Source organism: Lagopus muta, chromosome 4 (genome assembly GCF_023343835.1).
Source record: "Lagopus muta isolate bLagMut1 chromosome 4, bLagMut1 primary, whole genome shotgun sequence".
Lineage (NCBI taxonomy): Eukaryota > Metazoa > Chordata > Aves > Galliformes > Phasianidae > Lagopus > Lagopus muta.
Window position 1 is genome coordinate 46,109,223 of NC_064436.1, and position 206,426 is coordinate 46,315,648.

Here is a 206,426-nt window from a genome sequence, read left to right on the forward strand (position 1 = left end):
TCTCGGCTGGAGGCAGTGCTTTAGGCTTAGCAGCGGGAAGCAGCGAGTCTTTATTGATGTTCTTGCTTCTCAGCTGGGAACGTTGCTTAACGACGGCAAGATTCCTTATAAAATTTAAGTACTGACATCTGTGAAAACAAGTTTTGACCACTTGTGTGCACACACGGAGCATTCACCACCTTGAGATGGCTGTGAAGACTGGGGGAAAAAAAAGTCCTTTTCACAGCGGGACAGCCTGTGAAAAATAGAAGAGAGGGTTCAACTGTGTCACAGCTCAGGGTGGGGCAGCCTCGTCTTCAAATTGACTGCACTGAGACAACAGAAACGTTTGGAAGTTGTGTACAGGTCATGTAGTATATGGTGTAATTGGATAGATTTTTATCACAAATTATTTGTTCCAAATACAGATAGCAGTGGAGTCCACAGAGCTGTTTTGGGGGGGGAAAAGAAAATCTAGACACTTTTTTTTTTAATCATAAAACAGATTTGTATTGAACAGTACCTCTTCCTGGACATCAGTATTATTCTGTTTTCATTCCTGTTTTATTTAGCTGGCCATTTAACATACTTCTGCTCTTGATCCTGTGATAAAGGAAGCAGGTAGAACTCTTTGTATTTTTGTTCCTTTGATTATGCAGATTGGAACATAAAAGGAAAACACTTTTGTGGAAAACATCAAAGAGAAATCTCGTTTAAAAAACAAAACAAAAAAAATAGCTCCTCAATATAGTATTACTCATAGGAGGTCTTTAAATGGACATCACATGGAGCTATTTGTCAAGCAAAGACCTGTCTGAAAAAGTTATCCTAAGCAGCTTGACTAGTGGAAGCTGCATTACAAGATCAAGTTCTGACAACTGCTGCTAGCCCCCCTCCACTTCCAGGAATTTCTCTGACCACCTGTGGCTATGGTTGAACAAAGGGTATCTCTGCCCATTTCCTGCCTTGCTTCTAAGGACAAAGTGCCAGGCTGGATGTCCTTCTAACTTCTGCCCTGTGTGGTAAAACATCATCAGTCCCAGACTTTGGAAGGAACCTTGCTGTTTCTCCTTACTGCTGCATGGAATAGCAGCAGTTAGGGCCTAAAACAAGGCTTCTCCCAAGGACCTGTGTAATTTGAGGACAGTTTGAGGATGGAATGAAACCCCTGTGAGCTGCACAAACATCTTGACTCACTGGTTACATACCAGAAACTCATAACATGACTTCAAGTTCCCAAGAAGACATTAAAACAGATTTATTTTTTCTCTTATAGGTGTCAATTTGAACATACAATAAAATAAGCCATTAAACTAATTACACACATTTGTTTTGTAACTTAAGGCCACTGTGCTTTATGCTTATTAATTTCGTTTTGACAAAATTTCATTTTGTCTTCTGGGCAGTAATCTTTCTCTTAGCACTGGCACATGCATAACTTTTAAAGTAAAAAAGCTATTTGTTTTCTTTAAGGAGCATCTGCTGTTTTGACAAAATAACTGAAAAAAAATTAAACTTAAGATGATATGATTAATACGATAATTCAAAAGAGCTGGACAGGCCATAAATATTGAACTTCCATCTGCAGCACTCAGGCATGAAGTGAGTGCTCAGAGATGCATCATCTCTGAGGTCATTCAGTCTGGGAGGAGGGTGATTCTGCTTGTGTATAAAGCCAGGAGCGCAGTGGTTATCCACCCCCAATCTTTTCTTAGCAATCATTTTTCAAATCAAAATAGTCCAGAAATCTATTAACTTACATATTTTTAGCAAAATAAAGTTGCATGGCCTAACTGGGTTTGGAACAGTTCATAGATAAGTCTGAATTTGGAAAAACAATGAATACATGAGGGTGGCAGTATGTATAGAGCAGATGGGAAGGAGATAATTTCATTATTGGAAATCTAGTGATTCTACCTGAGTTGTGATGCTCAGTGTTATGGAATCAGCTGATCCAGCTAGAAACCTAGGAAGACCAGTTAAGACCGTGAATGAACTAACTGCAGAGAGAGGGAGGTGACTGTCCCCCCTCTATTCGGCTCTTCTGAGGCCCCATCTGGATTACTGCGTACAGGCCTGAGGCACCCAGGAAGGAGATGGAGCCCTTGGAGCAGGTCCAGAGGAGGGACACTAAGATGATCAGAGGGCTGGAGCACCCTCCTGTGAAGAAAGGTTGAGGGAACCTTCTTAGCTTGGAGAAAAGAAGGCTTTGGGGAGACATCATTGTTCCTTGGAAGTACTGGAGTACTTGAAGGAAGCATGTAAACAGGAGGGAGAATGGCTGTTTATGAGGGTGGATAGTGATAAAACAAGGGGGAATGGTTTTAAACTGAGACAGGGGAGGTTTAGGTTAGATATTAGGAGGAAGTTCTTCCACCCAGAGGGTGATGACACAGTGGAACAGGTTGCCCAAGGAGGTTGTGGATGCTCCATTCCTGGAGGCATTCAAGGCCAGGCTGGATGTGGCTTTGGGCAGCCTGGTCTGGTGGTTGGCGACCCTGCATAGAGCAGGGGGGTTGAAACTCGATGATCACTGTGGTCCTTTTCAACCCAGGCCATTCTATGATTCTATGATATATCATCTTTTTGTAGTTGCTGATAATCCCATGATGTCAGAGAAAGTATCCCAATTCTGTACTAAAGGAGGGTGCCTAGGTGAAATACTATGTGGAATGCAGATTTTTGAGGGATTCTCTGGGGAGAAAGAACTGAAGCGTAGACTTCAGTTACATATGCGTATCCAAATGCATACTTTTGCATTTTTTTCTTGTTACCTTTGTAATTGAGAATAAGTGCTTTTTCGAGGAAAAATAAAATCTGTCAATTTTTCCCAATTGTATGTAATAAAAGTTGGACACAATAAAGGAGTATTTCTTGTTGCTTGCTCACGAAATGCTGGGTGTGTTCATGTTAACATAAGAAATGCAGCAATGGAGGGAAAGGAAGGGTGATGGAAGTTTCACACTCCTAACACCGTATGTTTGCACAGCGCACTGAATTGCTTTAATATTTACCAGCATCAAGACTGAGGCAGCTCCCGGCCTTGGCAGTGAAGGGTGTCAGGCAAAACGTGGGGTGTCTGGCGGTTCTGGCTGCAGCGTAGTTCACAACAAACTGCAGACGCCAGAAAGCAGTCATACCACATCTTGTGCTGTGAGAATACAAACAAACCCCCACCCAGTCACCCACCAGAGCCTCACCGTGCCGCTGGAAAAGCCTAGAAGCGAGTCCCAGCGGAGCACCCGCGCACGGTAAAACTTTAGGAAAGCTCCAAGAGATGTAACCGGCCCGCCTTCTCCCTTCTCAGTCTCAGGCCCGGCCCCGGTTCCGTCCCAGCGGCGGCAGCCCCGCCCCGCGGCGGGCAGCCCGTGGCCGTCCTACACGTCACCTCACGGCGCCGGCGGCGCGCGGGGCACGTGGCGGTGTTGTGGCTGTCAGCGCCGCCGCCGTCATGGCGGCTGCCGGTGCGGTACCGGCGTTGCCGCGGCTGTGCCGCCAGGCCTGGGAGCCCGTGCTCGCCCGGGCGCGCCTCGCCGTCGTCTTCTTGGACGCGGCGGCCGCCGAGGCGCTGCACTGGGCCGGCGGCGGCGCAGGCGTACTGCTGGCGGCGGGGGCGCTTGCCGTCAGGCCGCTGGCCGCTGAGGAGGGGCCGGCGGGGGCCGAGCGCGCCGTGTTCGTGCTGAGCGGGCCGCTGCGGGGCGGAGCGGCCGCTGCCGTGCGCGCCGTGCTGGGAGCGGGCGGAGTGCGGCGCTGCGCGCTGCTGTGCGGCGAGGCGGAAGGCGGCGGGCCCGGCGAGCTGGAGGAAACGCTGCGGCGCTGGATGGGCGAGGGCGGCTGCGCCGAGGTGCTGCCGCGGGGGCCGCCGCTTCTCGCCCCCCTCTCGGCCGAGCTCGGCCTTCTGCCCGCCCTGGCCGGCCTCGTCCCGCCTCCCGCCCGCCCTCGGTTCGGCGGCCCCGCGGAGCCGGGGCTGGGCGCGCTGCCCGCCGCGCTGCGAGACGCCGTGCGGGGCCTGGTGGTCGAGCTCGACGCCCTGTTCGGCGCCATGGGCCTGCGCGAGGAGTGCTTCGCGGTGGGGGCCCTCAGCAGGGTGTTGGCCGCCGAGCTGGCCGGCTTCGCACCTGCCAGGAACAGGAGGAGGGCGGCCGCCAACAGAGCCTCCGTCGTCTTCGTGGACAGGACGCTGGACCTCGCCGGTAAGAAGGCAGCGCTGCCGTCTCACGGCTCACCCCGTGGAAAGGCGTTAAGGAGTTCAGCAGGCCTCATGGTACCTGTGGCAGCACGGCCTTGACTGCTATAGAGCAGGGTGTGCAAAACGAGAGTGAAGCAGAAAGTCCTGCTGGCGTACACATGGCTTTATTTCTGGCCCTTCCCCTCTGCCTCACACAATTAGTGTACACATGTACATAACACTTAACTATACCTCATATGCCTCAAAGTTTTTAGATATATAAACAAAGTGCTTTGCATCAGTCAGTGATGCAATGATGCAAAAGTGCTTTACATCACTCAATGAGGAAGTATAATGTAATGGCACGTGGCTGGCATCTTTGAGTTGAAAAATATTTCAGTTAATATAGAACTGTTTATACAATACTTTCTGAGGAGCAAATGAGCATAGGGATGAAACATACAGCAAATTTAATAATTCCACACAATGCAGAACTAATGCAAATGTTCAGAAGTGTAGAGTGATATAAAAAGCTGCTGAGGAACTGCTGGCAGGAGAATGTCTGCCTAGTCCTGAAACCAGACTAAATCTGGTGAGTGAATTAGTCCTTCACACTGGTGAGATGTGATATCAGAAAGGCAGAAGAGGGAAGCATGAGTTTCCAACAAGGTCAGTGCCACTCCAATACCCTCTCCATGTGCAGGCTCATGATGTTCAAACTGCCAGCTGCCATGAACATGTTTTACAGCATGGATACCTGGCTCCTTTGGGCTTGCTGAAGACAAACTTCTGCTTGTTCAGGGCAGGTAGCAGTCTGATCTCAGCAATCTCCTGCATGCAATTGCCTCATTTGGGTTTACAGAGCACGTGAAGCTATGTTGACCTGTTGAAATAGATGTACTCTGTCATGACAGAAATGTCAGTGAGAGAATGGATAGGCTGCCTCATTGGCAGACTTATGGACAGGGGATACTGCCTAAATGACCTTTTTACTGCCTCTCAAGGGTGTGTTTGGAAGTCCTTCTTCCTACTTCTCTTTGGTAAAGCCAGAAGAAAAGTACTGCCCTCAACACTGATGTCCAGCCCAATGGAAGTAGGTGGGCCATAGCTAGCTAAACTTCCAGAGTACAAGTTATTGCACTTGCTCCTGACTTAAAGGCAGTGAAGTTCCCGATTCCCTTCTCCAACCTCTTAATCTGTAGTGTGCATTATGTTATGGCAAGAGTTTAGAATTGGCGAACAGGAGGAAGAATGTTTATTCAGGAGAATTGAAGAAAAGGTGACAACTGGAACTGAGAGCATGTAACACATCAGATTTGCATTTTACACTATGTAACTTGGTCTGTTTTAATTGCTTTATATTGGCTTTACCTGTGCTGCCTTCACTCCATATATGAGAGAGGACCATGTTGTCAATAACTGTTTTAATATTATGTCAGCCTGTCTGGATAGCTTTGTATAGTATATGGTTGTATAGTATATGTATAGTATATGGTTGCACACAGCCCTTTTAGACACAGTCATTTTAGTTAGGGCAGAAAAGCATAGTTTGTATGTATACCTGTGTATTTAAATGCTTTTTAAAAAATTCCTTGCTATTTCGATAATCTTTGCAAATCTTATTTAAAAACTTTATTATGCAAAGCAGTGTCCTTCTCCCCAAAACATGTGGTTATTATTTTGCTCTCTTTTCCTTGTATTGTTGTTTTGGGGGTTTTTTGTTTGTTTCTAGTTGCGTACCTGACAGTTTTGTTTGTTTTTTTTTCCTCACAGGAGCAGTTGGTCATCATGGTGACAATCTTGCAGAGAAGATACTTTCTACGCTTCCCAAGCTTCCTGGCCACAGGACAGATGTGATGGTTAATATGGTGGAACTTACTGCACTGCAGACTGCAGATGAAGCTTGCAGTATTATAGCACCTGGCTGCTTAGCACAACCAAAGTAAACATTTTCTTTTCTTTCTTTCTTTTGTTTTAAGATGTTGAGTATGTTTGTTATTTTTTACGGAAAGAAAATGGAACAAGTCTTTCATTTGTTTAAAAAACAACAGCAACAACAAATAACCTCAACTTTATAGCAGAAACCTGTCTGGTCCTAATTCTGCAGGAATATTACCTGTTTCGATGTGTGCATTGAGAGTGGGTGTTATGGGAACTGCTGAGTCACGGCCTGAACCTCTGATTGATCACCTGAGGTGAGCCGTGAGTCAACCAGAGGAGCACAGGTGAAGGCAATTCACCTGTGCTGCCGGAAGGGTGGAGCCAGAATCCACCCCTCCTAGACCTATTTAAGAGCTGGCTACCAGTGGGGAAGGATCTTGTTTGGAGATCTCTTTTTCTGGTGTTTTCTGTAGTTGAGCCTAGCATACGGGTAAGCCTTCCATTTATTCTCCTTATTATATTAGTCTACTTTGCCTAACTCTCTTGTTCTTTTGTGATTATAACATCTTAATATCCATTGATTATACAGTAGGCAAGATAAGACTCTTGAACATGTGAGATTCTCTGGACATTTTTAGACTTTGGTTGTTTAAATTGCTATGATTACTATAGTAGATTAAACTAGAAATTCTTCCCTGTGACTTTCATTTTTCTGTTAAGTAACAGGACATATAAATGCATAGGTCTAAGTGTGGCTGACTTCTCCCATAAGCATCTTTATATACAAATTATTTGTATAATTATATGTATGCAAGCTGCCTGCTGAACTCTTGTTAGAGTATCTTTTAGGTTAAGGTTTTATTCCCATTTTCAAACACAGTACCTGTGGAAAAAGGAAATTAAAAACAAATTGAGGTATACAGACAGTTTCATAAGGGTTCTCTGCTTAAACAAGGGCAACCTAGAAGAAGTAGTTTTGAACAACTAGACTTTATATCATTTGCAGCTGAGACTTTGTTTGTAAAGTACACTGGGTATGATGTTTCACTTTCTAACTTTATTTGTCCAAATTGAAACTTTCTTGCAGCTTCTGTTACTATGCGTAAACCAGAAAATACAGCAGGTGTTGGTTTCATTGAACAAGAAATATATTGCTCTGCAGTGCTCTTAAAATTCATACAGTGCAAAGGAGATTAAAAGCTGTCTTGCTATACTGTTCCCACCTTACAGTAGAACAGTGGTTTTTTTCTCCAAAATGGACAATCAAAATGTAGTTTAATTTCTTCTACTTTGTTTCCTTCTCATTCTTCACAGCTGTGCTGTATCCCCTCCTCTCCTGGCCTCTAAAACATTTTGGAGAAGACTTTCCACTTTCTGACATTTAGTATTTATTTTCTAATGGCCTCTGGATCTTTTGTCGCCTTCTGTCTCCCACACACATTGTAACTGGGTCCAGTTTGTAAGTTTCACTTGCTTAACTGTCTTTCCTCAGGAGGTGGAGAGGAATCGTTTCTTCATAGAGGTGGATTTGGTTGTAAGTTTCTGCTGGGGTGATTAATTTCAATAAAATTTGTTCTGGTTTTCTTTTCATTGGCTGCTTTCCAGCTGATCTCTGGAGTAGAAGTGAGATGTCCTTAAGGTCTGTCTACACAGCAAAATAAAGAGGTCATTGTCCATAGCAGACGTGCTGCGATAGCTGTTATTTGTACTAACTTTGATTAGCTACCAGAAATAAAGATGATTTCTGGCAATAACAATGAGTGGGGAAAAAAAAAAAAACAAACCAGATATTTATTGCCTTAGGGTTGTTGACCTGTGCTATCACTCCATTATTTTTAACTTTATCTACATTCAGCTAGTGCTAAAATGCCTTCTGCTGAAGTTATGTCTTCAGTCAAGTTGTTGGATCAGTCTGCAGATTTTTATTGTGTTCTAAGTTATCTAGTAGTCTGCTTGCTGAGATTTATTTGCCTATTTGCAGGCTGGCAGATGATGCCTCTGTTAACAGTTAAACTTATTTTGCAAAATCTACCCTAGATGCAGGGCAGAATTTGCATACAAGTCACTCAGCTGCTACTCTGCAAGTGAAGCAAAGTTGAATGGCACCAACTGGTAGCTGGTACCAAGGCAGTAGTGTCATTGCTACACTCGTCTGTAACGGTATCATTCTCTGTACAGTCATACCCAATCTCTTACAGTGAAAGCATTTAAGAGCAGGCCAGACAAGTAGGGATTCAAATTGCATTTTTATTTCCTTGGAACAGAGTAAAAAGGAGTAGATGATCTCTCAAAATCTCTACTGTGATTATTGTTTGTAACTGAGGTGTTGAATTCCTCAAAGTAGTCTCCAAAACAGAATGTGGCTCTGTGCTCTTCAATGCTATCTTTCAGACTTTCAAACAATTTGGTGATTAGGGGTAGTTTCCAATTCAAAACAGGCATTTCCAAGTCAGTTTAAGTTAATTGCTAAAGAGTACTAGAAACAGTGTCTAAATGAATGGCTGAAGGATGTACCTTCCATTTTGTTTAACAAGGCTGTGCTCTACTGATGGATTTTAAATTAATCATCTTTGCTAGTGTTAAACTGATAAAGTTCTACTGGAGTGTGAGGCTGAAAACTTCCACCAGTAAGTTCCTCTGTCAGTTCTATAAGAAATTCCATAGGATGTTCCCAGTTCTTCATCAATGTGATTATTGCCGCTGGTAGCAGGTTGGGAAGTGCTTCTTGTAATTGAGAACTTAAGTCTTGATTTATGTCTGTAGATGGCACATGGCAAGGAATACTGCTCTGGTTGTAAATTTTCTGTTTATTCTGGTGAGTGGAAGTGAGGGCACCTTTCCTAGAAAAGAGACAATGTAAGCTGCACCCAGGCCCTTTCACATGAGATGTTGTGATCAGACTGGCTTCATGTTGTGGCGTTTCACAGACTTACATATTCAGGAATATTTTTCAAATGTTTTCGTTATTTTCTTTCAAGTTAATATTTGTGCATGTTGTGGTAGGGAGAGAGTGGTCTGCTCCCTCCCCACAGCTTTCTATATTTAACTTTTCCTATTGGAATGCTGCTCCAGCAGAAACATCTGGGCTCAGTTACAAAGTTACAAACAGAATTAATGAATAATTTATGGCTGGTGGGGTGAAAGGATTCTTTTCTCAAATCTGACGAAATAATGGGCTTTAAAGATTTAGATGAAAATGTAAATTCCTTATAGTGCTGAAGTTTCTGTACTTTGGAGGTATCCTCTTTGTGAGGAAGGGAATATTTTTTTTTCTTGTTTTAAAGACCCATTCTAGATTTCTTAATTTTATTAGTAACCTCAAAAGTCTTGTGGAGTAATTGTTTGCATTACTGTAATTGCTGATACATTGCAGCTCCGTTGTAAAAGTCCACTGGAAGTTACACAGTTTGGGAATTCTCAAAATACATTTTATTCTGATACATACATATTATATTTCTATATGCAGATGTAGGTATATAAAGAATTGAACAATTTATAGGCTAAAGGCACTCAATCTGGATCAGAACTGTTGGGTTCTGATTAAAAAGTGGTAGCTGCCCTGTCCTTTCAATCATATGATGTGCATTGGAAGTGGGAATGGCAGTGAAATTTTAACAGTAGAGGTAGCTTTAAAAAACAAAAGAGAAACAGAGGGAGAGAGAGAGAGAGAGCAGCTTGTTTGTTGGTCTTTGTATTTTGAGAACCCATAGTGGGTTTGGAGGATTTTTTTTCTTTTCCCCAACAACTTTAGCATATATGCAGCAGCTTCTAGGAACTGTCTGCTTGGATGCATGTAAAACTCTTCATGTTTACACAATGTGTTGCCATTTTCTAACACTTGTTCCTCATTCCAGCTTTCTTGCATTTTTAAGATTTATGTTTTTCCCTGGGGAAGCACCCTACTGTCAGTTAGTACTGTCAGTACTGCACTGTGGTGGAAGCCTGCATGGTGCCCTTCTTCACATCTTGCAAGCCTGGAGCCAGGCGGGACAGAGTCCCACAGGGGACTCTGTGGCTCCCTGAAGCAGCAAGCAAAGGTTGAGACTTCTGCGTCCTGGCCACAGGTCTGTGGCATGAGAGAACAAGAAGTGAGGAGCTGCTTGGTACTGATGTGTGCACAGTTGAAGGAATAAGTATGCATGCTGCTTTTTTAATCGGCTCTTTTCTTACCCAGGAACACTTTTTGTGTGCTCTCATATTCTGCTGAATAAACTGAGTGCTGAATGTGATTATACTCGTTACAAAGACTTGCTAAGTAGAGATTTCTTGTTTGTTTTTCTACTTTTGTTTCTTTTTCTCAACTCTTTGTAGTTTGTAATCTTCTCAGGATTCACTGGTATTAAATCTCAGAAAAATACTTTTTTTTTTTTTCCATTTAAAATTCACATGTAATGCAATATCAAAAAAACCACTGGGCTCTTAAAGCAAGCATTTTTCTGTATAATATAAGGCTGTAGCATAATGCATTTCTACTGGGGCTGCTGCACCTGAAGCAATTCAGTGGGCAGTATAGTTGAGGTGCATAGGCAGCAGGATCCTACAGAGCAATAGGAGCCACTAAATCATCTGAGTTTGCTCTGGGGAAAAATAACATGTTGAGAATGAAGTGATCCTTGTGGATGTGTGTGATTCAGGACACACTGGTATGCCGGCCAAATGTTTGAAACAGAGCAATGCAAAACCGTTCTCTAGGAATGAGAGGTGCAAGTGAAGGTGTGCTGAGTGGGGAAGGAAGTTAGTTAAAAATTAGAACATGTTAAAACTTCAGTGTCACCCATGAATGGAAGGTGAAAAAGCATACTTGTGATCCTCCTCAGTTTTGAGGTATTCTGAGGTGTTTTGGACCAAACAGTACTTTGACAAGTACTAGAGGTACTAGAAGTACTAGAGCTGTTACAGTGCCAGCAGAGAAGAAAGCCTCTCTTTAGCTTTGTCTTTACTCTTGTGCCTGATAGAGCAAAGCAGATTTCCATTTGTCCTTTCTTTGTCTGTACCACTCTTTCTTGCAGAGTGTAGTTGTACTGGGGAGAGGAGACTGTTCTGAGCTGCCTTTTCCCTGAGCAGGTGGAAAAGCAGTTCTGATGTCCTTTGTAAAACGTGCAGTGTTGGTTGAATAATCATATATGATGTGAATTTGACATGAAAGATTATCTGTGCTGGTACAGGAATGGACAGTAAAAATTAAAACTGGAAAGGTGATAGCCCCCTTTTAAGCAGGGAAATTGGGTTTGTTTTCTTTTTTATAATAATTGATTCTATTATCTTATTTTTGTCGGTTTTACTTGCGGCCAAGCATCTAAAGGACATCTAGCATTGCAGTTTTTCTTAACACCGAATTAATTATATACTAAGCTTTTGGACAGATGGTTCTTAGATCTTTGTAGTATTTTCAATTTTATTTGTTGAAGTCTTTCTTTCATGGCAGCTGCAGATTCTAATTTGAAAAAAAAAAAAAAAATGTTTTGCATGCAGAAGTTTTAAAAAGCTTATAATAAGATAATTTAGGACTGTGTTATTCCCAAATGATCTTAGAGGTTATGGCATAAATTAGAATAGTTTTCCTTTCTGGAATGTTAACATTAAAGAGGCAGAGTTAACTCTACAATAAGAAGATCCAGATGATGTGAGTATTTCTTTGCATTCATTAAGAAGCTTGCAGATGAGGAAGAATAAACCAAAACAGTGCATCAGTGGATGGCAGAGTTCTGGCAAGCTGCCTCCTGCCCTGCCTGGCAGGCTTGCAGGGCTCTGTGATGCAGTGCCCATAGGGCCAGTGTGGGATGCTGCCCCATCCTGCTCTAAGAGGGGCTTTTTGCTTCTCTGCTGCTGGCTGTTTCTCCCTTCTGGGAAGCTGCCCGCCTCTGCTCCTGTTCATGTGGAGCTGTGCTTGGCTTTGGTGGATGGATTTGATTTGGAATCCAGCTTACCAAATAAAGCCCCAAACCTGGCAACCAAAAAACCTCACAGCAGTCCATGCATGTACAGACTTTTACTATCTATTTCTGACTAAGATGAGCAGAGCTGTTACGGAAAAAAGGAGGTCTTGACTGCAGGAGTTATGAAAAGCAGAGAATTGCCTCGAGCATAAAAAACTTTTAAACTTTCCTTTTTGGATAGGACAAGAGAAATTACAGCCCAGCCGTGTGCTTCTGGAACTCCTGCTGCACCACTGACTCCCATTTCCAGGGAGGAAAAACTGGCTTTACAGAGTTTTTCTGGTTATACCTCTTGCCTTTTCAGTAATCCGGCTGAGTTGCTTCTCTAAATGGTGGATTGCAGATGCCCCAAATATATAGCACCCACCCCATGACCGTGTTACTGAACTGCCAGCTTTCCTGTTAATGTTTTCCTTTATTCATACAGGCTCAGAGCACAGTGTGAAACAAGGGCTACTCAGAGTTTCTTTTTTGTTTGAAATTTCTCAAGGCATCTTCTCACTGGGAATAAAAGCCCTGCTGCATCAGCTTCTGGGCTTTGTCAGTCAAGACAAGCATTCCATGAGGTGCTTTCTGCTCAGTTTCAAACCAGTCTGAGTCAAATGAACATAATTGACTGTTACCACAGGATAAGATGAACAGGCTGATAAGATTTATTATATCTTCCAATAAATGTGTATATTTGCCCAGATCCTTTCAACACAGGACCTCCTTGAAATGGAAAAAAAAAAAAAGGGAAAAAAAAAAAAAAGAAAAGCAGGGATAAGGGGGAAATGCTGGGTGTGGAAAATTCTAGGAAGAGGTCAAGATCTCTCTTCTGACTGTGCTGTGTAACGTGCAGCATCGCTTGAAGGCCGGACTGCCATTCTGCAAAATCCCAGTTGCTACAGTAGCTCGATGGTTGAAATAGCGGAAGAATGATGTGAGGATATTTTGGATCCAAGCAAGATACTGCCTAATAGGTGCCACATATTTTAATTGCCTTCTATGACAGGCCTCTGGAGCCTTAGTAGTTATCTTCTAGATAAGAGGAAGCTTGAAGCTTATTTGCCTTGAGATAAAGAATGATTTGGGCTGACAAGGTCTCAGCATTAGCTAGGCTGTTCTTCCTTAGCTGTGCCTCTGAGCCCACAAAAAGGAGTTCCAGGGGTGTCTGGCAAGCTGGGCTGCTCGAGATTTCATTCCATTTGCTCTAAGAACCTTTAACTTCGTTGCTTGTCTGAGCTATCCAGGCTTAGTAAATTTTCAGCCAGAATTTGCTTTGCTGTTTTTTTTTTTTCTTGTTTTTGTTTTTCCCCTGGGCTGTCTAGCACTCATAGCCACACTCAGAGAAAGGGCAGTGATCAGTGTTTTGTGATGTGGGTAATAGTACAATCCACTCTTTGAAAATGACAAATAATTTTGTGCCTAACTTTTCAAAGATATGTTCTTAGTTCTTCTGGAGAAGGATTCTCCGTAAGTTATCTCGATATAATCTTGTTTATTTTAGTATTGTTATTAAGTTCTAACTTTGATTTTTTTCCTTTGTCCATGGGAGAATATGACAAATTTGAATTAGTCATATGTTGCCTAAGTATCAACAAGTCTCTGAGTACTTATATCTTCAACTGGGTAGCCCAGCAAGATAATGTCAGTAAGGAAATTCTGTGAGTACAGCCACTGAACTAGGCTATTTTCTTGCTCCTTCCTCATTAGCATTGCTCCCTGTTGTGCAGTTACCTTGCAAGATGTAAAGGAGGACAGAACTCTCCCTGGATAAAGGGGTGAAGAATAACCGCTGGTATTTGCAGTCAGAACAGAGGCAGTGGATTTTTCTTGTGTAGAGGTAGTGCTTTTTGGGCAGTCTGTGACAATGCTTTTAAAATTGTCATCCCTTCCTTGTTACCTTAATATTGATGGCTTTTGTTTATATGTTTTGCTAGTTTCTTGTTCCTCTGCGTAAGTCTGCAGACTGCTTTTCTCCTGGTGTGGCTGCAGTGCATTTTCCTGCAGATGTATTCACAATTCAAAGCAGCAGAAAGACCATGTCTGTTTAAGTAGACTTTATGAATCTCCAAAGTGGGCTCCAATCTTTCTTGTTTTATAGTATGATCCTCCTGGCAACTGTTCCTTTGGCTGACATTGTGAGATTTTTCTAAGACTAGCTCTCATTTCCCTTGGCCACCTGCCTTTGCCTCTTAAATAACCTCAACAATGAGGTTTCAAAGTGCAGTGATACGCATTGACCTTTTTGTGTTCTGTGGAATTGCTGGTCAAATCATAGCACCAGTACAGAGGATAACTGAGTGACCCAGAGGGGTGTTTTAGCTTATCATTGTCTTACTATAAGGTAAACTTGCTGTATCTTACAAAGGGGAAGAATGTGACAAAATAGACTGATGAGAAGAACAAGTAAGAGCTGCTCATTATGATGGGGACCCAATGCTGGGGCAGGTAACAGTGTTTTCTGTTGGCAGCAGGTTTGGTTGCAAGTTTTAAATGTGTAGTTGAGATTCTTTCAGAATTCCAGACTTAACGTGAAACAGGAATCAAATCTTATGCAGGCTAAAATACATTTGAAGTGAACTGTTTACTTGGCAGAGCTTGGAGGTGATTTTACTTTGAAAAGAAGACAGAATTGAGTACAGAGAAGCAATTATTTGTTTTTATACAAACAAATACTTACATAACTGTTGACTTTTTTTCCTAATAATTGGTTCAAAAATCCAGTCTTCTGTACTGTTGCATTGTGCGGTTATTTGAGATTCTTCACATTTGTAGCCTGCTCGGTTCCTGGATTCTAGCAGAGCATTTTAGCTTATTTCTTTGTCTTCATTCGCTTTACCCCTTTTCCTCTTCCTTTGTTTCTTCTCTGAGTTCATTCTGCCCCAAAGGTACATGCACTTTAAAAGGAACTTATGCAAAGTAGCACTTACAGCAGTAATGCAGTCAAATTAGTTTCTGTCTGAGTTTTCCAGCCAGCCTTTATCCTTTGCATTCGTTTTGATGGATACCTCTCTTAATTCCACCTTTAAAAAAAAGAAAAAAAAAAGAAATCATTATTTTGGGTGACGTTTTCCAGGTGCTCTCTGAAGAACTATGAGATTGTCTTTTTGGGAAATTACTTTTTCTGCTTGCCAAATTGTTGCTCTCCCTCTAACTTCTGGAAACAAGCTGCCTTCTCACCTCATTGCAAAGGAGAGGATTTTTTAAGATTTACCACTATCTTTGACTAGTAGTTTTCTATTTTGTCACTCTGGTGACTATGAAGTAGAAGGAGTCATTGTAGCTACTTGCTGTTTCACAGGTGTCTCAGATGCTAGTGCTTGAGTAGATTAGTTTTCCACTGATCTCAGATCTTTGGATTGCAATTCGTAATCTGGGGATCACGTGCACACTTTTCTCTATGCATCTTGTGAAAGTGTAGCACTTGGTGTGAGTTTAATTGCTCGTAGTTTCAAAAGCAATAGTGACAATTGACCAAACATAGCCAGTTTTAATGCCCTGATTAACAGAGGCCCCAGAAGTGAGCTTTTGCAGACTCTGGAGGACCGTGCTAAATGGAACACCATCTAATTTCCACAGACCGTGAATGTATATTTTCTAAAATGATCTTCAATAGGAAAGGCCTCCATTCACTATGGGAGACAAAAATTTTACAATCTTACCTAAATCTCTCCATGACTATACTTATTTAAGTAAGTAACCAGAAAAAGAAATCAATTTTGAGCCATTTTCAGTAACTGGAAACAGCCGCAGAACACACGCTGGATACGTATGCTTTATGTGGATGCTTGAGCTCCAGTTACCCCTTAGGAAAAGGAAACAGTCTGACAGAAAAAGCTTAGGGTTTTATTAATGACACGGCAGTATGCCACAGCTTCAAGCATTCTTTGCGCGGGTTGGGAAACACAGTGAATGATATGGTTGGGTTTGATTGAGGTGGGCAACACGGGGAGGAGGGGAATTAGTCAGCACCCAACATACTTGTACAAGCCCTTTTTAGGAGGAGGATGCACATGGATAATAAATGTCTACAAAAAACACTTAAAATCCAGAGATCTTGGATTAGGTCAAAATTCTACTCTCCTTATTCATTCTGTGGTAGGCAGAAGTGTGTCAGGGAGGGGGTGTGAGAAGATATCCAGAGCATGGGGTGGACGTGTGCAATGTAGACAGAAGTTCTTATCTCGTTCTCTGTGACAGATCAGCCAGAGTGTGGAAATGGTTATAAAAATGAAAGACGAAGTCCGGAGCTTTATTCTTTCTGAATAGCTGTCAGTTTCGTTTTTGAGAACTAGAATTGTCCATATTAGGTTTGCATGAGATCTGAAGAAGCTAGGCCATAGGTTTTCATTGAAACTATGACAAATATGCTACTTCTAAGAAAGAGGGGGGTAAGGAAGGCATGGAGGACCAGGCTCTCAGCTGATTTAAATTTGCTTCACCAACATAGTTAGCAGAGAATCAGATGCTGCATGTTCAAACACCACATATTTAACATTTAATGTCTGTTTCAGGTTATTTTTTTACTATTGATTTTGAATCTCAAAGTCTCTGCTTGAATACTTGTTCTCAACTCATACAGAGCATATTTTTGAATGTTTTAACAACTCTGTCATGTGATTTCACAGTAAATTGTTTATGTGGTAACCAAGTCATTTCAGAAAGGATTGTCTTCTCTGATGAAGACATATTCCTATACACTGAGCCTTCAAAATGGTGTTGAAGCTCGCAGCCGAGTGAATTCCTATTCAAAAATTGCTTGTGTAAATGTGCTTTAGGCCAACAAAGGAGGGAGGGAGGTCAAAGGAGACTACCAAAAAGTGGCCTTGTAAATTAGCAACATCAAGGAGAGGGAATTCCTAGCATTCCATGGTATCTGGGTTTATTTTCTTACATTTCCCTAATAAGAAAAACACACTTCATATATGTTCTTGGTAAGCGTTTTCACTTGTATCATCCATCTCTGCTGCAAAAAGTGACCCAAAATGTATTGGCTTTACATGCCTCGAGGACATGTATTGAATACCTAACCAGTGCATCTGTAAAAGTAGGCTTGGCACTCTCATGCAATCCCTGGATGTAGATTCAATTGTCAGCACCTCGTTACTAACTGTTCTTTCATTGGAATCATTTTTATTAAAATAACCTTATGCAATAGCTTTAAAACATGGAACAGAATGCTCTAAAGTAACCTATTATGTTACATGTACTATTCCCAAGTAAAACATATGTTGTAAGGATCAGACTTTATTTTTAGCATAATTCATTTGCTTTGTCCAAAAACTAAATTAAAATCCATGACAAGTAACTCTTTAATATACACATTTTAAAGAGTTGCTTGGCAAGAGTTTTGAAATACCTTGTATTCTACAAAATCCCTCTCAGAAGCTTTCAATTAACTTGATTCATGCACTAACCTAGTTTGGCATTCTGCATAAGCTGTCCTGCAGCTTGTAGGAATGAAACATTTCACAGAACCAGTTCTCTGGAATAAAAGGCAGCCAGCTGAAGCTCAGACAGGACAGGATGGTTATGAACATTAGGAAGTTTTAAGAAATTGCCTGCGCGTTTTTTCCTTCACCCCTGCAGTGACTGGCGAGCAAGTTAGAGGAAAAAGAATGAATTTTGGAGTGATACTGGAATGACTAAAGTCTGCTTTATTACAGTGACCAAGAGGACTAAAATGTATTTGGGAAGCCTTTCAGTGTCCAACTTATTTTGTCTTATACTGTCTCCAATGGTGATGTTGTGGTGGTGTCCTCACAACCATTCTTCATTAGCTAGCAAATTATTCCCCCTTAAGATTCCTTAGGTTTATTTTCACTCCAGGTAGACAGTGGTGACACTATTTTGTCTTTTGCTATTGGCCTTTAAAAATCACTATATGATTCCTTTAGTTCCTGTCACTTTTTCTGTAGATTTTGTTCTTTCACTGGCCACTCCAGGCTTCCCTGTTGCTGCAGCAGATGAGCAGTCACACCCTGGTACCTCTTTCTTCACTGCAGAAGGTCTGCTGCCCGTGGTTCTGCATGGCGAGACTGGAAGCCAGTTCTCGCTGCTTTGCTTTGGTAGCTTCATGGCTTAAATTTCAAGGCTCAGTAAGGTGCTACCACAATCCTCTCTGTCTTCTTCAGCATCTGTGACTGATTCTTTGGCTGTTTCTGAACACGTTGCATGAAATGGCAGTTTCCTTCCTTCTCGGTCTAAATACATTAGAGCAACTCTAGCTTCGATTTACCTTGCGAAGTGTTCTATCTGACTAACTGGAAAACAGAGTTAGTTAGATCCAATAAGCAATTCCCCTTCCAACAGAAAGAATTTCACTTTTCAACATCTGTCAGTGATAATTCTTTTTATCTTGAGGGAAGCAAACAGGCCTCAGCTTTCATCTTAATGTTTAGTTGCTTTGTGTTGGGCACTGCTCCTGTTGCTCTGGTGTGCTTGTTTGTTTCAATCAGCCTGTCTGTAACTGTTGCTCTGGGGTCTAAAGATCAGGTGCTGCTTCTGCTCGTGAGTGATGGTGGACAGGCAGAATAACCTATTTCTTAATGATGGTATCACCAACTATCGCAGTCATTCCAGCTTACCCTTCTGCATGAGGTTCTTTGAGAAATCTTCAAAGCCTTCCAAAGCATATGTCACTGAGTGGGGAAGAGAAAGGAAGGATCATCCCCAGACCTACTCCCATGATGAATCAAAGCAGAGGAGCTTAGTCCAGAATACTTGGCAAGAGATGAGAATACTGCCAACTCTCTGGAGCTGAAGCCTTGTTTTGTAAATCCAAGTGGAATGCACAGCTATCCACTCAGTTCCCCACTAATTGCTTAAGAGGTCTTCTAGGACTACTGTTTGAAAGGAAAGCTTTATGATGACCAAGTGCTTTATGTTCTGTCATTACCACCCTTCTATAGAAGTGGCTGGTCAGAAGCTGCTGTGGAAGGAAGAGAAATCTACTGGCTGGTTAATGCATTAAAATGATAAGTGTGTGTTTTGTGTTGCTAAATAACACAATTAAAACAGAGAACAGCTGGGGTTAGAGGAAGGATAGAGTTAAAGTGTTTTGAACTGTACTGACCACATCTTAGAGCTAGGACTCTTTGCTTAGTTGATAGTTAATATGCTTTCGTCTTTGCACAGAGCATGTTCAAAATCATGTCTGTGCACAAGATGGAGCTTAGTGGAATTTAATACTGCTAGGATTAGTAAGGCCTAAACATCAGTCAGCCTCTGTCAAAACCAGTCCTACTGTCTGGAGAAGCATCATGCATGTTGAGTAAATCTGCCAGCTTCCTTTGCTTAGAGCAGCAGCAGGAAGAGTTAAAATGATCAAACCTAATGTTTGGTAAGTACACTTGGAGTAGATAAGAAAAATACTTTTTACTGCTTTATCAGTACACCTGACTTTCAATACAGTTCTTGAGATAATCTGAGTTTTGAAAAACATCCATTTAAATTCATGGTTTAAGTAAATCTGAAGCATTTAGTTTCAAGATAATAATCATGCAAAATTAGTGACTTCAAATGTTCTTGAAACAGATAAATAACTGTCATAACACGACTTCAGGCAAAGATGGTGTTCTGTTTCTCATTGGTGCAATAGCTACGTACAATTTCAACTTCAGGACTGCTCATGCAGCTGATTCTTCTCTCTGTCTCATGCTTCAGCCTGGTTAGCAGCAGCAAAGCTGTGTGGGCTTACCCCTTGCCTTCCTGGCCCTGCCTTTTTTTCCTAGGAACCTGCTTCAGCGTAGTTTCTTTCAGCAGTGACGTGCTACAGTTTGCACAGTGGTTACATTCTGGTGTTAAACAGCCAGCCTTGTGCAAGGCATCATTAGCAGTCAATTTGGTAGGGTGTGAATACAGCTGACTTCCAAAATGGATTTAGGAGGGGCTGGTTTTGTTCCAGCCATTTCATATCAGTGCTGCTCCTTCTTCCAGTAGCTCAGCAGGAGCAGCTTTACTTGTTTGGAGGAACTCTATCCCAGAAAACATTTAAGAGCTGAGGAAGAAATGTTCTTGTAGCAGTATCAGCAACCATCTGAAACAGCAAAGCTAAGAGCTAAGTCTGATTGCATGGCTCCTAGTACGTGTACAGTACAGTGTTACATTTAAATAAAAGACTGCCAAAGAGAAAGGAAGCTTTGTTGTTCTAGTCAACACAGGGCTTAACTCAGTTCAGGCTTCTCTTAATTCTGTAACATGCAGACAACAGAGTACTATGGAATTACGCATCAGTTCTCAATTTCAAAATGTGGTTTGAAGAAGGTAAGAAAGGTCTGTACATAAGTAACATCTCCCTATATCAGCCTCTCTGTTTGCTGAGCTTATTATGCATATTTTGATGTATGGCACTTGAATGGCACAGTATACATAGGGGACTTTTTTTCCTTGATGTCACTTATAGAACTGGTTTGCTTTTGTAGCTTTGATAATGTAGAAGGATTACCATTTGAGAAGTAAATTATTCCAGGAGTTGCAGAGTTATTGCATGATGCTTGGTCCGCAAGCAGACCCCTCATCATCCTTAGACCTGTTGTATTTATAAGGCTTTCCTTTGCTCTCATTTCTCCTTGTTGTAAGTTAATGTGTATAACGCATTACTGCTGTGGGTTAAGTTTATGTGACTAGGTTTATGTTGCTTGCAGCAGAATATTTACACAATATTAGAATTTTGGGGTATATTTTTATTCCACCTACAGAATATTGGACTGACTAGTTTTTTCTACTTACTTTGTTGATTATATATAGCATTTTATAGAAAGTTAGTAAATTCTAAAATTACTCTATACAGTGAATTATTGCCCATTCTGTAAATCCTCTTTTTAAAAAAAATCCATTTAAATTCATTTAAGGATTTTTTAATTAAGAATTCTGGCTCAGTAGTTACATGGAGCTAAGAAAAAAGAAAAGAAAGTGTAGCTTAAGGTAACAACCTTATTGTTTCACAGGGTATAGTCCAATTGAATGTTTTGTATTATATTGCTTCCTTATGTTTCACCTTTGGTTGACCTTGAAGTGTACAGGTTCAAGTGGATATTAATGATCTTGAGAATAGCTAAAATAAACAGAACACAAGGTAATGAGAACCCATAGCTTCCCAAACTACTTGCTGGATTCTGTCATTTTATTTTTAACACAGGAAAGTGCTGTATTGTCTGTCTCTGATTAGGTGAAGCATTGTAGAAATGCCATCTGTCTAAAAGTTTATTGAATGCAACTATATCAGTTCAAATACATACAGTAAATCCTATTGCAAAATGGAGTTGTAAATGTTTTCTAGGAAATTTTTCAAGAATCTGTTATGATTTATACTGCTACTCTTTGATATTGGAAGAGGCAAAGAGCAGCATTGCTTTACTTCTTTGTATCATAATTCCATGGGCAGCTGCACTGTCTCATGTACGTGGTTATTTGCAATTAAACCTCTTCTGTGTCATGGCTGCTCAAGTATGTTGGACTCTGGCTTTCTGAAGCAGAAAACCTTCTTCTGTGTGTATTGAGATCAACACGAAACAGGACTGTGGTTAAGATGTTTGTCCCTACAAGTTTACGTGATGCTCGGGTTGAGGAAATGTTTGATAAAACTTAGGACACTGTCTTCATTGCTGGGTTTGGCACGTTCTGAACTTGCTTCAGATAGTGGTTGACCACAGCTGTCAGACTTGTGTATATTCTATTTTGTAAGTATATCCATCTGTAAAGTAGGTATGTGAATGAGCCAGCAACCTTAGGCTTCTGTCTCTGTTCCCCCTGCTTTTTTCCTTTAAAAAGGCAAAACACAGAGTACTGCATTGCCGTTCACTTTGAGAGGATTATTTCCCCCCCTTTTTAAGCAATTCCCAATGTGAACTGAATCCTTGCCAACATTTTAAATAATTAATTCTCAAATTTTATTGTAATACAACTCACCTGTGGGACCAAAACATGTCAAATTTTAAGAGTCTGATTTAGTGTCTGTGATCTAAGAAGTGAGGAGGGAAGGAATTCAGCCTTACAAAAAGCTCTAGGTAAAGAGAGCAGCTTCTGGGGCAGTTTGGGATTGGTTTCTAAGAACCTTCTGAATTGTTTGTTTTTTAATTTCTCCCATGCTCTGCTGATAAGAGAGAGCATATTTCTCTCTGGCTTGGGGTGTCGTTGTCAAGGTTTTATTGGAACACAATGGCTTACAGGAAACATAGCGGTTTTGCAACTTAAATTACAGTGTTGTTTTAAAAGCTGTTTTGGGATGATTCTTTCACAATCCTTGCTTGTCTCAAACAAGCTTGTGATTTTTATTTTTTATTTTTTAAAGAAAAAAACAACACAAAAACAAAACTTTTGCTTCTACATCTGTAGCTTACTTCATAAGCTTCACTGTAAGATGAATCGGTGTCATGCTCTCATGATGACCAGCGGTAATGACTAATCTATTCTCTCCCTCCCCTTCTTGTGTTTTTTGTTCATTTGCTTGTTAGTTTTAAACCTGTATCAGTTATTCCCTTCACATCCTAAATATTTATATTTAGACATGGAGGTCGTTCCTCATTCTCTTTGCCACAGCTGCAGTACTGAGGAAAAGCTGAAAGAAGTGCTAAAATCTGCATGAGTTCTCTGACATTGTCTGTGATTGCCTGATCAAACAGCAAGTCGGTTTATCCCGACTCTTAGTTATTCCTGCAAGTGAAATCTATGGCATTTCTCTTGCACAGTATAAATAATGTAGGGACATTTAATTAAAAAAAAATCATAGGTCCGATGAGTAGAAATGTAATTAAAGCCACAATTTTTAATACATAAAATATATTTTTTCAACATTTCCTGTTAGCACCTTCCTAATGACTTGCTTTAAGAAGCTCTTCTAGTTTGTTACTTTGCTGCTTCCCACTGTATGTAATCAGTATGTGATATAATTTAGATAATAGTTTCGATCTAATTTTTGTGATTGGTATTGCCTCCAAATAGATTCTGTTGGATAGGTCTCCAACAGATTGGAATATACTGGTGCACAGAGTTAGCAGTACGAAAATTAAAATCTATCATTACATACATGATATCCTGTCTTTTAAAAGTACTAAAGAGAATTTTTTCATCTTATTATGAAAGTCAAAAACATAGTTTTGCCTGCTGAGTATATATGAGATTTGATTTTAATTATTTGAAATCTGTGGCTAGAATTAGTTTGGACAAACAAATCATTGGCTTGCTTTGGGCAACACTGAAATGCTGCATAGCTCCTCTCAGTTCAGTCAGCAAATAATGAGCTGATGCAGATGGTCTTGGTTGTCTGTCTCGTGGATGCTAATGCTAGAAAAGAAGTATAAGGAAATGCTGATGGAATGAGCTCGGTGGGCTTGCTCATTTACTCAAGTCTTCATTTTTATACCTACAGATAAAAACTGTTTAGGTAAGATTTCCTCTGTAAAGTCTTATGTCACCTCCTCGATTAAGCAAAATGACCTGCTCTGGTAAGATAATTCTGAAGACATGGTTGGCTTAAAGCACTTATGGTTATTTTTTCGTGTGTGATTCTATTTTAAAATATGTCAGCCAAGGCTTATTACTTTTATTCCTGTTCCTCCCTGATGGACTCTTGTCTGTTGTTGTTGTTTGTTTTGGTAGTGTGATTTAAAATTGCTGTTTGCAATGTAGAAAAAATGCTAATTTCAAATAAAACCTTATTCATTGTTGAGGCAGAAAAGTTGGTGCAGCACTCTCCTGGCCTGTAGCGAATCAATTGTTTTATCAATCAAATTATGCTCATATAAGTTAACTAATTAACTTAATCTTGATGTGACACAGCCTTCCTTGAGTATATGCAGAAAAGAGAGCAAGGAGTGAAGGGTCTGTATAAACACCACATGCAAAGGCTGAAGTTATCAGCCTACCATTAGCCCTTTATCTAAGAGGCTCTTGGCATATAAATCAAACAATAACTTCTTAGTTTTGAGTTGATGCCAAAGTACACATCCACAGTTGAGTCTACAGCAGATTACACCCACCAAGTGGTTTGCGGGCTCAAAGTGAAACTGGGAAATAATCTTTAAATTATTCAGGTACACATTTAAGCTTTTAAATGTTGGCCAGCAGACATTTTCTTAGTATCGTTTTCAAGTTCTAAGCACAAAAATCAGTGTACAGAAGGTATTTTAACAAACTAAGGGAAGATTTGAGCATAATATTCTAAGCTGAATGGCTCTGAAGAGCTTGACTTTAAAAGCAGTTTCCTGCATTTTGCCATGTAGCAATATAATTACTCATTTGTCGTGAGGGTGGTAATTTCCAGTGATCCTTCTGCAGTTTTCTGCAAGCACAATACAAAGATTACATTACTTTTCCCTTTTTCTTATTTTTTTGGTGCATTGGAAAATAGCTGAAGTTTAAGCTGTCTGGAGATTCTGAGCAGTTTTGCAAAATAGATGAATCTTCAATAGCAGAACTACAATTTGATGTTAAGAGCCATTTTGAAACTTCAACAACTTTTCATCTAGGAATACTCTTAGAAATATGAAGTATTGATCCATTCTGGTGTGACAAACTCAGCATGTATAATTTACCTTGATCTGGAAAAAAACATTTTGTGTTTTTTATGTTTTTCTTAAAGAAGGCATTGCTGCATGTTACACTGAACAGGTATTGTTTAGAAAATCAAGTGTATGTGCTCTGGGTGTGCATAAATACGGAGTAATGCTATGGACTTGAGTCCTGAACATACCTACAGCTGTTTCTATATGGAATACTGTAGGTAAGTTATATTAGATCTGGTTGGTCCTTTCCAAAACAGAGAGAGGAAGAGCTCCTTCTTGCCCTTAACATGCCTGTGTCAGCTCAGCACCCACAGCCCATGGCACCTACACACAGCACAGGGACTGTTTGGGGCTGGAGCAGTGAGTGGGGCCCGGGGCATGACTGAGCTGAGACACGGCTGTGCCTCCTTGTGCTGTCCTGCTGCCTTGCACACTTAGGAATGTGCAGCATGTTCAGAGGGGTCTTGGCATGGCTATTGGAAGCAGCAGAGGAATTGAGAAGAGATGGTGTCTTCTGAGGAATGGTCCCTTGCTCCAGACTCATGGCCAAACTGTGTCTTATTACTCTCATTCTTCACTTTATCAGAATTTGAAGGACATATTGCCAACAGCTGGGTTGCTCTTTGCCTTCTGCACAACTGTGGTGGTGGCTGTTGATGCACTGCACACTGAGTGTGGGCATTATGTCTCCTTAAATCTAATGTGAGTTATTTTAAGAGATATGTTGGCAGAGCACTTACTTCTTTCAGCAGCATTTTGGTTTTGGGCAGCTTTGTGGTATTAATGAAGCTCTAATTTAATCTTTACTGACCTTTTCCCTCCTTGTTTCTTCGTGTGAAAATACACAAAGATAGCTGAGTTGTAAAGCTATGTAGGTATAGAATGAAAGTTTTGCTGATACGATAACCACAGAGTCTGTCCCTTGGTGATACTATTGCAATTATCCTTGATTTTTATTTTTTTTAAACTATAAAAACGAAAACATAACTACTTTGCTATGCTGAAATGCTTACTAGTTAATTTTTGAAGCTCACTCAATATTATTTTTTGTCATATTCTCTTGCATCAGCAAGTTGCTCTTTGAAATCCTGTCTCCAGGTGCAGAAATAACCCCGTTTGTTTGGACAAGAATGTTTAACTTCTTTTTACTTGGTTAAATATATATGCTGATTGAAGAAATGTTACCAAATGAATTTTATTAATACTGACTGTCCTAGTGGTAGATCTGAAAACAAAACTGTAAATGTAGAATGCTCTGTTAATTAGCGGGCCTATTTTCTCCTATGGTCTTAATGCTTCTTGACCTGCTCTTACTTTAGTGACTGTGAGGACCATGTTTTATTAACTTATTGATCTTTCTGTACTAGTGTACTTTATCTTTCTGTACAAGTGGCGTGAAGCAAGCAAAATACCATTTCAGCCAAATTTACAATTGTGGTGTGTGTGGGGCACCGTAGGGTTGTAAGTGTACTGTATATTCTGTCCTTGCTTTTAGATTTGCATCTTCTATGTGAGAATTTGTTCTCCACTGACCAGTACTTGGTTTTACCAATTTCCAGACTACTTCTTCCATCTTACTGATAGTACATCCCAGTGTCACTAGCATCCCTCTGCTCTCTCCAAATGTGTTCAAGATGAATAGCTGAGTAGCTTTGAGAATAAGCTTGCATACAAGAACAGATATTATGTCTTTCAAATAACCGTGACAGTACTACCCATGCACTAGTTCAAAAGAGTAAATCAAAGTTATCTTAACAGATACAGGAATAGGCATTTGATTGCCAACCTGTAAATGGCTAGACCAAGTAAGTTCAGGGATTAGGCTTTGAAAACTGGCATACCAGAAGTAGGAAAGTTGCATCTTCTAGTTGTCTGGTTTTTTCTCTCTCCTCTTGTAACCCTTTTCTGTTGGTGGCTGAAAGAGAGAGATATTATTTGAAGTTGAATTTTAATTAAGTGTAGTACAATAAGTGGCTCATTAAAACTGTAATGTTTATGTGTGAGGGGAAGGTAGAAATTATCAGATGTCTATCAAACTTTGCTCTCTGCATATCAAATACTTTAGTTAGTTCTTACAGGGGTTTTGAGAGAATACAGCCTTATCTCTGGATAAAAACATTGTTTTTGTTTAATAAATTTTCAGTCTCACCACAAGATATCTACCATACCTGTTCTTACTGTATTTTATTTGCTGAGATGGCTGATTGGTGAAGTTATTATGACAATGGTGGTAGGAAAAAGTAGGGTATCAAACTCTTTGAGTGAAACTGAGAATTTATTGGTGAAACTGATTAATAGCTGAGGCCCCAAAGTTTGAGTACTCTCTTTTCATTGTCAGGTTTGCAAAACATTTTATAGTAGAGATTCACATAAGTGTTTATTGTCATACTTACCTTTTGTTGTGAAGATATTTTGTAGTGTGATTTAGAGTTCCTGATTGTATTGTAGTGTAAATGTAATTTTTTCTCAAGCAAGGCAGTATGATTTAGACAAAGGTTTTGTAATGTGTAATACATACGTATACATAGATATATATAAATAGACGTAACTTCAAAAAACTACTTCCTGAGTGCAATGGTTCACTAGATAACACATAAAAACAATAAATAGCAATGCCTGGGAAGTAAAGGAATGCAGTGGGAAAGAGGAATTTGAACTGGGGTACTGGATCTCATAGAAATCACTGATTACAGCATCAATGTTTTCGGATTTGGACTTAAGCACAGGAACTGCAGATGGGGAAAAAGAGGAGAGGAAGGATAGTATGACAAGAACTGAAAAGCAGTAACCGACAAATGTCTCACCGAAAGGGGAAGATAAGATAATGTTTCCGAGGAAAATTCTTTGGTTACTCCTCAGACCAAGCAAGCAGCAGTCCCAGAGCTCTTTACTGTGTACTTGTAACCCATTCCCAACAGTCATTCATTTCTTGTTGCTAATGAAATTAAAGAATGGGCAAGCAAAGGTTTTTCTGTGAAAGTGTAAGAGAGAGGAACTGGAAAAAGTGTTCTCAGTAGCAGACATAAAACTGATTTTTTTTCAGAGCATCAGTGCTGATTCAGATTTGTTCCTTACAAAAATGCAGCTGCTTTTAAGTGGATCTTGTGTGAATAAACAATCCGTGTTTTAGCAGTTTCATTTTGAAGTCAGGCATTTTTGACTCAAGGAATATACCTTTTTCTCCACTCATTCCTTTGTCTGTTTTGAACTTCACTGGGCCGTTCCCGTGAGTCACTATTTAACAAGTGTTATATAAAGATTGCATTTAGACCAGCAAACTCTAGTTGGCATTTACTGTATGCCATAGTGTTTTCTAATATTTGTTCCACCACTAAAGTAACATGGGATAATCAGCGTTCCATCTTTATGCCAAGCTACTAATAGAGCCTCTATCAGCCTACAGGCATGTCTCAAAATCCTGAGGAGCTTTGAGGTAGAGGCTCCTTAAGCTATGTACCATGGATGGAGTTGTCTAATGAGAAGTGCTTCTGTATTTTTCTAGTTTTCACTACTCTAAGGCAACTGTGTACACAAATATCTTCTTTTTTTATGGAAAAACTGCTGCTTATTGTATGGTTGATGACAAAAAACAGTACTTCGACAATTCTAGGTGCAGGCACAAGGTGAATTCTTCAGTTGGTGATGGAATTATTTTTCTAAGTGTGAAATTTTTATCAATGGAATTTGCTATTCTTAAAGACTTGTAGTTTACTTTTTAGACATAGAAAGTGAATATATATATATGATATAGATATTATATATATTCACTGTTTATATTAAAATATATATATATGTAAAATATTTATGTATTTATTTTGAAGGAGCCAGACTTCAAATGTGCTTGGTCTACTTTCTCTTCAGATTTTTACTTAGCTTTCCATTTAGATTTCAAATTGATGTAGAACATTACATATATGTTACGTATAGCATAGAATATACATTATATATAAATATCTTGTGCTAATTATGTGTTACACTACATAGTATACCTAAACTGCAAGGTATTCTCCAAAGCAGTAGGAAGAAAAATGTCATCAGAAACTGGATGAATTACACAGAGATCCAAGCATACATGAGCATGGTTGGGCCTCATCTGCTTTTAGACTATACAACAACTTGGCTTTTTATCATGTGGAAAAGCAACCCTCAGGGATCATGTAAACCTAGATCTTTGGCTCTAAAGGAAAAACTCTGGGGTTAGAGGAAGAGGAATTGTGGGATCATGTGTGACCTCAGCGCTTGTGGATGACACCAAACTGTGTGGTGTGGTTGACGTACCTGAGGGATAGGCCATTCAGAAAGACCTAGACAGACTTGAGCAGTAGGGCCAGGAGAACCTCATGAGGTTCAACAGATCCAAGCACAAGGCTTTGCACCTGGATTGTGGCACCCCCAACTATCAGTACAGATGTAAGGATAGAGAACAGCCCTGCCAAAAAAAAAAAAAAGGGGGGCGTACTGGTAGATGACAAACTGAATGTGAATCAGCAATGTGCCTTCATAGCCCAGAAAGCCAACCATATCCTGGACTGCATCAAAAAGTGTGACCAGCAGGGTAAGGGAGATGATCCTACCTCTGTACTCTGCACTGGTGAGATCTCATCTGGAGTACCACAACCAGATGTGGAGTCCTCAGTACAGAAGAGACATGGACCTGTTCGAGCGCATCTAGAGGAGGGCCACCAAAATGATCCAAGGGATGAACACCTCCCTTGGGAGTGTTCAGGACCAAGTTGAATGGGGCCCTAGGCAACCTGGTCTAGTACCAGATCTGTAGATTGGTGGCCCTGCCTGTGGCAGGGGGTTTGGAACTTGATGATCCTTGGGGTCTTTTCCAACCCAAATGATTCTGTGATTCTATTCTATGATTCTATGTTGGAGTGCTTTCCATATGAGCACTGTCTGAGAGAGCTGGGGCTGTTCAACCTAGAGGACAGAACTCTCTGGGAGACATCATAGCAGCCTTTCAGTGTCTAAAGGTGGGCTGTAAGAAAGAAGGGGACAGACTCTTGAACAGGGTCTGTTGTGACAGGACAAGAGGAAATGGTTTCAAACTGACAGAGAGGAGATTTAGGTTTAGATAGAAGGAAGAAGATTTTTATCACTAGGGTGGTCAGGCACTGGCACAGGTTTCCCAGAAAAGCTGTGGATGCCCTGTTCCTGGAGTTGCTCAAGGTCAAGCTGGACAGGGCTCTGAGCAGCCTCATCTAGCTGTAGGTGTCCCTGCTCATTGTATGGGAGTTGGACTAGAAAATCTAGAATCTATAAAAGCTTACTAAACAAAAAGCAAACCTGCTTCCCCCAGAATTTTTAGTGCCTGAGCATGAGTTGTTCTTATAACTTAAAATATTTTGATCTTTATTATTGTTTATAGAAGTAGCACATGGACCAGCCAAAAGAGGGTCTTGTAGTAGGGACTACACATGGATGTGCACACTTCTTTCAGAGCCCTTGTAGTCTAAATAGATGGGGCTCACCAGCCCCTGGCAAGGAAGGGAGAGCAGCAGGCAAGGACAGGCAGAGAAGTGGTGCATCCTCACAATGTTGTGTTTCTGGCTTACTGAAGCGTATAGATGTTTCTCATGCTGAGCTAACCATACTTCAACATTTGCTAAGTGTTTCTATAAAGTATATGAGTGAGAAAAAATGAGACACTAAAAACTTGTGCAAAATCTGGGGCGCTTTTGTTTCAGTTTCTGTTGTTTGTTTTGAAAGTCAGCCCATGTGCTTATGTGAGACTCCACTTGTATTTATGGTGATGAAAAGAATTAGTAAAGGAGAATGGGCTAAAAGGTTGGAGAACAGAAAATATTTTTTTCAAATGGGAACAAAAGTATTTTAAAAATGAGATTCCTGCTGTTTTAGACCTGATTCTTGATCAGTGTAATCTCTGGATTTGGAACTGCGTGATCAGGAAGGGATTAGTTAACAAGCAAAGAGGTGGCCTCTTGCAATGTAAACTTCAGGCATGCTTGTAAATGACAGTGAGGCATGCCCTGTAGGTGCAATGTGAACAGGGTCAGCAGGCTGAGATAGCAGTGATGCTGGGTGAGTGGGACTGAGTCAGGATGACTGCGTATGTAGAGTCTGTAAAAACAACATACCCAAGGATCCATTACTTTAAAGAGACTGTATTGAAGAAATGTAACACTAGGTTATGTTATCTGATCCCCTGGTCTGCTTTTTTCAGGATTCTGCTGCACAGGGTGCTTTCCTGCTTTACTAAATTCACTTTTTAAAGGTTTTGTGTGATTGCTATTGCACACATTGCTGAACATAACTATGCATTACAGCCATGCCATTGCAATGCAGCATGCGTACAGCTTCTCTTTAACAGGTAGCAAATGAGTTGGGGGCAGGGGGTTCTGTGAAACAGATTCTGTTTTGGCATGTTTATAAGCATGTTATGAATTACATAAAAAAAACGTATTCAGGAGTTAAATGCCTCCTGGGGTGAAAACAAGGGAGGTTTTCCTAAGGGGGAAAAAAATTCAACACAGTTAATCCCAATTAACTTTAGCTTCAGGCGAGGGTTTTTCCTCCCTTCTCCTCCCCCTTCCAGAGGAAACACTGAATTCATTCACAAAAACAAGAAATGCAGTGTCCTGGATGAAACAGAACACTGACAGAGTAATGAATGCAGATGAGCCACACAAATTGATGTGCATCTGTCTTAAGATCAGCAACAGCAGCAGTAAAAAGGAAATCTGTAAATACAGAAACTGTAACAACAGTTACATTCTCCTGTGGATTATTCAATATATGTAAGGAGAATCCATGAAACCCAGTGTGGTGGTAGCTCATCAAATCACACCAACAGCCTCCAGCACTGGAAGTATTGCTTTGGAGCTTTACACTCTTGCAGGGAAGTCACAGCCCGTCTGTAGACCATACTTTGCATAGCATTTTGATAACTGAAGAACTTTGGACTGTTTTTTATATTCCCCTGGTTGAACAGTAGTACTTACACAGGAGCTAACATGCTTATTTTGGTTTATTATGTGTGGACTCTTACGCCTTAAAATTGGTAGCAAGAAATTCTAGATGTTTTATTGTAAAACTGTAGTGACTGTTTTGCTAAATAAAAACAAGCTTTTATATTGCATTACTTTTGCTTGTGCCCTGCCCACCTCAGAAGAGTTGCTAAATAGAAGCACCCATCTTAAAATATAAATGTTATCTTAAGCTTATTCCATTATTCCAGCAGTGTTTAGTGTAACCCTGTCATTTTCTAATAGCAGTCCAGCTGCCAAGGCTCTCTGGGAGTCCTTCATGAACCTTAAACAGAAGGAAGCTGTGATGGAGGCCAGGAGACACCTGGTGGAGGCAGCAAGCAGAGAAAATTTACCCATTAAAATGAGCATGGGTGAGTAGCATGGCATACCCTTCTCTGTACAGTAGTAACATAGAAGGTGACAGCTGCTCTTCTTCCATTTAACCCTTTTGGGAAAAGCCTGTGTCCACCTTCAGATTTGAGGTGTGCACTGTGATGCTACAGAATCTTCCTCATACAGAAATGGGAAGAAAATGTTTGCTAGAGCTCAGGTGTCATGTTTTAAATGCGGTGACAATAATAAGATTGAAAACAGTTGTGAAGCATTGGAGTTCTATGAAGGATTTTAAAGGCGTGCAGTTGTTTGGCATTGTTGCTTGCCTTTGTTCTGTAAAGAATGAGAATTTGGGTATTCTTAAGAAATCAGCAGGATACCCATCCTTGGCAAGCAGAAGGTTTATGTAGCTACTGGCCTAATGAAATTTGTACAGATCTTGTGTCTAATTACGTTATCTAGGTAGCAAGGCTTATATGAAATGAGGCTGCCTGGATCAAGAGAGTTTAAGCTGAAAACCATGTCTGGGCACTTTTTAAACCTGATACACCTAAATTCTTCAAAATATTAGAAATATTGAATATCAATAATTACTTTCAATATTTTTTAGTGTATTATTCTAATTATAGGCTATACTTAGTGAAATGCAAGAACTACTGTAAAGTTAGGCTTATTAAAACAATGATATGGCTCTATATCTTATTTTTTTTTCTTATGGAATAAGAGTAATAGGCATTTATCTCAGACTCCAGTGTCTACTGCCAAGATACTGTGGAGAAATTAGATGTACAGCCAACTTGTGAACTCTTAACAGCTACAACATTTCATATATTGCAAATACCTAGAGCATACGTTTATTAGATTATTAATCAGAAATGCTAGATGTGTAATCAGTAATTCTGTAAACTCTTCCAAAGAAATGGAAAAAATGGAAAAGGAGCAGCTCTGAGAGTGTTATTGCAAATTAACCTAAAGGAGGGGAGTACGGTAAAGGATAAAATTGTCTTTAAACTTTCTCTGATAATGTGTCTGATTATTCACTGTAGTAACATTAAATGTCTTTACATTTCATATGCCTCTGGAAAAAAAAAAATACTGTTGTTGGAATTCAACCTTTTCTTAAAAGTAATTGCTTCTGATCTCTGTGACATAATCTGTCAACCACCTTCAACTCTCTGTGTGGATGACTAGATCAGCCACCCTTTCCATGTGGCCTCTTCGTATGGTATCCATTCATGGCTGCAATAACCGTGGTTCTTAATCATGTTAACTGGTACTCATCTAGTGGCAGCCTAAATGTGTGATGTAAGCTGACTCCATGTAGTGCTATGTAAAAACATCTCATGGGTGGTGATGAAACAAACTTATGATGCTATCATTTTTAAGACTTACTTTTGTTTGGAGGATGCAATATAGGTTAAAGTATTAGTATTATTAATATTAGTAATTAGTAACTTAGTAATCACTATAGAAATTTTGCTTTGTGAATTGCTTATTTTATGTTGGAGTCATAATTCATTCTAACATAGTTAATTTTTTAATTGAAATTCACATCAAGATGTCACTTTGTCTGGTGACACATGTTAAAGAATGATGTATTAGAGCAGATCTACATCATTAATGTTCATTACTCATCTGTCATGCAACAGAACATCTTAAACCTGTCAGAAAAGCTGGAAATGAAGTTGACTATCAGTGAATTCTTTTGCTGAGAAGACAGACTGTTCTGTGGACTGCTCTAGTTCTGGCTGTTGTGTTTAATTGAAAGGCTGCTTCCGCTGTGACTGTGTTAGGAGGCAGCGCTGGCTGAAAGAGGGGAAATGCTTTCAGTGTTCCTATTCTGCTTTTACTTGAGTTGTTTTGAGTTTACCTCAGGCTTTGCATAACCTTGATTGCACACTGGTTTTCCCAATACTTGGAGCATTTTCTGAGTCTTGTATGGCCCTAATATTAAGTGTCACAAATCAGTTTTCTAGAATAAGAATTCCTTCTTACTCTCTTTACTAAGACCAGTTGTATCAGAGTGTTTTCCTTGCTGCTGTTTTTTTTCTTTCTTTTTTTTTTTTCTTTTTCTGGCTTTCCCCTGGAAATAAGGAGTGAATTACATTTGAAAACAAAGCTTTAAGTTCCATTTGGTGTAGCTGGGCCCTCCTGCAGTGGCCACCTGGCTGAAAGCTGTATCATGTGTGATGCTGGAAGAGCAGGAGTCCTTTGCAGCAATGAGAAACCCAATCCTATACTGTTTCAGTATTTTTTGGAGCAAATTAAATTCTATTGCTTTCTGGGTTTTGATGGCCTGTGCTTGCCATGCTTTTCCTGTAAATAGTGGATGTATGGTTCTGATTTGCTCTTTCCATGCTTTGTTGCACGTGGCAGGAGGTTTACCAACTGGGGGAGGATCCACAGTTTAAGCATTTGCTTTCTTGAAGAGACCCGCTGTTGAAGAGGGCAAATCATCTTCTCCCATTTCCCACAGATATCTCTTCTAGGCTATGGAGAACTCTCCTGTCTTCCTTTAATGACAGCAGAGCTGGATAGATAAGTTCTGAGGAAGGAAATCAACAATTCAGACTGTATTTTTTTAATCCAAGCAGATTGAACTGCTGGTTTCAGGTGCTCTTGATTTACATATTCCTTATATTAGTTGTATCTACCAAAGCAGTGGTGGGTAAAGTCTGGAAGTCCTGTCAACTATTTCAAAATAGTTTAATGCAGAAAAAAGTTGGCTGAAAATAGGAAATGCAGAGTTGGCAACATTTTGTGGAGAAGTCTGTGGATGGACTCTTGGAGCAGATTAAAATGTAATACTATCTCTGTGGCATTTATAAACAAACTGCAATTTTTCTTATGCTGAAACAGTCTTAGGTTTTCAGGTGGGCAATTAAGTGTTCTTGTATGACGTTCAAGACAGAATTGCATGTGTTTTATTTTCCCTTTTTTTATTTATATATAAGAAAAGCAAGAGTTTTGTGTCATTTCAGTTTGTGAGTGAAAGAACTGCATCGCCATTACAAAATTTAATGAATGACATTGATGAGTAAGCTGTTCAGAACTGTTTACTGGCAGTAAAAACCTTTTTTCCTTCAAAGAAGTCTTGGAAAATGGAATCACAGAGAAATACAAAGAAAAAAGTGATCATATCCATGAAGCTACTCTGCTGTTTTCATAGGGAACAAAACCTGATCTCTCTATCTACATGGTGTATTTTGTTTTCTGAGGTCAAACTTGGAGAAGACAGGCAAAGCACTGTTCAGAATTTCAACCAGCATAAAAACTATTATGCTACATGCAGATCGCTTCTTAAGAAGTACATACCATACTTATGTCATACATAAATGATATTTAAAGATGAAGTTTCCTTTGGAGTTTACTAATGCTGTCAGTACTGACTTTTGTGCAGTATTTGCTTGGTGTTGCTTATTGTGGGCATGTTTTTGATAAATCTAAGTCTTAGAAACAGCCCTAACCCTTTCAGCTATCCATAGTTCCCTGTTTTGACAGTGTGTTTACATGTAAACAGTAGGTGGAGCTGTCCTTTGCTAGAAGTCTGCTTAAATAAAGATGTATTAAAATACTTTGGCATAATGAAAACAGTGACATTTTATTTTATTGAAAAAATTAAGTTTGTTTTTGTAAAGATCTTTGGAAGAAATTTCAGATCGTTGTAATGGCATCCTGGTGAGATTTATAGTGATTCAAGTGAGACAGTAAAGGGATTGCTTATACTTGGCTCTTAAACTGAGGGTCTGCAAGGAGTTCTGCTCTGAGCAGCAGCCTGATTAGCAGTACAGCAGAAATACTGTTGTTTTTTCCACTCCTCTACTTCCAGTTCCCATCATCATAAGTGCAGTGCATATCTTCATTGTCTTCTGAACGGGATCATCTGTGAATCTCCTCTTGAAAGCTTTGCTGTTAGCGTAGTCTTTGGCAATAATAAAAAGTTTGCTGCAGATGTTCTGTGGTTTTAGAAACACCCTTGCTCTTCTGTTTGGAAAGAACACGGTAAACTTTGGTCAAGCCTGAATTCTTTTATTGTGTTTCTTTACTGGCATGGAGACTGAAAGTTGAAACACTGGTATAGCAACAGAAACAACGTGCTGTGTGCTATTACATGAGAGCTTGTTATTAGAATAAAGGCCTTTTTGTTTCTTTCCATTTAAACTGTACAAATGCAGTGGTGTAAGATGGGTAAATGATTCAAGCCCACAAAGTGTGCCATCTGCAGTCAGTAGATAGAAGTGAAGCACAAAACCCTGTGCAGTGGTGTGGAGCAGAAATATTTTGGTAGTATGTTATCTTTGATTAAATTACACTTGGACATGGATGCAGAACTATTTGGCTGACATTTGGCATTATTATTTTTTTTAATATATATGTGGGGATTGTGGTCACAGTATTCTTTCTATGTGTCTGGAATTTTTGAATAAAGTCTCCTTTTGGTTTGTTTTGTTTCATTTTCTTTTTTGTTATAGACAATAAACTCAAACACATTTAACTTGTGGCCAGGTCTCCTTCTGTGTCTGATTGTGATTAAATTTGAAGATAATTCTTAAAAATTTAGAAGAAAACAAATGTGTTGCTTTTGCAAATATATCATTTCACTGTTTATATTCTTTGCTAATGTAATACTGCCAATCATGTATCCAGTTTGTGAAACCTTTTTGTCTTAATACAAGCGTTGTTTAAACGTTGTTTAAAGCTACTTCAGTCTGGTCTTTCTTTCAGCAGAAGGAAACATTAATGTACAGGTAAACTCTTTTTGTTTTTTTTGTCTTTTGAAACAAGACTTTAACATAAAAAATCAATAACAATGTCCATTTACAATATATATATCCTTAAGTGAAAAGGAAATTACTTTGTTGTATTAAAGAGCTTATAGATTTAAATATCATTTACTTGCAAGTGTGTCCAATTCAGTAGAGGGCATGCTTCATGCGTTGTCACAGAAATGAAACATTGCTCATGATGTAGCCGTGCCATAAAAGCCTTGTCAAAGATTTCTAAATGACTGTTTTTAAGAGCATCCAGGCCATGACTCATCACGTGATCACTTAAGATTATTCTTAATATACGTTTTGAAATATTAGAGTCAGATCAAATAATTGCCATTGAGAGTGATGTAGGTTGTCCTTTGATCTAATTAATATTTAATTGTTTTAAAATATAATGGGAAAAATGTTGGGAAAATAATAATTTAATTTTATTTGCGTAAGCTGTAAATTATAGGTGTCTGAATAAGAAATAGGTGTTGAGGCAAGTCACAAGAATTAGTCAGCTTTTGAATAGATAAAATGGCTTACTGATGTTTTGGTTTTTGTTTACTGAAATTGGTAACTGGTATTGTTTTGGGAGATGTTGTAAGTTACAGTACTTAATTGTCTGGAATCTGTATTGAGCAGTGTTTCTAACATTTGTCTAAATAAACAACTTTTGCATTGAATAAACCAAATTGCTCAGGAAAAGCTGAAATGCTTCTTTAAGTTTTTGACGGTCTGTTAGTAGTAGGTGTACAGTTAGATCCTGCTATGTAGAAACAAGCTGATTATATTTGTACATATGTATGTATATACACACATAAAGGTAAAGCATTTGTAAGTTACTGAATAGTGATGCAGCTCCCTGAAAGGAGCAGTTAAATTGCTGTCTTCTGTTCTCTGCTAAGATTTATTCAGTTCTTTTTTTTTTTTAGATCAACCATAATGACTATTTTAGCCAAGCAAGAGAGTTCCTGGATCTGGGGTGGGGAAACACCAGTTGCAATGTCCTTGGCATGCAACAAAGCCATGTGGCACCAAGGTTTTGCTGAATCTCTGTGGCAATTGTGGATTCTGTACTAAGTACTATGTTTTGTGCATCCTACAAGATGACAGACAGGACTTTAGAATTAATGTTAAGAAAAGTGCTAACTAGTCAAAAGGAAAGAAAGAGAACAAATTTGAGTTAGCTGGAAGTGGTGTAGGACTAAAGGAGCAAACTATCACAGAAGACGGCCTGACAAAGGATTTAAATAGAATATATATTATATGCCAGTGTGCTTGCATATACCATTGAGTGTTGCACTTTAAGTGGAACGTGGCAATACAGTAAAACTGGGTGGCTTGCCCGGTGCTGTTTTTCCATCATAATTGTGTAAGTTTGATTCAGTCTTGCAAAGGAGAATTAGTTACACAAAGACATATTGACTTACATATGCATGTACTCATACATCATCATGTTTTCCATCTATTTTTATTTGCCTCCCACCCAAAGTGATTGTTAGAGTATTCTTAGCTATGGATGTCTTCCAGAGATCATCAGAGAAATAATCTACTGATTAACCTACCAATTAACAACAACCTCCCTTTGTCTGGGGCGACAAGCCAAGAACACAATGAAGTATTCAGTGTCTGAAAACATATGTCTTAGTGCTAAATGAGGACATGTACAAGCCACCTGGAATCCTTTGGGCATATTATTTTAAGACAAATAAGTCTTTTTTTTTTTTTTTGTGAGAGGTTTAGGGCATCCGGGAGATGATGCAACCAAACTTGCAGATTTAAAGTTTCTTTATGATATTTTCAAGGGTTACTGTTTCTCAGAGCTGGTGACTCTTTGGTTGGGATGTGGTCTAGTGTTCTGTGTTTATTGATGTGGTAAAAGAGGTGAAGAATAAAGCAACATTTGTGATCATGATATGCGTTTAGTCAAGATGAAGTAGATTTGAGTAACTCTGGAATGGCAGTTCTTCCCACTATCAACATAGCACTCAGTTAATATAGATAGCTACTATAAGATGCTTAATTCTGACAGACATCACCTATTTACTCAAACAGTTCTGAAATTTGTTTTGACTTTTGAAAGAGCAAGTAGGAAATATCTCTGTCCACTGTCAACAGTGGTTGTTACTTTTTGTTGATGCTGATCTAATAGTAAAAAGAAGAAAATGAGTGGTAGAGTGCATTTAAAAAAAAAAAGTGGGAGGGGGAAGAGGAGAATAATGAATTTAAGCTGATATGAGTTTAAAAACAAAGCTCTGAATGACTGAAAAGCAAAATTTCTAATCCATGTTAAAACACCTAAGTTATCGGTCATGTTTGTCAAAGCCTTCTGAATATACTGGGGTACATAAAATTATAGACAATGTATAAATGTTAAATTCTAACTGTGGGCCATACTTAGGTATCTGCATTTAAATGCTTAGAACTGAAAAATATTATTTTTAGAGTGCTTTTGTTACATTTCTCCCACCTAACAGATTTCTTTGTTTTATGGCACATAAAATAATTTTGAGAGTAGTAACAGATCTAATATTTGGGCATGGTTTCTGTTTTATTGTCGTGGGTTTTTTTTGTCTGTTTTTTTGTCAGTGGTAACAGTGTTGGCAACAGGTGCCACAGTACTGTGTATGTATGTGTGGAAGGAAGAGGCTTTCTAGTTCTGTCTGTCCTTCAGCTTAGTGGTGTAAAAAATATTAGATGCTTCATTCTTGAACCAGACACTCTCACCTCATATTCCTATGCACTCTGGCCTCGTCTATCCATGCTGCAGCTTAGGATCATAGAATCATAGTATATAATGAGTTGGAAGATGCCTTCGAGGATCATGGAGTCCAACTCCCAGCTCCACACAGGACTACCCAAAATCCAAATCGTACATCTGAAAGTGTTGTCCAAATGCATCCTGAACTCTAGCACTTGGGACTATGACCACTAGCCTGGAGAGCCTGTTCCATGCCCATCACACGCTGTTGGAGAACCTTTTCCTAACATCTAGCCTGATCCTCCCATGACATGGCTCTATGCCATTTCCTTGGGCCTTGTTGCTGTCACCAGAGAGCAGAGCTCAGAGCTGCCCTTCTGCTCCTCTCTATGAGGAGCTGTAGGTGGCTATGAGGCCTCCTTTCAGTCTGATCTTTTCTGGGCTTAGCAAACCAAGGGAATTCCTCTGCTCTGCATATGCCTTGCCCTATAGACCCTTCACTGTCTTTGTAGCTCTCCTTTGGATAGCTAATAGCTTTACGTCTTTTCTGTACTGTGGCGCCCAAAAAAGAACATGGTACTCGAGGTGAGGCTGTACTAGAGCAGGACAATTGCTTTGCTTGCCTGGCTGTCAGTGCTGAACATTTCTCCCTCATCCAAGAATTCACCTTTCTATGCTTTTAACAGCCACTGCTGTACATGCTTTCAGAGGTGTGACAGATGAGAGGCTCTGCTTCTCTGAAAATCTGTCCATCTGTAGTAACTTGGAAGGCATAGGAACGTTGCAGGTACTGGAAAGCCTGCAACGGAGAGGGAAGAATGGTTGAGCTCAAATGTTTGTGCACTGCAGCTATTGCTAAGATGGGAGGAAGAAGGGGAATCAGTAGTGACCAGTGAGGAAGGAAAGCAAGCCATAGCTGCTATTAAGCATCACAGTCCTGCTGGAAGCAGGAAGCAGAGTACTGCCACTGTCAATTCTGGACTGACAGACTTATCTTGAGATCACCGTAGTGTTTATACTCGTACCTGTAACCTTTGTGTTGGATGCTGTGCTCCTGCAACTGAGGAGGGAAGGGGGCTTTCAGGTGACTATCAAACCCAGAGCAAAGTGGTGTGTATTCTTGGGAGATGAGCATATGCTGCTAGAAATAAGCCTGTCACATCTGCTTTCGTTCTACTGCAAGGTTTAGTGCTCTCTGGGTACAGAGCTTTACTCTGAAGAAGTCAGCCACACAATATCCCCCCTTTTCATCTCTCCAGAAAGCTAGGGAGTAGTTGGTGTTCTTCTCTTCTTCATTAACAATTTAAGAACTGGGTGACTTTTGAAAATAACTAACCAAAAACTAAGATTGAATTGTTTTTATGGTACTTACTCTTAAAGAGTGTTACTGAAACTTCCTAAGAAGTACAAAAACATGTTGAGTTAGTAAGAATAACATCTGGAAATTACACCAACACGGAGGCTTAAGGGGCGTCATCTGTCCTACTAAATTGCTCTCACTTAGTTTGCAAAATATCCAACTCCCTTGGCAGTACTGTTGCTTCATGGATTTTGTGATCTTATTACTCTCCTCAGAAGTATCTGGCATTGGATATGATTAGAGGCAAGCTACTGGGAGAGATAGATCTGTATTCCTAAGATTATGGATGAGGAAAACAATTTATCTGGAATTTTTCAGCTAGTCTGTGAATATGAGGATTCCAAGATATTTTCTTATTCATCACGGTTCTGTCAAGTGAGAAATGGACCTTAGCAAAGTGCTCCAGCCAATGAAAGTCTCTGTGCTCTCACATTAGATTGAACTAAGTTTAAAGCTATGTGTATTTGGCGATTCCTGTAGTCTTGGAAAAGCATCCACTTATTTATTCTATTGGTCACAAAATGTACTTTCCTCTTTACTTGTTTTCTTGTCCCTGTGGAGATAATTAACTAAGTGTTAGATGAAAAAATAAGGACTGTATGTTTGGGAGAGTGCATTGGTATTTTTGACCTTTGCTCTTTAGACACCTTGTTCATCCATAAGTCTTTATGTTTAAAAAAAAACCCACACTTTGAGACTCTGAATTTTAAAAATTTACTCCTACTGGTAAATCTATCTTGAAAAATAATTGTTTTCTTGAAGTGATGCCTATATTACAGTACATAGACTGCAGTGTTAATTTAAGATGGAAAAAAGTCGTACTGTGGAGTTGTCTTCATGTCTATGTGGCTTGTCTGGTTAACTTTTTGTTCAACTTTTGAAGTTAAGTCTTTCCTTTCCACTCAAGCTACTCGTACTACTCAAAAACTCTTACTACTTTAGTCAGATTCTAGTATTTCTCCCATTAAATATGTTCATGCCTTCAAACCTGTAAGGAAGCTATTTTTCATCATTCCTTAAATATAAATGACTTTTTTTGTCTTCAGGTCAACTGATATGGTAGACTTAGTACCAGTCTTGTCATTGGCCATTTGTTCTATGTGCAATTTGTTTCAGAAATTTCTTCAGTTCACCTGCGTATTTTTTCAGTTCTAATATGGCAACTTTGTTGAAAATACCTCATAATCACTGGTCATTTTCCAACTGTGTATTGCACTGTGGCATGAAAACCAGGGCAGAATAATTAATTTACTTATTGGTTCATGTCTTGATCATTGTGTATTGCCAGAGGAATCCAAATCCTTATTTTCTTTATTATCCAAATAAGAAAGACTGTGTATGTAAAATGTTTTGTTTATCTGATTTCCTTTATACATTCTAAACACGCTTAGTTTTTTTTCCCTGTGTTTCCCAATGCCTAATCTTACTTTCATTGGATTTCCCTTTTATTCAGTTTAAACCAAATGAGCTCAAATTAAAACTCAGTTAAAATCATATAACAGTTGTCTATATTTTGGCTTATCTGAATGATATCTTCATAAGTAAATCTAAAACAATCTCAGTGAGTATATTAAAAAATATATATATATGTATATATTTTACATCTAGCAAGCGTTTGAGTGGCCGCTTTTATTTGCCTGTGTTTTTTCTTTGTATTTTGGAATTTCATTTTCTTTATTGGGACACCAGTTGCTTCAGGAATGTAACAATATTGTAGAATGTTCTGTGCATATTACTGTGCTGCTCTGATTCTGTAATACACTCGTGCTCTACCATGTTAAGTTGCTTTTATCTTCCCTTCCCCATTGTCATAACTAAATTCTATCCTTGCTGCTACTATCATTTTATCCACAGTATATCAAATTGCTTAAGTACAAAGCTGCTTCAACATGCTCATTTTCAGTGTTTCTTAGACAGAACTGGCTCTTTTGTAGGGAGCCTGGTACCTCGCCCATTGTGTTTTTGTTACTTCCAGACATCTAGACAACAACTTGTAGCATCCAGTTTCATTTCCTATGCTATTCTAATGGTAAAGATTACTTCTTAGACAGTATGGAATTCTTGGTGTTTGTGCAAGGAAGACTATCAGTTCTTCTATATCCCTGGGGGAGGTTGAGGTCATACTTCTCTTTCTTCCCACAAGGAGTGGGTAAAAAATGAACAACTGTCTTGCCAGTGTAAAGTAGTCTTCAGGAGTGAAACGTCTGTGCCCACAGAGACTTGAACTCTGCATAGATGTAGTACTGTGGAGCAGAGCGTGACCATGACAGAGCATGAAGGAGAGTATGGTGCAAGGCAAGATAATGCTGTTGTCATTCTTTCTGACAGTAGCTGCCATCTTTTGGCTGTGAATCTTCAGATTCTCTTTAGAAAAATAAAAGAACAGTTGATATACAAATGTGTAGTTGACATCTATCTCCTTTTGAATTTATAGGAATTTTCTGCTATGCTGCAAGACAAAAGGACTTGAAATAGCAGAGGGGCTTTAAAAAATAAATGAGAGACTGATTGGGTTGGGATTAGATTAAACTTTGTTGTTGGCCTTGTGCTGAAATCTCCCCTGTGAGCACGCAGCAGGGAAGGTGATGAGGATTTAGGCCCCATTATTTCTTGAGTACCACCAATAACTTTTCTAAATTCCTTTTCTCCTACTCCTTACTGGAATAGTTATATGCAACAGGCATGTAACTGTCCAGGGAAATTTTTGTGCAGAAATTGGCTGGAGCTCTTAAACCATGGATCTGAGTATTTCTGTGAATATTTTCAATGTTACAGATGAGATGTTGGACTCTTCAATGCCATTAAGTTTTGTTGAGGACTTACTAAGGTCAGGGTTTCACTTATGTTTACATTTGTATTGGACTTTCTTTTGGTGATACTCTGAGGGTGGGAAGGTTTTTCATTATTTTTCTAAAACAGTGCTGATCCAGTGGTGCATCTGGATTCACTTTCAGGAGGGGACAATACAGAACAAAATTATTAAAGGAAAAAAAAAAAAGATGAAATCAAACTCAAAAGGCTGCATTTTCCTGTTTTATATGAGGAAACTTCATGTTTTCCCAATTGAAGCAAGCTATGATTTTTTTTAATCTGCTACTATATATCAGGACTGCTAAAGGTAAAAATGCAGTCATTATCAAAGGTATGCTGCAAGGCACCATGGGCTGACATTCTCAAATCACCATGTAAATCTGCCTGACACAGCCTTACAAGAAATAAAACACGTCTGAAAGCTCCGATGTTTAGTCTAAAAACACACATGGCTGTGGTTGCTGTTTTAGCCTATGCAGACTAACTGTAGAAGCCTTTTGTCAGCTTTCAGGCCTACTGAGTGGTGTCAGCTTGATTTGTGTCTTAATTTGCTGACTTTTTGGTTTGATGCTCTCCGTTAAAATTCACATAAATACTCTGTGTGTTTTTGTTTTATTTAGCAGCTTTACCCAGTCTAAATGTTCCTCGAAAGGCTGCCAGTGATATCTCTGGAGCTAAGAGAAAGCATTTTCAACACTGATGCACTGGTAGACTCGTTTTCTTTCACCGTGTGTATGATACAGAAAAGATGGAGGCAGAGGAAAAGTTTTATAAACTGATGATATAACCAAATGCAGAGAAGAAACACAGTGTTGGTCATGCAAGATCTTTCCTTTATGGAAAAATAACAAATAAAATGATGAGACTAATGTAAGACATGAAACACTTCAGTGTAGGGCCTTTTGTGGTACTAAAGCTTGTTCTGCTAAGTTAATGGATTCTCCTTGCTCCATCTCACTTGCCTCTGGTCTGTAGGTCTGCTTTGTTTGACAGTGATGACTCTTTACTGGCAGTGGCTACAAGAAACCAGGAAGCAGTCCAGGACTGGTCTGCAGTCCAGACTTGCAATTAGGATGGTGCTTTAACACCGTTTTTCCTTGCATATTGAAGGCACACGTGATTGGTTGTGATAACACTCCTGATGAGACACCACAGACTTTCCTCACGTAGCCTAAGTTAGCAGACTAGCATCAATGTCCGTTTTTCTTGGAGCAGGCATGATGTCACTTCTAATACAAAATACAAATCAGGCAATTTGTATGATATTTTAATGTTATATGTGTATTGTTTGTGTGGCCAGAATGACTCCCCTTATGTCTTCAGTTAAGGAGAGGTCCACAGGCCAGTGCAAGGATGCAGGTGGTGTTTCTTTTTGAGGGTGAAATTAAGCTTTTATTTTCATTTTTTTCAATTTTTTTTTTTTGAAGACTGGCAAATTGACAAATTCTCTTTGGACTTCTGATAAAAATAGATATATTGTAGAAATATTACCCATCATTTAGAAGTAGTGTCATTGCCCTTGCTTAAATGAGTCTCCCTATATGTTTGAAAACAGAAAACGGTGTTACATCTGTTGTGTATTGTTAAATACCTGCCATATCACATATCTTAAGCCATAATTTATGTATGAAGCATCCTGACATGCTTCCTAAATCTCCCAGTGACTGCAACAAAGCTAGGATCTTGTCTATAATATAGAAAGATATTTGTTGTCTGTAACTGATAAACTTTAATTTAAAAAAATCTAGGTTCACATGTGGTGCTGTCAGTATTTGTCACTACTAAATACTGTATCTTGTTTTGCTTTCCACAGGTAGAGTCACCCCAGAACAGCTCAGCTCCTATGTACAACTTTTCAAAAATAATTTCAAAGCTTTGGAGAATCACTGTGGTCTTCTACAGCTTGTGCTGGCTGTAGTCCAGACTCTGAAACACCCTCAGATTTCCAAATGGGACAACTTCCTAGCCTTTGAGAGATTACTTCTGCAGGTACATACTATGTTAATTTCTTTTTTTTTTTTTTCTACTTAAGTCAAAATGTTTTATATATATGTATTTTAAATTCCTTTTGAATTCTGTAGCTTGTATTTTTTTCTAATGGAGTTTGTAGAATGCATCATTAAGAAGCTGTCCTTTATTGTTGAAATAGAGAAGGAATGGGAACATACATAGTTAAACTTTTTTAGTTTTGTCTAGGAGTAATTTTAGAAATGAAAAGGTAAACCCTAAAGGTGAAATATATGAATGATCCCAATTGGATGATTGTGATTATATGTATATGAAATATCATGATGATAAAGCTTCTAGCACTAGATAGGATTACTATTACTGTCACACTGAAGTCACACTTGAGGTAATGGGTTGCATCAAATGCAGAGAAGACTTTATTACTCTGTGTTGCTCTATAAGACTTGTATAATTTACCAAGGGGATGAAAATGTAGTAGAAAATTCCATGCAGGAGAAAGTGAAGATTCTTTCACTCAAAAACATCTGCCCTCTGCTTTTCCCACAGTCACCTTTTTAAGGCATCCTGTTGGTGGCTACAGTATTGTTGACATACCCTCTTGCATCACACATGGATTTCTCTTAGGAAGTTAAGAGCTAGTGGCATTTCAAACTCTATACTACTAACCTTTGGGAATGTTTGGGGAAAAAGGAGGATTTTTTCCAAGAACTTAAGCATTAATTTTTGCTGAAATCAGAAGCTCGACACTTTCCTCACTGTGCTGTTTCTTCTGCACTTATATTGGTTTTAGAGAAACCATTTCCTGAAATCTTAGCGGAAGATAATTCCTCATGAGGTGAATTCTAATGAAGTTGGAATCAGCCTTAAGTGAAATGCATAGTTTGGACTTCAACAAAAATATTTGTTTGGTATAAAATTTACTATTCCTTTTTCTTGATATTTAAAAAAAACCAATCACTCAACCTTCTGCATGATCTCTGTCAGAAGGATTCAATCCCTGGTTCATTTGGAAGTCCCAGCCTGTGCTTTATAGCCTTCTGGTTGAAGAACGTTTGTGGCATTTAGTGGGGAGGGAGGCAAAAGATGCAAAACTTTTAATAGCTCCTGCCTACCTTAATAACAAAAATATTTTGTAAAACCAACAAACAAAAAAACAACAAACCACAGCTGTTCTCCTTTGCTTAGACTGAAATATTTTGAGTAATATATGCAACATTGTATAGTTAAGAAATCATAGCAGCCATTCTTTGATTTTTTTTTTCTGGATGGTAGAGCATGGCATTTCAAAGCCCATAGTCCCTTTCCCTCTCCTGCCATGAATCGTGTCATGTAGCTCTTCTCAGAGGCTGGATAAGTTCCACCTTAAAACCAGTCCAGTGTTAGAATCAAAATAAAGCTTTGAGCTCAGCATTGTTTTCACAACAGACAACTGCCTGTAAAATAAAATAAAAAATAATTAAAAAAAAAAAACTAAAAACATGCCTGAAATCATCAGGGAATGGAAGAACAGAGGTAAGAAACAACCAAGCTATATATTTCAGAAAAGAAATGTATAACAAGCACTCTCAAAATCATACACAGCTTTAGATTATAGCCCCTGCCTTCCATACATCATATTAAGGTAAAATATGTTAGCCAAAGCAAACTCTGAGCAAACATAATTGCTGCTTAAGACATACTCATTTTCAGTAGTTCAAACAGCAGTTACTTTGAATCACACAATCTGTACAGCATGTATTCTTTTACTGGGTCTGTTTTGAAGATGAAGCCTGAGATGCATGATCTGTTTTTGAGCATGTGGCCTACCTCTGATCTGTTGACTGGCTTTTGTAGGAAGAGCAGAATACTAAGAGACCCAGAAGATGACAGAGAAATTTGTATTTAAAAAAGCAAGCTGTAACATTATGTTGCGAATGGTTAGCACATAGCGCTCTGCGCTACATTTGGTGCCATGGCAGTGTATTCCAACAGGACTGCTGAGAAATTCTTTAGTGGAATTGTTATATCTCAGACATTAAAAAAAAAAAAAATAAACCTTAAAAGAATCCTCAGTATGAAGGAGTTGTTTCAACATGAGAGAAGTACTGTTGCTATCTTCTATTGGAACTGTGTAGAGGACATGAAAAATCTACTGGGAAAAATATTATTAGACTCTGGGCAATGTAGAGATTCTAGATTTTTCCCTTATGGATACATGCCAGACTTCAGCTGATGCCGGAGAAGATAACCCATAATAAACAGCCAGTGTTAGTATTCTCAGATTCCCTAGAAAAATAGATCTACATGTTTTTGGAATTTCTCTCATTACTGAACTGCTCTGATTGCCCTCCTGATCCTCTGCTTAATCTACATTGTGCTTTTCGGGAAAAGCACACTGCTGACATTAATGCTTTAATCATTAATGCATTGAATAACCTCTTCCATTTTCCTTCTCATCTGAACATCTTGCTTACTGTGAATGTTGCAGGTACTCAGTTCTATAAATGGCCTGGTAGAGGCAGAAAGCAGCCTGCTTCCAGTATTTTATCATAATTTAAATCTGTAACTACAATTTTAGTCCTATGATTATTATATGTCTCCAGTAAGGAAGTTTTGGTTTTGACTAGAAATCCAGTGAAAGTCAGTGCATCTGCTTACTTCATACGGATTTGTTTTCTCCTTAAATTAAATGGATGAGTGGTCTGACAGTGAAGTCGGATTAAAATGGGATTATAGCCTTGATCACAAGGGAAAGTGATTTCTGTGCTGGGTTAGCAGAAATGCATCAGGATGTTCCATCTTATCAATCATTAGTTTTCTGCTGCTCTACCTCTGCACATGATGGAGCTTTTGCTACCAGAAGTTTTAAATGTTCTGTGAATTAAAACAGTATGCTTTTTTTACCAAGAAGGTATCCTACCTCACAGTATTTTCCTTCTCTTGAGGTTTTCTTTCCTTTTTTCTTTTTTTTTTTTCTAATTCCAGTCATCTGTGAGGCTGATTGGTGGGAAATAGAATACAATAGCTGTGCCATGCTTCCTCCCAGTACTTCCCATGTCACTGCCTTGTTTTCCTTCAAGTGAGGATTTAAAGTTTAGGGAGGTAATACAGAGAAAGTAAGAAAGAGTCATTTCACACTTTTTAACTATCTTCAGCAATATCTTCTCCTGTTTTCCTCAAAACTGGGACATTCATGGAGGTTTATTAAGCAGTAGAAACCCATGAAATACAAAAGCACAAGAAGATTTTTTTGAACTTAAAATGTGGGATTGTAGAGTAAAAATGTTCTTGTTTATTATTTGTAGTATGTACTGCTTATAGATGCACTAAGCAGGAATTTCCAACTCCACATTGAGTATAAAAGTATCCAGCAGCATCAAACAGTGTAAAAGATGTGCCCTTGGGAAGTGCAGTTGTTCTGTAAAGGGTCTTGCTCTGAAGTTCCCCAGGTGGAATACTGCTGCTTACAACTGGCTGCATCCTTCTGGAATAAACTTGCTGTCAAGTTTTAAGAGCATAATGCTTCTCGTACTGACAAGGATTCTACTTCATGAATAGCCCCATCCATTCAGTTCCCAAGGTTGGGAATTATTCAGTGCTGGCAGGTTTATCAGATTGTTTCTGAAATGACATGTGGAGTACTTTGGGGGGAAAATACAATTCACTAAGCAGTTTGAAATTCTACTACTGTACTCTGCAGTGAGACGGGGAGAATTTAATTTGATTACAAATTTTTGTAGGTTGCCAAGAGCCAAGATGTTCTGTCACAATGAAAAATTTCCTCTTAGTACCATCATTTCCCTGTGGCAACAAATTCTGCTTATAGTTTTGTCACCTGATACTGCATGGCAGCTAAGGATCTTTTATGTCTTCTCAAGCAACTGCCTGCTGTGCATTTTAAGTATAAACCTTTCTATTAAACTGAGTAGATCTAAACTGCCAGTTCTTGTGAATGTTGTTTGGATCCCATAGTAGAGAGTTCTAGTGTAAATGCCTATTTAATGATTTCTTTCTGTAATGGATAATGCAAATGTACCAGAACTACTGTATTAAAATAAATCCACTGTTCAAAGTAAGGAATCTTTGTCTTTCGTGATATTGATAGGGAGGGCATTGTTGCTTCTTGAGGCTTTGTGTGGCAGATTTTATACCTGCTGACTGGCATTTCAGAGTTTACTGGGGAATTAGACAGCTTCAGCACTGAGAAAGCAAAATCCTCCAAAACAGTTCAGTTTCATTCCATAGGTGAAAAACTAGAGTGTAAACTGGGGACTACGTTGCTCTGGTTGGCTCTAGGTAACTTTATGATTTGTATCCAGCTAAAATCCTCTTGACTTTCACCTTTTGTGATCATTTAACTTCTCAGACTTAAAGCCTTTTGAATTAGGGCCGAGTCCTCTGTAGGCTTTTCAGTCCTTTCAGGTCATGCACCTCCAACTGTGGCACCAGAAATGTCAGCAGGGAGTTTGGAAATGATGTGTTTTTGACAACAGTTACTCATTTGGCCTGAAGATGTCTGCAACCATCCCTCTCGTAATGTCCTATTTCTCTTCGATTTGAGTTTGTGTTCAGCCTACCTGGCTCAACACAGACTGGAAGTATAGAACACTGACTGTTTAGAAAAACAGATGCAGTGCTGGGATGTCAATTTGCAAGCGATGATTCCAAGATGAGCAGCCACGTATTTCTATATGAAATTCATTCTTATTTATGAATTCAATACAGAATGTGTAGAATATCTATTCTACATTTAACTTGATTGTTTTTAGTAGAAGAATTGCTAACTGTTTAAAAAAATTTCAGGTTCTTTTTTTGACATGATATTACAAGGAAGGGGACGCCTTAAAATTTTAGCAAAAGGTATCTGGAGTTTTTATTGGCATCTAGTAATAACGTAAGTAGGTCAAATACTATAATAGTGGAAGCTGTGTATACATGCTTACATGGATAGCTCCTGGAGATCCGTGGACATACTATTTTCATGTTTTAATTTTCAAATACGATTAGATTTATTATTGTTCTATTTGCTCTTTTTGATATTGTAAAATTTGTCAGAAGACAGATTTTTTTATGTGTCTGTAATGAGATGAGAAACAGAAAATACAGATTTGTTTTTAAGAGAAACAAACTTCATGCCAGATGGTCATTCCAATGTTTTTATTTTTCTGTTGGCTGCAAGTGGTTATGAGGTTAATAAAATGACATCATTTCTTCTCCTATGAATATTAGAGCGCAAACTCAGAAGTGGAAAAAAAAAATGCAATACAGCTGAGTATGTCAAATTACCATTAGTTTTTCAGTAGCAAGATGTAATAGCGTGAGTGTTGATAACCGTTCTATCTTGTGCCATGATTTTTTTTACTATCTTTTACAAATGCAGGGTAGGCACGATACATTATTTAATCAAGGATGACTTTACTATTTACTTGCACTTTTGGATATTTCACAATATGATAAGTATTATTCATATATGCATGCCTGCACAGGACACTGCCAAGAGGTTTGGAAGCTATAAGGCACCATCTTGCAGATTTTCTCTATCCAAAACTCATTGCAAGTTTAAGACCTCTGACTTTTCTAGAGGGTGGTTTATTAACTTTAAACCAGTTTACACAAAAGCCGAAGTATAGGCTTCAGGGCTGTTGAAGCAAGCAGCTTGATACAGAGCAGAGAGGAAATAGAAAAGCTTTTGGATATATTGATCTTGCTCTGAAAAAAAAAAATTCATTGTTCAGCTGTAGTGGGAGCTTCATTTTTGCGTTGAATTGATTAGGATCAGTGGCATTCCTTATTATTATTTATATTGCTTTAGTTGACAAGTAATTTATAATTACGTAGCTCAAGTCAGTTCAATAAATTGTCTTTCTGGTGGCCTATAATGTTGGTCAATAAATCCTTTTAGAAAAGATATTTAACAGCATTTGACAAGAAGATCTATGACATTAATGGTCTGTAATTAGAGATATTATTTAGACGGGGGAAAAAAAAACACCTTTAAGTTAAATCAGTCACTTCTTAACATAAAGTTACATATGGAATAAATTGCCTTGGTGGGAGTCTTGCATAGCACCATGTTGATAGCAAAGGTCATCCTCTGGAATTTGGTACTTTTTATGTTGAGTTTGCAGTTTGGACACTGATACCAAGTCCTATCTTATACACCTAGAAGATCAAGTATAATTTGTTGATGACTTCTGAAGAGAAAATAGTCTGAAGCAAATACCTGCTTAAGCGTCCAAATTATTTACAGTAAGTTCTTATGGTTTGTTAAGTTTACTCCATTTAAACTGGGAGTCAGTTTCAGAATATCTGAACTTGTATATAGGCAGTATCTAAACATAACTTTAACTTTCAAAGCAATTGTTCTACCTGGAATTTACTTCAAGTTTCTGATCTTGCTTAATGACTATTGTATACTGGCCCTGAAATAGTGCTCCTGCCTCGTGTCTTGGTTCATTTCTTTTGCTTGTTCAATGCCTTTGGTGTTCATGACACCATAAGAAGTTTTTTAAAATAATTAAGTTGTTTGGGCTTTCTATACATTTCTGTAAGGCTGAGTCCTAAGCTGCTGGAGGCACCTCAGTGCTGTAGCAACATGGGTAAATCACTGGTCTGAATTTGTGGAAATGATGAGCAGTTTGGAGTGTATCTGGGTTTGTGCATTGTACTTGATGTTCCATAGTGGAGAAGCTTACTGGTTCCAAGTTCACAGGAAGGTCAATTATGGACCATTTCCCAGGCTTGGCATACCAGAATTAAGACATTCCATCTAATTTTGCTCAGAAAGGTATCTTTGTGTATTCTAATAGTTATATTTATAAATACATAATTATATATAATTACATATAGCACCACATAATTTATATAATATATTCCTAATATTCTGTAAGTAGAATGTTCTTGTCAGACTACATGGAAACAAAGTAAACTACAGGTAGGAGTTGTGTTAAGGTTATTTTAGCATTAAATAAATTCTTCTAGAGTGAACAAAAGTTATTTCTACTGACATCACTTATTAATCTACTGGATGAAAACTGTTTTAAGTTTTTCAAATCTTGGCTGACAGGGGGTTAAAATATCTTGAGTGGGGTTACCATATCACGAGAGCTAAGAATATCCTTTTTTGTTCTTGTCAAATAAATGTGTTTGTGTTTGGTCTGAAAAATTGCAAAGTCTTCCAATTGTGGCTCTCATTTAAAAAAACAAAACCTCCTTTCCTCATCTTCTGAAGGAGCAACTATTTTGTATCCTGATAAGAGGCACGCAAAGTCTCTGAAGTGAGCTTTTAATTAAAAAATGGCTTTCATAACTGAACAAATGTGCACATCAGTAAAATTTAAAAAGTGTATTTGGGAGGTGAGGCTAAACATAAAAGGGAACTGCTAAATTAATGTTCGGTGTACAAAGTACAAAATACTTGCTATAAAATGATGTAATGGGAGCTGACTCATGGGGAAACAACAACAGAAAGAAACAAACTACTACCCCTTACATGCACACATACACAGAATTTTGTTAGGAATTTACACAGTTCAGGTTTTTTTTTTTCTTGCTAGTTTTATTCTGAGATGAACGTTGGAAATATACAACCATTGGTTCCTGTAGGCCGTGCTCTAGAAATGCAGATGATGCTCAGCTTGGTGCAAACGTTTGACACTGGAGACAGCCACACCTCCTCCTGTTACTTGCTATTCTTTCTCTCCTGTGATATTTCTTCTGAAAATATACTATTAACTGCTTGTTTGCAGTAAATAATGACATTAATGAGGCCAAAAAGTGGATACCCTCAGTCTCTGTCAGTATACCTGGAGGAATTGCAGGGAGGCAGATTAGCAACATGTTGAAAGAATCACTCTTTACTGTTACTCGGTTGCGCTCCAGAAGGCAAAGTTTTTGTAGTGTACTTGCTGTAAGTCCTTGCTCTGCCATTTTGTTCTCTATGGCACCCACGTTTTTGGATAAAAAGACCTGTTTTATGCATTTTTCTCTCAACTTGTTATAGATCAGGAAAGTGGGGTTTTTGAAAACCATATGTTGTCTTCTTAGCTAGGAATCTCAACTGGATTTGGCCTGTACTATTGGTTCAGAGCAGAACTGCATTTACTTTTTGAATTTTGTCTGCTCTCCCTGGTTATATTTTTGTCCTCAAGGAAATAAGCATTGCCTTTCTTTTACAGTCCAGCTAAAATCCTCAGTGCATAGCATCCTGTGTTTACCTTTACTCATAGGCTCTGCTAATCAGTGTGGTCATTATCTCAAAGGCGATAACACAATCTGTCAAATCTCTTACCTGCAAACTAGCTTGATAATGCCAGCACTGCATCTCTGTGGGTTTGAGTGTGATTATGTTAGTGCGTTAGCTTAGTTTTCCTTATTTTTTGGAGCATATACTTGATCATTTCCTATGGACTGTCAGGGAGAAAGTGGAGAAACAACACAACTAAAAATTAGTGAAAACTTTACAGTGGGCAATAGCCAAGATTAACAGCATGGCTGCCATGTCACATTCCCACTGTGTTTCCACATTAATGAGTTGCATATTTCCTCTTCCACTGGCATACACACTTCCTTGGATCACAGACATTTCTGGACGTGTTGTACACGTGCACTAGGCTGCTTTTCCCACAGTCTGGGCTGTCTGAGTGCAAGTCAGCTCCAGTCTGGAAAGCAAGTAATGCTTTCAGCACAGTGCTGATCCCTAGGTGTAAGCTTTACTTTGTTTGTTTTGTGTCCATAGAATATGCTAAGAGATTTCTCATATAGAAAAAAAAAAAATTTGGTAAGGCTTGGCATGCCTGAGCAAGCATGTTGTTATGACTGTTGCTTTCAAATCACAACTCTTACCCCACCTGTATCATCTGTGCTTGCTCACAAAGATGAAGACACAACTGTGCTCAGACATCCTGTGGCTCTGTCTTCAGGTACCAAGGCATTAAAGTCAGCATTCAAAAGGCCTGGCAAAAGTGGATTTATGTTGAAAGCTGCCACCGATTCATGGCATTCCTAGTTTGGTACAGAGCAATATTATACAATACATGCTGATGTAACAAGACTGCTTCCTTCTCCTTTGCCACCGTTGCCCCCAAAAAGCAGGAACTATTTGCTCTCTTTCTAGAACTGACCTGCACTTACCTGATCTGAACCTTCTTTGGCATTGCTTTTTCTGTGGTTACTTTTTCACATTGTAGTGCTTTGTTAATAAAAAAAACGCAGTAGGCATAGGAGAAAATAAATGTATCTCATTGGGTGTGTTTCCTCTATCCCATAGTGTTTGCTTTTGTGCACTTTTAAAATGAGTCATTTTGCAAGTATTCTGGTAATGTGAAGTAGTCGTGTTGCCTGCAGAAACAAAGACCATTCTAATGAAGTCCAACAGCCCATTTGTGCAGCTGTGTCTAGGAAGGCACAAATACCATTAACTGTATTTACATCCTCACGCTCTGTTTGGAATACAGAAATACTGCTGTACATTCACAAAGATGATTTGGTATAGAAATTTAACTTAGACTGTTAATGGGAAGTATTACATAATTTCTGAACAGTTTAAAGCATGGTTGGAATTGCAATAAATAAATAGCTTAGTCCAGACAGCAGAGCAGAGCTGTCTGGTGAGCGTAGGTTTTGTACTTGTCTGAAGAACAAAATGTAGGTAATCATAGGTACTAAATAGCAGTCTGGGTCTCTGCCTGTGGAAGGAAGGAATTCAAAATTGCATAATAATAATATTTTTTAAAAATATTTTTTAAATTACATTTTTTGGTACCTTGGAACAGTAATTAAAGTTTGCCATTTTTAAGAACAATAGTCTTGACTGGTTGCAAATCTCATGATTGTGAATGTAATTCAAATAATAAAAGCTCTTTAAGCCTTCTCACATTTATTAATTAATTCTCTCATCTCTGTAGGTTTTTCCCCAGTCTGTAGATAGATTTTCTACTCAGGTTTTTTTTTTTTTTTTTTTTTTTTTTTTTTTTTAAATTAGTCACACTACACTCAGGCACCCTTAATTCCACAGTATTTCTAAAGAGCTCTGGAACAAGTCAGGTAGCACCTTCTCTGTATCTTCTTACCTACTGTTGCTCCAAACTTGTCTTGGTGAGAGGTTGGATTTTGCCAGAGACACTGGAAAATTGACGACGCTTCTCCACTGGCCACTAGAAGAAAGATTACATCTTTTTACTGCTTCTAACAGGCAGGAATGGCAGATGCGAGAAACAAACTGCGGCTGCTTCAAGGAAGGCATTGCGTGCATTGCACTACATGCATATGGTTGTAGTTCTATCTGCTTGTATGCTGCAGGGAAGAGGTTGGAGATACTGCAGGCGCATGTGCCAACATTTAATTGGTAGGGCTTTGAATGCATCTGTGGCAAGAAATGTGCACATTAGGAAGCCGCTGTGTGGTTTGGAGGACAAGCAGCTGAAAGGTGTATGAGCAAAATTGTGCTCACGTACCTCAATATTTTGCTTCAGATTCTGATTTCATCCAATTTTTGTAGTTACGCTGATGAAACTTCCCTGTAGGAGTTCAGCTTGTGTTAGGTTATCAGTTCTATTTCCAAATGTATTTGGAACTGCAAATGAATGGTTGCCCCTGTGAAATTGTTTTCTAGCGTATCACTGTGTATGTGTTTTATACATAGCCTGAGCAAGGTCTGTTAGAAGTGATCAGTACAGGAAATTTTATCTAGTATCTGATAGGTGTACTTGGAGAAGTAAAGATGAACGTGGAGCAGCGTGCCCTTTGTCATGCTGTTTCCATTCTGTAAGTCAAAGAGGGGACATGCTTCAAGATATGGTAACATGCTCTTGCTGGGCACTAGTTACCTTGTCCTTTTCCTGCATGTGCAGTTCATGGGAATTTTATATTTATAAGGTATGTACAGGCAGAGGATACCTTTACAATCTTTTAGCTCCTTAATACTTTTAGTAAGTAGTGAACTGAATTTCATATATAAAAATACAAAAGCTGGATTGGTGTCCCACAGAGGGTGTAACGTTTCTTGCAGCGGGGCTCTTCAACAACAGTGAAAACAGCAAACCCATGGATTCCCAGGTGACCTGTTTTTCTGTCATGAAAAACTAAAAATAATTTGCATATCTTTGTTTTTCAAGCATTTGCATGTCATCTTGGTGTGATTAGTGGCACATGTTGTATTGATTAAACTTTATTGTCACATTATTCTCTCCCGTTCAAGGGCCACATGTGCTTCACATCTGGTGAACATTCAAGGGCCTTTTGAAAAACATCCTCACATTTTTGTTCTTTAAAATGCTTATGACAAATATCACGCTCTTACTGCTGCTCTTAGTTGCAAACAGGATGAACTAGTCTGTGCCTACTGTCCAGTTACAAAACCACCAAAGATAACATAATGCATTTCCTGTTGACCAGAGTGACTGACGTCTTGATTATTGGTCCTGGCTTCTTGCACCAAAATGACTGTGTGTCTTTGCTCTATTGAAATCACAGCACATTGTGCTGCACGTACATGTTTTTATGGCTACTCTCATTAGACTAGGCGATGTGGGGAGAAAAGACCTTTATGCTTATGAATGAATAGAACCCTCTTTCTTCTATTTATTTATGCTAAAATATAATCTTGCTTCTGAGTATGCTTTAAAAACTGCTCGCATAGTATTCATTATCAAAAATCTCATTCTACTTAAAACTCCTTGGAAGAAGTTGGATGTTTCCCTACAACTCTGTCAGTCCTATTCTGGTGTGGTACATTGCTCAATGCATTTTATAATGTGACTGCATGACTGCTTACCACATTTCATCGCAGTGATGTTGCATTTAGCATGAATGCAAATAGGGAAATACACCAATTCTGAGCACCATCTGCTTAGAATATTAGGTTCTCCATATCAAATCAGTTGCATGCAAAAGAGATTGCAGTCTGTTTTTCACACGTTAGCTCTACCCTGCATAATAAATAAAAACTGTGATTAGCATCTCCTTACATTTCACCCTTAGGTGCATATAAAATAAATTCTCATTTGGAGGCACCTAAAGTGAAACTCAAACCTGAAACATGTTTAGTTGGGCTTAGAATGAAGGAGAAAATATTCTCCTGACTCAATAATGAACTTCATTTCTCTTTTGGGACTTGGCTTTTGACACAGAGAGAAGGCCAAAATAAAAACCAGAATGAGTGAGGGCCCTGTCTTAAACCTGCTTTTAATTAAGCCTTGTAAAGAAGCTTTTCTGCTAAAACTCTCAGGTTGAAGAGTTCATACAAAAAAGCCTCCCCATGGCATATGTACAGCCAAACTGGGGACATTCAAACACACATTTTTGAATAGTTTAAACCAGAAAAAAAAGCAAGTGAGAAAGTCTATATTATTTGGTTAATGCAATTTTTAGCACGCTACTCCTTTTCTGGTTACCTTCTTTCTCTTATTACACTGCGTGTTTCAGTTTAAAGCTTAATGCCAATGTAAGATGTTTTGATATTAGGAAACACGAAAACTAAATTGCTTTCGTTTCCTTTTTTCCTAATTGCACATAAATCTGACCTAGTTCAGCTGGACTGGGGGGGGGGGGTGGGAGCGTTAGCAATGCAATACACATTTCAAATCAGAACCCTTGTGCCTAGGCAAAGGTCAAAGTCATTTTCTTGTTTGTTTGTTTTTAAAAGGATTAAATAAATGTAGCTCTACCACAAGGAAAGCAATAGTGCACATGGCTCAAATATGGCACATTTGAATAGAGGGACAACCCCGTGTGGAGCAGTGGCAGGGATAATTACAGAAGTAACGTTTGCATGGTTTCTGTGCAGTGATGTTCGTTGTGCAAGACTTCTGTTAGACCACTTACACTGTCAGCTCCAGACAAGAGCTTATAGCACAGCATTATAAAGTTGTGGCTTCAATGGCAGGCTGTAAACAAAAAAGGGCAGGGTACAGTTAATAGCTGCACTACGGCACCAGAGAAAAATAAATAACTCCCTTTTACTTGCAGTTGGCAAAGGCCCAAATCCTGAAACACCATCAGTCATTCTTGATGACTGGTTGAGATCAGAAACTGAGTGAAGAAAAATAAATTTAAATCTAACTTAAATTGTGATTGGCACAGTAAAAACTAACTTTCATCCAAAAAAATGTTTTCTTCTTCTTTAATTGCTGCCCTTCCCAACTTTTCTCCACCCATTGCAGAGCTTCCAAGTGCTCTTCACTGTTGGTAGATGTCATCCTCTGTCCTTCCATGTCTGATCCAGCATGTGCTTTTAGGTTTTTTGGAGAAGCAAACTGCTTTTGCATCTCTTCCAAAAAAAATTTTAAGTGCAGTCTTCATGTTATAAATACCAAATATCACATTATTCATAATCTCATAATTCACTGTCTACCAGCTGAATAATGTTGCAAGCCTGAAAGGCTGAGAAGCAAAGGATATTACACAGACCAGGAGAGCCAGTTTTAAAAAAAAATATGTGGGGCAAAGACTTCCTGAGAAATACAAGTGAGGCTTATTTTTCAGTTCTTTGTACATCTGCAACCTACGAACAAAATGCATGCTTTACTGAACAGTGACGTGCTGTCAGGAAAATCGATATTTTAAGTTTTACAGCTGTTTATATTTTGCGTTATGATTTTTCACAAAGTTTCCATGTGATTTCCCTTGAGTAAAAGGTGTTGTTACATCCTAGCTGTTTAGTGACACATATGAAATAAGTTGAGAGTATCAGTCTGGTTCTTAAGGGTCTAAGTGGCAGAGATTGAGTAGGAAGGGAGCTTGGGCTATCCTTTAACCTCCCGAGCTTTTGCATACTTACTTTATCAGTTGTGTAGATACTGGATTTTGCTTCACCATACTGTCAATCTGGTCCTTTCTCTAAGATAAAAAACACTGAATTTCATTCTCTAGCTGTGGGCCTGGGTTCAACCATTCTCTGTGATATCAGGGTGTATAAAGTGAGGCTTTGATGAAAATTAGCATGTATTACTGCTGTGTGTTGAGAGCAAAGTGTGTGCACAATGTCTTAGGTACTGTCACAGGATGTTTTCCCTTATTAAAAAGGGCATAAATGCTCACTTAAAAACAGTGTAGTTATTTAGCATTGAAATGGCTGGTCATGCTGTTCTATTTATTTACATTATAATGGTTTAGGGGAAAGCTATCATAGAAAGCTATGACAATGCCATGTTATTTTATGTAGAAAACAGTTTGTAAGCGGAGAATTTATTTTGGGAGGAATGTCTTTAGAAGGCTTGCTGCTGATTGCTCCAGTATAGGGGGGATGCAGCCAAATGGTATTTAATTTTTTTCAATTGTACATATGGGTTTTTCTTTCCCATATTGGCAGAAGGCTCAGCACATGGATAGGTGTTGATCCTTTTATGCACGATCACATCCATGTAATCATTCTTGCTGGGAAGTGATGGTAGCTTGTGAGACCCATGGCACTGGTGTTTGGATGTGGCAGCTACAGGCTTTGTGGCAGTGCCTTTCTATTTTCAGAATAGAGAAATATTGCTGCCATGTATTGGGACTATACAGCTCTTCTGAGGCCACAGTTTTTCTCTAAAGGACAGGTTAAAAAGATGAGATGTAATATGTCATTCTGTGCTGTGTTGTTTCAATCCAATTTGCCTATAGTTATCATGTAAATTTCTCAAGTGTCTTTCTTAAGACTTCGAGAGTTTAAAATCTTATATTCTGATTTCTTGGTATTTCTGAATGAGATTGGTAGCCAAATGTGTTAAGTAGGAGAGCCCAATGTTTCTTTAGTGTCTGTTCTTGGTTTTCCGTTAGGGTCAGCATTTGGTAGTTTGCACTGAAAAGAAGGGCTAATAAAATTAAAAGGCTGTACTGTTTCAGGAGATAACTGTTCACTGCTTGCAGATTCTATCCATAGCAGGGTCTTTGGATACAGGGTGACTTTGGACATTTTAGTAGTCCCACAGGTTTCAAATGAAGACTTGACTTTTCTTTTTGTTCCGGCATTGCCATCATCAAAGTTGTTTTTGTTTCCTGGATTCCATATTCACAGTTGCCGCTTCAAAGCCTGTTGAGTCCAAATTTTACACCTCATCTCACTTTTTTTTTTTTTCTCAAAATTTTCATTATTATTGGTTGTTTAGTTATTATTCAGATATCTGCTAATTATTCTCAGGCTGAACATTTTGCTTTTACTGCATGTTTCTCATTGCTCTGTGCAATTTAAAGTGAGGATTTGCCTTTCTTACCAGGATTTTGATAGCTCCCTGCCAAAAGTTAATTGATCCATCTATTTGGAAAGATGTGGCACACCACGGTTTATTCTGGAAAATGAGGGGAATAATGAGTATAATTTTCAGGCATTTTCCATGAGTTAGTTTTTTAGATTGAATGTAATATACTGTTGTTTTATGAGAAATCTAGAGATTTTACAAACTGGGTTTTTTTTGTTTGGGGTTTTTATTTTATAAAAGCAGTAAGAATTAGGGGTGACTGAGAGATTTTAGAAAACCCTTCTGGTTTTTCATTTCTTCTTTTGCTAGCAGCAAATATATATATTCCCCATGTTCTTCAGTTTGTGTACCAAAAGGTTGTGGGTCTTAATGGTCATTAAAGTAGTTAAATTACGACCCGCTCTTCCCCTTGTTCCTCTCGTGATCCTCAGGAAATCAAGTACTGGGAAAAAAAGCATCAGGAACAAATTCTGCTGTGGGATGGAGGGATACAAATCACTCTTCTTGAGAGTATTTGTCCTCTCAGCCTGATCTGTCAAGATCTGCCAAAGAAATTGAGTTGGCTTACCCAAAGGGAGCGAAGCCACTGAAGGCAGTGAATAGAATCTAAGGAGCTTCATTTTCCTTTTCTAGTGCTTCTGCCAAGGATCACCTAAGCTTCAATGAGGTTCTGCTAAATAGAAGAAAGCTGTTGCACTTAGCGCATTTGCCTTCAGTGGCTAATGGAACATTCATGCAGCATCTTCGTATCATCTTTCATTTCAGACATGAAATACATAGCAACTTCGTTTTTCTTCCTCAAGGAATTTGGTTTGTCAGAGAAACATCTGGTCTATGTAAATGAGTGAGGAATTCGGTGCACTGGAGGACTATTGCAAAATAGTATCTTTGGCCTCTGCATGGGTAACTCAGCTGCATTTTGTAAAAAGGACCATTTTATACATCGACAAATGCTGCCGCTTTTTCAGTTTTCGGTTTTAACGAGCGTGTTTTTCTCCTGCGAGTTAAAAAAGAAGGAGAAGGGCAGCAAGAAGCAAGCTCTCCGCTCATTCAGCTGGCTGCCTGTTCCGGTTGGGTGATTCCCTTGGGAGGCTGGCGGTCACGCTGGCCCCGCTGCGGCGGTTCTCCCCGGCGGGACAATGCTGCCACCTGCAGGAGCTCGGCAGGCGGGCTCGTTTCAATGCATGCGGCACGGCTGAGGGGAGCGGTGCGTGCTGCCTTTGCAGGCGGAGCCGTAGCGGTGTTACGATCCCGTGCTGCGTTTGCATTTTTAATAATAAATACAAACCCTGTGAATCTATCGGTGCAAGGGAATGCCTGCTGGCCTCCTTCCAAACCGAATGTGGAGGTATGCAGACACGTGTTATTTTCTTTTGAGTAAAGAAAACTGGTAATTCACGTGAATAAATTCAGAATTACCACGGATTCTGTGTTAAAGTTTAACTTTTTTTTTTTTTGTCTACTCAATCACGTTCTGCTGAAGTGATTTTGTGGCGATTCCATTGCTTGTTTTCTGATGAGGAAGAAAACAAATCAAAACCCACTTATCACGTGAATCATTGTTAAACTCAGCAGCGGTCCTCTGTGTAAAATCTCCCAGTAAAAGCTGGTTGGATGGGGATTAAACCTGGAGCACATTAAATTAGTTCCAGTCAATCCCAAGCAGGCCCAGCACTGCTTGCTTAGGCAGGCAAAGCGGAAACAGGCAGTTTATAACAAGGCTGGTTTAAAATGGTGGGGTTCATTTGAAGAAGATTTATATCCCGCACTTATATAAACATTACAAATGTGGGCTGCAAGCAGGAGGCAAATCTTTATCAAAATCTGTTTAAGAGCTTTTTCATTGTGAATAGGATGGACAGCGTGTATTCTTGTTTGAAGATTCGCCAGTATTTGTACAATCATCTTTCCTCAGCACTCCGACTAATTAAAATACAGCTTGGGGTGGAACAGCAAGACCACCACCCAGTGATTTGTTTGGAGCTAGCAAAAGTGACGACGGCTGAGGTAGCAGAGGGAAATTATTTGGAAACAGGAGAAAAGATTGTCCCAAGACTGGTTTAGTTTTTCTGTTGTGATCACTCCCCCCAAAATCGAGGAACTGCTGTGTCCTGATTTATTTTCTTTTTTCCCTCCCCTTTCCCAGTGGATTCTGCAGTTCTCAAACAGTAGCACAGAAATTCCATGGGTTTTGTAGCCATTGTGAGGACCTGCCGAACCACAGGGCTGAGGTTTTGCTCCAAGAACACTGCGAAAACAGCTTTGGATGTGAGGGTCCCAGCTGATGGTTGGAGCAGCTACTCATGTTATAATATCTGAGAACAGCTTCGTGTGATGGCATCATTTTGGAAAATTTATTTTTAGAAGGATTAAATATACATACATTAGTGCAATAAATATCTATTTTTATTTTTAATAATAGCACGGTTTTATTACTAGCTCTTGTAATACCATTTTACTTTGTTTATTTAGGGTATATGTCATAAGAGTTGTCCAAATCTGGATTTCACAAAGTGCCTTTCATATTTCATTTTATTGTTAATAAACAGTGTCTAAAAGAGCTTTGTGATACCATTCTGCCTTCCAAAATAGGATCCAAGTCTCAGACAAATGACTTAAAGTATTTTGTGAGTTTCAGTATATAACCAAAATCCTCTGGATTCTCTCATTCAGTCGATAGTTTCTCATTCCTCTTCATTTTCGCTGCTGTGTGCCTCCATATGGGATACCACTTATGTCCTGAATGTCTGATTCTCTTGTCTCACAAGTAGACTGAAAGAGGGCCTGTTAGAGAACCAGGAGCATTCTGTACTGTGAGGGGGAAGAATTTTCCAGCAGTTGCCAAAAAAGAAATTTTTATTTTTCTGCTCTGCATGAGGAGGAGCTGTGTGCAGTGAAGCTTGGAAGTGCTCCAAACTGAGGTGTGTGCCTCCAGGTGGGATCAATAGAAATTACATCAAAGCGCTTTGTTTTCTCTCTTGCAAGGCATTTGTGCAATGGTGACAGTGAGGTAGATTTACCTGCATTGGTTGTTGAAAAACATCCTGAGTGCTGAGGATACTCAGGCTAAATGGTGTACAGTAACTACAGCATTCATGGGAATCATTTAATGCACTGAATGTTATTGCTTGTCCCTGGGCATCAGCCTGTCCAAGCACGAGGTGTGAGGAAGCAGCCACTGCTGCTTATAGGTGGAGAACTAGCAAGAAGCTAGCAGCTGTACATAGAGGTGAGCGTTGCTGTCCTGAAGATGTTTTGGTTTTTAACATTGCACATGTATACCACTTACTGAAATTTGAGATGTGTTTCAGCTCAGCAGATCTTGATATTCATCTGAAATAATTTTAAAAAATAGTTGATATAACAATAATTTAGGATACATGCAGACTTTATCCTTATGGTTGTTTTCTTCCCTGTTGAAATGACGTGGAATGTGCATTTCCCCAGATCTTCTGAGTGAAACTTAAGAAATAATTCCTGCATGAAACAACTAGAAAACACATACAAAAGTAACTAAAAACTTCTAAAGTCCTTAAATGTTTGGAATGACATGCATGATTTAAGTGTTTTTGAATATTGGGACCAGATGTCTTGCGCTCCAGTCGGCTCCCTTTGCACAAATGTGCTATCAAGAGGGAGTTGCAATGACTCAGGCACTCGACTGAGTGGGAGGGAGATCCCACTGAGGACAGAGCAGGGTTCACTTTTCTGCTCACAGCTGGTGTTGGAGGGATGGACTGGGAGGAGTTGTGGCAGGAGCCAGTCCTGCAGCCAGAACACTGTTTATGCAGCTCTTGTAGCTGGCAGTGGAGAGCATCTCAATGCCTTCTCACAGAGAAATGAGCTGGGGAGAGAGCACATGGGCCAAATGGATGGAGCATCCTGATTGAATAGCAAATGCTGGGCATGCTTTCTAATAACCAGCATGCTAGAAGGTCATATACCCATGCACAGGCATACCTAACTGCAGGCTTGCAGTCCGTGTGAATATCAGCCTTGAGGACTCCTGCTTGCTTGAGGAACTGATAATACAGCTTATGTGTAGTTCAGCTAAACTTTGCTTGGAAAGATAGAACTGTTAGCCTCTAGGGGAGGAGAAAGTTTCTGGGAAGAGATTAGAAGATTAAGAAAATAATGGAATTTTAGATTTTTTTTCATTGTAACTCTATGATACTAGAAAACTAATTGCCATTTTGTCTATGCCTGTATTTCACTTGATGCTTCATACTGAACATATAATCATTAGTTTTTATGACTGCTGTTTTTGCACATGTACAAGGGAAAAAAAAACATACATCCGTACTCAGATGTGTCACTGTTGTTTCTGCCATCCACTGCTCTCCAAATGATTATAACCTGCCTGCTTATTAATAGTAGTGGAAAACTGGACAGAATTATGTCTTTCACTTGATACGTTCTGTAGAATGAAAAGAGATATAGCTATGTGGACCCTAAGTTTGTTTCATTTTTCCCAATTTGAAAAAGGGAAAGAAAATGTTCTTCTTTGTACAAACCATGCCATAATGAGCATCCTCCAGTGAAGATGTCTTGTCAGTGAAAGATTTCTTCCACACACAAAAATTGGGGATTGGGGAACACATAAGTTAAAAACCTAGTCATGCATGTGACATCTGCCTTTAATCACTGTGAAAGTCTGAGTTCTGTTTAAAGCATGGCAGGCCTTGTACAAGGGCTGGAAATGTCAGTACTCTATTGTGATAACATTTACTGTACTGATTAACAGCCTCGGTGCTCTGCAGTGGACTGATAATCTGCCTTTGTATCTGCATGTTGCTGTTCTGTCTCCTTCCTGTGCACTGATTGGGATGTGTGGGCAGAGCACTGGAGTTGTCTCATGCAAAATCTTCCATGTTTATATATTTTGCTTTGTGATTTATACCATATGTTCTTTGTCTATCTGCATACCGAGGTGTAAAATATTGTAAAAACGATACAAAACTGTGAATTTAGCTGATGCTTTAATTCCTATCTCCAAAATGCAATCCAGCTTATGAGCTCATATGATCATCAAAAGCAAGTTAATGTTTTATGTCGCCGTCAAGTTTCTTGACTCCTGACGAGTTTCAGTTCCTAACATTTTGGAATTTTGGTCAATTCCAACAGTTTCTGGCAGGTATGTTTATTTTGGTGATTTTTCACTATGTTTCTTGGTGTATTTATTAAGAAAATGGACGCATTAAAAGGGATGGAGAGGAAGAATGCTACTTTGCTAAGATCTACATCCATTTCCTTTGAAACTGACAACAAAAAGTTGGATTCCAGAGATACTGTGAAATGGTGCCTGTTTTGGCCAAAATTGTACCTTTATTTAAAATATTTAACGTAATAGTGTAATCTCTAATCTAAAAGCCTTCAAGTATATGTTTGATCTTAATGTAGATGGAATTGTGATTAATGTGATGCTTTGGCACTAATTGACTAGGCACTGATGCAGCTATGATAGGTATCTTTCTTGTCTGTTAATATCAAACATTTAGGGATGGAAGCTGGTTGGATTTGTACAGGGGAAAAAAAAAAGGTGGATGGTGAGTTAATGTGCTCACAAACAAAAACAACCAACAGAAATCTGAAACAGATCTTCAAATGAACCTAAGCAGTAACATGGAGTCCAAAATCTTTTTCCATCTATTTGGAATAGATTTGCTCTCCCATACTACCTTTGTCCCAGGCAGTCTTATTTTCTCCCTTCTGCTACCAGTGCCCACCACAGACAGGCCATCACCAGAAGTCTGAGGCTTCCCTGAGGAGTTCCTGGAATGTCTGTAGTTAGACCGAGTAGGAGTGAAAGACGATATAAAGAACAAAGGGCTGAGAGAGAAGAGGTGCCTCAGAAGGCAAGGATGTGGCATAAGATGGGGTTATTTTGACTGTCAAGTGGTCTCCTTTTATAATTTACTGCTTTGACAGCCTTCACAGCATGTCCAGTATTTTAGTATGTATTACCTGATCCTTTCTGCTATTTCAAACTGATTTTTTCTCTCACAGCCAACAATTCTTTTTCACTGCTTAAGTACTGTGCAAGGAGTTTATGGTTTATTCACCAGATGCATTTAATGCATGTATTTTATTGTGTGAGGCCATGGAGTTTGTGCTTTCTGCTTGTCTTCTGTTATTTGACCCTCCAAAGTCTTTCTGAAATATGCATGCTGTTAGAGGATCTCCACAAATTTAAGAATTGAAAAGTCATAGCTTCAATTTGTTGATTTTGTTGTGCCTTTCTTGACTAAAAAGCTCCCTCGTTCTCAGAAATTTTCTTCTGCCTGAAGAATCATACACAAACTGAAAAGTATTATTTCTCCTTTTGATAAGCTAGCTCTCTTTCTGGAGAAACAACTCCTCTGTTGTTCTGTAACTGTCCTCAGGATTATCTCTAGTTTTCCATGGCTTCTTAGAAATGTGTACACTGGAACTGGACACAACTTATCAAAATCAGCCCCAACAATGCTACGTGCTGAAATAAATGTGCTCCCTTGCTTTTTTGTGCTCCCCCTGGCTATACGTAGTTTAATTCGTCCTTTTGCTATGGCTTTGTGCTCAGATGTCAGTTCTGAATTGAAGATGTAGCTGAGATACTTTGCTTTTTCTAACCATACTTCCTACATGACATAGAGAAAAGAGAGCAGGATTATATGATACCCTCCAAGGCTCAACCATTTTGAGTTTGAGTTTCTGTACATTTACTAATATTTGACAGAGGTGCTTTTTTTTTTTTCCCTCTACAAATTTTCCCGTATTCCATCTGAACCGCCATAAGAGTTTAGCGGCACAACAACCTTGGGCAGGGAGATCTGTATTTTAGCATATTGCATGAAGAACTATCTGAATCTAATTTATTTATTTGTTTGTTTGGTTGGTTATTTACTTACTTACTTACTTACTTACTTACTTATTTATTTAGGACTGGCTCTTGTTTACTGACCCTTATTTCCTCTGCTGGGACATTGAGCAGTCAGCCCCTATCTGCCTTCTCAAGTCCACTCATGATTTTTCAGATCTGCTGGATCACTTTTTTCTTTTTTTTTTTTTTTTCCTAGACAGAAGAGTTCTAAGTGGTGGTCTGAGTTAGGGGTTCATGTTCTTTTCTCTGTCCAAAGTATCCCTCAAATCCTTCTCAATAACCATTTTCCAGGAATGTAGCCTCTTCTTTTGCAGATATGTTCTACACTGCTGAACAACCAATTTGGTTGCACTATATTTGCTTGATTTATTCCCCATTTATTTGTTTTTAGGCCTTGTGTATTCTTATCCTTTGTTTTGTACTGGCTGAATGTTTTCTCATTGTTCCCCTCCAGGGTGATGTGAGCTTTAACCTCTTAGAATGTTGTGTTATCCTCATGTCCTTTTCTCAGCATTGAACCCCTACTATCTTCTGACATTTTTCACAGTATTCCAAGGCTATTAAAAACAGGCAACATCAAAAATGCACTCATGCACTTGACATGCATAGCACCAACATCTTTCTCTGATGCATATTTTGTCTTGAGTGGGCACATACTGCTTTTTCATTCTTCTGACACAGTGTTCTCTGTGCTGATTCATGATTCTATGTTTATATGAGCCTGTCTGTAGAAGCCATTGTAGCTAAAAGCTTTTGACTGAGTAGGTTGGAAGCTTTCCATTTTAAACTTTTGATGAGTCTCTTATGTCAGACATGCAGTGATTTGAGTAAAATTGTCCTTATACTTGCAGAGCTTTGTCTAATAAAATCCAGACTTATTAAATATCATTTTTTTCAGCATCCTGTTGCTTCTGAGCCCCCATGAACCCATTAAAATATCTTAACACAGCTGTAGACTACTGGTTTCCAAAAAGAGGCAGGAAAACTGGACTTTGTGATGTAGTGATACATCTCCAGACAGCATAACTCCTTGGGATGAGGTGATTTCTCTACTGTGGAAGATTAGATATCAGCACATTTACTTGAAGCTTTTGTGGTGGCGTTTGATTTTTCTTAAAATGTTTGTGTACGTCCAGCAGTTCTGACTGAGAAAATCAGCTACTGAATCTGCCTGTTGTAATGCAAGAAACAAAAATAACTGATTGTGTAAGACGGTTGAAAATGGGAAATTTTTATCAAACAGCTGTGGTACTCAGTAAAGACAAGAGGAAGGTGGAAAAGTGATAAGAGGAAATGATGGTGTTCAAAATACAATTTTTTTCTATGCCCTGATGAAATTAGGTTAAAGAAAAATAGTGGATTGCGCTTCTCTGGTTATATGCAGAATCCAATTGCTTAGGTCATGATCACGAGCTAATGAGTTGTTAGCTGAAGGAATTGTCCAGAGCCTTTTTTCATCCTGTTTGTTTTGTTTCTAAATCATATGGATTGAAAAGCTTGTTTTAAATATTTGTGGTGTTATCACATGTTAGCTGCTAAGTGTCAGTGGTGTGCTTCTGTAATTATCCAGGACACGTGTTAAAAAAAATCTCGGACCAGAAGACCTTGTAAACGTAGTGCTTTCTAAAACCTTTATGTTGTAAATTATTTTTCTTGTCTTTGACTCATCACTGTTTGTAGCAAATACTCCCATCATAGATAGACACTCAACAGGTATAAATTGGCCAAGAACTGTTGATATCTATAGTAGTAACTGATAAATGCCAAGTAAGAGTCTGGCAATACGATAGTGTATTGAAGAAGTCATCCAAAGAGCAGGTGATTATATAATTTTCTATCTCTTGGCAGACTGAAACTAGTTCATGAAGGCTTTGAGCCAGCCCTGTTGCATGAGGAAGCAATCCAGTCCTTAGGTTTCATGGATGGTGTGGCTATTTCTGTGGCCAAGCAATAAACCAAATCTTTTTTAACACAGTTGCAGAAACACTTCAGCTGACAAAAATGGAACAGAATGCTGTGGGTAGAAGACAAGAATGAAAGAGAATTGGGAGAGCATGCAAATTGGATGAATCTGAATCTGTGTATTTGGCAGTATGTGCCAGGTTAAAAATAGGTTTTCAAAAGCTTACTGGTATTATTTTATTTGCTTTTTATTTGTTTACATTACAATTTAAGGCTCTATCTGCAAGAACTGCCTGGAAATTGTCTGTGCAGTTTTGAGAATATAAGTCCTGAAGCAGTCCATGGGGTGGATGGTAAGGGCAGGAGAGGGGACAGGAAATGGAATTGGCTCTGTAGAAACATTTCATTGAGGAGCAGAGAAGTCTCTAAGAGAAGTGACAGAGGAGACAAATTCTTGATACTTTTTTACTGTGCTTCAGAGACCTTAATTTTTTGTGTTACGTTGTGGGTTGGCTGTTTTTTTTGTCATACTGTAGGAGTATTTATATAGAAGACAAAGGAAAGACACATTTTTACAAAACCTATTTAAGTCAAAACAATATTTGCATGCTAAGATCGTATTTACTGATATATTGTGTCAAATCACCAGTCACCCATTGGTCATTTTATGAAAGAGAAATAAATGAAATGATTCTTTATATGGGATTAGAGAATACAGACATCTTCTCATCAATATAAGGAATTGTGTGCAATCAAACCAGAACATGATGTACTCAAATAGCACACAGTGGCGAGCAGCAGAACATCAGCTTCTGACTTAAGGCCAGCAGAGCACTGAAGCCAATGACTCTTCCTTAGCTTGGCAGCCTCTCTGCTTTTTGCTGATTACTGCTCCAGAGAGCTCTTCTCATTGAAGAATCTGAGCTGTTTTTGATACCCACGTGGTCCCTTGGTAGTATTGGCACTTTTTGTAGCCAGAATAAACACTCCAGTTTGCTTTAATGTGGATGGTATGGTGGCATGGGCTGCATGCCAGAATCCTGAAATACAGAAAGTCAAACTCAGATTAAACATTACAAGTCAGGTACAGCAACATTAGAAAGTTGCTTACCCCACAAATTATGAGCCCTCTTTTCCTAAGTTATCAATACAAGCAGCTTTTATTGAATAGGTCAGACATCTGCGTGAGATCTGAGTGGACTTGTAGGGATGTAATGTTGAACGGTCCAAGCCTTCCCTCAAAAAGCTGTTGTTGAGTGTCAGTTGTACACGTGGCAAAGCTGGAATATGGTATCTGAGGGCTGACATTCAGGAGCATGGGGCAGTCAGTCAGCCAAGGGCTGAAGAGTTTCCACTGATTCTTCTTCAGGTTTTAACTACAGCTGGGCTTTGTTGTGTTTTTTTTTTCTCCAATAAATCCCTTGCTATTATGAAGCCCTGTGGCACACATTCCAAAAAATTCTGTTAACTCATGCAACCTCTAAAGGAATTAAAAATGTTTTGCTTCCTAAACTGATAGCCACTAGAATATTTACATAATGAAGTAGTCTCTGAAGATTTATCTCCTCCTTCCTCTTGGATTTTAAAAGAAAATAAATTCCACTTGCTTGAAGTTGATTTTTGCTTTATATTTTTAATGATTTGTTGGGGAAAGTGGGCTGGATGGGAGGGGATTAGGGTGCCTTGGTTCTCTTCTCAATTTTGTCAGGGACACGTGTTAATTCATATAAACTCTGACCCCATTCTTCTCTTCCTCCTCCTCTGTTTTCTGTTGTGTAGAAGATGTCTAACGATATGTACTGGTTTAGATTCGTAGGATTTACTTAGTACCTTTTATAGAAATGCAAAACTGAGTTTATTACACTTCCTCCTAATTCCTGTTGATCCTTTAAATCACATTTCAAATGTCAATTTTGAAGCACAATACCATGTTCACTATTTAAAACTGAAAAAAGATTTTTTTTGCTTCACTATTCTCCCGTCTGCCAAAACCTGAGCCTTTTGCAAAAATCAGCAGATTGACGTCAGTTCATTTACCCTTAGGGACAGTAAATTATTACATGGCTTAAGTTAAAAAGTAAATAAGTAAGAAGGGTGGAGGACAGACATGGAAAACAACAGAAATCTATCACAGGCTCTCCCTGGATTTTGAAGAGTGTATGATTATAGCATTAAAATGTCCAAACAATGCAACTGAGCAGAAGGCATTAGAGCCTGGGCCTTAGTTGGCTCTGAATTAAGCAGCATTAATGTTTTCATACAGCCCTTAGAAAGCTCAGACTTGACCTGGTTTTATTATTTTTATTGGCTCCCTTGATGATAGACAAATGGGGCTAACCTGAGGCCAACATAACCAGCAGGAAATTTGGGTCATGGGTAGTTACATTTTTAAAAGTTGTGTTTTAGGGTTGTTCAATCAGGGTAATTGATTGATGGTTCCATGGTGCAGGGAGCTCCTAAATCATCAGAGGTGGCCAGATAATGACAGTCTGCTAGTGGGTTTTGTTTGAGGCACATTTCTCAGCTCCCTGTGGAGCTGTGCTCTGTGGCGAAGTTGTATGTCCCTTTTTTCATATGTGCTCCAATCCAACTGGCCTGTTCATACAAAACAGCCTCTAAACTTGGCAGTCGTATTTGAAGTTCTCTGCAGCACCATTTCCCAAGAGATAAGGGAAAAACATTCCAAAGAAGTTCATACCCCAGAAAGACCCTATGTATATTCTGAAGTTAATGGCTTATTATAGCTTTTTAATTTCTTTTTCTTTCATTTTTACTTTGAAGATAAAAGGTGGCAATTGTTGCTTTAAGTTGTTGAGTTTTAGCCTTTACTTCAGTAAATCATCCTGGAAGTTTAGACAGAAATCTTTTTTTATGATGTATGTTTGAAAGTTTTCCTGAGATGCTGAACACGTGCACTTGCAGGAGCTACCAGGTCTTGAAGCAGGAGCTGTTGATGTCTGGCTCGTGTGGCTGCGTACCTTCTCAATGCTCCAAGCATTTGGATAATTTGTGCGTTGAGGACAGCATATCCTTTACAAGAACTCACCTTTGGTATTGTGGTATGCTAGGAGATATTTAGAAATGGGGTACAGTAGAAGGTTTATGTGTTGAAGAGGGAGAGAGGGAGCAGATGATGTGCCATTTGATGGTGTTCAGTGGTTCGTGTCACAGGGCTCGCTGCTACTTAAAGGTGAATATAGATTATTGTAATTGAAGTTTATCATCTATTCCAAATAACTCCAGATGTAGGTTAACCTTCAGTTCTTGAATTTTTAGGAGTGGTTGGGCTTGCTTTTATGTTCTGAGTGGCTTCCTTCCCAGTAGTTGCATAACTCTGAATTCCTTGAAGTTTTGTCTTCTCCCATTTTAACATCTATATGATCTGCAATTCATCATGTGAGCATACAGCTGAGAATTCATGTATTCAAACATATCACTTTTCAAAAAGAGTGCAGGTAATACTGAATTAAAACATCTGAAATGTTGGGACGTTTCTTGCCTTGACTTTGGGGTGGCCCTGCTGCCAGCATGTGAGAGCCCAGCACCAGCAACAACAAAATGATGATCCAAGCAAAGCAGACCTATAACATGGCCATTGAGGCGAGCACAGCTAGCATTTGCTGTGTGTGTAACTGCCCAGGCACTCGTGTGGGATCAAACCCTCCTAGATTTCTTAAATGATCCATTTTCATTCCCAAATGCTTATGACTACAGGAGTTTTGCAATTTAGTGTTTCAAGTCCAAAGTTGCACTTACTCATTAGGTTTAGCATGTGAGTTGTTAGAAATATTTTATTTAAGGTGTTTATTTAAATACAAGAGTAACAAGGGACACTAAAATCCCTTGAAAGGTGGGCCCATGCCAAAACTTGCATCTGTGTCAGGATCTGGGTGGGGCTCAAAGCCGTTCAAAAGTGGTGCTTCCTACAACACCAGCTGCAAAAAACTTTTTTCAGAACTTAATTCCTGCTTTCTTGTGGTTGAATGTGTAATGGATCAGCGTACAAAAATTAGCTAATGAGATGCCTGTTGGTCTCCTGCAATTCAAAGATTCTTTGTTCTAAAATAAAATACAATCAAAACCAGGAACCCCTGAAGAATGTCATAGAACACACTGGGGACAAAACTTCCCATTCGTGTGCTCAAAGCCAGGTGTGAAATCCCTGACCAGTTCAGAAGTAATGCAGTTAACTGTGATTGCATGACTTTCTTATTGTATAAAGCTGTACCTCTTTCTGTTGTTCATTGTTTGATTATTTTTTGGTTTTGCTTTTTGTGAATTTATTTAAATATTATTGGCGGTGGTGCCTATTGTCATGACCAAACTGTCTAAAGTTACTGCAGTAACAACCGGAAAAAAAATGTTTGCAGACTTGATTATGTGGGCTACAGGATATTCAGTGTTTCCCTTTAAGCTTGAATTGACCCACATATTTTCTATGGAGCTGTTTGCTGACTGTAGGATGAAGGGCAGAGTGTGGAGGGTGGCATTGCAGACTGCTCACTGCTGTGTGGGGACCATGCTGCTCTCCTCCCACATCTCCCTTCCCAAGCAACAGCAGTGTGCTCCTCCTTCTCACCGTGCTCTGACCCTGCTTCTTATCTGATCCCACTGACAAGCTGCAAGCCAGCTCATAGCAGAAAGTGGACATTTTATATGTGGTTGTTCGTATATGTGCAGCAAGGATGGCAGATCGCTGGTAGTAAACACTGCATGACTGTGAATGGCAGAGACCTGCACAGTGTGTGTAAACCCCAGCCCTGTCTTAAGTATTGTAGATGTCATAGTTGTACTTCATGGGATTTGTATCCAAAGTCTCCATTTTACAGCCACGGAAAAGCTCTACAAATCTTCTTCCTCCTACAGAGCTGAGAAGAGGCAAGAGAAAATTTCAATTTCTGAGGAAATGCCAAGACACTCAAATTTCTCATCCTTTTCTCTGTGCCAGCCTTTGTCTCCTCACAATCACTTAATGACAACTTCTTAGCCTCTTGCTCTCCCTTTCCACCAAAAAGGTGACTTTTACCTTTATGACTTCACAGCATGGAAGTGCTGTGGGAATGAACCTGACCTACATTGCAAAGAGTGTTTTTTCAGTGGGAAGGACCCCTGCAACAGCAGCAGAAACTGTCAAGGGTGCTGTGAAGGAGGAACGAGCACACACAAGGCAGGTGATCACGGCCCTGCAGGAAGACTGTCCTCACTGCTGTCATAAGAAGCCACGCTGGTCACTCAAACCACACGCTTCACAGGTGGTTTTGTCTGTTTCTGATTTTCTGGGTTTTTGACCTGAAAGCACAGGGTCAGATTTGCAGATGTGCTGAGAGTTCCCGCTAGCCATTGAAGTCAATGAGAGCAGGGCTTTGAACTCCCTGTTCCAGTACAAAGTCAGGGCCAAGGAGGAGACCCAGGATTTGGAAGAAGTGTTCAACTTTGGGCTTTTGCCAATTTAATCCATTCTGAAAAGGCTGGTGTTCCAGTTCTCTTATCGGTACGTGGAGGAGATCTAATCTTTAAAGGCTTCTAAAGTGCTAAGATGCTGCGATTGTGAGTGACAAAGAAAAAACTTGTAGGAAACTGATCAGTTTTCTGCCTGAGCAGTGATAAGTCAGGGGACCATATGGTGACAAGTGAGAGTGCAAATATTGAACAATATTTCATTAAATAAACACTGCCTACTCTGTGTACTGCATGAGACAGGAGTCCACTGGGGAAAAAAGCTGTGGAATATGTCTAGGGACTTCCTGAAAATATATTCAGGACACAGATTATTGCTGCACAGGTGGGCCTAATCCTGAATAGCTGTTGATATTAGCTCTGTGTCTAAGCAGCATTCCCTCTTGTCGTTTAAATAACATTATTTTTGTGTAGACAGTAAAAATTGTCTGCTAAAGCAATCCCCCTTGAAATAGCAGATAGTTTGAGTTCATGTTGCAGACCGAGCACTGAGACCTAGTTCTGACATCCTCTGCCTGCAAGGCACCACAGCAATAGCAGCAGTACCATGAGTGAGCTGGATGCCTCATCCCTGTGTCTCTTCTTCTGAATGATACTGGTCTTTCTAGGCTGGTTAGTTTAGTGGCAGCTATAACCAGTGCTACTTAGGGAATACGTAGAAGAAATCTGGGCTCTTTCTGCTGACTGTTCTTCTCGTACTTTCCCAGAATCCACATCTCGTATACTAGGGATGTTGGAGAATGCATCCCTCACCAGTCCTTTCAATGCACATCTTTAGGTCTATCATTTGGGAATTTGTCCAGTTCCTTTTTGAACCTGTTGACTTGGTCTCCTCAACATCCTCTATTGGTTTTGTAGTGCAGCATGTGTTGAGCAGTGGTTCTACAGTGAGCTTATTCATCACCTCTGTCATTTTGTAAGCTTCAATAGTACCCCCATTCACTCTTCTCCTTGCCAGACTGAGGAGTCCTAATGTTTTTAGATTCCCCTTCTACCCTGAATCACTGCAGAAATAAAACTCCTGTAAATGCAGGTACTGGTATGTCCAGTGCTAACTGGTAAGACCTATAGGGTCAATCTGACATAGTCTTCCTTCTGTATTGCAGACTATTGGAGAGTCAGAAATGCCCAGCGTGTTGAACCAGTTACTGCCAATGATCAAGTCTTACAGTGAGAGGATGCAAGATGATTATACCTGTGAGGACTTCTTTGTCTTGTTGGTGTACATGTATTCTGTGGTTGGAGAAATAAGAAATGGAGAAGAGCTGGACAAAGCTGAGGAAGAAGTGAAGAAGGCTCTAGTCAAGGCAGTTTGTGACGAACCAGAGCTGTCTCCTTTGTTGCAGAAAATAACAGGTAAGATTCTGCTTGTGTGGTGAGGATTGGGATGGTGTTGAACGTGGGAACTAGGAGGAGTGTGTAAAAGCAGTTTGACTTGCCTGTGGTGCAGAGAGTATGTGAGTCAGCATGAAGATTTCCTGTAGATTTTTTCCATCTCTGATGTTCATATATGCCAAATACTGACAGGCAGTGCTTGAATAGTGCTGAGTCCAATGAAAGCTCTGCAAGTTATTCTTTTTGTTAGAGATTGGCTAAGTTTGTATGTTTTTCTAAGGTAATCTTTTCCACAGTTTCTTTCATTGATCAGTGTAAAGTTGACCCTGGGAAGTCAAAATTAATTCTGGAAACATATTCAGTGAACCACAGTTGTTTTGTGAATGCTAGGAGCTGGTCTGTCTGGCACAAAAGAAGAAATGTGTCTAAAACCAACATTAAGCTTTTTGCTGAAACAACATGAACATTAGCCTTTAAAAATAGCACAGTAAGCCTTTTCTTAGGTGAGCACTCATAGGGTAGAAAAGCTTTGACCTCTTGCTGTCAATGTCACATGTAAAAAAAAAAAAAAAAAAAAAAAAAAAAAATTTAAAAAAATCATTTAAATGAATGACCTGTGGTTTGAGCGTGGCATATCTGAGTAGCGGAAGAGATTTCTACTTCCTGCTGTCATTTTTCTCAGTGTTTACTAATAGTGAGCTGGTCATTGACCAGGTCACCTTTGAGATAGGGAGCATGCAAATATAAATCAAAATGTTGTATGGAGCTTATAATTGAAAGCCTTTGCCAAGAATTTGTTCAAGTGAGGAATCTCAAGGGTGTTGGGATTATTTTGCTGTTGGTTATTCTGCTGATATTCCCAGAGGACAGTTCTGCTTCGGAGTGCAGATGTGTTCTGACTGATCTGCTGTTGCTTTATGTGTAAAATACTGTAATTATTAGAAGATTCTTACTGAAGAATGGGCATTTCAGCCATATTTGCATTGTTTGAATGTTTTAATACTCCTCGCCACAATGCCTGCAGTCTGTGTTTGTGCCTGGCAGTATTTCATGCTTTCTGTTGACTTTCATTCTCCTGGTTTTCAGTATGGACTGCACACCTTATCCACTACAGGGTGTTTCAGTTGCAACTTCAGCAGTGTTTTCTACAGGATGTGGTGCAGTCCTACCCCTCATTCTGAAAAGTTTCTCTTCATATTTTACCCTTTTCCCTGTAATCCTCTGTGTTTTTAATCACCGTTTGTAAGTTTCTGTTTGTTGTACCTAAGAAAAGTGGAAGAAGATTTGAAATTCAAAAACTTCTGTCAAGTACCAAAGTGAAGCCACATCTCTCTACATAGAGGCTTCCCTTGTTGCTCTCCCTGGTAGTCTCAGTTTATCAGCTTATGTAGCTGCAAGCACAGATGGGGATGAAAATACACATTGTGCTTGTGTTACGTTACATAATCTATAATAATTCTAGTATTTTATGAATATACTTTTGTGCTAGGTTTCCAGTGTGATTATTTCCTGAGTAAAAATTTAAATATCTAGCTTTTGCTCAGCTTCCAAGAAAAGAAACACGTGAATGAATGTTTCAGTGCAAAAATTCTTTGTTTTATGGACTAAAATTAATTATCTGTTTTTACGTAACTGTCTAACTGTTAGAAACACATCGTGTGAAGCAAAGCAGTTATCCTTATGCTAAGTATTTGTTTTGTTATTTGAGGCATCTGAGTTATCAGGCCTATGATTTGTATGGACTGCTTTGGAAAGTTTAAACATTTGAAAATAGATTAAAATATATATATGTATTATATATATATGTATATATATTTTTTAAGTATTCGTGGTAAGCTGACCCCAGTCAGCAATCATGCACCCACTCAACCTCTCACTCTTTCTCCTCTTGCCCTCATGCTATATGGCATGAGAAAACAGGAAGAACAAAACCAAGAAAACTTGCTGGTCAAGATAAAGACAGTTCAATAGGTGAAGGAAAGAAAGGAAAAGCAACAAGTGAAGCAAAGGTGATTACTCACTACTTCCCACAGGCAGACTGATGCCCACTCAGTTTCCTATGGCCAAAACCCTGTCATTGTCTTCTTTCCCTGGTTTTTATTGTTTAACATGATATTATGTGGTACAAAATATCCCTTTGGCCAGCTCAGGCCACCTGAGACAGCTGCATTCCTTCTTAGCCTTTTGACCACTCCAGCCTACTTGCTGGGGAGCAAGAGTGGGGAAAAAAGAGAAAGCCTTGACACTATGCAAACACTTCAGCAACAGCCAGAACATTCATGTGTTATCAATACTGTTTCAACCACAAATCCAAAACATGGCACCATAGGGGCTGCTGACAAGAAATTTAACTCCATTTCAGCCAGGTCCACTATGGAATCTTGATTTGTGGATGGTTTTAGACAAAGCATGTCATTGGTATGTTACAAACTTAACTTTCTACCACAGAACCAGGTCCTTGCAGTTTTTCATTTCTATTTCTGTGTTTAGGAAAACCATGTCTGTGCTTTTTGTACAAGTGGGTGATGGTATTACTCCTTGCTTGCATACTTCCTTGTTATAACAGCATTCTTTGTTTTTACATCTGATTTAGTGTGACAGTTCTTTTGACTTATGCATAAAGGAAAAAAAAACATAATTAAAACCTGTTGTTATGACAAAAAATAAGGATTGTCCTGATAGGGAGCTATGAAATGGAATTTCCAGGAATATGCCTTCTGTAGTTTTCAAGCCTTTTTTCATCCAATAGCTTGTTTTCTTAGTTGTGGTGGAATTTGCTGAATTTGTAAATTGCTGTATTTGCTGAACAGAGTAATTGAGAAGACTGTCTGAGGAAACATGAGCAGTCTTAAACATGCTATGAACTACACACCCAAACGTTCCTGTTAGCAGCCACAAGTTGGGCCATTTTCATAAATTCAGTCCAGCTCTGCAAGTCAGCTGCAGTTGCAGATCTGGATTGTTTGTGTTCTGGACATAACAGTGTTCTCCCAGCATTTTATTTAAAGTCAGAAACAAAAGTAAACCATTGTTGCTCTTAAAATGGTCACTAAAGTGAATGGGTGAATTGGACCAAAATCAATTTCACTAATTCCTGCAATCTCTCATACACGAGTAGAACACAGCAAGAGTTCCATCAAGATAAATAAGGGAAGAATGTTAAACTGGACTGTCAGGCCAGAAAACGAAGCCAGGGTACTGAGTAGATACAAGATGTGTGCAGTTGAATTACTTGTCAGCTTCAGGTTCCCAAGTGAGCCTGCAGTTCTTCAACACTGGCTCTGTGCTCTGCAGCACAGCTGCTCTCACTGAGTAGCTCAAAGGAAAGCAAAGCTGCAGGTTTAAGTTTCAAGCACCACTAACAATGTATGATTGGACATTTTTTGTTGTAGTGACAGATAGCAAAAATCATTTTTGCATTTAGAAAGGCATACAAAAGTAGTACTATTTAGGCTGCAAAGTCAAGCACTTTGGAGTTGAGAAATGCCACTAACTTCATTTCCCATGCAACCATAATTTGACTCCTGTGTGTTGTTCTCAGTTTCATTATTACACACTGTATTTTCTATGAGCCTGAATGGACTGAATACCATGGAGAACCAGAGAAATACAGCTTCAGTTATTCTGCTTTCTGATACTTGGTCAATTTAAGCTGAAATTAAAATCCACATCTCAGTAGTGGCTCTGCACTGCAGCCTTAGCCTTCTGCTTTCCTTCTTTTTGCAAAGCGTAGTAGGTGTGCAATTTTGACATATGCACATTTATATTTTCTTTTGTTGATCCTTCGGATTCACTAGAAAAATAATTAAATGTTGTTTGTTTTTGTAGTTTATTAAGGTTTTGAGGTCAAGCCATCAGTCAAAATAGTAGTTGGGCATACTTGAGGTATCTTACATTTCTGTTATACTTGCTAAGTACAAACTTACTCAGCTTGCCTGAGCTTATGCTCTTAGGAAATGTTCAGTGATGTGACTGCCTCGCAGAGCTGGAGCCACTGCCCCAAAAGATGTGGCTCGGCACTGCACACAGGACTGTTTGTACTGTCTGTGTTAATGTAACTGAGTTAATATCTGCAGCAGTGGGAAAGAAAGGGATTCTCAGAGATGTCTGTCTGTATGACTAGCTGGACGCACCAGATTTCCCTAAGGCAGCCCAGGTTATTGCAGCACTCCTGAGAACACGCTAAGATGCTGCAGTTGCGTAAGCTTATATTGTGAAAGATGCGTAAGCACTTGCCATTTCCTGGCTTTCTAGTGTTAGGCTTTTCAGCCTTACCCTTGCCTGAACATATGTTTTCTGAAATGTATGCACTGCAACTACATTTTGCGTTTATATAACACCTTACTTCTCTGAAGCACTAATTGTATCTTGTAACTGTTAATTAAAATCAAAATGCAACACATTAGTGACCCAACGAGACATAAGAAGATGGTAATTTTTGCATGCGTAATAACATAAAAATATGTTGGTGTTGTTGTGTTTGACAGCGTTGTTAAATAATACATCTTGTGGCAGACTATCTTACTGCCTTGGGTAATAACACTGAATGTAACAGTTCCAAGATTTCTCATGGGTGCAATTTACCACAGACATATGTTCTTCATCACTGTTTCTAGCAGAATGTTACAAATTGGAGGGGAAACAGAATAGACCAAAACATAATGGATAATGATGCTTTTCAACAGAATGTTGGTTCTAGGCGCATTTTTGGGGGGGTCTTATTGGCAGTCATTATTAAAAAAAAAAAAAAAAAAAAAAAGTAAGTTGTAAAATATCCTATTTATTTTATCATCTAATCCATTTACGTGGTCTTGTAAATATCTACGTAGAGCTTTGTACCCTCGAAACACATACAGAAGTCATACTGACAGAGCCATGACACAATCAAAAATGTATTTTTTCAGCTGGTCCAGTCCAGCTGGAGTATTCTGCTTCTCTAAGTAGGCTACCTGAAGGTACCATTGCCTCATACTCCGAGCAAATGCAAAAATCAGTACTGTTCTTGCAGCAAGCATGTCTATTACTAGAAAAGGAGAAAACAGGAATGTTTGCTTTTGTTCAGCCACATCCTTGGCTTTGCTGCTGTTTTGAAACAATTTCCCAAACCTGGTTCTCTGGTGGGCAGGTAGCTACAAAAGTATTTCCTTTGTTGTTTTGTTCCTTTGTTCCTTTGAATGCATCTCTTCCAGTTGTGATTGAATCCCCCTCTCGAGGGACACAGCAAGCCTTTTTCTTTTTCACATCCGAGATGTGGCTCAATTATTGCTACTGATCCCTTGCAGTTCAGGAAAATACCCTGAAACTACCACTACAGTCAGATCCAAGAGCAGCATCTCTATGATTTGAATTTCTTCTTGGTTTCAAAATAATGGCTTTTATCAAGAGTATTTCTGTGACACAGATAAAAATGTCCACTGGTTCAGGCTAGTCCTATCACAGCCTTGTATTATAGCTTATTTCTGAATAATCCATGGGTTTCACAGCAGAATCAGTAAAAGAGGTAGTGATTATGAAATAATTAAAAAAAAAATCAGTCTTTTTTTCATTTTGCTATTTTGTCTCAATTTGCCCCTTCTCTTAATTGAGAATTTAATCCATCTTACTGGGAGACCTTTTTTTTTTCACATTCTTAAAATCTAAACACATTCTTAACAGCAATGTGCAGACAAATTAGAGGAGAATTAATCTATTATTTGTATGTACAATAGGTATTTATTGAGAAATATAAAATATAACTGGACCCTATTTATCCAAAGCAAAATAAAGCAAATAAAGCTGCTAACAAATTTTTGTTGTGACTTAAGGAAAAAAAACAGAAAGATCTAAATGAAAAAGAGTCCTTTCTGAATTTTCAAAGGAGCGTAATGCAAGAAATTCAAAGTTACTCAGCTCTTTATGTTGAAAATTTATGGGAGTCTTAAGCTACGCTGTCTTCCAGGCCTTCTTGAGCTCTCATTTTGCCTGTTCGTACTTCAGGATCTCTGTATTTGTGCTGACTGTGCAGAAGATAGGAGTAGGGTGCTGGTGCTGGGTCCTGCAGGGCAGCCCTGCAGCCTGTGTGGGGCACTGGGCTGGTGCCAGGATGGCTCCTGCTTCCCTGTGTGGGGGGAGGCTGCCTGCAGCAGGGTCAGCAGATAGGGATCAGTTCCCCACCACAGCTAGGGGCTATAAACTAAACTGTTTATGTTAGAAGTTCATAGAGGGGGTTACAGAGGATGGGGTGGATACCTCGACGACATTGAATTGCTGAACATTTTGAATGGATCGACAAGCTACTCTTTGAAATACTTAATAGCTTCTTCTCATCCCTGACACTAAGGGGCCATTTTCCTGCACAGCAGCTTTGCACTCCACTTAAATGGCAAAGAACCCTTCCTACAGGTTAGGCTGCTGCTGTATGGAGTCCAAGCTGTGTTCTTCAGGGTCTGCCTCTATCCCACCAGGGAAGAATGGCCATGTCCCAGACCAGGCACTCCTAGAGGAGTGTTTCCTTCTGGCTTTACTGAATGACCTCACGTATGCTCTGCTGCTGTAGCTATATAGTTTTATCCTGCCTGTGCTGAGATTATAACTATAGTCAAATGAATCCCAAATCACTTGCTCCCCAGTTTGAAAATGAGAGTTTGTTGCTCAGGATGTTTTTTTCCTGTTGTCCCGGCTGATTCTTTAGACAGCAGAAACAGCCCTCCCTCTAGCTGGAAGGGGCTCTGTGTAACACAAAGCATGAAGACAGCCTCCTAGTATCTGTGTTATTTTCTTGGTGCTTTTTGGCCGTGATCCAGTGGAAAGTATTTGCAAAGCACAAGCCCTGGAGGACGACTAATGTTTGTCCTTCCAGGAGCACCAGAAAAACACGAGGAACGCTGCTGTCTGGCTGCATGATCAGAGCTACATGAGAACTCGTGCAGTCTAACCTGGAGATGTTTCCACTGCTTGGACATCTTGGTTCTTTGCTTCGTGATAACAGAGCAAAGGGAAAAAACGAAATTGTATATACATGATGTGGTACCTCATTTACACGTGACATGGTACCTCATTTACACAAGCATCAAAATGATTTTCTGCTGAAGACCCTTGAACTCTCCAAGACCTCTGTAACTTTTTGCTGTGACCTTTTTAAAGCCTTCTTTCCATTTCTGCACAAAACCCAAGGGTGACAAGCCAGCCATAACCAGCTGTTGCAGACTCTAGGCTTTGCTGCTTGGGTGGATTCCTGGCTTATTTCTTGGCAGAGAGCTTGTAGGTCCCTAAATCTGATGGGATGCTCAGGGGTCTGTGCTGTCTCTGGAATTGCAGGAGGAGATGACACAGCCTTGGTGCTGGAGCATTCCCTACTGTGTAAGCAAGTGACACAGAGGGTTTCTGGTAAGCTGTTTGGGAGAAAAACTGTTTTCCAGACATAATCGTAACATATACATATATATGTATTTTGCATGTCTTAAAAAAATCAGGCGTATCTTAAAAATCAGTGTTAAAAATCTGTACTGCGTAGTTGTTACGATACCAGGCTGCTTTGTACAAATGCAGGGATATTTTGGTTGCATTTCACAGCGTACATTAAAATGCATGATAGAAGACCATCCCAATGGAAGCTCAATGGCTGAGCTTTTTTCCTTTTTTTCCCTTTTTTTTCCCTTTTTTCCTTTTTCTCTTTTCCTCTTTCCCTCATTTTTTTTTCCATTTTTTTTTAATTTTCTTTTACTTTTTTCTTCTTTTTTCCTTCTTTTTCTTCTTCTTTTTCTTTGTTTTCTTTGTTTCTTTTTTTTTTTTCTTTTTCTTTGTTTCTTTTCTTTTTATTCTTTTTAAGCTTTCATATGTTGCCTGTTTATTTTGTCTTCAGCACCTGGCTCAGTTGGCTCCAAACTGGATAGTAATTTTCATTGAAGTGTTTATAACACGAAGTCTTTTTTTTCTTTTTTAACATGAGACATATGCCTGCAGCTCTGCAGGCCTCTGACTTCTTGCCAACTTAGCAAGACAGCCAACTGAAACAGGAAACTGATATGGTGCAGTTTTCATTAATGATTTGTGGTATTTTTCAGCATGCAAATGCAATAGTATTTGAAGGATGCTCCTAAGATTGAATGTCTCTTTGCTTTAAGCGTAAAATGAAAACAGAAGCTGCTTTAGAATTAGGAAACTTTCTAAAAGGTGCTCTTCTTTGTACATGGCAAAGTGAAATTCTTAATTTCATCTTTCCATGCAAGTCACTTCCTTGCAAAACATTCAAGTTTTGGCATATTGTAAAATTATGTGTAAATTCCTGCTGTTTTGCAGAGCACGCCCAGCCTGGCAAACAAGAAATGATGAAGTACTGAATAACCATCAGATTACATTTTTAAAAGAAAGAAATAAAGAAAAGGCTTGTTTGTGCTCACCACCCATATGACACAAAGTGAACAGACACAAATGTTTTGCTGGAGACGCAAATGTTCAATCGCTTACACTGGCTGTAAAATTTTACTTTGTTACCTCTTGGTGCTTTCTTGTGGTGCTTTCTAAGTATCCCGTTACAGTTTTTGTCAATTTGGCATTTATTTTAAATACCATGTTATGTGCTCAGTCTGACACACCCATTCTGAGCAATTCATGGGTTGGTGATTCCTTGAAGCTGCCCCTTTGGCAACACACAAGGACAGGCAGCGCTGCCTTTGCTGGGGCAAGGAGTAATAACTTCCAGCTTTAGATATTTGTAGTTGTTTTTGCCAGCTCATTGGTGGCTGTTACTCTCTCATGCTTTCCATGTTTTATTGGGTTGAATTCTGTCCTTAGAATTTTGAGTAATCAACCTTCATGATAGCAGTCTATGTGTTATTTAAGCTTGATTCAATATGCTGAAATAGGGTATTTCAAGGAGTTAAGCACACCTTTAAGGTGAAATCATAAAGCTGTATATTATCACAGTGGGAACCCAAAGAAAACTCTTGAATAATTGGTATGTCTTTTTTTTTTTTTTTTTCCAAAATGTTTGCTATGTTGGTTTTCTTAGCATTCCAACATCAGAATCAAATAAGGCAAATAAAAATCACATTTAGAAGAAGTTATAGAATTTAATAAATACTCAACAATGTATGGCTTAAATATGCATCACTTGCCCATGCACCTCACTATTTTGCATGCTCTGCTTTTCCCCTCTTCATTTCAAGCTTTTGGCTCTGGAGGTTATATGTTCATTTTCTCAGTATAATCAAGATAATTTGCTTTCACATGTACTATAATGAAAGGTCAGGCTCTTCATCTACACAAATCAGTGTGAAAGCAGCCAGTGCTCCTCCTGCTTAGAGCAGTGCTGAGGAGAAGCTTAAGGAACAGATCAAGCTGTTGTGATCTGTAGATCAAGGCAGATGTAAGTGGATAGACAGGATTAAACACTTTCATTGATCTGTCAACCTTACTAATAGAGCTTTGCCATTTAAAACCATCCTTAGAGGAGTTGTTAGTGCTCTGCTGTTTTGGTTTCAATAGCATCTAAATATTGCCATGTGCAGCAGAACTTTAAAAGTGTGATCTTGTTTAAATGAAGGCTTTTTCACAAATCTCTTCTTAGGTAGTCAGCCCTTGCTATAAACCTTAGAGACAGATCTGTCGTGGTCTTGTATTTTAAATCAACACGCAAAATGTGCTCTCATATTCCCTTTCTCCCTATTTGTTCTTGTTTAATTATAAATTTTATAGTTGAATAAAAGCCACCTCTGATGGTTAAAGTGTAGGTCAAGTTACATTTTGCTGTGACCCTCCTGCTCTGTTGTGGAGATGCTGGGACTGTGGTCTGGTGAGGCAGGAAAGTTTACAGATCAGAGCCTAAAGATTTTTTTTTCCCATTCTTTCCTGGATATCCTTTAGTTGGGCAAGGAAAGTAATGTTTGTAAAACTGGATTGAATGATTTCTATTAACCAAGAGTTTTGTGTGAATAATAGAGGAATATTTGTGTCCTACATAATTTTAGAAAGCAGTATGCACCACTTAGGATAGTTTACAACCAGATGTCTAATTCTCTTTTAATTTCTCTCTTCATTCATAAAAATAAACATTATTCTAGAAATACGTGCCTGATGAGAGGTGGTAACAGCCAGTCATTGCCAATTAGACACATTCGTTTACTCGAAAACAATACAAGTATGTAATTGGCTTCCATGGATTTGTGTTAGCGTGAGGAATATGTGGATATAGGTCCTGGACTTTCTGGCTTATTCAAATGCTTCTGGCTTTGCTTTTTGGTGCTGTGTGTGCATATCTATTATAAAGATACATATACACCATTTGTACTGATGCAGCTGCATGACTTTCAAGTAAAGCAGAGCAAAAGGAAGACGGATTTAGAATAACAAAACCATCTTTGGGGAATGCTTTAGCCACAGGTGAAGTGCTGCTGCTGGTGCACCAGACAGAGTGACCCAGGTTAATGAATATTAGTGTGTCTGTGCCCAAGAAGTTCCCTGGAGATATGCCATGATCCTGTTGGGATTTCTGCCTTTCTTCCTTATGTTCTCTTAGAATGTTGAGCAATTAGAGAATATATAGACATGGCACAGGTAGCCTTGTGTTAGCTTGAAGGAGGCTTATTTGGAGGGAGGCTCCAGATTGGGTAAATATAATCAAATAAAATTTTGGAAAGAGCCTTGCTGCTAGTGTCCATGCCTAATAAGTAAGAATAAAAAGTCAGAGAAAGTCCAGTTCTTCATCATTTTATCTTCTGCCCCTTTTTGACATGTTCTCTATGTTCTCTCATATTCCTGCAAATCTTGTGTGCTAAATGAGGCAGGAGTCCTCTGGCTGAAAAAATCTCACAGACTAATCAACTGCATCCATATCTTGATGTTGTCCATGCTGGGGAACCAGAATTCTGGCAGGCATTGACTTTTGAGTGCCTGGCTTCACATACTTGCTGTTGTTCCTTTGATGCTTTCACCATAGCATTCAAAGTAAGTAAACAAAACACTTAAAAGCTGAAACAACATTTTCACTGTAGAGAATGATACTTTTACTGGCAAGTTCAAATAATTTGGCTGCACACCAGAGCTGTCTGCTGCTTGCAGCAGTGATCAGTGCATTTGTAGGTTGGATTCTACATGGACCTGCCACTGCAGCCAGTAAACATAGAGATGGCTTTGTAGGTATTTGACAGCAAGAGAGTACTGAGGTTTTGAGAACTGAGTACAATTGATTCAGTTTGAGATTTCTGCCTATTTTCCTTCGGCTTCTTTGTTCTTTCATGCTTATGGCTCTCTTTTTCCCCACCATCCTCATATTCCTCCCTGCCCATCTGTTATTACTTCTACTGTTTTCCTCATCTGCTGCCCCAGTTCTTTCCTCATCTTCTCCATCACCCACGTGGATCCAGTCCTCCCTTGGTTCCTTTTTGCAACCACCTCCTCCTAAACTTTTCCTTGGCTCCCTGTCAGCTTCCTTGTACCTCTGTGCCTCCTGTGGCTTCATCCATGAAGGTCAGATTGTGAAGGTTGGGTGCTGCTTTACTCCAGTTCATGGTTGTTTATTTGTGCCTTTCTCTTTGCCTCACATTCTGAAAAGCCTTTCTTTTTTCACAAATAGTTCTATATTAAAAGCTATCCTCTTTCACTGACACTTAATTGTCTTAAGATCTGGATATTTACTTCTAATTAATGGCATCTGAGTTACATTCATGGTGTTTCCTTCTTAGTTTTTCTATTTTAGAAATCATTTCTCTGTGCTAAAAATACACAATTATATGGCATATATTTCAAAAGGCAATATCTAAAAGAGGTAATACTCATTTACAGCTCTTTTTATGAGGCAGGAGGTGAGAGCTGTTATTTTTGCTTCCACTTTCCATCTGCTTCTCCAGCACTGCCGTATTTCTGGCAGTCAGATAGGAACTGGAAGTGCATCATGCCATTTATTTTGCAGTAATTGGGTATTTCTGCACCTTTCCATGCACACATCCCTTCCCTACCCAACCTCCTCGCTGATGCTGGGTTTGAGGTGCCACCTTATGTGTTGTCTCACAAATAGCTCTCTGCAGTTTATTTCTCGTAACAGTAGAAAGAATTGCTTGGTTTGTCTTTCTTTGTAGCAGATGTGCTTTTAGTTGGATTTAATATCTGTTGGATTCTGGATTATCCACTAAGTATGTCTTTCCCGGTTTTGAGGAGATAAACTGAGATGAGTCATAGAGCACTTATTCCAAGAGATAGCTTCTACAAGAGAGACCATGAATACTTCAGGCAATAGTACTTGATGTTAGGCATAGATGGTATGAAGGTCACTGGTTTTTGTTGTTTTTCCCCCTCCCTAAGCAGATGAGGTTCTCTTCAAACAGGCTGCAGAAATGCCAATTAGTGTGCTTCATTCTGAAATGTAATTGGATTTAAAATGTAAAAAATCCCTTTCGGCTACAGTATAATCGGAGCCCCTAATTATGAAAGGCATATGTTCCCTTCCATCTTTCTTCCCTCCACCCATGTAGCTAATTGTCCTTCTAGAATGATTTCTTCATTGTAAAAATCTTTGTGACGTTCCACTCCTGCTTTGCTCAAAGCAGTGCTGTTATCTGTGCATTAGCTTTATGTGGCTGGATTCTTGCAGGATAACACACAATATAGTTACGCTGATTACTCGTTGTTTTGTGTGTCATCTGTGTTTTTGGAATATCTCAAGGCCTGTCAGTCTTCCGCTGGGGATTACATCATTTCAGGGGGCTCAGCCATTCTGAAACAAAAGCATACTTCAGTGGTAAAATATGTATGCCCAGACACTTGGCAGTCTTTCAAGACTCCAAACTTGACATGGAGTTAATCTCAGATCAATGTATTTTCTTTAGTTCATAGTAACCAAACAGTTATTTCCATGCGCTTATTTTTTTCTTTTTGCTTAATGTAAGGTTTTCTTTACAGAAGTTAATTGCTGACCTAAAATACTTTTCCTTGTTTTCTTTTTCCAGCCACTGCAGAATTTATTCCGAGGTGGTGATTTTGGTTTTTGCTCAGTCTTTGAAAGTTTTAGCAGTGGTGAATTCAGATTAATAACTGCTTCTATAGCAGTAAGCCTGATCTTCTTTGAAATGTTCTAATTTCTACATTATTAGCTGGCCTGTCTTCCCAGGGCTGACCTCTGGGGAGAAAGTTACCCACACCTGCCAAGCTACCTCATTACATATTGAATTATAACAGCAAATCACTATCACAAATCCTATCAGCCAGCACGTAATCACCAGCGATACTGTGAGGGTTTCATAAGGGTTTAATTGAAGCACATAAAAGAATTTTAAAAAATGAAAAATTTGCCTTACGTTTGAGAGAGAATATAGGGATGGATTTGGAGTTACTAAAAATAACAAAAGGAACATGTAACTGAACAAATAATGTTAGTTCCATTGAATTGAGCACACAGTGGGAAAACAGCAATAAGTAAATTATTATTGTTGATTCGCAATAAAACGTGTCTCAGATAACTGAATGGCTTACAGGAGGTATGGCTTCCTCTTGATTTTTTGAAATATTTTTCTTTAATATGCTGACATTTCATTTAAAAATGATTTTTAAAAAAGGGTTACAGGGATGGGGAATTTATTCTTTTATTCCACAGAACATGCAGACATCATTAGCATAACAGATGCATTGTTTCTGTATTTAAATAAGTGGAAAGAGAACACAGAAAAGTTCTGGGATTTTTTTTAAGAACAGAGCTTTCCAACACATCCCTTAAAAAGATTTTTTATTGCCTTTTAATTTATGACAGAGAAAAGAAATCTTTGTTCTATTAGTTTTATCAAATTATATCTTTTTTCTCGTGTGCAAGAACTTTCAAATATATAGAGATCAGGTGGCCATAGAGCACATTTTTCATGGCAGATAGTCTTGAAGAGTGCTTTGTAAACAGCTAAGCAGAATCACACGAGTTCTTATTACTGCTCTTTAAATACTATGGTGAATGTAATTTCTCATTGGTTTGCATGTAAGTCACACAGTCAGATGTCTGAGTATGCAGGTCATGCAGATTGCAAGTTTACTGAAGGGTCATTGTGGTTATCAATGGCAGCTGTTCATAGGATCCTTAGCAATGAGTGGAAATTTATCTTTTGATTTGAATGCTTCTCACTCCTAAAAACTTTATGAGGTCTCAAGAGCATTACTATTTTTAACTAAGTAGTGGTTATGTCTTTCAGTTTATTTAGGCATGAAACCAAAGATCATTGAAGTCAATGTGAATTCTTCCACTTACATCAGCATGCTTTGGGTCATGCCCTAAACTGTTGTGTTTGCTATCCAAACTACAAGAGGTTGTAGAATAAAAACTGGTGCTCTACAAACCAAAATGGATTCAACAATAGCCAAAAGAACAAATGCAGCTTCCAGTCAAGCCAGTGAAAGATATAAAAACATCTCACAAGAAAAGTTTGAAAGGTTCTGGCATGGGAGTAAATGTCATCTAAAGTTAATCTTTCAACTAACCTCCTGTGGTAAAAATGACCAATTTGTCCCCACATCAGTGTTAGTAATGAGAGGTCACAGTGGGCAAGGCATTAAGCAATAAAATGCCGTGTGAAAATGTAGAGTATTCATGCTGATCACCAGGCAGCACTGGCCTATCTTTGAAGTTAAAAAAGGTTTTGATCTTTGTTATGAAGGTCTTTTAATTGTTGTGATTGAGCAATACTTATACTGCAAGAGTTCTTGCAGGCATTTGTTATCTGATACAAACGTGGTGAAGAGGATGGTTCCCTACATCAGGAACATGGAAAGCACATTTGGAATAGCAAGCTAGCAGATATTGTACTGCCTGAGAAATTCATAATGAGGAGATTCATGACGTTATGCACTGTTGCTCTATTAGTATTCAGAGGACAATTTGATGGGGGGAAAAAAAGTAAAGAAAAAGGCTTTGTGTGATTACATAGTAATTGAGTAATCCAGGTGCGTTTTCAAAATATTTCTATAAGTAGGGAAGAGAAATACCCTAATGTTAAATATTCCAGAAATTCAACAAATTCAGGATAAAAAAGGTATGCTATTAAAAAATAAAAATAAAAAAAAAAAAGCCAATTTTGAAGCTAGATTGATTTTAAGGTGAATTTCCTTGTTCTTCCCTCTGGAGAGGCTTAGAAAAGCAAAATGTTCTGCATTATAAGAGGCCAGTATTTGATGGGACTGTTTAGTCCCTGATTGAACATCACAAGAGGAGTGTTCCTGTGTGTGTGAAAAATGTTTGGTAGAAAACTTAAATCTGAATGAAGAGATGATGCAAATGATAGAAAGAGACGACCTTCATTAATGGGTGCAAAACCGTTTACTTACTTTGATTCAAAAGAAGTATTAACTTTATGGGAAAATAATGATAGTAAGCCTTTTTGTTTGCATGATGATGAATTTTTGTTTTGCAACAAGAAAAAACATACATTGCTGAAATGTGTTTGTTCATAATTTTAATTTTAACTGTTTAGCTTTATATTTAAGTACACACTTTTTTGAATTATCATAAGGAAATGGAATGAAAGACGTAGATATGCTAAATTGTTGTCTGCCTTCCAGTTCTGTTCCATGCTAGATTATTCCCTTGACTAACAGGATAAAAAGTGTTTGTGCTTGAGACATTCTGTGAATAATCTACCTCTGTGTTTGTGTCTGTGAAAACATTGTTAGTGAAAACAGAGCTACTGTTGAAGGATTGAAACATTCATGCTGGCCTGTGACTGAAGTCAGTATTCCTACCTCTGCTGCGTAGATTTTTTACAGTGTGCATCAAATATGACATAGTACAGAGGGTATAACAGTATCAAGTTTTGGCTGTAATTAAGAAAGCTGCTCCTAAGAAATTATTTGATCAAAGCCTTTTGCTTATATTTGCAGGAACAGCGATGCCTTGATGTTGATGGTTAGTTCTGTGCCAGAGGTTCATTTTTGATGGTAGGATTTTGTGCAGGTGGTAGGTGTTGACCCAGAGATGGAGCACAGCTGGGCTGGTGATGCTCACTCTTGAGAACATGGCTGTGTGATTTCTTAATTGGCTGGGTGGGCTGCAGGGGATCGGAGTTGGGATGGCAGCTCTGATATGCTGGTGTTGTCCTCGGCCCTGCTTATCAAAAGGAAGGTTCTTATTAGTATAGCAGTGAGAAGGGAGGGCTGCTGCTCTGGAAGTCATTATCTGAAGTTTGTCGTGGGAAGAGATGGAAGGAAGAGAAGAAAATGCCACTCCAAACACAGTCTTATCCAGTAGCTCATTTCATAATTTCCTTCATACAATCAATTTGCATTCTTTTACAAGCAACATCTCAGTTCTGTTTTTCTTCTACCAAGTGAAAACAAGGGTAAAAAGCATGTTTTCTTTCATGACTTTGGAATCTTCCTCACTTCATAAGAAACAAGTTTGTTTTTTGTTTTTTGTTTTTTTTTTAAAAAAGGTGCTGAATGAAACCTTTACATGGTAGAGGATTGTTCAGCCAATGGGTAAAATTGTACACACAGCTTCGTCATGCGAGTTTTCATGTGTGCAAATGAACAACAACTTGTTCAGATGACATTGCTTGGTTTACCCGGACAAATGCATATTCCTTTAGAAATATCACTGTGAAATGACCTATGATTCATTCATTATTGTGAGTATTAACAACTTCACGCAAAATGCTTGTCTAATTTTCTTGAATAGCTCTCAAAAATAAGATACTTCCATATGTAGGATAACTTGGCAGAAATAATGTTCTTTCTGTCCATTGGTCTAAGGGCAAGGAGTGAAAACTCAGCCTTTACTTTCAGTTCCCTTTAGCAATGGCTCCGCAGAACTGCAGACTGGTGGTGCTTCACAGAACTGTGTTAGCAGGTGGCTGTTGGCTTTAGCCAGAGTCAATGCCTTGGTGGTTTGGGTTTTTCTTTTTGCAGCACAGATTGCTCAAAGCTTGCATCAGTGTCCCTGGGGAGCCGATTTGCAGAGCCAAAGGGAAGAGGGCTCCTGAAGGCATCATGGCTGCTGGCTAGTCTGTTACTTCATGACCTCCAGTGCCATGCGATTAGCACCTTATCGTCCAAGTTTACATACTCCTTAGCTTTCACCAAGGCATCCTGCTGCCTTCCTGCTCCATCTTTCTTCTGGCTGTCAAACTGCTTATGAAATAAAATAGCCTGCAGCCCTCTTTGAGATAACAGAAAGCTCAACGGTCCTCCTTGGTGCCCTTCATCACACAGCTCCCATCCTCATGGTCCTGCAGCCTAATGAATGCTCAGCTGTGGGGTATGATTAGGCTAAATCTTGCTTCCCTCCTTGTCTCTACAGAGCTTTCTCTCCTCTGTAGGGGCACTGGTTAGATCTTCTTGCTCTCTCCTGTGTTCATTTCAACCTGACCTGCCTCCCCTACACCACATCCTTCTTCCTGCTCAGAGCTCTGGAGTTCCCTGGCCCTGATACTTGATTCATGGGAATGGCTTATGCTGCAGAAGACCTTGCTTCATCTTTAGTGCAATGCACATTGTCGAGAAGCAAATTACATGAACCACTACAAAAAATGCAGCAGTAGAAGAACTAGTTAGCAACGGTACCTTCAGACAGGAGTTCCAGTTGTCTTACAGCTTTGTACTGCATCAATATGGCATAGTTGGGTAAGTTTTGTATTCCCACCTCAGCAACAGCTCTCAGGGAATGAGTTTGCTGTAAAGTTATGCTGCAGTATTGATGATGTGCTAGCTTAAGTCCTTGTACATTTTCATACTGCATTCTTTTTAATAGGTAACTGCTAGTTATGCTTCTTCACAAAGGGCTGTGGCTTGTATATAGCATTTAGACTTGTCCTATTAGCCAGGAATTTCTGTAATATTCAGCCATATTTACTTAATCTTAGTCTCTGTTGATGGTTTTTTTTTCCTGATAGATTATCTTTTTTACAGACTGTACCACTCTGTCTGGAAGGAATGAAATTAAATTTTAGAACTGCAAACAATACAAATATAATCAGTATACAGATCTTCCTTAAAAATGCTGAGGACATTTTAAAAACTGAATTCAAAGGCATTCTGATAAATGCAAATTTTTCCAGTTAGTAATAGTGCTGACAGATTCTAACGTCCTTAAAGCTTCACTGGTCTAGATCATTCATTGCTATCTAGTTTTTATCTGTAAATTGGAAATGCGTTTTCTGTATCTAACAACCAAAGACTTTTTCAGCTTTGAGTGAAATAGTCTTTGAATTGGGCTAGATGAATAAATTGACTTAAAGAAAATGTTCTTTCTGCACCTGCAGGAGAAGCCGCAGCTGCCAAGAGATGAATACTTCAAAAAAACTGGATTCCTAGGATTTAGCCAGTGATTTCTGCCAGTTCGTTGCTTTGATGTTCTTTACAAGTTCAGCAGCAAACACACAGTGATGTGGGTTATTATATAAACATAACCCTTTTGCAAAAGACGAACATAATCTCGTCTTGAAATCTTAATAAGCACAAAATCCAACTTGAATGAAGCAGTTTGTTGATGGAGGCAGTTTTTAATACCTACTTTCTATTCACATCTCTGTTTCTGAAACCAGCACAGGCTTTCTGTAGGATTCTGTGTATGCAGGTAATGGAAGTCTGGTGCCAACAGAGAGAGGCATTAATTTGAAAGAAAGAAAGATAAGCCTGGGTGGAAGGCATCTTTCCAGTAAGTCGGTTGGGATGTAGAGTGCTCATCCAGGGCTTCTGGAAGAATGTCAGAAGAGAGCAGTTGAGTTAGGGTAATATGTAGCTTACTAAAAAGAATTACTGCAGCAAAGAAACAGACACAGTGACCTAACTTGGAAAAATGTGAGGATTTACAGAATAAAAGAATCATAGAATGCCCATCCCTTTGTCCTGTGCCTAAGGAATGTAGCAGCTGTCCACTTCTTTTTGTAGTTAAGAGGTTATCTGTATGTTTTAAGTCTGGGCAGCAATTGGCTTAGAAATTAATTTAATTTTAGTGTAATTTTGAGGGTGCAATTTTGCATAAATTGAGATTTAAATTTACAGATGAAGTCCTTCTCTTCATTATGTTCAGGGCCTGTAATAAATTGAAAGAGAAAATAGCAAAATGAAGGAATGGTAATTTACAGCTGAAAGAAGAGTAGACTTAGCTGGAAAAGTGAAGAAGATATGGGGAAAAAGTAATGTCTGAAACATATGTTTTTGTGTGAATAATTTTGTTTGAAGTTCTTATTTGCCTGTAACATAGAGACACAGATTAAAATGGTAGGCAGTATAAATACTTTCACTTGAGAGATTATTTCAATTACCACATTTGTGCTCATTTTCTGATGTAAACCTGGGAGATAAACACACACAATTGCATGTGTACACACACACGCTTTCATGCACCTCCATGGAGGAACATGAACAAGGCAGTTTGCCTGTGGCTGGAAGATGATTCTGCAAAGGCAAGATCTGTAGCTAAATTCCTTTCTCAAGCTCTTGCTTGAGCAGACTGTGGAGGATTGTATCTAAAACAATCACACTGCAGGGAATGTGTGCTGGTATTTTAGCTGGTGGGCTGTCACATTATTAGATAGTGCCCTTTCAACAGGAAAACAAAACAAAACAAAAAAAACAGAGCAAAATAAGAATAACTAAATAAACAAAAGAAGAGGTACTTATTAGAGATATAGATGAAACATACTCCGTTAGTAATCACGGTGTGGCAGAAATTAAGTGCCATATTTCACAATTGGACACTTCAAAGGATGCTTCTCTTCCAGTAATCCTCTGATCTGTTTCATGTCACAGGTCACCTAGGCAGTATTTACAAACCTTCTGACTGGAGCACTGCTGCAGGATTTAAGGTGTTGCAATTTTTTGACATCAAAAGTTTAAGTGCACTGATATTTCTCTAAGAATGTTACATCATGGTTAATTTTTATGTAGACTTGTGTTTATGAATATATCTCCTCCAGATTGATTTGGAGCTTCCTTGGAGAGGGGAGAAGTTCTCTCCTGATAGCCAAGCTATGGGTTTAGGCTGTGTATGGCTTTGGTTGTGCTCAAGAAGGCCAGGAGTGAAGCAGGTATCGAAAAGCTAGGCTGAGCCACTGACTTATACATCAGTGGGAAATTAGTGCCAGTTCCAGATTCCCTTTACATCTGGATATAAATACAAATATTCTCCTCCAAGTTGCTTTGACACTTTAAAGAATAAAATACAATATTAGGAATTGCTGCTATGATTCTGAGTATAGTCTGAACTTGGATGTAAAGTCTTGACTTTTGGCACCAATATCACTGAGAGCTTGGCACCAGCCATAGGATAAGCAGGGATGGGTTGTGGTCTCAAATCAACAGTATCGTGAGTGCTAGTTGGACTTTTTTCTTCCCCCCACATCATGAGGGTTTGGAAAATTTGTGCAGCTCAGACAATTGCTACTTGCTTCAGTTAGATGGGTCCCATCTTTTATTCTGTCCACAGAGTGAGTTTACTTTTTTCTGTCTTACTACTCCAAGACAATGACCATTTAAATTGACTGCTGCAAGTCCCGAGCAGTTTCTTGCATAAAAACTTCAGGAAAGCTGCTTTATGGAGCCTCTTTGTTGTCACATTGCTGGCATTGAGGAGATTTCTTCCAGCTTTTCTCTTGTTTGTTTTTACAAGAAAGGGAGCATATTCAAAATATTTCTACAGCACTAAGGTGAAAAGACTGAGTTCCTAGGATCACAGCTGAAACAAAACTTGCACTATTCTAGTCTTGCTGAAGTAGGAATGCATAGTTGCTCTGTCCATCAATGATTTGAAAGAAGAAGGATATTTTTTGAAATCTGTTCAATTAAGATGCCTCTTAAGTTCTCCCTTATACTTCATTTCAATAGTTTTTCCGAGGCTTTCAAACCAGAATTACACAGGGCTCTATTTCAAGTGTACTATAAAGAGCTGATAATATAGCCTCTGTGGCTGGGACACAGAATCTTCCTTATATAGCTTCTGTGAACAGAATACGCTTGTTCTGCAACAGATCTCATGTTGTTTATTACTGATAACTATTCTCAAGTCAGTATAAGTGACACTTCCAGATAACTTTCTTCATCCCTGATAACAATCTGGTAGTTCATACCACTTTCCAGAAGCATATTATTCAATTTAGTTTTTTTAGAATGCATTTAGTATTTATAATGCCAAAGTAGTAATTCTTTCAGTATCTGCCAGCTAGATCAGTCCTGAGAAGAGTCTCTTCAAAGCAATGTCTGTTTAGGATTGACTTATTTATGTGCAGTTTCTGTTACACAACAAAATAGTCAAAGAAATGAAGCTCCAGTTCCCAGCGCCTGAGAAAGAAGGAGTCTCAGAAAACAGGTACAGTTTAGGAAGTCGATGGGAACAGCTCTTTGCTTTGGAGAGCTGTGTACTTGTACACATTTCGGATCTTGTTTTTAAAGCCTTGTTTTTTTAACAAAGTACTGACAGTCGTGGAGATGACACTGCGATGTGCTGAGGGGAAGTGATCAGGTTCCAGGGAGGTTGCCATCAAAACTCTTCAGGGGTCACTCTCCAGTTTGGGGTTCCATTAATCGCTTTAGCACAGTATGTATGTTGCTGGGTACCCAAAATTGTTAGTATAGGGGAAAGAGGACTGTTTTGTAGAAGGAATCTGAACAGTGTCAGAGACTAATAGAAGTAGGGCTGAATCTTGCAGATGAAAATATAAGCAAATAATGAGATTTTATTAGCTAGGAAGAGTCACCAAGGAATTACAGGCAGGTAATTCTGAGATATAGCCCGTGTCATGAGTATGTATCAGGGGAATGTGTTGAAGCAGGGCAGAGGTGGCATAAGTGCTAGGAGATTTCCCCTGTTTTGCAGGAAAAGTTGATCAGAGATTAAAGAAATTAAGAGCTTGTAGGATATTAAGGAGGGAGGAACTGAGTGCTAAAGAGGTTTATATGTTTTACAGGATGGAGAACAGAGAACCAACCAGCAGTACCATAAATGGGAACACTACCTAGTTTGAATTACATAGCAAAGGCAAAGAGAGGAGGTGGTTGTTCTCTGTAAATACACATGCAAGGAAGAAGCAGGCAAATGGTTTTGACTGCTATCTACTATTTTTTCAGGTGCTTTAAAATAGTTTCTGATTTGTTGTCTGTTCTGAAATTGCAAGTACCTGTAGAAAAATCGTCTAAACACTGACTCACGGAGACAGCTTTCATACCTTGGCAATGGAACTACGGCTCTCCTGGGACAGACCTAAGAGGGGCCTGGGCAAGATGTCCCTTACTCTGAGTCCCAAGTTTGGGCTCCTGGCCAGCCATGTGCCCCTGGGCTCCTCTCGGTTTCTGCACATGGACTTTTGATGGCTAATGGCTCCTGGGATGGGCCTACGAGCAACTGGGAAGGATGTTATTTGAGCTTCCCCTCCTGGTATAATCTCCTGTTTTCTTTTTTGGGCATGCAGATGAGCTTGTACTGCATAACCTACCAGTACTGTGTTCAGTTTGAATGCGGTTTGAAGATCTCAGAAAGAGGAGTCTCAATTTGACAGCTGCACACTGTGCGTCCATGCTTACAGAATGGCAGGACTGCACAGAAGTCAAACCTCAAATTGAACAGAGGGGAGCTGAAGAAAGCTGGGACCAAAATATTGTATGGATAACATGATTCAAAAGGAGAAACTGTTCAGGACAAAAGCGTGGGAAAAATTAAAGGACAATATTTTCCCAGTAGGCAGGCAAATAAAACAGGAAGAATACAGAATGAAAATTTCTGGTTGATGGCAAATGTCTTTGTCAGAAGATATTGGAAAAAAATTAAGTGCAGACATTGTCAACTTAGTAGGCCATTATAATGAATAAATGTGCTCCGTTCATTCTACGCTTTTAGGTATAAGGTTCAAAGTTTTGCTTAATGTACAGATACAAAGGTAGATTGACTGGCCATCTCCCATTTTGCTTCATCAGAAAATTCCGTTTAAATGGGTGGACCTGGATAGATAATCCTGGGAGAATTTTTCTTCACTTACAGCCAGTTCTTTACTAGGTTTCAGAGGGTCAATCTTCTATGTGTGTTTGTTGACATGGATCCAGCTCTCATATATCCGTGAGAGCTGCTTACATTGAAAGATTGCTGCCCACGTTACCTGTAATTTAATTTATGCTGAGTTTTTGAATAGTATTTAATGATGTGTTCGCCAGAAGAATCTAAGCCAATTTCCAACAGTTAGCAGTGAGTTTCCCACATCCCTTTCCTGTTCCCTGGCCATCCAGAAACAGCTCTGTTCGCAGCTACAGGCACAGAGAAGAAGGGCTCCTGGAGCTTTCTCACCACGTGTGTCTTCAGCCTCCATCTGAGAAATTTCTGCTTCCCAGCCCAGCCTTGCTAGTGTCAGTCTAGGCTCAGAGGAATGCAGCATGACTAAAATTTCTATTTCAGTAGATCTTTTCTCATAAGTGATCCTTTCAAAAGTCTTTGTTTAACAAAATGCTTCTAAACAGTGTATTGCTTCTAACCTAACCATCACAAAAATATATGCATATGTATATAAAAAGACACCCATTAGGTGTGCTGAAGGTAGGGGTGACTGTAGGGGACAACTTCGATTTCTGTATGGTTGCAGCCTATCCATTCAGCTCCTCCAGAAGATCTTGGTAGAGCTATTCCTTTCTTTGTTAATTAGTCCAGGCAGAGTTCCTTCCTTAAGTGGCTTGGGAGACACATAAAGAATTGTGTAGCTGCTCCCAGCTATTCTGGAATGCCCTTCCCCTTTCCTGCAGGCGAAAGGTAAATGCCTGTATTATGTTCTGCATGGGTGAAAATGCCTGCCCAGAGGACATGGGCTGAGAATTACCCCTGTGGCTGCTGGGCCACCCCAGGGCTGGGGAAGGAAGCAAGGAGGCATAGGAGCTTGACTCTGGACTTCCTGCAACCATCCAAAATGGGATCACAGACCAGGACACAGCTATCAAGGCAGGGAGCAGCCCTGTGTTACACTGGTCCTATAAGCAGCTGCAGCATCAGATGCTGTGCGGGTTCAGTCATTGTACACAAGGATTAGGTCTATTGGGATATTTGGTTCCTTTGCATGAAGTTCTCATGCGACCTTTTAAAATCTTGGTTTGTTATCTGAAAAGGCAGAAACAAATCATGTATTTGAGGTAGAAAAGTTTATCTGTCAGATATATCTTTTATATATTACCAGATGTCAGATTAAGTGGTTTTTGCAGGCTGTTCACAGCAATTGACCAGAAGCAATTCAGTCACTGACAAATATCAATGCTTTATAAGTTTGTTCAACCCCAGGTTGTGCTACTTCCTCTGAGGACCTGGATTAGCTGTTCAGCAGACAGGACAATGCTTTCACATCCTGCAATTCAACACGCTCAGAAAGTCTGTAGGATTTACCAAAGCCATGTTGGTCTTCTCATTTGGAACAAACATTTGTTACTGGGCCAGACAGCGTGCTCCCCAGAGCACCTTGCTGCACTGCAGGAAGAGCATCCTACCTTGCACTGTGTTGTTGCAGTACAGTAACAAAGATCCACTCAGAACAAAAGCCACATATTTTTTTATTTTTTAAGATGTTTTCTTGATCTAATGCATATCTAACAGTGAACTAAAAATGAAAAAGAAATCTTTCAGCAACACATCTTTCACATTGTTTTCTGAGCTCTGATGAGCTTGCTATAACCTGTTAGTACATCTTCCTAGAAGATTCTTTTTGAAAAAATGTTTTGAATCAAGGTGAGAAAGGCTCCTAGTTTGTATCGCCAGCAAAATCTGTACATTTTTCAAATCTTTCTTACAAATACAGAAAAAAAAAGTTTATATTATTAAGTCAGACAGGGCAGATTAGACTTTATTGTGGTCACATTCCTTATCAGTGTGAATAGATTTTGCTGTTATGTCTTGCTCTGAAGCAAAAAGGAAAATTAATTCTTTTTAGCGTAGTTAACAACATTGCTGCATGTAGTGAATATGTAGATTCACCCCATCAGTGACAGTATCTCATTAAGATCCAGAGATGTTTGTTACTGTGCATTCCAAAAGATGTTGTTCAAAGTGGCTTTAAAGTGAGGTGAACCCAGTTACTCAATCAGCAGAAGTATTGGAAAGTCTTCCAGATGTGCTGCATCTACTTCCATCCTCACAGCTCTGACTCCTACAAGAATGGTGGGGCTCAGCCTCCCCTTAGGAACAAATGCTTGGTGTCTGTGATTGGGTGCTCTTGTCTTAATGACTTAACAAACTGAAAGCTTTACAAGTACAGTGTGGAGCAAACCATGGAGCAAGATGGGGCATGAGAAAGGAGTTCCAGCGCTCCCTGCTGCCATCCTCTTCTCTTTTTCATTGCAGCAGTTGTGTAGGAATAGCTCTGTAGCACGTTCACACTGTGCATGCAGAGCAGGCCTGACCCATCCCCAGCACATTGAATTCTCCAAGAATGAGCTGCATGGCATGTGTTGCTGTGTGAAGTGGCGTGTAGATGAGATTTCTGTTACTGAAATGTGGGAGCCATGTGTCTGTGTCTGCATTACATTCCGTGACTGGAGCATCATCTGACTGGCTCTGCTCCATTGGCACGTGCCATCCATTGCAGTGATTCTGTGCCACACACAGCAGGTTTGTTACGTGTTGGATTACAAAATGGGAGTGAATCCTTTCTGCACATCAAAGCAGTGGCAGGGAGGACCCCAGGTTTGAAAGCTTCAGGTAGCACAAGTCTTTGCAGTTTTTCTGCTGAAACTAACTTTGTCTGGGGTCACAGCTAGGCTCTGTAAGGAAGCAAAGCTGTTACGAATATAAATGTCTTTATGACTTTCATTTAATGGATAATTCCACAAATCTACGGTATTTTTAAATTGATTCGCCACATATCTAACTTCTGAGGGCAGGGAAGTACAGAGGCTTTGCAAAGCAGCATCTACACTGTAGCAAGTAGAATTGCGAGCAGCTGTGTGTGCAAGTAGCACAGTGCCCATGATGGGCTGCTGCACAGCAGGGGAGATAGCTTTGCAGAAAACTGAAGCATTTTTCAGCTTTTAAGGTTACATTAGACACTGTTGTGCAAATCAGCTCTCAAAATTGTAAGTCGGGAAAAGCTAAAATACTGCGAATGTAGAATTTAATTATGAATGGCTGCAATAACATTTATGTAAGCAAGAATGAAAGACTGTAAAAGCATTTTTACAAGAAAGTTTATGTATAATCTGTAATAGAGTTTAAGCCTATTCAAAGGTTGGATTCGTTGTAGGGTTTTTTGTGTTTTTTTTTTTTTAACTTAAACAGTGTATAGCTTTCAGAGTGGTTAAAACTTTCATTCAAAGGCGTTCTTTCAAAGTATTCATCTATTTTCTTTCTGGTTTGAAAAAAGAAAGACATACTTTAGCTTTTTGAGGTAGGTGTTCTCTGCAGAATCCACACTGATGAGAACCATGCACAGAACAGGAAGTTGAAAAGACAGAGAATGGCAGCTGAGAGCAGCTCCATCTGCTCTGGAAGCGCATTACTGTATGGCGGAGGCCAAAACAACTGACAAGACTGAGTCATTATTTATGGAAGGATTCTGAACTCTGGCCGTTTGTCAGGCTGACTCAAGTAGTCTGCTGCTGGACCTGATGAGCTAGCAAGTATCCAACATAGATTTGTGCTCTAATAAATGTCAGATACAGAGGTGTTGCTGAAACAAATTGCTAAAATATTAAGAGAAAAAGGAACTCTATGCCAAAAGACTAATGAACGAACCTCACTAATAAAGACTGGAGAGCATGAGAACACCTTATTTTTGAAATAAAAGCATTGAGGAGCAGTGCAAAATCCCAACCCTGAAATCAATGGCAGAACTCTCACTGGCTGATACGGAGCAAGGGTCTCACCCGCTGTGTGCAGTATTTCAGTGTGCTTCCCCATTAATTTATTTCATATTACAGAAGCTGGGATGGCTCATGTGTTTGTGAAATAGTTTCCATGTCTGCCCATTTAGTGCAAGTTCCAGTCCTCAGGCCAATGAAAACATTCCTATTCCCTTCAAAAATTATGTCAGCAAGGACAAACAGCTTCTTTTATACTAATAAAAAATGATTGGGATGATTCTGTTCTTTTATATGTTTGTTGCCGTTGAGAGCTGGAAGTTAGGAAAAAATTGACTGAATAAGTAGCTCATAGCCAAGCCAGGCTGGGTCCTATTTTTTATTCTGTTCTCGGGGAGTGTCTGAAGTCTTGCCATCATTCTCAAATATATAAGTTATAGCATGTTAGAAAATTAACAGAAGGAAGACTTCTTTCCCTATCAATATGGTATCCATGCTGTTTACAGTCAGCAACTAGAGTCCGTGTGCCTTCCTGCTAGATTTCTCTACTGTCTGGCTTCAACAGCAGTGAGCAATCTGCTGTCATCTTCAGAAAGTGTCACGATCCTCCAGTTATTTGCAGGCATTTTTCTATTGCAAAAATGTTTTCTAAACATAGTCACTTGTTAAAAAAATAAATAAACCCAAGCCGCATATTGGGAAGCCTGTCTAGAGTCACTGCTTGGCTGTGTGACACACAGCAAGAAAAGGAGTCACGTGTTCCTGTCTGGAAACTGATCAGTTGCATTATTCTAAGCATTAAAATGTGTCTGTATGAATGTGTCTGTGTGCATAGAGACACACATACTTTGAGATCGTGCTGACAATGAAATTTTCAATCTATAAAGAGAAACAGATTGCCAGCATAATCTTTTCTTTACCAGACTGTGAATTTCATTAAAGTCAAACCCTTCAACTTTAAAAACATTCTCTGTTATGATGCCAAAAGATGTCTTAAAGTGGTTTATTGATTCTGTATAAAACTTCTTATTTACTGTGTTACTGAATGACAGAAAAAGCAAACAAAAAAAAGTACAGTGCTTTCCTCTTTTACTTGTCACGTATTTTCTGGTGTAAACGTAGGTCATGTATATCTGCAGTTCTGTATGAAATAATATATACATTATAGTCCTGCACAGGTGGGTGTTGTAGTGAGCTGATAGTCTTACGATGAGTCACAGTCATGCGACGCAGTCACTTACATGTCTTTAACGGTCTCACCTTCGTGCTGACCCTTAGTCTGTTCTCCAAGAGTGTCTAATGTTACTGTCCTTGAGCAATTTTGCACAGCTCGCATGCATGAAACGAGAAATAACCCTGCTAACAAATTGTTTTCTTTTCATCCTTGCAGTGGTAGAACGTCCGCAGGTCTAAAATGAGCCACATTCAGTCCAGAAATGTGAATGAAACGGGGCATTGATGAAGTGGGTGCAAGCAGGGACAACAGACTGACTTTCTTGCTGATGTAGGAATGACATCCATTGCAGGCAGTTAGCTTCTCAAAGGCTTCGTCAAATATAATGGTTGGAAAGAAACGAAGCCATCTTTCAGGCCTTGGGATCTGAGGGTTCGGTAGGGATTGTAAATGAAGAGGAAACCACTGAAATAATGCACGTGGTTTGCAACTTGACCTAGCCTACTTAGTGGAACCTGAGCAAGGCCTTGGGACCTCCCAAAGTTTTCCTGTTGGCAGTCATGGGCATTACCACAGCACTGAGCCTTTGTGAGGCTTTGTCACTCTGTCTCAAGAAGGCATACAGGACCCTAGCAAGGATAGGGTGCAGAATACACCATGAAGTCAAGGCAGAAGCACAGACCCGTGCTGATTTCCCTGCACTTTTCCTATCAAAATGTACTTACTGCCTGCATAAAAACAGCAAGTCGAAGGGCTCCTGGCGTGGGGTCTAACACCATGGTGAGCCCGGTGCAAACAGCACTAATGTGGAGCAGCAGCATGGTGTTTACATTCATGAGATTGAGTTGCATTTTTCTGTCTCTAATAAGAATTTATTTTTGTCTGTAACATTTATTTATTCAAGTGTAATTTTTCAGTGCAGAAGACAAATGTGCATGCTTACTTATTTTCTTGGCATTGGGAAGGGGAGAAGGGTCAGATATTTTACAAATGAGCAGCCAATTCTAAAGTACTGCACTACAAAGGTTACCGTGACTTCTTACTGCATTTGATACTCATTATGCCTTGCATGATCTGTTCTTTCCATGAGGAGTCCTGCAGATGTAAAGGCTCACACTATGATTGCTTTAATTAGAAATAGTGGTAAGAAATTTGACACCTTTTTATTCTTTGTTCAAATAACAAATGTTAAACACATGGACACTAATTAATTCCTGGAAAATTAAACTGATTTTAGTGGCACTACAACAGGGGTGATTCAGCTTATGACGTTAATTTCAAATGATTTTTGTATGAACTTCTCAAATTAGTTTTGCCATCTGAAAATCTCTCATTAAATAGGAATAGCTGGAGATCAAGGAAAAGTATTGTCAGCTTTTTCTCTCCTTGACAAGTCAGGGAATTTTCTGAATGTTGTTATTTTGTTAAAGTCTACTATTGGAGAAAATAATGGTGATTTTATTAATCTGTCTTTATTTGTTGCTTTCTTAGTAAGGTGATGGCTTTGTACATTACTGAGTATCCTCTTCTGCATCTATAGTTCTTACAAACTGTCAACTGTCACAGCAGCTTGCTGCTGTGAGGTATGGACAGAAATGGTAGCAGAATTGGGCTCTTAAGCTACAATATTGTCAAAGAAGCCATTGCAAATAGTAATAAGATCGCTAAGATGTTTTCCTTGGGATTTGCTTTGAGAAATAGCCATTTCATGTGCCTTTGCTGCAAATGTTAATTTGTATGTGTGCCCATACACATTTCCAATGTGCAAAATTAGCAAATGACTTGTGAAATGAATCAGTAAAGCTATTGTGCTCTGTGAAGAAGTGAATAAACTAGCTATTTTAACCCCAGCCTAGGCTTCCCCTCTCTTGGGTTTCCTAGTGGATCCTTTTGAGATATGTCTGTTCTCAAAATAAAGCCACTTTTTATGCTTTTTAGTACTTGCTGACTGTTTGCCAAGGAATTCTATGAAGTATCTGTGAATATAGCCTGAGACGACGCTACACTGCTTCCCCTGTTTCCTGTGCTGAATGGCCAGCCCCGATGATAAACTGTAATACAACTCAAGGTAGGAAGAGTGAGCTGCCAGAAACTATTTATCACTCGACTGGCTTTGTACCATGCACATCCGTCTGAAGTTAAATTGAGGTATAAGGGGAGTTTTCTTCTGCTCCAGCTTTGCCAGTGATAGTATCTTACATAAAGATGAAAATAGAAGGTCAGTGTTTAGCTCTTAAATGTTCCCATTCCATGAGAGAAAGATGGAAGTGATAGAAAATTTAACTCAAAGGTTTTGATTGTTAATCTCCCATCAACTTCGATGAGGCAGACCTCTTTCCAATGGCAGATTTCAGGATGAAGCTTTATGTACTAACATATAAATAGTGAGGTTTCAGGTCAATTTTTCATCTTTGTTGGCTATTTTAGGAGTTAAATATTAAATATTGTTTAGGAATAAAATGTTACCATCTCCTGTCTTCTCATTCTATTTGACGTGTCTGCGAGGGATAAATGAATGAGTACTTTTCTTTTGTATAGCCTCATTGTAGACACTGTAGACAACCTATTCTAAAAGTAAAATAAGCATGACATCCTAGGGCAAAGCTTTGGGTAATTATGTATAGTTCAACTCTTTATAAACCTGTATATCCAAGAGAAGTTAATTTTAAATATTTCCTTTGGTAGAATGAGAGCTTACATTTTATAGCATTCCTCCCTTATTCGGAGTCAAGTACCATGAATCCAATGGTATCTATGAGATATTTGAGGTAACTTATAAAATGGAAGTGGTATGAAAACTCTTAAACTTCTTAACTTAAACTAACTTCTTGTTAGGCTACATCCAAGGCAGATGTGCAACTTTGTTATCTACGCTGCTCAGGTTTTGTTGGCAATGGTTGCGACAGGTGTTGCTTTCACCTGACAAGAAGTGAATCAAAGGAAGGACAGAATTGATTTGGGAAAAGGCAGCACTGAGATTCAGTACTGTTTGGCTGCTGTGCTAGCAGGTAACACACACCATGCTCTTATGCACCTTCAAATCATTCATTAGTTCTAGTTGCTGCAAAATGTCTGTTAACAGATATGCTCTGTGATTGCATGCATTGACTGCAGTTTGCTAAAGGTTCAGCTGTTACTCTGGGACAGTCTGGTGATGCCGATGTGAGTGCTGGCTGCCTCTCTCTGGGCTGCAGTAGTATACAGGATGCCCAGGATGAGCACCCCGCTGTCTAAACCAAAGAGCCTAAGTGCAGAATGGAAGCTATCAGGTGCTGAGTGACCCCCCCAGCCACCCCACACAGGGCATCCAGCTTCCCTGGCTCCAGAACATGGCAATGGCAGAGCTAGATGGATGAGAGGGGTGGGGTGGGAGATGCTGGGATGCAAGGAAGGTTTTATTTCCAGACCCTGGGAAGTACGTAAGAAGCCTTTATGAATATTTTGTGCTTTATGTGGGCATATTTTAAACTAATCAAAATACACCACTTAAACAAACTTATTTATATAAGTAAAATTCCATCAAGCGATCAAAATTCACTTGCCTTTTCTTTAAATTTATTTAAAGAAAATAACTGCAAATTTATTTATGTTCATGCTTTTCTGAGCATGTCAAAAATGCTTAATATATCACTTGAAAAATGTTAGTGCAATAACTATGTTTTCTTTTAATACCAAAATACAAAAATGCATGATAAAAACGCTGTGAAGGGAAATAATTGATTGCTAATCCATAGACTAGAGACTGACTGACTACACAACACCCTTAAGTAATTAAATTGCTTTAACCACAGATAGCTGAGCCAGATTCTTTCACAGGATTCCTGTCCCCCACCCAGTATTCATCATTTCATTTCACTGACCTTGCTGTAAGCTAAACACATACTGATAATGTGTCAAACTCAACTCATAGATTTGTTTTTGCTTTATGAAAGGGTTATTTTACTCCATTTTTTTAATATATGTGCTTAATGAACTTCAAAAAGATCTCTTACTTTCCGTATTTTGATATGTTAGGGGTTTTCCTTCATAAAGAGATGGTGGCATTAAAGCTCCTGAAGCAAAGGAGCCTTTTTCTGATAAAGATCCAGTTCTCATGATTTCCTTCTGGGTTTTACCATATATTCCCTTCTTCTTTTTAAGATTTTGCTCTTACCAGGGTAGCTAAATAAATACAGTAGCACAGAAGCAAATGGAAAACATCTGTTGTTCTTACTCAGGAATCTAGTGACTCAGGTTTTGTGAACATCCGAACTCAGCAGTTTTACATATTAGTAGAATTTTCTGTAGTTTAAAATTGTTACTGTAAAATGTACACCCATCAGTACTGTAAGAAGTGTTGAGACTGTGCTTTGGAAATGCCAAAGTTTATGGGAATAAAAGATATTTTATTTGGTTTTGTTTTCTTTTTGATTGAAATCATTAAGAATCCTAAAGAAACAGGCAGAGCTACCAGACCACAGCACTGCTTCACCTTGTTTCTGTTTTTGGTAGCGGCCAGTAGAAGGAACAGAAAGAGCAGCTGCAGCTCTTTTTGAAGCGATCCTTCCCTGATGCACCATCCTGTTTTCCAGCAATCAGAGACAAAAGGCTACTGAACTGGAGGTGGTTCTTGTAGTGAGAATAGCAGTGTAATGGAGATGGATGATTTATTATTTATAGTTGTGAGGGTTAAAATATTTGAAGTAGATGGAAACATGGACTTTTTTTTCAGGAATTGAGTAAGTATTGAGGCTTAAAGAGTAGATCACTATAGTACGGAAACAAAAAAAATATGGTGTTCTGATAATGAAGTTATTTTTCAGAAAGTATTATGAATGCCTGTCTCCACATTTTATCAAGTCTTTTTATTCTTATTTGGCCTATTTTTTTTTCTACCATTACTTTGTAGAGAAGGGATACAATTCTACAGCATTTGTGGTTTGATCTTGTAAAGTCTGTGAACTGTGTGAAAAGCAAATAACTCCAAAGATCTTTCTTTGGCCTAACTAGTGAACCTCCAGATTCTATTAAAACAATATGTGCTGGGCCTGAAAAACATTCAGATTCAAGATGGTCATTTAGTACATATTTCTCCCAACTTTAAAATATATATTATTAAAAAAGACTGAAAATGGTGTCATGCATCAGAAATTATGATAAGCTAACAAACCCCAAAAGTAAGAATATTAAAACGTGCAGATATTTCAGACTGAATTGATGAAAAAGGCAGCACAGCCATTATTTTGCTATCATTTGAAACATGAAAACTAAGTATACCCAATAAACTGTGTGGTTTTGAACGCTGGAACTCTACCAGCTACTGATCCAGTGATTGCCAACTACTTTCTGGATCTAATTAACTACATGGGGAACAGTACCTGTTCTATAGGGCCCACCCATAAGAAGGATGCATGTCTTCTGTGATTTTGCTTGTATGTGCTAATTATTGGCTTTGGCATGCATGTTATTCATTATGCTTTTGGCAAGAGTATGAAAAAGGCATTTTGGTCTGAAAATTGCTAAAGAAAAAGGTGGGAGGGAGAAGAAATGTTTCTGTAAATGGTCCAGGTTGAGCTGGGAATGCCTCTCCTGTCTCCATTTCCCTCTTGTGCAATTTCAAATCCTCTGCCTTTCTAGATTATTTCAGGCAGGCCAGAACAATTCAAAGGAGTTGTGCACTTTACAGTTTGAACATCATATTGGCCTCAGTCTTTTCTACTATATCTTCCCTTTCTGTTTTAGACTTTTTTTTTTTTTTCAGAAGCTGTGTCTTCTGGCAGTTACATCACCTGAAAAATCTTGCTTACAGTAAGACTGGCAGCTGTGCTCCAAATAGCTAGCTTTGTTAGTCCATGTAGATCTTTTTGTCTCTTAATTTTCTTCCTCAAACTTTCAGCCTGGTCCCATTTTAAGATTTATAGGTACTGGAAATATTTGTGTTCCCTTCAGGATAGCAAGTCACAGTTCCAAAAACATTTGGATATTGCTTTCACTTCATTACATAGAAAGCTGGGGACAAAGCCTACCGTTAAAAATGTTGTTATGCTACTCTCTGTGTGGTTTACACGTGGTGTTAACAGATTTAATGAAGCTGGAAACACAGAGGCTGCAGCTTTGCTCACCTACTGGAATGGCAATGGTGATAGTTACTGACATTGAGGCTTCACTTCTAGGCAATTTTGGTTAAGTCCCAAAGTGCTCACTGTTGATGCTGCTCAAGTAAGTAATGATGATGAGCTTTCAAGTAAATAGCACAATTTCCATTTTTCTTAGAGCTGTCATCACACTGTCTGAACGTTTTAAGACTATTAACCTCTCAGGTGGACAGATACATCAGTCTGTAATGACTGGCAAATTCTTGACAGGAATAAGGTGGTGTAGCTCCATATATCTATAGAGCACCTGTGTTGTTTTAATCCAGCTGAGAATTTATCTCATAATTTTGGTTACCTCCATGGGTTTGCATATGGTCACTCTCCTTAGAGAATGCTGCCATCTACCATGAGCTGAAAAACATACTCAGCTCTTTCTTCTCTCAGTTTAAGGGCTCCATTTTTGTTGTTTATTTAAGAGTTATGAGATGAAGGATTCTCCTGAGAATCATCTCCCCTTACTAATGAGAAAACCAAAACCATTCCCCCCAACTACCATGAGAGTTCCTCTAGCAGAATGCCCTGGCTACATCTGACTTGAGAGAAGTTTCAGATATCCCATCTGTGTCAGACACGCATCCTTTTGTTCATCCTTCTCCCCGTTATATTTATTGGTAAAAAAAAAAAAAAAAAAAGACTGCTTTGCAGGAATTTTGCATCTTTCATGTCTGTAATTCATCTGTAATTCTATATTTCTACATTATATATAGAGAGAGGAATATTAGTGTCTGTTTTCTGTTTTTTAACTTTTCCTGACCAAAACAAGAAAGAAAGTTGTGCTTTATTACAAAATCCCTAAAACAGAAAATGGAAATAAACTGATTGCAATTTGTAGCATTTGCTCTTAAGAACTAGAGACAGAAGACATGATGAAGAACGACTCTGTTGAATCAAGTGACTTTTGCATTTAGTTTTGACTTTCTATTTTCTGAAATGTTCTGTGGATGAGACTGTCCTCTGGCATAAGCAAAATAAGCTTAGCCATACCTAATTTAGTGCAACACTTGCTGAAGGAGGAATAAAGTTGTTTAACATTTTTGTGCCAGCCTCTATTCTGCCACCATTTTCTATATGCCAGCAGTTGTGAGGAGTTCCTTCACCAGCAGTCTTATGGTAATCAGCCACAGTTCTGTAGCAGCAAGTCTTCCTTGAAAAGGCGAGGAGTTATAAGATTCCTTAGGCTGCATTAGTCATTGATATAATGCCAGTGTAGCAAGGAAGATCTCATCCTCTGCTTCATGTTTTTAAGATACTGAAATATCCAGTTAATCAATAGTACCTTTGGATAAATCCATTTTCTAGATGCAGGGCTTGGACTTGGTTCTTTCCATCCTTGCACCCCAAAATTCCGTTCAAAGATTGACAGTTGCTTTCATACCCATTAAATACATGGGTTCAAAAACAGAGACTATGACATATCCAAGATAACAAAGGGAATGGCTGTGATACCAGGATATTAAAAAGGTTTTTCCTGACTTCTGGTATCGAATCATAGAATAATTAAGATTGGAAAAGACTACTGAGATCATCTAGTCCATCTAGTTCTTGAGTAGTAATATTTCAGAACTGTCTTACAAAACAATATCTCCTGTTTCATCTTCTCAATAAGCTAGGCAGAAGTCCTTTAAATGATTTTCCAAGCTCACATCTCCTCACTGTGGGCAGAAACTTAAAACAGGCAGGACAAGTGTTCTTCCTGTACCCATGCTTATCAACGCGTCAGGTTGAACCAGGAACATTTTGTAAAAGTTATTCCTCATTATGACAAATCCCCTAGCTAGATTACAACATTGACAAATTTTTACCAGCTTTTTACTGCCAAGTTCACTAGGAGCACATCTGGAACTATTAGACGTTGCATCTGGCATATCGTGTTCCTTTCCCATTTAGGGCAGGTTGGTCATCCTGGGGAGAAATTCTAGCTGCAATCTGATGTCCTTTCTCACAAGCAGCATAAAGGAATGGCCCAAATTCCTCCTCTGTATGATGTGCTTAGTTAAGGTCCATAAACTGAATTAAGGATGTGTAAAACAGAACACCATTTGTATACTGATCTCTCTGTTAGACAGCTTATAGATATTGTTAAAGAGTGTGTGTGTTTATGTGCATGTTTGTGTACAGAGAGAGTCAGGGAAGGAGAACCATATCCCTGAGTCCCAGGTCCTGTGCACCACAGGAAAAGGAGCCTGACAGAACCTGAGATATCCCTCAGTGCATCGCCCTGGCTCAGGGCAGGATCAGTGCTACCAAGCTGTTCTCTACCAGTTAGCTGTCTGTCTAGTCCTTAAAAATGGGGTGCTTTGCTCTGGACTCTCCACAGGTTTTCCACATGATTCTTCAAGTGCAGCAGTTGAGTCCAGGAGTAGCACTGGTATGGAACCCATTCCACTGCAAAGGAGAGGGCAGGATAACTTTGTGTTCCTGCATCATGATCCTGCCTGCAGTTTTCAGGGCAAAGCCTGCTTTTCCTGTAGGAACCTGGCACCATTAGTAAGTCTGACCTACTTCTGTGTTCCCATTGCCAAAGACAGATACTGTTCTTGCCTTTTCTTGGACTTCTAAAACTTCAGTCATTGCCCATGCCTCCTCGAGGAAAGTCTCTAAAGGGTCTGTGATTAGTTCATTGGCTTCTCTGTATTCTCCCAGGTGCAATTCATCTGGTCCAGCTGACACAAGAACATCTTAACTTGCCTAGTCTGTTTTTCCTCTGATCTGTCTGATAGTTCTAACTATCCAATCATATTATCTTTCCTAGCAAAGAGGCATCAGATTCATTAACATTCTCAGTAATACCTGCAGATTGATTAACCTTTCACTTAACTGTATTTCTAATTTTGATTATCATCTCTTTGCAATTCCTTCCTTCCTTTCCCCTTTTCACTTTTTCCTCCTTTCAAATGTTCTTTTCCTGTACCTCTCTGGGGACATCACAACCACCTTTGTGCATTTTGATTTTGCCCCTGTGCGCTTGTATTTCATCTCTAGTAGTCAGAGCAGATTTGTGTTTCCCATGACTTTTTGTCTTTGAAGTCAGTGGAGACCTCATGATTTAGCCAAGTGGCTCTTTCTGTTCATCCAGGTTTTCTGCTTCATAGGACAATTTGTGCTCGTGTCTTGTTTTGTATTGTTAAGGAAACAGTGACTTTCCTCAGGTCTTTGTACCTTGTATGGTCTTGTATAAAAAGTTTCATAGCCTATTTCCATTTTCAGCCTGTTTCTTTTAAGTATACTCTTTCTACATTCTTGTTCTCTCCTTTCTGAAATGGGTGAATGTAGTCGTTTCGAGATTTTTAATGTGCTAACCTTCTAGAATCTCTAGTTAGTTCCCGATGTTCATAAAAATTGTGCCCCAAAGCCCAGACTTTAATGACTTTTCTGTCACCTGTATCAACAAAGAAGTAACCAAAATGTCAGCTCTACATTTCAGAAAAAAACAGCAACTTAAACCTGAGAAGTTGTTTTAATATGTTGTACAATCTGTGAAAAACATGACTACAAAATCGCTAAAGGCAACTCTGTGTGCTGTGTTCAGTGCAACCTCAAAGCCACTCCTGACTACAAGATAGCTTAGTGTCCCAACTGCTAGTAAGAAAGGCTGCCTGTGCCTGCATGGAGGGCCACTCCATACTGCCAGAATTGCTACCTCTGTGGAAGTGTTTGGTCTTAGACATGTGAGCTCTATTGTACAGATTGTAGTGATTGTGCTCACTCTTCATCTATGAACTAGAAATTCACAATCTTTGTTTGAAGTTTGTGTCTGCGTAGTGAATTTCTCTGGACTAAGAGAAAAGAAAATAACCACTCCCTGCTCTCTTTACCACATGTGCACTGGGGTACCCAGTGCTTGGGACAACCTCTTCTTCCCATTACCACAAAGTAAAAAGTCAACAGGGATAACGTTCAAAATTGCTCTAGCATCATAAGCTGTAGGTTTCTTTCTTCTTTGCTTTGCCCAGATGCAGCAGCAATTTTCTGACCACAAAAAGGGTGCGTTCTGGGACCTGCCCAATTTTAGAAAGAGTGGCACTTCTGTCGTTGTGTCTGTTAAACCTCAAACATCTGAGCACCAGAAGAATCTGCAGCTGAGAGTGAATGTGGCACAACAATGCTGAAACCCTCCTTGGGTTTAGTGAAAGTGCTTGTTACTCTTCTGAAAATTCTGAAATGAATTACAATACTTACAACTCACAATGGAAGGGAAGAGGTTTTTTTCATATATCCCTAAAAGCTACAATGACATGCATGATACATGTACAGTTTAATCACCATCTTCTAATCTGAAAAAACCCTGTGTCGTGGTTAACACATGGTATGTCATTATGGTGGCCTTTTTTTTTTTTTCTTTTTCTGTGCTTTGAAGTAAAGTTTGGGTGCAAGGAGCAAATATGTGACGAGCAGCATACACAGACTACAAGGTGGAAGTGGTAAATGAATAAGATCACATTTGGGAGAGGGAGATGGTGCTTTAACTTGATCATATGGTAACAGTGGCAAATGTTTTGGAGCTAGGGAAGTGGAGAGGCCAGACACGTTACCTAAAAGTGCATGATGATTTATTTGTAGAACATGCAGGAATGCAGGGAACAAAAGCATTAAACAGCCCTTGGAGACATGCATGAACACGATACATTTATATGTGGCCTACACTGAGCTGCTGGCAGCTTACACAGGGTCTTTGATGATGTAGGCATAGTGTGGCTGATGACATCTCCCAGCATCTCTCTTCACCATTTCCAGGTTCTCCTCTCTGGTACCCACTCAGCTCCTGGTATGACACGCCTTGCTCCACATCCCATGTTAGCTACAACTGCTTTCAGTTCCTTATCTCTGCCCAGGTTGTTTGTATTCTGGTTGCTTGTAGATTAGCCTTTGGTCAGCTAGACATTTATTCTTGATTAACAGGTGCACCCGTATGCCTGAATGGGCAAAAGCTTAGATATTGGCCTCGTTTATCTTAACACAGTACAGGCACAGTGCAGTCACATAAAACGGATAAGATCTCATTGTGTGCTCAGGAGGAATATGTAATGAAAAGTATGATTTATAATAATCATTTGCTGGAGGAAATAATTTTCTGCGTCTTTGTGTTTCTATAATTACTTAAGCAGCAATTCATGTCTGTTACTACTGATAATATGTAATCACGAAGGCTTTCTGAAGAGCAGTGCAGCAAGGGAATAATTCAATGCTTTAATTACCATTTGTTTGATTGTGTTTCCAGAAAACTTTTTTCTGTTTTCATTGAACAGTAAATATTAAATCCTTCCAACTGCTGAGTGTCTGTGAGTATTATAAAACAAAAATTTTGTAGCAATATGTGAAAGGTATATGCTGCACAAACGCCTTTCTAGAATATGGGAACAAATGCTTACATATTGTTTTTGTTAGGTTTTTGGCTTTTTGCTGTTAAAGACTGAAAGCAAAGTTTTCTGAGAATGGAAAAGGCACTTTTAAAAATCCACTTGTCTCTGTTATTGTCCTGCAAAGGTGATAGAACTAATACTATTTCATGCTCTCATGGAAGGAAACAAAGCAGACTTTTTCAGTTGATAGGATGAGAAGAATTTTGCTAAAGTTACAGTAAAAAGTACAGGATCTATGAGTCTGACAGACTGAAGATCGTAAGCAAGATCTGTTTGAAAATAGGGTAGTCCTGCTCACGGCTATCTTACATTCTAAGAGAGGATTGAATATTCAGTGTTTTTGATTTTCACAGCATGAAAAAATTAGCCCTGAGATTGTTCTGCTCACTGATGGAATGTATGTTTGTTTATACTAAGCCTGGATCAAGGGAGGGTTGAGAGGGGAATTTTGAAGCCAAAACACGTTTGAAAACTTTCTCAGTTCATAGCTTTGCAAAGGATGGGTGCTGGTGCAACGCTGCACTGCAGACTGCAAGTGTCTTCCATCATGAGCCTCTGATGCAGGCAGACCTTGTGTGTCCTGGCTCTGCCCTGCAGCAGCCTCAATAGGGGAGCAGCATCCCTGCTCCTCATCCCTCCTTGTCACCACCTGCACACTCATGGGTGCTGCAGTGATGCCTGTCCTCTGCCCTGAGTGCCCAGCAGTGTCTCAGGACCCAGCCCGACCCTCAGAGCAGCTCTTGCTGGCTCATCCTTTCTCTTTAACAGCACAAAATGCATTTCCTATATTTCTCACAGCTGGCAAGACTCTAGTTTGTTCTGCAGCCCCAGCTTGAACTGATTTCATACTTAGCACTGATTTGGCAGCAGCGTGGCTGGCTGGAGTTGCCTGTGATGTTCCTTCCAGGACTGTGCTAGACAGATGCTGAAATGTTAATCCATTTACCTGGAATGGAAATGCTGAACTCCACTGACCTACTCCATAATACTCATACAGCAGTAGGTTAGAAATTTATGTTCTAGGTGCTAAAACACTAGAAAATTTGCTTAAAAGCCACTGTGTGTAGGCACACATTCTTCTTCAAAGATGGTATTTCAGGTGCTCCTGCAGGCTCTGCCAGCTGTATAATGTCGGCTGCCATCAGCTTGGTTACATGAGGTTCTTTGCTTGGAGACTTTGGAATGTGCTGCTTACCTTAATGCCAACAGCTGAAAACACGGAGATTGCAGTTGACTAAGTAGAACAGAATCAGACTGTTAGTTTGCAGATGATTGACCTAAAAGATACTTTCAAATGGGTCCTTTGAGCTCTCAAGTTTATTTTTGTTTCTGTGCATCTGGTGCACATGTGTTTTTTTAAAACCACATGTTAAACTTCTTATGAAACATCAGAAAATGTGCCATACATGTTGTGTAGCTGCTTCCCAAGCTTTTGTGTCTTTATTTCTTAAAAAAAAAGATTAAATTATTTTTGTACCTAATTTCTCATAATAGGTTGGGTTGTATTTATTTTTTTCTTTAATGAAAGGCAATTAAATATCCTCAAAAAAAGACTTCAGTAGAATACAATTTGTATCTTTTCAAAGGTCAGAACAATGAGATTGTGTGTTGTGGAGTTTGTTTTGTTTTTCTAGAGGGCCTGTAAGCAATAGTTGAAATTCTGAATCCACTGAAGCTGATGGCAAAAACCTTGGAGCTCAGCAGAACAAAACTTTCTTTATTCCTGACCTGTATTTGAATGCCAATCAGCAGCATAGACTGACTGCAGCAAGTTGGAAAAGCATTCATAATAAAAACCTTGGTGGCCACTGTGCTTCAGAAGCAGTCTTGCTGTATGTCACGAAGACTGAAGATTGAAAGCCTGAAAGAAATTATACAAATTGATGAACTGAAGATGAAAACAGTTACTAGCAAGGACTCTTGTCACAGGCTTAACCAGTGCATGGAGAACTACCTGGATATTTTCTTCCTGCTTTAGCCATTACTTTTACCAAAATTGCCTTCAACTAAGTTTCATCTGATTCTATCATATGGTGGAATTGGTCAATGCAGCTTTTACTGTATGAATAAGAAAATATCCTTGTGCATTTCAAAATGTTTGGGATGAGATTTACACTACTCTTGAAGCCGTTCATTAGCAACCTCTCAGGCTAACAAGTGAGTTTTGGTATCTCAGAATAAGAGCTCAGAGACAGACAGAAGTCTTTTCTGGAAAAATATGTTTCTTTAGAAGCAGAACTATTTGGGTAGGTTGTGCTGTATTAAACACTCCCTGATCTGCTCCAAGTCGTACTATTACACTATTTGAACTTCTGTACCCTTCAGCTAAACAAGCTGGTAAGTTTTCTGATGTCCTTCAAAGACAAAAAACATTAGCACTAAATAATGATGAAGGAAAATACTGCATTTAAGGTGAGCCTCCCTGTTTTGCAAGTGCAGTAAAGTTTGTGCCGCCTTCGTGATTGCACTCATTCAAACTACTACTCTGGTAATACCAACCCAATTCTCTGAGTAGCTTATCAATTAAAATATTAATTTAAGTCTCTTGTAGTTAAACAAGAATCTTGCAGCAGGATTGCTTTTGGAGCAGTCACGGTTGGAATAATTCACATCCAGGGTTGTCCTTAATTGCTGATCTGTGCATACCAGCTCAGCCATCAGTGCTTGCAGGGCTCCCCACAGCATCATTTGCTTTTGCTTCACCGCTCATCAAGGCAGCATTTCTAGGGGAGCTCAAGCAGCCACAAGCTCCTAAAGCCCCAAGACATGTGTCAAGGGGACACACTCTGTCTTCCCTCTGAGTAAATGCCGATCTTGCACAGCTATTGCAGTCAACTTCCTGTTGGTGTACTAGCGGCCAGATTTGCTCATTCATCTTAAATGTTCTGCGCTGCTTCAGAGGTTCCCTGTTGGTCTACTTGCTATAAGCTTTTCTTAGCTGGGAAACATACTACTTGCTGTGATGTAGCAGTGAATATGCACATAAAAAATGTTAATGTACGTATATATGTCTATAAGGCTGTTACTGCGTACTTTCAAACCATGGAAATATAGTATATGACATTGTAAATGAAGTATAAAGTTAGAAATTTTTACAGGATATTAAAAAAATGAAACACTTCAGAATAAAATAATTGCAGAGATGATGTCATTATTTTCAAGCCAAGAATCATAAATGTTAATAAACCTTACATTCAGTTATACTCACTTTTGAAAGTAAGCATGTAAACAGAAGCAGTCTTGTCTCCTCTTGGTAGTTACATGAAATGAGATTGAAGAAAAAAAATATTTAAAATAAGTTCGAAGTCACATGGGTTTGCCAGTGCTTTAAGTGAAATTAAAAGTGGAGCATGAAATAAGAATAGGGCTGAGGTATGTTTGTTTGAATGCTTAACTTAACAACTATTACCTAACATGCTGGGATTTCTTTTAAGTATAACCTTAACTCTGATTTGATTCTACTTGCAGTCTGTTTTCTTTTGGCATGTTGGTAATATGTCTGTTAACAAATAGGCAAATGTCTGGGTCATGAGCAAAGTAGACCTTTGACACAAAATTAAGAATGCAGGGAAAGTTATCCAGATTATTTTTATAATTTCTAGGGGACATAGTATAGCTGTGTGCACAAGTTTGCAGAAAGTATTCAGCATTCAGAAGCCTCTGCATTTCTTTGCATCCCAAGACAACCGTAAAGGATCCTAATATCACAAATGGACAAAAACTGTGCAGGTTGTACTGTACTGTTTTCCCACTATTTCATTATGCTGTTTTTTCCCATTTTGTTATTTCTAAATTTCATGATTGTGCATAGGAAATCTGCAAAAACAGTAGAATTCAGTCTATGTAGCTCATGTATGTTTTTGTAAAGGAGGAGACTGTTTTCAGATTTAGCCTGTGGGTTTATTTTAAAAAAAGATTGAATTTCTAGAAAATCCTTTCTGTGAAAACTACAAAAACTGTTCAGTACAATCAAATATTTTGCTTGTTTGTTTGATAAAAAAATAAGAAGTTAAAGAAACAAAACCCCAAACTATATTACTGGGCATATTTGACATCTCCTGCACAAACTGATCTGGTTCTGATCATGTTCATGAAATGTGAGGTCTGATTGCAACAGTTCTTGACCCAGACACAAACAAACAGTGCTTCTCACTTTAATTTAATTTAGGTCTATGGCTGGAACACCACCTCCACTAGGGAATATAACTCCCAGCTTGTTACAGACATGCAAAGTGAAACAGCATGGCTGCAGAACCTCCTAGGGCACAGACCACGCTGTGTCTTAAACAGCCTTTGTCCTTATCTCCTTCCACCTACAGTAGACAAGGCCAGTAGCTGATTATTTAGTTTCAGTCTCAGTCTTACCAAACTCAAGGTGTGTACAGTGGTGTATCTTAGACTATAAAATTCAACCATCTGGGAGATTAGACTTGTAAAGTAAATTCTTCAAATTGATCAGACATGAAGAGCATACATGAAATTTTGCACACATAAAAAAGGAGAGAACAGCATGTGAATAGTGAACAGTGTCGTGCCTCCCTGACAAGAGCATAAATTGCTGATGGAATGCAATAGTCAGGACCTGTTCCCATCCCATGGAAGGGGTGGTTTTCACCATATTTCTGTGAAAGCAATGCCTGTCCCAGAAGAGAATGCAAGCAGTCATCACATGGTCCAGACGTGGCCCGTATGTAGCAGCTCCTTGGAACCATCACAAGGAAGGGCTTTGCATGTGGAAAACTCCAGCCTGGACATGTGGAAATGAAGATGCAGATTGCTTTTCTTGAGCGAATTGGTGCTCTTTGCTTATTTTGGAGTCCCTATTTAACTTGCACTCCCTAATGGAAATCTTTCTCTTCCAAACCATTATTAAATAAGTTTTGAATTACTTTCCAGCATTAGCCAGTCATCTACACATTTCTTGCAATTCAGCTTGCTTAAATCCTTGGAGTGAAGCCTTTCAGGAATCTTAGGAAATTTCCTCAGAGCAGAATTACTTATCTCTAGTCTTGCTCAGTTATAGTTATTGAAAATGCTTGCAGACCTGTCATGCCACGACAGAGATACAGAGGAGTTTTACCTTGGAGTAAAATTTGCATTTCCTGAGCAGCATTAGGAGATTTTTACTAGCTGTGGGATGAAAATACATCTCTCTTGCTGTGATTTTTTCCTTCCCCATCCTAGGTAACCTGTGGCAGAGTTGGGTACTTCTCAAGTGGGCTTGTCTCTATTAAGAAAAAGAAACTAAGGAGTTCCATTACAACCTATAGGCAACTTACAGAGTTAGTCAATTTTAATTCTGTTGCACTTATAAACAAAAAGAGAGGGGAGCTGGTTATCTGAAATGTAGGTCTGCCCATCAATTAGAGAAATAAATGAGAGAAAGCCGTTAGATTCTTCAGTGCAAAAGCCACTTTCACTTACTGCTGAAATTTGTGAAGGCATGAAATGAGCATCTCCCTGGATTATTAAAAATGATCTTTTTTCTTTTTTCTTTTTTCTTTTTATTTTTTGATGTACTTTTGGTCTGTATTTTATTATTTTTTCCCCAGAAGACCAATCCACAATCCAAAGCTAGGTTCCTTTCATATTAATATCAACATGTGAAATGTTAGCAGTGCTTCCAATAACCAGAAAAACTTCTTTTAAACACCAAAACCCACGCTCAGCAGCACATGAAGATTCATGTTTTTATATGGCACTGTCCTGTAAGTCTTCTTTATCTTGTACCCTGAGATCTTGGCATTCAGTTGTTTAGACAAGATTTGTCCCACTCTGTAATGGGTTCCAGCTGCTGTCCTGGCACCACTCTTCAAGAAGTGTTGTTTGGTTTCTATCTTGAGATGCCTCATGCCAAGACGCACCACTGGACAGCAGGCTATCTGTTGTGTCTCTTGGCTCTGAGGTCTTCATTTTAACAAAATGAGATTGTGATGATTTACATAAACAGAGAGAAACAGCAGTTTTTGAAGGAACCCGACTCCATTGAAGTTTCTAATACAGATGAAGCAAAATACTTTGCAATGAGCATTATTTTATTTTACAGTAAGAAATGAGAAAAACATTATACAACTTCTTTTCGAATGTGTTGCGCACCAATTTCACTGGAAGCCCATTTCGCATTCCCAAAAGTTTTGGAACACAGCTATCGTGCTTGCAACATGTCACTGTAGATTTACCCTCACAGTTTTGTGCTGAGAGCATCATATTTAAGCACATACCTTAGTTTACCATATGTTCCTGAACTAATAGCAAGCAATTAAAACAACATCCTTATTGCAAAATTCATGCAGTAATGCATTACTTTGGACGGAAGTTCCCATGCTATTCCCTAACGCATGTCGAAAAGGTAAAAATAAGATTATATGAAAGGGAAATCGTTTATTGAGTTTCTTTTGAATTTTCTTTCTCCTTGAACTAATGTTTTAAAGTTAAATGCTGAATTTGGTTACAGAAGATTGTTTTAACAGTATTACAGAGTTTATATCAAGGTGATTTCTAAGTTGATGACAGCATTTCAAATCTTCTGGTGGAGTTCATCGATTTAGCATTAACTGTAGTAAAATTGGTTTTTTTTAACGAGATAGAAGATTTCCTTTTCTGTTAGCCAACACAGCATGTGCCAAGGGAAGACCAGCTCAGCATTTGTGGGGTGAGAAGAAACACCATTCACAACTGTTGTTCCATTATCTCTATCATTTCTTCTGCTATCATAATTCTTTAATAGGACAAGAGGTAATGGCTTTAAGTTGCAGCAGGAGAGGTTCAGGTTGGATATTAGGAAAAATTTCTTCTCAGAAAGAGCAGTGATGCACTGGAACGGGCTGCCCAGGTAGGTGGTGGAGCTGCTGTCCCTGGAGGCGTTCAAGGAAAGGGCACATCTCACTGAGGGACCTGGTTTCAAACAGTCTCAGGCATGGATTGATGGTTATACTAGATGATGTTGGTGGTCCTTCCAATCTTAATGATTCTGTGATTCATAAATAAAGAAGCATTTGGCTTTTCTTTTTGAGATTGAAATTGAGATGCAGTGGTCACAGAGGAGACTGGGACTTCACGTGGAAAGAGATGGTTATTTGTGCAATATGGTATGAGTACCACCATGCAGAGACTGTGGCACTCATTTTTAGGACACAATATGACTCGTAGGTACTCCTACAGATCAGCTATAACCAAGAACAGTGTTTCTCAGTAACTTTTATCCCCAGATAGTGGAGTCCAGAGCAAACAGCCCAGTCTAAAGCAGCTCCCTTGTCTCCTCATGCTTGATGCGCTCTGGGTGCTGGTGTGCTTTAAGCAGAGATCTCGCCAGGCCTCATCACCATGACAGTGGGACAGGTGATGGAGTGACCTCCTGCACAGCCCCCCCAGCCACACCTGAACTCCTCATTGCATGGAGTGGGACTGGGGAGCTGCCTTCCATGTGCTCAGCAGGATTGTGCCAGGGGGCCTTCAGAGACGTGACCTTTTTAGCCTCTGCGCAGCACGTTGCATTCAAGCAGTAATTAGCAGCAGTGTGGAACTAACTCAGGGAACGCAGGAACAATGCAGTGGCCCCAGCTTCTGCCCTTTTAAATTAAATCACTTTCTGGGGATAGTTACTGACTTGTCTCTTCCTCTCTCTCTTCTGCTTCATCCCTTCCACCCCCACTCAGATATTTCTGGAGTGTGTTTTAGTGAAGGCTGCAAATAAGAATGTTTTTTTCTGGTGCAGGCACAACTGATTATGGGTATACAATGATACTTAATTGTATTCTGTAGTGGAAGTGAAACATTCTGCTCTGTTATCAGCTTTGTTATCAGTCCTTACAAATTTTATGGGATAGTATTTCTGTAGTATTAGCAGCACTGTATATGCAATTGAAAACGAGATGCAGTAAATTATGGCTGAACACCAGCAGTCCAAAGGTTAATTTGATTGTATGAGTACAATCTCAGAGTTATGCATGAACATATGCTCTACATACTTATTAACGAGCAAGGTCAGACTGGCATGAGTTTTGTTATATTTATATTTCCTGAATATTCTTCAAGAGTTTACATATGATCTTCAGTACAGATAACACAGAGATCTGCTTTCAGGAAATGCCTATTTTAACTGTAAGGAAAATAGTAGGATTGAAATTGTTAGCTGGAAGGCTCTCTGTTTTTCAGTTAATGGAGGGGTTGATGGGAGTTTGAAATGGTGCCAGTAGCTTGTGGTTGGCATCACCCTCAAGACTGTGTGTGTTTGGGAAAGGCACAGAGAAGAAAACCTGTATTTGGAAGTTGTAATCATATGTTGTAGTGCTGTGAGGGAGTACTTCAAAGGACCTTGTCTGTTTGTTTGTATTTCAGTGCAACTGACTGCAGTTGAGAAGAGGCTCACTCACAGCACCCACTTTTCCAAAGCTTTGGCTGGGTCATCTCCTTTATGCCAAGGGAGACAGACAACTAATGCAGAGTGAAATGAAGCTCCTGAGTTAAAAATTTCCTCCTGATTTAGGGCATTTTTCTCAGCATGCTGGCTGCAGGGTAGCCTTACTAGATGAAAGGATAACCTTGCTGGATGAAAGAATCCAGTCTTACATTTGTCTTTGTGTAGCTTCAGACTTTCTTCATCACATCTGATTTACTATGTTTCTACATTATTATAACTTGGCATATTTAAATCCAGTTTAGTGTTCGCACAGTTCATTCAGTCTGGGTATCTCATTCTGTTCTTAAAATCTGGCAGAATCTGGGTGTCCTGGTTGTTGACTTTGATGAGTTAACACAGAAACCCATGAAAGTGAAGATAAATGGTGATCCTCTTACTACTGAGGAGCAGTAGCTTGGAGAATTAAGACAGCACAGATTTTACAAGCCATGGCCCTGCTCCAGTGTTGAGCTCAGATGCAAGGCTGGTGCCCAAGTGGTAACGTAAAACTTTTTCGCTGAAGCAATTCTCCTTGAAAGTGGTTGGCCTCGAGTTCTTAATTTTCAAATGCTTACTGGATATACTGCCCTTCAGCATACACGTTCCCTACAAACATTCTCATATAATTTGAAATAGTAATAAAAAAGTGCATATTTATCAGATGCATTCCAGAATATGAGAGAGATTTTTGTGTAAGTTTAGATGCATTACAGAATATGAGAGAGATTTTTGTGTAAGTTTAGACTTCTCTTCCTTGAGAGAAGATGGTTGGAGGGGGTCTGCCACTGATGCTGGCATCCTGTGTTGCAGGAGACATTTGCCCTGTGGTTCCCTCTGCACCTTAGGTAGGTTATAGGGCTGCTACTTTGGATCCTATCTATCTGAAGGATGTGGATCCTGAAGATGACATTGTCAATAATGTGTTCTTCATTTTTAATGTTTACAGATGGTTAACATCAATGTGTTGCATGCATAAGGACACACACTTATGCGTTGCAAGCATTGCCAAATATAATTCTGAAAATCTCTTGAGAGGGTTGGAGCATGTTTATTGCAAAGTTCATCTCCATGTTACCTTTTTGAGCAGACAACAGTGGCATAGATTATGCTTTGGAGGAATGAGCTTGGGGGAAGGTGTGGATGGGGTTGCCCCTGTGTCTGGCAGCCAGAAGCAGGCAGGATGCATGAGCCCTGGGCAGGCAGCTTTCTGCTGGAGCAGGGAAGCAGTTAATTCAGCCTGGGAGAGGAGGCAGCAGCAAGTGGTTCCATATACTATCTTTGCTGTTATTGCCTGTTCAACTTAATTCAATTCTGATAACGTCAACAGATCTCTCTGTACAACATCTTCAGGCCGTATGGAACTAGTCTGGCAGTTCCCCCAACTCAAATGGGTGTCTGGCATTATCCATCATTTCGCTCATGAGGCTGAGACAGTGCTTTATCCATAATCATGTAGCGTCTCAGGATACATACTACCTGAAAGTAGATCTTGCGAGTCTGCAGTGACTCCATTTGCACCATCATTGCTCCATGCTGGCCTTTGGCTGTGCCATCCTGGTGAATGTTGGCTCTTCCCAAAATTTTGAGACGTGCAGTCATCATAGAGAATAGCATTTCTTCAGAGCAGCTGCTCCTGGTTTTCTGTGTTGGTGTTAAGGGGGAATAAAATATGGCTGTAGAAAAGCACAGCTGAGATTGCCCACTCCCTTGCTCATCTCCATCAGCAAATAGATCATTCACTGAGTGAAGAGAAGAGCTTGGGCTCTGCTCCCCTGCCTGACAGCTTCACATCTAGACAACAGATTGAGCAATCTTCTCTGCAAGACTGTGTATGATTAAAAGCTTGCCTGTTGAGAGAAGTGTTCAAACATTTCAGGCTGAGATGAGGCTTTTTTTTGTTGTTTGTTTTTTTGCCTGCTTTAAAAGTTTTACATTCTTTAAAAATATCTGATAAAAATATTCTGATGCACTCATCTTGTACCAAGCTATCTTTAACAGACATACTCTCCTTGTATTGCCCTGTCCTGTTTGTATGTGATCCAGAAATGTCCATACCAGTAAATTTTAACAGCATATTAATTTCCATGACAACTGATTGTAACATAATAAACAAAACATTAATTGTTTTGTTGTGGAAGCAGAAGAGGAATTCAGATCCTATTTAGAAAAAGTGATGTACAAATGCAAACCTATGGTAACTGCAAAAGGAATATAGCAAAGGAATAGCTAATTTTAATTTTTTTTTTTAACTAAACTTTTTAATTTGTCCAGCTTATTCTTGTGTGAAAGTCACTTTCTGAGAGAAGATAAGCAAGAGTATCAGGTAGTTCCTTGTGCAAGGCTAAAGAGCTTATCTCACACGCTGGTCAAGCATCTCAACTTGAACTGGCCAAACATCTGCAGTGGGACACAGGCAGCTGTCCTTCATGACGTTAGATAAACCGCACAGATCTTGTGCTGGGCCCTGAGCAAAAGACAGCAGGAGCAAAAAAGGCTGGCAATTACCTCCGGAAGGATCATCAAGCTTCTATTTGTTAACAAACAGTGCCTTCTTGTGGGCAGAAGGTCTCACTGCTAGCTCGAAGCCTTGGTGTCAATGGTGGTTCTCCTTTTGTGTTTCACGCAACTCGGAGAAGAAACTCAGCGAGTATGTATACAGAACTCACAAATACATGTGGAGGCAATCTAATTTGTTGCAAATTAATGAAAGAGCTCTTTCAAAGTCTTCAGAAATGAGAGGAATGTCAGGTTTCACAGCACTAAGAAACATTTTTCTTTTTTATTTAATTCTGTTCAGGAAGAAGATGCAGCCTCACTTATGAATAAATGTAACAGTATCTTCTCACTGCTCCCCATTCTCTCTTTGCAAGAAAGTTTTTTTCTCTTTCTTTCAAATAAAGGCACGCATCCATGCACACAGACGCATGCATGGCTTGATGAGTGGGACAGCAGAGAATCCCCTGTAGCTCATAATTTCTCCTCTCTGCGTCAGAGGCCACCTGCCTGTGTGGAGCATAGAGTGTCTCTGAGCACAACCCAACTCTGCCTTTCCACTCCTCAGCCCTGAGGATTTTCTAGGGAGAGGATTTGCAATACTTTTTTTTTTTCTCCCTGCAGCCCAGTGCAGATAGATCATAGAATCATAGAGTTGTTTGAGTTGGAAGGGACCTGTAAAGGCCATCTAGTCCAACTCCCCTGCAGTGAATGGGGAAGGGACAGCTACAGCTGAGAGCCCCATCCAGGCTGACCTTGAGTATCCCCAGGGAGAAAGCAGCCTAATCTCAGTTCCCTGCAGCAATGGTCTTAAACCTGATGCCAAGCACCTGGTCAGATACGGGAGCAGCCTGGCCAGGATGTCAGGATGTGCCACCAGAGCTGCAGAGGAATGGTGAAGCTTCATGCAAAGAGTGATTCTTAAGAGCCCCTGCTGTTCCTGCTTCCCATGCAATTGCAACATGTTTGTAGTAAGTGCAATAGCTGGACACTTCCCCTTCAGCTGATTCTGAATGTTTGCAAGGCTAAATCACAAGTGTGTTTATTGCACTGGGAGGAGCCTTGCATATGCAGTTGGTCCCTGGCTGCAGCTTCCTTCGTGCAGCCGGTATCAGGCCAAGTGTGGTGGAGTGCAGTCTCGTGAAGGCCCCTTCCTGTCATAAATAAGATTACTTTCATTTCACTTGTGGAGTGTGTTATTCCTCAGAGTAATGAATTTCCTCTGTGCCTTTGAGCACATAAAGATGGTTTTCATTAGGTTTCTATTAAAAAAAAAAAGGGGGGGGGGGGGGGGGGCTGAGTAAAATTAATAAGAAGGCTATTAACTCCATAAATGCGGATGTGTTTTTAGTGTATGACCATGTTGGAAGTAAACAGCTTCTCCAAAGACTTTGCAAAGACTGCAAATTGCATGAAATGAAACAACTTTAGAGGACTGGGTCCTGTTTCCAGAGAGAAAAAGTAGGTGGAAAATGTGACTTCAAATAGTCATTTCTTAGGATGAAAAATAGACTTATCAGATTAAATGTAGACAAATAGCCTCAGGCTTTTTACTTAATATGTAACGCGTGTGATGATTATAGTTTTAAGCCACATATTTAGAACTGGAGTTACAGCTAAGAGTTGGAACATAACTATTTTTTTTTCCTGTACCAGATACGTGTTTGCAGTTACAGAACAAAGAATGCAACATTTGCAAATCTTTCACTGATAGACACTGTAACTCATAAAATGTTCTTGTATAGTTTGTATTTGTGGCTTGAGATCTCTGTCAAGTGGTGAATCACTACAGCATCATTGCGGTTTTCTCTTTTTTTTTTTTTCTTTTTTTTTTTTTTGGTAGCTACCAGCATTTTAAACAGAGAAACAAAAATAACCATCCATACAAAAAAGCAAAAACAAGAACAAAAACCCACGTTTTCAGAAGACCAGACCCTTGAGCTGCTGCTGGCTTTTTACAGTCTCCAGTCAAATGTGTGTAGTAAAAGGATAAAAAGCAGCAAAGTTAGAGCTTGTGCTCTTTGCACTCCTCTACCTTATGTTTTTATGGAAGAAAATTGAGGTCATTTGCTGCTCAAATCCTACACAGCAAATGGAACTTTCTCAGATTGAGGTTGCTAGCTTTTAGTAAAACCTCAATGCCAGAAAATACAGCTAGTTAAATTTCGAAATGTTGCTGGCCTATTGTGAGTAACTTTACATTATACTGTAGGCTGTCTTAAGCCTTAGTTTCCCACGAAATCAAAATTCTTGAAAATTCTTCTACATAGTTTCCAATTTCATTCTGCCTAGGCAAATTTGATGTGAACAACAACAAGGCATCACAGGCAGTCATTATTCATGATGCAAATAAAATGATGTAGTCTGCCAAAACTTTTTGCTTGAGAACAAAAATACAAATGTTCCTTTCATATATCAAATAGCTGTTTTTAAAATAAATGATCTTCTTCTTCATTTTTCTTCAGTATTTATGTCTCAGGAATTCGGTAAGAAAAACTGCCAGTTTTACCTGAAAGCCATTTTAGCCTAATGCCAAACCTTATAGTTGATGTTCCTTGGTGCAGTGCAAGTTTTGCACTACTGTTACTGTAACAGAGCAGGTATTTTTAGTTAGAATATTATGCATAAAGTTGTTTAAGGCACCAGTCTCTGCTGTGGGTCAAACGTTGTTACTGAAATCTCAACAGCAAAGGGAGAGAAATCTTAAATACCAGCAACCATTTCCCTTCACTTTGGGGCAGGAAATTGTATTGGGGGGCAGGAGAGAGGAGCAGGAGGAGGTGGTGTGAGGGTAGAAAGCAGTGCACATTAAAAATTCGGCCTGGTTGTGTAATATTTGCTCAGTAGTGTTCTGTTCCCTAATCAAGCCCCCATAGGCTGTAAATCACAGCCACTCTGTCACTGTTTTGATTGGAAGCAAGAGCTGTACCACGGCGAATCTCTAGGGACAGCAAACTTCTGCAGCTGTGGAAAGCTGGAACTGTTTGCTGTTGTTATTAAAGGAATCTGAGATTTTTTTAATATAAAGACATAGTGAAATTCATAAGGTGTGCAGAGATTTAGTATGAAGGTTTTATAGCGGGCACAGCACTTAACAATGGTACTCCAGTAACAGAAACTGAATTGTTCTAATTGTCAAAATAGCAAACACGTAAAATTATAGCCCTGTTCTCACCTCGTGCCTTGTCCACCTTAGGAAAAAACATATTCAAACATTTGTGAATTATTTCTAAATACAAAATATCAATCAAGCATTTAGGGCTTCAGTAACATGCCTTTCTGTTGAATGAAGGCATGGGTTTTCCTTCCAGAAACATCCTGGAAAATTTTACCATAATTTTGTTTTCATGAAGGTGTTGAGAGTGTTTTGGGGGCTCTGACTTCTGAACTACAGCCAGTGTAAATGGAGCCTGAGGACCAAAATGTTAACTTCTCCATAAGTGCAAAGTAAATACTTGAGTTAATTTATGTACTGCTTATGACAGAGAAGTCTAGAGCTAGGCAGTACGTTTTCACTAGAATATTCAAAGATATTCTAAGTACTTCCCCATTGCTAAGCTGAAGGGTTGCAGAGGAAGTGTGTTTCTGGCATATGTAAATCCTCTATCTTGTATGCATGGGCTTCTTCCAGGATTGACTGGAATATATTAATATATTCCCAGATGCCCTAATTATATGTGAGGGCTTGATTAATTAAAGTAATAATGTAGTCATGCCAGGATTTTTCTAACAGTAAATCTGGCACTCTGCTATACCAGTTTGAAAGGGGAGGAATGCAGAGGAATTTGAAGGATAGCGTGCTTATTGACATGTGGCTTACAGCAGGAAAAAGAGAGTATGAATCAGAATGAGATATGGGTGTGGAGAAAATAATGCGTGTTGGACTAAGAGATGTCCTGATCATATTTAGATATCTGAAATCTTTCTTTGCGTTTATTGCAAAAGATGCTGTTGCAGTGGTATATCTCAGATAATCAAGACTGCTCCACGTGAATGTGCGCGTCTCTTCATAGCTGTGCCTTCCTCTGTATTCTTTGCACCACTTCCCCTTTAAAGCCGAGCTGCACTGCTTCTTTAAGGCTGGTTAAAGTAAGTACAGGTTGTTTGGAGAAGGGTTTTGTCAGTTGTTACAGTGTTTTCTCTTTACCTTTGAAGAGAACTGGGTAAACACTGAATAAGAAAGCAGAGAAATGAGCTTTGCTGCACTGTTGCAGCCTTTTCAGCAGGGCAGTTGTTACTCAGCACAAGTGCAAACACAGGGTTTCTGCACAGGGTGGGGTTTCTGATGCTTCTTGCCATAGTTGTTTGGGAATTTGTGTGGCTGCAGCCTGCAATCTGCCTGGCTTAGCTGTGATTGTTAGTAGGGCAGCTCAGCTTTCAGTTACTAAATGAGCCAAATTCACATACTCCTTGTTGAAGTACAAATTTGTATTAAAACCGCTTCAGAAAGAAATGCTTTTTAGTAACAAACCCACCTCATTATTCCTCTGCCCCTATGAGAAGCAGTAAAAGATGTCCGTATGTTTGGTAAATGTACCCTTGGGGTCACACCTTGAATGTAAGTCTCTTTTTTTTTGTTGCATTGCAAGTCCCTGTGCACACTGGCTGGTTTAAAATAGACTTGACTGAGCACAGACTGTATGGCCTTCTTTATTGAAACTGGAGAACTGGCAGAAGGCAATGCATGTTTTAAAATGTTCTGTAAAAGCATGAGATTCTTAGTGCACATAGTGCCTCTGTGAAGTAGGCTTTTTTCCCCTGAGTGGGGAAATTCAGAGACGTGTTGGTGGATTCACCCAAGGCCACCCATGTGTTAGCAGCACGATGGGGCCTGGAGCACAGGAGCTGGCTTCCAGCCATCCCATGGCTGACCCATGGCTCCACACAGCTCTCCTTGTATCAAAGCTTGCAGACCCTGGTAGCTGTGGCTGTGCCCCGAGGGCTGGAGGAGGGCAGGAGGAGCAAACCCACCTCTCCTGTCTGTATGTGGTCCCTGTTCTATAAGCAGGGCTGGCACAGAACTAAGTTGAGAATAAGTGTGGAGTGATCTGCACAGAGCCCATCTCGGCACCTTACCCGCACTGATGCTAGTCCAGCACAGAAACCCTGCCTGAGATGTGGTTTAGTGTCACCAGTAGCTACTGCTGAGACTGATGGCTCTATTTCCATGAATTTCAACCAGAATAAAAGAGAACTTACCTTGCTGAGAAATGCATTGTAAATTGGTTATTAAATGGTTTGTTTTGTGGAGCGTCAAGGGAAAACGTGTCTCAAATGCAGCTCCTGGATGTTGTTGTAGCCTCAGCCAATGTGGAGTTATTTATTGTTTCTCTCGGTCATGCTCCCAAAAAGGTGGGGATCTCCTGGAGACAGTCCAGCAGAGGGCCACAAAGATGATAAAGGGCATCTCCCCTGTGAGGAAAGGCTGAGTGACCTGGATCTGTTGGGCCTTGAGAAAAGAAGACTCAGAGGTGATCTTAGCAATGTTTATAAATATGGGAGTCAAAGGGGCATGACCAACCTCTTTTGAGTGGTCTCTGGGGACAGGAAAAGGGGAAATGGTCATAAACTTGAGCATAGGAAGCTCTGCACCAATACACAAAGGAAATTCTTCACAGTGAGGGTGATGGAGCACTGGAACAGGCTGCCCAGAGTGGTTGTGGATTCTTCTTCTCTGGAGAGGTGACCTGCCTGGTCACCTACCTGTGCAGCCTGCTGTAAGGAGCCTGCTTTGCAGGGGGGTTGGACTCAATGATCTTTAGAGGTCCTTTCCAATCCCTACAATTCTGCGATTCTGTGATTCTTGCTTTCTTTTCCTTTACCTCCTTCCCTTCCAGTCCTGCATCACAGTGAAATCTTACAAAAGAGCCAGTCTGGCCGTGCCAGCAGCATTCCTAAAACATTCCTGCAAAGCCCAAATTTTGCTGCATAGAAATACATCTCACAATTCCTTCTTCATTTTGAACTTTCTGTTGTGCTTTACCTCCTGTTTCATTGGAGTTTGTTGTGAAATGTTATCAAAGGCAACCAATCAAGCAGGGCAGCATATATTTAATAAAGCCTGCAAAAGTTTTCATTATGAAATAATTAAAATATTTCTCCATGGTTTCATATAGTAGCCTCCAGTACTAGGTCATGTCCAGAATTTTTCAAGAAAATATTGTTGGCCCATATCAGCATTGATTATTTCATAACCTTGTAAATCACCCTAAGAGTACCTAATGAGATAAAGCTGGCAAAATGCAGTGTGTTTTGGTACCTAACATAGTGCCACTTCTTACTTCAAACAGACTTCCTTGTATATATTTTGTATTGAATTTATTTATTTGCTAACTGCTTGGTTTGTAGTGGCACTCTCTGTTAGCTCTTTCTCCCCTTTTGTAAGCCCAGCCTGCTGGGAAGTTTGTACATCACTTGGCATGGCAGCCAAATTGTCCTCACTGCAAGCACATTTGCCAAACCCGAAAAGAAATTCTCATCTGTCTTATGTGGATGGTGAAAGTGTACTTTATCTTAAGTACATAGAAATCCCTAGTTTGTCCTATTTGTAATAAAGTTCTTCAGTAGAGTTAGTTTTCTCTGTGTTTTTAAAAATACTATTACCTTCAGTGTTGAAGTTCTTAAGTCATAAGGGCTTTATTTGCAGTGTGCAATTTGGGCAGAGTCCTGATTTGGACTTCTGAGTCAGAAGCTTGTCTTCTGGAATTGCTTTATCCTGTGCCAAGTGGTACCTGTAAGGTTGAACTGTACACAGTACAGTTTCTCTCTGTGGCTGAAAGTTTAATGTCGAAGTACAGCTTCTCTTCATAGGAGAGTAAAATCATCAGTCTCTAATTAAAGGGGAATGCAATTACTGTTCAGAAGTCTAAGAAGAGTCTTTGATTCAGTTGAAAGTGTTTTAGACTTGCTAGAACTGCTATATGTGCTCCTTGAGATAGGACAAGGAGGAATGGATTTAAACTGCAAGACAGGAGGCTTAGGTTATATGTTAGGAAGAAATTCTTCACTCAGAGGGTGGTGAGGCACTGGCACAGACTGCCCAGAGAAGCTGTGGATCTCCTTTCCCTGGAGGCGTTCAAGGCCAGGCTTGATGGGCTCCTGGGCAGTCTGATCTGGTGATTGGCAACCGTGTCCATGTCAGGGGAGTTGGAACTAGGTAATCTTTGAGGTCATTTCCGACCTAAGCCATTCTATGACTCTATGGTGACCATGCAGTTACCTGAATGCATAGGATTCTACCATCTTACTTACTGCTTTCTTTTGCAAAACCCCTTGAAAACCTAGCCAAGTGTACACTTCTGGCTTGCATCCAATGTATATTTTAAAAGTTAGCATTTTGCCCATTTTCAATGTGAGCAGGGTTTTTTTTTCCCCTCTAATTTGTTTATAGGTGCATTGGTTCTCAAATGTTAGAAACTCTCTTCAGTGTATTTTTGTTTTAGCTTCTCTTTAAACCTCTGTCATTTCCTTCTCATTTTTTCCCATCTTTCTCCCAAAGGAATTAGTAACAAACCCTCTTTGAGAAAAAACGTGGCTGGGGAAAAAAAGTACTTTTGATGATTAAGGCCCTTGTGTTCAAATAGTTCCTGCCTACACTATGGAATCCATAGATACTGGAGATATAAAGGAGAGGGTTAGAAGATAACTAAGACCCCTCAGGCTTGATATGTAATCAAAGAAGTATTGTTTGGGAATGACTTAAGGGGAAGCAGAGTGGCTAACATTTGGCCCTGGTCCAGCTACCGCTGCAGCTGATGGCAGAGTTCCCGCTGACTCCAGGAGAAGCAAGAGCAGACCTTTTGTGTGGCAAAGACAAGCCTGCAAAAACACAATGCAAATGATGACAACCATGCAAATTGGGAAAGACAACAGGCTACAGATTCCTTATGTAGAGAATGTCTTTGCCTGGGTAAGACAGATTGACTGGAGGGCCGTGCTCCATTTCTGGGTCCAGCCTAGCCAGCTAGCACGGCTTGGTAGAGACAGAATCCCACTGTGCACGAAACTGCAATTCCAAGGGTAGGGCTTTGCATCTTGACAGGTGATGCTGTAAGGGAGCTAACTAACAACATAAGCGCAATTGCACTGGGTAGAAGAGCAGACCTAGCCAGCTGTTTGCTGTATCTGTTTGCTGTAGGAGGTGAAAGAAGAGCAGAAAACAGAGACTAAAAAGCACAGCACATCCCTTGGTACAACCACCCCAGCTTCCCTGAGTCATCAATTTAGTAGCTATTTGGGCATTATCTGCATTTCAGAACACTGTGTTTAAAGACCATTAGGAGACCGGCAGTATTAGTCTGATCTCCAGCTTTTTACAAAATTGGAAGGCGGGTCTCTGGGGAACAGGAAGCTAACCTCACTGGGTAACTTAGAGGGAGCCATGTAGACTCAGAGGCACAAGACCTGCTGTTATGTTGGTGTTAACAGGACTACAGGCTAGCAGATATACTATAGAGCATCTCTCTCAGACCAGCCCCTGAAAAAGGTGCTCTCCAGCTCTTTTCTGCTGTGCCATGAGCCACTGAAAGCGCTTCTCTCAGATATCCAACTAGTTTCCAGGACACTGCAGTTCTGGACTGCAGAGCCACTGCTGGGCTTCAGGTTTTGATTTGGGTTGGGCCCCCCTCAGAGAAACACTTCTCCCACTGAGCAGCAACAGCAGTGGTTGGTGCTCCTGAAAAGAGAAGAGCAAAGGCTTTGTATAGGTACCTTCATTCTGATTAGGAGCCAGCACAGGGGGAATCCACAGGTAGAAAAGTACACTTCCAGGAAAGCCTGTGAAGGAAAATAAATATGCAGGATTCAGAAATCAGGGAAAAAAGGACAAAATAAAAGAGATTTGACAACTATGTTGGGACCTGCAAACAGGGCCACATCTGTTCTGGCAGTATCCCAAGTAGCAATCAGATCTGACATTCATAAAAGAAGCTTTCCCCATGCAAAGATTGGAGAGGTGTTCGATGGAAAAGCTGCAGTGTAAAGTATAGCTGCGTTTTCCCTCATTTTATGATCATATGGTTTACATTTATTAGGTGGAATTGAATAGCTACAGACTTGCCATTCACAGAGGAAAGAGATCATCTTACTTACAGTAAAAGTCTTGGGGCTTCTTTCCTTGAACGCATGGGAAGGGTGTGTTGGCCTTGACCGGTGAAACCTTGCACAGTGCTCAGCAGGAACTGCAAGGTGGTTTTGCTTCAGTGCAAGCGTGAATGAAGGGCATGTGTGGACATAAATAACATTCAGCTTTTGGGGCGTTCTTCTCTGAGCAGAGGCAGCCCTGGTATTCTGACATCCCCTCCATGCCTTACACAACATAAGATCAGAAACAGGAAGGAGTAGGTGTGTGTGGAAGGAATGCATCTGAGGATTCATTTGTCTACAGGAGATCCTTGGCACGAAAGTAAGGCTTTTGCCATCTGCCTACTTCATGTCCTCATTGCTAGGAGATGTCAGCTTGGTGTGTACTTGATCCTTATGTGGGCAGACTCAGGTGCCTCTGTAGATCTTGCCTCAATCATTCCTGCTCTCCTTGCCCCATGTCCCATGGCAAGTTTTGAATTTTCTCTTTAAACATCAGCTGCTTGGTTTGGTCTGCTACCTGCCATTCCTTTGGCAGAATAAATCTCTATCCCCTGTAGCTGCAGGAGAGTTTGAAAACATTAATCCCAAATGTCCCAAGGCTAAACAGACAACAAAAAGAATTCAAAATATAAAATTTCTTATGGGTTTTTGAAGGCTTTTTCATGATTTCTGATTGCTTAGGGCTGTAACAATTTGCAGGCAATTCTCCTCACCAGCATTAAGCAAAATATAGCTCCAGTGTTATTTACTTGATCGCAGAGATTTTGGAGGAACATGTAGTTGAGTGAAGAATACTATTTAGCAATCAGCTGCATTTTTCTAACATAAAATGGAAAGCTTAAAAAACTCGGTATCCTTTGTGTCTCAGCTAGAAGTCCTTTCTCTAAGCCGATCTCTCTTTGTGCTAAATAATCCAGTCATTTTTGGTTTTAGACCTGAGCACTTTTTGTCAATATTGCTTTGCTTCTGAGGTGTAGGGATTTGTGACAGAAAAGAGAGCTAAAGGAACTACTACATCAATCAACACTGTAGAGAAGGGTGAACATGGCTTTTGTAGCATTAACCATGTCCTATCTGTTCTCTGCAATGAGAGTAAAGAAGGAGCCAGCAATCAATTCTGGTGACATTCTACTGCTCTGCTGTAAGGCTTTTACATGAACAGAAATGGGTCAGTATGGAAAACTCCCTTACAGATTACTAACTGGTTAAAAATTGAAATGAAAAACAAAGAAAAAGCCACAAGCAGGGTACCAGAAACAGCCACAGACATTTCATGTGAGTGTGCCTCAATTTCTCCAGACATGCTGAAGTGTGATATTACTGATTACCTTTGCCACTTCTCTCCCACCTGGTCCATGAAGGAAAGGCTTATAGAGTATGTATTCGATTACTGTCCCAGAGGTGAAGGAAACAGGAGTGGGGAAGATAATATTAGGAAATTACACCAGTGATCTCGGATTTCTTTGGCTGTATTTTGACAGCTGAATTAACTTGAGTTATCAGTGTCCAAGTGAACAGCACAGCTTGCTCAGAAATGGCCATCCTGCAAAGCTACATTGGAACTGCAGGAATGGGGTAGGTGATCAGCAGTGTGATTGCAGAGCAGCATGGAGATTTAGCTGGAAAAAAAAATATTTTGCCTCTTCATTAAAACTTGAGGTAAATCACACAAATCAAGAGCAGCATCACTTCTGACAATATTTTTCTTTATGTTTGAAAGTCTAGGTAGAGGTGACATTTTAGTTTTAGCTCAAGTTAGCTCTATATGAAAATAAAATGCTTTGATTCTTGGTTACTGCCATACTTCTACACTTCAGGTCACATCACTGCCATTCTCTTTACACAGGATTAAGAATCTGACATTTTTAACCAACTGTGAAAACTTTACCCACCATTACGTGTGCCCACAGATATATTATTTCTTAAAAGAAAAATTATTCTTAGCACTTTACTGAAAAATGTTTTTGAAAAGCCTATTTCACCCCTCTTCTGAAACGTGTCCAAGCAGCTCTGGGAGAAACAGCTTCCTGGACTTAATACTTTACCTCAGATTCTTTCTTCTGAAGAACCAAGCTCAGTGCTGCTTTTGGAAACAAAAATCTCATTCCACATTCTTTGTTTATATATGTCTCATTTCGCCATTGAAAGAGAAAAGCAAGTTGTATCTGGCAGATGAAGTGATACTGGAGAATTAGCAGCATACATGAGAGCAACGTGATAATTGCTTTCTTCAGCCCAAGCCTCTCCAGCACCTGACTGCAATGGAAATAGAAGCTCCTCATGCTTTAAAGCACTGTGGAGTCCCCAGGAGCATGTGTTTGACACAGCAATGGAAATGGAAAACCATGAACTTTGAGGAAGTTCAGATTGTTATTACTGTTATGCAGTTATTTAAAAAAAAAGTATTATCTTCATTCTGTTAAAGCCTTGAATTTTCCAAATGAGACCTCCCTCCCTTTCAGGAGGGAATCTTTATCTCTGTGTTCTCCAGCCCTGGCAAAGCTGCTTGTTTCTAATGTCTAGAGAAAGACTTTTTTTTCTGGGGAGAAGTCCCAACTGCAGACAGCCTAATTTGTTCTTGGAACATCTGAGAGTTTAAATTGCTGTGGGGGTCAGAATTGTAATAATTCATGAGAATATGTGCTGAGCTGGGCTCAATTAGTCAGTCTTCTTTCTTCCCCGGTTGCCTTTTGGGAGGGACAGAGCAGAGTCTGGCCAAAGTTCGTTGTTACACAGTACCTAGCAATGGCACTGCAACAAGCAGGTGGTAACAGTGCAGTGCTTCCCCTGCTTTCTGTGTGGATGCAATACAGCTTGGTAGGATAAGCCTTTCCACTGGACTGCTGGTTGATACAAGCAGAACTTGTGATGCACTTGCATGTATTTGAAGTGCTTTCTTCCATTCTTTGCTAGATATGCAGACAGTGAGCAATTCAAATTCACGGTTAGATCTTCATGGCCCTTTGTTCTATCAGAGATCACTGCTCTGCCAGAGCTTCTTTTTTTCCAGCAGCATATATAGTAGAAGTCAGCTATGAGATGAATCCTTCTTATTGAGGGAAAGCCTGGCTGTTATCTCTATTTGAAACACACTTTAGTATACATTCAACCCAAGGAACAGCTGAGCCCTATGGTAGAATGCTTTGAGCACAGTGCTGGGGTGTTCTCAGGTGGCTGCTGTTAATTTGTTGTGATATCTTAATTACTACCTGCTGGTTTACCCCAACTCTACAAAAAGTAGTAATAAGCTCAGGTGAGAGCTAAATGTGTTGATTCAAGCTTCAGGGATCTGGGGGAGCTCAAAGCTGCTCCTGGATGCTCAAGATGCTTTTATTTACGAGCCACAAATTGTTTTAAAAGTACTTAACAACTCATCAATATCAAAGTGTGTTTTGATCAGATGCAGTAAGATTTTTGCACATCTAACCTCATACCTACATTTGAGTATCCTAATTGCTTCTAGTTGTTAAAGTGCAGATAAGCAAGAGATGCTGAAGAATATTTGAAACAGCAAGGAATTTCTGTTGTCTTTGTTCCCAGAAGCAGCTCTGCCATTCCAGGAGCATTCCCTTTTTGTGGAGAAATTGGGCAGTGAGTATTCTTTCAATAGAATAATGGGAAACTGAAGGACTTTGGCACAATTCTGTGCAAACAGCAATCTTTAGCTAGAGCTGTCAGTGGCAGTTCTAGCCATAAAGAAAAGCCACATCTAATGCAAGTAAAGGTTTGTCACATGGTAAAACTTTGTAACATCTGTACTCTGGTATCATTAAAAGCACATAGCTCTGACTTGCACTAGGACCTGACATAGAAAGCAGGGCTCTGGAGTGGCTCCGGTACACAAAGCGTCATTAGGATTAAGGTATGTCTTTCCTACTTCTTTCTGCCTTGTGGGTTGAGTTCTTACTGTGGTGTTTTTAGTAAACAGTCTGTAATCGGGGAAGCATTAAAACAAATTCTGGTTCATTGTTTGTTGTTATTAAACTAAACATGGGGTAAGTTCATATAATTCCAGTGTTCTTTCTTTGCTGTTATCAATGGTGCAACCATTACAATCTCAAGCCATTAATATATACCTTTATTAATATTCAGAAATACCAGCTTTTATAACATTAGGTGAAGGCTCTGTTCAGTCATAGTTAGGTTTCTCTGTATAAGCAAATATTAGAATAGTAAGAAAACAAACTCAGGAGTTATGATATTAAACGTGTTTGGTATCTATATATATACACATACACTGCACAAGCAGAAATTTTGTGTCACAGTGTTCTAGCTGGTACTGACCACATGCGAATGAAGGATTTAGACTTTTATAAACATTTATTTATTCAGCTTGCTGACAATTGTTTCTGCCTAATGAGATGCTTTAGACCAGCAGTTGGTGAGATCTAAATAGTCTGCACCAAGGCAAAAATTACCTACTGCATCAGTTCAAGCTCAGGATAAACCCTGAAGTATATCTCAGGAGCAGAAACAAGAGAATGGAGGTTAGAGAGCTGGAATTTAACAAAGAAATGACAGTCATTCAAAGTGACAGTTGAAGGTGTAATATATACTTAGTCTTGTCATAGTAATAAACACTAGCTAGTTGCAAACAGTCAGGAATAATAGTGAATTTAGAATATGTGACTCATCAGTAAAATACACATATAGAGCATTTATGTTGTAGACCATATTAGACTTTCAATCTCTTTGGAATGTTTTCCACATTAAGGTTCATTTTGTTTCTTTATTGAGAACTTTGCACATGTGCACTGATAGGAAAGCAACAGGAAGCAAAAGAATTCCACAAAGTGGAAATAACTGCAAAGGAAATTCGGAAAGAGCTTTAGCAAGAAAACAGTCAAGTGGAAAAAATACATTTTATTTAGTGAGCAGCAGAACTACTGAGTCTGTTTTTTTTGTAGATTTGTGTCTGAAGTCTGTTGAGTTCTTCCACTTCATTATACCAGCTGTTCTTCACCTGCCAGCAGGGTCTCACACCCACATCTCTTCCCCATGCCTGCCATCCCTGGATCCTCCTTGCTCTCAGCACTTTGGAGTTCAAATGCAGTAAAACTATGGGTGCTATTCTTGTATTATTAGTGGTGTTTGTATTCAATTTGAAGCTGTGAGTTCAGATCTGGCACAGTGCAGCCTGGTGAACAATAGCTAATGCATCAAAAAGCAGACATAACAAAACGCAGCAAAAGCAGCAAAGCTTGGTTCAAAATTCCTGCTTATTTTCATTTCCCATTTATTTGGCATCTTGCCTTGTCAGACACAATACAGTCTTCTCCGATTGTTTCTGGTTAGTGCAACGTATCTCTGTCTTAAATCCTCTCTCTGAATTCAAGTAACACTGCCTGCAGAAGGCATGCAAGGGAGAGCTCATCAATTGTGCACTCTCTTGGGGTGGTGACCCCTGTCAACAAGCTGTTTATGGCTCCCAGGATGGAGCCAAATGGATACCAGTTCTTCCTCTGCTGCAAGGAGTTGTTGACATGATTGCAGCTGATTAAAAAAAAAAAAACTTTCCATCTTATATGAGTGTAAAAGTGAATCATTGCTGTATATAGGGACCCTTCAGGTCAACATCTTTGAAGGCAGTCCTGGGGCCAGTGCAGCCACCTCCTGGGAACGTGCTTGAAGTATACACCCCAGCCAGAGCTGCTGAGGGATATTCTGCAGTAGAGACAGGTGGGCGTACAGCATGATTTCTGTATTTTAACATAAAATGCAATAGGAAGAATATATGCAGCATTTTTTCCACGAAGTAAGGAGGGGAATGGACCAAGCAGGGAAAGGCTGGGGAGCTTATCCTTCTGCTTTTCTGAGGAGGATGTCTTCCCCAAGACAGCAGAGGTCACTGTGCTCATTATGAAAGAAGCAGTGAGATTGTGAGGCACAATGGCTGTTTCCATTCTCGGTTAATGGCATCAGTGCCCATCTTTCTCCAGAATGAAATTACTTTTTCAGATTAGCTTTTCTGTAGTAAAAAAAAAACCAGCACCTTCTTGCTAACAATAAATATAAATTCTGCATTTGAGAAGAAACTTTTGACTTCTCATCACCATTAACCTAAGAGGGATTTGAGATTCAAGAGCCCTCAGTTAATCTGAAAGTGCAATAATGAACCATCTTTGGGCAGGTTTGGGTCTGCTCACCTGAATACCAGGCAGATTTTTAATGATAGTTGCCAATTGCAAGACAAGCCCAGGAAAATATATTACTGTGCAAATTTCTCAGGAGAGGAGCCCAGCTGTGAACACAGCAGATTTGGAGGTGCAAGGAGTGTTGGTGCCCATGCGGGCACAGTGGCACAACAGGGAAGAGAGAAGAGGCTGGCAAGCAAGCAGAGAACGTGATAAGCTTGGTTTTTCAGTCAAGCGTTTTCTGTTTAGTCCTTGGGATTGTCAGTGCTGTATTAGCTACTTTGTGTATATTAAGGTTCTGTCCTCCTCAATGTAAAATCAAATCTAGGTTTATTTTAACAACTAACATTAAAATTTAATGTTTTCTAAGTTTATAGGAAGAAATATCAGGCTGACATTTGCTTGCTTGTCCAACTGCTAATTTTCTTCCTAGCAGCAGCAGGCTGAACACTGGGCAGGAGAGGGCAGCAGTGGAGTGTCTGAGCTTCCAGCTGTGAGGCAGAACATTTCACAGAATCACAGAATTAGAGAGGTTGGAATGAACCTTTGGAGATCATCCAGTTCAACCACTTGCTAAGGCAGGTTCCCTACAGTAGATTGCGTAAGAAAGTGTCCAGGTAGTTTTTGAATGTCTCCAGAGAAGGGGATCCACAACCTCTCTGAGCAGCTTGTTCCAGTGCTCTGTCACCCGCAAAGTAAAAAAGTTCTTTCTCATGTTCAGATGGAACTTTCCATGTTCTCCTTTGTGCCCATTGCCTTTTGTCCTGTCACAGAGCACCACCAAAAAGAGCCTGGCCCCATCCACTTTTCTCCTTCCCTTTAGGTCTTTATAAGTATTGATAAGGTAAAGGCTGAACAGCCCCAAATCATTCAGCCTGTCCTCCAGGTCCCTATTCATCTTTGTAGCCCTCCAATGGACTGTTTCCAGAAGTTTCCCATCTGCCTTGAACTGGGGTGCCCGGAACTGAACACAGTACTCCAGATGTGACCCCACTGGGGCAGAATAGAGGGGAAGGATCACCTTCTTCAACTTGCAGGCCACTTTCTTTTTAATGCATCCCAGGATACCACTGGCCTTCTTGCCCACAAGGGCACGCTTCTCGCTCGTAGTCAACTCAGCAAGACACCTACGTCTTTCTCTGCAGAATTCCTTTCCAGCCAGTCGACCCCTAACCTGCATGTGATTATTCCTCCTCACATATAGGACTACACTTGCGTTTGTTGAGCCTCGTCAGCTTCCTCTCTGCCCTACTCTCCAGCCTATGCAGGTCTCACTGAATGGAAGCACAGCCTTCTGGTGTGTCAGCCGCTCCTCCCAGCTTTGTATTATCAGCAAACTTGCTGAGGATGCACTCTATCCCTTCATCCAGGTCACTTATGAAGATGTTAAAGAAGACTGGACCCAGCATCAACCGCAGGGGTGCATCAGTAGCTACAGGTCTCCAAGTAGACTGCACCGCTGATTGCAACTCTCTGAGCTCTGCCAGTCAGCCAGTTCTCAGTCCACCACACTGTCCCCTCATCTGTCCCGCACTTCCTAAGCTTACTTATGAGGGTGTTATGGGACACAGTGTCACAAACCTTGCTGAAGTCAAGGTACACAACTTCCACTGCTTTCCCTCACCTACCCAGCCAGTCGTGATATCTCAGAAGACTATCAGATTGGTCAAGCATGATTTCCCCTCAGTGAGTTCATGTTGACTACTCCTCATAACCTTCTTTTCTTTCACTTGATTGGAGCTGACATTTCAGCAGGAACAGAAGCACTTAGGAAGTACATTTCATCTTCGTTGATGACAGGGTGAAGCTCTTAGAACACCATTTGTTTTTTCCAAATAAATGTTTTTGTTTCATAGACACGCTGCAAATGAAATTCAAAACTGTTTAGTGGCTAGAGCTCAATAATTCTATTATTGGTATTAACATTTTGGTTTTATTTATTGTAATAAAGAGAGAGACATTTACTGTTGGTACTGTGAAAAGCGAGGTAGCAACTTGTTTTGCCTGAGGGTAGTCTGGAATGTCAAACCCATGTATTTAGGTATTTTCCTGAGCTGCAGTATGTTCAGTCTCCTGTAGGTTTGCATCCCTACTTCTAGCTGTTTGTGTTGGAATTTGTGGTGTGGCTGAGCAGAGGGAATGCACCAAGGCATAGTTTAATTTGGAGGCAATCAAAGCATTCAACATGAAATGAGGAGAGCCTGCCTTGCCCTCTGACACAAGACAGCAACGGAGCCCTTTAATGCAGTCCTTTCCTAGAACAGTGGTGTTGAAATGGCTTGGTAATCAGTGATCAGATGAATGGATGCCCTGTGATTCTGTTCACTCTGCTATCCTAATCATCTCTGCCTGCTCCTGGAAGAGTTCCTTGCTGAATTTATCTTTCTCAGCCACCCAACAAAACTAGTTCTTGCAGGTTGATTTGGGTGCTTGCCGGCAGGGGAAGAAGGTGATTCTCAAAACAGAACACAATCCCTCCTTTTTCTCTACAAAATTAATAGAAACACCGCTTAAACAAGCACAATGCTAGTTCACCAGTGGGAATGGAAATTAGGCAGTCTGGACTAGAGTAAGAAAAGTTAGCCAGCTGAGCCAAAGTATCCATACTGCAGCCTTTTCTTTGTCTTCTGAGATCAACTTGAGTGATTCAGTCTTCCTAGAAGTCGTTGAGTCACTTGCATTATTGAGTACAGCCCAGAAAGATTCAATTAGTTCCTTACTAACCTTGTTTCAAGAGCCTGTAGAAGACTAGATTGTTATTTATGGTAACACAGATCTTTTATGGGGCACTGTCAGCAGATGCTGTCCAAGCATTTGCCAGTACAAACTTGGAACTTCTGCTCCTTAAACTCCTCTAACATCCATGTTGCAACCACTGATGTGAAAGTGAGCATGGGGTCTGAGCTTAGCTTTTCATGCCTCTATTCAGTTGTACTCTGGGTTCAACTGAACTCCAGTTTTGAACCCTCAAAGTCACAGATATAGAGAAAGACTGTGCTGAGCATGCAGACACTGGCAGCTGTGTTTGTTTTGCAACTGTGAGTATGGTCAACTGATGAAGGTCTTTTGTGCACACATTGCTGAATGAAATTTCCCTGTGCAGTAAGTGCATGGAAAGGAAACAGGAGGCAAAGATTCAAAGAGGAGCTCAATTAAAAAGAAAAAAATAGCATGTTTAATGACTGACCTTAATGACATACTTGAGTAAAAATCTGCTTTGCTTTAAGCATGCTTAAGGAAAAAGCATGGTTTAGACTTATTCAGAGGCTTTTATAAAATTTCATTCTTTCTTTTCCCTTCCAGAGCCATCCTCTTAGTATCTCTTCCCTTTCTTGTCCTAACAGTTCTGAAATATTTACTTCCACCCCATTATCTTTTATGGTACTTAGCAGCATAGTCATTTGTTATTTTTAGAGCTGTCCAAACAGCAGAAGGTTTTATTGCAGTTTTGCATGCTGCCTACTAATGTCACTTTAATTTTTTTGAAGCACATACGTTTGTGTGTATATCATGGATTCTCTACTTGAGTGAAGTAATGTTCTGTTTCCCTTCTGTTTATTCTCCAAACACAGCTGAGGCTGAAGTTCTGTTCTCTGGAGTTCTGTTCTGGCCTTGTCATCTGAGTTAGTTGTTGGGGGATAGTTTTGGTATCATTTGTTGGAAAATGAAGGAAGTCATTTTGTACACTCCAGGCTTTCTCTGTAGTGCAAAACAAGGCACAGTCAGTGTGAACAGGGGAAGGATTCCCTTCAAAACTCTTAATCCAAACTGAACTCTAACATTGGTACGTGTGATGGGACTTAAACGTCTCCAACATAAAGTTGCTTTTGAATGTGAATTAGAATTAGAACTCTACAGGCATTTTTTGTCAGAATGCACAGTAATTGGCTTTAAGTGTAGTTGTGCACAGGTAACTGAAGCGGCAATAATAACAAGCCTATGTTCTATCTTGGGTGTTTGTGTTTGATTTTTTTTTGAGCAGGCTTAAGATCTGTGAGATGTTCTTAGTCTTGGAGCTTGAATAGCATGATAAGTTTTTTTAGAATAGAGTTGGTTTTACATCAAGTTCTATTTCTAAAATGATAGAGATGGTAGGTTCAGATGTATTAGAAATTAGAAATATTGTGTTTCTATGTTTGTATGTAAGTACATGCCGAAAGCTATGTTATTTCTAAATCATTCAGGCTCAAGTGTTGGGAATCAACATTCAGATTTAAATGCTCTTCTCGGATTTATAGGCATAAAGAAATACGCTTGTATAATCCTCTTTTCAGCCTGCATAGACTTATTGCTAGATGTACTGCATCTGAGTGAGGAAAAGGAGCTCTTTTGCAGTGGTGCAACACATTTTCCAAATTAAGTAAATTCTTAAAAGCAAAAGTAAGTATATACTGACACTCTACCAACTAACAGATAATGCACTCGTGTTTTGCAAGGCATTCTCACCAGCTTTCTGTAAGGTATCTCTTCTAGCACAAAATTCTCTGTAGTACCAAACACACTTTGTTTTTTTGGGTTTTTTTTTTTTTTTTTTTTTTTTTTAGTTAGCCTCCCATTTGCAAACCTCTTTGTAAGTAGCAAATAGAAGTCAATGGGACTCCTTTTATTATCTGCAGGAGGATGACTGGATAGACAGCTACATTTAGAAAACCTACCTCTCTTTTGGAAACATTCTTGTTTTCCCTAAGGCCATGCATTGAACTTCAGAGGCCAGAAAGCAGCCTTAAGGCCAGGAATGGTTGTACACAATGGCATGCCCCTTTTCAGTCCAATGAATGTGTAGAGGGATCATTTCAAGCGGTTTATAGAACTGTGGGTTGTATTGCTGTTCCTTTGAAGTAGCTTTTTCACACCGACTTGTGCTAAAATTCATGCCTTTAGTCCTTTGGGTGGAGAACCTCCTAGATGTCTGTCAGAGCAATTGACTTAACTCCTTTGACTGGAAAGATATTGCAGTATTGAATTACTGAAGGAATTTCTTTAAAGAAAAGAGAGAAGGGGACTTGCGGAAGGCATGGACTGCCTGTCCTAAGAGGGTGACCAAATAGCCTTTGCTTGTACTTGCAAAGAGCTGCCTGATTGCACCACATAAGTACCTCTTTATCACTTGTAGCTGCTAAGTTCCTCAAAAAGATGATAAAAATGTGCGCAGTGTTTTCCTATGTCATTTAATAGCTGAGCAGTTGTTTCAGTTACTGGATGGTTAAGATGCAATCTGGAGTTGGAGATACAAAGGCTATCACTGTTGGGAAGTGATTCAAACAATGAAGAAAGTGTGAGCCTCTCTGTTGAGCATGGGTACTTTAGACATCAGGGTTTGTTTCAGGGTGCTTTAGAATATGTTATATGTATAACTTAGAACTGAAATCATATTAGTACAGTGATTTTACTTAGTATGGTGTAGAAAATTTAATACCTCTGCAATTCATTGGCCTTTCTTCTCTCTTGGTTATGTGTTAATAGATTAACCAAAGCAAAAATCATCTGCTTATCATTTTATAATGGAATGATGAAGGAAATCTTGCCTTTCAAACTAGAAGAAACCACCCAAAGTTTATTAAAACTTTGGCTCCTATGTATTATCACTTGCATTATTGCTCCTGAAAGATCCAGAACTCTTCAGAAGAATTTGGCCCGCTTCTTTTTTCATTGTAACTATTGCTCTGTTCTGACATCAAGTGTATGGTCCATTGGTTAAATAAATGTCCGCATGTCTAAATAAGCCATGCTGTAGGTGTACAGAGGCTTAGTCAGCTACTCACAGAGCAATGCTGAGTGATCAAATCTGGGATTCTCTGTGTATTCAGACTCTCCACCCATATGACAGCTTGGCAAACAAGTCATTCTTGCCATCCACCAAGAAACCCAAGTAGCTAGGGATGGAAAGATTCAATTCATCTGGACACCTGTCTTACTAAAATCTAACATAACATTTTTGATTGGTTGTTGAGAATATGCTAGGTTTTTAATGCACTTCCAGCATCTCTGATTAGCATCAACACATTTGTGGTAGGTTTTTCAGTATTGGTCAGCATTGCTGCAGTGTTATTGCTGGCAAAGCAAGGAACAAAATTCATTTTGAATAAATGTAGAGTGCAATCCACCATGTTCTTAAAATATTTTCAGTAATTCTAAGAGGTTTCAGTGTTGAAAATCCTGTTCTGACAAGGCTATACCTTGAATATAGCAGTTGCTGATTTTAGCATAAAGCACAGCAATCTTAGGCAGCAGAAGTGCAAGTTTCCCAGCATCCCTGGGAGATCTGGGCTATTCTGTGTACTAGTTCAGTCTTTGATTTTGATTCTGATCAAACTGAGCATGGTGGTCTTTTTTGCAGGTATCCATGAAAGCAAAGAGAGATCACCATCTCAACACCACTTGAGTTGCTCCTCTGTGAGCAGACACACATTAAGACCAATAAGAGCCTGAAGTTACTTGAGTCACCCACTGACTCTCCAGAAGCCCCTTGTCTCCTATCTTTCCATTTGTCAAATGAGCCTTTCTGAACCATTTTTAAGACCACATTTGCAGAACAGATTTGTGCGATACTTTGAATCTAATTAACGTGCTTTTAAACTTTGACTTTAATACTTCTGGAGGTACTTAAAACTTCTGCTCAGATCTGCTGCTAATCTCTTTGTAACGTAACTAAGATTATGTCACTTTCAAATACCAGTTTTCCAGTAAATTTGGATAGATTTTTTTTCTCATAAAGATGTAACATTCTTGTTTCAACTTGAAGGCCAGTGAAGAGATTGCCAGCAAATCCCGATTAATATTCTCTGGTGAGAATATGGTTTTACCATGTGCCACAACTGCTCAGTCTTCCAGAGTTTTGTTTGATAGTGTTCAATGCTTTTTTCCTATGTGTACTTCCATGATCTGGACATTGAGCTAGAAGTCACTAAATCTCCTCTAACATCCAAGGAGCTTACACATGCATGGAGTGATGCAGAGTTGGGCGTCTTGACCTGCTTGTACTGCATTTGGCTCACAACATATCTTCGGCCCTGATCAATCCTGTGTTCTCAGTGCTGAGGGCCACAAAGCAGCCACTAGCACTGGGGAGCTTCTTGTGTTGGGCAGGATGCTCCAAGGAGCAACAGATGCCCAGTACTATCTTGATCTTTGACCCAGCACTTACTGCCAGGGTAGGTACGGGTACAGGTACTGGCTCCAGTTCTCCTAGTAAATGTCAGCTATATTATTCTGAGTAACTGCTATGTTTTTGTGGGTCTGCAGTTTTCTGATTTTTAAATACTTCTTGTGATATATATATATATTTTTTTTCCCATTCCAGTATTTTAAGGCTCTCTGAAATATGGAATCTCCTTACACAGGATGAGCAGACTCTACTTCCTGCCATCTGATGATACATTCTTGCAATATCTGCTCTTAAAATTTCAGCAAGTAACCTTTAAAGAAAGGGTATTCTTCCTCACGTTTCCCCATTTTTCTCTGCTTACCTATCTTTTCTCCATTTCATGTGCAATTTCATTCTTATTCAAACCATTTCTCTGATGAGCTAGTCTTCTTTATGGACTCCCTTTCTGTAATTCCTTCCATATGTCTGTTGTCCTTTGAAAAGTATGGAGTGAACTATTTCTACTGAGGTCATGTCATTTTGTTTGCATTCTTAGTAAATGTGAAGAGCTTGATTGGAGCCATTTAGGCATTTCAAGTATGAATGTCTTTTTACTGAGTCTTCTATAAAAACAGGATGCTGAATTTTGTGGAGCTAGCCTGGCAAGAAATTGGTTCAATAAACTAAATAGGCATCAATGTCATAAATTTATTGATAAGTACAGTTTTTGTTACATTCCTCTGTAGTTCAACAGCTTACTAAAAAGAAAAATGAGTAGAGCTTTCTGCTTCTCATTTTCAATATAGACTTAGTATTTTGACAGACCCTCCCCATCACTGCCTGCATGCCATTAGTAGCCCACCCCTTGCTGCAGCTCTGAATCTAACCCCGTGGCACCAACTCAGTGGATAAGCAGTCCTGGATTCAGTATAGCCTAGGAAATGGGACAGACTGGTGAAGTTCTGTCAAAATAGCACATTTTTTGCTGTCTGAACACAGTTAGGAGCAGGAAGTAACAGACTGTGACTTCCCTTCAGCAATGATGGATGGACTGCTCTGTTAGCACTACTCCCTATGAAAGGCTGGAGTGTTTGGCAAGAGTGTCTTTAGACATCTTAATTGTGAAAATCCATCAAGGCTAAACTGAGCACATGTGAGTAATGACATTTTAGAGGTTTGTAGCTCTCCCAGACTGGAGCAAGCTGTCAGGGGAAGAAGCAGACACTTATCCCTGGCTGTAGGACCAGGCCTTCCTATACACCATGTCACTGTTCTTGGGAGTTCAAGCAGCAGGAGATGTTTGGAGTATGCCTTTTCACGAATATATCCTCTGTCTTCTCTTTCCTTCCACTCACCTGAGCTTTCCAGGCAGCAAGGTGGTGTGTTTGCTTTTCCGTGCTCCCCAGGAGGATGTGGTAAATGTCCTTTCCTGTGAAAGCAAGTTGCAGAATCCCCCTATAGAATCCCATCAACTAGCCAATGTATACCAGGAAACATCCTGTCTTTTATAAGCTACACATATGGCTACTTTCAAGGCTTCTGCTTTTCTTTCAGCACTGACTTTTTCATTACTTTGCCTCTATGATGACCTTTCTACACTTCTTCAATGCCAGAGCAGTTTGGCTTAGTAGGAAAGTGAAAAAGCTGCACATCTGTGGTCTCTGATGGCTTTACTGCTCCTACCAGTCTTTTCCAACAGCTAGCTGATTTACCCAACGTTTATGCCTTGAGAGGAGGAAAGAAAATTGTAATTACTTTCTATGGGGAAAAATATTTTCATTTCTATTAGAGTCCGATTCCCAGCTTTGAGCTCTTTGTCATAAGCGGGTTGTAAACGTCTCAGACAGCCTGTCCCATAGCTATTCACTGAGCTATTTGTCAGGAAAGAAGAATGTGTGTGGTGAAATTGCTCACTGACAGCCTGCAGCCAGACTGAACCAGGCTTTTAAAAGACTGCCAGACATTTTTACAATTTTAATAGTCAAAATCTTAACATTAGCATTTATGAAAACTTTCGTAGATAGTTGGGCAAATCTTTTTCCTAGATGTAATATTAGATCTCAGAAATGTAAAAATATTTTGAAATGGTCAAGGGTCTACATGGAAAGCCAGCGGTAAGGAGGTGCTTCCCTTATCTCCAAACCTGGCCTCCTTCTCCTTTCTAGACAACATTATTATAATCTCTTGTATATCATTATCAAAATCCATCTTGAAACAGCTCTTATTTCCAGTGACTTTTACACAAAGGCTCTTTTAGGACTTTGTTCCTTTGATGGCTGCACAGTTTATTCTACTTGCTAGTTTATTTATCTTCATTCTTCGTCTTGCCAAGCTGAAAAGTGCAGTTTTGCTTCAGATATGTAAAGTTTCTAATTTCTGTCGTCATGCTCACAGATCTTCTTTACACATGCTCTTGTCTGAATTCATGTCACAAGAAAAAGTGACCAAAATTGTTTCTGCTGCAGTTTTACATTTTTAATGACAAAATAACATGTCAGTACATCTACGGGAAGTATCTTATCTGATGAGTTTTACATTCCTCATGTGATGTTGGTAGCCCTCATGCCACCCAGATTCTTCTCTTTCTGTTTCTTACCATTGCAGACTCTGAACTGATGGAGAGATTTTTTATTATTACCCACTAGGTTTATGACTTTGGTGAATTTTGTCTCATTTTGTATTGCTGTATTGTTGTGGTGTGCTTTGTTTCTTTTCCTTTTAAATTTAAGTCTTAAATAAAATTTCAAGTTCCCTCTACCTTTGAGAATCCCTCTTAATTTTGTCTTCAGCAATTTCAACATCAGACTCCATCTTCCTTGCTAAAGTCATAAACAAAACTAGTAAGGCCATTCTAAGACATTCCTCAGTCCTCAGGGAACATCACTAAGATTGTGTTTTTGACTGTTCCTTGCAGTTCCTTTGCTAAGTCTCATCTCTTTGCCCCAAACTCATTCTTTGATGAGTTTTCTGTCAGCTGAAGAGTCCCTTATCTCAGCCAGAGAGATGTATAGCAAGCCTGGTTATGATATGTTTTTCTCAGTTTTTGCCTACACTTTTCATTCATTTTTAGCACACAATTATTCTTTTCTTCAGAATCTGTCTGAACTTGATGTCTATTTGAAAGGCAAGTCACTAGATTGTAGTTATCTGTGTCATTTTTAGCTCATCTACATTTACGTACTGTGTTCTGCAGTTACTCGGTTATTCAGTTTTCAATTGAATGCTAGTAGGTATATGCAGAGAAGTGACTCACAGACCACTCTGTGGGGGTTTACATGTTTACAGCCACTGTGACTCATGTTAAATTTGCTCAACTTACAACTGCAAATACATTTTTATAGCTGCTAGCTCTGCAAAAACACTCTAAGATTTGAAAGCCAACCTGTGTCCGTTTTGGCTCACACATCAGAGCTTTGGATTCTCTTGGTTTTCTTCTCAGTTAAGATTTTCATTAGACATCACCTCATACTGCTTTCATTTGGCTCCTTTTCTTTAGAAGACTTCTTGATGGAGACAAGGTCCTGAATTTTTACTTTAGTGCAGCACTCTGGACAAGCCATGAAAAAGGCTACATGAATTTAAAAAAGGAACAAAGATAAATGTAAAAAAGTTCTATGTATCAAATATGGATTGGATTCCATTTATGATTCCCAAGATAAGGTATAATCTAGTTCATCTCTCTATACCTTTTCTTTTCTGTAGTGCTGGCATAAGCAGAAAGTAGGACAGCTTATTTATATCTGCAGAGTAAGGATTTTTGACTTTGAATGTACTGGGAGCTGACAGTGGCAGTTATTCGTTGCTGAGTTTTAGAATAACAGCACAGGCCTTGTTATCCTTGTCATACTTCTTCCGGTCTTCAGTTTAATCTTTCTCTTATCTCAGATTTATATTGGAATCATAGAATTATCTGGATTGGAAAAGACCTTCAAGACCATCAAGTCCAACCATCAGCTTGACCTTCCAAGTCCCATCCCTCAGCTATATCCCTTATTGCCAAGTCCACATCTCTTAAATACCATCAGCTGTGGGGACTCCACCACTTCTCTGGGCAGGCTGGTACACCTTTCCAGAAGAGTCCTTGGGGTGACATAGTGAGTGTGGACTGTGTTCCACCTTTTCATATAGCTAATGCTATTAGAGATGAATTGCACCTCAGTCATTTTTAAATGGACAGCAATTGAAATAAAGCAAGTGTAATTTTGCAACAGCAGCAAAAGGTCTAATCGAGGTCCTAGGAGTGCAGGGTGTTACAATGAACTGTGACAGAATGATTCACCACCAGGGGATCTTAGTAGGAGCTTAAATGTGATTTCCCGTTCAACGCAAGGGAACTGTTGTTTTAACTAATTTCTCTCAGTTTTCATTCAGTTGTTGAGACTGTTCAACCCCCATGAACAGAGAGAACATTTTTGCAAGTAAACATTTTCCAGATGCCGTATCGAATAACTTAATATGATGTTTCTAATCCTTTAGTATAAATATAGGTCCCTGTATGAGGGAAAAAGGACCTTATTACATCCCATATAATTAAAGCAGTTGAAATTTTACATCTGAGGCTGGTAAAAATTTCTGAATAATATAGCAGACAAAATCACCTTGACATTGGCTGAGACTGTAACGGTGACACTGCACAGAGTCAATTATAAACAACATTTTACACATCTGAGAGAGTAGTAATAAAGCATATGGAGAATATTTATCTTTGATCTTTCTCGTTGCTTGGAAAGAAACATCTCCTTACTCCCCAGTGGTTCACCCCTGAGGTACAGCTTATCGATTTGTGGAGGTTGCTGTTACCTGCCTGGTGCCTGCACACTGTGGGTGACATTGCCTAGCAGAAGCCATGGCTCCTACTGCCAGCTCCTCACCTCAAAAAGCAGCATGGATGTGCAGAAAGGCTGTGTGGGCAGTGAGCTCTTGCTCAGCAGCTTGTTTCCCTGCAGACCACATGGGAAAGCAAGGCCTAGGCCTAGCAGTCATCTTGTAGTGAATCATTTTGTTCATGTTATTAGTAACCATGCTTGGAATTCAGGGAAGGTGATTTATATCAACCAAAAAGCTTCTGGGGGAACTGTCCTTGGCCTATTAATTATCTCTAGTTACATGTGTTGCCATGCACTTTACTCAGCCTGGAAATGCTGAGATCTGTGATTTTAAAAGGAAAGTCAGTTGCTTGGAGATGTATTTTTGCAACAGAGCACCCAGCATTTCCAGTACAGGAGTGCCCTATACTCACCAAGCAGCTGACAGAGTGCAGGCAGTACTTGAAGGTATTTCCAATCAGTTCATGGATAGTAACAGTTTTCATAAAAATTGGCAGTTTTCTGTTAATACTGAGGAACAAAAAGACCAGTTTTGGTCACCGACATGTATGGTCTCTTATGGTACAGGCTGAATCTTGATAAAGTGAGGTTTCATCACTGTTTCTACCAAAGCAGGTGCAGGCATTCAGTAACTTCCCCATTACCATTATCCAAATCAGGTAAGAAAAAAAAGAAGAGACATTGCTCCTAATAACTGAATTTTATAAAATGAGGCACTTTGCTCAGGGGGGACAGGAGGATTGATTGTGTCAGTCAATATCTCCTCTGCCATCCCTTGTCCTCCAGGTACTCTGCAACTTGTTGGCTGGCCTCACTGGGAGCGGAGGAGGTAGCTGTGGCCTGAAATTGATATTAGTTGCTTTTATAGCCATTCTACTCCCAGGGGCCTGATAGCTGCTGTCTAAGTATTTGTTGGCATCACGTGTGTGCCTTTTCCTCCTGAGACATGCCAGAGCCTCAACGTGCTCATGTACAGGAAGCAGTGTACGGTACAGCATGGTTTTGAGGTCTGCATGCAAGTGTGAGGCTTCCTGCCTTCTATGACTGTTCTTATACAAGAAATGCCCACACAAGGAGTAGGCTTGTGCCGTGGGCCCAGGAGAGCCTCATGAGGTTCAACAAAGTCAAGTGCAAGATCTTGCACCTGAGTCATGGCAACCCCTGTTAGCAATACAAGCTGGGGGATGTAAGAATTGAGCACAGCCTTGTCAAAAATGACTTGGAAGTACAGGCAGATGGCAAGCTAGATGTGAGCCAACAAGTGCCCTCACAATCCAGAAAGCTAACCACATCCTGGGCTGCATCAAAAGAACAGGGCCATCAGGTCAAGGGAGGTGGTCCTGCCCCACTGCTCTGTGCTGGTGAGACCTCACCTGGGGTACTGTGTCCAGATGTGGAGTCCTTATTACAAGAAAGACATAGACCTGTTGGAGTGTGTTCAGAGGAGAGCCACAAAAGTGATCCGAGATGGAACATTTCTCCTTGAGGTCAGTCTTTGAGAGTTGGGGCTGTTCAGCCTGGAGAAGATAAGGATGCACAGAGACCTAATAGTAGGCTTTCAGTGTCTGAAGGGGGACTGTAAGAAAGGGCAGACTCTTTAGCAGGGTCTGTTGTGAAAGGACAAGGGGAACTGCTTTCAAACTAAACGAGGGGAGATTTAGATTGGACATAAGGAAGAAGTTCTCTGCGATAAGGGTGGTGAGGCACAGGAACAGGTTGCCCAAAGAGGTCATCCTTGGGGACACTCAAGATCAGCCTGGGCAGGGCTCTGAGCACTTGATCAAGCTGTGGATGTCCCTGTTCATTGCAGAGGAGTTGGACCAGATGGCCTTTAAAGGGTCCCTTCCAACTCAAACAATTCTGTGATTCAATGATTGTATGATTCTATGATTGTGAATGCAATCTTGATTAATTATACTTAGTGGTAAATGAAACAACGTAACCAAAAAAGGCTCTCAACAGAAATGAGAAAGGTCCAATACTGAATTTGAACATAACTTTTCACAGTGTTTATATTCATAAAATTACATCCTCACACAATTCTTTATGCAGGAATATTCGCTGAGATTTTCAGTCACAAGCTGTAGTGAGGACTTCAGGACCAAAATTAATAAATATTCTTTCCTCTCAGAAATGATGGGCAGATGTAGCAGGGAACTCAGGAGTATGCTGCGTTAGAAAAAGAAATTGCTGTACTGAGCTCTGAACATCTGATTTGCTAGTGCAAAATGTACTTAAGATATCTCTCTTTACTAAATATGGCAGATTAGTAGGCAGCTGATAGTATTTAAACACCTGAAATCAAAGCTGAGGATTCCTTGCCCTGTGTTTCAGCTCTGTGTTCAGAGCATCCATCAAAGAGAGGATTCTCCATAAGAAAAGGTCACATCTACTTGTGGAAGAGGAGGGAAGCAATGGGGCAAAATTCTCATCTACGGCTTTCAGAAAAGTTTACTTTATTTCCAAATTTTCCACTTTCGGTTCCTCCTCTCCAGTGGTGCAATTACTTGTGAAAGCGTATCTATGCTGATCCTTCTGAGAACCTATTATTATGAGTATGTCTATCACCATTATATGTTTACCATCATACAGACAACCTGCAAATGGCAGTCATTTCCCATAGCATGCTGTACTTGAGCCCAGGTGCCTCTGAGCTGCACTTGCATGGCCCCACAACAGCCACAGAATTGTGCTGTTACAGATAAACCCCATTTCTAAATTGCTGTTGTCAGTCCTTCAGACTCAGTTGGTTGTTTGCATTTACTAACCTCATTGCTTCCTAAAAAATAATCATCATCATCTGGTTAATACTGAATTTGCATGCCTTCTTTCATTCTTAGGCAGGCATAGTTTAATGAAAAAAAGTCCCTGAGCTTCTGCTGCATACTTGAAGCATAAATCATGGTACACTTTATTCTTTTGGCCACAGTAAATAAGTAGGTGTTGAAATTTGATGACAGTATTATGAGTGTTTTTCATTATTCCTTTTTGTTTTAAACATGATCAATTTATACTAAAATGCAAATGACTACAAATCCCACACATTTTCTATCAGTTGGTTGTTTCTTCAATCCTGTGTTATAAGCTGTGTTTTTCCCAATGCATGCCAAATTTCCTTTTTGTTTCAAAGACAGAAAATGTTGATTCTTAAGTGCCGCAACAGACAACGGAACATTTACAGATCAACTCCACAGTCTGTTTGTTTGTTAAATAAAATATTTCTGAATCTAAACAGGATGGCTGAACCCTAGTTCAACAAGGCACTTAGGCACTCGCCTAACTTCATCCCATCACACCTTTTATCTTGAATGTGTTTACATTTTCTGCTACACTGGGGCTTCTGTCAGCATCTTTTTTATCTATTGCACATTCTATGAATTATTATTTGTGTACTGAATATGAGTTTATTCTGTATAGTACTCCGGGATATTTCCTTCCTCTGCACGTGTGCTTGCAGCATGTACTGCTAATCATTTTCATCATTAACTGATATTTGCAATCTGCACAACAGTGTGCTTTTTATTTAACAGAAGAAAAAGCATGACATGAGCATCACTTATGTCATTTTTTTGGTTTCTCTGCTAGCAGTGTCTGGCTGCACCATCAGCATGTCCGGAGGAAGGGGCAACTTTGGCACGTGATGCAGCTATTCAGGTTTTGGAGACCAAAAAAAAGAATAGTGTCTTAGTTGTCCATCTTCTTGTAATAGGGTTTCTTCTTCCCACTTTCAGCTCCTTTCCACAACCTTGCTTCTTTTATTTTGCTTTTCATGCAGAATATCCTTTATTCAGTCAGCATCTTGCCTCTCCTGTTAACAATAATTTCCAGTTAAAAATTAACATAAACTGGGACAATTTATGCAGTTCTATCTATATAGCTTGAGTTTTTCATTGCTTTATTGTTCTTTCTGCTCGCGCTTTTTCCTTGTTTGTCTTTCATTGTTTATCCACACATTGTTAGATATTCAGACAGGACTGCGTTCTTTTGATCTCTGTAAAGTACAGCGTGCAGTTTCTATGCATTATAGAGCAGATGAGCACAAGAAGACTTCAAAATTGTGTAGATGAGTCAGTGCTATCTGCTTTCATAAGGGAAAATATCTTCCATAAACGTGCTTTTTATAGGATGTTTTTCTTGGTGTGATGTGAAACATTCCCAGAAGAAAAAGGAGAGTTAGCTTTTGGGATAGTACTCCAGTGGTGATTTCAATTGAAATAATTTTACAGTGGGTGGTGAAAAATATAAACAACCATTTCAACAAAAGCTGGAGAGAAATTTGCAGAGACCTCTCCGGTTTTATTTCTGACTCTGAATGTAATACTGATTTTTCACAGATATTTCCATGAGGTTCATTAAGAGCAAACGCCTCTGCAAAGTATGCTTTTCCTACTCTTCTCAGAGCCATATTGCTCATTCCAAGCAACACAATCATGCAGGCTGTAGGCTGGACTGCGATCTGCCTTTTTATCTAGGTACAAAGCTTTCTGAAATTCTGCTGAGGGAACAGGCCATTCAACTGGCTTTTATACCAGAAGCAATTTGCTCACGATTCACATCTTCACAAATTGAGGCCTTCCAAGTCCACGTGTGAGATATTGTGCTTTGCAAATGGTAAAAGTGATAGCAGTTTTTCCCTGTGTGTCCTGCAGTGGAAGATCTAAGAACCAATAACATCGCATGAGGCCATTTGTTCTATGGATTAGTACAGTGACTTGCCAGAGATGGGTTTTTTGTCTCCAGAGCACCTACTGAATGCATAACATGCGACACAGCTGATCTGGTAACACAGAGTGGATGCTGTCAGTGTGCTGAAATATGTGTGCCTTACCATGATTGGCATCTTTCTTTTTTAACAAAATTGTTGTTGTAACACTTCTGGCTGAAAAAAATGAAGGAAAAGGCCCTAGGAATTATGAGAAATAGTGTGTGAGTGGCTGTGCTGCAGAAAGGTGGTGATGCTTTCAGTATTGTGTGCTAGAAAGGTTTTCTTTGGGTTATACTCAAATATATATACTTGCCTTTAGTGACAGCGAGTAGGAAGATTTTTCTTTCTATTGGAGCTGGGATGCTGAAGTAAGGGGTGAAGACTGGGTTTGAAGGAACACAAACAGGTGTGGTTAAGCACACCTGCATGCTTTCTGAGATCAGGATTTCAGTAGTGAGCAGAGTGCAGATCAAACAGTAAATTTTTCTTGTGAAGTTACAATTAAGCTATAAATTCTAATGTCATTGATTAACTTCATCGCTTTAGAGAGTTTATTGTTAGACATGTTTTGTTCTGTCAAAATTGTACTGAACGAGACTTTTACTCTTTCTTTCATTTCTCTTCCAGTCAGGTAGGCTGGCATTAGCTGCATGTACATAAAATATATCAAGAATGGCATGTCATCTGAAAGATTTTCATGCTGGAGTTTCAAATACTGTGAGAACTGGAGATCTGTTATGTTTCTGTTTATCTGACTGCCCCATTTCTCTACTACCTTGAAACTTGTTAGAGTATATTTTTACCTGCTCTTAGTATCAAAGCAGTCATGACAGCATAGATTAACACAGAGCTGTTATTTAGCATTCAGTTTTTTCGTGCTGTTTCTCCTGGAAACCCAAGTCCTTAGTGCTTTAGATAACAATCTTTTTAAAGTTTAATTTTAAGCTATAATCAATAGCTTTTTTTTTTTTAAGAAGAAACAAGGATATTATTTTGAGCATGGTTAAAGAAAGGTTACTTAAGGAATAGACCATAGTTCAGTTAGTTTGAATAAAGGAGAAAAATAAAATTACAATTGTTATGTACTCTTGAATGCAGCTTAAGTGCCTGTTATCCCTGTCAGTTTTCAGATGGCGTTTCATCTGTTCTATAGCATTCTGGGTGAAGGGGCCTTTTTGAGCAGATAATTATATGTAGCATTAAAATGTAATTACTTTTGTCTTCCTGATAAAAATATTGTTTTTCTACAGTAGCTGATAAATAGATTACAGTTCCTCATTGTAATTGTCATCTTACATTTCTGTGCAGTTATGTTATTGTAGAGCTGCCTTCACCAGTTTAAGCACATTGAATTACACTTTGGCTTAGAACTTAAATTAGGAGAGGTAGCATCGCTTGGACATTTCTCCATAACCATCGTTCTTAGGACTCTAAGTTACAATGATTTCATGCATGTTTTAAAAATCTAAGTAGTGCAGTCGTTTTCAGAAGGAAATGTTTTCCAACCATTCCTGCCTTGGGAGTATGAGGAACGCACAACCAAATCTGAAATGCAGAAAACCATCGATGGCATGCAGTGCTATTGTCCAAGCTAAAGATGGAAAACTAAACAAAACTACTGAAAAATTTATCTCACTTTGTTGTTGTTTTAGAAGTGTGATTCCTTGTAGTCAACATAAATAAAAAGACTTTAAAATTAAGAAGAAAAAAGGAGGGTACCTTTGCAAAAGACTGAGGTCATTTGGTTGTTTAGGCTACGGGGTGGTATTTTCATAATGTTTTACATCATTTTGTACAACCTGGAGTTTTTGTATGAACATTATTGGGAGACATTACTAGGCTTACAGAGCATTTACTGGAACTTTATTAACATGTGTGGTTTTTTAATTAAGATATGGACCACTTGAGGGAGCAACTGAATAGTTCCCCAATGAATTTGTTGCATTAATTTCCTTCAAAAAGCACATCTGAGCCTAGCTTAAATTTCTCCTGCAGTTAATGTATGTAATTTATTCTACTAAGTAGTGTAGATTTTCCATGTAAATGTTCTCAGAACTGACAGGTTTAATTTCATGTAACATGAGAGCCTCCAGTACTGAATTTCCAGTATCTCATTAAAGTTGGCATTACATGTTCTGCTATTGAATTTTGGCAAAGAGGAGGCAATAAAATATTACCATAAAACAGAAATGTCCAAGTGACAGATACTGAGGCCATAATTAAAAAAAGGAAAAAGAAAAAAAGAAAAGAAAAAAAACCCACAACCTCTCTGAAGGTAGATCTTAAATCAGTGTTTGACCACAGTGGTAAGTGGCCAGGTTTTTGCAAGTGCAACTGCAGAACTTAAGATTTGACAAAGTACCTCAAAATGCTCACAGCCTCTAACCATGCATGAGCAGGAGCTCGTTCCTCTGTTTTTTCCTAAGTGACAGATTTCTTGCAATTTTAATTCACTGTGTTTGTTCTCATTGGAGATGCCAAGGACAGAGGGAACAGAGGGAGGACCCTTCCCATCCCAAGGGGCAGAGATGTGCCAAGCACACAGGAAGGCTGTCAGCTCTGTGTGCCCTCTGGATGCTCTCTTCTGGAGGGCAGCTGAACACACCTCTCTTCCTTAATCCCCCAAATTGAAATTCTCATTTCTCATGTACTGCCATTATTGCTGGTGGAAAATAAGAGCAATCATATTCTAGAGTATCCTTCCTTATCCAACAGTGTGATACTTGGTTACCACCTTCCCACTGAGAGCCAGCATGAGGCACAATTTAGTAAAAATCAGATTTGAAAATAAACACACAGGTGCATGGCAGAATCTATGAGGAAGGAGAGTGAATGGGGAGTCACACAAACGTTGTTCTAGTTTGAGTTGTTAACACTTTTTTTTCACCTTGCAAAATGCAACCATGGTCTGTGTAAGCATATACATTTCTACCTACTTTTTCATAACAGTGTATGAATATGTTGAAAACATATTATTAAACTTATGGCTGTGGGTATATGTATGTATGGCTTTGGATTTATCTGCAAGTAAAATAAAGATCCCTATTGTTATACTACCATCTGAAGTCTAAAAATGGAAGACTTTCATTAGTTTTGTATCATACTGCTATATTTTGAGTTCTGATCCTCAAGATGCCCTGTACCTCTGTTCTTTCTCTGCCTTTTGCTAAAAGCAAATTAAGTACGTACCTAGAAAATAACTTGCATAATGCAAGCCTGATGCTGGATTTTAGCTTCTTCAATGTGTCAATTCTCTGTTTTAGCCCATGCTCCAGTATGTGCTGCTAAAATGGCTTAGCTACTCTGCCAGCTCTGCTTCATGGTTTGCAGGGTCTATATCAGTTTATTTTTGTAAATGGGCTTTAGAGAGAGTCTAAGTTAATAGCAATGACAGCCTCATGGTATAAAACAGAGTAAAGCAATAAACTTTCAGGTTTCCTAACTTCTGGATTTTGAAAGCAGTGTAGACTTCTTGTGGTGTCTCAAAGGATTCAAGACCTTCACAATGTGTCAAAATGTACTGCTTTTGAGAAAGAAAAGGTTTGTTTATAGCACCTGGGCCTTGTGTCAAAACAGACAAAGCTCAGTGAAAGGTTTTGTGATACACAGTTCACAAATTGTCCTTTGTTGCTTTTAAGCAAGGAATAACCACATGCCACTGTATAACTACAGACCATGGGTTCACAGTGTGTTTCCTTTTCTTAAAAATGATATTCCTCCTGACTTCAGAAATCTGTAGAGACACTGGTTTGGTTCAGTTTATGGCCCCACTTAGCACAACATCAGCTTATTTTCTTCTTGAGATATCACTGAGATGCTTTAAATGCTTTAATCCCACAGTGGTTAATGGTGATTTTCTTTTTTCCACAACCGGTCTTCTTTAACTCCGACAGGAAAGCCATGTCCAGATATTTTCTTTTAAAGGCTTTTCTCATATATAATAGAGCTTGGGATTCAAAGAAATTCATTCATGCTCTCCCAGTGCTAACTTTCTGCGAGAAAATAAAACAAAAAAACGGAGCACTGTAACAGGAGGGGTTGTTGTAACTAGCATAGAGCAGTGCAGCAGCTAGTGTATTCCACCTCCTCACTGTTGGAATAGGAGCAAGTTTCTCAGTAGCACTGAGAAGGGAGAGAAAAGGGGCTGTGCTCTGCTTCCCTTATGTGCACGCTGGGGCAGTGAGAACTGGTTCTGATTTGCAGCCACCTGCAGGGAAACCAGAGCAGAGCTGTTCCCCTCAGCGAGGTGTAAGCAGACTGCTGAGGAGTTGCTGAGGAGCAGGTTGGGCCTGTAACAGTCCAGATGCAGTTGGGTGCATGTCAGTGGCTCTACGCACGCAGCTAGGCTGTGTCCCCTAGAAAGCAGCCTGTGGTTCCAGGAATGAGGAGTGACAAGATGGGTGGAAACATCTTGGTAGAAACACTCTTCTTAAAATAAAGAGACAGAGAGGTGATGCCAACAGGAGAAGGAAACAAACAATTCTCTTAATGAGAAAAATAGCCATAGAATGAGAGCAAAAGGCTTTTACATGGCCCAAGAAGATAAACAATTAATTAGAAATGAGAAGAGTTTCCAAAGCAAAGCATACTTGATGTGATTTTTACCTTGCCTGAACTTGTTCGGCATGGGGCCTTGTGTTCACTTGCAAAGCAAACATGCCAGAGCAGGGCTGGCCAGCACTGATGGCGGCTGCACAGAGAGGCTGCAGAGAGCACAATGACAGTAAAAACGAAGGTAGCTAGAGGCTGCCTGTCTCCGGTGCAGCTAAAAAAGAGAAAGCTTGTCTCAGAGAGAAGAAAAATAGATTTATACAATGATGAGAGACAACTTTTCATTTTATTTTTCATTTGCAAATTGCTTTGGAAACATGAGCAATTAAATATGTCCAGCCTGTGAGCTGGGAGCCAACAGTAACTTCCCTGTCTGCTCATTTGTGTGTTTTCCCATGGGTAGGTTAAAAGCACACTGACAATGCAAGATCTTCTATGAATATTTTTGGCCTGAGCTGGTGATAAATATAAAGCACTATAAAGTGGCCTCAGACTCTATTTGTAAGCCTTGTTGGCCTGAGGGGTGCCCAGCTTCACATTTTGCAGCTGTTGAACACTGTTCTCCTACATATAACCTGGCATAGGATCTCTCACAGGAACCTCTCTGACTGTGAGAGCACCACTGATGTGACAGTACTTACAGACTGGAGTGATGAGCTGCTGAGTGGGTTTGTGTGTTCAATACTTCACAGACAACACCTAGGCTCCTCTGCCAAATGAAATATCTAGATGTTAGTCAATCAGAGTATCAGAGCATGCAGATCTTGCACATACACTACAAATAGAAATATTTCTGTTAGCTATTTTCACTCATTAAAAAAAATATCAAGAGCCCTATCAAAAATACACAAGTGTCTGCCCATAAAATTACAGCACGAGAGTCACCAAGGCTCCTTTCATGTTCACTCAGTTGCTTTGGGGGTTGCAGTGACACTGACCTGCAGCACCCTGAGGTGTTGTGGCCCTGCAGGCGTGAAGCATGCAGCCACCTGGCTTTGTTCTGCTGCACCAGCAGGTGACCCAAGTCACAGTCCTACATGAAATAAAGTTCAGACAAAGGAAAGCTCAGTATCTGATAAACATATTTCAGGAGTGGTCTTAGACCTATGTATAAGTGCATATGTATGTGTAGATATTTTATAGTATAAGTGCATAGTATAAAAGATATAATACAAAATGCAAAGATATGAAGGACGGCGATCCAGATTAGATTACTATTGAGACTTCCCTATGAATTTTTGATACTACTGCCTTTTTTTGTGTACCTTTAGAGCATAGAGGCTCTGTTCTCTGTCATTTGTTCGCGTTTTCCTCCCACTTAGCCTTTTCCTACTGCTTATTATCAAAGTGCATGAAAGTTTATCATTTATGCTTCTTTATTTCTTTAGGCTGTAACTCGGCACTGGATCTAACATCCCAGAAAGCCACAGATGCAGTGGACAATATCTTTAAGTTGCTGAAGGATGTTGCGAGAGCTCGAATGCATATGAAGCAGTTTAAGTCTGTACATAATCCAGGCAGCAACACCAATCAGGCAAGTGAATCTTCCTTTTCTATGTGTCTGTTGCATCTATAGAAGGCTGTCAAAATTCCAGCTTCATGAGCAGCACTGATTTTGCTGCTGTGCTAATCCTATATGGGTTCTGTCCATGTGCAGTAGATTTATGAGATCTTATAATTGACCTAATCATCAAGTCCTTCACTCAAATTCATGCATGTCCATGTCTGTGTCAATAAAGAATTATCTGATGAAGAAAATGGGGATTTCCTCTGCAGCTCTGTGAGATAATTTAAATTTAAAGGAGAAGGTCAGTATGCAACTGGACTGGCTTCTCATGTCTTATCCAAGCAGGATGCCTGTGTCCAGACAGCAGCTGTATTTCTGTGTATTTTATCTCCCATTTCTGTAACTAAGACACAATCCCATTTGTGAATAGGTGAGAAAAACAGCTTCTGTTTATAGAAAGTGAACACGTGAACTGCAGGTCATCAGGACTATTTTGCAGTGTTTTTCTCTTCTCCCATATCCATTGAAGTGTTTAATATTTTTTTTTTTTCAGTTAAAAGTTGAGCTTACAGTGGGAAACACATACAGTGATTTAGAGAGACTGTAAAACTTGATTCCAGCCTTAAGCCAGAAAAAAAAATATTGCTCTAGACTCATAAGTATACTGTAGATTGGCAAAGGGACATGGTCCACATTAAGCAAGGCTTTGCAACAGCAAGAGTGGGGACTGTTTCAACATGTTGCTGGAAAGCTAAGGTGGATTTGTTACTGAATTGTTACTGAAGTCTACAAGTACTTATGACCAGTCTGGTGTCTGAAATGCGGAAAATTGTTAAGTGTTTAAAACAGGTCAATGTAGGGGCAGTCAGATGATAAGAAAATGACCTCTGAAAGTTACCTAAAGTGTAATTAGCATCACTATGTTCTTTGGATGTAACCCAGGCTGTTTGCTTAGGGCTAAGTGCTGGAACACAGCAAGGGATGTATTAACTGTTTGCAGCACCCAGTCTGGCCGTAGAGTGGGTTTAATCATCTTGAATAGAAACAACCTTCTGCTGAGGGCAGTTTAGGAGATTTAGAGTAGCTGAAATAAGCAGTCAGTACATTTTTGTGCCGTACATCTCTTTACAAAAGGATCATATTTTTGTCTAGCAAATGGTACCACATAGTTTGCACATAGCAATTTAGCTCACCTGATGAAATCTATAGGCTGTAGCCTATAGGTGTTTTTCTGCTACATATGTTAGGAGCAAGGAAGCCTCCGTGTCTCAAGAATCAAAAAATGGTTTCTGTGCATATGTTTAATTGAATAGCTTCTTTGAAAGACTTTTGAAATTTGTAGTTTTGCATAAAACAGTGGATGAATGTTTCCGTCAGATCATCAAACCAGTTAATGTTGTGACCATGGAAGACAAGAGTATGTAATTTGACTGATATGTAACTACTTTTATCTTGATCTTGCATATATTCACTCCTTCCTTCCTTATTCTTCCTTCTTTATTCTTCTTTCCTCACTTTCTTCCTTCCTGTTTTCTTCCTTTCCTCTCTCCCTCTTTTCTTTCTTTCCTTCTCCTCACCTCTCTTCTTTTCTTCTCCTTATAATCATGTCTAAGATGTGTGTGATAGCCACAGAGATTTAAAGTAATTATTGTAACACATTTTGTGCCCTACTAGACACAAGAAATTAAAATTTCCAATAGTTTCACTACAAGAATTAGAAATTTATGAAGCTATTGTATAAAAATAGAATTAAAATGTGCTAAATTTTTGGTAGGTAAATGTCAAGTAATAAAAGGCTTTGAAAGTTTTTGAAGTTATCAAAGCATTAATAGTGAAACCTGCCTTTGGTATCATTTTGAAGGTGTCTGACTTTTGTCCCTGAAATTTCAGACATGTAAAATCATGGAACATTTTTAATGCCTTGCCTTTCCAGTACATAGTTATGTCTGAAGTCAGATAATATTTATCCTTTAATTTTGTACAGTAAGTCTCTCTGTTTAACTATGGTTTGATCTTTGCTCCAAGTATTTCATTCCCAATGTCTGTTTCTCATCTATGAGGATATTAAACAGATCTTTATAATAGGATGTCATGCTCACATGTATATTTTCAAACAGTTGTTTATTGCATTACTAGATTTGACACAAATCTTCTTATTTTCTACTGAAAGATACTGCAGTTAACGTCTGCTGCAATTTACTTTACTGGCTCAATTAAAAAATATGCACATGTTGTGAAAATAAATAGATGAATTATATAAATCTGCATTGCCAAGACTGTATTCAAAAAGTGTACTTTTATTCTCACTGTAGACTGTTAATCATGAAAAACATCTTTTCAATTGCTTTAAAAAATTATAGTTTCAAGTTAGATAACCATGCAGATAGCTTTTTATTTTCCAGCTATTTTATGTTTATCTTGCATGATGTCCCTTTACAAAAGCATTCTCTCTACAAAAGGAATGACGTTATGCTTAATTCTCTTAAGAAGTCCAGGGCCAATGCATCCCTGCACTAGTCCCAAAGGAAAACATACAACAATTGGAAAGTTGCTAATTTTCAAAGACTGTTGCACTTCCTGAAACTATTGTGGCTCCCTAGCCGTTTTGGCAAGGTTCAAAGAAGCAGAACAAAATTCAATCTGCAAATCAAATAAGGCTGAATTTTCATTAAAGAGGATCTTTAATGAAGATCCTAAAATTCCCTGGAATTCTTATTGTGGAAACGTTTTCAAGGTGGTCCCTGAAGAACATAGCATGGTAAATGCTTGGTGTGTTTGAAGATGGGAACAGAGCTCTGATCTTGTTAACTCACTGGGTCAGTGCCTGGATGACTCAGAAAACCCCACTTGTTTAAACATACTGCTCCACGTAATAAGGCTATCACACCTCCAGTTTTTCAATTCACTGAGGATATGTCTGTGGATGACATTAATATTTGGGGTGGCATCTCCCATTCATAGTGAATGCCATTTTCCTTGACTTTAGTGACTTAATAAATTCTCTCCCTACACATCTTTCCTCATCCTGTTCTGATGTAATCACCCTATTTTTTCCTCTATAAATATACCTTCTTTTCTTACTTAGTTGGTCTTTTGTCCAAGGCTCTTTACCATTTTTTAGGGCTAAAATGCTGGTCTTATTAAGAGTATTCCAGGATGCAGATCGTCTGCACCTTTGCACGTCCTGCTCTTCCTGATCCTTAACATATCTGAAGCACTGACATGTATGATATTGGCAGGATTTGGGACCCTTCTTTTTCAAGGCCTTCCGTAGATATCAGCCCTGCTGATATCCAGACTTCAGTGATGACATGACACCTGTAGGAAGGCAGGAGGGGTCAGCAAGCAACACCTCCCTGTTTAAATGTTGTAAAATTATTCCAAAGAAAATGAGACATGGGTACATGATGGACAACAGAGAATTATCCCTATTGCTCTTCCCCTCTGTACTATCCCAAAGCACACTCCTGAGAAACTAGAAGCCCCCCTTTACTCCTAGCCTGCCTTTACTCTTATAATACACATACAGTAGAATAAATATGGGGCTTTCTTCCTAACTTTTCCATTCAATACTGTGCTGGTGCACACCATTTGTTGTTAAGGTCACAAAAAACACTGCTGCCACAGAAGCATTTTTAAATATTTAAATGCCTCTGTGCTGCTTTCTTTCTAGAATAAATATTTTTTGTTTCCTTTAATGGAAATAGAAGATTTAGAAGAGCAGTTGCACCAAGCCTAAACAGCTTTACTCACAGCGTGTTGTTCTTTTTGTGCAGGCTTCTTACAAACCACTGCTAAAACAGGTGGTGGAAGAGATCTGCAGTGCTGATCGACCTGATTCTGTTGATATTGAGCATATGTCATCAGGCCTCACCGATCTACTTAAAACTGGATTCAGCATGTTCATGAAGGTAAATAAGGTTTCCTAAGTTGATCTGTAAAATTTCCCTAAGTTTATAACATTGTATGGCAATAGGTGATTTTATATATTTAATTCTGTAGAAGGAAGCATAAGGGACAGTCGGGAGAGTTAAAACCTTGCAGAGGGGCTGGAAATAGATTGAGGTACCATATTGCAGGTATGGAATAAGTGGATATTACCACCTGGAGAATGGAGCAGACTGGACACCTAAATAAGGGTGTGTATGGGAACTGCTGAATCAAGGCCTGAACCTCTGGTTGATCACCTGAGGTGAGCAATGAGTCAGCACAGGAGCACAGGTGAAGGCAATTCACCTGTGCTGCTGGAAGGGGTGGAGCCTGGCTCTGCCTCTCCTAGACCCATTTAAGAGCTGACTACCAGCGGGAAAGGATTTCTTCTGGAGATCCCTGCTCTGGAGTTTTGCAGTGAGCCTAGGATACGGATAAGCTTTTTATCTATTCTCTTTTTGTTATTATAATCTGCTTTGCCAAACTCTTGTTTATTTCATCATTGTAGCGTTTTTGTATTCATTGACTATACAGGGTGGTACTGGGCACGCAAATAAGGGTGATATGTCTGGGAGGAGCCAGTGTGGCTTCAATAAAACTTCAATGAAGGGGTGTCCAACCTCATGTAGCTTTTGGAGCTCTTCAGAGACGTTAGCAAGCAAATTAGTAAGCAAGTGCCAGTTTGTATAAAGTCCCCAGATTTCCAAAAGGCATTGCACAAGACAGTTCATCAAGGAATTTTGTGGATAATGAACAGCCTTGAGATAGGCTAAGAACAAAGAGGTCTTACAGGGCAAGAAGATCAGCAGAGGAGCCCCATGTTCAATGCTCTTTCTATAATTTGACGAGGTTCAGCATGCAGTGGGGAGGAAGGGAGGCTAATCGGTCAGAAAGTCCAGAGGGACTGGATGGATTCTCCATCTCTGTGATTTTTCAGAGCTTGGCTGTACAAAGCCCTGGACATCACAGTGTAATTTTGAAGTCTGCGCTGCTTTAGGCAGGGAAATGGACTAGATGGGATCGAAAGATTGCTTCCAACCTCTGTTGTATTGTGATAATTGAAAAGAAAAACATTTTTTTTCCTATCCTTTGTTAGGCCTTTCATGCATCTAAAGACAGGTGACAATAACTTTGATTTGTGTGCTGGTTCTATTCTAGAACCCACTATCAAGATAACAAAGTAATTTTTCTGTTATTACAGAGAAGGCTATCTTGAAGACAAAATCAGGTATGTCTAAATACAATGCCTATTTTCAGGAACTTGTGCCTACTGCTGAAATGGATTTTCAGAATGTTCTTAGCTAGGTTACTAAATGGAAATTCTCAGCTCTTCAGAGCTTATCATAAAGCCCTGAGTTATGAGATGACAGCTATAGAAAGAGTAACCCAGTGTTGTTTTTATTCATGTATTGATACTGAAAAAAATCATGCTGCTGCCATCCAAAAATAGAAGAAACAGATGTTCCTGCATCAAACAAGGCAAGAAAGCTTGTGCACACCAGTGACTTTTTTAAATGATTGGATTTATTTATCATTAACTCTCACAATTGCATTTAGTCATTTTTATTTTTTGAGGCAGGAACTTAGCTTGTCCTTTAAAAAAAAAAAAAAAAAAAAAGACAAGTAAGACACGTATAAAGTCTAAATGTCTATATGGAAACTGTGACAGGTTTAGCTTGTTTTAGGTCTTTTCTTTCTATATTATTAATTCTTGTGTTTGGGACACTTAAGTGAATTACAGTGATATCCTAATCATAAAGTTCCCATTGGACTATTGGTTGCTGTACCAACTTGGGTGAAAAGATCAGAACTTGCAAAATGATGGGATTAACCAAAATCCAAACAGATGGGGGAGTACAGGGAAGGAGTGGGAAAGGATTGATCTGTGTGACAGCCAGCATCTCTATTTCTGTTAACTGCATGATGTCAAAGAGGAAGAGGATAAAAGTTTGTTTGCAGAGAGCTTCTTGCAAGCAGGAACAACAGAGCTCTTGAAAAATGCAACATGTATCCTGAAAATTTAACGGGATTGAGGGGATTGTAATCCTAAAATGAGTTTTCTGCAGGAGGAGGTGGGCATCTCTTTATGGAATGTACCTTAAGTGCCTGCATCTCTGCAAGTAAGAAAAACAAACAACAAAAAACTGTTGTAAGGAATATATAACAGATGGCCAAGTGAACATCGTGTAGGTTGAATATTTCATGGACACCATCACTTATCTCACAATAGCCTGTCTGTGCTTCTTCATTTAGTTGCTAGTTTGGCTTGTTGGCAAGTCCTTGTTTACTGCATGAATGAGTCCAGCCTGCATTTCTGACACAAGATCATCTCTACGCTTACTGCAGCATCGGCACTGTAATTATTTGATGAACTTCCTCAAATTTATATTTCTTTCTCAATGCCTGAATATAAATGCCAACTCAAATAAACATGGAAGGCGTTCTTCCTTCTTTCTTTTTCCTTTGGTCCCTTTTTCTTCAGTGTAATGCGGGTTTTCCTGACAGACAGCACTCTCTTCTCAGCTGTATCAGTAATTCAGGCAGGCAGCCCTTAGAGCAGCAGCCCTTCCCCTCTGACCTGCGTGCCCAGCAGCCAGTAAAGGTTTTACAGGCCATTTTCCATGGCAATTATAGAGTTTGGGGAAGCAGGACATCAGCAATTGACCAAATTTCAAGTATATCATCTCTTTATGTGCCACTGTCACAGCTGGAGGCTTTCAGGGTTTTGCTTTTTTCTTATTTAGTGTTTTTAATTGCCTGAGATAATGGTACCAATTATTTTTAATGCATGATATTTTGAACTGAAAGTAAATTTCACTTGGGAACTTTTGCAAAATTCATATTTTACACTAAATGAAATTCAGATGCCTCAGAAACGTCCTGAAACAAAATAGCTTTAGAAGGACTCCAGAATGCATGCGTTGCTTTTGTTTCAGTCCATTCCAGCTCTTCTGTAACACAAAAATGAATTGTGTTTTGCTACATGAAGCCAGTTCCTTCAAAAGAGAGAGCCTGGGGTGGTTGCATTATCAAACAAAAAATCTTGGCAGAAATTTACATTCTTAGCACAGCCAAATATTTTGTACCCAAAGTATTGTCCTCCTTCAAAACATTTGTGCATAGAATAACAAGATTACAGATTCCAAAACCCTTTTCATTGCAATTTTAATTTGATTTTGAGTTTGCATACCTAGTTGTATTTTTAATATGCATTTCTGGAATTTGTGGCTTGAACTTCGGTCTTCTGAAAAATAGTAAGATTTATGTAGACAACACGTGTTTGGATCTGGGTTTATTTTGACTGAATGATTTGTCGAGACATTTTCTTCTAGTACTGCTTGTGTTCTCTGATTAATATACTGGGTGTCCTTTCAGTGTGTCTAGTGTTATGTGTGCTTGCTTATAACAAGTTGTCACCAGGGAAGATAGTAAGAGAGGCTTTGTTCAATAGCAAGCTCCTAAATTTTGAGCTTTCTGCGTAAGCCTTGGGTCACTCAGGAGCTTCATGAAATGGAGTGAAGCAGTTTGTTCTGGCAGCAGTGTTCAGAAGAGTAAAGAGCCATGAAAAGGAGTAATAGTATTTCATGTATTATTTCAAAGTGTCATAGCAAAGCATTTTGTTTAGTCAATCTCTATCCTCATCATTTTGGGGAGCATTTATTTCTTCAACCTTACAGTCACCACTTACAGCAACTATGGCATGAAATACTCTGAAGGTCTTAGCAAGTAATGGTTCTGTCTGACTTGCTTTATAAATAGATACTTTGCTTTTACTTAGCCTCTTCCTGGTATCTGCAGTAGGTTTGGGCTGGTTTGTTTGTTTAAGGCAGACATTATATTATGTGCAGAGAGTCTTTGTAAGATCTGGTATATTGCTTTAATTAGTCTGTTGGTGTAAATTGACAGTTTCTCAATATAGAACAAGAAATGCAAGTCAACCTGCTGAACTGTAGTACGTGCTACCTGTGCCATCAGCTGAATGAAGGTAGCTGACAAAGTGAGTGCAATTAGGAGATCTGCACTCAGTATACAGTCAGCTCACTGATACGTTGATATGTTTTTGGACTGGTTTTCAACTTCTGAGGAGCTCAAGAGGAGCAACATTTAGCAGGGAGCACAGCATCATCAAAGATCAGCCAGACTGGAGAGGGAGCATGCCATCCCTCATGCGTGTTTTAGAGGAGGAAGTCTGTTCCAAAGGTTTCCAGTCAAAAAGCAGGACAGGGCTGCCCGAAGACTATGTGTGAGGCAGGCACAATACAGATCAGCACAAAGAGCTGTTCCCTGAGGAGCTGGAGCCACGGAGTCAAAGATATCTATCATGGTGGTGAAAGTAAGGGAAGAGCATTCCACTCAAGAATGGGATGATTACCACTTCCATTCTGACACATGAAGGCTGCTGAAATCCTACGCATTCAGAAGGGGAGGAGGCGGAGAATCTAAAGAGCAAATTCAGCTGTTCTCACCGTCACTTTTTAGAGCCAAACATTTTGAGTGTTCCACACTGAAAGGCGTGTGGTGCTGTAAAAAGAACTATTTCTGGGTGCCATTGACATCACTTCCAAATGCTCGTCGAAGTTGGGAGCAAGGCATTATCAGGGCAGTGTGTTTTTTCAAGACAGAAAGAATGTTTGGAAACAGCAAAGTAATCAAACTTTTGGAAGTGGTTAAGAGGAAGCTGATGTATAGCACCACCTTCATGTTTAAAATTAAAACATGATTTTATAACGTATTAGCTGAAATTCAATGTTTGTACCATTTTAAAGTTAATTAGGAAAAAAACCGAGACTAGTATTTTGTTTGAATAGAATTTCTGTAAATGAGTTACAACCCAATCATAGGAATAATGAAACCTTTGAAGTGAAAGCAACTGATTTTATATATAATGAACCTGACTTATTTTCACTGGATGAATTATAAAGGCTTATTCACTGGACTAGCAAAGATACATTATTTATGATTCTTTCATTTACTGATGTAAGGCAGCGATTCTTGCATGTTTAAACTGGACTCCTTGCCTCTACCAGATAGTAATTTACTTCCCATTCCTTAAAGCCTAGTGCATATAGGTATGCAAACGGTGCACCTTCCCAGGTGCTGTCCTCCCACACTAGGAAAGAAAGGAAAGAAGTGAAGAATGAATGGAGAGAGAAGCCCTCAGGCCTCTTGAGAAACATCTCTAGATTTCAGTGGGAGCCATGAAGACTCCATATTCCTGGGAATGGCTCATGATTTTTAACTGGACGTTATTTGATTCAGCTGCTCCAAAAACCAGGATTCTATGGCTATTTCTGAACTTCTTCATTAGTCTTCCTCTGGCAGCTCTAAGAATCAATCACTGCTGAGGTAGGCTGATCTACTAAAATAATTGTTTCTTTCATTTTACAGGTGAATCGCCCTCACCCTGGTGACCATCCTCTTCTGATCATCTTTATGGTTGGTGGTGTGACAGTGTCTGAGGTCAAAATGGTGAAGGATCTGGTAGCAACACGCAAACCTAGTACTCAGGTAGAGTCAATTCAAAATGTTCTCATCTGAACAAAATGAAAAAAATCAGACAGTGTTGACTATAGCACTGGTATACCAGACTTAGACCAAACACAGCCACATGGACAGAAATGGCATTGGAATTTTGCTGTGAAGCCTGTAGGCAACAAGTGTTCAGGAACCAAGGATCTGTTTTTTTGTGTGTATTAGAGTCACCACTTGTGTCAGGTTGGAGGCACTCCAGGCAGACTGGCATTGTTCTAATGGAGCTTTTTTCATGTCTTGAAAAATTCATAGATTGTTAAAAATAATTGTTAATTTTGGAGAATTGTATACAAGAGCAATTCGTTGCCTGCTAAGTACTGAGCAGTATAGTAGCAGTACACAGACTAACTGCAGAGAGATTCAAGAAATGCTGTACCAGCAAATGCATCATAAACACAGAATCACAGAATGGCTCTGGTTGGAAGGGACCTATAGGATCATGAACCTCCAACCCCCCACCACAGGCAGGGCACAGTCTCCACATTTAATACTAGACCACTGAACACTACTCTAGTTTCCAGATGCCTTGTAAGCGTCTCTTATTGAATTCCTCTGGAAGGTTTTTTTGATTAGTGAGAAATCATTAGCAAAACAGAGCCAACCAAAGGCTGATCAGCCGCTGGGTTCATCGCATGCTTTCTGTGTTTCAGCTGTCTTTGCAACAGTATTTTCTAAGACTGGGTTCTATTTTAGAGATGTTTTTTTCATCTGATAGCATGTTTCACCCCAGTTAGTCAATTGCTAATCTCCTCAAAAGAGTGAATAAAATTCTTTCCTCTCTTGAACACAGATTGGATTGTGACACACTGATGGACAAGTTAATCCACGCCTTAAATGTATTAATATAACCTGAAGGATAAGCACAGGGTTAATAAGTGAGCCGGTGGAGAACTATGCAGCAAGACTTTTGAGTAGCTTTCTAGAGAGAATTGAGGCTTGACAGTGGTGACATGGGATCTGGTGTTGCTTTGCTTTGGCTTAACCCCAGTGGCAGGTCACCCTCTTAGGCAGATTCCTAAAGAATTTTAAGCTTTGACTGCACTGTGCCCTTTGTGAAAATGTGCTATGTTAGGGGTGAAAGGACTGCAAGGGAGAGTCAGGAGGAGGAAGAAAAAAGTAAAGAAGCAGTTGTGTGAGTCTCATATAGAAAACTATATGAGTTAGTTGGATTTACCTGGATTTCTGCACTGTAGCTGTGAATATGTGCCACCTGTTTGGGATTATTCTCTTTTTAAAAAGCCAGGCATTTGTCTAACTCGAGCCAGCACTTAACAGCCTTTTTTTTTTTTTTGTGGGTTTCAGGCAGTCAGCCTCAGACGTCAGGGCAAGGGGGAAGCACTGGCCTCACAAGTCTGTTCCATTCAAACAAAGCACTGACATTTATACTAATTATTGGCTTTTGGAGAAATGGAGAGACATGTGGGTGCAAAAATGAAGAACTGAGTAAAGTAACAGAGAAACTGGCACAATGCTCTGATTACTTCAGCAGTTCTTTGGAGTTGAAGCAAATTACATTTAAATGCGCAGTAAGAGACATGTTTCCATCCAGAGAACTGCTCTGCATAGGAATATGAATGACAAATCTACTTCTCATGGAGAAGCACAAAAGAAAACAGCATTTTTTGTGCGTTGTTTGTTTGTGAATGATGCCAAATACCCTTCCTAACCTTGTGAGAAGTATCCTACTTTGAAAGGAAGAAATAAATTTCTCTCCCCTTTAATCAAGAGAGTGAAAAAGGGGAAAGAATGTGATGTTTTGCCTTCCTTCTTCCCCACATGCACAGCATGTGTGCTTGTGGCTGAGGCACACGGACAGATCAATCGCTGCAGATGCACCATCAGATGCTTGCTGCATCTTTCCTTCCCCTGTGTATGGGAAAGGCACCATGCAGTGCAGAAGGTCAGTCTGTGAGTTCCTGGGTCCTGTGCTTCAGCTGGGAGCAGGACAAGTATATCCCTTCATGTAAAGCATCAAGGACAGGCATGCTGTTCCAAATGAGGGGAAGGTCTGCAAAGGAAGCACATTGTCCTGCTCAGACTTACCCAGAGGAGACAGAGTAAAAATTCCTTCTATGAGCAGTTGGGACCCAAGAGGAAATTGCTTTTAACTGAACATGGCTATTGTTGATGTTTGGCTTGTAAATACAAAAAAACTTAAGTAATATGTCCACTTGTGCTTTTCAGAATTAAATTGCATTATAACATGATGTACTGTGCAATGCACTGGTTCATGCATAAAGTAAGACAGCATCAACTTCTGCCATCCACAAACTACAATTTTTCAGCCATAGGAAAGAGAAGAGAGAGCATCAGTTTGCTGCAGGTTGTGTGGGAGGGTAAGGGAAAGGGAGAAATGAGGGAGAGGCTATCATCAGTACAGATGGAATCTGTAGTAATGGAGCTCCAGATTTCCTTTCTTTACTTGAAGTGAGAAGATGAAAGAAAGAACAACAACAAAAAAAAACAGTTTATATGTAGTACTTTTCTTATCTTCTAATTCTTTCTTCCAAATCCCCTGCAATATTGGGCTGCATAGACTGCATGTTCCCTATGACTGAGTGTGAGTTGGCTCTGGGAGACAATGTGCTCCCTCCTTGCTCGATAGTTTTGCTCTACAGAGAAGCCTTTCCAATAGACACCTGCATGCTGTTTTTCACTCAAGAGAAATGGATAGGGTGTGCATCTACCAGTGTGTGTATTGGTGTAGCGAGTGTCGGTTTCATTCATTAGACCCAGCTTGGGTTAAAAACCTGACCAAACAAAAGCAACAGCATCCCAACAGTGTCTGAGGTGGAGCATGGTCTTGATGTGCAGAAGAGCACTTGTCTTGCCCACAGAGACACTCCTGTGAGCATGGGCTTTAGTTCCCCCAGTAGTCACAGCAGACCAGCAGCACTTCTGTAACTCTTGTCCCGTCTTAAACAAGGGTGAATGGCAGTCATTCAAAACTGCCTGCTGGCAAAGCCCTGTGCGATAGGAAAGGAAGCTGCTGGCTGCTCCTTTGGTGCCTCACAGCAAATACAATGGCAGTCACAACAAATCACTGGGTACACGTGGGTAGAAGTGAATCAAAGCACACGTTCATTAAGAATACAATGCTACTAGTCATTATGTTCCTTAAGTGATTTAACTGCAGCTATTAGTGAGCAGATGTTTCGCTGGGCAGGTCGCATGGCCCTGTCAGTAAACACCAGGAATACACAGCGTGTCCTGTGCTGGATAAGGGAACAGTCCACATCACAGCTCATTAATGCTGCAGTCAGTCTTGATCCCTTTAATTTTGACTTCTTGCTTCTTTCCCCCCTTCTTACAGGTAATTGTGCTCTCCTCAGCACTCCTGACCCCACAGGGCGCTATTGAGCAGTTGTTTGCAGCTGATCATCCCCAACCTGATCCTGATATCTGACATGGGAGGATATGTGGAGAAGATAGATGGCTGCCTTGGCTGGAAGCATCAAGTCCCTGGTTTGTCACTGTTCCCAACAGCCCTCTGAAAAGCAGCATGTCCCCTACTGTGCAGCTGGGTACCTCACTGCAAGAGAACTGTGCAGCCCACAGGGGGCTCCTAAAGCTGGTCCATTTGTCCTGTACCACCTCTCCTTAAGGGGCACACAGTGTGGTGCTGAATCACCCCCTCCACTCAGCACTCACAAGGATGATTGTCTGTAATAACTCCCTAGAAAAGAAGAAACTGAGGACCAGGTAGGCTGAATGTGCACTCCCTGAGCAGCACTTTCCTCTGCAAGTAATGCCAGTGTTTTTCTGGGGTTGATTCTGCTGGGAAATGCTGCTGAGGGAGAAAGGGCAGCAAAATCCATCTCTCTGCCATGTCATCCTGCAAAAGATGTGTGTCTTATACAGTATTAACAGCCTCTGCTCATTATATCCAGAGAGGGATCATGGAGCACAGCCCCAGTTCAGCTGGCAGAGCAGCTCCCAGTGCAGTGATGCTCTCCCAGCCACAGTAGAGCAGCTGGATGGAGGGCTGAGTTACATGATTGTTTCTCTCGCAGGTTTCCATTTCCTGCTCTAGTTTCTCCACCCACAATCCCAGGAGAAAAGGCTGTTTCTGATGGCACACTTCTCCGCAGTTTAACACAAGGAGGACATATGGGCTGTGATGGGGTGATGGTAACCTTGGAAGAATCCTCCCCTCACATGCTTTTAAAAAAGAGGGGAAAAAAAAGCATGTTCCCATTTTCAAGAGGCCACTGTGACAGGTTCTTTTTTGGGCTAGATTTCTGAACGGCATGATAAGAGAGCAGCTTTTATATTTCATTTATGATAATGAAAGAGCTGCTCTCACATTCAGTTCTGTAATTTTTCTTTTTAACAAATTGATATAATCTTAGATAAAACAGCATTAGCCAATAGAGATTGTGATTGTGCGTAGCACAGAATGTTCAAATTGCAACATAAAATGGAGGAGCTCTGTAGCTGCATCCTCTTGGTTCATCCGAGAAAGGTTAAGACTGCAGCTCACACTAAGAACGAGAATGTCAAGTGATAGATGAAGTTTGCTTGAATATAGCATTCTTTCTGATGTCAAAGGAATAGCCTAAATAGGAAGTAGCTCTTTAACCTTTTTTTAGTAGCCTGCTTGAGTTCTCTTAAATGTTTATAATGGTCTCCAGAAAAGGCTGCATTTTGGTTTAAATTCACTTGAGTGGCTAGAAGGAAACAAAGGACCAACTATAAAGCATGGACAATGTTGCCTCTATGAAAGAACAATTTATAAGAATGACTTTAGAATGGAACTTTGTGCTGTAAAAAATGAGAAATATTATGAGATTGCAATGTTAAAAGCTCAAGAAATATTTTGAGCGGAACAGCTCGAGAGCAAATAGCCTTTCTCTGCATTTCCTCTTCTTTCTATATCATTTAATCTTAGACTGTAGATGTTTTGTGAATTATGTAATCAATAAAGCAATGCCTTTACAATGCTCAGTCCTCATCTCTTTCCCTCTTAGGACACAGGGCTATGCATACCAGGACTGCATATTCCTGCCACCCCTCTTTCTTGCAGTATTTGACTACCCCTAAGAACCAAAACCTTCTCTCTTGGAGATGTCCTCAAGGAGTTTCCATGCTCTGTTGGTAGCAGAAAGGCTCTTCTACCTCCTGCAACCATTGCTGATCTCTGCAGCATCAAGCAGGTTCAGGCACTCATATCTCTGAGCTGCTGCTGTGTTCCTGAAGTGATGGAGGCTCGCAGTTGTGGCCTTCTGTCTTCCACTTTCTTTCTTGAGTCAGGTCTCTGACCTGGCCATTTGAGGACGAGCTCTGCAGGGTAATGAGAGGGGTACAGGGTTTAAGCAGACACTGGTTCTTCTGCACATCCTGTGGGTGAAGCAGCTCCTCTAGCTGAGGCAGTGATTGGTTTTCCAGGCTCCCCTTGACGGGATCTTTTCAGCCAGTGTGGCCACAGCTGTGGCCATGGATGCTGGGATCCAGCCACCATCTGGTACTCAGTGGCTGAAGAGATGAAAGCAGACAGTCACAAAAAGCCCACTCCTCTCCTAGACCAAGGCTGGAGTGGGGTCTTTCCAGTGGCCCTGGTGTAATAATAATCTCCTATTTGTAGAAAATAGTTGTCATAGCTACACATTGCTCCAGCATATGCTGGAGAAAAGACCTGGGCAATGAGTGGTCTCCTGACAGCTGTCCATGACCAGGAGCCACACAGGACTGTTTGGGAGGGTGCAGGGTGCTGGACCACAGCAAGGAGTGCCAAAGCCCTCTGCATGTGACACAGAGTTGTGCTCACCAGCTATGGGGTAAGGAAAACAAAAGGCCACCGTAGGCGCAAGGAAATGGCACAGAAATCAGTGAAACAGCATTTGAATGTAAGCTCAGACTGGCGGAGCTGTTGTGTTTGAATTCTAGTCCTGACTTGGTCAGGTGAGAGTGGTAGTTCACATCAAAGATTACCATCAGCATGACCAGTATTTCCACCATTAGAGCTGTGTGCTAATCAGGGGACAACATGCATGGCACCATTCTAGGTTTAGCACGAACATTCCCCCCCTCAGGATCGCCCAGTCTAAAACCCTTTAAATGTCAACAAATCAAGTTCAAGGCTTGTAGTAATTTGATTCAATTCTTCATTGTCAACCAGTCTGTATAAAGCTGTTGTGCATATTTTTTTAAAGAGACCAAAAGAAAAGCCCCTTAAAACATTTTTCTGCCAAACACTGACCTACCTTACCTCATTCTCTCCTCGCTGGAGTTTTCTGACAAGGGAGTATAAAGAATCCAATTTTAATTTTCAGTGCATCTTCTGAAATAGTTTTGTAAAAGTTGGAAAGCAGTTATGAGAGCTTTCCCCCCCACAGATAATGCTAATAAATCAACAGCACAGGCAGCAAAGACCTTCTTACAGTTTCTGCAATGTATGTTAACCACTCTGAGAAAACAATTACTTTGTCTCCAGGCTTTGCTGGCTATTACCAATTGTTTCTCACACATAGGAAGAACACACGAGAAAATACGCAATTCAAAATTTAATGCTGAAAGCAACTGTACATAAAATAAATAAATTACAGTTCAAACAAAAGCACAACTGGCTTTTTAAAGTGCACGTGTGTAAGGCCTTTAGCCTGTGAACTCCATTGGCTCAATGTAGGGAAAAAAATAAAATAAGAAGAAATGCTTAAGTCAGCCACATGTGTTTAAGGATGAACAGGGACCGGCTCAGCTCTGAACAAACAGCCAGCTTCATTGCCTTGGGGCAGCCATGCTTCACATCAAGCTCAATCACTGATTCTTTCTCTGCCTATTAAAATACACCAGTGAAAGAAAGAAAGAAAGAGGAGAAAAGTGTCTCACGCTGGTAGCTGTAATGGACTATCACTCCAACTCCAGGCTTATTCCTAGAAAGCTCTGTGTTAGATCATTCAGTCTCAACAGTGTTTTTTTCAGACAGTAAAAAAGACCCACCAGATATTTGTAATTACATATGTTTACACCCTATGCACAATAGTTTGGCATACAAAGAGTCTGGTCAAGTTGTCAGCAATAACATAGCCAGTAAAAAAGTAAAGGAGCATTGTGTACAGTCACGATACCCAGTCATGTCCATTGACTTCACACTTACTTTTACAGAACAGTTGCATGTGTTCTTGTTTGTTTTGAAATACGAGTGAAATACAGCTCTACTGTGCAATAAATTGAACAGATATATCATGCTGTCCTCCATCCAAGTGAAAGTGTTGTAAAACTGGAGTGGTTACTTCTGAACAGTGAACTACAGTTCAGGGTGTTTCCCTGCTCAAGTACCAGTTGAGAGTCACAGCTAAAAGGCTGTCTCTGCACAAACATTAAGCCAGATCTGTCCCATCAGAGAAAAAGGCATTTATTGGAAAGGTCCATTTCCAAGTGAAAATACTTGTTCTACAAGTTACATCCTAGAGCCATTTCAAGACTATTTTTGTGGGGGGTTTTTTTGGTTTGTTTTCATTCTTTTCCCATCTGCCACTGTTCATTGTTCAAGCAACTTCTCATTTCTACAGCCATGCAGAACACTGCCTGAACCATCCTGTCACAACATCAGACTGCAGACATGCCAGTGTTAGACACCCTGGGTTTCAAACTTGGGAGAAACGTTGAGAAGAACAACGCCTCTTCTTGGCCCTGCTGTCAGACAGACGTGACAGTCCTCACTTTGGCAGACAGAGCTTGCTTAAACCTCCTCTTCAGATCCTGCATGTTGGGCGATTTGGGTCGTGGAATGAGAGAAGTTCTCCGTCTCTCGGGGGTGCTGTTGGTGGTCTGTTGTTTACTGACTTCTTTGCAGAGGACATGGAAGGCATTGAAGACATCGTTGTAGTTTTCACTGACAGACACTTCATAGAAAGCACAGCCCAGCATGTTGGCCAGCTGAAGTCCGTGCTGAGGCTCCACCTCTTTAACATGCAAGAGATCAGCTTTGTTTGCTACGATGACAACAGGGACAGCATTCCCTGGATGCATCTGCCGAACGTGGTGGTACAGGTGACTAAGCAGTTCATAGCTCTTATAGTCTGTGATGGAAAAGACAATCACCAGGGCGTCTGCCCAGCGAATGCATCTGTTCAGCTGCTCATTGAAATCCAGGCTGTGTTCATGAATCTGTAGAGTGAATGGTCTCAAATTAGATGGTTGAGGTCGTAAAAGACTTTTAAAAGGCTCCTTTAAATCTAAACAGCATTTTACAGCTTCAGACTTATGTATCTGCATTTCACATTGTAAGTACAAAACTTAATCTGAGCGTGTCAAATAAATACATATGTTGATTCAGCTGCAAAAAAAAAAAAAAAAGGAATTTAAGACTGGAGTTTGCTATACTCAAACAGAAAATTGACCCAAGTCGTTCTGCATGCAGAGAAAGACTTTGTAGTTCCACAGAATGGGAAATTAACTGGCTAGACAGCAAGTCTGGGGAAGCAAAGATATGAGCTGGAAACATTTAGACCTGGAGTGTTGCCCAGTTCAAAAAGGCAAAAATCCAGCACTGCTCAGGTCTATACATTCAGAACTTCAAACCGTAATATCTTAATGAACACAGCTCCAATACAGTAGACTTCACTTTTTATTATATAAATGTATGAGTTTTGTTGGGCAGTAGCCATGACATTTTCTTCCACATGTGTACCATATTTGCACAAAGTGAGTTGGGTTTTTTTTCCATCTAATGTTCCTAATATATGGGAACAAGACACTTCAGTAATTCAGCCATTCCAAAGCAACAGGCCTCCAGCGTACAAACGATTCACCCCAAACAGTGAGCCGTTTCTTTTCATTACCAGCAAACTTCAGGCACCCAACCCATCTGGTTTGGCAGCTGTGGCTTAGGCACAGGTTGCCAGCTCCCCCACCCAGAGCTCTGCACTGAAACAGGCAGCAGAACGTCACTAGGAAGAGCAGAACAAGATGCTGCAGTGGACAGACACACACACACCAACTCTGGGCTGCTTTGATAATCTGCATGGATGCATCTGACTCACCTGCACACCCGGGGTGTCCTGCACTTGGATGGCCAGCACCTCCCCGTCAATCTGGATGTGCCGGCTGTAGAGGTTACCTGGCAGAAAAGCAATAGGTTCACACACACATGCTTCTCAGACAGACTGTGATGCTTTTGCTCCCCAATTAGTCATTCGGGTTGAGTATTAATTATTTGGTTTGTGATAATGTTACTGAAAGCCTGGGATTTGTGACTACTTATGCCAGTACTGGGATTTAACAAGCCTGGGATTTAACCTGGCCCTGACTTGCCCTGAAGCCTTTGCTCTGGGCAGCCTGGTCTGGTGGTTGGCGACCCTGCACATAGCAGGGGGGTTGAAACTAAATGATCATTGTAGTCCTTTTCAACCCAGGCCATTCAAGGATTATAGGATTCTAGGATTTAGCATCACATAGCTCTCCGCTCTGTCACTTCTGAAGGACTGCTGTAACTTCACTGTGCTCAGCAGCCAGTCCTTAGTACACAAGGGCAGTACCCTGGTCAGTATTTCTGTCCCTCAGAAGCCATTCCTCTGCGGGCTTATTCATAGCCGCTCTGCTGGCCGATCCCAGAGGCTGGGTGGCTTTGGTGGCTGCTTGTTTCCCGGGCCGTTCCTGCAGCAGATCGCCGCACTCCGGCAGCTCAGCCGCTCACACCTCCCGCCGCCCCGCGCTCGGCGCGGAGCATCGCCCCATGTATCCCCTAAGCCGAGGCCGCTCCGATGGCTTGGCTGCAAGCACCGAGCTTGGGAGGGTAGCAAACATTGCGTTTGCATTACATTGCATTGTTTTAGATTAAAAAAAAAAAAAAAACAACTGCTTCAGCGAGGGGCATTTTCACCAGGTAAAGCACACCTGGCAGCGCAAGGCAGAACGAAGCACCAGCACAGCTGTTCGCAGGGCTCACCCAGCGCTCACCCCCGACGGAGGGACCCCGACAACGGGTTCCGATCTGCCCGAACCGCCCCCGCGGCCGCCCCGTCCCCCCGCGGTGCCCACCTGCGTTCCGCTCGTAGTCGCCGATGAAGCGCCTGGTCAGGAACCGCACCACGAGCGCTGCGGACAGGCAGGATAGCGTTAGCCGAGCTCCACCGCCGCCCCGGCCCCAATTTTCTCCCTCCCATCCGCCTCACCTGTCTTGCCCACTCCGCTGCCCCCCACCACGGCGATCTTAACCAGGCGAGGCCGAGCCGCGGGGCAGCCCTCACCGCCGGGCGCGCACTCGGCGATGGTGCACATGCTCTGCGTCAGGCGCATCGCGCAGCCCCGCACGGCCCCGCACTCCCACTAACACCGCTGCCCTTCCCGCCGCGTTTTTCCCGGCCCCCGCCAGCTTCGAGCCCCGCCCCCTTTCTGACAGCCAATCAGAGAGCCTGTCGTATCCAGGCCACGCCCCCCGTCCCCTCCCCGTGCCGAGGTGGGGGCCGAGGAGGCTGCAGGGGGGGGCTGGTTTGTGCACTCGCTGCTGGAAGCGCTTGAGAATGAGAGGCGAGCTCAACCTCGTGTTGAATGTTGAAGGCCAGAAGCGGGTATTTGTGACCCTAGTTGGGTGTCGGACAGCCCCTGCACCCAACAGCAGTTGATCAAGTGCTGCTGTGAAGCTCCGTCCTGCCACCTACATGCTTCTCGTTCACAGACACAGAAACGGGGCAGAAAAATCAATAGAACGTGAATATGGATGTGACAGTGACTTATGAAGGATAAGAAAACATTGACGGGGAAGGGAAAATGCAGATGAGAGGTGGATAGGCGTGGAAGCAGGAGGGCTCTGAGCACCTGAAAGCTGGTCTCAGTGACAGGATGCAGTGTTAGAGCTGCCCATGGGGGGAGCAGCACCTGCAGGGGGGGGAGGCAAAGGGGCTGTGGTAGAGCCACCATCCACATCCAGGGAAGACGGACCTCACCACATAGCTGCACTGATTTTCAAAAGAAGAAGAAATCGAAGCAAAGTTTGGGTCAAAATCTCAGCAGGGAGAGAAGAGAGTTGGGGTACAACTGGGGTGTGCTGCTGGCCCTGGCCAAAGGCAGTCACAGTTGCAGCAAACAAGCATTTGCACAGAGCTTCTGCAGAGCCGCAAAGTTATGTTTGCATGTGGAAAAAGATCTCTCGAATACAATGGAGCAGATTGCTGCTCCCTCAGTAGCTGCTGTTCTCCCAGCTATAAATGTGAGCGCAGATGCTATGAATAGCAAGCAAGGCTGGATGCAGTGCTGGATGCAGTACAAGAGCCGCTCTCCCTGCCAGCACCAGAACAAGAAGAGGTGATGATGGGTTCCATTTGTAAAGACCAACGAGGTCATAGGAAAAGAAAAAATCACTTGATAGATTTCAAGTAGATGCAGTTTAGAATGAATGGGCGGGTAAAATTATGCCTATAAAAAGGCACTCTAAGGCAAAAGTGAAAAGGGTATGGAATTTGAAAAAATCAACAGGGCTGAGGGTTCAAAGACTGGAATACAAAAGAAACACTGGTTTTCTTTATGCCAGAGCAGCAGAAATGGTACAGACATTGTATCTCATGCAAAAGGAAAGGGCTTCACAGAAGATTTCCTGACATTTTGGTAGCTAAGGTCAAGGGAAATAGAGACCCTGGGGCTAATGATGGGGAAGATCCCTCACCTGAAAAGTCTTGTCTTTGTCTTTGGGATGGGAAAATGTGGAAGACCGGAAAAGAAGAAATGAGTTTGCTATGCAGGGAGAAGGTCATACAGATAAAAAGGGGAGTCTGGCAGCATTTCCAAATCCAACGAGCATTTTGCCTCCATTTTTAATAAAGAAGATTGTGTGAGAGCTGTGAGCAAAAGGAGGATGAGTAATGTGAAGTAAGCCGTGGGCAATTACTGCAGTAGGGAAATCAGTCTGTCTTCAGAGTGCCAACAGACCAAGTGTGTGAAGATGAGAGTGGGAGAAGCAAGAACTCTTCCTATAGTTCTCACATCATTATGGAACATATGCATTAAAGAAAGGGAATGAAATGTTTTACAGTAACTTGGACAAATTTTGAAGGAAATAATAATTAAAGGTATGGGAATAAATGGGATAAAATGAAATGTTACTTCTGAATGATCTCTTTCCTTGATACAACTTTGTCTCCCTCTCTGAAAAGTGGCAGATCTAACCCATTTGGGGTTAATAATACCTGACACTGTCCAGAAAGAACTGGTTGTTCAAACAGAAGAACGGAGGATGAGGAGGCAGTGACAAAGAGCTGTGTGCATGAGGCAGACTGGAGGAAAGTTATTCCGTGGGACTCCTCAGGGCTCCTCTCTTCCTCCATATTTTCATTATAACGATGTCATCAAGAACGTGAATGTGCTAATGAAATCCACTGTTGGCAGAGCCGGGGGACATCACCACTTCAAACAAGGGTGGGAATAATGTGCTGGAGAAATTGGGTGCCTCTTAGAACTGGATTAATGAAAATATAATTAAATTTGATAATATTAATGGCTTACAGAGATAAATCACAAAAATTTCTTCTGTCAACTATGAGATCAGCACTTGGGAAAGAAAGACTAGTTAATCACGAGGTGAGCAGGAGCTGTGTGAACAGGCAAATGTAAATTCAGCTATTTCAGGTTCATTATTTCAGAAAATATCTGAAATGTGAGGTCAGATTCTGCCACCCAGGCTCAAGAGAGAGTAAATCTAAAGCAGAACAAGCAGGGGTGAAAATCACTGCAATGATTAAAGCCTGGGCAGCCTATTTCAGCCAAAGATAAGAACACATGGTGCATCCAGTTTTGCAAGACAAAGAGGAGCTTGGGGAAAGAGATGCCAGGGAAGCCAATAGTAGAGGCCAAAGTCAGCGTGAGAACAAGCCAACACGTACACTTGTTTCTGTACTCAGAGCAGGAAAACACTGGACTGGCCCTCTAACAGAGTGGTAAGACCAAAATCAAACTTAACTTCTAAATGGAGCTGGAGTTTGTATCAGGTATTCTAAAATGGGACTGTCTGCGGTGACAATGAGATTGGATGATTGAGAAATGCCTTCCAGAGGCCTGCAGACAATACCCTAGCTCTGTTACAGAGATAAGTGTACAGGCCTAGAGTATAATAATATGTGCAGCTCTGGTGTCTCCAGTGCACAGCGCACAGAGGGAAACTGGAAAGAGAAATGAAAATAAGACGATGCCTGGATGAACAGTCAGAATGTCAGAGGTATTCTCCATTTTGTGGAAGAGATGATTAGTGACCAACTGAAAGTGCTAAAATAACCAGAGAATGGGCTCCTCTCTCTGCATCTCAGAACACAAAAAGCCAAACAAGTCAGTGAGACTGAAAGGTGAAACTCAGGGAAAAGCTGAGTTACAAAATGTTTTCTTATAAAATATCTACTCAAGCTGGTGGACCAATTGTTACAGGAAGGCACTGGGACGGAAATTAAACTAACAACATGTGAAGAAGTACATGTATAGATTATAAGAAAATGCAGTTTTACAACATTTTATGCTAGCATAAAATTCGTCAGCAGAAGCAAATTACTTTCCTCAACATTTGAACCAGTGTCTTAAGCACTAGGAACCAGAAAGAGCTCTAGAACAGCATGGACGCACTTCCTCATCCATCAGTCTTTTTAATGTAATTCCGTTCTTATTAAATTCAATTAATTAATACAATTTAATTCTTGTTCTTTAATGCAATTTATTTTCTTGTGTCTTCCTCTCAGTTACGTGGAAGTGATTGCTGTCAGAAATGAGATATCACCCCGGATAGCTGCAGGTCAGAGCTGCTGTGAATGACATCCTACAACGTAGGGATGCATTTCTAGTTCTTATTTTGTGAGTATGCTTACATGTGGCTTACAAGTTTCAGAAGGACACTTCCATCTGTAGCCAGGGGAATTAAATGTCATTATCTCATGCATTGGTGGTTAAATTCTAATGTAATGTAATCTAAATTCTAAAATTCTAATGTAAATGTATCTTTGAAGAAACCAGCGGCCTGGACGAAGTGTTCAGAAACACAGATGATGGCTGCTTGTTCCAAAGAAGGATTTACTTTTCAAAACACTACAAGTCCTTTGGTTTTATAGGAGTAAAAACAAGAAAACCTCTTGCTTGTGGCACAGTACCCATGTTCCAGGCTCACAAAATACAGAGCAAAGTCACCAACCCCTATGGAAAGTGAAGGGAGAACAGGGCTCACTTTCTACCCTGGCACAGCACTGTCACATCACCTTCCATAAGAACAAAGGAGGGAGGAAGAATAGATATTAAAAGAAACTGCATAAACAGGAACAGAATTCCTTTGTGCACTGGAAGCGACCGTCTGGCCAGAAGGGCCTGCAGTGAGATAGGATCTTCATTCCAGCACAGAGAAGTGGGAAGGGAGGGACAAACTCCATGCCCTCACCTACCCGCATACTCCACACTGTTTCTATAGCAGCACAACAGCAGACATTTTTCCCTTTCCACAAGAAAGCCTGACTAATGCTCTACAATTATATTAGTCAGCGTTTTAATCAGATTTTATCTTCTCTTGAGCTTGCAATTTTATTTCTCCTCATTTCCTCCTTATGTAACGCTCCCGAATTCTCATCAAGAATGGCTTGAAATGTTGAGGAAAGAAAGCTGAGGGTTTTCTTTTCCGTTCAGAGCTGCCCATCTGCTGCTACTGTGGGCTTTTTTTAGGAGTTGCTTTGTGCCCCCACGGTGCAAGCAGCTGTTGTGTGCATGGAATGCCGTTTTGGTCTGAAAAGGCAGAGAAAAAGCCCAGTGGCAGAATCCCTTGAATCAGTTCAAGTTCTAAGTCTCCTTCAAAAATGCATATGAGAACACCTAGCAGAAGGTTTGTTTTCCATTTTAGGAATGCCTTGTGTTCCTTATCAAGCTATCTGAAACACTGCTGCAGTGCCTCTGTCAGCCTCTCTGCATCCCATCTTGTGTTACACTGGGGTCAGTCTGTCAAGGGGCAACACACCTGGGCAGTGTTAGGAAAGCTCACTGCAAAGTCCTGCTGTGCCAGGCCAGCCTCAGGAGGACACTCACTGGGGCCATTACAGATCCTGCTAAGCAAAACAGAGCTTTTCACTCGCACCATCTGCAAGTTCAGCCTCTGCAGGTTCTTTGGTGCTGTGGGCTCATCCTGAAGCAGTCGCATCCCTGGAGATACAGGTGGGGAAGCAGTGTTTTAGTTGCCACTTCTCCAAACCTCTCCTATGGCCTTCAGGCTGGCAGCAAATGGCCCCATGCAGGTGTCAGGCTGGTACAAACACTCCCCTGCCATGACCTGTGTGGTTCACTGCAGTGGAAAGGTACCAAAAGATTCACCTTTCTAATGCAGTCACTTAAGCAAGAAGGACATATATTCAAGTCATGCCTACAATCTACAACAGAGCTGAGATGAGTGAATGCGTAGGTTACAAAGTCAAAGACAGAAAATATAGGAAATGCCAGAAATAAGATTGCCTGGGCAACCTTAACCCATCCTCCCACATGCATATGCATTTTGTTACAGCCTTAATTGCATAATGTTACAACATTACAGTGTTTCCTGTCTTACTGGCAGCCTGTCTTTTATCTTCTCGTGGGAAAAGAGCACCTAAATACACCTGAAGACCTGAATGTTATTCAGCATGTCTTAAATCCTCGCTTGATCAGTCTGTAGTGCAACATATGAAGTATTCCCTTAGAACAGCAATTACAAACTCCTTCTTAGGCTTGCCATGGTGTACGGCAAAGTTATGTGAGGAAAGCTCAAGCTGTAAGTAGACTAGGCTGCATAGATCGTGTATGCTACCTCATCCCATGACACCCAAACACCCTGTTTTCTAAAGCTCTATGTTCTGTTTTGCCTGAAGTCAGAGCCCACGGGTGATGCTTTGTGGGGGCTGTGTTTGAAGTATTTGAATGAGCAAGCGCTGCTGCCTATGAGGCAGCCTTGACAGCTTTAAATAGTTTTTATTCATCAAAGCTTCAGAACAGTCATTAGCATTCACACAGTTCTCGTGCAGGCAGGTGACTGCAGATAGGAAGCCAAAAATTGTCAAGGAAAAGACATTCATTTTTATTAGCAAAAAAATGAGACTTTGGAGCTACTGCAGCACCCAGCATTCTGATAACAACCCATTTCTCAATAATACACTGCTAGGATGGTGACAGGCACCAGGATTAAACACAGGAAGCTTAAGAGCAGACTTTGTCAGCTCTGTTGTTTTTCTATAAATCCCTTTGTGATTATGATGAACTGCATCGTAGCAGAAAGGGGTAATTTAGTGTTATTGTATAGATGACTCATATAGTCTCCACAGTTTGACAAGAGCACAGTTTTTGTTTTTTTTTTTCTAAATAAAGAAAGCACTCAGTCCAAAAATAGAAGTAACACTCAAAAGAATGCAGCTCCTTGAGGACTTACAAATTCCAGCTACCAAAAACACAGAGGTTGGTATGCTGGGGCATCTCTGCTGAGGATATTGTGTGAAAGCCATTAATGCTTCATCTGGAATGTAAATCTATGCCGTTCAAATGGGATTTAAGTAAGTATTTCAAGGTAGGACTTCAGTTCCTGGCTGGAACCAGTTTTAACTGGTTGTGCAATTTTCATGGTCATTTTTATATTTGCTTTCTTGCTTGAAGCCTGGAGTTATTTGCCCTGCACTACCTGCATGGCTTGGTATGGCTGGAATGGGTCCCGAGGCAAGGAAGGAAATGGGGCCTCGTCCCCCAGCCTTCCTCCTCCTCCTCACCCTGTCAGGGCCTCTCTGGGCAGCAGGCTCCTGGGCAATTGCACTGCCCCGATCTCAAAGGGGACACGGACACTGCAGTGTATGCCACTTTAAGGATTAACACCATCTGGCTGATGGGAAGAAAGGCATAGATTCCAGACAGATAGAAGGAAAGCTATGTCATTTGTTTCCTATGCTGCATCAGCTCACTTTGTCTCCAAGCTTTTCTTTACTCCCCCAGCTACTCAAGGATTTTGAAAAAAAAAGCTCTAATTTGCCTGAAATATCCTGGGAAATACAGGATAACGTTTGCCATAGCGTTAGTAATTTCTCCAAAAAAACATTTAAAAGCCTCAACATTGGTCAGTGGTTTCCTTTAATGTGAACAAATTGCAGAAATCACTAAATGAGAAAGGAAAAAAACTAACAGAGAATCGCTTGTTCTTTGGCTTCTGATATGATATTTGAAAAACAATAGAGGACAAGAATGAGGAAGAGGTAAGGCAGGAGCTGTAAATGTGAGCACATGGGATGGGCTGTGCTGGAAAACCCTGTGAACAGATGCACTGTGTCTTTGCGGTGAGTTTCATCCAGCTGCCTGGAAACTGCATGCAAGCCAAGCCAGGCTGAAACTACATTGTATGAAACAGACTCTGTAACTGGTGGAGCAGGTCAGCTGGGTAACAACAGAAAGATTTTCTCTCTAGTTGTGTTGGAAGTAGGTATTACTTCATTTCTGATGTCCGGAGTCCCATTGTCACAGAAGCACCGCAGAAGGGATGGGAGTATGGTACAGCAATTGCCCTTTGTGCAGGTAGGATGAACACCCTGGGATGGAGAAAGCCTTACATGTATCAGGAAGCAACTGGGCTCCTCCAAGGTTCAGTGGACAAGCAGAAATGAACAAGCCACCTTTGGAAAGTAAGACTGGGCTTGGTGTTGCTCCTTTTTCTTACAAAATATTAAAATATCTGCCATATAACCAAAGCAACCAAGACAGCCAGTGGTTCATCTTCATTTCAGTGTTGCTCCTGTTTAGACCTAAGAACAGGGTTGCTTTCCTGTGTTTGGAGCTTCAGTGTAACTGCTAGTGGGCTTTATGCCACCTTACGCCTTCACTGTCTCTTTTCATTAACTGGTGAAGTTAGAGTAGTCATATGTACTGTACGCTACAGATACAGTTTCCATTAAATATCAGCTTGAAACACACCACTCTTCAAAGTTAAGTTATAAGAGAATTTGAATGCAAAACAACAATGTTTTATCCATTAAAGTATCTAATGCTCCATTTAATGGTACTGTACTGCTGGTACTACTGTTATAAAGTACTTGTTTTGCTAAAGGTTTGGTCCCTCTTCTGTTGGCATTGGTAACAAAGCCTACATGAATTTTGTACATGGTACACAAATAGGATTCTTCACTACAAAATGCATTGCCATGTTTAGTCTGAACTTGGGCAAAAAAAAACCAAAAAACAAACAAAAACAAAACACAACTCTGTATCTAGAAAGTCTGAGAAAATGTGTGCTTCTTCACAATAGCATTTGTAGAACAGTCCGAAAGATCTTACTTATTTGAAAAAGAATACTAATCAAGACTGGTTTGTAACCCCAGGCATTTCAAATTGCTGAAAAGATTGCTAAGAATCAGCATCATTGTTCTTAGCATAGGAAAAAAACTTACCAGGAGCGTATAGAAGAGTCTGCGTAAAGTAAGTCAGGTCTAAGAGCAATTCCAACTACAATCAACTGCTGGAAAACTTGGCAGTGTTGCACTGTAATACATATTGGGCTTTTACTGCATTCTAGGAACAGAATTGCTGTATCTGAAGGTCTGACTACAAACAGCAGTAACTCTCCCCGGTAGTTACTGGCAGCATCTCAACTGTATTACCTTGAGTATCAAGGGGAACAGCCTTTACACAGCAATGATTAGGAGATCCAGCTAAACAAGGTGTAACCCTGGATGTATTGTTTAGCTACAGATGTAGACAGCAGCTGACTCACTGCTTAGAATCACTCATCCTCTCACTGCTTGCCCTCTAAAATAGCAGAAACATCACAAACAGGTAAGATTTCTAAAAAAGAAGTATTTTGCATTAATATTACATGCAGTCATGAATAAAACAGCAACACGTAACTGGAATGTTTTTCACTTGTATCTGAGCACTAACTGCAATTTCAGCTGTATCAAAATGTGTATTCTTTCAAAATTCCAGAAGGCAGTGGTACATAAAAGATTCATTCTCTTCTGGTGCATGAATCAGCCATGAAAGAACTGAAGTTGCAATTCATTCTGCTGTCTGCTCAGCAAGCAGAACTACATTATTACTGATTTGGGACAGATTATGATGTTCTAATTAACTGTGAAATAAAAACCCCTGAAAAAAAAATCAGTATTCAGTAAAAATATTCTGGGGGAAAAAAAAGAACAACTGGCTGAGCATAATTTTCTGATTCTACTCATGCAGTAGTTTCTAAAACAACATTTACGTTTATTAGTGAAGGCCTCACTTTCTTTGAATAGCAAATCATTTGACTGCTGAAGTAGAATCCTTTGTTCAGAATCTCAATAAGCAATTGCATTTACAGAGAGTTAGGTCTTATTTTTTCAAAATCCTCTGGAAGCTGTGCAGTAGTTTGTCTACAACAACTGAGCTCACAATTTTTCCTAAAATTAGGACAGATTGTCCTTTAGCCAGCAAAGAAATAAAACAAAAGGCAAGGATCATCATTTTTTATTGTTCTAAACTCCGAAGGCAAATCATGTGTTTTTCAGACTTGTAGTTCTACTTACACTTGCAAAAATGCCCAATAATTTTAGGGAAAGACTGCAAATATGAGAAAAGAATGTGACAAGTAGAGAATGAAAGATTGGCTCTGTTAAGTGCCCAAGTGGGACTTAGTATAGGGAGGAGGAAGGCACTGCAGGGAGGCTGAATGAAACTCTCTGGAAAGTGAGGAGTCTGGAAAGAGTACATTCAGCTTATGTTTTGCAGTTTGTAGTGTATAAGTTTCTTAAACTGAGTGATACCACTGTGCTTTGTGGGCGATTTCTTCAGTCACTTCATCCTCTGAGCTTTGTCAATCACCAATGTCTGTGGCAATGACATGCAGCAATATCCATACACTGACAGGTGAGCTCTGCTGACACCTTCTGCCTGCTCTGCTGGTGACGGTTCACTGTGCAGTCAAAGCAGCAGAAGGAAAGACAGGCACAGTTCACCTGCATCAGAAAACAGATTTGCTTTTGTCACAAGCAGAGATTCACATGCACAGTTGCAGGTGGAACATGGAGACAGCCTTCACTTCTTCTTACTTCAGCCCAATCTTTTCTTGAGCTTAGAGGTTTCAGATAGGGCTTTTAGGAGGTAAGTGTCCCCCTCAATACAAGGTACCAAAGGTAGATTGTTTGGGTGCTGCACTGACAGCAGTGGGTTCCAAGGCATGGCCAGCACCTCAAGCAGCAGTGATTGTGGACCTGCTGCTGGTTGCACCTCAGAAGAGAGCTTGGCTACCCTAACATCAGGCCAGCTGCAACTAAACCCCATGCCTTTCCCCGCTACCCCTTTCCCATCCCATACTCATGCACCAAGCCTAGTCCTCATCCCTGCATATCTGCAGCTGTGCCCCAAATAAAAGCATAGCTGCCACCTTGGCAGCATCCCTGCAGACTTTGGGCTTACTCGTGCCAGGCCATCCTTGTACGTGAGATCTTGCTGGGCAAGAAGTGCAAGACCTCCACCCTGCCAGTACTGACAGGGCACCCAGCCAGATGCTGGATGACTGCCCAGGGACACTGGGAGGAGAGCAGAGCCAGCTCAGGTCTGGCTACTTACCATCTCTTTGTCTCAGCAGTGGTACATGAGGTGAATGGCCTTTTCTGAGGTCAGGAAGGGCTGTCAGGCCAAGTTGATATGTTCATTGTCACAAGGCTTTTTTGTTTTTTCCTTCACCATCTTTTCACATATTTTCCTGTAAAATATTTTTCCCTGGCTGAATCTATCAACATGCAAGATAGTGGTTTGTAGGTGAAACCTGTGTCTTCAGGCTTTGCTGGCGTATGTATAAGAAAATGTAAGCATTACCAGGTGCACGTGGATGTAGAAACTTCCAAGGAGAGGCTGCCAGCATGGGTGACAAGACTGGAGACAGAATTCATACAATCTACGTTTCATCATTACTGGAGGACATGTACTTCATGTCTAGAAAATGAAGCCATTATTACAATGTGAAAATATATCCCCTGTAAGGCTGCAGTGCAAGACTGTGCTCTCAGAAGCAGAGTTGCTATGAAGAATTAAGGGACACATTCTGAGTCACTTTGTGATTCTGCAAAAGCTTCTCAACTGTGTAGCAGTTGTTTTTCTTGTAGTCGGCAAACAGCTTTTATTTGCCTGCCAAATTCGGATGCCCTGTCCTGCCTTGCAGCCCTTTGGAAACAAAGAGCAGACCTAGCTGGCAGAGTCACAACTCAGGCAAGCTTCTGTGAGCTCACATATGCTCAGACAAGCAGAGAGGATAAACTGCAGGTAAAGATATACAATATCTTTCAGGGAGACAAATGGAAATAATATGTGCTCTGTCATTAAGTACTAGTGGGCTGTGTTCTCATGATACACACTGTTTCGTGAGAAAGCCTGTATAGGGTTGGTAGGGCAGTGCCAAGAAACCCCAAACAAGACATCTGATACAAGAACCTCTTGGGGCAGCTCCACTGCTCTGGGCAGTTCCTTAGGCCTGCTGCTAATGTTTTTCTATGCACTTCCTGCATGCCTCAGCATTCAGTCAACCCTGTCCATAGGAAACATGTTGTACAGAAACACAATACTAACAATAAAAAATATTTTTTAAAAGTATCTATAGCCGATTTTCCAATTCCAGAAAAAGCAATATATTGATTTATGCACAGTTCAAGAAACTTCTTTCCTTTTTAATTTTCCCTTTCCTCTCCTTTTCCACCAGATTGGCTGATAGACACTGAGTTGTGTATAAATTGTGGCCATGGAGCGTGTATTTCCAAAATACATTCACATGGTTTTTAATTCTGTATTACTTCCAGTTCTAAACTATATAATGCAAGCTGCATTGACTCTCTCATCATTTTCCCATCTCTGCAATGAGAGCAGTAATGTTTCCCAGCATCATCAAGAGCTCTAATATGGGTGGATGAAAAACACTACAAAGGTGTGTTGCATTGCTAGTAAAAATGGCTTGCAAAACCTTTGCAGGTGCTTTTGGTATGAAGGCAAGGGTAGATTTTGATGGCAAAGGACAAAGTTTGGAGGAATCTGCAGGGAATTAAGTCTTGTGATTCCCTAGCATTTCTATCACCTTGGAAGGATAGAAGAGCAAGCCATAAACTCTGCTGAACCATGGATGAGGTAAAAGTCCTGAAGGATCTATGCCATCATTGCGTCTGTGTTGCTCCTTTCCTGGGATATGGCCATAGCTGCTTCAGAAGGTCCTCCACAGGGCTTTCTGTGGCCCACAGAGCTTCACAGAAACTTTGCTACTGGCCAGAATCTGTGGGAAGGATGATGCTTTTGTACACTGCCATGTCCAAAAAGAGGTACTGTCACATGATTATTTGGATGGATTAATACCGATGCTATGTCTGTTTGATGTAGCTTTAGCTAGACATTTAGAAACAGTGATACTCAGAAACCTAGGTCAATAGTTTGGATGCAGGTATTAGTCTCTTCTTTTTTTTTCTCTTTGAAGGACAGTGGTGCATTGCTGCCCAGGACTTCCTAGATACTGAAGTGCTTATGCAGAAAGCAGCAGAGCTACCTTCAGTGTTGATTCCAAGCTATGTCTTGACCCCTCTAGGAATCTCCTCCAGCCACTGGACTGCATTCTTCCATGGAGACGCAGCATTCTCCACCTCTTCTCTCAAAGTAGAGTCAAAGAGCAGAAAAGAAACAAACTGCAAGGGGCCAGAAAGAGACAGAAGAAGCACAAAGGCACCTCTGTACATTGTTCACAAATGTCGGGATTGAGCTAAGGGAAGGAGTCTTTGGATTGTCTTCTTCCAGAAGAGCTTACATATTTTTATCCAATTCTTCTGCACTAAATACTCAGGAAGAGAATTAGTAACAATCTGCACTTGTTATTTTACGAAATAAGGTCTTCAATCTAAGTATACTTGACAACTATTGGCATTTGCTAACTCAGCTGTAAGATGAGTTATACATAAGTTAAGTGATACATGCTACCATTACTGCTGTGAAAATAATTAACATGAACAGGCATTTTCTTGAAAAATAAAACATTCCCCAAGGAAACAGACCTGATGATTGTTGCTGGAATGCCATATCCCATCTCAGCACAGACAAGCCAATGACTCAGTGATGGTTAGAAAGGTACAGACTGTTGTCCTGTTGATGAAAGTAACCTCCCATCTCTCATGGTAGCACTTACTAGAGGCAAGCCTGAGTCCACCTCTGCAGTATAATGAGTCATATGTGCTGTGGCAAGTTTTCAGACCTCCCAGTTAGGCCTTGAGCCCTCTTGTGCTAAGTGAAATGGGGAATGGAGAAAAAAATGGATAGTTTCACAGATCAGTCCTATTCTCTGACTTACAGTCACAAACAAGCCCTGCAGTCTTCTAAAACTGCTAGCTCAGCAGACAAGAAATAACCAGCTTGGGGTGAATTTGTTAAGGTCGTGGCCAAGTGCATGCATTTCAAGGCATTCATTTTCCACCCCCCGCTGCCTCTGCTTTGGAGAACAGCAGGGGATCGAGTCTGACAGTGATCCAGAGCTCTGAGAGGGGAGTGAGGTCAAGTTCAATTACTTCTTAATTGATAACCATGGAGCCAACAGCTAGGATATGGAGACAGGGCAACATGTCTGTGTGTGTCCTTCACCTCAGGCTAGCTGCTGATTCTGGCCTGCCTGCTAGAGAAGTATAATGCTGTAGACTGATGCTTTGTCCTTCATTATCAAGTTTTCCCATCAGATTTTTCTCTCAAATCCATTTTTCTGGGTATCTGGTGTTGTCTCTAGAATCCCATAGGAACAAGGACACTCAATCCCTAAGGCTTTCCTTGTACCTAAATTGTGTCTTAAATTGTGTCACTCAGTTAAGCAGAATAAAAAAAGGTTTTCATGTCTTCACAAACATTGGTGTATACTCACCAGAAAGAGTAAGATTTCCACCAGATCTTAAATAGAAACAAAAATGTTTTTAAAAGCTGTGTTCAGTAGAAAGAAATACTACTCTCCAGTAAAACTGAAAGTACACAGTTAGCTTTCTACATCGATTTACATGGACAGACAACAATAAGGTAGCTGATCACTTAGAATGAACATTTTCTCTTCTAAGGTACAGAGATTAGTAGAGTAGAGAGTCATATGAATACAGGGGCAAAGAAGTGGAGAATAGTGAAAACAAATGAAAATTATCAGTGAGCAATCGCTGAGTCGCATGTTGAAAGTGTATTCAGAAACATTGCTTAATCAAAAGCAATAAAGTAAGCTAAAAATCCCAACAATGTCTCAAAACCACTTTATATTGCAGGAATTAACGTGTTAACTCTGGAAGCTTATTGAGGTTGTACTTATGAGGTATGAAGTGGCCACACAAGCCTTTGAGAGCACCATCCTTTTAGGTTAGGCCCATTATTGGTAATAATTCCTACTGTGTTTATATTAGTTAATCACTGCAAGGCAGCCTGAATGCAATGGAGAACTGAGAGCTGGAGGAACTTATGAGACAAATTCCTGGCTGACAGTTAACAGGTTTCAAAACTAACAAGCAGTAAGAACAGGGAATGAGGTCAGGCTGCCCGGTCCAACTACCCCACTGACTTGGGATGGGGAGAGGAACAAACATGCAGCACAGCAGATACTGAAACTGGTAAAGATAAGAAATGCTTGTAACTTGCTATTCAAGTGTTTGCTAGCTGTTCTACCAACTTTAATGTCATAATGAAATTTTAAAGCATTTAAAGAGGGGCTTTTTACAGAAATGTAATCCCAAATCTTCAGAAACTGCTCCCACCTAAAAGAGAGAGGTAAAATAACACTGCAATGCTCCAGTTTCAAAATATAAGGAAGAAAATTACAGGCAATTTCAGGCCCATTGCTATTTTCTTTACTGCTTTGAAAGAATGTGGTAGATTACCTCCATTAGACAGGCGGGCTTAGAAAAAAGGCTCTCTTTTACAAGCTGCTGAAAGTCTAAAAGACTTTAATGCCTTTGGAAATGTCTATGCAGCAAAATAAAGGACATGAAATAGAATGGCGAACCTCAACAGGCTTTTATCTTTCTATTACAGATAACAAAAGCAGGAAGAGCAGAGAAGGTAGAAAGGGTTTTCCACACCAGCATTTGTCTGTAACATCTGCACAGAGCCCCAGGCTGGTTTATATTTGGGTTATGCTCCAATCTGTCAGTCCATCCTGTGTTGTGTAGGCATGTTTTCTGTCTTACAGACAGAGCACACATGTAGGTACAGATGGCAACAATGCCCAACTAATGGCACTCCTCGCCTGCTGTCTAACTTATTTTTAAACTGTTGCATTAACTCTCTCATTTGCATTGTGGCAGGTCCTGTAGGAATAGGGCAAAGCAGTAGAGAAGCCTAATGTAAGGGAAAGGGTGCAGATGCCACTGATTTGGATTAACAGGCACCTATGTGAGCTCTGGAAAAGGTGGGAAGGCACAACATGGCACAGTGGTAAAGCCAAAAGTGGCAGCTTGTTGTGTCTGTGCTTTTTGCCAGACAAGTGACTAACACCTACCTCCAATCACAGAATCATAGAATGTCTTGGGTTGGAAGGGACCTATAAGGCCATCTATTTCCAACCCCCCTACTGTAGGCAGGGACACCTCCCTCTAGGCCAGGTTGCTCAGGGCCCCATCCAGACTGGCCTTGAATTCCTCCAGGGTGAATCATTCAAGAGCTAACACAAGTTTATATAATTGCCAGCATTACCTCACTGCAACATGGCACAGTTACACTCCTTGCCGCTCTCTACAGCAACACCAGACTCATCTGCATGCTAATTACCGTAAAGAAACTATCTTACACTACCAGTTAGAGCTAGATGAAAAAACATGATTTTGGTTTTTTTGTTCTGCACTGAAAAGTAAAATGTTTCGATCAAAATTCAACCTTGTTCCAATTCTGACATACAGCTTCTCCAAAGAAAAGTAAAAAAATATTGAGGAAAAAAAACCATTGACTTCTTTCCACTTTTAGTTTACTATTATGAGACCAGGAAAAACACTCTGATCTGCTCATAAGATCATGTTCACATTGACATTTCTACTCAGTGTGCAAATTGGGAACACAAATGAGAAGGGGCATACCTTATTTTGCTTGTCCCAACTGTTCACCAGTGCAATGGCATGTTTAGCCTGCAGTATTCCCAATGCAGAAGAAAAAAGCATAGCAGGCTGACCTGGACACTAGAAGTTTGCCAGCTCACAGCTCTGTGTGTGTTAGTTTATCCAAGAGAGAATGTGCACATCTGAAACCATGACAGACACCTTTAAGTCATGCCTGTGTTAGTAGGTCACTTTACATAGATACAACAACACATCTCTACTAACAGCTTTCCATCAATAACCTCGCTTGTGTATGTTTTTCTAAAGCAGGTAATAAAACAGCATACAACTGACTCTTCATCTTTTCCTGTCACAGAACAACAGCAGTAGAAGGGACCAAACCAAATCACACAGCCCACCCCACATCTCCATCCCAGGCAGGAATAACTAAATTCAAGCCACCTATCACAGACATCACTTACACTACTTTTTCTGTCTGTTCACACGTTCATTTTAAACCAGCCTTAACATTTCTCCTTCAACTAAAAGAGGATTGATGGTATCTTTTTTGCTCAATAGTCTTGATGCTGTTTCTCTCTTTCTGTGTGCTGTTTATGCTGTGGAATTTGCAAAGTCAAATGCCTGTTTATAAACCTGGGCACCTTGTTTTTGGAGCTAAAAATGCTTTTGGAGTTTACTGCTGACCAAGGCGTGGAAACAGGGATCAATGACATTTTTACAAGAAGAGGATATGACTGCCAAAAGATATTAGGAACATCAATTACACTCGGTTTTGAGACACGCACTATGTAGATGGTAGATTTTTTGTTTCTTACCTAATAATTCCCTTGATTTTCTGGGGCAGATTCTAAGCTTACGTCAGCACAGTTCCACATACGATTGACCTGTGCTGGATTACACCATGCAAAAAGGTTAATGGCAGTGTTGGCTGGCAGCGTACTTGAGAAATCTCAAATGAGGATTTGCAGTATTTCTCTACAGCTCCAGTCACTCCAGTGACTCCAGTCACATGGCACTCACCAAGGAACAGTGTCAACCTTTGGGAATACACAGGTTTGTTTGTAATATGCAGGACTGAGAAAAAAAAGTATGAAATAATAGAGATTTTACATACAAGATGCTATGACTCAAAGGTGTAATTTGGCCAAAATGCTGTGCTCTGTCTGAACACAGAAAAGTACAGACCCCAAGAAATCAGCTTTGATCAACAAATGTAGCGTAAGCACAGTTATCACATAATTATGTCTCTGTCATTTTCTGATGCAAAGCCTTTAAGGTCCAGGAAAACTCAGGAAGAGTAAGGGCATAAAATAAAAATAGCCATTTTTCTCATATTTCAAACGATGCAGAAAAAAGTAACAGCCTATCCATTTTCACCGTGCTGATTTTTTTTAGTGTTCCTGAGCAGAGCTTGGATGGCAAACACTTAATAAAAGAGGGGGAAAAAGGAAGTCTCCTGCCTGTTTTCTCCTCATATGTATAAAACTAATTACTCTGCTTTAACAAGGGGAACTTTGTTCTCATAATTTCCAAGTTTCATTCCAGCCCCTGCAGCTAATCATGACCATGGTCGCTGATAATGAGTAGTAAATTGCTGGAGTCCTCCAAGCTTGATAGGTGCATTCCAGCCGGCATCATGCAGCCGTGCTTCTCTATACATTATTGTTCACAGATGGTAGCTGTCAGACCCTGTCAGCTTCATATACACATTTGGAGAGTCACATCCGCATTCCTGGAATTTATGGCTGCACAGCCCTCACCTTCTAAGGCCCTTAATTCAATAAAATGTCACCTCTCTTCAGTCTCACCTTGCTCTGAAATACTTTCACCCACTTACAGGCCTTCCATTTAGAAAAAAAAAACACTACTGAGTTATTACAATGTAAATATTTTAATAGAATAGAGGGGAAAAGCCTATCCAGCTTTAAACAGTCCCATTATTATGTTAAGATGGATGGTCAGGAGCTAATGGAGCATTTGCTTTAAAAGTTTATTTAACTACAGGGAGAGTGGATATAGATTTGTACATATGTTGGCTGCCACATCGCTGGGTTGTTGGGTAACAGTATATATAGAATACGTGGGCAAGAGCTTCACTTGCCAAAGGGTTATTATTTAGTTCCACTTTGCCTAATATCTAAACCTTAAGCAAAATGAAAATATGTATTAGCAATTTCCATTTCATCTTAAAACCATTGAATTTTAGACAAAAAAAAAAAAAATGCTCTTTGAAGACAGCAGTCAGAACATTCTGTCAATAACAACAAGAACGGAAAAGGAAAAAATCTTTCTTTTGCCCAGAATAGGTAGTGCAAATAAGTGAAGAAAGCAAATAGATCATAATAAGTAAATTAAAATGCAGATTTCCTTTTTTATTTTTTTCTTTCTTTTTTTTTTTTTTTTTTTTTTTTTTTTTTCTCAAAGATATTCCTGGTAGCCCTGAGAGAGCTGATGCCTGCTGAGCATGCCCTCCCCCCTGCTGACACCTCCAGCCAGGATGCTGCTGACTTAGGGAAGGAAAGCTGCAGAAGCACCTTTCTACAGCTTTTACACTTCTAAATTGGCTCCCAGCACGAATCAGACTGCAGTGATCATTACTGGTACTGTGTCATCTCTTGGTCTGTGACACTGTGCCTCCAGCCTCTGTAAAACCTTGCAAAAGGAGAGAGACCAGAATGAAAAGCTGGCGTAAACTACATAGCAGATAGCAGAAAATAAAATATGAACAGAAGTCTCCCTGTCCCAGTGTGTTCTCAGTAAACATGCCCTTTCTAAAAGGCCTGATTAACTTCAGTTTCACCTCTTCTGCAAGCAAGGAGTACCCAAGCATCATGGAACTGCCACCCATGTCAGTGAGCTGGCACAACATCTCGTCAGTAATGTAGAATATGCATTGGCTGTGCTGGAAGTTAAGATAGTTTCATGCCATGAACTCAATGTACCAACTTTTCCTCCAATATGTTTTTAAGGCTAAAGTCACCCACAAATAATTCAGAAGGACAGAGCAGGCCTTAGAGAAACACTGCACTGCACCCCGCAGCCCTTATAAGAGAGCTGGGAGTAATCTGATAGGGATGACTCTGAAGGTCAGAGGCAATGCTGGAGTCTCCTCTTCCTTGCTAACCTTTGTAAAACAGCCCCTTTGTAAAAAAGCTCTCACCAGTGTCGTGATAGGAAGTGGTGCCAGTGTGGAGGTCGTACAGCACACCCTCTCAGTCACTTTTAATGCCATCTCCCCTATTAAAAGCAGCACTGTGAACCCACTGTTGTGACTGAGAAAAAGGCCTGGGAGACTGCAATTCATCCAGCTTGGTGTGCTGGGGCTGCAGCGGTGGTGATCTCAACATCCTTCAGGGGGATTGCTGTAGGTGCTCCCTCACAAGAGCATTCACTCCCACTGAGGTGAAGGTACAGCGCAGTCAGAGGCTGACTATAGAGAAACCGGAGGAATAACATTTTGAGAGCAGCATGTTCTGCTATCTTTCCTTCTCTCCTGCAAAAGTGCAGCCATTGAGTTATGGCAAAATTCATCCAATGCTGCTTTGGTACTATCAGCAAGCCCAGGGATTCAACTTGAGCTATGATCTGAAATCAGTACATTCTAAAACAAAGCGTGACAGAGAAAAGACACCTGGAAATGTGTAACAAAAAAAAAAAAAGAAGAAAAAAAAATCTTCTACTCCATTAATAAAACAATAACAAGGTCAAAAATGCTTTCAAGGAGTCGATAGACTGCGATTTCTGAGGTTCGTTCCTTGCCATAGGTGTTCTGTCTAACCAGGCAATTTTTGTGCAGCCTATCCCCTATCTCAGAGGAGATAAACTCATTTGGGACTCCAGAGCTGTTCAGATATCACACTAAAAGCAGTTGCCACAGGAGCTGCATTGTCTCAGGTTGGGCCTTGAGTCAGGAAAATCTCTTTAGTCAGGAAAGCTCTTCAAGTCACTCAGAGATATGGCCCACTTATAGAGACACTGCCCCCATGCTCTGCTGCTTGTCTCTTTGGAGAGCAGAAACAGAGGGTGGTTTGAAAGCTATTCTGATTGAGTTTATCTGTGTTTAAATTAAAAGAAGGGGGGAAAAATCAAGGTATAGGCTCTGATTTAAAGCAGTCTCCTACGCATGGAGTTTTGCTGTGCCAAGACAACACATCTGTCTGTTCTTCATGTTTTGACCTCAAGGAACGATGCAGCCTTCCTCGAGAAATCTGTCTCAATTACCCACTGGTCTGAGCAATGATGGCTATGGAGAACCATTCCCCTCCCAGGGCTGGGGCCTCTGACTGTGATGTGCAATGTGACTGGCAGTGACGAGCAGCAACTGGTGCTTCAGGGTCAGTTCATTGTTAGCACCACTCTGGTGTTAATATATGACATACAATTACACTTCATCCTCAGAAGAAAGCACTAGAAAGGAATATGCCCTTTAAAAGGCTTGTTGTAATTTTTTCCCATATTTTGAAAAGGGGAAAGCTGTTACTTTGGTTTTACATACGAGAACAGTTGCAGGTTACGAAGAGAAATGTATTTCTAATAATTAGAAGATTGCCTGGATCTGGGTTTGCATACTTGCACTGATGATGCAGGATCTGAACCCAACCCAAGTGTTTGAAAGTCACTGAAATTTTCTCTTTTCCAAACACAAATCTAATCCACCTCAGCTTTACGCACTGCTTGCTGCAAACAAAAAGTCGGCTTTTTGTTCCTGTTTATGTATCAGTTACAGCTTAACCAGGGACACAGAGGAGCCACTGTGCTGCCATGGAGCCGTGGGGCATTCTGGCAGGTGCGGATCAGCCCTATCACCAAGCTCCGTGCAGGTGGGAGTGCAGCCAACATGGACTGGGGAGAGCTTGGGCAATACGACTGTGGGTTTCCCTGTTCCACAGTGCAAGAAGGAGGGATAAGGGTGAGCAGTGGAAAGAAGACATGGAAGGGAACAAAACACTCAGATTTGGAGAGAAACAGCATTTAATGCAATCTTCTATTCACCTTCTGTCCTCCGCTGATGTGTTCCAAGGTAAGGAAGACAGAGATGTCTTGACTAGTGGAATTTGCAGTATCAGCAAGAACTTCAGCGCATGCTTGTTTGGCCTCTCTGATCTTGTCTATGTTACTAACATGGAGATGATTCAAGTACACAATGAGCTGCTCTTTAACAGTTGAATAAGGTACTCTAGGTGGACTGTCAGGCATATAACTTTACATGTTTTTAAGAAATATGTCTGTTAAATTACTTGATTCATAAAAAGGTGCACGATTACAGGGAGACAAATGTAGCGTTGCCTCCTCTAGGGAGCACTAGGTCAGGAATTTCCAACATGCAGTCAAGCAAGGAGAAAACGCTTTGCTGACTGTGATAGAAGAATTTTCGTAACATCTCATATGATTCAACAGCAACTCCTCCATTAGTTCTAGTACTGCTGAGTTGAAGATCAGCCGTTCTTCATTGCTCTTTCTATAGATGAAGGATGGAAACTATTCCCTCTTCCTCCCAGCCATCCTGAGCAGTTGGATGAGAGAGCTCACACTGTACTAGCTCTGGGAACAAAAGGAACAGTTCCTTTCTTGAGTGCTGACACCCTGATACCGCCGACAAGCAGCAGTTTCAATTAGGAACGTGGAAAAGGTACAAGAAGTTTAGGCAACTTAACTGAATTGATCTGCTAATTGAAAAGGGTCACGGGTACCCTGAGTTTGACACGACTGCTGGGACAGCAGACCGCTAGGAGCACAAATGGGGACAACACATGCTTCACTCGATTAAGCAATCAATAAGATTGTTGTCTTCTGTCTCTGCATTCTGGCAACATGAGCACCCAGGTATTATTTTTGAAACAAATTGTAATTTGAACCTTGCCAAGCCAATTAGAATGTTACCTGCAAGGTCATGAGCATCCTTAAAAATAGTGCAGATTGACTTATCTTCTGGTGACAAAAAGCCCCAGAGATATTTTTTTTGGCACCTTGCATTCAGTTATTTTCACCCTTCATTGTTCCCGTATCAACTGAAAATCATCTCAAGTGTTACAGTGTGACAGTGTTAAGTTCCCTGCTCTCATGCTGGAACAAGAAGGAAAGCTGGGTGATGTTCTTTCCCCTTACCTGCTAGAAGCTGAACATGTAGGAAAAAGAAGAAATAGAGTAGGCCAGTACAGTGTTGAATAGAGGTGGTGAAAAATTAAAGCTTAATGATTTCAAACCCCTTTAAAAATAGTTTTGAGAACAAAAAGTTCTTGCTTTCCCCAGTATGCTGGGGGATTAAATGAGCACAAAGCAGTGCATGGCCTGCCTGCCTCCATAACATACATACACACATTAAGAAATAAAATTACCAGGCTCTGGAATAGATCTACAGGAATTCTAAAATGAGATTAATATGGTTATTATTAGCAACTCTTTAGCAAATGTCTCAGCAATCAGAGTTTGCATGTTTGTTTTTTTTCAAAATACAGATAAAGAAGAAAAAGTCACTGTTCTTCCCTCCAATCCCATCTTACCAACTCTGCATTCCTTCAGTGCTGACTATTAACCCTTTGCTCTTTTTAAGGGTGAGTTTGGATCCCACGAAGGCTCGGAAAACCTGGGTGTGACTCTCTGCTTGATTTTTTCTTCCATTGTCTCCTCAGCATAAATCTGAGATTGCCAAGACTGAATAAATAAAGCTTAGTTTTCAGAAGGAAGTTTTATAGTAGTTGATGATACAGTTCAGTATTTTTTTGCTTTTCAGCAGTATTTGTCTTTCAGCATTTTGCCCTGTGTTCTGTTTTTCTCCTTTCA

General features: G+C 40.1%; 2 protein-coding genes across 3 annotated transcripts; one reads left to right on the forward strand and one right to left on the reverse strand.

The window, feature by feature from the left end:
* The first annotated feature begins 3,416 nt into the window (after positions 1–3,416).
* Positions 3,417–178,637, forward strand: SCFD2 (sec1 family domain containing 2). 2 transcript variants are annotated; one of them, XM_048941775.1, is made up of 9 exons: positions 3,417–4,172; positions 5,921–6,089; positions 31,691–31,818; positions 45,223–45,398; positions 75,857–76,106; positions 164,114–164,259; positions 168,009–168,143; positions 173,551–173,670; positions 177,008–178,637. In XM_048941775.1, exons 1-9 carry the CDS (start codon positions 3,431–3,433, stop codon positions 177,098–177,100), a joined length of 1,959 nt encoding a protein of 652 aa, XP_048797732.1. In that variant the 5' UTR covers positions 3,417–3,430; the 3' UTR covers positions 177,101–178,637. The 2 variants fall into 2 exon arrangements, with proteins under 2 accessions (XP_048797732.1, XP_048797733.1); XM_048941776.1 differs by having other exon boundaries at positions 31,694–31,818.
* Positions 178,638–180,224: 1,587 nt separating this feature from the next.
* Positions 180,225–183,979, reverse strand: RASL11B (RAS like family 11 member B). The gene is made up of 4 exons (XM_048941777.1): positions 183,810–183,979; positions 183,676–183,732; positions 182,679–182,755; positions 180,225–181,803 (listed from the first exon to the last, which is right to left on the reverse strand). The coding sequence occupies exons 1-4, from the start codon at positions 183,931–183,933 to the stop codon at positions 181,333–181,335; spliced, it is 729 nt and encodes a 242-aa protein (XP_048797734.1). The 5' UTR covers positions 183,934–183,979; the 3' UTR covers positions 180,225–181,332.
* Positions 183,980–206,426: the final 22,447 nt, after the last annotated feature.

Bases quoted from the DNA above. Each gene is read 5' to 3' on its own strand.
- SCFD2 (XM_048941775.1), top strand. From the start codon at position 3,431: ATGGCGGCTGCCGGTGCGGTACCGGCGTTGCCGCGGCTGTGCCGCCAG. The intron at 6,090-31,690 runs GTAAACATTTTC...ATTTTCTAATAG, and splicing joins GGCTGCTTAGCACAACCAAA to CAGTCCAGCTGCCAAGGCTC. The intron at 45,399-75,856 runs GTACATACTATG...TCTGTATTGCAG, and splicing joins TTGAGAGATTACTTCTGCAG to ACTATTGGAGAGTCAGAAAT.
- RASL11B (XM_048941777.1), bottom strand. From the start codon at position 183,933: ATGCGCCTGACGCAGAGCATGTGCACCATCGCCGAGTGCGCGCCCGGC. The intron at 183,733-183,809 runs GTGAGGCGGATG...GCCTGTCCGCAG, and splicing joins CAGCGGAGTGGGCAAGACAG to CGCTCGTGGTGCGGTTCCTG. The intron at 182,756-183,675 runs GTGGGCACCGCG...CTTTTCTGCCAG, and splicing joins CGACTACGAGCGGAACGCAG to GTAACCTCTACAGCCGGCAC.